We start from the raw sequence: 288,358 nt of genomic DNA on the forward strand, positions 1-288,358 counted from the left end.
TATTAGATGTTTGCCATGAGCTGATGTCTACAGGTCAAGGACAGAACAGTGCTGGTAACAGCAGTGATTTAGTGACATCCGTGGTCTCCTCTTCCTCTTATCCCTGGGCAGAACTCCTGATCTTAAAACTCTGCTGGGATTGCCTTTGTTTTTCCTTCAGGAGGGTCTTGGGATGAAGGGAGGCTCCAAGCCTTGTCCAAACCAACTGGAAATTTGGTGCTGAAATCACTTCACCAGGGAGTTTTGAGAGCCCCACAGAGCAATGGTGCCCAGGCTGCCAATTGCACTTCCCAGCCTGTTTGCTGGAGCACCTGAAAGTCTGACTGCAAGGCACCCAGACCAGCATCCCCCAGTGTGGCAGCTTTGCTGTCCCCCATCTGACTCAGCAAAGAGGAGCATCTGGCAGTGCCTGCAGCCACCAGAACAATTTCCCCACCCCATACAGGATCGGTGTTAGCTGAGGTTTGTGGGGCTCTAGGGAAGCCCTGAGCTGATTGCATTGCCTCGGCAGTGTCATGTGCAAAGCATTGATCTGGTCATCCTGTCCCAAGGAAAAACCCTGCATTATTCCATGAGAATATGGTGTCTACACAAGTTCCACGGTAAAGAAAGACAGAACATCTATTTTATGCTTAAGGGGTGATGCTTCCACCTCATTTTCCTCCTCCCTCCCTACTCCTAAGGTTTATACAACACCCTAGAGACTTCACTATTAGGAAACATTTCAAACAATGGAACTTTCTTTAAATATAACCATTTTTTCATCCATCCCACTTACGCTACTCATTCAAGAGTAACTGCAAGTACAAAGCTGCAGAGGAAAAAGCTATGTGCCTCTACATTGTCAAAGTGATTTCTCTTATCCTGAGCTTTGCTTGTTACCAACTCTGACCCACAATTATTTCAGGAAACCACTACATTCATTATTAATAAGATCTTTCCAGCTAACTTTCCTCTCTTGCAGGCATCATTCTGGTTTCAAATGTCATCATGTGCTCTTTTCCCCGTGGCATTTGCTCTGCTAGAAGCAGACAGACTCTTCCCATTCCCTTTCCTAGCCTGACTTTTCTAAAGTACAATGTACCCAGACCAACTCACCTGCCTCTTTGAAACTGATACAGTCAAAAGGGGAAAGGTAGTACATTTCCAGAGATTTGTAACTGCTCTGAGCTGTCACAGCATCTCTAGAAATAGTTTGTTTTTGTTAGCTTAGGAGTTTAATAAAACACCTCTGATACATATTTAAAACTGGATCTACTCAGATGCTGCACAAGTTGTATCATAGAAAGTCCTCAGGGTTCCAAACATGGCAAGAGCTGTATTGTGTTACATGTTACACCAAGAGCTGGCCATGTTCCTCCTCCAGTGAGAATGGTTTCTATACAGTTTCACCACTAAGAGCAGTGGGAATATTCGCAGGTTTATAGGGTTGAAGATAGATATGTCTAAGTCCATTCAGGACTTGAGCTTTAGAAGGAACAAGAAAAAGAAATAGAAAAAGAAAAACACAAAACACACAACCAAACAAGGAAAGGAGAATCATCCTTGTATGGTCAGAGTTGAAAGCAATATCTGAAAGTCATTAGGGCGAGAACTGAACAGTTGGATTCATGCCATGATCCTAAATGGAGACTCTCTCCATCCAGCTGATCAGAATTGTCACGTTCTCCTGCATTCCTAAACCTCTGTGTATTGATCTCATGGGTCTCAGTCTGTTCTCTAAAAGAATAAGACTTGCATTTCATATACCACATCTGCATACCTCTTATGTGCATGTATCTTTGTCTGTGTATATCTCCCATCTCCATTTTAACTCTTTCACCAATTTTACACAAAGTCAAACAGTATGATGAGTGTTCCTACAAGTTTATAAAAGGAGATGATTGAAGCCTCCCCAAGAGCAACATAAGCTCACCCGTTAGAGATTACAAGCAGATCTGATGAAGAGTGACCTTGTAAGCAATCCAGTCAACAGAAAGCTTTGGCTGGACTTTGCAATCAGCTGTAAGAGAAAAAGCCATAGAAATGTGGCAGAGGGAATGATTTGTTTAATCCTTAGATAGTCACAGTTAGAAGTTGTTTTGTACTGTTTCAATACAGCTTTTAGCATTAGGAGACTCTGGTTCTGGACAGCACAATAAACACAGATAAATCATAACAGAAAGCCATGGAGCAGTATGCTGGAAAACCTTTCTGGTTTCAGGGCAGCGGACCTTTGTCTGTGCACACGCAGCTCCAGGCTTCCTTTACCAGTTCTCATGAGTTCATGTAATCCCATTGCGTGTAAGTTTGCAGTCCTGGAGATGGATGTTTAAATGCAATGAAAACTTGTGCTGGATTTATTCCTCCTTTTGCATTTTCATGAAAGCATTCATATTAATTGGAAGCATGCAACTTTGGGCTATGGCTTTGTTTTCTTTTAATAATGAAAGAAAACAAATGGTGGTGTGCAACTGACAAGGGAGGAAAAACCAGGAAAGCTTAAATATTTAAATGCATTCAAACAGTTGAATAACTAAAGCAAACGAGAAAATAACGTGTAGGCGTTTTTTTTCCTTTTTTCCTTCTGTGAAAACATTGCTGGTGTGTTAGGAGGAGGATTCCAGGTCCACTAGTCTATGTAAGAGTCCATCTCCTAGCTGTGGTACCGTGTGATACACTCCTGCATGGAATTATGTGCTTAAGCCTCCTTGTAGGTGTTCTGAAGAGGGTGAGAAGCTGTTGCATTATGCCTTTTTGATCAAATTACAAAAGGCAAAATAATTCAAGGCCCCAGAGAAAGATGTCCAGGCACTCCTGACTCTAAGTAAGCCTTGCTAGGTTTATGCAAACACTAAGAATTTGTTATATAAAAGTAACTCTTTCCTCTGTGCTACCATTACCTTTAGGCCAATCAATTTTGATTGAAAAATGACAAAGGAGGGTGGTGGAAAGGCAGTGTCACAGGGAGGAAGAGGCACTGCCTCCTTGAGAGAAGACTGTGAGCAACAGGGTAGGCTTTGCCCATCAGAGGTGCCGGGCAGTGTATGGCACTGCTCCCTGTGGAAATCCAACAACTGGGCTGGGAAGGAGAAGGTCATAACTACTCCTTCTCCAAAGTTGTGACTAATGCTTGTGTACCTTGAGACATCGCTGGGCTTTTGGGGACAGTCCCAGCTGCAGCTGTGGGCAGGTAGGGATTGTATTCACACCACAGCTGTCTGTCTTCTGGGCAGATGGGATGAAGCAGAGGAGAAAAAAAAAAAAATATCTCAGTGCTGGCTGGCACCACGAAGCCCAGAGCTTGGCCTCGTGCCCATAGTCTAACAATACCACAAATGCATCCATTGTATGGAGGGGCCTAGATGGATGCAGAAGGCAGGGAGTAATTAGTCTCTGTTAGACCCAGGAGCTTTTGGGCCCCCATAGGGTCTGGCATCCAACTGGGTTCCCTTAGCACCAACAGCCATCCTAGGGCAATAGAGAAGGGGCCAGAAGCCCCTTGGGCAAGTGTGTCAGTGTGCGTATGATGTGAAAATACGGGATAACCTTGTTTTGTCTTTGCTTGTGTAGGGGACCAATCCATTGATGAGAAGAGCAAGACAAATGTCTCTTGTTTCAGAGACCAAGAACACAAGAAACAGCCACCCAGCTGCCTTTGACTTGCCTAGCTAGGAGGATGCACATCCCAGATGAGATAAGCTCTTGGGGAGCCTCACAAGGAGTAGTACTGGGGGAGAAAGAGCAGCTGGGCTAAGTTGATGCTTACATACTTGGAGATTTGGGGGAAGGTGTTCTGGTGAACTTGGTGACTGATAGGCTGAAACTATTTTGCCCCTGGGGTACCAAGGAAGCCTGAGACTTTCTCCTTGTTATCACAAGGGGGGTTCTTCTTAGTCCTGGAGGCTTGGCACATGGTTCACATTGCACATAGTGCCAGGGACAATTCCCTGTTAATTCCCAAGTTTTTAGGGTGGTACACACTGCACTCTGTGTCTGAGCAGTGGCGGGAACCCATTGCTCCCAAAAGTTTTTGGGAAATGGAGCTAGCAGTGCACCTAACAGCTTGGTGGGAGAGGTTCTCATTGCTCCTAGATGATTGTGGGGGTGTCCACATTGCACCTTATTTTGGAGGGCGGTACCTATTGCACCTACAGCCTGGTTAGGAATGGTCACATTGCTCATGAAGACTTAGCATCATAGAATCACAGAATCATTAATGCTGGAAGAGACCTTCAAGATCATCTGCTCCAACCATCCCCCTACAACCAATGTCACCACTAAGCCATGTCCCCAAGCACCACGTCCAACCTTTCCTTGAACACCCCCAGGGACGGTGACTCCACCACCTCCCTGGGCAACCCGTCCCAGTGCCTGACTGCTCTTTCTGAGCAGAAATGTCTCCTCACTTCCAACCTGAACCTCCCCTGGCACAACTTGAGGCCATTCCCTCTGGTCCTATCACTAGTTACTATGAGAAGAGGCCGACCCCCAGCTCCCCACACCTTCCTTTCAGGCAGCTGCAGAGAGCAATGAGGTCTCCCCTGAGCCTCCCCTTCTCCAGACCAAACAAGTTAGGGACAGCAGAACTCCCAGCACACAGGTGTTTGAAGGGATCCTCCTTATTTCTGGAGGTTTGCACTGAAAGCATCCCTTTTGCCTGTGGAAGGGGATCACAATTGCTCTTAGTGCTTGAGGAAGGGATGACCCCATTGCACCTGGAGTACTGTGCGCAGTGAAGCCCATATTGCACCCAGTGCCGGCCGGGGGGGTGACTGCCCTCTTTTCCATCCAGTGCAGGGGGAGACGGAAATCTAGACTATATTTCTGGAGGCTTTGGGGGTCTCAATCCCCTGCCCTCACGCCCTAGCCGCCTCCATCCCCGAGGCGTCCGGGGCGGAGGGCGGGCTTGGCTCCCCCGCCCGGCTCCCTCCTTCCCTCCCTCCCGGGGGTTTGCCCTGGGACACGCCGGCGGCTCCGGGGCTGGCTCCTCGGCGGCGGGCAGGGGGGCAAGGGCAGCAACAGGGGGGGACGATGCCAGCTCCGGGGCAGCGAGGAGCCACCGGCTGAGCGGGCAGCGCCGGCCCCGGGGAGACCCCCCCCGAGCCCCGCCGCCTGCCCCTATGGCGGGGCGGGCGCCGCAGCGCAGCCTCCCGGCAGCGGCGGCCGCCGCGCTCCTGCTCTTGCCCGTAAGTGCCGGGGCCGGGGAAGGGGCGGCGCGGGGGCAGGCAGGGAGGGAAGGGAGGGCGGGGGACGCCCCACGACCGCGGGGAGCCCGCTCGGTCCGTGAGGGAGCTGGGGACGTGCCCCGTCCCCTCGCAGGTCCCTCCCGCCCGTCCCCTTCAGCGCTGAGGGATCTGTGCGGGTGGCGGCTAACGGAGCCCTCGGGGATTCTTGTCTGTTCCCTCAGTACCGAGGGGACCTGTCCGGGTGGTTGCTAATGGATCACGCCTGTCCCCTCAGTGCTGAGGGACACGCCCGGGTGGCTGCTGATAGATCCCTCATGGATCCTGTCTGTTCCCCTCAGCACTGAGGAACCCTTCTGGGTGGCTGCTGATGGATCCCTCACGGATCCCACCCATTCCCTCTGTAATTAGGGACCCGTCCAGGTGACCACTAACAGATCCCTCATGGATCCCGCTTGTCTGCTCAGTGCCCAAACACCCTCTCCCCGTGGCTACCCAACTCTGTGGGTGACACCATCCCCTCAAAGCCCTTCTTGGCTTCCCCCTCTCTGCAAAGAAGCTCCTCACCATCCCTTTTCCTTGGCCTTTCGGCACAAGGATGCCACTGGGGTTGCAGCTCCTGCCCTGAGGGTGCCCATTCCCCAAATGAAACGAGTTTTCCTGCCACCACCCCAATTGGATGTCCCTGGCTGCTGTCCCCAGTCTCCCACCCCACTTGCTCTCCTCGCAGCATGTGCTCAGTTTCCATCACTTCTTCACAGCTGAGATCAGCAAACACTGGTGGTTCAGCCCATGCATCCATCCAAGCGTTTGCTCTGGCTTTCTCCAGAGTAAAATGAAAGAGGATTTTCCTTATGGTCCTTCTTCATCAGCAGCTTCTCCCTGGGTGATGCTGGGGTGAGGTGCAGGAAAGATTAGTCTGTTTCAGTCTGAACTTAAAACAGCTTTCCCTGCCCACGCTCCTAAGTCAGGCTGACTTTTTGGTGGCTTGTTTGTTTTAGTGATAGTTAAGTGTGTTAAGTGATACTTGCAAAGCAAATGTGAGAGGTTAAGCAGGAGAAGCATTGATCTTACTGGTAATTTGCTATGGCTGTTCCCACAGCATTAAAAAAGGGGCCAGGATCCTTCTGGACTGTAGTGCACTTGGACTAAAGGAAGAAAAGCTGTTCTTTTTCTGGATGTTCTGCCTTTTTTGTTTGCTTGCTTTTATCGTGATCTACTTTACAAAGAAGGGTGGATGGAAGTCAGGTGTGAGAAAGCAAAAGGTTCCAAAGGCAAGCAACAGTTTTGTTTTAAGAACTCTGCACTAGCTTTCTTAGAAAACAGAGAGCGTTCTCTCAGATTTGTCACTGTCCTTTTTACCTGGTCAGAGATCAGTGCACATGGGACTTCTTGCTAGTGAGGTTATCAAAGATACGCAGGTACCCAGAGTTGCCAGACTAATTCTTTTTTTTTAGTGACTCAAAACTGCCACATTTCCCCTAGAGATGTAATCTGTGGCTGTTTTTGTTTTCGTTTTTGTTTTTTTTTTTTTTTTTCAGTTTCTTGTAGCTTTGCATTTGAATTATTGCTCTATTTTTTTTTTTGTTGGGTTGTTTCTTTAAAAATAAAACAGCTGCATTGAAAGAAAAAAAAAAAAAGGAAAAAAAAAAACAACCCACAGATTAAGAATCAAAATGCCAAGTTTCCATAAAACGTGTTTATTCTGAGACAAATGTGTACTTTTGGTATAATCTGAGCGTGCTTATATGGAGGAGCTTGTTTGGATGTAGCATACGCATGCCTGCTGCAGACTCATGTCAATGTCTGTGCATTATATGGAAATAACGCGCTGGAACAGGATCTTATGTTTAGAACAGCTCTGAATTCTCCAGTTGTAGAAAAAGCAGAGTTTTTATGGTTTGGGGGAATGGTTTCACCTGCAAATGTTATTGGTAAACCTGTATTTGCTTTACAGGTGGGTAAAACTTTTCACCTACATGTAGGAGTTTAAGAGCAACATTTAAAAGCTTTGGCTCAAATCCAAACCTCTTAAATTCCCCTTTAACTTGAAAACAATTCAACGTTTTCTCAAAGTCAGTGGTTGTATTCACATTTGTAGACTTGACAAAAGGCACGGATGCTTGTGGGAGCCGGCCCTTATGTGATTAAGTAAAGGAAAAAAGTTTTCACAGCAGCTGAGCAATTGTGCTTTATGGGAACAGCAGGTATGAAATGATGTAACTTTCTAGTGTGGAATTAGATCTGCCAGATGAAAATGTTGGTGCAAACGGCCTGTCAGATTTCACAGGGCTGGTTAACAAGAGGGTGAAGACTTGCTTACTAGGCTCTTAGTAACCTCTTAAAGGGTTTCTGTACAGATGATATACTGGAAAATGCAAATGCTTGAATGTAAAAACAAAAACAAACAAACAAAAAAAATGATGCAAAGTTAAATGAATCTTTTGACATTTTGATATAGAGCCCTTGCTGTGCTCATGTAATTTGGATGGGGGGGGAGGATTATTCATCAAAAACAAAAGCAGAGCTTGCTTAATTCATATTCTCTCCTCAAGCTGTTAAAACCAGAGCAGTTAAAGTGTATCAGCCAGCGGTGACAAGTTAAATAATATTCCTGGTCTAAGACTGCCAGAATTCAGTGCTACTGTGAACTAATGCAGCATAAATAACCCATCATGAGCAGCCTTTGCTGGTGGAGTGCTTTGACAGGGCTGTAGCCATTGTGTGGTAATTGCGGTACATTTGAAGGAGGTGGTTGTACGCAACGAAGAACGGCTGATGTTGGCTGACGGTGGTTTTGCCAAGAAATGTTTCAGTGATACTCACAGCTGCCCTTAGCCAGCGAGAAAGCAGACTTCTCCTTCTGTTCATGCAAGACATCTGCTTTCATATTACTATTCTGTCAAAAGCAGAGGAGAAATAATGATTAAGCCTCTGAACTCTGCGGTCCTCGTGCTGCAAACCAGACAGTCTGCAGTTGTGCCTGCCCTGCTTCTTGTGTGCCGCCACTGAAGCTGCTGGGGGAAGACAGTGCTGGGATCTTGTTGCAGTGCGAGGACTATGAGGTCCACACACTTTGTTTCACTCACAGAAGTTGTATCCCTACTAGTATGTTAAGATTGCTAGGACAGTTTTTCAACCTTGAGACCAAATGCCTGAGAGTGGCTTCCACCCATACTGTTAAACTCCTTCAGCCTCTAAAATGGGCACCGTGTACAAGCTGCGCATTGAGAACAGTCCATGGTGCAGCCTCGCTCCCAGATCATTCCTGGGAACTGTTTGAGATACTGCTGGATTGCCTGGGGCAAAAACGTGGCCAGGAAGCATCCTAAAAATTTAACAGTGTAGATGATTAAGTGCTTAAAACAGACCTTTGCTCTGTTTGATTTATTAGCTTAGATGGGGCGTGCTGTACTCCCATTGCTCAGGGCTCTCCGTGAGTGCCCGAGGGAGGCATTTTCCTCCAAAGCAAACTCTTCATTGCTTTGAGCCCAGCGATCAGCTTTCTTTGTGCTAGAGATTACTGCGGGATCCTGCTGGTGATGTGATGATCTGAGAGATTCACAATGAAAATAGCAGGCTAGTGGATAATACCAGCTTTTTAAGGACGTGTGTTTCCGTCTTTCTTTTTATATTTGTGTTGTCCATTATATTATTAAACACAATATTTTAAAAAATGCCATTATAACAAAAATTTGCACATTTCTGGATGTTTAAAATAGTTCTGCAGATTATTTTTTTTTAATCTTGTGGGAGGGAAGTGAGGAAATGTAGGTGGTAAAAACACATTTTGCTCACTGCTGAACTCGATCATTTTTAGTTTATGTCACTTTCAGGTTTGCAGCACTCTAATCCCAAAAAGGAGACTTTGGGGGAAAGCTGGTTTACTTTAGAACAGAACTGGATACAGTAAACAACACTTCCTCAGTAATTTACTTTTGTGCTCTGTGTCTATAAATTGAAATGACTAAATCAAATATTGACCATGTACACAGTCTCCTTTTCTTTTGACCTATGCCAGTTTTGATCACAAATATGGTTTGTTCTCACTTAAATTGCAGCTATTAATTCTGAGAGGTGAAGCTGGAGCTGTCCAGCGAGCCTGTGGCACCTCCTTGCCCTTCTAGATACGCAACGTTATGTATCAAAGCAATGCATAAACATCATCTTTGCCTCATTATCTTTCTATTCATAAGTGCCAGCCTTGACAGCTAAACACTTGCTGCTGGTTTGCTTTATCAACCTATTTCTTTATAATGAAATACTTTTTCTTTTTTTTTTTTTTTAGCTAATCCTTTTATTCTTATGTAAATAGCTATATTTGGTTTGAACTGGCTAGTGTTGGGTAAAGAGCTTTATGCATTTTTTTTTTTCTTTCTCTGAAGTGTTTGATAAAATTTGCTGTAGCCCCTATGACAAGAGAAGACGAATAGAAACCAGTCATTTAGCACTGCGATGAGACTCAGCTGTCAAGTACTGTCCTTCAGATAAATGGCTGCTTGAATCTCACCAGTCATGGCCAAATGCATGAAATTTTCACTTCCAGTTTTTGGTGCCAGTGTGGAGGTGACTGTTGGATGCTCCCTACGCTGGTCTTTGCCATACATCACGCTGTGGTTTTGTAAGCAGTGATCACTTCTCAGTTTGGGATGCTTTAGACTGGCTCTCAAAACAGAAGGCTTGCCAAAGGCCAAGCTTGCCAAAGGCCGAGCCGTTTGGGAAGGGCTGTAGGTAGTGACAGCAAGCTTCTGAGAAGGGCAGTGCACAGAGATGGTTTTCGACACCTTGTCCTGACCTCTGGCTTGCGAGTACTTTGGGGCAGTGCAAATGAGCCCATGCTATGAGTTGGGTGTTGGGAGCGTGCTGCTCGTGCCCCTGCGTGTCTCCTTCCCCACCCTGACAGCTATGTCATGGAGCTTGGAAGCTGTCCTCTGAGAACGAGCCATTAAATGACATGTTTGTACAGAAAGGTGGCTTGTTTTCTCTAAATTCGAAAGGAAATCCACTTGGTATTTCAAGAGATGAAAAGTATTTCTTTGACAGAGCTGTAAGAAAGTGAAACTAATTAAAGCTCTAACAAGTTTTGCGTAATCCTGGCTGAATAACTATCTGCTCTGGGTTGTGTATGCCGGGAAAGTAAATAGTGAGCAATGCAGATGGAGATTAAAATACATTAGCTGTCCTCGCTACAATGCTAAGCCCTTGCCCTGGTAATAGTAGCTGAAGTGCCAGAGAACTGGAAGGGAGCCACCCGCCTCTGAGGGCTGTGGGATAATCTCTCTTGCTGTTACCCAAGTCCCTGAGACACTGGAGGCTCTCTGAGTGCTGTTATCTCTGTGCTGCCTCACTTCTGGGACTGCTGTCCTCCAGCGGGGGTGGCTTTTCCAGCGGAAGGGAAGTTCTGGGAGGAAGGAGGGAAGAAGGCGAAAGCGAGCAAAAGGAAGTGAGCTGATGAGCCCGAGCAGGTTGTTGGCAGGGCTGGCAGCCAGGCTCTGCTAGCAGACGTCTCCTGCACGGACTAAAGTATTGATTCCCGTTGAGTGGCAGTAGCAGACTCCCAGAGCCCAGCTGCAGCTTGGGTTTCAGGAGTCTCATGCCAGCAGGAGCAGAGAGGTGGTGCATGAGCCAGATCCCCCAGCTCTGCTTTGCGGTGTGGCCATCACGGGCGCCACTGCTCAGCTTTCGCACTTCCAGTCCATGCTCCTGCTTTTTCCTTGTCTTGGGAGCAAGGACATCCAGCCACCAGCCTGCACCTTCTGTTGATGACTTGACTCTTTCAAATCCATGAGGAAAATCAGAGTTACCCTCTGGCTGGCAGGCAGAGCAGGATGACAGCTCAGAGCAGATAACAGCGCTTTGACCAGGTGTGCTCCAAGTCAGAAGGAGTGAGGACCTTTCTTCATCCTGCCCCATGTCCCATCTGCTGGGAGATCAGCTACTTAGTCCATCTTGAGCTTGAGAGACCTTCCTAACAGTAACAACCCCCCAGCAAGTGAATTTCATGAATATTCATTAATTACATGAATATTTTCAACTCTTCGCAGACTTTCAGTATTTATTTCTGACCAAAAAAAAAAAAAAAAAGAATGTTAAAAAGAAAATTCTACTTTTAAATATATATAAAAAAATAAAATAAAATACTTTTTCATGGCATTTGGCATAATCTTTTAATTACGACTATGAGAACAGAGACCAAAATACTAGAAATATGAGTGGAAAAAAAAAATCAAGATACAGTCTGTAAATTGTTAATTATAACCCTGCCAATTAGATGGGTTTGGAAGTTACTGGCATATTCTAGAATAATGAAATTTTAAAATCTACCAACATAAAAAAAATAGTGTTGGAATGGACTGCTGGAGGTCTCTTGTCCAGTCATCCAGTCACCTGCTCAAAGCAAGGCTAACTCAAAATCAGATTTTGTTGCTTGGGCCTCACTGAGTTTTCTTTCAAAACTCTGCAACGGCAGGGATTTCACAGCATCTCTGAACCCCATTTCTGATTCTCAGCCACCATCATGGTGCGTACTTCTTTGTCATGTCCTGTTAGATTGTTTCCTTGCTGCAACTCGTGAATGATGCCTTCTGAGAAGAGCCCAGCTGCTCTGTAATTCCACTTTGGGGGGGTGAAACTACAGTTTTAGACCTTTTCTTGTTCCAGTTCTATATGATATGCACTTTTCAAAAACTAATGATGGGCTCCAGCCCAAGAGCTAGCAGCTTTAGGGATAAAGTGGTGGATGGACAGAAAGAGAATTAAGAATGAGCCTATGAGATGACATTGCTCATCAGCAGTGAACTGCCATGAAGTCTTGGGCCAAAGGAACATTTATGGGGGATATAGAAGATCCATTGCTTGCATACCCCTGACAATGAGACCAGATACCACTGCCTGGATAAGTCTTGATCCAGAATGGGAAATGGTAAAAAAGTTGGGAGCATGCTGGCAGAGACCCTAAAACCAAGCATGAGGAGTTCATATTTGATGAGCTGGAACTGGGGGAGCCCATGAAAGGAAGCCTTGAATTGTGAGTGGCTACTGCCATTCATCTGAGTAAGTGTCACTTGTAAATTTGAGCTACTCAGCCTGGACTCCCTGTGTAGTGTGTGTCCAGTGTGTAAGTCATCTCATCCTAAACTAGATCTTTGAAGCAGAGGTCATGGGTGGTGCCTTGATAATGCTTCTGTTTTCCACTAAAACAATGGCTTCTGAGGTTGGTGAGTGGGGTGAATCCCAGCCAAGATGCTGAGAGGATTTATGATAATATGAGCTGCGTGGAAAGAGTGGGGAAGAGTTAGACATGATGTAAAGACTGAGGAAAAGGGCACACATGAAGCCTGGAGTGCTGTGAAGGACTTGCTCCCCTTCCAGGTACTGAACGTGATATCCACAGATATAGGGAATGAGGAGCAAAACTCTGCAAGAGTATGAAACTGAAAAGTCTTTCCTTTAAACAGTTTTATTTGAAGACAGCTGTAGCCCATGAGTCGAATGTTATTTTAATCCTTTTTAATATCTCATATTGCTTTGGGAGGGCATGGAGGCTTGGTCAGACCAGGCTGCCTTATGGGTGGCTTTAAGCAGTTTCTTGGTGTACCCAAAAAGGCTTGGAGCACATGCGTGCCTTGCAGCGGGTGGAGAACCTCTTCCTGACTCCTTTCCTCAGCACAGCACATAGGCAGATGCTTAGTGAAGGTGTATCCTCAAGTTCCAAAGACAGCCATGCTGATAGTTGTGGCCTCACTGTAGCAGATGCTTGAGTCTTTTTAATGTATTTCTGAATGAAGATGAATTTAATTTCACGCTTAGAACAGAGCATGTGTTCAGTTGCTTTATTGAACTGAGGTCGCACTTCCCACTCCTTGCAGACTTGCATTCTGCTTTTCCAGACTTCCTGGAAGAGCTGCAAATACATGCTGGCCTGTAGGATCACAGGGCAACGTCTCCCGAATTGTTTGGGGATCACCAGCTGGTATTAGCTGGCCTCTGGGATTAACGTAGAGTTAAGTAGCGACAGGGAGTTGAAAGACCTGAAGGATGACTCAAAAAGGAGAGCGTTTTTCACAAGCTGGGGAAGCAACCTTTCCTTTTACTGTAACCTCAGCTGGCTCAGGCTTCAGGTTGCAGGTTCCTGTGAAAACTTCTATTTAGGCCTTCTATCACAAATGGAAATTATTTTTCTGGTGAAGCGGAGCCAAACTACTGTATACTGCCAAATGCTGCTGTGTTAAGCAAAGCTAAGTTACAGAGCTGAGAATGGCCAAAGATATCTTAAATATAGGACTGAAATGAACAGCATGAAGCTGGGACAGGGGAGGCTGGATGTTAGGAAAAGGTTCTTCTCCAAGAGATGGTTGGGCATTGGGACAGGCTCCCCAGAGCAGTGGTCATGGCATGGAGCTGCTGGAGTTCAAGAAGTGTTCGGACAACACTCAGACACAGGGCCTGGGTTTTGGGTGATCCTTTAGGGACCCAAGAGTTGGACCCATTGATCCCTGTGGGTCCCTTCCAACTCAAGATATTTTATAATTTAATGATTTTTTGGGGTTCTTCAGTAAGCAAAATATTTCCATTGTGGTGGCCCTCTCACACCATTCTTTAATGAGCATCCCCTTGCATTGCATAAACCTTGGTCCAAAGTAACCACACTACAGGAAAGAAACCATCCTCACCACGGGAATACTTCCACCCCCTACGCTCACAGGCTGTCCCATTTTCCCTCTCTGAGTAACACTCTTCAGTCACTGGGTTGTGTTTATTCCTTAAAGTCGTTAGCAGCCTGGAGATATTCTGGCTCTCCTTGCTCTATTGCCATCTCTTGTTGGAGAGCAAGAGCTTCTCAGATGAACGCTGGCATTTGTCATACACACATTCCACTGAATACCTGGTGTTTTCCCCAAAGCATCTGTTTTCACATGCAAGTACTGAGGATGGCAGGAACCCCTGGAAAACTTGCCAGATGCCCACCTGCCCTGGAAACTCCCAAGCTGTATTTGAACAGGGTCTGGGTTTTGTCAAGGAACAGTGGGATTTGCTTTGAATTTGCTGCATGAAGCTCTTCCACTAATTATATTTTCATGGTGAAGTTAGATGCATCTGTTTCCCTCAACTGAGCTTCTGTGGGCACAAACTAACATTTTTTTTACATTTAATTGGACTGCTGCTCTGAGCTACTCCTTCCCAATTCTGTTATGCAGCTCTAAAAATTACTGTGACTTGCGTTCAGATGAGTACTCGATCTCATTGTAGAAATGGTGCATTTGGAGAGCTTACCATTAATTTGGTTGCCTTTGAGCCAGAAGAATTTCTCAAATTAATTTACTCAAACTGTCTAATTGAAAGAATAAAAAAGGATAAAAAAGGATAAAATTTCTCCTCTCCTCTCCTCTCCTCTCCTCTCCTCTCCTCTCCTCTCCTCTCCTCTCCTCTCCTCTCCTCTCCTCTCCTCTCCTCTCCTCTCCTCTCCTCTCCTCTCCTCTCCTCTCCTCTCCTCTCCTCTCCTCTCCTCTCCTCTCCTCTCCTCTCCTCTCCTCTCCTCTCCTCTCCTCTCCTCTCCTCTCCTCTCCTCTCCTCTCCTCTCCTCTCCTCTCCTCTCCTCTCCTCTCCTCTCCTCTCCTCTCCTCGAATGTTTTTACCTATACTTTTGTATGTGGTGTCTAAAGAAAAAATAGGAGAGATTCACTTTATTAAATGTCCATACCTGCAGCAGAGATTACTACAAGTTGCACTGTTCTTACAGTAGGTGAGACCCAGCTAATGAGCCACTGGAGGTCAGGGCCTGATTCATTTGACCTAGACTATGGCAGACGAACTGCACCAGAAAAATTCCTGCTTCTCTTTCTGAACTGCAAAGGGGACCCTTGGTGATCAGCTCCCAGCAGCTCTCTGTACTGGGAGTTCTGAGCTATGTGAGATGAATCCCATTGCTTTTCTGGGAGAGTACTTCTGACAAGATACTGTTATAGTTTCAAAGGGTAGATTTCTTTAGGACCTCAGAAGTACGAGATCTACATATTTTGTAGGGGAGAATACTTGTTCTGCTACTTCGCAGCTGCCTCAGATGTCAGCACCTTTGCTTTTGTTCAGCTTGCCACCAGCTAGTGTTTTACAGGGAGTCATAACAGCTCTTTCTAAAAAGTTGGTTTTTATTAAACAGCTAGAATATGGTATCTGGGGGTTCTTACGTGAGAATGGGAAAGCAGAGTGCATGTGTCTGTCCATGTTTGGCAGCATCCAGTGCCTCCCAAGCTTCGCTCTCCCATCTTGGCAGCAAATGTTGCGCTGTCATGTGTCATCCTTTTCCACTTCATCTCATTCTTTCAGTTCCCAGTCATGCTGACTTCATCCTCTCTGCTGCTTCTAGTTGCTCAATATTTAAACTTTCAAGATGCTGTCCATTGTATTTCTGTGATAGCTGCCTGGAACACAAGTTCTATGAGGAGTGGCGAGGGAACTGGTGTTGCTTAGTCTGAAGAAGAGGAGGCTCAGGGAAGACCTCATTGCTCTCTACAACTGCCTGAAAGAAAGGTGTGGGGAGCTGGGTGTTGGCCTCTTCTCACAGAGAAGTAGTGATAGGACTAGAGGGAATGGCCTCAAGTTGTGCCAATGGAAGTTCAGGTGGGAAATGAGGAGACATTTCTGCTCAGAAAGAGCAGTCAGGCACTGGGATGGGTTGCCCAGGGAGGTGGTGGTGTCACCATCCCTGGGGGTGTTCAAGGAGAGGTTGGACGTGGTGCTTGGGGACATGGCTTAGTGGTGACATTGGTGGTAGGGCATGGTTGGACCAGATGATCTTGAAGGTCTCTTCCAGCCTTGATTCTATGATTCTATAAGCTGACAGCTTTGTCTGCTATTCATAGGCATTTGGGCTTGTGTATATTGCTGTGGCCATTTCTTACATGTCAGAGAGAAGAAACCAACCTCTCCAATGTGGGTGAATCACAGTATCAGCATTTGTTTTATTTCTATATATATATCACTACTTGGAAGAACACAATAATCTTTCAGATCAGGAGTCTATGCTGATTGTTTTTAAAATTAAGCTACAAATCCTCTCTAATCTGCATGAAATAACCACAAATCCTGGTAGGAATTGAGAGGAGGCATTACCATGTTGAGTCAGATATTTGTCTGTGCCCACAGCTCTCCATGTAGATCCATGTAGATCCATTAAGGCATGTTGCATATATCATATATTGCTGTATACATATTTTTGTGACTTCATGTTAATAATTTATGAGAGTACTTGTGTGACAAAAACACAAATTCCGCATTAACAAGTATGTGATTTCTTTTCTTTTCTTTTCTTTTCTTTTCTTTTCTTTTCTTTTCTTTTCTTTTCTTTTCTTTTCTTTTCTTTTCTTTTCTTTTCTTTTCTTTTCTTTTCTTTTCTTTTCTTTTCTTTTCTTTTCTTTTCTTTTCTTTTCTTTTCTTTTCTTTTCTTTTCTTTCCTTTCCTTTCCTTTTCTTTCCTTTCCTTTCCTTTCCTTTCCTTTCCTTTCCTTTCCTTTCCTTTCCTTTCCTTTCCTTTCCTTTCCTTTCCTTTCCTTTCCTTTCCTTTCCTTTCCTTTCCTTTCCTTTCCTTTCCTTCCTTTCCTTTCCTTTCCTTTCCTTTCCTTTCCTTTCCTTTCCTTTCCTTTCCTTTCCTTTCCTTTCCTTTCCTTTCCTTTCCTTTCCTTTCCTTTCCTTTCCTTTCCTTTCCTTTCCTTTCCTTTCCTTTCCTTTCCTTTCCTTTCCTTTCCTTTCCTTTCCTTTCCTTTTCTTTTCTTTTCTTATTTTAAATGCTTGCTTTTAGCCTTTTATGCTTTGTCTACTTTAAATATGATTTTTTGGAAAGTATCATATGGAAGAAAGCAGTTCACTCTGATTAGTGGAGAGAAAATGAAAGCAAAAGTTAACGTAATATGTGGAAGGCGCTTTTCCCTCTAGCCAAATGAACCAAGTTGACCCTAAAGCAAATGTGACATTTAACCTTTCTCGTTCCTACACAAGTTGTGCTAAACTTGACCTCTGTCTGTTCTTTCCCATCATCTTATGAAGCAGACAGCTGAACACGCAGTGTATTTACAGTACATGGAGACATCTCGAGTTTCTTCTTTGAAGTGAGAGAGCGCTTTGGCCTGTGAGGTGGCAGAGGGGCAGAGGGACAGAAGGAAGAAATGCCTCCGCTATGTCAGCTCACGTGACTGGGTCTGACATGACCACTACAGAGCCTGCTTTCTGGCAGGCTCCGTTGGAGTACTGTGCCCTGCAAGATGGCATCTGCCCTGGCTGCAGAACAGGCTGTTGCCTTTCCCCGTCTCCTTGACCTGACTGTGCACGGCCAGTGGCCTGGAAGGCTTTGCTGTAGGAGGTGAAATTTCAGGTCTTCCTGGGTGAGAAACAGAAGCTTCATGGTGTTTATTCAAAGAGAATAAAGTTTGAGAAAGGATTTTTGTTTGCATTCCAACACTTCCTATTTTGTGAAATAACAGCAAAGTGAGAAATATATAGAAATGGTATGGGACAAAGTTCTTGGAGACCAAAACTGCTGATGAATTCCATTGTCATGATAATTTATTCCACTTCTTATTGAGTGATAAGGAATTCAGTAACATAAAAAGTGTTCTGCAATCATTTTAACATGCCTTAAGCACTGAAATATAACATCAATATTCAAGGATTATGGTTGATTCTCTAAGCAAAAGCTGACTGTGTTATATTGGAGTCATTCAGTATAAGTAGAAAAGCAAAGGCATTTTGTTTGCTACTAAGGCTTTATGTGCCCTCAGAAGTAGTCAGGAAGACTTCATTTCACAGTTTGAAAATTGAAGGTTCTGTCATTGATGTGTGACTCCTGAATTTTCTCAGCACATTTGGTTCTGCCTTTCTTAAAGGGCTTTTTAAGAGCTTCTCTTGCTCCAAGCAGTATCCCAAATCAGCTGCACATTTACATGTACAGTCCTTTGGCCTTCTGTCCTCAGTCTGCAGTGGGCACTTCTGAAATTTCACTTTCAACTGTGAAAACAGCAACATATTCTTTGGCTTCACTCAATATCTATTTCCTAAAACTTTCTTGGTGATGTACCATTACCCTACCCTGAACCTGCAGCTTTCTCAAAGTGTCTGTGTTGATATTGCTACTCTCATCCTCACTATCGTTTGCCCTCAGTGGAGGGCTCAGAACTCAGAATTCTGTGGGTCAGAAGCTTGTGTACTTTTACTGGCTGTCAAAAGTAATGGATCACCTTACAGAGACGCCAACTTTTCCGACCTGGTCAGCAGAAACACTTTTTTCAAGCCTTTTGAATTGTCCTTTGGTGTTTCTTGTCTCTCTTGACTACGTAAGGATCTTCAGCAGCCATGTAGCCTTTTAAGGGTAGTTGATAGAAATTCCACACATCCACCCATTCTGTAATGGGATGTGATTCAGCTACTCTATTTTAGGTGAGAAAAACTGTACCCCAAGCTTTGTTAAGGCAATTGTCTGCCACAGGAGGAGGTCCAGGACAGGTAGTTCATTTGTAGATGCCTACCTTTAGTCACATGAATGACACCTGATGTTGTGGACGTAAGCAAGTATAACCAAAAATCCTCTCTGTCATGAGGGAATGTCTGCACCTAAACCAATTGTGAATGGGAACTGCTATGAAATACTGGGGATTTTTGTAGTCATGAATAAGAAATTCTGCCCTTTGCTGCTGCTTTACTATTTGTTTGTATTGCTTCTGTCTATTCATCCAGATAGTTCTCCACTGTGAATCTTCTGTGAACCTGCCCTTGTCTGTTCTGCTGGAAAAGTACTGTGAAGCTTTATCAGCCCGCACCAATGTCACAGGTATTTATTTCTCCATTTCTCAGAGGCTTCTTGTTACTCCAGGATCTGTTTTCAAAGTGTCCTTGCTCCAGGAACATCTTTTCCTGCTGAGATAAACTTAGTGCTTCCAGCCTTCAGTTTTCATTGGTAACAACGTACAGTGGTAAGACATGGAAAGAAAACTTTGAAGTTTGCACACCTGGAAAGAACTTCATGTAGACTAATAATGGCAGCCTTTATTCATTATTTAATCTGTTGAACTGACTGTACTCACTGGCCGATATGATCATTGAAGGTCAGTACTACTAAGGGACCTGTATCTGTATCCAGACTGGTCAAGACTCATTGTCAAAGGCTGTCTGCAATTCTCCAAGTGCCTCATGGCTTATTCAGGCTGGGCAGGCAAAGCACAGTGGATGGGGTAGTCAATTCCAGCCCTTGTATGACATTCACTGTAGAAACTGGGGTGCTCTGACCTGACTAAAGCTTATACAGGCTAGGGGTGAACCTTTTACCATTTCGGTCAGGCCAATGGACATGAAAAATACCAGTCCTACAAATCAGAACATGTTGAACCTCAAAACTTTGCAATTTCTGTTTCCTGGTCCCACCCTCAAGTCTCCAAAACCTAAATGTAACTTTTCAGGTTAGGAGAGAATTCTTTTCTGATAGAGAACAGAGATAACCCAGGGGTACTCAGGGACACTGGCAGTGGGATGAAGGGAGAATGGAATACTGCAGACTCTCCAGAATGTTAAGCACAAACAGCAAGGCAATTATGGGGGGAATGTGCAGCCTTTGCTTTCTTTACACCAGCTTTTGAAAGCAGGGCAAAGCACTGATTTTTGTGTTTGACTCTTGACTAAAATGCACCAGCAAAAAAATTGATATTGTAAGAGATGTGAAACTGGATCCAATTTTGGTTCAGAAGTGGAAGAGGCATGGTCACTGGCACTGCTCTGCAGGATGACCAAGGGTGGGTGCTGCAGTGAGTGATTCAGTGGGGGCAATAGGATTGTTGTTTTCCTCTTTGTTTTCCACACAGAAAATCCTCATGGAGGGAGTTTAAAATACCTTGTAGGCATGTAGATGTTATCATTTAAACAGTTCTCTAGCCTTAAGAAATGGCAAAGCAAATGAGGTTCAAGGAAGAAGTCTTTCCATATATCAGATCAATTTTGGTTTACTCTGACTCTATATATTCCATAAGGACAATAAACTGATCTAGGTAAGATGATTAGACTGAGGTCTGAAAGTTTTGTTGCCTTAACTGCCTGTTAATTTGCATATAAATGGGTGTGTTGACCTGTATTATGAATCTAGTCTGAGCTTTGTAACTTGTGGCATTGTGTTCCAGGGAGCAACTGTGCCTGATGAGGTATATTTGCTTGTATAAATTTTAATGTCAGTCTGTTCTATTTTGTAGCTGTAAACAAAGGAAAGATAGATGAGGTTTTGTGAAACTTTACATAATCTTGGACCCTTCTTTCAGGTGTTTTTTGACTTTTGAATATTTCTGAAAATACTACCATAAAATTTTCCATTAATTCATAATGTATTATTTCTTTCCCAGAGCTTTTATTGCAAAAATATTATTATTTCACACCAGATTGCCTTAAACTTTGGCAAACACTTTAATTTCTAATTGTTGGCAAAAAAAAAAAATCATTTTCTGAGCTATTTACATGATGTGTGAACTCAAGGCATCTTCTCAGGCTGAGTACAACTATTATAATAGCATATTAATATGAAAAGGCTAGAGAGAAGTCACAGGAGCCTCTTACACTGTATTATTATTGTAAAGTATCACTGATCAGAGAAGTAAAGCACTGCTCTAAAGTTAATGAGACTTGATTGTTATATAGAGACAATCCAACATACCTTTATAAGGTATGTTTATAGAATATACCTTTCCATGATGCTTGTGACCATAGTGCCTTCTGCAGCATACTTTGAAATCTTATCATATTTTGAAACTTTTCATTGAGCATAGGCTTATACATGTAGTAAAACCATAAGCTGCCTCATGTTCAGCAAGTTGGACATAAGTCCAGATTCGTGCATGAGCATAAAGTGAACTTTGGGACCTACTGCAGGCAAAAGTTGTGTTTTTTTTTCTTAGTATGAGTGAATGTACTCTTCTCAACGTGGTGGATCACCAACATGGGGCTTCTTGCCACTGCATCTTTCTCTTGTTTCACATGATAAATGCAGGGTCTTTAAAAAGGTCTGGACTTTTCAGCTATGAGTCTTCTCATTAAAATGAAGGTCTGCAATGCAGTGATCTCCGCCTTTATAATCAGTGAAATACAGCCAATATAGTCAAAAGTCTGGATTGTTACTTTGTCCTGAACTAAGATGTAATAGAAGTCTTGCAGAGAAGTCTTGCTCTTGAAATGCTTTTTTTTTTTTTAACTCTAAAGGGATCCAAGGATAAAAAACTCCTGTAAATATATTGCTGTTGTCCAAAATTACCTTAGCTGTGTGCATCCTGCATTTTGAACCCTCATAACTGTAAGGATGTATCATGCTGAAACATTGGTGTGCTCCACCCAGCAACATGGATGTGCAGAGTCAGACCAGAACCACAGAGTCTGAAATGTCTTCATCTTTTTTTTCTGATCATAATCTTTGACACTGTGCAGATCTAGTCATTTAAAGAGAAAAAAAAAAATCAATAAAATAAAACAACAACAAAAAAATCCAAAGACAGACATATTGAACAATCTTTATTTATAGCTGGGAGAAGAGAAACGTGAAAGTTTTGTAATTGGTTATATTCCATGTCTCTTTTCCAGATGATGCTGTTAATTAGTCCAAGATGTTAATTTCCTTCCCTCATAATTACTAACTTCAGCCTCCAAATATGTTCACAACAAGTATCCCAAACAGATGGCATAAAATGCTTTTGAGATTTTCATTTATGTTTAAGTGCACTGAATTGCTGAGTGAATGACATTGTGAATTCAGTCTGACATGATTTAAGCCAAGCAATGCTTTTTAAGAGGTGAAAGGCAATATAATTCACTCTCTTTTGGGTTTTGTTTCCTCAAAAAATTCCTGGATTACACCTTCATGATTGCTTGGGTGCAGCTTTTGATCTTGATGGGATTGTGTGTGTATCTGTGGACCTGAAGAGGGATTTTATTTAATTTTTAATTCTCACTTTGTTTTCATATATAAGAAGTATTGGTTGAAATGGCAGATTTTTGTTACAGTGACTCAGCTGAACATGTTCCCAATGTCTCTCTTCGTATGGTTTGACTAGAATTACAGTAATGTGCAGGATGACCAGATAACAATAATTCAATATATGTCTGATACATGCATCAAGTTATAGCTTGGATTTTTATAGGAACTCAGAGAAAACAGGTCCTCTATTCACAGCAATATTCAGTGAATTTCATCATGCTTCCCTTCACATACTTTGACTTTCCTATCTTACATATTTCCACTAGAGACTGCAGGTCCTGTCTTACTTCTGTTCCTACTCACTTTCGATCTCCATGGAAGTCTTTTTCTCCCACTTTTTGATCCATCGACAAGTTTCACCACACAATCTTTAAGACTTTGATAAAGCACATTCATCAAAAAAAGAGATCTCCTTCCAAAAAATAAACTAGAAGGTGGATGGCCAGTGCTACAGTACTTAGCGTGTTAACATAAGAATTACATTCTCTGTTTTCTTTCTCTTTCTTACCCTTCACTCACTTTGAAGGTTGCAATTTGCATTTATGATGTTTAAGGCTATTCAAACAACTGAGTAAGTGCATAACAGTAGATCAGATGTGTCATGCACTTCATTTCATGAAGGCCTGGTATTCACTGAAAGAAAAAATTATTTATTTCCCTTGTTTCACTGGATCCTCTTGAGGCTGGGCATGGTTCTTTTCCCTTATTTTGGTCACTTTGCAGCATGGTGAAAGACTGCTGTCCCACAGAAATGGTGCAGAACTCCTGAGTCTCCATGGTGCAGGATTCCACCTGTACAAACTCTGGCCTATACTTCTCAAGTTGTCTTCTTAAGTCTCCAGGGAAGCTCTTGTATGGGATGTATTAGTGATGGTGGGAGGAATGTATCCAGGGTTGATTCTAACATGTAACTCTGGTGAAATCTGGAATTGCTGGTCAAGTCCCAATGAACGTGACATCATCTGGAGATTTTCATAATTTGTCTTCTTGCTGGGACAGTGAGTTACACTACAGGCTTCTTCAGGACTTAACAATATCACCAAACAGAAGATAGAAAAAGTAGTTTTCATTTCTTATCCTTTCTTGAACCACTTACAAGTCCCACAATGAATCTCATCAAACATGAGACATCAGTAAGCACTCCTTACACCTCCTGCACAGGCACTGGCCAAAGCAAGGTTTGTTTGAAAGAAGGATTTATGAAATCACATGGCATTCTCAAGCATGAATCAAATTTCCTTTCTTGTCACTGTCACACTTAGATAACTCCTTAATCTGGCTGTCAGCATTGAGCTACTAAAACACCTTCTTGCCTAGAGGTCTTGTGTAAATCGACTACAGACAGTCTTAAGCTCAGCTCCCGTGGTATATGTTAGTATCACTTTTCAGGATAAACTGTTCAAAAACATGTTAGACAGCAGTAACAGCTACGTGGGAAAGGGAGAGAAAGCATGTGTACTCAAAAGTGTCTTTGCAGGTTAGCATTATAATTGCATATTGAAAGATAGCAGGTGATCTCTGTGTATTTCTTGCATGATCTTTGTCCTTCTACCCTAAATTAATGACATCAAGATGCAAAAGTAAAAGTACTTCCTCTGTGACGAAAAAAATAGATGTACATAACAGTTATTTCAGACCTTTGAATACTGTTCCATTTATCCTTCAGCGTCACAGATCTGATTCTGCTTCCAGTTATGATAAGTACGTATGTATAAAGGAAATGTGCATATGTGTGCCTGTCTCTGTCTGTGTTTTGGGGGGAGTGTATGAATGTGTGTGTTTCTGTAACTTGGTGACAAAACCATATGAACTGGGGAACGGTAGCATCCTAAAGTGTGGGTTTCTTTTGAAATGAAAATTTGAAAGTTTTCTTTAGACAACCAATTAAATAAATAACTTAATTTTACTTCTGTTTTAGACATTACATTTAGCTTAACTTAAACTTGAAATGTCTATGTACAAAAAAAAAAAAAAAAAAAAAAAAAAAAAGTATAAGATTGTAAATCTTCATTTTAAACCTTTAAAACCATCAAGTCTATTTTCAGAAAATTATTTCCTATCTCTTTGGACAGAAAAATTATGAAGACTTGATGCTATGTTGGTACAGTGTTTCTGCCATCTTGAAGCTGAGCATTAATTAAAATGCTTTTATTTCCATCATTTTTTGTTTTGATGGTATCCCTAGACAGATGCATCTCTGTGAACCAGGCACAATGCAAATGTCTAAAAACAAGGTTTTGTAAGTGTGCCTGCTTGTGAGAAAAGAGACTTTGCAGACTCTGCAAAGTTTCATTTTTAAATAATTTCTGTCTTCTTGGAACTTTATTCAAACAAAATCTGAGCTTTCTAGGTTTTGTTTAGGGAGGATTTATCTGTGCTACATTTCTGGAAAGGGTTCTCTCAGCTGTAGCTAGAAGACTTTCTTTTTCATCCAGATTCTTTGTCCTGTGTTTCTTTCTAGCCCAGAATCAATGTAGGCCTTTCTCCAGGCAATCTCAATGCCTGTTATGATTTTGTGTATGGTGTTTGTCTGTGGTAAAGATATTTAGTGTTAAGCTGCTCAGTTCAAAACCGGGTGAACCTTTGATTCCTTCTTTATTTCTGGTTGGGACTTCTGCTGATCAGGAATCCCTGCAGGTCAGCCAAGTGTGACCATCTTATGCTGGCACATGTTCTGGTATGGCTTTGCCTGCTGGTCATCATCATACCACCATCCTGCTTTGCTGTGAATGCAGGCCTAGCTGAGTCACTTCTGCTTAATGCCTGGTTCATCTCTGTGAACCAGGAAGGTGGGACCGAACCTGGGAATTTCAGAGCAAAAGGTAACAGCTGAAAGTACAGGAGACTTAGGAGTCGGCATGTCCCTGGGGCTATCGTAGCCTCATGGTGTGGAATTCATCTCACAGTTTGTCATCTGAATATTTATGTTTACATGTAAAATAAGGGTCTGAGCTCCCACTGTTGGATAGGATTTACTTGCCCTCATGTCAGTGCTCAGTGCCCTTTGGGGTACTTCAGGGTACCTAAGACATGCAGGGCTGGCAGATATGGCACAGAACCCACAGGAGGCCTGTGCCCTCTGGAATAGCGGGAGGAATATCTCAGGGATTGAGTGGCCTGGGATGCTTATGTGTCATCTGAATCCTTCCGTAGATCTCCATTGACTATTATTGCACTAGATGAACTGGATGAGTTGAACTAGATGTTCCAGTCCATCCAGGTATCCTAATATAGGCACTTCTGCACAGGAGTTTCATAGAAGTCTGACATACAGCATGCAGTCTGCAAGATGGGAGTTAATAGTTTATAGCTCAAAGCACATATGAAATATCCTCTGACAAGATGATTTAATCACAGAGGCTTTGGCTACCAAAGAAAAATGTCATGAGTTTTGTTTTTTTTTTTGCCTTGATGCCCCAGCAGCTGAGTACACACAGGCTGCAGGTTTTGCTTGGTTGCCTATTGTTATTTTTTAGGAGTTAATTTCAATCAATCATTCTTTTAGTAGATGAAAGTTTCATGACAGAGAAACATATTCTATAACTTGCTTTCTATACAGAACAGCATAGGTGAGACACTCATTGCTCCAGGGGTTATTTATTTCTGTGCATTGCCCTACTCTGTTTCTTGGAAACGGAAGATTTGGCCTCATTACATCTCTAAATATCCCTCCACAGTAATGGCATGGCAGCAATTCTCACTGTTTCCCTTCTGATTTTCCCAGCAGGTCACATCAGTGAGCACTTCCATTTATAATGATACTTGGATGAGCTATTCATTTTAACGTATGCTTTGCACTCTCTTGGCGTCAGCCTGCTGGCTGAAGCTACGTACTCTGCTCCTGCAGCTGCCCGTGGGGCACTTGGGAATGTGCTTTCATCACATCCACACAACTCCGTTACTGCTCACAGGCATAAAGTTAACCTTGAGCAGCAGCATTTGTATGATCAAAGCTGGAGCTGAGGACACAGGCACTCTTCCTAGCACTTCCTATTTTCAGATGTTGCAATAACACTATTTAAATAGAGGTGATGATGGTGGTTTACTTTCTCACTGCCTCAAATAACATACCAGGCAGTCTAGCACTGCTTGCTTGTACTTCCCAAAATAAAGCTGCGTGCAGGGTTGTTGCACATTTTGTATTGTTGCCGCTGGTCCTTATGATTTAAAATTCATTTCCCAAGTTTGGGGCAGTTCCAAGCTAAGGATTTGTAGAAATTGTCATGTATTAAGGAACTATGTAGACACTCCAGAAAGTTACATGTTCCACTAGGATTACCCATGAGGAATATTAATATATAAATAAATTAATAAATATATATATTTTTGTCACTTTCTTATAGATGAGATATATAAACATATCTTATGGTTCCCACCTTTACCCTAGGTGTCCAGACACTGTGAAGTTCTTCCAAAATTCACTAACAATAAATCTCTAAGCTGTGTAAACAAGGCAATAAAGTGCTCAGATCCTACAGTGATGAGAGTCACACAGAGTGATTTATTTTCTGTTGCCGCTGTTGTTGTTCTTATATTTTTTAAAAGAGTACCTATGGCTTGCAGTCTGGCTTTTTGTTGTGACTCTGAATGTGAAATATATTTTAGAAAGAATTTACTCCAGTGCCTTGATCCCACGAGTGCGTGCTTTTGCAAGACTTCAGGAAACTACTAAATGAAGTAACCTTGGCTTAGAAGAGGAACCAGCTACGCCAGGAGTGGTGTTAGTGGTTTACGATGAATTACCAACAACCTTAACATCTGCAATCACCATCCCTGAACTTTGCATTGTACAGGAAGGTAACAACATTCTGAAAACCTTCATCAGCATCAATGGTATCAGCACTGAACTGGCTGAAAATAAAATCTGTAGCACATGACTGCCTGGAGTCACAGAGGTGTTGGGTATGTGGGTCTGAGGGAGGACTGTAGAATGGGGTTGTTGATGGCATGAAGTCAGGGCAGATCCCACAATCCTATTAGGAAGCAGAGGAATGTACAGTGACCAACTTGATGGCATTGGCATGGTGGTTCCACGCTGCCAGCCTGGGATACTGTGAAGAGTAAGGAAAGGAAAAGGAACAGGGCCAAATTTTTGAGGAATGCAAATGAGGCAGGCACAGCTCCTAAGCAAAAACATGTTACAGTGGGGACATGCCACCGAGTTTTATTGTTTCTTATTTCAGAAGAGTGGCACACCTAAATCCTGGATCTGTCACTTCTGCATGATATGTTCTCAGCAGACTCTTGGTAATGACTGCTACAATACCATGCTTCATCACATAGCCTTAAATCTTTGAATGTATACATTTGGTACAATAACTACCATTTGCTGAATGTGGTTTCTAAATTAGATATTTTTTGTACACTTGGCAGATAAAAATATACTTTGTAGAGCCTCTCATTTTGTTGAGTCCTACTGAGCAGATGGAGTGCTTTTTCTGTTCACATGGAATCACGTCAGTGAATCTGGTCTTAAATGAAAACACCTCCTGTCCGTTAAATCAACATTTTTCTCTGGGTTTGTGGATTGATGAGCCCTTCAAACAGTGAAATAATGCTGTGGCCAATCCACAGAACAAAGCCATGTAACAATAAGTGATACTACAAACCACACTATTTGGAAAGATGGGTCGTTCAAGAGGATGCCTAAAACATCTAGTGCAGGAGAATAATTATTAGTAGTAAATGGGAGAGATGGTCTAGAATGGGAAACACGTTTTTTTGTTTGTTTCTCATTTCAGTAAAATGATCAAGACCTTATAACCCAATGACTAAGTTGGCTGTCCAGTTTAGGAATGAACCTTTACATGTGCTCTTGTTGACAATCAGTGGTTGTCTTGCCTTTGTCTCCCTGCTTTTGACAAAATGGATCTTTCCATACTACTTTCCATACTACTTTAGGAGCCACACATAGAACCGTGGTCACCATATAAACAGATGAAGGCGAGACAGGACTCCATCCATTTCTCCATGCTGGTATAATCATAATCTCTGTGTGTCTAATGCCCATGTATATAAATTCATACCAGCCAGCACCACCTTACTTCAGCAGTATCTACCAAAAGCAAAAAAGGTGGGGGACCTTTTGTACATTTTGACCAATTTACATCTGCCATCAGTACATTGCAATGCATGCTCAGAAATGCTGTCTGAGAATCCAGTGGTTGGTCTAAGGAAGAGACAGTGGTAGGATGCTTCATATTTACAGATGCTGTTGTGGCCTACCATGGACTAGAATGTGAATACAGGCGATGGATTAGGGGTTCAGCTAGCATAAATCACCTAGTGTAAAGTTGGAGCTGGCAGCTCATCCCTCTTTGTTTAGCTCTCTACTGCATCACTTAGTTGGCCTTTTCTGAATAAACTCTGCTATGCATGGAATTAATCTGCCTTGTCCTCCAACCCTGAGATGGGGACATCTTACTGTATTGTCCCATGTGTGAAAAAATCATTAAGCACTAAAGCTAGTCCAAATGCAAAGCTGAAAATCATTAAGCACTAAAGCTAGTCCAAATGCAAAGCTGACCTGTAAAGCTCCAGCTCTATATTGTTCAATTTTGTTATTCCATTACAAAATAAGGATTGTAATTTTATTTTTGTTCCTGCAAGCATTCATCTTACTCATTAAACTGTCAAAGTGTGCAAGCTGGCTGTATAAGTAAAAGATAATGGAAAATGTTAGCACAGTTTCTGTAAGCCACTAGGACCTGAACTGTTCAGCTGCTTCGCCCTGTGTATCTTTCTTTACTCATGTGAGAAGACTCGTTCACTACAGTGAAACACTCCACTGAGTAATATTACTCTTGTGCATAAGCGTTAGACAAAAAAAAAAAAAAAAAGATTATGGATTCAAACATTTCAAGTGCATGTACCCATAGCTAAGAGGGGAGACAAATGATAAACAGATTCCTAAAGGTGTAAATGTTGTGGTGTCTCATTTCCATTAACGTGCTACAGGAATTTGATCCCATGACTCTAAATGGTGCTGCTGTAATAAACCTGCTAACCTATCTGTGGATTTGTTTGTCCTTCCTAAAACCCTCTAATGAACACTGTGGGGAATGGTACCAGTGCATGGCTTTCTACCTTCACCCTCTTTAAATTCTGTCTTGTGCAGATGTCCCTGGTACATAAGGCCAGGCATTTAGAAGCTGATCTCTTCCCAGCTAACACTGTTAAACACACTGAGGTTTACCATACCAAAGAAACCTCATCACATTCAGGAAATCCTCTGAGATGAATATGATGGCTGAGAGAGTTCTTATGTGTCTTCTATTCCTGTGTTCTTCCCTAAGCATCCACTTCAGGCTGCTGTTGAAGACAGGATGCTGCAGTAGCTGGACCTTCATTAAAAAAAAAAAAAAAAAAAAAAAAAAACAACAAAAAAAAACTTCTTTATTTTATTGGTTTTAGTGGCAGCCTAAGGCCCATTCAGCTGCACAAGTTTACTTTGCAATATCTAGAGTTACAGGAAATTAATCATACTGCTAAGAACCTTCTTTCTTTGAAAGTATCCCTGAGGTAATTTAGCAGCCTGTGGAAGACTATTACTTTCTGCCTTCTGTGTAAATACAGGGGAAATAGTTAATAATTGGGAGGCAGATATAGTTGCAATTTCATTATTAATCTGTTCAAGGAGACTGCTTGTGAGTTCATCACTGTGAACGTGGGTATGAAATCTTTAGATTAATCCTCAATGTGTAGACACACTTCAGTGGGTATCGGGTCTTTGAAATTTGTATTAGTGAGCTAAAACCAAGATTTCTGGCAAGGATGGATGGCTTTTTATCTGGCCAATTTGCTTTATTTTGTTTTTACATATATATGTATATGTATCTATATATCTATATGATTATTTTTAGAATGAAAAGTGTCATTATGCTGAAATTGTCCTTCCTCCAGTAGCCACTAGGTGAATTAACTTTGAAAGCTTTGAAAGCCAAGCATTTGGAGTACGATGGGCATTTTTTTCTGTAATGTCATTGGAAAAAAATCTACCCTGTTCTCTTGTTTGAGTTACTTGAAAACTTTGCACAAATCACAATTTTCTTCATGAATGGGACACTGTCCTTAGATCCTTAGAGGGATCTGATCAGAGCTGGCAACTCTTTAAGGGTATTTTCCTTAGAGTACAACAGCTCTAGGTGGGGGCTGGGGGAGCAGAGTCCATCCCACTGTAAGCAAAGAACAAGTTTGGGACCTCCTGACCCAACTTAACAAGTGTATGGGGCCTGAGAGCACTGAGAGCAAGCCTATGGAGAAGGACCTGGGGGTTTTGGCAGATGAAAAGCTCAACATGAGCCATCAGTGCATGCTCACAGCCCAGGAGGCCAACTGTGTCTGGGCTGAATCACCAGAGGAGTCGCCAGCAGGTGGAGGGAGGTGATTGTCCCCTCTGCTCTGCTTGAGAGGCCCCACATGGAGTGCTGCATCCAGGTTTGAGGCCCCCAGGACATGAAAGACCTGGACCTGTTAGAGCGAGTCCAGAGGAGGGCTACAAAATTGATCAGAGGGCTGGAGCACCTCTTCTGCCAAGAAAGGCTGAGAGAGCTGGGGATGTTATACCACAGTATAAAAAGGACATGAAACTGTTGGAGAGTGTCCAGAGGAGGGCTACGAAGATGGTGAAAGGCCTGGAGGGGAAGATGTATGAGGAACGGCTGAGGGCACTGGGCCTGTTCAGCCTGGAGAAGAGGAGGCTAAGGGGAGACCTCATCGCAGTCTACAACTTCCTCGTAAGGAGGTGTCGAGAGGCAGGAGACCTTTTCTCCATTAACACCAGCGACAGGACCCGCAGGAACAGAGTTAAGCTGAGGCAGGGGAAGTTTAGGCTGGACATCAGGAAGGGGTTCTTCACAGAGAGAGTGGTTGCACACTGGAACAGGCTCCCCAGGGAAGTGGTCACTGCACCGAGCCTGTCTGAATTTAAGAAGAGATTGGACTGTGCACTTAGTCACATGGTCTGAACTTGGGTAGACCTGTGCAGTGTCAAGAGTTGGACTTGGTGATCCTTAAGGGTCCCTTCCAACTCAGGATATTCTATGATTCTATGATTCTATGTTCAGCCTAAAGAGAAGGCTCTGGGAAGGCCTCATTGCAGCCTTTCAATACCTAAAAGAATCTTATAAAAAGGATGGAGAGGGACTCTTTACTCAGGTAGATAATAGAACAAGGGGGAGTATTATTTTTGCTTGGGAGAGACTATCCAATTCACTCAGACCAGGCTGATGTTCTCTCATGCTGTTTTGATTAATTGCTCTTATTTTTTACTTAATTTCTTATGGAGTCTTCTCAGATCCAAATGTAAAACATGTTAACAGAAAAGATATAGTTTTCCTGGTTACTATACAATAGCTTGTTCTACTATTAAAAACACAAATCTCTGAGATAAGTGGTGCAGAAAGTAACTCAGTATGTGTACTTTATAGAAAGAAATGATGATTTTTTCCTAAAATGACAATCTAAATGAATATAGTTATATATGTTATTAAACTTCTGGCTAGTACTTCCCTAACTTAGAGAGTTATATGAAGATTTTCAATGGGAAGACAGAGACCTCAGGGGCATCAGTGGAAGCATATAGTAGAAATGATTATGCCTTCTATTTTTGTATTATAATCACCAGAATTTCATCAACATCCATAAGGAAATAAATGCACCCAGTTTATTTGAGAAGACACACAGTTGAGAAAAAATGTGTGCAGCATTACACACTATCTATTACTTAGTTTTTCTGCAGTCCCACAGTCCACAGATGAAACAAGAAAAGAATACTTGATTTTTGATCTGCATTGCAGATTTTCAAGCACTTTTTAACTCTTCATCTGTTTTGAGGAAGCCTGACTCTGTTATGCAGTATTTTAGCTTAAGTCCACCATTTTCAGTTATTTCTTGTTTTCAGTGTTGCAATACATAGGAATACTTTGTTATAATTAGCTTTCCATAATTAAAATTAAAAATAATAATAAATGCAAAATCATCCTTATAAAATCCATGCAAATTGAGGAAACTTTTTTCTCCGTTTCATATATGGTGAAAAGTTAAATTATTTGCCAAGGCTTCAAATTCAATCACTAGAGGAATACTAGAACTTGTGATGTTTTGGTTCTGCAGTCTGGCTGTGGTACTTGGTTGATAAAACAAACAAACAAACAAATAAATAAATAACATAAATAAAAATTTAAAGTAAGCTGATGACATTTTTGCATTGCAAAAGTTCTAAATAAAAAGTTCTAAATAGATCATAGCAGCCTTGCAAGCTCACATGCATCGCAATGAGAACTTTCTAATCAACTGATGTAACTTCTCTTGCTTTTAACTGGAACTCATGTGTTGGTATTTTCAGGTCTTTTCTTCTTCAAAAATCTTGGAGACACAAAGGTGAACCTGACAGTTGTAGCTCTGTGGAAAAATATGGGATTAAATTTGGATTTCTGTGGTTGGTGTGAAGTTCCAGGGAACGGAAGTAATCATTTTGGGAAAGGAATGCTGATGTGGTCGACATGAATAATAATTTTCTACCTATTGGATACTCACGTAAAGGCATGGAACACAACACGTCCAAGGTCACAGATTTAGCTACAGGTGGATTTGAAATTCCTGTCTCTCTGCCTCATGCTCTAATAACTGTGCTCTTACCTTATAAAATTGTATTAGGCTTACGTGGCAAGGGTTTGGTAGCAGGGAAGCTTCAGGGGTTGCCTCTGTGAGCAGAGCCCAGCAGCTGCCCCATGTCAGACCAGAGCCAGCTCCAGATGGCTCCAAAAGGGACCCACTGCTGGCCAGAGACAAGCCATGAATGAGACTGGCTGGGCCTGTGGAAGAGCATATTTAAGAAAGGGAAAAAAACCTGCTGCACAACAGCATCTGGGAGAGAGGGGTGAGAAATGTGAGAGAAGCAGCCCTGCAGACCCCAAGGTGAGTGCAGCAGGAGGGCAGGAGGTGCTCCAGGCACGCAGCAGCAGTTCCCCTGCAGCCTGTGGAGAGGCCCCTGGTGGAGCAGGCTGTCCCCCTGCAGCCCATGGGTCCCACATGGAGCAGATCTCCACGCTGCAGCCCCCCCATGGGTGGAGGAGCCCCCGGTGGAGCAGGTGGATGTGGCCTGGAGGAGGCTGCGGCCCATGGAGAGACCATGCAGGAGCAGGGGGCTGGGGGGAGATGCCGCCTGTGGAGGACCCGTACTGGAGCAGTTTGCTCCTGGGGGATGGACCCCGTGGGATGGAGCCGTGTGGGAGCAGTTCTTGAAGTTTATGGAAAACCCACACAGGCTCAGTTCGGGAAGGACGGCATCCCATGGGAGGGACCCCATGTGGAGCAGGGGCAGAGAGGGACCGTGAGGGAGCGGCAGCGACAAAGCCTCAGGGACTGACCTCCATTCGCAGTTCCCATGTGCTGCTCATGGGGAGGAGTGAGAAGAGGGTGGATGAGTGGGAAGGTGTTATTGGTTTGCCTTTAGTTCTCGTTGCTCTAGTCTGTTGGCAATAGGCAATAAAATACATTAATTCCCTTATGCTGAGTCTGTTTTGCCTGTGTCTGTAATTGGTAGGAATCTCCCTGTCCTTATCTCAACTCACAAGCTGTTTTTTCATCATATTTTCTCCCTCTATTCTCTTAAGGAGCAGGAATGAAAAAGAATCATGGTGGAGTTCAGCTGCCCATTGTTTTTTAAACCACCACAGAAATGTGGCACATGCATATTTTGATGTAAAGAAAACAAAGCATACACATGTTAGCACGACACTCACAGTGGCTGGCTGAAGAAACTTCAGCCATGTACATGCTGTAGAACCCTATTTATGGGTTCTTTATTTTACTCTTTATTTTATTTCTTTATTTTATTTTCTTTATTTTATTCAGTACATGCTGTAGAACCCTATTTATGCCATACCAGCCCGCTAAAGACCTTCAAGGTTTTGCATTTGTAAGTAGTCCTTAAGCAGGTTAAAGTGATCAGCATCTGTCCTCTTCACCTGTCACATGTATACAACTCATGACTGATGTGTAAATGCTGCTAATGGACAGTCTAAATTGTCATGTTTATTGGGTTGTTTACCAGATAAATATATTAGGTTAACTAATTAATGGTCTCTGTAGAAAAGACTGCCATGAAACAGAAGAGTGATATGTGAAAGCCAGCACCTATGGTTTCTTATCTGATCTTGTCCAGCCTTCACCTCATCTGCAAAGTTGACTTTGAACAGTAGCTTGAAATTCTCAAAGATGTGAAAATCCCCTGGCAGAAAAATACCTGAAACGCTGGCCAAGTGACCCAAATTAAAGACAGCTTTTGGGTCACTTTGGTCCTGAAGGACCACAGAGAACTTCTGCAGTTCTGGCACAAAGCCTAAGAAGGGACTGACTGTGGGATTTACCTCGGGGAGATACGTGGCTGAACACCACAGCACGTGCAATTAGAGAGTTTAATGAGGCAAAAAATCTGCTAGCTTTGTTACCATGACAGCCTTTGGTGTATATATAGCTCTTCCTGGAATCTCTCAGAGTATCTCTTAAAAGCATTGAAAATGCTGCATTCTTAAGCTCTTTCTTTCTTTCTCTTCATGTCAATGCAATGTTAATCAGTGGTTACCTTCACCTCTTACCCTCTGTTCTTGGCAGCTCATCTGCTGTAGGCCAAGTGCTCTGTGCAAATCAGGGGCTCCATTCTGCTCCTTCATGAGCAACAACGTGAGCTAAACTCTTCTCATCAGGACTTCTTGTACCTGTGCAGCTGCCAGCAGACTCCATCTTGGAGCACCATCACCTTGTGCTCCAGGTTTCCAATTGTTACTTTTGATTTGCAATTACAGCAGAAGGTAGGGTAAAGCAGTCAGTGGTAGCTAATGACACAAATGAGCAAATAAGAAGTCCCTTTGTCATAAAGATATAATATATATTTTGTGAGTGTGAACACATGGAAAAGATCTTCCATTTAAAACTTGGCCTTTAGCCCATGATTACATCACATCTTGAAAATAACTATTCTGCTTTATAATTACTACTTTTTACCCTCTCCAGCTGAGTTACGAGGGGGTGGAGGAGACAATGCCCCATTAGCTAAGTGCTACCAAAGACTTTGTGTGGGAAAGCAATGTTTTTCCATCCCCAGCTACATTATCTTGCTGGATAATCCTGAATCATTAACATTTCACATCCTTCTTCCTGGCACTTTTTGTTGTTTTTTTTTTTGAAATCAGGAGTAGTTGTGAGACAGTATCTGCTTGCAATCCCTCACAACTCTGCAGCTGCCTAGTGTTGGGTATCTGTTCTTTATGGCACTAGATTGTGTGGTTGAGATTACCTATGGGGAAACATGAATTGCAAATGTAAAGGTTTCACTGAGCTGTTTCCTGCTAGAGAGTACAGAGGATAAAGGGTCAGTGTTTATTGGGAAAACTCACTGCCTAGGAAAGGAACGAGAAGTCTGGGGTGAGGAAAGGTGGACTGTATCTCTGTCCACTTCTCCAGTCTCTTCCCTGCTCTCTCTCCTCTTCCTGCTCCTTCACAGACTACTGAGATTTAAGACATCCTATCTTTTACTCTATCCTCTTCTTTGGACACACAGACCATCCTCTACATTTCTCATGGTACAGCAGAGTATTTAACAGCAGATAACTCTTAAGAATTATCAAAAAGCACATAAACATGATCTTATTAACAAATCAGTTTTAAAATATGGCCTAGATTAAAAATAACACATGGCTGCAGAAAAGCAATATAAAGTATGTACTACTGTGTGAGCATGCACATAGGTTCAGTGGCTTTTCCTTTGGTTCCCCACATTGTACCGAGGGGTTCCCAAGCACTAAATATAATTATTGTAAGAGTGTTTGCTATTCCTGGCTGTTTAGGAATTTCCAGCATAAATTCTTAAGGCAATGATAATGTAGAATTCCCCATAGGCAAAACAAAATAAAAAACAAACAAACAAAACCCTCTGTTAATGCTTCTGATGGCAAGTAGATGTCTAAATAAGAATAAAACAATTTTTTGCCTTTAGTAAGAGCTTTTTCTTTTTAAGACATTGAAAAGATTTTGGAAACTGCTTTCAAGCGTATGAAAACTTGCAGAAAAGAAGGGGGGAAAAAAGGCAAACAAACAAACAAAAAACAGACCTTAATTGGTCTGTAATAATAATAATAATAAATAAATCAACTATAAATAAATAAATAAATAAATAAATAGATTGAACCAGACCATTGACCTGGCAGCAGGATTTTTACTTAGGGTGCAGTCAGATAAATACTTGTTATTATACCTCCCTTTTAATCAAGTCGTTTCCCCTCTCCTCTCATCTTACATGCTGAAACTGATTTATTCAAAGACAGTATGCTTCTCATTCAAGCTGATGGCCCATTGTGAGTTCTCAAAAGAGATGAAAACTTCTCAAATTGTGCTAAACTTGACACAAATGACCATATATCTTTTCCAGTTGACTCATCCGTTGTGAGCTGAGTCCAGTGAGAGTATTAAATGTATGGAGTGAAAACCAAACTATAGAGGGATCAATAATAATTTGATGGGATCTGCATCCATCATGCACTGCAGAGTTCACTGCTTCCATTCTAGCTACATCCCATAGATGAAGTCTGCTAACTCCCAATACCATTGCGATCAGGGTGAATATTTTCCTTCAACATTTGTTTTGTCTCCAAATCAGTTGATTTTGACTCACCTTAGGAATGTTTAATTTTCAGCAATTGCTGCCACAAGGGGAAAAAATCTGTTTTTACACACATGTAAATGTTTTATTTTGACAAGGTGAAAAAACAAACAAATCTTCAAAATTTTCAGAAAATCCAAGTATTAAAAAAAATCACATTGGATACAGTAATGAAAGAAAAATCTTTCAAATCAATTTCCTTATGCTATGCCTAGTCAGAAAGTGAGGGGTGGGACTAGTCTGAGTAAATTCAGACATTTCTACACATTAAGATAAGTAGGATAAAACTTACCCTTCACTGTGGTTGCCTGAAATTAAGTGAGATGAATTCTAGCCCACTTCTTTGTACAATCAGTCATTTGCTTACATTGATTTCAGTGCTAATAAGGTATTATAAACATTTTCTTTCTGTAGCCTTTGGCTTATGTCTTTTTGGGTTTCTTTCAGAAATGGAATAGTAATTATCCAAGGAAAATGCTGTTCTGAAGAACTACAGGGATCAATTAAGGAAAGCGGCAAATGAATTTCTAGGAATGATATAACATCTCTTTTCCATTGCTAGGGGCTTCTGTCCTGCTTCCACAATTTGTGTATCACTGAAGATCATTTTCAGTGATTCATAATGAAGGAATTTACTTTCATGTTGAAAAGATACCATTTATTTTTATCATCAACACCTTGTAGTGTAGATTGTGTGGTTCAGAAACATTTACTTTGTCTTGGGGTCACTAAGGTAGGTGCTATTCATACTTCTGGCTTCTGAGAATTGGAGTGGTTGTTTAAGATAGGCCAAGCAGATAGGCTTCTTTGAAAACATTCCAAAATCCCTATTTTATCAGTAGAGAAAAGGACAATTTTGAATCATTATAAACACAAGGACAAATGGTTATTTTGCTGCTGGCTTGGAAATCCTAATTTTCTATACCTGGTTCTTTGCAAATCCATATACGCTCCGTGTACATAGATTCCCAGCTGTTTTCTAGGATAATAGTAATTCCCCTGTGTTGTTGTTGTTGATGTTTCAGCCCATCAATGGAAGCTTTTAGGAAACCAATGAATCCTCATTTGGGGGGGTGAGGCAGTAATCGCAGAGATGGAAAAGTCACTGTCAAAGTCACTGTCTGTCTTTTGGTTATAAATCATATCGCTATTGCTATTGTTATTGTTTATTTTCAAATTATGATGGAATCTAGAAGCTACATCAGATCAATATGTCTCTTCAGGTAAGTGCTGTGCACATCCCAACATGCTCAGAGAAAAAAAAATAAAAAAAAAAAAAGTTTTTCTTTCTCAAGCAATAAGAGTTTATCGTAGCCTACTTGCCTCCTTCTTTCCCTTTGTATTTCCACTAGAAAGCACAAGCTTCAATGAAGTTTGCTGCTGTTAACTAATGCCCTTAAAATTACATCAGTCCCAAACTGACAGGCTGTATTAACAGTAGAAGCATAAACATTGAGAAGTCAAAATTTGTTTTCTATGCAAATGGAATCTATTCAGCAGAAAATCCCCTAACCCAGCACTTTTCTGTTGCTGGATATTTTTGAGTGCTTTGTGTGAATTTGGTTGGAGGCATGGCCATTGATATTAAGTGCACCCTCAGCAAGTTTGCCGAAGACACCAAGCTGTGTGGTGTGGTCACCACACCAGAGGGAAGGGATGCCACCCAGAGGGACCTGGGCAGTCCTGAGATGCAGGCCTGGGCAAACCTCAGGAGGTTCAACAAAGCCAAGTGCAAGGTCCTGCATCTGGGCTGGGGTATTCCCAATCCCAAATACAGGCTGGGTGGGGAATGGACTGAGAGCAGCCCTGAGGAGAAGGACCTGGGGGTGCTGGTGGATGAGAAGGTTGCTATGAGTCAGCAACATGTGCTAGCAGCCCAGAAAGCAAACCGTGTCCTGGGCTGCACCAACAGCAGTGTGGGCAGCAGGACGAGGGAGGGGATTGTCCCCCTCTGCTCTGCTCTTATGAGACCCCACCTGGAGCCTGTGCTCAGCTCTGGGGCCCCCAGCACAAGAAAGAGTTGGAGTGAGTCCAGAGGAGGCCACGAGGATGCTCAGAGGCTGGAGCCCCTCTGCTGTGGAGCCAGGCTGAGGGAGTTGGGGTTGTTCAGCCTGGAGAGGAGAAGGCTCCAGGAAGACCTCACAGCAGCCTGCCAGGCCCTAAAGGGGGCTGCAGGAGAGCTGGGGAGGGACTTTTAGATTAGATGTTAGGAGGAAATTCTTCACTGTGAGCGTGGTGAGGCCCTGGCCCAGGCTGTCCAGAGGAGCTGTGGCTGCCCCATCCCTGGCAGTGCCCAAGGCCAGGCTGGATGGGGCTGGCGACAGCCTGGGCTGGTGGGAGAGGGCCCTGCCCATGGCAGGGGAGTGGAATTAGATGGGCTTTGAGGTCCCTTCCAACCCAAACCATTCTGTGTTTTTAATCAATGGCATTTTCTCTACCATTGCTGCATTTCTATTTCTGGAAAGTGCAACTCCTACTTGATCTGGAAAATGGGGCAAAACAGCTGGGTTTGGTTCAGTTGTTTAGCTGGTTAGTTTCTCACAGCATCCTGCATTCTCTATCCCAGACCATGAATTTGTGTCAACAGATACAGATTATGGTCATTTAGCTCACAGTGTAGAAACCTACTGTGTAGGTTCATTTGCCTCAGGTTTAACCCTATGTCAAGATAACAGCAATTGCTTCAGCTTTCTCACAGTATGTTTTACTGAATGGTAGCATGAGAAAGCTTTGTTTCCAAATTTATTCAATTTTAGGCTTAAAGTTGATCACAGAAAGGTCAATCTCACATGAAGGGCTTACAGCCTGCTCTAACTCAGCGTGCAGATATTGAAAACGTTAAAGGTGCGTTCACAACACCTTTTAATTCTGCCTGTCCCCAAAGCTGTGTGTGAGCAGTTGTCGGGTGGATTAAATCATTTTAATTTGGTCTCTGCAAATTGCTATGAAGAACACTGATTCTTCTGTAACATTGATGATTTATCAGCTCAAGTACTTCCTGCTTCAAAGACCACGGTAGTTATTTTGGATGTCAAGGCACAGCTACACACACCAATGAAATGAAAAACTGCATTTGATCTTTTTCAGTAATAAACATTTATTGTGAAAGCAATCGTGTCTTGTTTAACCATCAAGAGGCCACAAATTTAACGGTGGCTAGTTTGAGAGATTAAAAACCTAAAGTCAAGCTGTTTGAATTATGCATAAGTAAAACTGTGGAATTTATTTCTAATTAATTGTTCACTTTTCTCTTAGTTGGTGCTCTCTGTTGGTGAAAAACAATCAATTATTCAATAAAAACACTGTAATTAGGAACAGGATTCCTATGTGGCCATAATAAACATCATCATGAAAAAGTTTTCAAAATGGAAAACAGAATCAAAGCCCCAGTAGAAGTGTTCAACTCTCCACAAATTGAGGCTATTTTTACAGGAAACATTTCCTGGGCTTGATTTTTCTTCTATTTTCCCTACAGGTGGCATTCCTCTCCCTAACTTTAAACATTTATAGTGCAGACGGGTCCCATTGAGCAGGTCATCCCAGGTTCCTTTTATAGTTAATGGTAAGAGAGACTTTTGGAAGACAATTTGTCTTACCCAATTTAAGTATCTTCTTTATGGTGACAGAAATCATCCGGTAGAGCCCACTGACTGCACTAGCTAGATCCCTCTTGACTTTTAAGGGAGCCTGGAGATTTCTTTGCCACCAACAGCTACTCTGCAGACTTTTAAACTGAAACAAATGGTCCCAGCTGCAGCATCTGTATCTCAGAGGAGAATTGGCATGAACGGTGTCCATGTATCAGTTCTTTTATGGGCTAAGTGGTTTATATTTTCTGTGGATTTTGTCTCCAGGAAAGACTTTTAAGGAACATAAACCATACAGACTTGTACAAATCTTCTGGAGAGGAATGGTGTTTTCTCTGAAAAAATGGAAATCGTTTCTTATTCTCAGAAATTTTGTGTAAGGATGTTATTAGTTTTTATCTGTAAGAGGGAACAATAGGCTGTTTTTCCATCTCGGTAAAATAATCATTTATTTCAAATAAAATTATGGCTTTCTGGGTGTGGAGGAACACTCACCTATTGATTTCAGCAGGGACTGGAATTTTAACCAGCATAACCTCTGCTCATGTCCAGGGGTGGAAAAAGGCTGCATCTCACCTAACTTTAGACGTATTTAAGGTAGACAACTGAAATTAAGTCAGACACCTCAAGCTCCTCATGTAGGCAATTGCAAGTGTAGTAGCATTTATACAACCATGTGATTTAAATGTACACTTTATAATGAAATGAACCATGGTGAATTGTGCCATGTTCTTTCATTGACTATTAAGGAGTCCAGGTGAATAGTTCAGAGGCAGAGTCCACAAATCCACTTGGTCAGGGTAGTCTCACCCAGAGCTTCTAGTCTGTGTTTTCACGGGACCTATGTCAGGTCCAAGCACAGAATAATCCTTAACTGTAAAACATCCCTGACTTCACAATGGCTTTTAGGATAAGTTAATCAACAGCTAAATTTTAAGGATTGTGACCACTCATTCAGGAAACTGCAGGCTTCAGAAAAGTCTATGAAACTGAAGTAAACTGTTCCAGATTTTACAGCTTTGTTCTTCTTCTGTCTGCATTGTCTGACAACTGGTGAACAAAAAATCCCATGTAATTGAGACCAAACAATTAAAGTGAAATTAAAATAACCCCTAGGGTGTTATAGCTCAACTCTAGCTAGTCTTGTATTGAATGAGAGAAGCAGAATCCCAGAGGCCCAGAATATCTATTTTCTGTTATTGTACATAGTTTTTCTATCTATGTTAAGAGTACTTTGAAGGAGCTGGGATAAAATAGTCACAGTCAGGACTGTTTATTCAAAGCCATTTCTTCTGAGGTGAGGGAAAGAAAATATTTGCTACCATGTGTGATAGGCTGGAGGGCTTATTATCTCGCTTACCACTGAACATCCAAAGCAACTCAGAGAATTAATACCAGAATAATGGCAAAATCCACATTCTTCCAGAGCTGGTAGTGAAAGATTTGTGAGAGATGGCTGGAGGGTGTTTGACCCTTTTTTGAATTCTCAGAACTTGCAGCAGACCCCCCTTTTTTTCTGATTCTCGTCTTTTTTACTTGCACCGCATACAGAGTATTTGGGGAAATAGCAGAAAAGTTCACAGGTAGTCCGGTAGCAGAAAGGTCAACAGAGAGGTTATATTCTGTCGTCTGTCTTAATTGACCAGATTCATCTCCTGGTTCTCTAAGAGGAATTACCCAGCTGGTGTCCTTCTGGAGGTTTGCATCTTCCCATGACACCCGTGGAAGCTGCTGTGCTCACTGCATACAAACGAGGTTCCCTTTACTGGGGCAATGGAAAAGAGAAAAAAGACATCCTAAATTTAACCAGATTATACCTAAAAGTTTGGTTCAGCTGTAAATGACAAAGGTGTGGAGCCAAACTGAGTGAAACAGGGCCGTAGAGCTGGTTTTCTCTCACTCAGAGGTAGACTCTATCCCAAATGGTTATTCTGGGATGGACAAAGCTACATGTCTCATGTTGGCATTGGAAACACTTTCCTAACAAAAGATTTAACAAACTGTTCTGTTTCCACGAGGCAATTTAGCTTTAACTGACTCAGTCCTTTTGATCAAAAAAAATGGGATAAAAAGCAACATTTTGTCCGATTTTCTCAATTGTCAACAGTCTGCAAGTGCTCACAGCAGTGTGGATGTAGCATGCAGCTCCTTGCCGGGCAGTGGAAAGCCTGACATGATCTCCTCTTTCCCCGGGAGCAGCATTAATGTGAAAAGGATAAAATGATTGATCCATCAGCTTTTCCATCAGGAGACAAATTGAATCGGCCAGAGGAATGGGTCTCAAGGTGGGGAAATATATTGGAAATCAGATGACAAAGGACACTTAGTTGAAAAAGTGAATTGATTTATGCAGTGATTTCAGACTGAAAGGATGTGGTGTGGGGAGGAATGGGTGATGAGGAGAAAGCTTGCTGTCCATCTCAAACCCATAATCACTTGTGCGGTTGATAATCTTGTGTGCAAAATGAAATTTTCTGTCCAGCGAAATTCATCTCTTTTCCTATAGCGACATTTTTGCTGCTGAAGGGGAAGTAAAATACACTTTGTCCACATGCAGATCATTGTATAACCTGATGAAATCACCTGTTTTGTTTTTGTTGTTGTTCTTGTTTGTTTGCTTGCTTGCTTTTTGTTTCTGTTTTTATATCCAGGTAACTATAAACAGCTTTTACTTTTAATGCTATTAAACTCCATCAAATGTTTTTTATGCAGTAATGGAGAATTAGGAGAGCCCTCCAGTGGCCAAGCAAAAGAAATCACACTATGGCAGTGAGCCAAACAAGTCTAGAAACTAGGTAGAGAAATACGTGCTACATGTTTCAGAGGCAGTAAATGGTAAAATAGTGCAAGTTGCTTCAGTTAGGGGTGACTTATTTTCTGCTTACACTGGTGCTCTTGATCCAGAAGAATTCCATAGCACCTGATCAGTTCTCTGTCTATGCCTGCATGAGATGGTATGTCTTTATTCATCATTTCTGTCCAGGAGTGGTTATTTGAACGAAGGGGAAAATACTTTAGGGATAAACTAATAGGTTCTATATTTAATAACTTTGTACAGGAAATGAAAATGATGAGAACTGGGTCCTCACTTAAGTAATTCTTGGTACTGAGATTACAATGGCTGCAGAAAAATCTCTTCACAAAACAAGCAAAAAGAAATAATTATTATTTCTTCATTAAATAGCTCCCAGAGGCAAAGTTGTGATGACCAGGTGCTTGTTGCATGCAATATTGCTATAAATGGTAATTGTGATGATTTTGTTAGCTGGAGAAAAGCTGCTGAGAAAAACAAAGTCTTTTCCAGACATCAGTCCACATAGTTTGACATCTAGTTATGATAATTGCCAGTTAGCAACATCATGAATAGCTGTTCTAGTTGGAGGTAGATTTTGAAAGGTTAATGAAGAGATTTGATGAGTCCATGATAGAAGGAGCACTCGCTTAGCAATACAACAATAAGTTATGTTCTCTTTGCAATTGAGTGTGAAAGAATGACAAAATGTTTAATCAGAATGTTACGTGTTTTCCTAAAACTCTTCCTTTAATATTCATTGGGCTGGGGTGTGCAGTTTACCAAATACAAAACAGATTAACACATCATGGGAAAAGAAATCCAGTTGTGCTGTCAAATAGATTGGAAATGCCACACTTCCCAGGATTGTTTTTTCTGCACCTATTTTGAAAATATCCATCATATTTTCAGTTATTTTACTTGATGACAGTTAAATGTATATTACATCTATGCTAAAATGCATCTGTTTTAATGTTGGCCCTTCTTTCAGTCTTCAGCTGTTACACGTTGAATCCCTGGGGACTGATCCTTGGCTTTTGTAAAAATCCAGTGTAACCAGTACTGATATAACCATCTATAGCCGAAGCTCTCTATCTAAACACCTAATTAAGAATAGAAAAACATCATTTATTATGTTCTAAACTGTATTCCAAGGTTAATTCTTACTGTGTAAGTTCTGACCCACCAAATGGACAGAGTCAGGTTATAGGTGGCTCCAAACATATGTTTTAAAATGAAAAGCTTTATACAAGATCAGTAAAACCCAATGGAAAATATCATAGCTGAACAAACATATGTGCCTTTCAACCAAAGCAGCCTTCAAATCCTAGTTCAACAAACTACCTCTATTTACTAAGTCACTCAAGTGCCCCCATAATTCCTGAAGTCACTGAAAATTAAGTGTGGGTTTAAAGTTAAGCAGTGTTTAAACACCAGAGCTCAACAATGAAACTGCCTTTCTACATCAAGGAAACAGCCTTTACTGAAAATGTCCCCTCATGATGGACGTGCATAGAAAACAAAACAAAACAAAACAAACAAACAAAAAAAATAGTGGTAAGCATAATGCATATTTTTAGTATTACAGTGTGTTACCATAATACGAGCAGGGCATTTTTAATACACACAGTTTCAAGCTATATATATGCCCTGAATGATCTTAAAGTATTTTTTTTCAATTGCACAATGTGCAACAAGTGAATGTGATCACACCAACTACTTTTTTTTTTTTTTTTCAGAAACTCTTGTATATGAGCATGAGTATGTGTACGTACAGCAGAGTTCTAACCCTCTCTTGGGCTACATCCTACAAAGTAGAACATCTAAGAATTAGGAATTTGAAGAAAGCATTTGTCTCAAAATAAAATGAATCATCTTTTTCTGAAAGTAGCCATCTCCCTGTTGACTGTAAGAGAGCCTAGATACCTTGCTTTGTCTACACACCCAAATTTTTTATGGCTGAAATTAGGTGAGATGAATCCTTCTGCTGTCACGGACCTCTCAAATACCCAGCCTACAACTATGCATGGCCTGAGTTACCCTATGGTTACAGAATCAAAAATGCTGGCTTAAGATTAAAGGGTACTGAGTCCAGTTAAGGGCAAGATCTAAGGGAGGTGAATGGATTTGTTATCCTGGGAGGTATCCAAAATTATGTAGCTAGCAAGAGTCACTGATTTCAAGCAGAAGCACAAACTAATGCTACAGACACAGGTAATGTTCTTGCATCTATTTCATTTTTTTTCTGGGGCTGCAATCTCATACAGTAGCAGTTAGAAAGAGCTTCTCAAATCACAAATTAGGCAGTCGTTAGGTTCCTTCTCCTCAGTTATCACAATCCAACACTAAGTTACTAAATTACTATCGTAATACCAATATTATAATAATCCACGTTTCATGCCTATTCATTCCACCTTCTATCTAGCGGGACTGGAGCTATCTGTTACAGAATGATGTTCTTGAGAAGTACTGTCTCACTTTCTGAAGTTGGCATGACTGTTCTCTTCTTCTGCTTAATTTCCAGGCATTTCCTCGGCGGCTAGCTGACTGTCCTGGAATCCTTATAATAACTAGCTGGCTTGCATAGGGATACAAATCTATTTTACACAGTGTTTTATTGATATCCTCTTACACATAGCTACATTCAGTTTAAGGCATGCAATCTCTAAACATAACGATATGTGGCTGACATTGTGACTTTCCTACCATATCGGGAATTTTTTCTCATCTTTATTCTTTATGTGTTATATTTAAGCTGTTTTTGTTTGTCCTCCCATTAAATAATAAGCCCAGGCTCATGGGATTACAGTTGCCAAACATTCCAGTGAGACTGGGTGCTGGAGGCCAGTGGGGAATGGATCAGCAACATTTTGGCTTGTGTTCTTGGCATCTGGAGTGGGACTCCCTTGACTAAATGCAGACATCTACATCAGCCCTAGTTGCTATATATTCCACTTTCAGGCAGCAGACATCTACTTGGGAGATTAGATGGATCTGAGGGCAAAATCAATCTCATCCTAAAGCAGATGACTTCAATAGATCAGGTGAATTGCATTACCAAAGTTTCTATTTCTTTCCCTTGGCTGCGAATTAAACCCAGGTTAATTGGCTCCTCTGGAGACACCTGCACTGGAGACACCTAAAGAGATGTGACACGAAACCGTTCCTGATTTTTTTTCCTTCATTACCTGGTGACCTTTGTGTAACTTTGAACAAACTACTATACTGTGCTGTTTTGTTTGGTTATCTTCTTCTCTACATTTGTAGCATTTAAGAGAGTAAAGACTCTTTCTCCTTATGTTTTCATACAGAGACCACTGGAGGAAGGTCCTGGTGTTTCTTTAGAATATCAAAATACTATCAGGAGTATTGCTGGGAATTTCTATGTGACAATGCTTCTTAAATACTGTATGTGTAGCAGTTATAAAGTCTTCAAATGCCAGTCCAATGAAACTTTTACTACCTTTGTAAAGCTATTAAATACCACTAGCTCTACGTTATGGAGGAGAAAACAGAAGCACAACCAGCCTCCAAGACTGTCTGCAGATCACCCACTGCTTGTTTGCTTTCCAGCAGAACCAATTCAAAATTAGATTTAATTGTAGACTTTGGGGAAGACAGTTGGAGACGATACAGGTTTCTGTTCAACTGGAAAGTCTTCCTGGGAAGTGTAAGACTTTTTCCACATGTGGAAGATGTATTAGTTGGTATATGTAGACAGCTCTTAGCAAACCCAATAACATATTCCAGCTTTTTGATTTCTTTATTCCTAGGACACAGACTAATTTTCTTCTCCTTTCCACAGCCTATTATTTTTACTAGGTCAGATTAGATTCTTCTTGTGGCTTTCTGGCGCTATCTTGCCTGGCAACTTAGTTGATATATTACAGGCTGTTTTTTAAACATAGCTTCCTCAAGAACAAGATATTTTTGGTTTGCACTTTGTCATTCTCCTCCTGGACACTCTGGCTAATTTCACTCAGAATTAAGAGAGAGGCTGAGCTCCTGCTTATGTGAGCTGCAAAGAGGACACCCTCTCTCTGAGAGAGTGTTATAAGCTTGACAATTTAATGAAGAGGGGTAAAAATGGCAGAAAAGCTTCATTTACTCTCAAGTCTACTTCTGCAACTCCTTGTGTTTTAGGACATTTCCCACATTTATTAAGGATTCAGTTTAGGTAGCCCAAAGATTGAAAATCTTTTACGTATGGTAAAGCCTAAGCAATGAAAGATGCTCCCTAGTGGCATGTTGATGGTGGGCTTCACCCCTTTTGTGGAAGGTCAATACTAGGAGACCAAATGGCCTCTAAGCAAATTTGCTATCTGAGGCTCAATCTAGTTGCATAGATACAGGTGTCCCATGCCATTTAGGATGCCTGAGGACAAATTGCCTGGCCTTCAAATTCTGCTTCATAAGGATGGTTCTTCCCTAGGCTCCGTGTTTATGTGCCAGCCTCATATAACAATCTTGGATGAGATAGAGTATCTTAAATGGTTCTGGACATCCGTTTTTGGATACTCAAATCAAACTGTAAATCTTCCTTGGCTAAAACAGCAGCATATAAAAGGCAGAGAGTCAAAGCCATCTAAATCTGAAAACTGGCAACTAAGCAGTGTTTAAAGCTGTTAGACTTCTGCCTTCTGTGCATGGGTTGGGCAGAGGTGCACAGAGGAGTATGTGAGCCACTAGTCCAGGGTCTCAAAGCCAGACTGGTGATGCTTCTCAAAACCAGGCAAATCTGAATTGAATGATTTAAAACTGTAAGTTACAATACTGTAATTATAATGCCTTTTACTGGGCAGTGAAGGCAAGACCCATAATGTAAAAGGTTTATTCTCTTACTGCGTATGTTAAGGTTGCTTATGGTGCTCTATAACTAGATCATGAAAATCTTAAGCAGGTTGGTGGGCTACATCATTTTTGGAAGCAACTGATTTTAGTCATTATCAGAGATGGGATGCTGGGCAACATGATCCATGGTGATCATATGCTCTATCTCATACTTTGCATTCTGAGCTATATGATGCTTCAAAGTCAGTTATCATGCATAGTGTCTGTGTATTTTCAGAGGAAATGGGGTATTGACTTCTGAGCATTTTATTACTCTCCACCTTTTCTTTCTGTGTTTCCTCTCAACTCAAGACTTATGGGGTGACTACTCAGAACTTCCCAGCATGAACTGAAAAATAATCACAAAGAAGCGGAGTGGGAGGCAGGGAGAGCAAAAGCTTGATTGGCACAGCCTGAATTATGCCACAAGAAATCTTGTTGCCTAGTGTATTGCACGGAGAGCAGGGCAAGACCCCTGATTCTATACATATTTGGCAATGGTCCCATTGTACTTGATGGAAATAAAGTGGAACTAGTAAGACACATTGTCATTGCCATCATTTGTTCAGATGTGACCTTTTTTTTTTTTTTTAACTTGCTTACACCATAAACAGAGAACATGGACATTGTAAGGCATATATATATATATGCCTTACATATATATATATATGCCTATATATATATATATATATATATATATATACATATATACAATGGGTCCTTTGTGTTCTTAAATATCTGTGAAACACCGACCCTGAATTTGACCTTGTATAAAATCACAGTTATTCTGAAATGAATGTTTCTGTGCTCTCATGTGGTAGATGATATTTTGCACATTCATCCAAAACACCTCACTTTAAAAAATAACATTGGCAGTTTATGAGTGTGTCAAGGTTGGTTCCTTTGTGTGTTCTTCTAATCTCCCAGCAATGTCTCATCATTTGTCTCATGTAACATGATTCACTTGTACAGGTTTTATAGCTGTAGAGAATGACAAGTGTATTAATGTGCTAGAAGAAATATATTAATGTGTAGCTAGAAGCCATTTATTATTTATGCTGTTGGAATCTTTTTATACTCACAGTAAATATTTTCCAACATCAATGAAGCTGCAGAGATTCATCACCACAAATCTGCGTTTTCGATTTTTGTCTTTGCTTGCTACAGTCATAGTTCATTTCCAACAAAAAAAGAACGTCTCCTTTTTCTAACAAATAAGCCTATCAACTGAAATGAAGATCTGTATTTATATATGTCTGATATTCCTCTCTGCATACGGTAACTTACAACTGTGCTCATTTTGTGTACATCTCAAGTACATGTGGCAAGGGCCAGATTTTGATTAGAAGACTTGTACTCAATTTGAGAAGTGGTTTTCTCAGCAGCCTACTCCTCTAGCAGAGTATAATTCATCCTGAGAAGCCATAGCACAGTGTGGCACAGAAGTTAGCCATATATGAATTTCTAGGGTACATCTTGAGGTGTACTGTCTGACAGCAACTTAAAGATCTTTACAATCTCTTTTGCTGCTTGAATGGATTAGTTCCACGATTGGTGACTGTCCTGTTCACACTCCAAAAAAATGCCATTTTTATAATTCCTGGAACAAGAAGGAAAAATAAATACTTTACCAGGTTACGGTCATGTTGTTGCTGCATTTGAATGTGCAGTCACATCAATTTTATAGTTCATGTTGAGAAGAAGGGTCTTCAGGTTTATGGTCCAGAAGCCCCTCTGATAAATTAATGCCTTCCTTTAAGGTATATGATCTTTCATTCTTTACCCAGATGAACAGTCCCACTTATTTTGAAATTAGATGATGGAAGGCCATTGCTTAATTAAGGATTATTGGAGATATTTTTCAAGCAGAAAAGGGAAAGGTGAGAAAAGGCTTCTTCTCATGCCGTTAGAAACCTTCCTTCCTCATATTTAAAGGGATTTAAAAACAGGAGTGTAGAGGTAGACAAATGCAAAGGTAGACACTAAACCTCCAATTACAACAGCTGAGCTGTATGAGGAATTAGTTGATGACCCTGCATTTCTACCATCAGCTTTAGTTCTGCTTCTTGATTGTCCTCTAGGGATTTAAACAATTTCTACAAATAAGAAATGTATTTCTTATCCCTCCTCTTTCTTCTCTTTCTTTTTTTTTTTCTCTCTGCCTGCTATTTTCCATCAAAACCAGGGTAGGAAAACATTTCTTTGAGATTCTCCTGACTCTTTTCTTCACTGAAAATGCGATAGCCATCACAAGGTGTTTGTGGCATTTCACATGGACCTACATTAACTCCAAAAGTGTTGGACAGCAGAGACTTGACCAGGAGGCCCTGTACTTGCCCTGCAGGCAACAGCAAATCAAATATTTGGGTATGCAGCTTCTTGCTCACCTCATACTACAGAAGAAGATCCATGACTGTGTTAACAGAACAATTAACAGTATCAGATGACAAGTATGGATTTGGATTTTACTTAGATGAAAACAGAAGACCTAAATAGACAATACTCAGGAGAGTGATGCTATGATACCTCCATATTGGTGAGGTAACTACATAAAAGTTACTGGAACTAAGATAGGATTATTGGTGTAACCAGGTGGTTTGATGAACAACATGCATTTCTTGTCCTAAGCTTTGTGTTGCCAACAGAAAAGAGGGGTGACTATTGTGCCTGGAAAGCTTTTATTGATGTGAAAGAGCTCTTCACATCAATGAGTAGGGAAATGGGTGATAAAACAGTCATAGGAAAAAAAGGAAGGCTGGATGAAGTATAATGGGCTCTTCTGTTTCAGAACAAGGGAACTAAGGAGAGAAATGACTTTTTAAATTATTTTTATTAACCCCTTCTTGGGTATTGAAATATACAGCAGTCATCTGGCATTGTAGAGGTCAAGTGTCTGGGGAGAAAAGGTCCCTCCAGTAGGCATGACCAAGGAGCAGTCAGCTGGTTTCAGAGGTACACCCAGCCCACAAAAAATGCTATATTGGCTGCATAGGGTGGAGTTTTGGTGCTGCTGCTTAAATGGCACAATGTTATCCTTGTTGGTCACTGCTGGTGGGGCAAACTGAAAGACATCCTGTACCTATGGGTACAGTGGTGCAAGAGCTGGCATACAAAGATTGATGCTGCCGGATCATATTTTATCCCAGACTTGGGCAGAGCTCCTTCCTGTTCCGGAGGAGCTGTAGGTTACTTTCCAGTCACTCTTCATGTGTTTATACATTTATTTGCCCATCACATTCACTTCCATAATCTGGACTATTCAGATGTTATGATATAGATTGTATCTATGTCAGATGCAATGCATCTTGCATCTCCCACAAGCAAACCAACGAACACCGCTGCATAGGAACAAGTTCACTTTTAATTTGACAAAGTTTTTCTGCCTGCCAAGTGCAATTATTAGTTTTCTTTGGTTATTCAGTACTTCTTAAAGCAGATCTCTGTTACCTAGAGCCTAGCAAGATGTGGTTGCTTTTTATTCGTATCAAATACATCTCACAGAGGGGTACAGCATCAGCAGAGTATCGACAGTGTCAGTAGCTATAATACTTCTGTCAATCTTGTGTTCAGTTGGATTTGCTGCTTTTATAAAGAGCAATATTTTCACCTTGAATGACTCAAATTGACATAGTCAAGATTTAAATGGATCCAGCCAAAGGAAAACTTTGAAGAAGTTAATTGTACCCAGGGAAAGTTGCAAAAGGAGCTTTGCATGAAGAGACTGTGGCTGAACTGAGAAGAGATTAACAAATGATGGTGCAGGTTTGTGGACTGAGGAACAACAAATTATTTTCCACATCCGGATTTACTCACAGAGAATATTTTCACCACCTCTATAATTATTTTTGAGGTTTGTTGCTGTTAAATGTATGTAATACAGTAGCATTACCTGTGCTGCATATACTGTTTCTGATTTTCTAAATGGAACCAAATTGAAAGTATGGAAAGGAGAGTCATTTTAGGATGATGATTTTCTAGCTCCTCTCACTTAAACAAAGAAACTGTTTTCTTCATTCTTGGAAAATATTTAGTTTAATTCAGGACTGTTGTTTTGGGTGTTAACTACTATAAAGAACAGTTCTGAAATTAAATCCAGCTCAGTCTTTGTCTTTGTACTATTGGAACCATTTCCCAAGTATTTCTGCAAGAAAATACAGGGCAGCATTTAGAAAAGTGAAACATTAATCAAATTTATAAGTAACTCCTTTTTTGAAACTGTCTTTCTTTCAGTAATTTATAAAATGATGTGTTCCTCCAAAAATTCATGGAAGTCTAGTGCCCAAATCCTCCAGCTGGGTTTATGATTCCGCTGTGGAAGTTGCTCCACAAACAGTGAGTAAATAGACAGGGCAGACAGGAGATGAAAAGTAGAGACCATGGCCCAAGCACAGTGATTTTGTCTTGTGTAGAGACAGCAGAAGGAAAAAAAAAAAAATCCTGTCGGCATCCTGGATGAGTGTCCTACTCACTGATCAGTTGTGCATCGATTGAAATGGCCACTGAGCTCACTGATGCCACTGGGCACTTAAAAATACTGTCCTCCAAGAAGAACTCACAGCCATCACTAAGAAGGACTCTTGAGGAAAAAAAAAAATAATGTTCTGAACTTAACTGCTCCATTAGGAAAGTGAAGTAACTTAAAGTGAACACTTGAAGATACTTTGAGGGACAGACTTCTGTGAGTTTCTTGGAGGGTTAGGACACCCTTTATACCTCTCACTTGAAAGTTCCAGAAATAGGGTTTTCTCCTCAAAGCTCTGCTTTAAGACAACCAGCACGTCGGTGGTGGCCATGTTGTGTGAATGATACTGAATAAATTTTCTTTCCTGCTGTTGGGGATTAGAGATGCGTGGGACAAAGAGATCTGGAGGTGTTGACAAAGGTCAGTTTGCTGAAATGCAGATTTCTCAGAAAGGATTGCAATTTTGGGAACATTCACTTGGGAAGGAGATCATGGCTCCAGACAGAGAGGCAAAGAGATGCATTCACTTGCCTCAGAACATCGTGCTGCCTCGATAGCTAGGGCATTTGTTAATTTGTGTTTTTTGCATATTTAAAACAAAAATATTCATCCCAAAACTTGATGGCACTCTTTCGCCCTCTCACATTGCAAACAATAAAAATGAGCAAAAATCTTCAGGTTCGCAGATGGCAAAATAGTTTTCTGTCTAGTTCTCTCATTGGTGCATGTTGATAATTTATTTGCCCTTCTAACCCATGTTTTTCCCCCTTTCTTTGGATAGCAAGCTTCTTTCTGTCTTTGAAGGGTGAGGAACGAAGCCTTTCAATCTTAAATATGAGTAAAGGGAAAGTCCAGGCCATTGCAGGATGGGAGATGGATGTTATTAGAAGTCCTAGGCCATTGCTTTGAAGTCAGTATAACACCACATCTGATCTAAAGTTGTGAACACAAACTGCAACCAGGAGTCCACTGCTGAATCTCTTTTTTTTTTACGTCAAAGTTTCTTTGTTTGCCTTGTATTTTGTTTCTGCATCTCTGCCACTACTATATATACTTATTGTGCATTTCCCCCTTACACGTCAGTTTACTATTTGCTTCCTAAGATCCTTCTGAATCCATGGAGCTAGATGGCAAGAAATGACATTTTTTTTTTCCTTAAAAATTTCCCCACATCCTAATGTAGCAAATAAATAAAAAAAATAAAAAATAAAAAATAAAAAAAAAAGGCTTCTTAGGTCTAAGCTGCTCTTCAGCATGTTCCAAAGTGCAGAATTTCACTCAGTTTCCATTGTACTGAGATCTGATTTCCCTAAAGGTGACCACCTTTCTGAGCATCTCCACCCAAGCTCATCCCTTCCCTTTCCCAGACCCTTCTCATCCTGCTCCCCAGGGACCTCAGGTCCTCAAGCCCCTTGCTTCCCTCCCTCCCTACATCGTGGGCTCCTCACCCAGGAAGGTTTTCTTGCCACCTGGCTCAGTCTGAGTGCTTGTCCTTTGACCTGCTGGCTCCCCCAATCACTGGAAAACAAGGGTGTTCTCTTTCCTTCTTTGACCCTGAGTGGTCCACTTTGATCCAGAGCTCTACTCTGCCCCCAGTGCCTTGCTCTACCCAGTTGCCCCCTCCCATGCTGCCTGCATGAGGGGCAGAAGGAAGAGTTGCCCCTGCCTTGCTTCTTCCAGCCCTTCTCTCACTCTCCCCACTCTGGTTGTCACCCCAGATTCCTCTGCTCCGATGCCTCCCGTCTCTCAGACCATCTCCCCCATCCCAGCTGTTATTCTTTCCTCTTTCTCCAGACCTGCTCAGGATGCACTATCCCACTTACTGGACCAAGTCCCTTCTCCCCCCCTCTCTGTCCACACATCCCCGCTCGTCCTCCGTTCCATGCAGTGCAGACAGCAATCGCACCGCTTTCCAAAAAGCCCGAGGAGTTTTATTAGTCTGATGGCTTTTCCTTTTCTCCCTGGCTCGGATTCGCACCGAGTATTCTTGCAGAAGTGTTCTTCGCCGGAGCTAACAATAAAACTCTGCGTGTGTGCGCGCAAGAGAGGGAGAGGGAGAGGAGAGGGAGGGAGAGAAAGCAATACAACGGTCTGGCAACGTGAGGCGGCATTGGAGAGCTGCTAGACCAGGGAAGCCGGCTAAGAGACACGAGCCCCTTACTCTGGGCTCAGTGTGATCCCATTGGTTCCCGAGCTGCTGTTTTAAAGCAAAGAAGAGCCTGAAGGATTGAACTGCACAGCCAGACGCAGACTCTCAGCCAAGTTGTCAGCACTCTGGGAGGGAGAGAGGCTCACACGCACGAGATCGCAGGGTGTCCGCAGCTTGATGCTCGCTTCTTTCCAAAAAGGAAGAAAGGAAAGGGAACAAAAAACAGAGAAGGGGGGAAGGAGCCTGATCCAGCCCAGCAGCCCCAGGGGGAAATAATGGATGTGACCATATCTCAGTTCATCTTAGAAGAATTTGATGTCAACTGCAGCCTCCTGGATTTACAAGAGACTGTTTTAGAGAGTTTCTCTATCTCTTTCCTGGGCTTTCATGGTAGGAATCATTACCTAGCACAGGGCTCAGAGAAGCTTTTTGAGTGCTAAGATTGGGTTTGCTTTGTGATGCAAAGTGTGTCGCTTTTGTGCTTTCTCAACTGCTTCTTTTTCCCTTTCTCTCTCTGTCTCTCTCTTTTTTTTTTTTTTTTTCAATGCAAAAGGTCCATACTGCAATGCCACCACGGATCAGATCGGGACCTGCTGGCCCAGAGCCTCAGCGGGGAAACTAGTAGAGAGACCCTGCCCGGAGTTCTTCAATGGGATCAAATACAACACCACGAGTAAGTACAAACTCTTTTTCTTCTCCCGCAGATCTGGTCTTGAGAAGGCACCTAGGGAGATCCAAACGATCTTTTCCTTGAAAAAAAAAAAAAAAAAAAAAAGTGCTTTCCTGGGAATTAACATTTCCTCCACATTCCAGCCTGTATATTCAAAATTTCTGCCTGGAATGTTGCAGATTTCTCAGAAGCACAGACTTCTGAACACGGATTCTTATTTTCCTCAGTGTGTTTAGGTAGATTGGGCAAAAATACTCTCATCGGTCTAAGGAGGGTACTGTGCTGGCTGGTTGTCAGTGTGTTTATGTGTAGATATATATGTGCCTGAATGTATGTTTTACTGTAGCTGTGCTTGAGCTGTTTGGATTAAAGATGCTCTGGCTTGCAAAGTGTTTAGTCCTAACACTTAAGAACTGTGTTCGACTTCCCGTTTGAGGGGCTGTTTCTGCAAATAGGGACAAACTGGGCTGGAAGTTTATATCTAACAAACAGGAGGCTGAGGTCTGGAAGCTGTTTAGTAACTTCATTGGCGGTTTTCTTAGGAGGCTGGGGTGGCTGCATCATTAGTGCAAGAGAAATGGCAGAGGATATTATGATGCAGATAAAATTCAGAGCAAGGGAGTATGGGGCTCCTTAGAAATCTCTTGGAACTGATGCTCCAGTCTTAGAGGTAAACAATCACGATGACTCACTAAGAATTTATTATTCAGGCTGTCGGACCCAGGCACTCATTTCCTTTCCCTTATCTGTCAATATTGTTCGGACCTTTCATTAAGAGGTTTTCATGTATTAGCTCCAGGTATGTGTATCCCACTTGTTTGTCACTCATTTTTCCAGCTACTTAGGGTGCTTTAGACTGGGGACATTTCATTCTGTGTTTCACTCTAACTGTTGTTCAGGTGTTGGTAATCTAATTTTCTGTAGCGTTAATTTCGTGGGCTAGCAGTAAAAGCATGACCCTGTCATCCTCAACTTTATTTTTTGACTCATGGATAGTGAATTACCTCTTTCCCCAGCTCCAAGCGTCAAAGGTCAGATAACTAGACAAAAGTTCTGTGTATGTGCTATGCAACAAAACTCCCTTCCAGATTTGTTCTTAGGGACCAGCTTCTGTCATCCTCGTCTTTGAGCAAAGTACGGAAGTTACCTCAGAGAACTGCAGGATCATCCTCAAACCCTATATTCTCTGACCTATGGTCTTTGCAATAAAATAGGTGGGAAGGGGTGAAGGACTGGGTAGTGCTGTCTTCAATTATAGCAAATACTCCACTACCTTTCCAGTCTCAGATGAGACAAAAAAAAAAAAAATCTGAGAATTAAGGACAGCTTAGACAAGAGCATGTGTATCAGAATGGACCCTAGAAGAACAGCCCTAGAAATGGTATATCAAAGAAGTATAGGTATTTTTTTACCATTTCCTTTTTTTGGTGGGGGATGTCACTGCCTTATTTTCATTTTTGCAAAAAGAAAGAATGAAGGGGAAAAAAAAAAGGAGAGAAATGCATTATGGATGATTCTTTATTTATGTCATAAATACACTGGAGAGAATTTAAATGATTTTCCTGTGCATGGAAGGAAAAAAATCTTTAATACCCCAGTATATTTTGATGAACTCTGTTAATGCTTTCAGTAGTTCATCACTGACCTGATTTAAAGTTCTTCCCTGATTCCCTCCTTCTCAGCGATGGCTAATTCTTGTATTACAGTGCTAATAAATCTTCTTAAATTCATTATTCTTAAAACAGTGACACGTTAATTTAAATTAAAGAAATCCTGATGAAGTGGGTTTGTAGTAGTAGTAGTTGTTGTTGTTTTGTTTTGATTTGATTTCAGGGGCAATTTTTTTGTTACAGCCTGAGAAGATGGGCATGTTTTTCCTTTGAATATAAAATGTGAATATGCACATTGAGAAAATGTATGGCTGCAATATTGACTCGTAGTACATACTGGTGCCCAGATGCAGTACTGTGTGTTGCTTGCAATAGAAGACTAAACTACATTCTAGCTACTGGGTTGCAATTGATCTTATTTCTTCCATGTGGGTAGCTCTTCCAAGCTGTAGCAAAGCAAAAGAACAGAAGGACTATACCAAGATTTGAGACAACTTGTAAAATCAATAGCCTCTTGGGTACTGGTAGTACTAGGTAAATAAGGCTTGGAGAAGCGGTAGGACAGCAAGTTAAGATTTGAAGAGGTGCAATCTCTTTGGTGATCTGAAAGACTTGGCGATTAGTACATGCAGAATATGTCCAGAGTTTGGGGAGGCCAAATACCAATACATGGTCTGACTGCTTTTACTTGCATGGTTTCACCAAGTTAGTTCGTTGAATGACCACCGGTCCATTTGTAGCAGGACTCAGTGTGCTAAAAACCTAGACTGTGCACCTTGTGCTGGTAATAAAAACAGCACAGACAGCTGATTAAAACAAGAAAGGGAATTTCAGAGGTGAATAACACAGGTGTAAAGTCAAGGCTTGGTCAGGAGACGGATTGGAATAGGGTGAGATTTCTGCCTTGGACAGATAGTGTATCTTTGTCCTTTTTTTTTTTTTTCATTTTGTTGGAGTAAAGAGAGAGATGATTGTGTATTACATTGTACTGAGTTGGTTTTTGAGAGGCAATTCAGAGAAGTTTAGAAAAAGCAATGTGTAATGCCGCTTTTCTACTAAGGGTTTATCCGGTTCTGGTCTGTAATTCAGCTGATGGTGATACTGTAAGGAATCCTGTATTTGCGAGCTGTTGCCTGTGAGGAACTGTAACATATTTTTAGTGTTGCTTTCTATGGTCGTTAGTATACTTCTCATGCTAATGAAGATATAGCGAATTTTTTTAGAAATGAAGACCTCAAGGATTCAAAGTTTGTACCAGTGTTGTAAAAGTAGCTCATCATTTGGAGGGCATGAACCCAGCAGAGTTCATCACAGACAAAACCTTTTGCATTGTAGACACCAGAAAATCTGGTCTTGTAAGTGCCTAAACTTATGAAAATCTTATACCAGCCTCAATCGAGCTCAACACACTGCTCCAGAACAAACCAGCCTCCCTCGCTTCTGGTCTTCAAGGGGCGACTTCTCTTCCTTGCCATAGTTTCTGTGCATGTAGTGTATGGAATTCAAGACAAAGCAGCAGGTCTCAACAACACAGATCAACTCATCAAAGGCTTTGCATGGACCTCCCCCTTGCTTGGTATCTGTTTTAGCAATTATTGTGCTTTGACCATCACTCCAGTTCAGAAACCCCGAGTCCTCAGATGTGGAATGCTGTCAAACCCTGCAACATGCCAGTAGAATTTAAGCAAAGGGTACTTGAGTTAAAATAAATAAATAAATAAATAAATAAATAAATAAATGAATAAATAAGAACTGGTGCATTTAAAAAAAAATCCTGTTTGCAATTATAAAATAAACTATTTGCATAAAATATTTCCCTTTTAACTGCAGAAAAAAAATTCCTGCGGTGTTGTGCTTCTGTGTCTGTGTTTCTGTGTGTCCCTTGGGAACTACAGAGTGACTCAGATAAGTTTCAGCTGGATTGGTAAAACAAAGTCTGTCAGTCTGTGCGTATTTTTCATCTCTGACACTTTGTTATTTTGTGTTGGTTTGTTTTTTTTCTCCCCTCTTTTTTTGAGAAACAAAGTCATACTGACAAATCAAGATCTGGTTACTGTGCTGTATGACTTGTGAATGCAGGCAAAATGCTCTTTGACCATGGAACCGAAAATGATGCCATCCATTTACAACTTTGCTTTTGGCAGCAAAGCTCTTGTATTAAACTCAAAGGAAAAACAAAGCAACGAGGGAAAAAAGAAAAAAAAAAAAAAAAGGAAAAATGTATGTGTTGGTGCAGTGTGTGGCTGTGCTCTTGTCTCTGTTCAGGATCTATATTTAGCTAAAGATGACAGTATCATTGCTGCCCTCTAGATGTGTTTATGCTTTGACAGTGTGAAGCTTTTATTTGTGTTTTAGAAAACAGATTAATTCACTTATTAGGGTATCCTCAAGCTTGATTAATTCAGCAGATGGGCAGTAATGAGACTCTTCACTGCTTGCAAAAAAAGGGTGGTTGTACTTAGAGCGTTACAGGCTTAAGTATATCTACTTTAGTTCTTCCTTTTCATTGTGAATTGCCCTTTGCAATGGGGAATTCCAGATGTTCATTCAATAGACAATAAGTGCTGATTCCCATAGCCTTGGCTGCCTGGTTGGGGTTTGTCTACAACAGCCTATGCAGGGCAGGGGTATTCGGTGGTGAGACACGTCCACAAGGGCTGGTTGGCTTGGTTTGCGGTGGTTGCAGGCAGGAGGTGGAAGCTCTGGAAGGCTTCTGGGTTGAAGATGAAGATACAAATCTCTGTGTTTACAGGCAGGTATCCACAGCTAAGTAGCTAAGCTCTGATACAAGTTAGTGGAGCGCTGTTCACTCCAGGGGATGAAGCCTGGAGAGTTATTCAGCTTAATGTAATTGGGCAGATCAACTCCGTAGTCCATGCAGAATATCTCTTGCCATTTGATATGTCCAGAAGCATCTTGCCTGGTGCCTATCTCCTGTTTCACAGAGTCCAGGGCTTTTGTAGGTTTGTGTTTCATCTTCCAGGCCACATAGGCATTGCAGGTACTCTGAGAAAAATGATATGATGCCTGCATATGGGCAGCTGAATTCATCCCTGGGTGTTTGTTGAGCTGAACTGAACCCACACCTGAGGACTGACATTAGGAGGTCAGCCTGCTTTTGTGATCAAAGTGGACAAAAGGTCTCTATAGCTCTGGATCTCTCTGCAAGTCCATATCTCTTTTGGTACAGGAAAGCTCTTTGACTGAGATAGCCACTTCAGATAAGTGTTTTGGGTATTGCACAAAGCGTCCTCGTTTTCTCCAGGGACTACAGTGCAGAAAATAGGCACATAAGCACCGCCAACCTCGCATCGATGGGGATTTGGTCCCTCCTTGACTAGTCCTTGTTCCAAGGGTATGTACACCACCTTTTCCTTGCTAGCCCTACAACCAGATGCCTTGTTGACAATGGTTTGGAGAGGGCTGGTGACTTAGCAACTGGGCTGTTGTTCAGGTGGACAAACGTGGGAGAGAGCGAGCCATTGACACAAGTATCACAGCTGCATCTATTGACATGGCTTACTCCACGCTGAAAGAAAAACTCCTGCAGCTCTTTGTTGTCTCATCTTGAACAGAGGCTTATAATATTTTGTGTGATGAGGGAAGGGTGAAGAAGTGAATTAATAGCTCTTCTTTTTTTTTTTTTTTTTTTTTCATGCCCCCTCTTCTGAGAGGGGCTAAAGAGATTATTTAATTTTAAATCAGCAAAAGAGCTAATTTTCATAGGTTAAACACCCATTCTTTTAACAAGATCTAACCTCTGCTGTTTTTCATTACTATTAATTACTGTTCAGACTTCTTCTGGAGCAGTGGTTTTAGCCTGCATATAAAACATGAGCCTTGCTTGGAAATCATCTGTTTTAGAGTCTTGTTCATACTATATGGGTAGAGACCTGTCCCGGTAATTACAGAAATGTGCATTTTTATAAGTGGGTGGCCTAGAGGCTCTATTAACATTTTCACTTATGTTTTATCTTGTGTATTTTACTGCCTGAGTACTTCTAATGATTGCATATGCATGGCTTACTTTTTTTCTGAGAGATTATTCTGGTTTGATTTCTAAAGGGTGCATTTTTGAAAGCCAAGACCTTTTGTAAAAGATGAGGACCATTTATGCTATGGTGGCCTTTCATCTTTACTGGAGAAAAAGAAAATAAAATGTCCATTGGCACCATCTTGTCAGCATGAGTGGTGATTCCTCGAGGTACAGCTGGATGCAGTGAGGAGTTGCAGCTGAGGTATGGGCTGGGGGAAAGGACAAGGCAAGAGGAGAAGCATCCGAGTCTGAGAGCCAGCAGATGCTGAGCAGTGCTGGTGTGCTGCCATTTGGATTGAAGGGCTCTTTATATATTTAAAACACATTGCTGAGACGCGTCTCAAAGGTCAAATACAAAACTTTCTCTTCTTTGCTAAGCAATGTATGCGTATATTCAGCCTTAGAAAAGTACTACTAAGCCCTAAAACTGCTCCTACCCTTTTCCCTTTTCTCTAACCTTGTTAGATGTCTGGAAGGCTTTTATCCCACTGGACTGTTTAATGACTAGAGGAAACTTGGGGTAAGAAAAGTTGTTTTGGAGCTGATTTCAATTATGGACTCACTACAAAAAGTTAGTAAAAAATGAGTCTGCCATTTTGCAGAAGTCATGTTTTAGCCATCCTGGGGTGACCAACACTGTACTTGCCAATTAGGGAGTCAAGTGAACATGAAAGTTAAAGGAAGGAGATGGATGAGAAACGGAAAAAACACAGCAGAGGAAAAAGAAGGCCGGAATTGGAATTCAGGGGGAGGGAAATAAATATATTTTTAAGCTCGTAAAATTTCTCTCTGAGGAGACCAAATCTGCAGTTGATTAGTTCAGCTTGACTCCAATAGAGCTGTATCCAGATTAAGATTTCAACCATCTCTGTTCATTTTCTCTTGCTAGTTTAGGTTGAGCTTGTCCACAAATAAAGCAGTGGGAAGCTCTTGATTTCAGTGCATGCACAGATGGGAGAGGCTGTACATTTTTTCCTTAATTTTTTTTTTTTCTTCCCATTGTGAAGCTTAATTTGTGGTAAAAGATCACTCCGATTTTGCAGCTTGGAAGTAGAGTGTTGAAAACAAAAGGAGAAATTAAAATAACTCATCTTTCCTGCTGCCATCATCCTGTGAAATGTGTGATTTCTTCATTGAGCACAGAACAGAAGTTAATTGCATGTAGTAAAATAAGAAGATTGTTAATGTTGCTTCAGCCATGTTGAGGACCCTTTTCTTCAGCTAATTAAACAGTGGGTAGAATTTTTGTTCTTCTCCAGTGAGTTACGAGAGGTGGCTTTGCTACGATCCTGTTTTGCCTGGTTGGGTTTCTCGTAAGTTTAGGCTTGATATTTGAGGCAGACTTGACAGATTCCCCAGGGTCAGGAATTGCTGTCACCATTCTGCACCAGGCAGGTCTAATCCTCTGCCAGGGTCGGTCAGAGGCCTGGTCCCCTGCCTTGTCCTTCAGGGTGCTGATACTGAACTTGGGGACATCATCCAGGGCTGCACAGAACAGTGACTTGTCACAGTGAGAAAGCACCCATGGGCCTGTGAGAGGGCTCTGAGCCTCGTGGCCTTCAGGAGGGTCAGCAAACAGGCCCTGAGCATCTTTTTTGGAGGTTTCTGTGACCCTCTTGCTGCCCCACACACCTCTCCGCTGCATTCTTGAGTGAGCTGTTTTCTAAACTGGCAGCAGCTACCAGCTGGCAGACAGATGGATTGAGGTTCGGTCTCTTCCCACAAGCTAGGAATCAGACAATATTTGCACAATCGTGTGCTTCTGGGGCCAGGAGAGGAGTGGAAGAGGGAACAGCTCATGAGCACGTTGGAAAGGGGAAGAATCAGATGTGTTACAACGGGAGACAAAGCAGGGATTTCTCATCTCACAACATAAAAATGGCCCACATGGCTAGATCTAGCATGGGGCCTCTCATGAATGTGGGATTTCCTTCGTTATTCTCCCTCATGACCAATTTTCATCCAGCCAAGCTGTGGAAGGGTGAGGTCTGAACATTTGCAGGGGAAGGACCGACCAGGCTGTTCCCTCCAGTCACTGAGCCCTTGAGACTCTCTGTGACTCCCTGGGCTTCAGCTTCTGCGTTTATTGCCACAAAACCTCAGGGAGTGTCACTGAGGGAATTCCGCTGAAGGGATGGTCACCCGTAATTCTTCCTCTCAGCCACAGGGTGTCACTTAAAGTGCAGGTAAAGTAAGTGTCCACAAGCATCTGCACTGAGTCACTTGGGCGGTGGAAGTGATGGATGAGGGTGAAACAAAACTGGTGTGGCTGGTGGGCCTGGGCCTGGTCCTGCTGTAATTCCTGGCAGTGCTGCCTCTGCAGCTTCCACATCCTGCTGGGTGGTAAAAGAGATGGACTGAAGTGAAGTGGGGACAAGGACACAGTGGAGGAAGAGGTAGAGGATGCTCTGGAAGGAACCCTGCTGTCCTGCCTTTGTGGAGCACTTGCTAGGCAGCAGGATGCTGGCTGAATGAACGTGGCTGGTGGTGGTTCCACCAGGGCTGCTCTGAAAGGCTAAAGGAAGGGAAGCACTAAGCTATGTTCCCAAATAGGTGTGTATTGTTTTAGAAGATGTGGAGCTATGCAAAGCTTAATGTAGCCATTCAGTTGTGGAGCACCTCCATGAAAAGCAGACAATGAGAACCTACATTTGGATGACAGAGGAATTCTTCCTTGTAGACACCATGTTCATTCATAACTGTACTGCTTCCTGTTGCAGTACAATCAGCTGGATATTTCCTGCCAGAGTCCCCCTGCAGGGACTGTTAGATTCCCCCTGCAGACCCTCAGGTGCTTGGCAGATGCTCTAGGTATCCCTCCTCACAAAAATAAGAGATATAGTAAATGTGGGACAACGCCTTCCTCAGCTGTGACTGCTTGACTTGCCTGTTGCTGATGGGAGGGGTGTTCTGCAGCTCAGTGAGCACACTGACTGGATTTAAGGTGTTTCTATTTCATAGAATCACAGAATGGTTTGGGTTGGATGGGACCTCAAAGCCCATCCAGTTCCAATGTCCCTACCATGGGCAGGGACCCCTCCCACCAGCCCAGGCTGCCCCCAGCCCCATCCAGCCTGGCCTTGGGCACTGCTAGGGATGGGGCAGCCACAGCTCCTCTGGACAACCTCTACCAGGGCTCACCTTTCCTTCTGTGTTCCTCAGTGGCATGGAAGTGTCTTTGATGTTCCTGTAATGGTGAGTCTTTATGACTTCTATGGTTTGTAAGGACAGTACTTCAAGTTGTGTCCTCATCCCAGTAAAGTTCACAGACTGCAAATGCCATGCAAGACTCTGCTTACAGTCTGCTATCCCATGAAAGGGAAACTATTACTCAGTTTTGGACTGCAACATAGCTTATGACTTGACATCCAGCTTATAACCGCCATTCCTTAGTAGCTTGCAAAGGCAACAAGGACTATGGTATCCCATTAAATTGGAGGGGAATGGATTTTTGTAGATATTTTCCTTTTTCAGTGCAGTTTAATTCCTATCAGACATCACTCATGGAGTTTGTAATCAGTAGCTCTTGGGAAAAATTTCTAAAATCAATAAAACTCAGATTGCTTTATGCTGACAAAGGTCTGCAGTGCTTGGAATACCAGAGGGCCAGACACTGCTCCATTTCAGATTTGTGAAATAAGAAGCAATCTATTGAAGTGAATGATAAAAACAGAAACTGGTACAATGTTTCAAAAAAGAAAATATCCCTCCAAATTTCATGAAGCATTTTCCTTGGAAAAAATTGAAGGAGGAATAACCATACCCAATGTGCCTGCATTGTCCAAAGCCCCTGGCGGCTAGAAAGCACTGAACACACAGTGACACAAGGCTGCATGCAGTGCTTTATCCTCTTGAGTCAGCTGGGGAGCAAAGAGAGATTTGGAAGGTTAAAAAGTGCTATGAAAATGAGAAAGTCAAACTAGGAAATGACTTTGCTAGTGCACTGTTAACTAAACTTAACTAAGCTTAGATGTGAACTCTTAGTGACTCTTTTTCTCACTGCTGGGAGTATTAATTTAATTATCGCTGAATTATGCCACTAATACCTGAAGCATCAGCACTTGTGTATCTTAAAGTACATGATGAGCAGTCATTCCTTGCAGAATCTTCAGGCTTTCTACCTCAATTGCCACTTTTCAACTAGAGCAGATAAGGCAGAGTTTGGAAGTGAAGAGTATTCTCAAGGATCCTGGTTTCTGCACTGATCTTAGTACACTTAACAGACCACATGCTTTGAGCTCTGTTTGGAAACCGGTGAGGTCAGCAGGTATTTAATTGCTGGAAATGGATTTCTAGGTATCATAAACTGCCGGGTTTTACATAGTCATGCCCTTGTCCTCTGAGTGGTGTGGGAGCCAGGTAACACTGCCACCAGCTCACAAGATCTCTGTAGTGTTAATGTCTTTCATTGTTCCTTATCAATACTTTGCACTAAAGCCAGAATGCCATAGATCCATATTTGGTTCATTTTGGCCATCTAGTTTGATCTGAATTTCCCACTTCACATAAACTTCACGTGTAAATGCACCCACCTGCCCCACTAGCATGCCAAAAATTCATATTTCACAAATGTCTGCCTCTTGTCAGGCCTCTCTAAAAATGCACATTTCCACCTGTCAGCTTGCGGCACTGCACCAAAGTTGATTGTGACTAAGGAAGCCTTCTTTGCAGCACTAAAATAAGAAGGGTTGTGGGTTTGTTTTGTTTTGTTTTGTTTGTTTGAGAAGTGAGGGAACAAAAATCTTCTGGATCCTCATTCTACTTCAAATAAAGCCTCCTCAAAATGGACAGGAGTGGATGCAAATGTAGGTACAATGGTGCACTGCATTACCCAGCCCAACCCAGAGGTGAGAGGCTGCAGCACTCTGAATGCTGATATTTGCTGCAGATTCCTATTTTTTCTTGGGAAGGTCTAAAATATCACCACCAACATTTTTTTTTCGTGTAGTTAAGTCATCCCTATCTACCTACAAAACCATTCTCATCCTGGCTTTGTCTTTTTCATCCTAATCTCTCCATAACCCCTTCCTCTCTCAGTTCTCCTGTAAAATAAATTCTGGCAGCAATAGTAATAGCAGTTTTATGCTCACACAAGAGCCATTTTATACTTTATTTTATTCCTCCAGTGAATGCTAAGGGAATAGAAGGATCTGTGAGCCACGCTGGAGAGGCGAGTCTGTGAGCACAGGCATCATAGTAGTTTGTTTCAGTTTATAAGGCCATGTAAGTATGTAAAATGTTCTCTTGTAACTGGAAACATGATAAATAATTGTTTAATATTTCAGCAAATGGACGTAAAGTGTTTACTAGAGATCCTCATTTTACTGATTCTTTGCTAGATTTCAGCTGCAATCCGTGACTGAGTTGCTGTGATTACATCAGCACACTACGGACGAGCACAAGTAGAACATTGCTTTTCAATTACAGGGCCTCGAGAGAATTTGTGGTGCTATTTTCTCATCACTTCTTCAACTACTTAGGTAACCTGAATGCCTCCTGCTTGTCTTCAATGCATTACCTCTCCTAGGTGCTCTATCAAAACCCCATTCCTGGTTCCCCATTCCTTGCAGTAACTGGACCAGGTACTGAAGGTTAATGGGGCAGACACATGAATGAGCCACTGATGCTCTGGGACCATATGGAAATCAACCATGTGTGAACTCAGCTTCTGATATACTTCAGCTACAATTCCCTTTCTTAAATCTAAGGGAAAGAAATTCATTCAATTTTGGTAAGTCAGACATGTGACCAAGTCCTTGGGTTCTGGAGTAGTTTTGAAAACTCTACTGTGATTTGACCAGCATCTTCTAGAAGTGAACTGTTTTTAGTGATTTTGAGTATACAGCTAAGAAAGTCCTGGCTTTGCTTGGTGAAAATAAGCATGGCGTGACAACATGATGTACTGCAGGCTCTCTACTTCTCCTTCTAATCATCTATGGTTTTGTGCAATCCTACAGATTTCCAATGGATCCTTCAGTATTCTCTATCATCCACCTCTTGTTCATCTTAGACAGCTGTGGCATGGCACTTAGTGATGGTGTTTCTTTAGTTTCTAAGACACTTGAGATGTAAGCAGAATATGCAGAATTTTTATCCCACGATATGTAACAGAGAGGGGGCTCAATCTAGGAATCTAGGTATCCTACATATTAATCTATGCAATTGTTCTGCACCACTTTACTTGCTTTAGTTCATCCTTTGCTTGATTTCTGGGGAATTAAGTGAATCGCACAGGGCACTGACCTTTGTCTAGTTGCCATGTTACCTTAATGAAAATCAGCTGGAAAAGGCAGGGCTAATTGCTTAGATTGAATCCTGAAATGTTGATGACTCATTGATGGCTCATTCAGGATAGCAGACACTCAAGGTAGAAGGACTGGATAAAAATAGCTTTCTTGAGATTAAGTTAAACAGTTTAAATGCTGAAAGTTTCAAATGTTTAGGTCTTAAGTGTTGCATAACACTTGCTGGAAACTTGAACTCTGACTTTGGTATTCACGTCCTCTTCCATCTTGAGGTAAGAGCAATAAACCTGCTGTCCATCTGTCAGCAGAAAGCAGCAGTGACTTGATTCCAGGTGTCCCTGTGACAAGCCTGGAGCTTGCATCCAAGCAGCGATGTAAATGTCTGGCGCAGGAGTCCTTGACACATCTGGAAGGTGACACCTTCTGAGGCCATCTGGGAACAAACAAGTTATTCTTCAGATTTTAAAGGTTTCTCGTCTTGCTGCGACTGACTGGTTTCCAGGGCTAATTTATTCCTCTTCCGCTAAGGGGAAGGAATTACAGAAGGTTGCAGGAAAAGTGGAAGTATCAATAAAAAAAGGATAGCACCAAAAAGACTGGCCAGTGGAAGAGCAGAGCATCAACCAAGTGGACTGGGAATAAAAAGGGAGATGAAAGTGAGCAAAGACGGAGGCCTTGTGCCTGGAAAAAAAAATAAATGAGTTAAGAGTCACTGTGGGAATGGGTGAGGGTGGAGTTTCTGCAGAAGACTTTAGTGCTTTAGTGAAAGAGTTAAGTGATTTTAGATGCAGAAATGACAGATTGTGCAGAAGTAAGCAGCAGCAATGAGCTCCTAGACAAGTGTTGTGGGGTCGGAAGGAAAGATGGCCTCAACTTTGGGTGAGGAGTGGCTCTGAAACTGGTGCTGTCAAAGAATGCAGTGTGTGAACCCAGGTGGAGGGAAGGGGCAAACCCTAGGACACACTCAGAAGGCGTTTGTGGGGAACCACTGGAGTGCCATGTGTGCCAGCTGTGAGACAAAAAACAAAATCTCCACCCCCCAAAGGACAACAGGTGAGAGAGGGGACTTGGTGATTAAACACTGGAGATAAAGAATAAATGGGATACATGCTGTACTGCATCCAAGGCAGGCAGAATGAAATAGCAGGCACAGTTACCAACAGAGAAGGGGGGGGGGGGGGGGAAGAGAGAGAGAGCAGGGAGAAAATACCAGAGACAAAATAGCTACCTTGCAAATGAGGAGATGTATGCCTTAATTTCTAGTATTTTTGGCTTAAGTGCTTCCTCTGTTTCCATGCTTCTGTGAAAGAGTTGTTCATTCACTGTTTTTCTTAATGATCTTCTTTTGCTGCCTCTCCTCTGCCTTTCTTGGCCTTGGGATTGGTGGGCAGACAGGCAACAGGACCACAGCCTCATGCTAGAACCCTTTTGGTTCTGATTTCATTGCCCCAAAAGTACAGCTTTTACTGAATGCAAAGACCTGCCATGGCTTGCTTTGGTCTGCCCAGGACATCACTGGCACGTGGGGTTGTTCTGGTATGTGGCCGCAGTCAATAGACAGCATTTGTCATTGTGCCTGTTTGAAAGGGATGGTAGTAGGATTATTTCACCTGCAACTGTCAGACCAGACAGAAAATGAGACCTGCTTCACACCCTGCAATTGACCTCAGGCAAGCTGCTTCAGCCTCCTGTCCTTTTGTCTTGCCCTTTGTAAAGAAACTCCAATAAATCAGGAACTCTGAAGCCTTACAACTCTTTAAAGACCTCTGTCGTGCCTTTTTGGTTTACAGTGCAAGGAGTTCTCTGATAATGTATCACCTCTATTCATCAGTGCCATTAATTTCTTTGGGGCTGTGAAGGACAGTTTTGAGGACAGAATCTGTGTTTTACAGTCCTTTTATAAGAGCTTTACTACTAAGGTTTTTGGACATACAAATACTAAGTAGACTGTCAGATTTCAGTATCTCAATATCATTGTCTCCAGGGCTCTCTGTTAGCAGTAATGTCTTTTATTCTCAACAAGAAAATGTGAAGTGAACAGAAAGCATCCCTTTGTGTGATTATCTGAGAAAACTGATTTTTTCTGATTAACATCTTCAGAGTTGTAGAAGTATCTAAAAGCTTGGATATTTAATCTGTGTGATCATTACAGTTGCCAATATATTCCTGTGTTTGACCATCTACTTTTACAGTTAATCTATAGCCCTTTATTTTCACGCCTTATTATCTTGTTGCAGATCTGCTGGTCTCTAGCACCTGCAATTTTTCTGTGCGCCAAAGGAAATGCTTAGTTATCAAAATCACATTTCTTCAGCTATTTGGTGCTCTACTCTGCAATGCAGAGTTGTTTCCTAGGCTACATTTGCTACTATAATACATATTCTGTTGTCAGATATCCTATCCGGTGGGTTTTGCCTCATTCCTTGATCTAGTGAAGATAAATTATTGAACTGTCTTGCTTTATCAGTGGAGAATGTCTTCACTTTCCACGAACTGAGCTCAGTTTTGCAAATGATTTTTTTTCTGCAAATCCATTTCAGATACATCACTCAACATTGTAGCACAAATGAAGAAGAGGAATTCAAGCTCTCAGGTGGTGATGTAGAAAAGGCAGTATGTTAAAAGAAAGCAGCTTTTGATCAGGTTCTGCTTGCCTTTGTGTGCTAAAACCAAAGGAAGGGTATGTTGATTCTCTGAAGGCTTGTTGCCTGTTTGATACACCAGCCCCATTAGCTTTTCACTGTGCACTGCGAGGTTTGGATCTGTCACTAGGGCAGACATTGTTCATACCAAAGCTGACAAACCTGTCTCTGTCCGTCCATCCCAAAGACCAGTTCACAGGCACTCATCAGTTTACAAGCCAGCTTCTGGTTTGCTGCAGTTACAGCAAGTGTTTGCTTTTAATTAGGGTCTTTTGGGTGCCTCTCATTAATGGTCATCTCAGCAGTACGTGCTCTGGGACAAGACAAACAGCTAGCACTGGTCAGTTTTGCAATTGCAATCTTTATTCACGAATGGCTATTATTAACTCTCCAACCATTCAACCATCACATCTATTTATATTGCCAGCAGTGACTGAGAAGAGCTAATTACAGAGATTATGCAATTTGGTCGTATATTATACGTATAATTTTGTAATGAAGGGGTAGTGCTATTTAGAAGCTGTTCTCATAAGCCTCCCTTTGACTACAAAGGTCTGGCAGGAAGCTTTGCAAGAGAAACTTTACATAAAATGGTTATTTAAGAGTCAGATCATTGACAGGGAGAAAGATCTTGAGACATTACTATGTTCTTTTGGAAGCAAGTGCTAATATATTAAAAATCTTCTTTATGGATAAGTAGCTTCTAGCTCCAGTACTGGTAGTGCCCTGAATGCCTAAATGGATCTTATGAATATATGTAAATGTAATTGATCCTTTGCAGTTTTTAAGAACTGATTTCTTTTTCCTTTTTTTTTTTTTTCCTTCAAGATCAAGCAGGCAAGAGATTTTGTTGTTGTTGTTGTGCCCTTGTGGTTTTTGTCATGCTGTTCTTTGCAGTATATTTTTCCCCATTTGTTTCTTCCTGTATGGGTAAGATTATTGATGATTGTTGGTAGTAAAAGTTACCTTTGTTCTGCTTGCACCTCCCTAGTGCCTAGGGATCAGATCTTTGGTGGGCTCAAGACAAACTGTTGAAAACATGTTCTTCCCCTGGCAGCTATTTGGAGGCTCTTTAAAAAGGTCTTAGCAGGAAAGAGAAAAGGATATGGATTATGGAATAAATGTGGAAAAATCCATTCTATCTCTTTTTTTTTTTTTTTTTTTAATTCTTAAAGGTTGGAAATACAATTATGGGGACTGCAGGAGGGTTCAGGACAGAGCACAGCATGTTGTCTGAGGGAAGGGCTTGCAGAGCTCTGAGCAATGCGCTGGGGCATTTGAACAGTATTTGCAGATTGAAGTTTCTGTGCACTCTATGCAAGCTGATTTAATTCTCAGTGGTATATCCTACCTTGAACATGGCAGATTGATTATTTCTCCAAAGAACCGTGCAAGGGGGTAGGTCTACTTTGTAACTCAGAGGTGTGAATTAAGTTGTTGACTTCTAGAGGTACACCTAGGTTAGTTTGACTCAGTACCACGAGCATCACAGCCGTAACAGCACCACCTCCAGTTTCTGATGCTCAGGCCCAGCAAGGACTGAAAGGCAGGGATGTCAACACCTGGATATGCTACTGTGGCCTCGCTACCCAGTTCAGCTTGGTTGCATTCCCGTTGCTTCTTTGTAAATATTCCCTATAGTGGTGATTCTCATGTGTTGTGGTAGCATGGAGGCAAGTAGTGACCTGGGCATGAATTTTAAGTGAGTTATGAGTGTTTAAAATTCAACACCTTATCTATTGGTAAATGCATTACCTGGTTTTCAGCCTTGGAAAACAATCAGGATTTGGTGTGCTGGCATTTTTATCCCTTAGCAGCTTAGTGAAGTCATATGGAGAAATTCTCTTTGCATGCAGTACGTATCCTTTCCCAAAATAGACACCAGACTAAATTGGCTTGTTATATTTGCCTTAAGTCCTAGGTTGGTTGTCTTACTTTAAAGGATTTCAAAACTGATCTTTCTTTCATTGAAACAAATTCACTGATCTGTAGCAATTATCTTCATTCACTGCAAAGATTTTTACACTTTCCTGGAGTTTCTGAAATCATGTCCTATTTAGCACAGTCCTTGAAACTCCACAAAGCTGTAAAAGCTGAATGTGTTTCTACCTTCTCTAACTTAGCTCCAAAGGTGAGGCTCTCAGTTTTCAGACAGTCTGCTGCTACCAGCTGATCGTCTAGAGATGATGCCATGACATTTCCAGGCTTTCCTTCGCCAACTGCTCTCCATTCAACTGATCTTAGGAACTTGAGTTTCCATTCGTTCAGCAGCATTTGTGAATCCACTTCCCTCACACCTATTGCAGGGCAAATTGTCTCTATATTTGTACTCATGTTAAACAGAATATTGGAAAAGGGCAGCTGATGAAGCTCTTTCTGTTCATTATTTTTCTCCCCTGTAACCAGGTAGGACTGTCCTAAAGGTATGCTGAACATAGGCACTAGCACTGACATGTAACTGCATGAACTGCTTACTTCTGTTGACCTAGAAGTTTGATTTGGTCACACAACAGTCTTCTGAAAGCTGCAACAGTGTCAGTCCTATTATATGGCCCACAAAATCTTTCTGCAAATGTGTTATGTGTAACTCAGCGTTTAAGTTCTGAGATTGGTTATTTTGACTGATCCCAAGCAACAGTATTTCAGGAAGGGAAACGTGTAAGTGGACAGTAAGTAGTAAAAAGAGAGATGGTAGAAGGATTTAAAGGAGGCTTGGTAAACTGACTGCTCTCGTGTAATCAAATAGTATTCTCCGCAGTTGGAAGTATCCTGTGAATAGTTTTCATAAATGATTTTCAATACTAAAGTAACAGAGGCACTTGAAGTAATTGCTATATGCACACTGCATTTTAAATCTATTTAAACAGAGATAATGAGCTACACTCCTCTCTTAGACTGAACTAAATCCCAAGTAATTCTCTGAAGCTGAATGTTTCTTCCTATCGTATTCTGGCTGTACAATCATGTAACAGCTAATTATAGTGATTAACTGAATTTCACAGATGATGACCTGAAGAAACTGTTACATGATGTATATTGCATTTCTTTCGTGTTTCAACGATAATGAGAGCAAATCGTAGTTAACATTGTACTCTCATTAGAAAGTCTGCTAACCTTCTTCTACTGATTTGATCCAAAGATAAATTCTTGTACACTGGGAGGGAAAAGGCATTTTATCCTAAACACTTCATGTGTAATTACCAAAAGAATCTTTCATCTATATAAAGATTTAAATTCTATTTTAAGAGGAGCAGAGTTAAAGAGTAGTGCATCACATGATCTTGTTGTATGTGATATAGTTAAGATCAGATACCTGAGAAGAACAAAATTATTGGAACAATTTCCTTTAAAAAAATCTTCAATGGGAACTACTCCAGGACATTGTTACTGTGTAAGTGACAGTCACGTTGTCTTTTATTCACTAATGTTTCATTTGAGAAACGATATGCAGCAAAACTCTCCTTGAAAATTTCAGCAAGTGAAACGAGGGTTTAATCGCGAACCCCAGTGAGTTTTTGTGTGGGTGTCAGCAGCACTTCTGTAGGAGTCAGCATGGTTCTGCAGGTTGGTTCCACACCATGGATTTGGTGAAGGTCTGTCCTGGAACATGTTCTTTGCTGTGTTGAGCTATGTTCTTTGTTAGCTGTGATCTGTGACCACTTTTTTTAGTTATGCTGCTTGCAATCTGCTCATGGTCTGGCTTGGATCCTGCACCTCAGCCCCAGTTTCTTCCTGTACTGTTTCTTCAGAAGTTTAGCTCCCAAAAATTTGGGAAAGGTGCTGTTTTCAACATCTAATTAGAACTTAGCACTGTGGATCTCCATACTACATTTTATTACTTGCAAACAACAAAGCAAAAAACAAAACCAACACATTGTTTCATGTCTTTATTTCTTTCCTTCCAACTTGTCTAGAGGTAAGGTGTTACCCACAAAGGGCGCTATATGCCTTCAGGGGTGGTGAATGTACTAATGAGGAAAAACCTGCACGTATTTGGCAATCTGCATTACTCTGTGAAAGGGAGATGATGGAGGAGTTGGAGATAGACTGGGTCTCCCTATTGTAATGTTTTAAAATAAAATTCCTAGAGCAAAAATGGAAACAAACAATGTTAGAGCTTAATAGAACAGCACTTACTTAGTCTCTTGAGGCGCTGGGCCAAAATGAATATTTCCAGTGGAAACTATAAAAGTGACTGCTTATTTTTCTTACAGGAGAGGCTTCAGGGTTTGGATGCTTATTTGTGCAGAGCTTTTATGTTGCACTACAGATTTTTTCCTGGTCACATTCAGTTCAAACTAGGTCCAAACTGTTACAGATATAATATTTTTGGAAAGTATGCTGTAGCTTTTTTGTGAACATGATGGTTGCATTGCTATACAGCATAGTTCACTGCTCTGTAAAGATAATCAAATGTCCATCCAAATTCAAAAAGTACAAATTTAATTTAATTCACCTATTAAAGAAAAAGAATTCTAATATTACCTTTTCCACATTTGATATATACGCCAGTAAATCATTGTTATTTGGCAGATGAAGTCAAGTTGCATTGCTTTGAAAAGCATTATAAATTAAAGACACCTTTCCATTCACTTTGTGCTGTTCAAAGTCCAATGCAGTTTGCCTGCCATTCACACATTTCAGCTTTTCTCTTCTACAGTGCAATTGTTCATGGCAAACTTGGGCTTTAAGACTTTGTGGTTCAGTACATGCAGAATATTAATTAAGCAGTCCTTGTTTGAATACCCAATGGTTAAATAGTACACACTCAATCTTCTCTCTGGGGACAATTCCGTGGTTGAATTGGAAATGGTACTGGGAATAAATCTTGCCCCTGTATAAGAAATTTAATTTATGAGTACTCACTGATAATTTTCTTTTCTTTTTTATCAAGTAAAGTACTAAGTGTCTAAATGGGAGAATCTGGTCTAAATGAAAGTGAATGGCAAACACTAAACACTTCTCTAGGTGAATGAGCACTTTCAGACATATAATTTTTTATTCTTGCCCTCTTTGAAAGGAAATGGCAAACCTTCATAAAGACACCTTTTCTTCTGTTTCTCTTTGTATGTTCTAAAAATTGTCTTCCTGCATTATCACTGTAAACAACCAGTCTTAGTGCCTATCTCCCATGTCAACGTGACAGGAAATTTGCAGTTGTTTAAAGAGCAAGCAAATTCAGCTACTGAGTGATAGGAACTTTCCACAACATTCTGCTGTATGGTCCCTTTGTACAGTTATATGTATTACACTTTTAATCTGTTGTGGAATCACGTTTCACCAACTCTTTTATCCTCTGTGAAACACCTAGGGCATTTTCTCTCCCTCTAAGTTCTTGGCTGATGTTCTTGCTGGATGCATCATTTGCTTAAGGGTGCTGCTGTGTGAGAAGCCTGCTTTGCTGCTCTTCTCACCTCCTTCTTTCCTTTCCCCAGTACTTCATTCATGCTTGTAATGTCATTTGGGAACCATACAATGATGAGTCTTGGCAGACTAACCTGAATTAAAGGGAAAAAAATAATTTTTACATATATATATATATATTATATATATACATACACATGTCCTATGTTTATTGGTCATTTTCAGTCTGGATCCAATTTGTCTTGCTTCTTCAGAATCTCTGGAGCCAGCATTTTCCCCAGTAAGGTGGTACATAAGCTTGTGGCTGGTGAAATGAATAAATTTGGGTTCTGAAAGCCTCAGTTCTAGAGCTAAAGAGAAGGCCTGCATAATCAGCTTGAGGCGAGGATGGCAGGGGAAGTAATATATAGGGAAATAAAGTTCTCTTTTGACATAGTCACCTTTTTCTCTTGGTTAGAACAAGCTCCTTCTTAGCAATTACAGAAAAGGAAGGGGAGTCTTAGCTTTCAGGGATGTGAGTCTCATGGCTTAGAAACCAGAATAGACAAGCTTGGGCTATTGTATCCACTTACAGAATATGTCCTCCAATCTCTTGCAGGACTGCAGAAATTAAAGGATAGTGATTATAACCAGAAATAAATTTTACAAAGATGCCCTGAAAGTGAGGAATTAAAGGTGTCAGCAGTATGCAAAGCAAACAAAAAAAAAAAGTAATTCCAAACTGATAGACATGGAGACTTGTCTTGGGAATGACTGGATGTTCAGGAGACACCTGAACTAAGCCAAAACAAAGAAGCAAGTCACTTTTAGTGCTCTGAGAAGTGTCTAGAATGCTCTTTTTTTTGTACCAGGAGGAGAGTTATCCCACCAACATAAGGTTTCTGCCCTGTCATTAAAGCAGTGCATCTAACTTGAGAACCGAGTGTGCGGTATTTGAAATGTGTGTAGTGTTTTGTGCCAGTCTGAAATGACTTTGCCTTTCCATCCACTTCCTTGTGATCACAGAACTACACAGTGAATTATTTGAAGAGAACAGTGTTCTTTGCAGTCTTTGGTAGCACCGGTTTTCACGCAGCGTATCACTAACCTTTGCATTTCAGATGCCTCATTACTTGTGGGTATTACAGGTGTAAGAGACTGCAGTGGTGGCCAAAACTTCAATTGCCACAGGGTCTCCTTTGCCTTTTGGCACTAGTGGGCTGCCCATATGCTTCTGCATTACCCTGAAATTTGTGCTGGGAGAGAAGTACAATGACCTCTCTGCAGAGAGAATTGTCCTTCCTTGGGGTGGGCTTCCAACAGAAAGTAGTTTGCCTTCAGAAGATTGAATACCATTATAAAGATGGCTCTTGGCCAGGTTTGAAAACCTGATCCTTTTCACAGTAGGGCTTTTTTGGAGAATCTTACAGATAGCAAAGGAATCACATATGCAGAGTCTTGAAGAGGTGTGTGTGACAATGCTGAAGATGTCACACCACATTTACCGAACTGCAGCAAACCTGAAGCCATGTGGGAAGTTTCAGAGATGGCCTAGCAATCATTCCTAGTTGAAATGATCTCAGGCTTTTAAGATCCATCCGAAAGCTTAGCCAAGAAATGAAGCTGGTGAAATGCTTTTCTTAGACTGTCACAGCATGTGCTGACAGAACACATTATGTGCTATAAAATTAGGAGAGATTTTAAAATTCTCCTTCTCCCTCCCATGCCATTTCAAACCCCCAAAGAGACAATAATTATCAGGTGATAATTGCCAGAAAGCACCTTCCCACATAACAGCAGGTTTTCCAGATGAGTGATGCATTGTGTTAATGAGGTTATGTCAGGGGAACAGCCTTTTTTCCTCTTTTCCCACCTGGCTGAGCTTGTTACAGATTCAGCATGGTCTTCCTGGCCCACGTGTGATCACTCAGCAAATTGTGCACAGGGGGATTTTATTTGAGCAGAAAGGTCGTTTGGGTAGGAGCTGGGAGATACCTTGGGAAGCTGGACTGAAACAGAGACCAAGGAGCGCTGCAGAGTCCCATCTTGCACTCAGAATGTCAAATGAGCATCTTTGATCTGCCTTTTCTGATTCAGAAGGTGGTGTGTACATGAAAGCAACCCTCCCGAAACAATGTGGTCTCTTACAGTTCCCTCTCAAAACAAATCATACTTTTTCACTTCCTTTGTGATATCACTTGCAAATCACTTAATTTTCTGATATCTGTCCCGTACTAATGTACATTAGATGAAACAGTATTTTTCAGGTTTCTGATTCCACTTAAAGTTTTGACAGATGCTGTCCTAGAGGAAGGGACAGGCACATGATGCATGTTTTATGCTACACTTCAGGAAAACATATAAATGTGGCAGTATTTACAGGAATGGAAGAGTAATATAAGGTACAGGAAGGGGAGCCCTGGGTGGTTTAGCAGTTTGTGGGCTTTCAAATTTATAATCTAACAAGCAGATACAACATCAGCACAGTTCATAGTGCATCTATGAAGCCAGCTAATGCCTACCTCTCTTCTTACCAGACAAAACATATCTTACCATAAACCATAGCAGCGCTGTGCTTGGTTTTTGTTATTTACTCAATAAGCCTTTTGGCACTAGTTTAATGGAAAAAAAACAGTAGAATGTCAAAACTGTAACATAAGCCCAGTGGTCTTTAAAGTAATTTCTTTAATAAATGTTTTTTTGTGTGTGTGTGTCTCTTTTTGGCTGTGTAAGAAAGAAGAAGGATCTGAGGTGGGTGTTACTTTTCTTCTAGCAAGTGTTTTCACGCAGCTGTACTTAAACCTTCCTTATCCTGCTCCCCAGTGGGAGAAGGAAGATATTTATAGGGAGAGACAATCAACAGAAAGCATGCTATTATTAGGTATAATAGGACTTTAAGGCTTAGAATTACTGTTGCATTTCCCTGTATCTGCAGGGTTTTTTTTTCTTCTATCAAACAGACCTGATCTGTGCTGGCTTAAAGGAGCTATTTATATCCTGTCACATCAGCAGTCATCTCCACAATCAAAATTCAGGCTTCTGGTGTTGCTGACTATTTTGCTTATCCTGCAGAATAGTATGATTAGGAGGGATTTTGTATTAAGGATAATCAAGTCAACTTCACAGAAATTGGTAGAAACTGCCCAATTCTTATCCGCTTCTTGAAATTACTTTTTTGGAAAGAGAATTGTGTCTCAGCAAAGTGGGCTGGCTTATATCTGCCAAGAAGCACTCGGATTTTTTAAGCTCTTATATCGTGTTTTGTTATGAAAGTTATCTGTACTATGCTTGCAGTCTTTTTTTTTCTGTTGGTTGGTTTTCTCATGTAGGCAATTTGTTTCTTCCCTGCACTCTCATACTAGATGTTTAGGCTTAAGGAAGACAAGGAGCTTTCTGGCTGCCAAGCCCAGCATAAGCTGACAGAGTGTATGTTGTGCTTTTGTCCAGACATCCTAAGACATGCTGTATTGGGCTTATGTGGCAAGATTTTGGTAGCAGGGAAGCTGCAGGGGTTGCCTCTGTGAGCAGAGCCCAGCAGCTGCCCCATGTCAGACCAGAGCCAGCTCCAGATGGCTCCAAAAGAGAACTGCTGGTGCCTGGAGCTGAGCCATAAGTGGTGATGGTTGGGTCCCTGGGAGAGCAAAAAAAGCCCTGCTGTACTACAGCAGCTGGGAGAGAGGGATGAGAAATGTGAGAGAAGCAGCCTTGCAGCCCCCAAGGTGAGTGCAACAGAAGGGCAGGAGGTGCTCCAGGCACAGAGCAGCAGTTCCCCTGCAGCCTGTGAAAGGAGAGGCCCCTGGTGGAGCAGGCTGTCCCCCTGCACCCATGGGTCCCACATGGAGCAGATCTCCACGCTGCATCCCCCCCATGGGTGGAGAAGCCCCCGGTGGAGCAGGTGGATGTGGCCTGGAGGAGGCTGCGGCCCATGGAGAGCCCCCGCAGGAGCAGGCCCTGGGCTGGAGCTGCAGCCCGTGGAGAGGAGCCCCCGCAGGCGCAGGGAGGCTGGGGGGAGCTGCCGCCCGTGGGGGACCCGTGCTGGAGCAGTTTGCTCCTGGGGGATGGACCCTGTGGGATGGAGCTGTGTGGGAGCAGTTCTTGAAGAACTTCTGCCTGTAGGCAGCCCCTGCAGGCTCAGTTTGGGAAGGCTGGCGTCCCGTGGGAGGGACCCTGTGTGGAGCAGGGGCAGAGAGGGACCATCAGGGAGCAGTGGGGACGAAGCCTCAGGGACTGACTGCAGCCCTCATTGCCCATTCCCCCGTGCTGCTTGGGGTAAAGGAGTGATAAGAGGGTGGATAGGGAAAGGTTTTTCAGGTTACTTTTAGTTCTCACTTTGCTGTTAGGAACAAGCAATGAATTGTGTTAGTCCTCCATATGCTGAGTCTGTTTTGCCTGTGACTGTATTTGGTGAGGGATCTCCCTGTCCTTGTCTGAACCCACAAGCTGTTTCTTCATCTTATTTTCTTCCCCTGCTCTATTGAGGAGGGAGAGTAATTGAGCAGCATGCTGGTGCTTGGCTGCCCCATCATTGTTAAACCACCATGCACGCCGCTGTTGTTAACCCACTACACCTGTAACAAGATCTGTCTGAATCGTCTCATAAGACTGTAATTTTCTAAAAGGCATTGTAATAAGAAATATAATACTGGATTTATGATCCAAAGAAGAGTTTGACATGAGGAAAAAAAATCCCTGCACATCTGAACAACTGTTCTGGTTCATGATGAACCTTCTTAACAGATAAAACCCAAATGCTGAGTCTGTGGTAGTCAGGTTTTGTATATCCTCTTGACCTTTTTGCAGGACTGGTTTCCTGTGTAATGTGTGATATCTTTCCCTGTATTCCCAATCATTCATATTTTCTAAGGGTCCTTGTCTCTCCTGTGTGCTGCCTTTCGCTTGCAGCCTTTTCTGTCAGACTGGAGGTTTCATCTGAATTCCACGTCAGAAGGCACATTAACTGTTCCAGGCAAATACCACGTGGATGGGCCCATCCCGGAATCCATTCCCATCCCTAGTCACCAGCTCCTCCCTTTCTCAGCCACTTTTCTCATTATTTTTGTGGAGTCCTTAACTGGAACTGGGTCAGGATTCCCGCTATAGACTGACTTTGTGCTCTATCACAAACCATTCATACAGCTGCTGTGTCTTGCTTACGTGATTACAACTCGGATTTCATAAGGTCACCAAGTTCCTAAACGAATTCCAGGCAGTGAGCACTCTGTGAGAGGAACATAGGTCCTCGCGTTCCCACTTACCTCAGCAGAAATGAGATGAAAGGGAGGATGCACACTGGGACTCGTTTATCTCATCAGGCTGTACAAATTGTATTTTCGAGTCAGCTTCACCCTCAGGCTCCCCTCTCTCCCACTACTGTGCTAATCAGATCATAGTGCTTCTCAACTCCATTGTGCCTTACCTACAGGTAATACAGTACAGCTACACCTCTCCTTGTTGTCGTTGCCATCTCTCGGTGCGTTCAGTAATTATGGCAAGTGACTAATTGAATTCTGAATTTCAACTAAGAGGCAGTTACTATGAAGATCAAGCATCATTATCAGCTTCTGCCCTTGTAGCATTTCAGAAGGGGGTTAGTCAGGGAGCTTTGTAGCTCTGTGCTCTCCTAGTAAATCAAGTTGAGAAAGTGTGTGTGTGTGTATATAAAGGCACTTGTATATACTTTAGGTGATTAAGCTCTTCCTGTTGTCAATAGAGAAGTAGTCCATGGACCATGAAGATCAAATCAGCTCCACGAAGTGAACAGCTGCTGATCAGCTGAGTCTCAGTCTAGGTTGTGGTGACTGCAGTCACTAGGGATCAATTCACTTGCTTAAACTTAAGCTTCCATCACAATTTGTGATGGCCTTGATTGAGTGACTGCCTTGGACACTGTGGGGCATCTCAGAGAGTACTCAGTATCTATCTAGCAGTGTGTGCATTGTAACTGCCACTTGCGTATGGGCATCAGCATCATAACATCAGAATTGATGTGTCTTAATCTTGAGCCCTGTTTCATCTGTAGGGAGGAGTATAAGAATAGGGCAGACATGAAAAGAGACTGTTCTTGGGTGCTGTTTTATTTAGCTTCCAGTGATCCAAGTTTCTATGACCTGCTGAACCAGAGGTGATGTCTGTGAATGTTAAACAAGTGGCCAGATGCCTGCTTGATCTTGTGTGGCATAAGTGGCCTGGCAGCAGAGAATAATTTGAATAGGTGTGTATGAAAATCTTAATCTTAGTATGAATTTCATACTTTTCTCTCAGAATAGAATTTGGGAGACAAATTCTTGTTTCTGTTCAGCTAGAATAAAAAGGTTGGTGGTGTTTATTTTTTATCATGTGCTGACATCCTGGTGAAAGGGAAAGGTGATAACCTGAGGAATATACAGATTCAATGCAGATTGCTTCATAATCTCCTTCTTTTCTTTCTGCTTAAATATACACACGAGTCTGCGTAGAAGATCATTGGGTTCTGCGTGCAGTCACGTTTCTGTATGTGCTGTCTCAGAGAATTAGCCACAAAGTGCAAACAGCCTTAGGAGGCTGCAGACTCGCCCTGCATCTTCATGTCAAGTTCAGCACAGTAACACAACACAGGAAGAAAGTAGTCTCTGTTTGTTCCAAAACAAAGAGCTCTGCAAGCTATTACAGGGTATGTTTTTAGTTCCAAGCACTGTAGCACTTTCTGACAGACACAGAAAAGGAGGGATTATTTTCCTTTTTACTCTTCCTTAATTCTTTTGACACATGTGGTCCAAGCTCAGTCATGTCAGTCTGTACAAGGGGAAAAAAAAAGAGCTGTGTGCTATTTGTGAAAGCAGAGTCAGCTGAGCATTTATCAAATGTTTGGGAGCCTGTTCACTTGTCTCTGTCTCCTTCATGGTGTTCCCTTGATTGTTTTCATAACAGCATGGTCCTGGTACTTCAGAACAAGAGTTTTCTTAATCACAAGCATAGAAATAATTTCCTAAAGGAATTGGTAACATTTAGGGATAATAATCATAGCTGTGAATAATAATTGTTTTGTTGAGTGATTAATAAGAGTTGTAAGGAGATGTGACAAAGAAAGCAGCTTCTAGGATAGCTCCCAACTCATCCTTCTGAGGAGAGATTGTTTTGGAAAAGGGCAACCATCTTGGGATACCCTGCCACTCATCACACTTCAATCCTGAGACAGTTCAAAATGAAGTTGTAAAGAAACAGAATATGCACTGTATCAGAGAGAGATTTTTGTTAGCCTGTGAAGAGAAAAAAAGTGAAAGAAGAAACAAGAAGAAGAAAGAGGGAAGAAAAAAGTGAAAAGAGTGGAAAATATTGGAAGAAGTTATGGATGTATATCCTGAGAAGAACTGTGTGGAGTTGACTTGACAGGGGTTGGAAAGTCACAAAGAATGTGTATTTTGTTTAATTTTGTATTAACAGGTATTTAATTAACAAAGATAAATAAAACCACATTTCTGACTGCTTTGTACAATTCAGTCTGTGGGATCTTTCTTAAGGGACTGAAATGAGAATACTTGCTGCGAGGTAGCAAGTGTCTTGCCTAGGACAGGAGCGACCTGCTGAGCACAGGGGAAGGATTTGCTTAGGTCAGTAATGAAGAAAAGAGGTAGGGATACAAAGGCCAGTTTGTGGGTCCTGAAGTCAGGGTCCTGAAGTTTGTTAAAAAAGTGAAAGCACAGCCACAGATCTAGCCACAGCCCAGCAGTGAGGTGCATCACCAAAATGAGAAGCAGGGAAACAGCTGGCTGCCCCAAGAAAGAAGGTGCACATGGGATCCAGGTCTGAGTATTTAGTAAACATTGATTCTTGGACTTCAGTACTTAGGTGTTTAAAAATAAAAAATAAAAAATGGAGAAAGAGATACAGAGCAACAGAACTGTGTATGTTGAATGCCCTTTTGTACTCTTCTAGTCCAAGTATTAAACCTGCTCAACTTGTCTAATAAAGTTATGTTCAGAGGTGCTGAATGCATGACTAAGAACATCTGTGCAAGAGTGTGCACAAAGGTGTGGGCAAGACCATAGTCTTTATCAGTATGCCTAATGGAGTAGGCCGTGGGCTAGAAATCTAAAGAAATGTTTTTCTAAAGTCTCAGAGCCTAAACTCCTAAAAGGTTCTGCTTCTGCCTTCGCTTTTGACATGTTACATGACCTGTGTGAATCACTCGAGCTCTTTAGCAGATAGGAAATCGATACAGAAAGTGAGCATAATTAGACTGTTGGAGCTTCTCATCAAGCATTTTAGGATTTCTGGCAAAGGAAAACAATAGAAAGCTGCGCAACATTTCTTGCGTGCTTGAAAGGCTGGAGAGACACCAGATTGGTGAGCTAGACAAAGCTGAGGTCAGAAATGTTTTTCTAAGGGAACATTTATTGCCTAAAGTATTATTTATCTTCCTTCCAGCCCTCTCCTATAAGTGCATTATAATTCTACATGAATGTCAAAAAAGCCCCAACAACATGACATCTAAGAAAATCTCTCTTTGCACAAAGGCTAGCTTTCAGGATGATGTTGGCTGCTAGACAAAGTAATAAGCATTGGCTGGATAACTCTTCATTCCTCTCCTTATTTTTGTCTGAATATCCCTCATTCACAAATAAAGTATGTGGAGAGAGATTTTTCTTTTCAATCTCCTGCACTTCTGAGCGCTGTTAGAATTATATTGAAGTGCTACCTACCGCTGTCACTTCTGATCTCTAGAAATAGCAAGCAGTGTACTGGTGCGTTGTGAATCCTACCTTCTTCTAGCTTGTCACTGCAAGAATCAGAAGAAAACCACCAAATTCTCGGGTGGGAAAGATGGCACATGAATAAATAATGTATAGGCTGTGATTCAGTCCCTATTTTTAGAAGCCTGCTATTTTTCTGGGGCTTTGAAAAAGGGCTAAGAATAGTATACACATGAAGTGACGTATCCTTTATGCAACACCATTTTTTTCTGTCTCATTTGTTCTGAATCCTACAAAATCTGAGCAGTCAATTTGGGGAATTTATGCAATTTGTGTTGTTTTTACTGGATATCATGGAAGAGAAGCACACGAGAAGAAATATTTTGCTTGATACCCATCAAAATGTCTTATTCTGAACATTATTTTTAAATGAATAAAAAGTATTTGGAGATGGAAAGTCTAATCACAAGTGAAATTGAACTTTTTTTTTTTTGAAAAAAAAAAAAAGCATAGTGATATCACTTTTGAATATATAAAATACAATAACTATTTGGTTTAAATAGCGGAGGAGGCACTGAGAGAAACTTGCAATATCCCGGTGATATTGTGAAAGGAATGAATCCAGGAGCTGGGTTTAAGTTCATCTTGAAGTCCAGCAGTAGAAGGAACAGAGCTGAAGTTCCCCATAGGCATAATGTTTGAGGCTGGAATGTCCATGGATTTTTTGATTGGTTGGTTTGGTTTGGTTTTGTCCTTTGTTCCATGCATTTTTCTGAAATTTAAAAACGTCAAAATGTTTGTCTTTTCTGGGGGATAAAACCTGGATAAAATTTAACCAATTTTACAAGTGATTCTGGCTGCCCAAGAATGGTGTTTAAAAAATAATCAGACAAGAAAATGTCATCTAGCTTCGGGCTGGACACTGAGACAGGTCTTTTCCCCTTTCTCAAGTGCCAGCAGTTCACCAAACCTATTTTTATGTTAAATATCTTCCCTTATTTGTGCTTGCTCCCCCTCAAAACAAGGCAAATTATCTAAATTGGTCAGAGGACATTACAGAGGCAAAAAGTGTTTAACAATAGTCTTTAAAAAGGAAGAAGAAGAAGAAGAAAAGTCTATTAAGATATCAACAAAAGCTTCCTGGTAAAGAAATCTAACAGAGTGTATGAAATCGTTTTACAGAGTGATTACTAGAAATTCTTAGGTTTTATGCTTTTTAATCTGGACTGAACAAATCCTATTGGCAAGGAGACGGACAACATAACCCACTGTGCTCTTTCAGTTATTTGTTGCATCTGTGGTTCTCTGAGGCTGCCTCAGTCACTGCTAACTCCACTTTCCAAAACTTTGTGCTTTCCAGGGAGTTTGTTCAGTGGGGGTTCTGGTTTTCTAGTTGAAGGACCTTCATTTCAGCTTGGCTGGCAGCTAACATGGATCAGCAAGCTGTCAGAGCAGTCAGATACCCCTAGCTGTGCACAGCTCAGAACTTAGCAGACTGTGGTTTATTTATTTATTCATTTCCCTATTTATTCCTTAACTCCAGTAGCAGATGAACTTGTCTCATGATTATAGGGCCGCTCCATGCATGTGGGATCCAGGACAAAAGGTGGAAATCATTAAATTGGAAGTCTGCCTTCTCTAATTGTGACTGGAAATGTAAACCTTAAAGTCATCTGCATGAGGGACAGCAAAATGACTAACATCTTCTTAAAAACCATCTTGTTTCCGGTTGTCAAAGGCAAGATCCATTACAGTAGTGCTTGCATGCAATGTCTCGAATTGCCTTTCACCTGCTAATGACGGAAGGATGTGGTTAACTGCCTGCTGAGAATTACATCCACTTACCTTTCCCCTCTGCTCATCTCTTCTTTATTTCATGCTTTTAATAGAGTTTTACTGACTAAATACAAACCTGCCACCAGGCCAATCTATACAGATTGGGTTACTGCTACCTAAGAGGTATTATTTTCTTCAACAGGAGCAATAAAAAAAAGTAAAAAAAAGTAATGACACTCATCAAATACTCCTCCTTGCTTATTCCATTCGGAAATGCAACATCATCTGCTGTTGGAAATGAAATTAAGGTCAAGGTTTTACCTCTCAGGATGATGTAAACCATTGATCCCAAGCTGTATTTTAAAGTTGGTCCAGCACATAGTCATGTCCTCTTGGTACACCTTTTGCAGCTACTCTGTGTTTGTGTACATATTTTTTTTTGGCTGGTGGTACTGGTTATTGGTATTTTAATTACAATCTTCAGGTAAGCACTTGCAATTCTGAAGCAGATACACTGAATACTAAGAGTTATCACCAGCTCTCTCAGTTTTTCTTCACAGGAGAGGTGCTCCAGCCCCCTCAGCATCCTTGTGGCCCTCCTCTGGACCTGCTCTAACAGGTTCATGTCCTTCTTGTGTTGGGGGACCCAGTCTAAAGTTTAATATAGCTGTATATGTGTATATACAAATGAGACATTCCTGTAGTTGTTTGTGTACTTTTCTAATTTTATTCAGAGAAGAACCACGAAAAATAGACTGAGCTGGGCATGCCTTTCCCAAAAGCTGGAGTGAAGGCGAATAGGCACCATACTGCTCTCTGCAATATCCTCACCACGCTGCAGATGTTGCTGTTTCCACTGTCGTGGGGTATGGAGGCAAATAAAAGTTTCCATGTTCATTTTAGACAGCTGGAGCTGAAATGTTGGCTGGTGCATAGAATCAAGGCCTGGCATCCTGCTGCCAAAACAGCAGCCACAAAGTAGGAGCGGTAGAGGAGGATATTGCGGTGTGCTGTCTGAGGGGCCATAATTGCTGCAGTTTGATTCTGGGAATAGTGCCATAGCTGTCACTGGTTTTATTGATAGACTATAACCGTGATCAGCATGAGTGATTTGGCCCTGAGAGGGAATATGAAAATGAGTATGTTATAGTGGCTGTCTTGGAGCAGGTGAGGTATATTTTCTGGACTCTAGCAACCTGAGTGACAGTCCGAGCACTACTGGATGTTTTCTTCTATTTAGGGAGTTCCCTTTTACCTCCTTGCCTGCTCCCTGGACTGATGATTAAGCAGAAGCAAGCAAGTGCCAGAAATGTTGCTCATCAACATTTTCCAAGACAAGGAAGAGGCCATAGATTGAGGCATAGGCATTAATATTGGATCATGTGTCAGAAGCTATGTGTATAACGGCTGTCTGTTGCCTGTGTCTTCATGAGTCATCTACTGCTTGTTATTTGCTTGCATGAAGATTAAATCTGCTTGTCCGGTTGTATTATATGACTGCAAGTGCACACAGAGCACAGATAACTAGAAGTTATAACTACCAAAAAACTCTTAATTTATTTTGTGTTTGTGTTCTTTAGAATTAAATCAGTAAGGCGGGAGAAATGAAAAGAAAATATACTGGGTTCTTCAGTATGCCATTTGTCTAAGGAAATTAAAATTGCCACCATTTCTGTTTCAAGAAAGAAAAGAAATCGTGCTAATAGCTCTCAATAGCTATTGTTGCCCTAGAAAGATCATGTGTCTATTCTTCTCTTCCTGGGCGTTCATTGTGTGTCTCCACAATGGAGTTGTTCATCATGACTCTTTGTACTTATTTTTTTCGTGACAATGATTAAGAACAAATGAACTTAATCTAGGCTCTTTCTGTATGTAGTGCGTTAAAGCAAAACACAAGAATTCTTACAGCAAAAAGCACGCTAATCCCAGTTCTTATTGGAACATCAGGTGTGAAGGAATTCTCTTCTGTATGTTCGATAACCAAAGAAATCACAGAACTCTCTTGGTAAGATCTCTAGCTGTTGGGTTCTGTGATTCATTTGAAATTGACATTATTTTATCCAGAGTCTTCTGTGCAGAGGTATACAACCATACACACAAGTCAGTTGTGGCTGACTGTGAAAGCAAGAAGCCTCTGTCCAGTGCATAAGTGATTGGTCCGATGTCCCCAAGAAATGATAGACTTGCTGGTAGACTTGCATGGTAGACTTGCTGATGATATCCCATGGGATTGATCTGGGCATGAACAAGAGCTTCAGAATGCCTGCAGTGAGGCTTTTGCCCTCTAATATGACCTCACTTACTAAAACAGAAATTTCTGCTTTAAAATTCTGAGTAATGATCATTGATGTTATTAAAATAGGTACTTGAAAATACAGTCAGTATGATCAGCAAGTTGTTTCCATGTGGCTATTAGAACTAATGTTGTAAGGCATCTGGAAGAACGAAAGAAGACCTTTGCTTTGGACTATGAATTACTTATGACTACTGCAGTTTGGAATGAGACTTTCCCAGAAGTCAGATCTCCTTGCTGTGTTTTGTTTCCGAGAAGTGGCTGATGCTGGAGGAGATTCTGGACTGGAGAAATTCAGAGTTTGATTTTTATCCTCCTCTTTTTCTGATACTCACTCATGTAAGAGGTCTGGGTTTATGAGCTCCAAACTGCTTTGCTGTGGATGTTGTATAGGATTCCTGTGTTTGCACTGAAAGAGAGCTCAGCGGTGCATTTTGTAACCCCTAATATTCTTCATGTTGCACGTCAATATGGAGGTGGAAATTAATGGCTTTCACTACACTTAATCTCACTTTGCTAATCATGATCTGTTCTCTAATATTTCTTTTGGATTGAAAACATGAGATTTTGTGTGCAAAGGGAAATGGGCCGATAATATCTTTGCTGTCACTGGGATTCATGCAAATACCTGTTTCATCAGTTTGCAATCCAAGATGACTAGAGAACTCCCACCCATTTTACTAACAAGGTTTCAAGTGAAAATGGAGTTTTGTGGGCTTCAGTGGGACCTTGTTGTATTTACCAACTACTTAGGCCAGACGGTAAAGGTAAGGGCAAGACACATTTTGGATGTCTATCAGTAAGAAAGAGAAGCACTAACGAAATTCCAATGAATGTTTATTGTAGCAGTCAGCTAGTGTGAACCCAGGGGAATAGTTGGGTGTCTCCATCCCAGGGGTTCACTGCAGGTCATGGGAGCCTTTTTACATAGGTGAGTATTTGGTTGGAGTTGTGCTGAGGATCTTCGTATTAGAAGGGGAAAGCCCGTGCTCACATGGAGAGAAATATTGTTCATTTACTAATGGGAGCATTTTCAAGTGGCCATTCTATTCTTTGGACACTCACTTATCTTTCTGAGAAGGCTGAAATGAGCAGATAAGATGCAGTACAGGAGACAGAGGCATCGGCTGATAAAGTAGAAGACATGGCAGGACAAAACCATCACAAACCAAGTCACTTTCAGGAAGTCACCCATTTTGCTTGTTTCCATACCTGTAAAGTGGAAACAGCAATGAGAAGAGGTGTGGAAGAAGTTTGTGGATTTTAGGGAAGCAATCCTAAAATTTACTTTCAACTAAGCAATATTTGAAGGAAGCCACATGTCAAATGACTTTTCTTCCCCTAATTTTGATAATTCCCTTCTCTTACACACGACTTCAACTTATTTCTGTTTGTTGTCAATATTTTATCTGGAGGAAAATAAGAGGAAGAGTGGTTTTCCTTTTGGATGGATAAATAACTTCTTAATTCAAATATGCGTTTCCCTCTCAGGAGCCTACATAGCCCAGTTGTGCATTCCAAGTGTCTCGCAGCATTGTGCTTCTTGTCTCCACACCTGGAAAGATAGAATCATAGAACCATAGAATCATTTAGGTTGGAAAAGACCTCTAAGATCATTTGGTCTGACTGTTAACCCAGCATTGCCAAGTCTACCACTAAACTATGTCCCTAAGCACTGCATCTACGCGTCTTTTGAAGACCTCCAGGGATGGTGACTCAGCCACTTCACTGGGCAGCCTGTTACAATGCTTCACAACCCTTTTCAGTGAATAATTTTTTCCTAATATCCAACCTAAACCTCCCCTGGTGCTACCTGAGGCCATTTCCTCTTGTCCTATTGCCTGTGGCTTGCACAGGGAGTGAAAACACCGACCCTCACCACCTTACAACCTACTTTGAGGTAGTATTAGAGAACAATAAGGTCTTCCTTGAGCCTACTTTTCTCTAGCCTAAGTAACCCCAGTTCCTTCAACTGCTCCTTATTAGACTTGTTTGTAGATCCTTTATCAGCTTCGTTGCCCTTCTTTGGATGCAAAATGCCTACGGAAAAGAAGAGCCAGGATAAATAAAACAAGGTTTTCTTAAGGAAGCTATCCTGGAAGTGGGGTTCAGGATCTGATTAAGTACCAAAGCTTTCTGCTCAGTGTCTGGAGAACCAGGTTTTTGAAACAGACACTCAAAATCAGCAGGCAGGCAGCTTCACTGTTGGCCATGAGGAGGAGCCAAATACAGGGGCTTTCAAGGTTGAAACTTGTATCCAACTTTTAAACCCATCTGAAATCTGGTTTCAGACTAAAAGATGTTTTGAGACACCTCTAGCTTTGTATGTTGAATAATAATACTGAGGAAAGAAGTCTAATCACCTGTTTCTTTCTCAGGGGAAAACTGCATGTAAAATAGCACAGAAAATTGCAGTCTGTATCTGATTTTCTTATAAGGACATGGAATTGCATGAATTTACCAGTATATCGGTGACAGAAATGGAAACCGATGACCTTACTTTTCACACAGTTTTCCACAGTTGACCCAAATGTTACCAGTCATTTTATTTTGTTTGGCCTTGTCAGTCCAAGAAGAAACAGTGCAAATAGAAAAGGACAGAATGAAATCTGGTGGTATGTATGAATATGGTGCAACCTGGAGCTGTAGGGAAACTGTTCCTTGTTGCTTTCTATGTTGACTTCCCTCCTCTGTAGGAAAAAGCACCTTTTCAGAGCTTTCAGTGGCTTTTTCAATGGCTGTTGTCAACAGCACTTTTAGAAACATCAATGTGATACTTTCATTTGACATCTTGTTTTTCCTGATGGCTGGGTGTTGGATTAGTACTGAAGGACCATGGCAAAGTCCCAACAAGAAACTGGGTAAAGGGTAGCAAGAACATCATGAAGAGTTTGTTAGGAAGTTGTTTGTATGTATCCTCTGGGATCTCTCTGAATTTCCTGTTTTATTTTAACTTTCATGTTTCTAAGTTGGTTCAAAATAAGCGTGGAAAAAAATCTGTTTCTTGGGACTGGCTGTACTTTTGATGGCTGCAGAAAGGTAGTTTATGCAGCAAAACTGCACAGTTTTCTCTCTGAGTTCCTCCTGATGAAGAGGAGTGCTTGCCAGAAGCTGAAACCTCCTCCCTACCTCCAATGCATGTAGTTTCTAGAGCTAGTTAGGGCGCCATTGCAACTGGACATGAAATTGCTCTTCTTCAGTGAAGTAATTGCTGATTTTTTCTTAATGACACCTTGGAAAGAGATCAGAGGGGGTTCTTTCCCATAGGGATGGGTGAACACATCCTACCCTAGGTGTACCCATTTCTGAAATCTGTTCTTGTGTGGCCTCCCCAGCACCTGCCTGTTCTGGGACTGGGAGATGTGGTTGTCTTGCTCCTCTTTCAGGTTCTTTGCAGAAGTTTTACCAATAATGCTGTTGCATAGGAAGACTAGAAAATCAATATCCAGGAATGTTTCATCTAGTTTGCAGTGGGATAAATGGGAGGATAGTAGAGCAGTAAGTTTACCACATGCATACCCTCTTCCTAGGTGGAGCACTTAAGACCTAAACCTTTCTGCCCATTTATGAATACAACATCTAACAGCTTTCTGAAAGACACTTACATTAAGTTTCTCTTGGACTGCTCTTTTCATATCTTTCCTGTCTCTCGCATTTACTTAAAGAAACTATTATCGATAAATATCTTGAAAAACTTCTTGTCTCCAAATGCATTGATGTCTTTTATTTGTCCTCTTCCCTCCTTGGCAGGCTGTTCGAGTCTTCCCTCCTCACAGTAGTGGGATATGTTGATTTTCCTTGTGAATAATCTTTGCTGTTAACCTCTTCTTAAATACGTGAATTTGCTAGTCTGGTTAAAGTCGAGTACAGAGTGTTCATCTCTTTTATTTTGGTCCCTACCAGGAAACGCCTACAGAGAATGCCTGGGCAATGGAACGTGGGCTTCTAAGATAAACTACTCTCAGTGCGAGCCTATTCTGGATGACAAGGTCTGTATTTTTCTTTCCCTTCATTCTTCTCAATGTCATTTCTCAGCACATATGAATGCAAAGCCAAGCTTAAGGTTAACACGCTAATTTAGGATTTCTGAGCTGGATTCCATTTCTGTCTCTGCAACAAATCCTCCCTGTGAATTCAGAAAATCATTTATCCTCTCTCCATATCCTTTATGCACATAGTTTTTAGAAAATAAAGGATGCTTTATTTCACCGTGTCCCTGGTGGTATATGTTTATGCAGATCCATCCTAGCTTTGTTGAGAGCCTACAGCTGCTACGGTAAATGTTAGTGATAATAATAATAATACCAAAAGCTTCTTTGGCAGTGGAATGTAAACTTTCATTATCTGATTCAACCCCCTACCTGCCAGTTCTGAAGTCTCATTGACAACTGGCCTTTCTAGATCTCAGTGCCATTTTCCCTTCAGCAAATATGTAAAGGGGCAGCAGCAGAAAAATATATGAAAAGCATACTCAGGTCCCAGCTGTCTTTAAAAAAAACTGAGCCAGCCCTGCTTTATATAGTTTACAAAATGAAATTAGCATAAAGGGTTAAGCCCCTTTGGAAAAGCTGCAAGCAATTGCAAATTGTCCCTTTTTTTCAAATGTCACACCTTTTTTTGGAGACATCGTAGACATTAATCCTCAGTTAAAACCTTCAAGCCTTCCCTGCCATGTCCTCTTTCCCTTCCCCTGCTTTGAGTGCTACAGTGGGACACACAGGCACACTGGGGTTTTGTCCTGTCTCTCTGCCGGGGTGATGGAGCCCAGCAGCTCAGGCCTGTTTATGTTTTGGGGTTCTTTCCACTCTTTCTGCCATTGGAGTTGTGCCATGCCAGCTTCAAATAGAGAGGAGGAAGACAAGGTCTTGCCTGCTACAAGCTGTTTGCAGAGCTAATCCAGATCTCAAGCCCAGGAGCTGCACCCAGAACAGCTGCGATGTGGCTTGGCTGTGGCTTGGCACCCATACCATAAGATCCATGTTGCTGAATGCGGGCTTTGACAAATGAATGAGAAAACAGGTAACAACACAAAAGGGGCTGAGAAGTACCCACTCTTATTTATGGCTAGGTAATTTGTTGGATACAACCCCCACAAAAAAAGCTGGAGACTTCTACGAAGTACAAAACGCACCAGAACAGGACTACCCTCTATTGGGACTGGTAACATTCAAGGTTGTCTGGCATAGTGGAGAGGGTCCCATGGCAAATCGAGCTGATATAAGTTTGGGCTACCTCAATTCAGCCTATCCTAGTACTTCCTTTCCACTGAAGGTGGAAAAACTTTACTTTTGGGGTCAGTTTTCAGCTGGATTGGTTCCCTGCACCTTCTTACTGCATTATTGCAGGAGCGCTGGTTGTAGGGAAAATAAGGGAAGTGAAAGGCTGACCAGGGTCAAAGGGGAAAGCATCCAGTGGTAGCTCTGACTGAGGTGGATTTGCAGTTCTTTGAAACCTCCCTCTTAAAACTGAACAAGATGGGAAAGTGGAGTACAGCATCCAGTGCTGAGCTAGAGAACAGGGTAAATGGCTGAGCTGAAGACTAAAAATTTTTCGTGTAGGTTACCTCATATGGGAAACCTGAGCTGACAGTAGCAGTCTGCTGTAGGAACTCAGGAAAATGCTGCTGTATTTTAATGAAGCTCTTTATGTGTTTTTTTCTGCTTAACCTAAGTAGTTGTTGTCTCTGAATACAACAGGGCAAATACAGAGGAGTTTTATTTGAAGAGGTTGAAGTGTTGTGACTAGAGTATGGGATTATCTCCTTTGCTCTGTTTTTGCTTTAAAAAAAAACTTTGCAGCTATGGAGATAGCTTAAAACTTCTTTAATAGCACGTTCCTTAAACAGAGGAAAGTGCAGATGTTCCCCCGAAACTTGTTTGCTAAAGCTTAAAAATTCATTTAGTAGATCTTTAAAGATTTGTGACAAGCTTCACAAATATTAATATTTGCGAATATTTCCTAAATCTCTACATAATGCTCAGTGTTACAGATGAATACTTGGGTTGCTTCGTGATTTAAAAAATAAATAAAAAAAATCCCCATGGATTTGCATAATCCCCCATTCTGATTAAAGGTGAGATGCAAGGACACACGTGGGTCTATTGTTATTTGTTGACTGATCACAGCAGATGCCATGTATCATTCAGGATGTACCCCCTGTGTTTTGTGTTAGTCTTGCACGCAGAAAGCAACACCACTATCAAGCCTGACCACTTACAGCCAGATTTCTAAGTAAGGACGTAGTTTGACTTCAAATGCAATGATTGATACATGGGGACAGGAACAGGAGTTTTCAAGATCAGCCCAGTGTCAAGTGCTACATGCTTTATGACCACGTTGGCAACGCAGCAAGGGAAATTGCAGATTTTTTGCAGCTGGGAGTCAGTCTCAGGGGATATAAATGCCCATAGCACACATTCCCTGATGGATTACTTCCATATATAAGTGCTTAGCTTGTGGTTGTGACCTGTGGCAGTCATTGAAACCATGCTCTGGGACTGCGTTGCTCCTAGATAGACATTCTGGGTGAATTTAGTTTCCTGCATGTAGTTATGTAGTGTAAATTAAAATGCCCCAGTGTGTCTGCATGCATCTGGCAGGCATGCCACAGGCCTTGTGAGATAACTGTGTCGGTCAGCTGCAGTCTTGGAGGTCTGTCAGTAGGACTGACCAGGAGGAACAGAGTCTTCTGCATGCACCTCAAGGGGCACTGGGTGCCTGTGTGTGGCCACAACTGTTCCCAGCCCTCGTTTCAGTTCTTGGTTGAGATTTGGATAGGTACCCAAATGTAGATGTCACAATGTCAGACTAAATCCTACTCTCTCGATGACCAATTGGCATCTTCTCCAGGCACCAGAATGAGGTACAGGAATAATTTTGATCCAACTGGCTGCTTGGCATAACGTGTAATAAATGGAAAGCTTCTCCTCGGCCTACAAGCTCCTGTATCAAAGAGACCTATGCTGCATCTGGCACAAATCCATGCCCTTGTTAGAAGACAAATGAGAGTCTCAAGCAACAAAAAATATGTTTCAGCATTCATAAAAAGCTATAAATTAACAACTATGAGCTTGTCTATGTGGCCTTTGGCAGCTGGGTATGCAATCAGCTCTGCTGCTGTTCTGAGGTGGCCTGAAGCTGTGTAGCTGAGTTAGGACCATGCTGGGCCTAAGTTAATGCATCCTGCTTAGGACCACAGTCACGTCAGGCACAGCTACCCAGCTTCCAGCTGGCTCACGACAGGAAAGCAGTGAGCTCAGAGGCAGATGAGAGAGCTCCCACTTGAAAGCAGAAAAAGCCTGTGCAGAAATACTGCCTCTTCCCTCGATTCGGCAGCAGTGAAAGTCTGCTCGTCTTTTCGTTGGCTTGTTCAGCACTCAGTTGAGTTAAGATTCACCTCAGCTGATCTTTAATTGTCTAAAAGTTGCACATTCAGTCCAAACTAGTCATCCAGTTTTCCTGTATGGCCAAGAAATGGATAAGGAGGCCTCTTCAAGGACTGAATTGTCATTTTCCTGAATGTTTTGCAGGAAGAATTGAACTATCCTTGCAACATACTCGTCCCCTCTGCCTGACTCTCAAGGAGTGCCAGGCAGTCAGCCTTGCCCAAACAATGAACTTTTAAGCAGCCCCTTAGATGAGATAGATCTCTTTTTTTTGGACATCTGAAAAGATAGGAGGAAGAGGGAGGGCTGTATTAAGAGAAAGTAGAAGCAGTAGAAGCCTAAGAAGGACATTTTGTTTTCGAGCAGCATCTCACTTAAAAAATATACTTCCCTGTTTGGACGTGGTCCTGGACAACTTGTTCCAGGTGTATAAGCAGGGATTTGGACCAGATGACCTCCAGAGGCCCCTTTCAACCTCAACCAGTCTGTGATTCTGTCTCCAAAAGTCTTTGGAGAGGAGATACGGTGTCTTCAAACGAGTCAAACTCAAACCTCACAGGAAGAGGTATGCTGGGAACAGTGGCAGGACCTGTCAGGAAGTTCTGGTAGAAGGAAAAGGATCCTTGTCATCTGGAGAGTTACAAGGGCAGGCATTAGGTGGGTGTTAGTCCAGGTCATTGGCCAGTTTGGTTTGGACAGGTTCACAATCATGTCCTAACTACAGCAAAGAGGTTCCTGGGAAGACAATGGCTCTTTCATTAACTTAGACTTGGAAAGTTGGAGAAAGGTAAAGAAATAAGGCTGCACTTCCTCAGTTTTTTTGGTAGAAGCTTGTTGGAAAATAATGTTGCCCTCTGTGACATAGCATCATTGTCAGGCATAGGTATGGTGTGGAAGAGGGCTCTAGTGATGTGACCTGCTGTGCCCTGGAGACCACAGCCAGCGGACGTCCTTGCCATCCCCTTCTTCATTTCCTTTCTAATATAATGACCCTACTTCTGAGCCATGAATAGGATTTAAATCTGCATTTTAGTGGAGTAAAACATCTTCCTGGACGCAAAGGAATATTGTGTAGCAGGAGAAGGTTGTTAGCATTTTAAATGCATCAGTCTTCAAGAGGGTGAGACAGAACAGTTATGTAAGTATTTTACACAAACCCAGCTTTGGCCAACACATGACTGATTCTGGGCACGTGTTTTTCAGACCTGAAGGCGTTGTCTCCAATTCTACCAGAGATGCAGATTGCATGTAGGCTGGTGGGAAGTGATCTTGCAACCCTGTCAGCTTAGTTTTTCATAGGCACCGAGGCAGTTCTTGTTTATATGATATTTGAATTTGCCTTCAGGAAACCTTGTTAGTGTCAACAACAGGAAAAAATAAATGTATGCCTGTTTTTCCTTCAGCATCAGTGTGTCAAAGAGGAGTTCAATTATGTTTTTTTTTTCTTTCCAATCAATTTTCCTGTGTTTTGAACCATACCTTCTTAAAATTGGAACAAAGTTGAAACAGCGCTTAAGAGCCACAGGAGAAAGCTGAAGGGCCAGACTCAAGGAGCAGGATCCTTGGCCTGGGAGAAACACTGCCATCTTCTAGAAGGCATCTAGCACTACATGAGTAATTAAGCAGGAGAGAAAATAAGCAAGCCAGTTTGCCAGGGCAGTAACCGAATAAAACAACATTGCATTTCAGGTAGGCACATCGGTTAAGTGCATTTTCCTGCCCTTTAGGTGACCTAGTGACTTAAAGATAAATAAAGCTTAGGGTGGAATTCAGGTCTTGTGGGTTTTTTCTCCTCAAGGCAATTCAGAAAATGGGCTCATGCATGGGGAAGTTTATTTTAGGGGACTTTATAATAGACTTAAAAATACCTTGCATGGTTGAGTTCAGTCCAGAAACAGCACATTACTCCATGTGCTGAAGATACAGGCAGGATTCATCATGAAAATGATTCCAAGAGGGCTGACTCGCTTGCTTTCTGGCAAACTGCTGGAAGATGAACAATGGAGCAGATTAACTACTGCTGCTGGTTGTAGTTTCATCCAAACATCCATTCACTGACAAATTCCTGTGACTGGAATAAAACCTTCAGGGAAATTGTTAAAAAAATGAGACAAAGTAGGTTCAACCAAAATTAGAAAGCTGATGCCATTCGCAGGATTTTAGTTTTATATTTTTATCACAAGGAAGGAAATTTAGACTCTAGGTCTTTTTTTTTTTTTTTTCCCGAGGGAGGCAAACATCCCAAATTGTGGAAAGATCTGCTTAGCCTGAAAAGAAACAAATGCCAAAATAAAAAAAAAAAAAATCTGTTTTTCAGGGCTGTTTGTTCTTTAAGTAGTAAATCTCTTGTCAGTTTTTAACCATCTTCAGTACTTACATGAATAGTGTTTTTCTACTTCTTCCTCTCTATCAGCCAAAGAGAGGAGATGCTTCTCCTTTCTCTGAGAGCAGCAGCAGCCTACCACTCACTTCAAGGTCAAATTTTGGTCACATTGCTAAATACACTGATTTATACACTGATTTAGGTGGAAGCGCTTATGCTTTTTCATTTACAGGATCAAGAACCTACCACTAATGCCCTCAGCATCCTAGGAAACAGACCCTAATACGATAAGTTTCATCACAGACTTGGGTCACTGCTAAAAACAAGAAGATGTGCTTCATCAGGCTCTCTCAAACCTGAGAAGACAAGACCAGATTCCAGCTCTTTCAGTCTGCATCAGTTCTGCCCTCAGAAAGATAAGGATCTTAGCTTGCAAGGAGAGTGTCTCAGAGTAAAATCTGCCCATATGGAAAAGGCTTCTTGTTTACTCACACTGACAACTGGTTCATTTCTGTATGAAAACCAAACCATTTGAGAAGGAAAGTAGCATAACCTGGCTCATTATGGCTGTGTAGTCTTCTAACAAAGTAATGTTTTGTAACGTGTTGCAACTGCTAGAAGATCATCGCCTGTGTCTTTTGTAGCTTTGTCACCTAAATTTTAAAGTATTATAATTATGGAAATAAGAGATCCTGTGGAAATTGAAGAAAAAGGGGGGAAAAGAACTTTTCTGCTGAGATCTGGAAGAAGCTGTGGACAAATCCCAAACTGAAATGAAACTAAGCATGTACTTCTGTGCCTGGGCCGCATGTTTGGCTTATACATAGGCATCAGCCCTGGGGCTATTATATCATTTTAAAGTCGAGAAAAGTAATTACTGTTTCCTAAACTGATTAACTGTTCCTTAATGTCAGTGCTCAGAGAGTCATGCTGATTTAATCATGTTATCTCTTTACCTCCAGAGGAAGTATGCGCTCCATTACAAGATTGCTCTCATCATAAACTACCTGGGGCACTGTATATCAGTAGGGGCCCTTATAGTTGCCTTTATGCTTTTCTTGTGCTTGAGGTGAGTAATCTGTTTGCATGCTTCTAACTTGGTTGGGTGTGCGACACTTACCGGGTCACCCGAGCCCTCTAATAACACTGTCCAGATTGTGTATGGTCTTGGAAAATTATGGCTTTTATGCTCCCAAGCATGTACATGGTTTCATTGATTGATGCACTGGATGAGTTGTAATGATGGCTTCCATGCTTAAGACTTAAAGCTTATTTATATTCAGGAAAAGAGCTACGCATGATTTATTGATGCAGCAAAAAAATTCAGTGAGCACAGAGTGCTTCATTAAGGGAAGAGGGGATTTGAGAGTGTCAAGTTGCAAGTTTGGGGGCAAGTTTTCTAAGGCACTGCATAATAACACAAGGCATTTTGCATTCCCTGGTAGATAATGCCCAAATCTAGACCTGAGGAGATAAAATAAAATCTTTCCACTGTGCCTTGGGTTAATTTCAATTTTTCTTCCATTAAAGAACTTTGAATTATGCTTAAATAGCAAGAGAAACACCTTTATGGGATCTTTATCTCCACCAGTGCTCATGAAACAAGGAATGTAAATCACTGAAACTACACAGAAGTGCTTCTCTTCTCCTTGTTAATAGGGGTGGCCTGGTTAGAAGGTATTTCTATATTATTTGTGTGGTTTTGTCTACAAACGTTCAACCTGAACTTTGTCCTAGCTACAGTAAGTTCTGTAGAATGGTAATCCTTGAGAAAAACTGTACAATAGTACCAAGGCAGAAACATGTAGAGGACCCTAACTGGGAGCACAATATCACAGACAGAGACTTAAGTGAACACACAACTGCTTTCCTAGACTGGAGCATCCCTACAGAGGCTTACACTAACTCTTCCTCTTAAGCATCCTTAACAAGAGGGTCTTTCTTGTTAATAACAGGAATCTTCTTTCACCCCAGTGTCTATAAGCAGAATGAGCTGTGCTCAGAAAAAAAAAAAAAAAAAGCTTTAAACATTCAGTGGGAACACTTCCGATGCATCGGTTTAAACTTCCATTTAAACCTTCTTACTGTGCATATAATGCTAATTCCCATAGTGCTTGAAGCCCTGAATTAATTTACACTGAATAAAGAATGCAAATTATTCATTGCAACTATATTCCCTGCTTTGTTGCTGAATCTTTTATAAATGCTTAAGTAAATAACGCAGAAGCAATTAGATAATACGGGATAAATGTACCCAGCTTCTAACACAGAAGTGGCCTAGCTGATCTCTTTTAAATTGTTTTTCTGGTATTTAAACTTTGATTTTAATGTTTAAATTTTGCAGTCAACTTCAGCATGAAAAATGACTGCAGCAATTAAGTAGTTCCCTGTACGTGCTGTGAATTAAGATATTCCATCTTTCCAATTTCCCACTGCACCATGGAAAAAAAAAATAAATCTCTTGCCCTGATGTAACTGTCCAGCCAGTGTTAGCCAGCATGAGCTATCTCCAGTCTCTGCAGAGACTGTTTTGTTTTCAGCAGTTGTAAGAATGCTCTGGTAAAGGCAGTCCAGGCTGCATTACAGATTTCCCATGCGCATACTCTAGGCCATGCATATCTGCATCACCTTTACCCCTACAAAATGACCCAGGAGCAAATCAGTTCTGCTAACTGAGTCTAGTTATCTGGGGCTTTTATTTTTGTTTTAGTTTGGATGGAAGAAGGTACCTACTAATTGAGTGAAACAAGAGAATATAGGCTATTCCTTGCTTAAAAAAATATATAATAAAAGACATTGAAGACTAGGTCTGATAATTTCTTATCTTGGCCCAGAGTGGAAATCTATCAATTCCTTATTCTTGCCCCACTCCACTCATCTACCTTACTCCATGGTGTCTGCTGAAGGTGAAGATAGAGGATGCCTACAGGAAGGCTCAAGTTCAATAGCTGCATATTTTTCAGGCTTCTCACCCATCACCTGAAAAATCACCTTGATTTTTCCTTTGCTTTGCTTTTGGAGATGAGCCTCACTGTTACCGTTGCTTCCCCAGTCCAGGTACTTGCTGCATTGCTGTGGAGTTTAGTCCTCGGTTCTGCTGAAGTGGGAAAGGGAAAGAACTGGATGTAGTCCCTGTTCTTCCAAATGTGTCCTGAAGCATCTTCTCCCCAGTTCTGTCTTCAGTTCTTTATGCAAACCTCTGGCCTCCATTCACAACCACAGCAGCAGAAATGCTCTACTGCCTTAAACCCTAAGGAGTTTTACACCAAAAGCTATTCTGAGGGACAGAAAGCTCAGATGCAGCAGCAAGCAATGAAATAAGCTGCCATCTGTGTCCGTGTTGCCAGGAGCCCCAAAACAGCTGGGAAGGGAGGAGGACTCAGACAGGGACTCCCTCCCACTGTGAAGACCTATTCCAGCCTTTTTTTTTTTTCTCTATGTCTGTCACAATCCTTCTTCCTGGGCTCTGCAAGAGAAAATAAGCTAGTAAACATTTCATTCAGCACTAAATAAAAAAAAGCGAAGCCCAACTGAGGGCAGAGGACTTGACTTTCATTGGCATACTGACTGAATAAAAACGATTCATTGAAATAGCTTCTAAAGATCTAGGTCACAGCTGGTTCCCCAGGGTCTAAACGTAGGTGCTCTTAAAAGTCTAACAACCATGCTGTCTTTACAAGGCAAAACAAAACCAGCAAGCATACAGGCAAGAAGAATTATGCTGAGAAGGAAAAATGAGGAATTTGTGCATGCAAGCAGGTGTGCTGTAGAGATGTATTAATCTCCAACACAGGATCTGAAGAGATTTGCTTAGTGCACTTCACAGGGCATTGTTAAATGTTTCTGTGTTGCTGTGAATCTCCTAGGTTGCGTGTTCTGCTCGTTAATAGTAAAAGTTTAATTCATCCCTCAGGTGCACACAGGCAGTTCCTGCTGACACGGGACTCACCCTCCCACATCATCACATCGTCACACTGCTAAAGCAGAAATTTTCCAGAGGACTAATTCTGATAATGGTTATGCCAACCAAGCTTAAAGAGGAAGAAAAAGGAAAGAAAAAAAAAAAAAAAAAGTAGAAAGAAAAAACACCTCTTTTTAGTAATATTCTTCTTCACTGTTACTGACAATGCAGAAGCCCAAATGGTTTTGTCCTGGCTTTTTCCTTGTTAGTGTGCTGTTATATCAGCCTCTGAGGTGGAGTGTGAGTCCTTATAAAGCTCCTGTTGTGTTATCAAATGATGGCAATAGCCAGCAGTGACCTGACTGGATTCGATTCCAGTAGTAGCTGTTTTATTTGTGCAGTAGTGACCGAAGCAGAAGTGCTGACTACAGGAAGACCTGTTCTTTTTCTGGGAAGCATCTAAGTCCCTGCTGTATTTTGAAACTGATAAAGAAGGATCACACTAAAGGGAAGATAGACTGAAGATTAAAAATGGCAAGTCCTTCTGCACAGGTTGCAGGATGAAGGCAGCTCTGTAAAAATAAAACCCACAAGCACTGGCACAGCATCTTTTTCTACTAGCATGGTAGTAATGAAAGTAAATTGAGGGTAGGAGGGGAACTCTGTTTTTCCTGTTCTCCCTGATTTACTCTTTATATTTCCACTTCAAAACATCTTTTTTATTATTATTATTCTATTTTTTTTTCTTGTGGGCCTGGGGCAGTGTGTCCTTTCTTTCAGGCATTATAGGAAGGTTACCAAAACCTCACATTTTTTTTCTTCTGAAAAGATGAAACATTTTTTCCTTTCAACAACATATTCACTTTTATTGTTTTCACTTTTCTTTCTTCTTCTAACCAGCTCCCAGGATTTAGGAGCTGAAGGTCTATTGTCCTTCATCTTCTCCTGAACCAAGCTCCTTTGAACTGCCTTTTGATCTTCACTCTGGCATGCAGTTGGTGAGGCTGATGCTTCAGGCCTCTGTTAGTAAGAATGAAAGAGACTGATTAAATGTTTTGCAGCAATCTGTCAGAACAAGAGGAGAGCATCCATGCAGAGCAGATTTCATAGAGCAGAGTGATCTGACACCTATCAGAGCCTGGATACTGAGGATATACCAGCTGGGGAGGTGATCTGTGCAGTTCGTACTGAAAAGTCAAGAGGTATCTGATGTGCTTAGAGCAGAGTAGGCTCCAGACCGAAGTCACAGTCCTCCTGCACCTACCTTTCTGTCATGGAGCTAGGGAAAGAACAAGTCCCAGGTCAAGGCATCAACTGAATGAATTAATGAATTCATGTTACTGCTCCATTTTGCCTTTCAGTTCCTGGATTTCCACCTATCTGCCACTTATACCAGCAAAGCCTCAAATGATGTTTTGGGTACAAGTCATTTTATAAACTTTGTAGTAAATACTGGTAGTTGCAGAGCATGTGTTCAGCAGATGGTAGTGCCTGTTGAGTTGGTGGCAGCACTCTGTCCAGCCCTGTAACAGTCCATGGTGAAGTTCTCAGGGCAAGGCAGGAATTAAAATGATGGAGCTCCGTAAACAAGCACATATGTGATCAGTCACCTCTGAGTACAAAACATAAAAATCATCTGTACTTCCTGAAACCACCTGAAGTATCTTGTCCCATGGATTCAGATAAAGGACAAAACCACATTTCCTACTGACTAGCCTTAGGCCAATGTCTTTGCTTCCCACTGCTCTTAATCACTTCCCCCGTATCTCATATCTGTATCACTTGTTTCTTAGACTCTATGTACGGAGCCTACATAAACCACAAAGGAGAGCAGAGCCCTCGTGAAGTTCTGTAATAAAACCAGTAATTAAAAGTATGCCCAGAGAGCTATATTCTTAAGATGTGGGAGGTTTCATAATCTGTATCTGAAATAATAGTATTATAGCCTAGCATTATGAAGGCTGGCAAAGAGTATGATTGATGCTTATAAATACATCACTGTTGGATAAAGATTAGAAAGAGAAGAGCTACTTACAACTGGGGACAAGGCTAGTACAAGAAGAAATGAGCATGAACACCCTATGGATACACTTGTGAGTAGATATTAGAGGATGAGTTCCAACCCAGAGAGCAAAGAGGTTCAGGAGCAATGTGATGGAAGAAAAAATTAACTTGGAGTTAATTAACTCTTAGCTTGGAGTTAACAGATTCAGGAATTTCTGAAGGACTTTAACTCAATGGCTGCCTGGGGTTTGGAGGCTCAAGAGGCCCATCCAGAGTTTGAATTGTGCTTCTAGTTGTGTATTTCGGTCATTGCCAAGATCTTAGCCGTGAGGTAGTGTCTTTAGAACTGGACCCTGACTTCTTCAATTTGTGGTAATAGAACTGCTCTGTGCAAAGCTAGATCTGTGTTGATTGACAAGCTAAAACTTGCCTGTGCTCTTTCTCCTTGTAATGACAGTAGAATGGTTTTGGGAACAGTGGGGCAAAGCTTGCAACTCTTCCAAGGTTTCAGAGGAATAAAGAAAGCAACGTTTGGTCTTTGCATTTTTTTTTCTATTTCTGTTAGATATGAATAATGCTCAAGAGTGCAATTTACTTCAAAAAAGAATATGCCCTGAGTCATTTCTGGGCAAGAGAATCAGAAATGTATTCAAGCCTGGATGTTTAGAGCTACTCAATAAAAAATCACCTGCAGGTATTCACAATGGTTCAGTTTCAGTTTTCACTCAGGGAATTGCACATCTGTATCCCCCACAGACTTCACTGCAGTTCTTCAGCGCCCAGTCTCTGCTGTCTAATCTAAGATCTGCTGCACCACGTTATGCTGTCAAGTAAAAGCCAAGAGTGGTGGGAAATCCCTGATTTGCATCACCCCTATGTGGGGCACATAGGCTCTTTCAGCATGTGGTCTGGGTCTGCATGTTATGGAAGAAGCAGCCTTCTGTGGGAGGTGCCCAGCTTGAACCATGGAGAAATGTTTTCACACGGGCAGTGAACACCATGAGGCTAACACGTTTAGGGTAAACATGGGAATGAATATTTGGGAGGAGCAGGTTATGAAAGATCATATGTGATCTTTCCTGTATTCCTTGACAGAAAATCCAAAGTCGTGAAATATTCCACACCATGTTTTGAAGGCAGTGAGGCCAAGAAGATTGTGAACAGCAGCATCAGTGCCTTAAACTTCACTCCTCTTGCTTTATCCACACCACTGTGCACTGTTATATTTCCCAAACAGCAGCTGTAAGCCACATAAACCTCCATCAGCTCTTTGTCTGGCTACTCAAGCCCTAACAGGAATTTGTGCAATCCAGCTGCAATGGCCACTTTTCATAGAAAATGTTCAGCCCTCCAGTGTCAGGACTGATAACTGATGAAAAAATGGCCTGAAGGCAGGAGAAACAAGCTTTAGAAAAGGCTGGGTGGACCAGAGATGGCTCCACAATGGGTTTGTTATTGGTGTGTGTGCACATCCTAAGCACTGATGGAAGCCGCTGCTTCTCTTCGCCTGAGCATTTCACCTCTGCCCTCAAATAATGCTGTTACTCTCTTCATGGCTTTCACTCTTCCCTTGCAACTGCCCCTTGTGTTTCATGTGGAAATGCTTTTATTCCTCTATGCGACTGCCACCAAGAAGCTCGTTTTCCCTGCCAGCCTCTCCAGCTGCTTTCCCTGTCTGTAAGCATTAGGAGTACCAGAATATATGCACTGCTTGAACACAAGCACACAGGGGACACCATGAGGACCTCAGGGGAGGCCTCCATGTGGATGAAAACAAATAGCCCATGACAGACACACAGCCTGAGAAATAGCTTGGAGTTCGATATTCTTCCCATTCCATGCCACTTATGGATTGTCCATAGGCTTTGCTTGCCCTAGAAAAGACTAAAGACTATGTATTTTTAAGTATTGTCCATGATTTTCCTTCCTAGTAGTCATGGGATGGACTCCAGCAAAGAGCTCTCAGATTTCTCCTGCCAGATGTTTTCAGACAGACTTTGAGACAGCAGTCTTAATTGAACATCATTATTAATGGAATACTACATGAATTAATAGAAGGTTTCCAAGCTTCTTTAATAAACTTATCATTTGCAATTATTTCTGTGCAGATGATTCTACTAATTCAGCTAGCTTTCAGCCATGCTGGCACATTATGATGATTGCTAATGTTAATTATTTGTGTCATGCTTTGAATCAGAAAATAGTAGCTCTGCTCATCCCAGAGGAAAAAAATACCACTGTATGGATAGAGCGAGAATTAAAAACACGAATCAACAGAACGGCTACTTTGAGTTTCACCAGCGTTATTTTAGAAACCCTTTTGTAAATCTCCGTTCCTGAGTCAGTGAGACCACCTGTACAGAAAGAGTTGATCAAGTTCCCTGCCTTTCCAGCTTTCAGCACTTCCCAAGTCAAAAGAATGGATTTTCTATTTCTCTGCCTTCTATACCCAACCGTGCAATTAAGGTCATTTGACTGAAATAATTAGCAGAGCGAGCTTTCTCTGCGAACAATCAAAAACTCTTTCTGCCCACCTCTGACACAGGCTTCAGCCAACTGCAGGAGAATTCTGTTTTACTTTCATCTAACGCTATTGTTCCTGGCATGGGAGCCTGGTCCTGATAGCAAGCCGTTCAGGATGCCAGTGGTGTGATATCAAGGCAGAGAATGACGTTTTGGCTTGAAACATGGTCTGTTCTCAAATCAAATAAAGGGTTATTATGTGTAATTTCCCACCATACACCTGGTTTTTGATTTACTAATTAGGAGGGCCAACGAGAAGTATGTTTGCTCTCACCGTAATTGCTTCTTTGTGTCTGACCTCCCGCTGTAGAGCTGAAGCTGTGCTTTTACAGGGCTGTGGGAGGCTGCTACCAGATCATCCTACCTGGCTCTGGTTCCCAAATTCCTGCAAATATACAGCAAGTTATTTCGTAACTCAGTGTGAAAATGCACTATCGCTTGCTACACTATTTTATCCAAGAGCTTTGCATCATTCTCCTTGAGGCACACGGCTCCAATGGGATTGCTCTTGGCCAAGCCCTGCCTGGCAGACCCAAGGACACCACAGCCCAAAGCAGCAGACGTGGCGATGCAGCAGGACTGTCGGGCAGCACAAGTTCTTGCCTCTTGCAGTTGTCTGAAGATCACTCAACAAGGGGCAACGCGTTGGTTATTATCATTGGGAGCCCTGTCATTCTTCCAGTATCTTCTCTCCGTCCAAGTCAGAAAGCACAAGTCCATCTTTTTTCTCCTTTTCCAGTTCCTTCTGCCTGCTCACTCACTCAGCCTAACACCCGCTGCCCATTTGGGCTGTTCTGGCACTACTTGCTGAATTTTGGGGGATGTGTCAGGGCCAGAGTCTGCCTTCAGGCACCACCAGAAGTGAAATTGCTGCAGGAACTGCACAGCTGCAAGAGACACACCACAACCATGCCTCCCACGGGACGAGCAGTGTCCTGCTGCCTGCTTCCAGGCTCTTTCTAGCTCTGCTCCCTGCAGCTCCCAAGGGACAAGAGGGAATGTAGCTGTGAGGAAATGCCTCCTCATCTAGCCCTTGGGAGGGGACAGGCAAACAGAGAAGACCAACGAAGAGAGAGAAACTTTTTATTATTATTATTATTTTGCCATTAATAACAGTTTATGGGCTCTTCATTCCATCACTAATGTAGCATAAGCAAGGAGCTGCTAACACCCTACCTCCCCTGTTTTTCGTGCTTCCCAAACTGTCTTTAACTTATCACCACACTCTATGTGGCTCATGCTCTGACTGAATATCCAAGTTCTCACAGCTTTGTGTTTTGGCCTGAATCCCTAAGTCTGTTCTGGGTGAATTACTGCAACCCCTTTCTTCTATTCTGGGACCCATGCACCAGGGAGGAGTTAGGATAAGAGTCCAGCCAAGGCCTCGACCAACACTCTTTATCTGAAAAGGAACTTTAATGGAAACCCACAGCCTCAGTCCATGGTGTTCTGGACCGCTAGGCCACACTTGCACAACTCCCTCCACAAGAGTTGTGAAACAAGCAGAAGTCACAGAAATGATGTTACCCATCATGAAGATGAAGATGAAACCCTCTGTCACCCAATATTATAATCTAGGGGACTTTAAATGGCTCTTTAATTCACAACTTCAACCTAGAAATGCTGTAATTGTGGCTGAAGTAGTGGTTCCATGCCCAGTCCCCTCATGGCCCATTTCTTCCCTCTCATGTGACCATTTGGCCCCTCCAACAAAGCAGCTCTCTGCTGTCTGTCCTTGCTTTTTCCTTATGTTCTAAATGCCATTATATAGCATTGAATAACCCCAAATTTCTTAGCCTTTGAGTTGTGAGGAGATGCATCCATGCTATTTGCTTTGAGCTCCTCCGACTCCAGCAAAGCTCAATTCCCTAACTTCTAACAGGGCCTAATGTGTTTCAAACCCCACCTCCCCCCATTTGCAATGTGAGGATGTGAATTCGTTTTCAGTGCTGCCTGTGAAGGCAGTTACTGCTGTTTCTGGAGCACAGACTGATTTTTTTATTCCACAAATAAATAACCACAGAGAAAGAAGCTGTGGAACCCAGTGTCACAGCAGACTGTGGTGACTTTCAGCTTTCAAATACAGGTCATTTTTACGAAATAGCAGGAGTATTTCAATTTAATTTAAGGCTTACAGATTTAAGCTAGCTTCTAACTACCAATGGTCAAGAAAATACCTGTGGAGGACAGACTCCTGTGACTAAAGTGAGTTTCTTCACCAGGCTCTGAGATGAGTGAGTATGAAAAGGTCAGCTTTGTCCTGCCACCAAACAGATGCACAACAGTTCTCCTATTAGTCATTTTTTTGTCCAGTTTGGGGCACATCCTTCATTCCCTATTCACCTCAGCCTTAGATAGGAGTCTGGGGTGAAATGTTGACTCTACAGACAAAATTTTATGCTCAGGGTGAGCTCTGGGGACCCTCACCTCAGTCAGCATCCCTCCAGATGCTTTATCCATACTAAATAACCATGTTAGCATCCACTAACAGTGCCTGCAAATGAGAGAAACTTTCTCAGGTGGCTGGCAGGAGTTTTTTTTCCTCGTTATATCAATTGGCTTAGCTATAGTTCTCTACTGCTGTGCCCTGCAGCCTGCATACACTGTATTTGCCCTGCAGCCTGCACACGCTGCATTAACCCTGCTGTTTCTCCCTGCCCAGCAGGTATCTGATAGTTCTCTCTCATGCTTTACGCACCCTTGGCTATGAATTTTATTAGTGCTACTGTGATTTCTGTGCTAGTAGTAGCTAGGAGTCAGTAGCAAGCAGAAACCATGTTCTTTGAGCTCTCTCCAAATAAACAAACAAACAAAAAAGAAAAAAAGAAAAAAAAAAGATTAAAACCATTCTGTGCCTCGGTTAACCTCACTTCTCAACCATTGAGAAATTCTGCAGCACTTTCAGGCATGGCTGAAAGTGCTTTAAATGGATTTAACATAAAAAAGGGTCTAGATTAGATATAAGGAAGAAATCCTTCACTGTGAGGGCAGTGAGGCCCTGTTCCAGGCTGCCCAGAGGAGCTGTGGCTGCCCCATCCCTGGCAGTGCCCAAGGCCAGGCTGGATGGAGCTGGGGGCAGCCTGAGCTGGTGGGAGGGGGCCCTGCCCATGGCAGGGGGTAGCACTGGGTGGGCTTTGGTGTTCCTGCCAACCCAAAGCATTCTGTCATTCTACGATTCTGTGTCTCAGCCTGAGTGTGCTGTCATACACTCAAATCCTGCCTTCATTTACTTTGGCAGAGTGGTCCAGACATCACAAAAGCAATTCCTGCCAACGATCTGTTGGTACTGCTTCCCCAAGGCATCAGAGTGGTGGGGAATGTGACTGGGGAGGGCCTGCAGCTGGAAAAGCAAAATTCTTTCTCTACAGGCTTTTTCACCTTTCTCCATTAACCTCACATACAAGAACCTTTTAAGCAGGTCAGAGCTTCTGCTTAGCATCTGTGCCACACACAGAGTGTGAGAAGGGGAATGAGGCTATGATATAGGGCTGCTGATACAAAAGCTGATATCAAAATATGCCTTTTGGTAAAGGTGGTGGGACAAGCATTATCTGACAAGACTTTAAGCCTCATGTTGGTAGATTCTAGCTGTTGACAACATTTAATCTTTACTTGACTTCACACCAGGAGCACATCTTCCCCCAGTACATCAGTTTTTTTGAAAACAAGGACTTTTGATCTTCATAATTGCCTGTAGAGTCTGGGAGTTCCCAAAGCAGACCAGACGCTCTTGCTCTCAGTGCTGAACAAACATCATTAAAAGTTGGCCTCTATCCTAAGCACCTTGCAGCCCAAACAAAAGCCAATGGCTAGGTGCAGAGAGACAGGCAAGGAAGACAAAACAGTGTGAACCAGGAGGTAGGAAGGAGGACGAAGATCACAAGCCCAGCAGATGCTGGGGTTCTAATGCAGGAGGTGATTTTGATCAGTAGGATCCTACTAGCAGGAAAAGCTCTTTTTAGGGACTCAAGGAAAAGGTCTAAAACTTTTAGTTCAATCCAATTTTCTTCTGTGGCCAGTCTATTGCCATGCTGTATGCTTTGTGGGAATCAGGTTTTCTCCAGCCAGATTTAGTTCTAGCATATGGGGTGATTGAACTACATCTAGCCAGAGCCATTCAGTGAGTATAATTTTTTTTTCAACTTATTTATCTTCTCCTTTTCAAAAATACATTCAGGTGGCAAAGTGCGCTAGATCTGTTTTGCTGTTAGAGCTCCCAAAAGCAATTAATTTCATATGAGCAGCTCCACAATTTGACCTTAATTTCCTCAGTCTGTAGTCCCTTTCCTTCCTCTCCCTCCAGAAGCAGTGTTTCAAACTCCTTCCTTAATCTGCCTGTCTTTAACCCAGTGGAAGTGAATAAAACATCTAGGTGAACGGCAGCTGCAGGACATTTGTGTGCAAAATGATCAGCGGAGAACAGACCTTATTACCATCTTTCAAAGTGGGTTCCTGAGGTTCAACATGAAAAGCAGCAGATGTTGGTTGCCCATTTTCTTTGAAAGCCTAACCATGAAAAGATCAAGATCTTTTGTTAGAAGTGAGATTTTCAAAGAAGTGAGATGTTTCTGTCCTATCCCTCGGTAGCACAGGTTATATTGAGAACAACACTTTTTTGGTTTTGTAGCCTATATAAAAGGGAATGGATGTCAGCAGCTGGAGATTTGTTTTCTGAATCGACTCCAGTCATGAGTCATTGAGGCTCCAAAACGATTTTATACCTGGAGCCTGAGTTGTTAAACTCAGAAGCTGTTTTGACATTGACTTAGTAGGGTTATACCTCTGAGCATCGTTCTGTAACTTGCAGCATCTCACATGTGGGAGGTTTTCCATTTGCGATTTGTGGGTTGCTGAGAAATCTTGGAGAGAATTGTGAGGCTGAAGAATACAACAGAATGGCTTCTGGCCCTTAGGCTGACTAATTGGGTCCTGGAAAACATGCAGTGAGGGTTTTGTGACAGCAAAATGGTGTTTTTTGGTGGGAAGGCTGGCTTGTTTGTCATGCAAAAGACCTGAGGCAGTGACAAAGTTGGTTGCTGGATTGTGATTTCTCTTTTTTAATGAATTTTTGCTGTCACTGGGGTGAGGAATTGCCAGTTAGAGTTCAGCAGGTCTGAAAATACCACAGTGTCCCATGTTGTCTGACAGCTTCCTTTACAAGCAGGGAAACCGATACACCAAATGGAGAATCCTAACCTGATGACCCCAGGAAATGCCCCTACGAAAGTGATTTTAGTAGCTGGAGAATTTTTTGTCTAGCTAAGAAAAGATCGGTTAACTAAAAACTCTGCAACTGCAGAACTGCAAGTTGGCACTTGCCTTCCTTTACGGTTTCACAAAGAATGAGAAGACAAATGATCGCGTCTCAGATGACAGATTCTGCCACGAGTAACTTTCTGTCTAGCTTCAGTGATGCTTCCAGTTGCTGGCATGGTACTGAGCCACTTTCAGTATCAAGCAGTGTTTAAGATGTCCCATCTTTTATTTTATGGCACTGTGCCCCAACCCATTGTAGGTACTATTTTACATCATGCTCATATTTTACATCCATTCTGGAAGAGGGATAACAAAAGAGGAAAAATAGACACTATTATTTTCTGCTGAGTGAGAATACATTGTTCTAGAAAGCCTGGTGCAGCTGACTGAGCACGGGACTGGCACCAGGCAGCCTGAGCTCTCCTATTGCTGTAATGGGTCTGAAAACTTTGAACTACACATGGGTTGGTCTGTTTGAGTCACTGGAAAGAGAGAGAATCACAAAACAAACAAACAAACAAACAAACAAACAAAAAAAACTGAAAAGTATTTCAGCTTCACTACTCCAGGATATTTGTCACCAAACCTTCTGTGAACAATGCAACAAACTCCAGCACAGCTTTGCTGTTTAGGGGCTTATCACTTCTATTGAGCATTGTAATAGAGCTGATGGGACTGGGGAGGTCAACAATGATATCCAAGGATGAAATGATGATTTGGTCAATTGGGTCTTTCTAGTACTTCCAATTTCACTTGCTTGAATTGATTCTGTCAAAGGGAGCTCCTCATGTTATCAAAACAAACTGGCACAACTTTGCAAAAGTTACACTATGGTTTCTGGGAGAAAGGTAGATAGCAAGCAGCACAAATTTTGCCATCTGCTGCTGTTTTGTGTTTACACCATTTATTTGCATTGTGACTACGCTGCAAAGTCCAAGTTTTGGCTGTGCCATTTACCCTGAGAGCCAGAGAATGGGACCTGACCAGACCTGACCCAGCTATGCTTGCTGGTAAAGGTATGCTTCAGACAGCCTCACAGACCATTACTGCTGACCATTGGGCAGAACAACCTCCTGTTTTGTTGTGTAAGACAACTAATGGATGGGGATAAACTGTGAGGAACTTGGAAAGTGAACAGAATTAGCTTGTTTATTTTACATACTTATTAACGTGCATGTGTATATATTCACTGTACATGATGATTTACATGTATTTCCCTGTTTAGGAGTATCAGATGCCTGCGGAATATTATCCACTGGAATTTAATCACCACATTCATCCTGAGAAATGTGATGTGGTTTTTGCTTCAAATGATAGACCACAATATACATGAAAGCAATGAAGTAAGTGCTTGGAGGTTGTGTGTCTCTGTCGTGCGCTTTGGGGTGGCTGGGATGCTGAATTAGCTCAAATAACTAATTTTAAATAATTAAAAAAATGCTAAATTTTCATTTATTTCCTCATTACTGAATATCAACTTTTTTGAAGTTATAGTCTTCCCCCAAAAAATCTTCTGTCTTCGTTGACCATTGATACTTTCCAAACGTTTATACTTTGAGACACAGTACAGTGCAAGACACTATATTTGGTGGTTCTCAAGTATTTTTTATCAGTGCATCTTGCAGTGATTGCACTTGTGTGTGAAAAGTATTAGTTCCAGAGAACTTTACCTCTATGACCAGGGTACAGAAATACCTGAGATGGCTGCTCTGGCCCTCAGTCAGCTGCTTTGCCTGATGACAGTGGGCACAGTGGGCACCTTGCTGTCTGGAGCCTGTGGGACTCTCAAGAATAAATAAATAAATAAATAAATAAATAAATAAATAAATAGATAGATAGATAGATAGATAGATAAATAAATAAGGAACAGGACCTGAAACAGTAGAATTTTTGCTCATTTATATCTTTGTGCTTTTTTTACAAAATTCCATTTTTCTGCTAATGCCATCTTCACTATGCCAGCCCTGCTGTTGAGGGGTGTTGTGAGATGGGTCGGCTGCATCCAGCAGCATCTCCCTGTAAGAGGAGGCATCCTTCTGCCAGGGACATAACCTTTTCACGCCAGCTCCTGCTGCTTACTCTGCACTCTTTCTGCTCCTTTTCTTGATCCCTTGTGGAGGACTGAGCCCTTGGCAACAGAGTCAGAACCAGTTCAAAGAACAGGGCAGGTCCACATAAAATAAATGATTTTGGAATGGATTAAAAATATCTACTCCAAAATAAAAATATTTGTGTTCAATTTTCTTGAGGAATAATTCTGCTTTTCCTTGAGGCATCATTCTTTTTGATAGTCCCTTGAGAGATCTTTTTACTGTTCTTACTCCCATTGTAATATTCTTATAGTGGAGTACCCTCTTTTTAGGACTGTCTCTTGATAGTTACCTCCATAATAAAAAAACTGCCAGTGTGCTATGCACACATACATAAAGACACCCTTCATATTCTTTCTTTTTTGGAAGGCAGGTGGCGTAAAGTGCCTATAAGAGCACAAGCTGGATCCATAGCTGATACCATGCAATGTGGCTCTACTCTTGGAGGAACTGCTCCTTTAGAAATTGAAATCCACCCCAGGAGCCTGGATATCCATTCATTTTAGTCAGCTGGGTACTTATTATCCCTGGTTAACTTTTCAAATGTCAGATTTGGCATCTGGACTTTAATCCCACATTTTGGAAAAAGGAATAGAAAAGCCATCAGTACCTAGATAAAAACAAAGCAGCCTCAGATTCTAAGTTTTTTAACACATCTCTATAACTGTATTATTATTCAAGTAGCTGCTCCTTTAAGATGTAGCTTATGTTAATTCATTGTTTGCTTCATCTGTGTTTCTGACATTTTCAGGCTACAGAAGATGGTGGTATATCAGCTTTGTTGTTGATAGTTTTATGCTGCATTCTTTTCTCTCATGACAATGTTGTAAACCTTAATGCAGATTTTTACAGTTATTTAGGAATAATCAGTTGTGCTCAGACACTCAAATGCTTCTTAAAATGAGACCACAAAGTGCTAAAGAAAAAATAAACTTGCAAATACAAGGATAGATCCTCACATGCCCCAGTTTTCCATTACTCACCTTTTCTCTGTAAAACACTGCAGTCTTTTTTTGTGAAGGTGCTTTTTACAAGCTTACTGATAATGTTAATGTTCTTACTGTGGTGTAAGTCAGAATCAAAACGGCACCTCCAAAATCAATGGGGGCAGCATAATTTACACGGGTTAATTGTATGATCTCTTCTGGGCTAATCAGCAAAGATTAAATAATGCAGTTACAGAAACATAAAGGATTCAACATGAAAACATTTTGCAAGAAGTTATAGTGCTGATGTTAATAAATCAAAGGGAAATGCTGAAGATGTCTAGAGCCTAATGGTGGATACATGTGGGGACCAGGTATCCTCAGTCAAATAAATGAAATGGTATAAATTAATGAGTTCTGCTAATTGGGTTTATTATTCAATAATAATAAATCCACAGTTCCAAAGGGAAATGAGTTGCTCAAATTCATTTTGTTCTGGTTTCCTATGGAAACAATGCAGAGGGAGACCTCACCACCTTCATGTGTATTTGTCTCTACGTGTCCCAGTGCCATCACAACCCACTGGCCAATTTCACTCAGTTATGACAGAGGAACAACAGGCTCAGATATAATTAGTTTTTACATTTTTTTTTTTTTTAATGAAAATGAGCAGCTGTGGAGAGAAGAAAAATTGCATAAGTGTTACAGCCAAGGGAAAGAGTGGAACAAAAGTGTAGGCATTGTATTGGAGAATTTACATGAGACAGGCCACAGGGAAAGGTTTAATTCATGCTCATACCTTCTTAGAAAGCAAAATCAAATATGAGACTCAGTGCCTTAGGAAACCTGGTCTTACCAGTTAGTCAAAAGTGGAGTCAAAATATTTTATTTTTTTTATATTAGCAAAATATAGGAGAGAGGGGGATTGTATTTTTGTTTTGCTTTGTTCAGGCCAAAAAGAGAGAAAAAAAAAAAGTGAGTTGTAATTGGTTTAAACAAAATTTTGAAGACACAATGGTTCATCTTCTGCTTTCTTGATTTGTTTTTAAATCCTATTTTAAGGATCAAGGCAATCAAGGCAAACTGAATTTCAAATCTTGATTAAATCACACAGAAATTAAAGTTTTAACATATCCAAAATTTTGGCGTTTTGTTTGTGTGTTTTTGTTTTTTTTGTTTGTTTGTTTATTGCAGCTCAATAAACAGAAGTGATCACTTGTGAATGTGCTACCATTTTGTATACGTGTTTCTTGTCCAATAAATTCTTAGTCCACAGAATTCTGCTGGGTTTGGTAGTGCATCTGCTGCTCTGTTGACTGCCTAGAGATCATCAATACCTCATGCATATGAAGTCCAAAATGAAAATAACTGAGGGTCAAAAGTTTCAAATACTTTAGCAGAGTTAATTAAAAGGCTGGAGAATGGTAAGACCAAAAATGACATCAATGATACCAGCTAACATAGGTAATTAATGTCATGCTTCAGGGAATACACTGAATGCCTGCTTGGTCAGGAGGAAATTTTCCCAGACTTCTGCGTGTAGTGCTATGGAAATTACCGTCAGCGGTTACTTCTGATTTATTGATGTGATGTTACCATCTGCCTCTCCGTAGCTAATTGTCTATTCCACAGCTGTGGTCTCACTGCACAGCCATAGAAGCTTCTTTTACTGATACATTGAGGCCGACTAAAAATTCTTCTTGATGTTTTGGCAAAATTCAGAGGTGATGCATGCAGTGATGTGACTGACAGACTAAAGTACAAATGGCAGGAGTAGAGGGGATGAGGTAGTTGATAAAAGCATAGCTTTAACATAAAATATCTTTTTTTTAAATGTCAGTGGTGCTCCTTCCCTTCAGTGGAAATGAAGCAAGACTGTGACATTAACTATTATCTTAGATTTTCTTCAAATTGCTCAGCAGGTGGGTTATACTGCCTAAGAGATGCTTAGACTCTTATGTCATCTTTGGAAATTACCTTAAGCTACAGCTGTACCTCTCAGAAAGATCACCTACAGTCAGGTGGCACGTCCCCTTTTGTCTTCATTCCACGCAAATGTTTCTTTAACTGCTTGCAGACTGCTGGTGTGGACATGCCTTAAGGCATGTTAACTTTCCAGACATGTTCAGATAGAGGGAATCCAGCTTGTTGTAGTCAAAGCCAAGCCACAGCAGAAAGTCACAGACACAGCTGTGAGCTCCTGACAGCACCTAAGATATTTTGATTCCGAGTCCCGAGTATAAATATACATTCTTTGACTTACTTTTATCATTGGTTTTTAAGGGAATAGCAAGAAAGAGTTTTTGAAGTGGTCTCACCATGGTTTTAAAATGTTCTTTTTTTTTTTTTTTTTTTTCCAGCCCTGGTGTCGGTGTATTACCACTGTCTACAATTATTTTGTGGTGACCAACTTCTTCTGGATGTTTGTGGAAGGCTGCTACTTACATACAGCTATAGTGATGACCTACTCCACAGATAAGCTGCGGAAATGGGTCTTTCTCTTCATAGGATGGTGTAAGTGTCTTGTGCATTCATAATGGTGTTACACGGTGTAGTGGTGTAACATTTGGGTGCCAAAATGGACTGTGGTGGTTTTACTCAGCTGCCCAGCTGAGCTCCACCACAACAACTCTCATGTGCTCCTATGTGGGCTCCTCTCCATGGGCTGCAGCTCCTGCCCAGGGCCTGTTCCTGCGGGGGCTCTCCATGGGCCGCAGCCTCCTCCAGGCCACATCCACCTGCTCCACCGGGGGCTCCTGCACCCATGGGGGGGATGCAGCGTGGAGATCTGCTCCATGTGGGACCCATGGGCTGCAGGGGGACAGCCTGCTCCACCAGGGGCCTCTCCCTTCACAGGCTGCAGGGGAACTGCTGCTGTGTGCCTGGAGCACCTCCTGCCCTCCTGCTGCACTCACCTTGGGAGTTGCAGGGCTGCTTCTCTCACATTTGACATTCCTCTCTCCCACTGCTGTTGCTCAGCAGTTTTTTCCCTTCCTTAAATCTGCTCTCCAAGAGGTGCAAACAACTTCACTTACTGACTTGGCTCTGGCCAGCAGTGGATCCCTTTGGAGCCAGCTGAAACTGGTCCTTATCTAACATGGGGCAGCTGCTGGATTCTTCTCACATAAGTTACCCCTGCAGCCCCCCACTACCAAAACCTTGCCATGTAAACCCAATATGTTTAATGCCTGGCATTAAAGTGATAAAAACAGCAGCAAGAAAAAACTTGAAAAATCCTACTGTGGTGAAATCTGACATACCTAACTTTATACCTGAGAACAGGTATAGTTCTTCACCGTGGTGACAACATGAAGCTAATAGGCTACTGCTGGATTTATTTTCATCACTTACATCTTCGGGTACCTGGTGTTAAAGTCGAAAAAAGAATTCCCAAGCTCAGCACTTTGGGAACACAACAGTCCATACCATGTGCCTTTCACTTTGATCAGTAAAGCACTGATCACAGCCCCATATGCACTGCTGCTCCAGATGGCATGAAACAAAAAGACACAGTCCATGTCCTGTAGACCACTCAGTCTCAAGAGACGGAAAAAATACTTCTAACTGCGGAGCTGATTGGAAGAAAAGCCTAATTATCTGCCAGTCCAGTCTTACAGCTGTTGTTTGAACTTCTGAAGGGTTTGTTCCTGGAAAACAGCCCTCAACAAAGGATCACATGTTGTCTTTGTACTATATTTATGGCTGCTCAAAGACAGAAATAGAGCTCATTACTCTGTTATCTCACCTCTACTGTGTGAGCCTGGGCCAGGGCAAGGGCTGCTCCTTCTCTCTAGGTGGATCAATATAGGTTGGTACATCAGTTCAGGCTGGGAGCCAACTGTCGGAGTAGCAGTCCTACTGAAAAGGACCTGTGGCTTATAGTGGATGCAGGCAGGTTATAAGCCAGCAGTGCCCTCCCATCATGAAGAAACACATTGGGCTACACTAGGAGTATTGCCAGAAGACTGAGGGAAGTTACTAATTCTTTGTATTCAGCTTTGATAAAGCAGCCCTTGGAATACAGTGGTCACTTTGGGGTCTGTTAGGTCAAAAGGGGTGTGGAAAAAATGGAAATTATCCAGTAGAAGGCTCATGATATGATCCAGGGTCTAGATGACATGAGCTAAGAAGTGAGGCTGAAGGAACTGAATTTGTTAATCTAGCCAAGAGGAGGCAAAGGGAGCGAGGAGGGTGTATTAGGATCCAAGAAAAAATTGTTGTCTGATTAGAAAGATGATGGAGCCAAATTCTTCTTGGTAATAGCATATATTATAAGAAAGGGTAATGGCCACAAATTGCAAACTGGAAGGTTCCAATTGGGCATTGAGAAAAAAAAAGATGCCAAAATGGTAATGCAACACTGCAACAAATGACTCAGAAAAGCTGAGGAATCTCTGACCTTGGAGATACTGGAAATCGAGCAAGATTAAGCCATGGCTGAGGTGGCTAGTGTTGTCAACTATTCCTCTTTGAGCAGGAGATTGGACTGGGTGCCTTCATGGTTCCTTACCAAGCAACATATCCATGACTTGAACTGAGCCTCAAGGGGTTTGGCAAGGCAAGCCCTGTGCATGTAGCTTGTTTGCTTGAATACAAAATAGGGAGTCAAGCAGAACTAGTGAATTTGGCAATTCTTTTCTGTTGAAAAAAAAAAAAAAAAGTGGAAAAGAAGTCACAAATATTGTCTTTTCTGAAAGTAGAATGGCACTGTGTTCAGAAATGCCTCTCATAATTGAGCAGAAGTAATTGAATTGCAGTTCTAACAGCAGAAACAGTCTTTAAAACAAAATATGTCAATCAGTCCAAAATCAAATGGGAAGAAAGGGGAGCTATAAGAAAAAGAAGAAAGAAAATGTAAGAAAAAGTGTATGTGGTGAATTCATTCATTCATTTATTTATTTATTTATTTTAATATTTTTAATTCTGTCACAAAACTAAAAAATCAGCTCCTCATACAGCTCTCACAGACCCCCAACAGGTTTGGTCTATGGTATTTTCCCTCCCTATCCCCCCCAGGGCCTTCTGGGTCTCAGGATTGCCATGTGCTGAATATACCTTTCCTCTCAGCCTTTTAGGTGCTTTCTAGCTCTGCTTTGGCTTCCCATACACTTGATCTTTTATCACCCCCATTCTCAGTTCCCTGGTCTTCCCTTCACCAGGAGAATTAAAATGTTATCCCAGGAGAAAGGATGTGGCTGCATTTTGTCTGTTCATCCCTAGCAAAGGCAGCATTAGATACCTGGCCAGGCTCACTCCTACAAGAGGGCTTAAGTCATGTTGCTTCCAGTGGGAAGGAAGCAGGTTCCAGTGAGGGTCACGGAATCTGGGCATTCACCTTGGAGTAACATTGGTTTCAGAGGGATGTGAAACTGGAGTCTGGAATGAGGGATGGAGCTGGGGAAGCTTGTTTTCTTGTTTGTTTGTTTTTTTTTGGCTGAGGTGACAGGTTAAAGAAAAGAGGGAAATGGAGATGGAAATTTCTCCTCTTCCAATTTTGACATCTGTCCAGACTGCCTGGGGAATGCATGTGTGAAAATGGTCATGTCTTCAGGAGATCCATGCAAAAAGGCCAGCTCCACTTACTCTTCCTCACCTCCAATTTCCTTCTCCAGAAAAATGCTCATCCCCTTGAAACTAGCTGAACTCTGAAGGGCTAATACAAAACAAGCAAAACAAGGCTAAAGCTGCAGACATGAGACTGATATAACAATAGAATTAGAAAGCAGAGGACATGGCACTGCAAGGACATTAGGTGTACAGATACAACTCACCTAATGCAACAAGAGATCAAGAGTTTAAGAGATATCAAGAGATTCTCATCATCCTGTTTCACGGGTTCAAGACTTAACGGAAAAAGTTGTTGAAGATGTTGAAAATTGGTTTCATTTAAAGAACCGAATAAATTTACAATCTTCTTGCAGCCGGGGAAATAAAAATCTAAACAATGCCCACCTACAAATGCTGTCTATAAGGTTTTGCCATGTAAAAGGCAGGAAAATTAAAAGGGGACAGAATTGCCTATAAGCTAGCCAGAACTTTTCTGATCACATGCATAGAAAAATAGGTATATATGATACACACTCTTACACTTGTTAATAATTTTATTAACTTGTTTTATTAGTCCTAAGTTTTTTCTTGATGAGATTATTTCATTTAATACAAGGAGAGGTTTTAGCAATTGCAGTGTCTCAAGTATACCAAGATAGGACCACTTGTATTTTGAGTCTTCCAGTACATTAAGAAAGACTCTTCTATCCTCATTACAGACCTCTATCTAAACAGAGATATATCTAATATTGTATCATCAATACATAAATGGATTAACTGATGATTTTTTTTGCTGTTGTTGCAGGTATTCCTTGCCCAATCATCATTGCCTGGGCCATTGGCAAATTATATTATGAAAATGAACAGTAAGTGATGTTAACATTTGTGTTTATGTGGCTCTCTAAATAAATTAGGAAATGGCTATAAGCTGAACTAGTAATTTAGAAATTAGTCTGATTGGAAAGAGAAAAGGTCATCTAAACCCAAATGACCTCAAATTTCAGAACACTATTTGAGTCAACTCCTGAAAGTATCAATATATTCCCAAATCTCCTTTGTCAAATTCTAAAGTTTTCATTTGATATCTTTGTACATGATTTATAGTCAGATTAATCTCCTTCAATGGGAGTTCTGCTTGAATAAGACCTTGGTGAAAATTACAGTTGAGTGCTAAAGGATTTAGCCTTCTGGGTGTGCAGAATTCAGTTTCAGCCTGCCAAGAGTTGTCTTACAGTTGGAATTTTTGCATTTCTGTTTCTGTCTCTTACAAGTGGAAGCAGTTAAGTGCATGAAATTGAAAAATATTGGAGATAAGCAGGCATATGTGTTGTTTTGTTTTTTTTTCCCACAAATATTGATACTGGTCAGGTATAGTTCAGCTTGTACTTTGCAACTGGTGTTTGGATCAATGTGTACTGGCTGTTACAGCTCACTTCTCTAATCTTAAAAAATTCTTTCCTGCATGAATCTGGTATTCATATGACCACACTGTCTATCTCTCTCTCTGTCTGTAGCACATATGATTAAACGTAAGTATCTACCTCATAGGTGTCTGCATCTGCACTAATCTATGGTCTGTTATGATTAGTGGTGATCAATCAAAACAGTAAATGCAGTCTGGGGTGTATTTCATCTCATCTGGAAGAAGGTGTTCAAAGTAGGTTGGATGAATTAGATTTACATGCACTATTTCTCTCTCCTGACTCTAGAGGAGATGGACAGGATTACTGGCTGAGTTATGGGCATCTACACTGTATGGGAGGAATTCTGTTATGCACTACTAAGTTCTTTTTCTTTTTTCCCCACTAACTTTTGAACCCCTGACTAATCTCTTCTATAGCTTCAGTGGTGACTTTGAAGGTGATAATCTGATTCCCAGGAGTTGCACATAATGGCAGTCATCCAGACACCCTTTAACTGACAGAAATGTTTAGTGAGGTCCAATCCCAGCCTACAGCAATCACACAGGAGAATCCGTGTTGTAGTTCCAAAATGGCAAGTAAAAGTTTAACTGGAGTTTAACTTTGGGTGTCCAAGTCAAGCAGCCCTGGGAGATAACCTCAGATGACCAGATTTCCCTAGTTTCCATGCTCACAAACCTTCTTTTTTTCTGTGTGGGTAAAGGATTGCAACATTTTGTGTCTGCTTCATGGTCAAGTTCCTTTCTTGAACAAGCAAGGGCAGCATGGCAGCTGTCTCATTGTGCTGAAGCTAGAACTTTCAACTGTAGAACAACCTTAAAACAGAGAGGCAAAATACCACATGCTTTAGTAGCAGCAATGCTGATTAAACTTTCCTGTTCTGAGTGATTGAGTTGAACACTAAGGTTTGGACACATCATTTTTGAAGGACTGCTCATCACCCACAAAATAAATAAGGGCAAGCCCCTGATAATATGCCACAACATCTGTGATTCTGCATACAAGGCAGATGTATAGAGAGACCAGTGCATCACCTGTACCAGTTCTTCCTTTCAAGATCATCTCTATGCCTGCAACATGAATGTTAAAGAACCTCACTTTGATGTATCTTAGATATGAAGAAAGATATGACATGTTTATACAGCCATTATATAGGTCCTGCACAATATGGCATTACAAAAGAAAGAAGGATGAAAAATACTGTCAGCATGGCAAGAAAAACAAAGTGATTCTATTTCTATGCAGAATGTTCTGTGGTATATAGGCTGCTCTTGTTGAGTCTCTAGGATCAACCTCTCTGCCTTGAGTGGATTATGAAATAAAGCTTCAGTTTTTAAATTCATGCCATGGGCAAATTTTCACATACTAATGTACATCATTTGGCTAAAGGGCTTGCTGATAGGGGAGGTTTCAGGTTACTTTTGATTGACCCAGACAACTAAACCTAATGTCTTGGGATGTTTTCACCTTTGTGCTGATGCTTGGCATGAAGTGAAACATTCGCACACATCTTCATTGTACAGCACAGCAGCTCCAAGCCTATTGTGTAAAATAGAAAGCCCTCTTGGCCTCTGCCCACTGTAGTGTGGGGTGTAATGGCCTGGAGCCTTAGTGTTATCCTTGCTTTGTGTCAGCGGTGGGGCCGGGATTCATATACTTCATCACCCTGCTTGAGAAACTGAGACTGGACACTTCCACAGTGCCATTCCTTTGATCTAACACACGCCACACAGACGGACAGGCAGAGATTCTGTAAATGATGAGCTGGTAAGGGCATTAAGCTGTAAGGCAAGGGCTATTAAATGAACTCTGCTTTTCACGTTTGTAGTAATGGCATATGCAGGGGAGACTCAGTGAAGTAAATGAACTGAAGCAAAACTAGAAATGAATTGCTTGCTGAGGGCCTGTCAGTTATCATGAATATTCAGTCATCTTCTCAAGCATTAAAGCACATGATACTTCAGATAGCCTCTTCCTACTGCCTCCTGGTCTGAGGAAAGGGGCAGATTCTGCTGAACTGTCAGACTAAAGCTGAAAAGTCAAACTAAAGCACTAAATGTATGTGCGGTACACGTGCATGATGAGAGTTTGTGTGTATTTAACTTAGGTATTGTCTCTTCTCCTCTCCAATTAGCCATTGGGAGAGTTTGGAATAAACTTTGTGACATTTACATAATCCTTTCCCTATGCTTTGGATAATATAGAAATCATACCTTTAACTTGAGTGCATAACTGTGTACAAATACAGACAGAGAGAAAAGTAATTCCCAGCTTCGAGAAATAATTGCTGCCAAGATAATTCATCATCTCTCATGCCAGGAGAGGCTGAAGGAGCTGGGACTCTTTATCCTGGAGGGGGATGAGGGGTGTCTCACCAATGTTTATAAATATCTGATAGCAGGGTGTGGAGAAGATAAATCAGTGGTGCCCACTGACAGGACAAGACGCAAAGACACAAATGGAAACACATGACATGCCATCTGAACATAAAGAAACACTTTTTTTTTTGTGAGGGTGGTTGAACATTGGAACGGATAGCCCAGGGAAGTCATGGAGTCTTCATCCTTGTAGATACTCAAAAAACAAATGAACATAGTTCAGTCTGTGAAACAGACTGACCATCCTGGTCAGCCTAGTTGTTAAGGCTCCATTTATCCTAACTTCTGGAGAAACTGTTTTACTCCCCTTGACCTAGCAAACAGGACACCAATACAAAACCTGTGCTTGCCTACAACCTTCAAGACTGTTCAGATACTCCAGTGGGCAGCCCATAATTCAGAACAAAATGAGAACTTATTTACCTGAGTATGCATTTGAGCTATAACATAAATTGTTTGGAGGTTCATGTTATATGTAGCTCATAGTAGCTTAAAAGCTCAAAATAATGCACAAGAAGAATGTTAAGGAAATGCTTCAATGAGCTTCTTATTTTTTTTCCTTTTTTATACTTATTATAAGTATGAAGAAGTATTTTGCATAGTGAGGCCAATATAATTGGTACTGTGGCAAATATCCTGTCTGGGATTTAACAGGTTTTTAGCAAAATCTGACAGTGAGTCAGTAAAAAAAAGGAAAACAAAACAAAACAAAATGATTAAGAGATATTATTGTAACAATTTCATTGGTGGACCACTGGTAAGGAGAAGAACATTAGTAAGGTCTAATTAACAATAATGATAAAACCAATGTTGTTTTTTGCTGTATGAAGAACCATCACAGAACCGTGGAGAATATTTATTAGCGCTATCCAATAGAAGTGCGTTTATATATCTGAGTTTAATAAGAACTGTCTTCATAAATTTTCCTCTTCAATATTTACAGAGTGTTTGTTTATTCTTCCAGAGGTAAAGAAGAGAAAAAGAAAAAAAAAAAAAAAGGAAAAAAACAAAAAGAAAAAAAAAGAGAGAGAGAGAAAAAAGTGGCTTTTACATGTAACACAAAGCTGAAATTAAATTCTGATGCACCAAGTAATTTTCAGTGTTTCAGATTTCTCTCTTTTGGTTATAAAGAGATGTGTAGTACAGATTTTACTGTGGAATAAGGGCTTATATTGGATTTAAAGTTAGAGTTAAGATGACAGGCAGAATGTTTGCAATATGCCAGCTAAGGTCACAATTTGATCAGTTAGACTGAAATATGAAATTCAGCTAATGAAATGTAGACATATGTAACGTCTCTGGCACATATCTATCCTCTAACCTTACTCTCTTAATTTAATGGGCAGACTATTAATGTTTAGACTGCAAAGTAACAGATCTGTTTTATAGCCTAAGTAGATGAGCATCATTCTAGAAAAGCTTTTTTATTATTATTTTTCCTCTACTGAATACAAAAGAAACCTGGATCATCAAGCTTGCATGTACATGTAGATGCCTGTGTTGTAGAAGTTTACCTTTGGCAACAACCTCCTTCCCTCAAATTTTGTGAAAGTGTGTGTATACATACGTGGTGCCTCATTCAATACAACTTTAGTCTGATACTGGGCTTCAGATAGTAAATATTAGTATTTTTTTTCTTCAATATGATCTTACAGTTAAGCAATATTTTAATTCCAGAGAGCAGTGAGCAACCTTTGCCATTTAACCTCATTTGTGCTCTACAACCTCTCTTCCAAATTTTCTGCAGACTTCTTCTGGCTCACAAAGCTCTGCCACATGTCTCAGTCCCTTATTGGTCCCATTTGGATTCCTCTTCCAGCTTTCCAGAAATTCCTCTTCTAATGGATCTTGGTTCTCAAAGTTTCAGGCAATCTCTAGTAGTTCTCTTGAAATGCCCTTCAAAAACATCTCTTAAATCTAGGTCTTGCAAGTTCTGGAGAGTTGTGTTTCCTGCCTTGGCATATCTTCTCTTAGACATCATTTTTCTTCATATCATTCCCTCTCTCTAATACAAAAAAAAAAAAAAAAAAAAAAAAAAAAGCTTCATTCTTTTAAAGCTGTTCTTGGGATTCAGGGATAATAAATAGACTATAGGAAGTATCTTATTCCAAGTCTTGCTCTCACTGCCAAATTTTGGAAAATTACTTGCAAAATTATCAATTTACATTAATTTGTGGTCAGTGCACCAGGGAATAACAGATGTGTTTTCTATTTACAAAATATTCAAAGCCCTATGGTTCATTTGGACCTTAAAAAACTAAATCAAGGAAAGGCAAAAATTGTGTGATACTAAATTGTACTCCTAGAACCCTGGTGCATATCCCAATATTTCTGTACATTCAGGGCAATAACAGCATTTTGCAAAGAGCAAATGCTCTTTCTATCTTTCTCTAAAACACAAGCAATGTGTTTTGAGGACATTACGTGATTGAAACTAATTCTAACTGAACCATAGCTTTCCTTATCTCATTTTATTTACCTTATCTACTTCTGATGTCCTGTCTTACAGATTGCAACCTCCTTGAGTCAACAAGTATTATTTCTTGAATTTTTGTAAAAGTGAAAATATGAAAATATTCATGGCCTTCTTAGCTCAGGAGCTGCCCTTGTTTTCATGTCTCTAGAAGCACTAGCCTTACCTTTAATGACAAAATGAACACAGAGGAGACATAATTTTTTGCTTTGTAGACTTGTTAGGTGGCATCCACAAAGGGGAAAAAACCCTCATACACTTGAACTGCAAAATCTGCTTCCTGTGGAACAAGATCTGGAGCTCCGATGACTTAAACCTTAAGGCATTATGGCATTATGACAGCAAAATTGTCTCTGCTTGGTGGAACCAGTATTATGGATATATCTGTATATCATGGCTATATCTGTAATATTAAATTAGATGAGCCTGGAATCACTATTGGGGCTGGAGTCCAAATAGCATGGACTGATTCACATCCATATTACTAAACTCTCTTGGCCCCCAAATCAGGGCAGCTGCGGTCTGTTGGGAAGGTTCTCTAGTTCCTACTAACTCCAAATTTGTTCCCCAGGAATTGTTTGAGAGTTAGCTATTGTTTGGCCTGGGCCAAAGCTGTATAATATAATGGTGTAAATCACTGAGTCCAGGCATGACCTCTGCTTCTGATTAATTTACTGACAGAAATATAACTGATTTATGATTCCCTGTATGGGTCACTGTGAAAGCACGGGCTTTTGGCAGCCAAAAGGGCCATCTGTACCATGGGGTGCATCAAGCACAGCACTGCCAGCCGGTTGAGGGAATGGATTGTCCCGCTCTGCTCTGTGCTGGTGCGGCCTCACCTCCAGTACTGTGTGCAGTTCTGGGCACCACAACATAAGAAGGGCATAAAACTACTAGAGAGTGTCCAAAGGAGGTTTACAAAGATGGTGAAGGGTTTAGAGGGGAAGACATGAGAAGCAGATGAGGTCCCTTGGCTTGTTCAGCCCAAGCAGAGCAGGCTGAGGGGAGGCCTCATGGCGGCCTGCAGCTCCCTCACGAGGGGAGCAGAGGGGCAGGCGCTGAGCTCTGCTCTCTGGGGACAGCGACAGGACCCGAGGGAACGGCATGGAGCTGGGACAGGGGAGGGTCAGGCTGGGTGTTAGGGAAAGGGTCTGCACCCAGAGATGGTCGGGCAACCCCAGGGCAGTGGTCACGGCACCGAGTCTGACAGAGTTCAAGAAGGATTTGGACAATGCTCTCAGACTTGTGGTTTGATTTTTGGGTGGTCCTGTGTGGAGCCAGGAGTTGGACTTGATGGTCCTTGGGCGTCCCTTCCAGCTCATGCTATTCTATGGTTCTATGATTCTATGACTCATCTGTTGTATAACGAAGCAGGGAAAAAAACATTTGGAATTAGTAGAAGTGAGAGTCAAGCCAGCAGTCAGTAACACATGAAACATCGAGGCTCTCTGCTCATCTAAGGTCCTGTGCTTTACCTGTGCTTTCACTTAACCTAAGTTCATGTCCTTTTAGTAATATTGGATCAGGTATTTGCTAGCTTCAGATAATGTCTTTTTACTGTATGCTGGATCTGGTGGTCACCAGCTTGGTTCAAAACCAATGGGATGCACACCTTCATCCAATACCTTATTTACCCATCATTTCCTTGCAACTTGAGATGCATGTGCTGTAATAGCCCTTACTTTCTGGAATTGAAGGGTCTTTGGGCACTGCAATAAGTAACAGATTTTTCTCCTTACAAAGAATATTTATTTCATCCCTTTTTCAGATGCAGCAGGTTACATCTTCTGCATCCTCCTTATAGCAGGTTCTCATATTTCTTGGAAATAATTGAATAGTCAATAGCCAACTACAGGATGGGAACATGAATTGTCTGATGGGAGGAGAAAATGAGGCTCAGACCTGTGTCCAAACAAAAGAAGGCTTTGTAGCAGAAAACTCAATCACTTGCTGATTATGTACATAATTATACAACTTGGAGCAAAAGGGGAAGTCTCTCCATCATGTCCTTGATATTACAACCTGTGTAGAAGAACTGCATTCCCCTTTATAAACGTTTCTCTCATTTCTTTTGTTTCTTACAGATGCTGGTTTGGAAAAGAGCCAGGGAAATACATTGACTACATATATCAAGGGCCAGTGATTCTTGTTCTTCTGGTAAGGATATATGTGGGTGGAAGGACAATGCCATCTTCCATTGAGGGATATTTTGATAGGCACCTGTGATGTTCCACTTCTACTTTCATATAAAATAAAACATAGAAAGGTCAAACATCTTCATCTGCTCTCTGCAGTTGCCACAGTAGCTAACACTGCAAGTCAAAATTGCTGTGATCTGGTTTTGGTTGTTTCCTTGACCTCAGGCCATTCTTTTCTCCTCTTTCTTTAATGCTGTTTGCCTTCCTTTGTAAAATGTTTTGAGATGTAGGAAGGAAAAACATTCAAAAACAGGAGGTGTGCTGTAACATCTGCTTCTCCACTTGAGCTCTTGAGAACTAGGGCACTTCTTTCATCCATGTTTTTTTTAAAAATGTAATAATTGTTGTAAGGAATTGCATTTCATTGTATAGCCATCTACACCTTCTCCATTCTCATTATTGCCATGTATTTGTTCCTTAGCCTCCCTCTTTTTAACTTTCCTTCTCATTGCCACCCACAGTTAACAAGCTGTTTATCTGTTTAGCCAACACTCTGTCCTCTGTACCAGCCAACAGCAGGCAGAAAAAGAAGGAAGCTTTTTCATAAACTACTTGGAACCTTCAACTAAAATTCAGTGATGCTTTCCCAGAAAATAATGGGTCTGGATCAGCCAGATCAATGCTATTATAAAGGACAATGCTGGAAAAAGAAACGATCTTCTTCTTTCACCCCTTTGCAGGAAAAGCCAGCTAGGAAGAAGGCAGATGTCCTGACAGGGAATTCCCAGGGCTCACTGGAGTCTTTTTCACTTAGGGAACAAAGAATGGGTATATATGTTGGAGTATGCTGCTCCAACCCCCATGGAGAAAGTGTAAATGCTTCAGAACAGGCAGCCACTGTCAGCTTTTTCAAGGCTAAGAAGCCTTGAGCTCTCGCCTTGTCAGATCTGTGCTTTTCATGTGATTCACCAAGAAAACAACTTCTCTGTTACCTAGGAAGCCAGCTACTAATCTGAATATTTCCTAATCTAAAAAAAAAAAGGTGAATTAGTCTTTGAATTAATTGTTAAGATGAGGCAAACAGATCATATTGTGTGTAGCTGAAAAGAGAAAAAAAAAGGTAATAGGAGTGTTTTTATGTAAAAAAAATCTTTACGCTCTACGGAGAGAAATATATTCAGTGTGACACACAATATAATTGTGTGCTACCAAGAGAGCCATCCCAAAAACACAAACAGCCTCACAGTGAATTAACTCACTGATATAGAGACTAACTCACATACAAATCCTATTTAGAGAGCACAAGTTAGCAAGTTTGCAGTACTCAAAGCATTTAGTTTTTGCATTATGGCCTGGAGGTCAGCCCTGTGGATCTACTATAGCCCCTTTGCCTCTCTATAGCAATCAAAAACACCTTTAAAATTCTTTGATGGCATTTCTGACAGAGAGCATAGGTAGCTCAGAACCTGGAGAATAACTTTAAGTAGAAAGGGTTATTCTGGGGACAGTAAAGATAACAAAAAGGACTGAAAAATACATGTACAGTTGGAGACTCTTCATGTACAGATCACTTTCTCTACCTGTAATTTACAGCAACCCTAAAAAACCTTTTAAAACAAACCAAGACCTGAGCATACCCTAAATATATCACCCTGACCCAACCAACCTGACATATCAAACCTTTCCACATTGGCCTGCACTAGAGCTCTAATTAAAGCACTAATGAGGTAACAACTGTAATTGCACTGTGGGGTGGAGAGCAGCTGGTACAATTTAGACAAATCACATGAGGGCAAGCCCTTTCTTCACTTTCCATATGATTACCCTTATTGGGGAGTATTGTTTGGTGAGGAAGAGAGCTCTAGGGAAATTTATTTTAAAAGGAGAATATGAAAACTCTTTTGGTTATAAAGAGATATGTTATAAAGAAAAGTTATAATACACCCTGACTGTCAGAATGTGCTTTTTTTTTTTTTTTTTAACAACAGTTGAGTCTCATGCTTATAATTAAAAATGCATGGTTTTACAATGTCTTAAAGTAACTTGTCAGGCTCCTTTTATGATTGTTATGCAAGTTAAATCATATGTAATGAATCAAGTATCACTTGTTGTTATTGGAGTTACTGACCCTTTCAAGGGTCCTATGAAAAGTGCTGGATTAAAAGCACTGAAATTTGATGTTTTCCATGTACCATGGCAACATAGTCAAATATCTTCCACCCAGCATGTCAGTATGCTTCTGCCTTAACAAAGGTGGGGGTGAAGTGCTGAATCTAGCTGCTTCCCTCTAAGCGAACGATGGCCATGGGAAACGGAGGGCTCAAAGGTTTTAAAACCATACAACTCTCTTTGACCTTTTTTTGGTCACAGCTATGAGTTGGATCTGAACTAATGAATTAAAAGTGTTGGATAAACTGAGCTTTGTGTCTTACCAAAGAACATGCAGAATGACTCTGGGGGAGAACCGGTGCACTGCTGGGATGATAGAGAGATATGAATATTACTAGAAGAAATGAATGTTATTTCCAAAATTGGACTCAGACTGGAAGTTACAAGTCTAAAAACTTCATTAAATTACCTGTCCACATGCAAGCACTCAGCCTGTGGCCATTAAAATTGGCTTTACCCACAAAGATAATTTTAACTAATGCAGAGAATTGTATTTTGGGTTTGTTGAGAGCCAAGTGCCCAGTGTACATCCAGCTGAGTTTTGGTTCCTTGTTAGACAAAGGTAGCATCTTTTTTTCCAGAGGCATTACTATACCAGCCTGTGGAAATATGATTAGAGAGCTCTCGTTGGTAAATATTCTCTGTTACAGAGGGCTAAAAACTTTTGAAAGGTCTTGATCCTCTTTAAAAGGTAGGATTTAATCTGTCAAAAATGATTTCCACTGGTTTTGATTTCTCATTTCTTTGCCTCTGTACACTGGGCTGCTGCAGACCAAGGCAGAATAATACCGAGAAACAGATCATGCAAAAGTTTTGATTGCCCTGGGAAAAATGCAAGTTGTCTAAGAACAAAGCATTTCTCATGATGGAACCAGTACTCAAGTTCACCATGAAGCCATATTATTCTCTGTTATGTCTCAGGATATGAGGATTTTGAATAATGCAGAAGACATTTGTTCTACTGCTTTCCTATTTATCTTTAGAAGAAGCTTGAACATTGACTTGCACTAAAAATGGGGAAACAGTTTCAGAGACAAAGGAAACTGGGTGTACATTCTGATCCTGTATCTTGTGCTAGATACCTGTGACCAAAGTTGTGAGGGAGAAAATGTACTTAATTGTTCTTTATTGTTTAATTCTTGAATTGATTTTGGCTTGAGCATATCTCAGGAGAGATCTAGCCATCTAGTCCTCTGAATACTTTGAAATTCAGTTTCTGATAGCACTAGAAAAAGATATTCTATCAGTTATTTTCCATTCAAGTTAGTGTTTGTTTGTTTGCTTGTTTGTTTGCTTGTTTGTTTTATTTCTATGGTATCTTTCCTCAGAATGGCATAACCAAGTTTTAATCATATGTCTCTGTCTGAAGGTAAAGAAAGGGCAAAGGGCTGGAACTGCAAGCTGTGGAATTGAATTTCAGCCTGAATTTATTAAGAAAAATACATTTCTTATGTGCAATTTTAAATGTAATCCCTGTCAAAGAACCGGTGAACCATGAAAACACAGCAAGATCAGAGGAGGAACCTCAGAAAACAGTCACCAGAGACAGTTAATTGAGCTGCTTTTTTTCTCAATAACTGTGTAGTGAACTGACCCCAGATATGAACCATTCTGCAAAGTTGCTCAGAGCTAAGACTGTATTAAATTTTCATTTTTTCACTTTCAAACAGACAGGTCAGATATTAGGATTATTTTTTTTTTTTTCAGACCTTCTGTTCCATTTTAATAGATTCTTTTCCCTTATGCTTGAGAACTGAACAGTTTTCTAACCTCTGCTTTTGAGGTTAGTTGAAAATAATTCAGCACAATCAATTAACTGCTGCCAGAAGTGGATGAGCTGATGGGAAGACCTGGAGTTTACTTCTATCCCTGCCTTCATCAGCTACTTGCTTTTGACAAGTTATATTTCTGCTCTAGGTCTCAGTTTCCCCAGCTAAAAAGCGAGCTTGATGACACTTATCTTCCTTTGAAAAATGCTTTGAGATCCCTGGATGACAAGTACTGTAAAAGAGTGAAGTGTCCTTAAGAAAATGGGCTCATCTATATAATAATGTGGAATTTTGACAAGGAGACAGCTGACGTGCGGTCTTCATGATGTGCTAATCAGTAATGATGTAGAATTTGAGGCTGAGGGTGCTGGGGTTGTTTAGCCTGGGGAGGAGAAGGCTCCAAGGAGAGGCTGCAGTGGCTTGCCGAAACCTAAAGGGGGCTACAGGAGAGCTGGGGAGGGACTCTTGGTCAGGGAATCGAGTGATAGAGTAAGGAGTAATGGCTTTATACGTAAAAAGGGTAGATTTAGACGAGATATTAGAAAGAAATCCTTCACTCAGAGGGCGGTGAGGCCCTGACCCAGGCTGCCCAGAGGAGCTGTGGCTGCCCCATCCCTGGCAGTGCCCAAGGCCAGGCTGGATGGGGCTGGGGGCAGCCTGGGCTGCTGGGAGGGGGCCCTGCCCATGGCAGGGGGTTAGGATTAGATGGGGTTTAAGGTCACTTCCTACCAAAACTATTCGAGGATTTTGTGGTGGCAAGACCAAAGCTTGCCACAGTACTCAAGGTGTGACCATACAAATGGATTTTTGTAGCAGTATCCTGTTCTCTGTTTTATTGTCATTCTCAGTAATTCCAGACATCTTTTGTTTCTTTTCTTGAGTACCACTGGGAACTGAGATGAACTTTTAAGGAAGCTAGCTAGTATAGTTCCAACATTTAGTTCCTGAATTAAAATACGTAGAGCTCATAACTTGTTATGTAAAGTTAGGATTGCTTTACTGCCCTACTGCATTAGCTTTATATCATGTGATTTCATGTGTCATGTTACTGCCTGGTCACTTAGTATTGTGAGTCCCTATACAGATCTTGCAATCAGCTTTTATTTTTGCTATCCTGAGTAGCTTAATATCTCTAATGAGCTGTCAGCCTTCCCTTCATTCCCTAGATCATTAAGGTCTACATTGAAGAGCACAGATTCACTACCAGCCTCACTCTGTTGAGAAAACAGACTACTATACATTCCTACCCTTTATTTCTTGCAATCTTATATCTGATGCTCTTCCCTCCAAACTTATAACAAAAAAAAATTCTATAGGAGCCTTTGGAAAAATTTCAAATTCCTTTCAGAAACCTGATATGTTTTTTTTGTTTGTTTGTTTTGGAAGTACATCCCAGAGAGAGTTGACTTACCTAAGCTTAATAATATTATTGACATAAAGAAAATTATCATAAATTACCATTAATATGTTTAGGCTATAGAAACAAGGTTTATGATATTTATTAACTGTCTTCCAATATAACTAAAGAAATAGTAACAATTTAAACAATTTACCTGAGAGGTTATTTCCCACTATTGCAAAGTAAGTTTCAATACAACTGTTTGCAATAGCTATAGGATTTGACTCAATAATTATTCACGTTCTTTGTCCTAGTTTATCAGTGCAATGGTACTTTACAGTATTTATACATCATTTTTTTTGTCTTGAAATGTGCTGCACTGTGCTTTTGAATGATTATCCTAACACCACATATGCACTTACAGTTCTGAAGAGCACAACCATCTTTCCGCCATTCTCTTATGCGCATCCTTTTCTGATATGTTTTAAATGTACTGCAGGTAAGGGGTATAGGTTTGTTAGGCAAAACCCAGCATTTATGGAATTCTTCCCTTTCTGATATTGTCCAATCAGATAAAATTTGCAGTGCATCATAATCTTCACTTCTTTTTGCTTGACTGTAATGCTCTACTCACAATTTTGCAATCCACATTGTTAAAGTTCTGTTTATTTTGATGTTCTAAAAAAAGTCACAATGGTTTGTTCATTTGCCATTTTATATATAGAAGCATTGCGCCTATGTATGCATCTATATGCATTTCAATTTTGCTTTCTCTGAAAAGCATCCCCTAGTTCTTTGCAAACATCTTTCTTACTGATATAATTGCTTCTCTGAATATTTTATTAGTTTCCGCTGACTCTTTTCCCACTTTTGTTTCCAATTCAGCATCATTGTTTTCTGAGATCGAGAATTTTCTTCCATTTTTATTATTATTGATCTATCTTTTTCATTTTGCCTTCTGCTTCCTGACTAGCTTATGTTTTTTCTCAGCCCCTGGATTGCGGATTAATTTAGTTTTCTTATTGATTTTTTTTTTTAGTTCCTCGTCTCTACAGTTTCCATGTTCTTCCACTGCTAACAAGATTGTAGTCCATGGTTTGCAAACTTGTGACATACCTGAATTTTTCTGACAAGACATTTATCGTCATTTTCACTAGTTTGCACGCATGCTGTCATAGCTACTTACTCCTAGAATAGAGATAATATGCTAATCTGATTAGAGTTCGTCAAGAGTTTATCTCCAGTTCTGCTTTTGTTGCTATTTCTCCCTTCCTGTTGCTTAAGTTCTGTAGCTCTGGAGTCAATAGTGTCTTCAGGAACAAAAAAAGTGAGATATCCAATACCACGTATACACCTGCAGCGTCTCTTCTTTCTAAAATTTATGTTCGTGAGACACGTTACACAGCCAATAAAAAATTCATATGAACAACAGCAGTTGCCCAGAAAAATTTCTCTGAAATTCATCCTGTGAAGTCTCTCCCTATACTCAGCGTCCTTTCCAGCTAGGAAATTGCATTTCATCAGCAAGATATTGGATGATTACTCTTTGGAAGAAGACTCTCTCTTGAGTCTTCTCTTTAACACATAGCAACTTGAACCTGCCCAGCCTGAGGAACTGCCAGGAGGATCATTCACAGCAACATGCCTGTGATTTAGGCTGTCATGTTGTTTTGGTCATCTCCAGTATGCTGGGGTGGTGATTTGGCTGTTGAGAGACACCCAGGCATTTTTTTGTTTTTACTTATATATGTGTTTACTGGTATTTAAACTTTCAATGTGCCCCTGGTTTGTCAGGTGAAGCATCTGGAGAGAAGTCCTGTTGAGTAAACTGAGACTGGGGACTCCACGGTGCATGACTTGACTTGGGAGTGACCTACAGTGTGTTCCTTTAGCAAAGCTTCTTGAATACGAGACATTTCAGGAGAGACAGATGTCCTGGTGGCGTAGTGTGAGGATCACAGACGTAGTTACAAGATTGGAAATAAGGCTGTGGGCATGCTCATGCATGATGTGGGGCTCTAGTGAGGAATTGGTGTCACCCCAGCTGCAACTGGAGTTGGATTTGTACTTGAGTTTAGATGACAGGGTGGGTGAAGACAAGGGTCTGTGTGGGCATGTGTAACACAGACCTTAGGTAAGGAAGGTGTCCGTTCATCCACCGCTCTCTCCTTTCCCCAGCAAAACACTATTCCATCCCATACTGTCTTCAGGATGTGTAGTCCTGCTGCTCTTGCCTGGAGAGTTGGTCTTTCACTGCTGACTTAGGGACACTCATCCACAATTCTCCCCATTCCCGACCATCTTAATTACATCTCGTTATTCTGCATTTTCCAGCTCTTTGTTGTGTTCCTAAAGGAGTCATTATGGTACCTTTAACCTTTAGGAGGGGAACTCTAGTACCAAGAAGCCTTATTTGAGAATCATGTCAGGACAGTATGATACAACAATTAAAAAGAGGCATTAATAAACTGTCAGACTATTCATTTGAGGTCAGGATGATGGTATATAATGCTCCAGCTAAAATGACTGCTCTAATACCAATCTGGGTTACTTGATCCTGGGGTGGATTTTAGCACATAGCATAAAAGTGCTATTTTATTTATCAATGAATAAGTCTAAGTAGATTAATATTCACATTTCCTGGAAGTAAAGAGGAGGAGCAAACATTCTCAGAAGCACAGAATTACAGACTTACTGTGTAGCTTAAAATAGGAAGCCTGGCAGAAATGAGCAAAATGAACTCTCAGGAGAGCGTAAATACTTCTCATATAAGCTCTTGAGTTTAACAAAAATTGCAAAGAATACTCAGAGTTCCCTCTTCTGTGCTTCTTGGAATATTTTGGCTATTTCACCTCATGAAGGGAGATGGTGTTTGGCTTTTATGATTGAAAATGTTTACAACCAAACTCTTTCACTGAAAATTTGTTTTAGTTCAAAAGGGCTTCTGGGTTTGAATATTCAGATTAAAACTGATCTCTTCTGAAACAGGTGGTCCAAGTGCTTTTTGGATCATTGACTTATAAAGTCTTTCTGGAGCTTTGACTTTTCATCCTATTTTGGAAAAGGAAACAATAAACCTCCAAAGCCCTGGCAAGTAAAGAAAGCTACTTCTTTCCCAGCTGTAGTTGGAGAGGGTCTTATTCCAGCAATAAGGATATTCTTGATACATCATAAATAACATCATAAAAGTAGGAGAATAAGAAATAAGCTGTTTTATGATATCTTCAAGACCTGTCCTTTGGACTAATTTTGTCTATGAGTGCATATCAAGAGGGAAATCCTTAGTTATCTTTTCCATTATGAAGCAACAAATGTGTTGTATAAACAGAAATTAATAAAAATGTCAAGTCAGATTAAAAATAAATAAAAAGGATGTACTGCCTGTCAACATTACTTCTCTTAAATACCCATTCATCAGCTTTCATTTATGAAACTGATGTTTTATAAGAGCTGCACAATTCTTGTTGACACAGAGCTCCAATAATAACAAGAAAGTCCTTAACAAATAATAGTGTACTTTGCTAGATACAGTAAGAGGTTTTTGTTTTGTTTTGTTTTCTAGAAAAACTCATTTTGCAATGGTAAGATCTTTCCTCCTTTGAAATGTTACTATAGATATGTAGGCTATATATATACAGAATAAACACCAGCATCTTGATCTACTTTGCTTGTAAATCAGAATCATTCTGGTAGTCATTAGAAATGTGGGGATCTGCTCCAGATGGGAAAATAGCTGTTTTTCTTTCAAAGACTTCAGCTTTTGCAAGCTATTTGCAGCAGCCTCTTTCCTGTTTGATTATGTCTCTGTCCAGAGTTAACTCAAGCTATGAATTAAGCTCATCCCTGTGAGCTGTGGTATCAGACCTGCTTCAGAAAAATAGACAATAAAATCCATCTGATCCTGCATTGAAAGTTTATCTTCAGATTAGACCTCGTTGAGTGCTAGGTGCAAATGAGCCAAATGTCTTTCTGAAATGAAGGAATGTAGTTTAAAAATAAATCATTAAAATTGAACACACCGAAATGTGTTTCTAGTAGGCAAAACCAAGGAGAAAAAAAAAAAAAAAAAAAAAAAGTATTTAATCGTGACCACATTTGTATCTTTTGCCCTGCAACTTCTTGTTTGCTAAAGTCTGCCTTTGAGATGTCTTCCTGTTCCGAGCATTAAAGATCTCCCAAAGAAACACAAATGGAGGCAAAAGGGAACCCTTGATGTTGGCACCACAAAACATTTTAGACCCTCAGTAGACGCAGACCCTCGGTATGCACAGACACACTCAAAACTCAGGTGAGGTACCCCTGGATAATTTGAAATAGCACTTTGTGTGGGTAACTGGCTCAAGTGCTAGCACTATTTATCCCAAAACACTTGCTGAAAAGTGCCTGTTCTCTCCACCAAATATAAATGGAGTTTCAGATAAACAGCTGTCTGAATTGTGGTGGGGCAAATCTGACTCAGTTCCTTCTGTTTGTACTCTTCTTATCCTCACTGTGATGGAATCACTTTGTAGGCATGGCCAAATCACTTTCCTTCCTTCATTAGCTAATCTAGAATTGGGAAAAATTAATTATCCTTTTTTCCTGAAGAAGCATGTGGGAAGAAACAAGTAACAGAGGCTTTTTGCACAATGAGACAAAAGCAGCCTTAATGTCCTCTCCTAATGCAGTGACAGTTGTGGAAAGCATAGCCCTGTGAAAAAGAGAAAGACAAGCCTTGAAAGAGCTGCACACATTATTTTTAAAGCCAGAAGGAGATCTGAATGATGTTTGTAACCTTACTTTATGCATAAAACAGACCATAGGGTTCTCCTGACTTGATCCTCTTTGCCTCCCAGCCATCATCTCTCAGACTGAGATACGCAGATATACGTGACTCATCTTTTTAGAACCTTCCAGCCAGCCCAGGATGCTCTCTGCCCTCACCCCATCCCAGTTAACAAGCCCTTGCAAAAAAAAACAGGATTCTGGTATTCATGGAAAGACAGATCAAATACTTGTGTTATTTCCCCCACTCCCTCCTTCTCTTGGAACCAGGTCTCTCTTTTCTTTCCAGGCAAATTTATTTTCTTTCCAAGTTTTCCTCTCTCATCAGCTGAGCACTCTGTTAAAGTGTGGTACTCCCTGCCACAGAGTGTTTCAGAGATGAACCTAAGAGATAATCCTATTAATCAGACTCAGATCAGACTTTTTCAGGGAAATAAAGCTCATTGAGATACCAAGATAATTCTCTAATGCCTGTCTCAAAAAGTTCTCAGAGTTGTCTGTTCCTGAAAGCTAGGACAGCACTTGGGCAGTGTCATCAAATGTTTGACTTCTTACCCTCTCTTTACACATCAAGGTATGCAGGGTTATCAGATGGTGGGGCCTCAGGTCTGACATTTATCCTTAGGTGACTGCCAGGGCTTTGAAGGGCATTTTAGAGTTCACTTATTAAATGTTATTAAAGTGTAATTGTGTGAACAAATGTCAGGCCTGGAGTTGGAACCAGACTTTACATTGGGACCCACCCTAATAATCCAGGGGAATTTGGATCCAGGTTCTCTATTTATACAGCAGCCATTTATGAGAATCAGAGTAGGAAGCAAAATTCCCAAGTTTGAGTCTCTTTCTGCATTTAGGTAAGGTGGAATTTGGGATCAGTGTTTCTGAAGCCATGGGTGAGCAGTGGGACAGGTTGTCTGTAATTAACAAGTACTACTGTCACACTGAAGTGCCAGATGGGTTAAGGTAACCAACCATTAGCCAGAGAAGTCTTGTTTGGTCCCTTCATGCTTTTTCAAAAATCCGTGTGACTTTGTATTCACAGCTGTTCCATTGGGGAACACTAAGGCTATCAAGATAGGATGTATCTCGCCTAACTCAGAGGAGAGATCCCTTTACCTAAATATAGGCACTTAGTACCTTTTGAGATGCTCTGTCAGCCTCATGTGGGTCTGGCAGGGAAGATATAGATCCTCTAGAAAGTCCTTCCCCTTCTGAAGTAGTAAGATACAGCATGACACCAAAAGTGGCCCTCAGTGCCTGTTTTTAGGCAACTAAATGTAGCCCTGTAATACAGCACTGTAATATATACACTCCTGACAGGTTTGTCTGTGCAAGTACCATGAAGAGGAGCTTCAACAGAGGGAGAGATATCTCATACAAAAGTAAATATCCCAAATAGACAGCACGAACTCTATTGTTAAAGTAGCTATTTGTTTCTGCTGTTTATTAAAGGAGCTGTTGGTAACTAGCTTAGGGCTGTCTACAAGGCTACTCACTTTTATTGCAGTCATGAGGCCATCCTTTCCATCATTTGAAAGTTTCCATAGCAAAGGAAAATTCAGGGGAAAAAGAAGGAAGGACAACATTAGTATGACAATGAGATGTTTGCAAATCACATACCTTGCTGACAAGTACATGACCACAAACATTCAGGGTGACAGTCACTCTGAAACGCAGACTTTTAGCTTACTGAGTATATCCGCAGACGGATTTTAGTTTGTCTTCAGACCCTCAAGCTTAAATTCTTCGTCCCAAGTGACTAAGGGTACGCAGTATATTCCAGGCCAGAAGTCAGAAGAGAATTCAGGGTGAGTGACCAATGCCCCTGTCCTGGCCTCAGTGCTCCTCTCCCAGTAAATGTTATGGGTATAAAGTCCCTACCAAGCTTTCCTCTGACACCTGGGCAGCCAGTTAAAAGTAAGCACTAACACATCTGCCTTCCTTTTGCTGTTACAGACAGATTTGGTCACTTTTCAGCTCTGTCACAGCTACCAGTGCCTCCCGTAGTCCCTAGCTCTGCAAGAACCTTGGTCAGTGCTATGGTCTTGGGTAGCTGAGTTCTCTCCCTCATGTGGCCTCCACTGGGATGCTCAGCTCTTGGTGGCACCTAGCACACAGCGAGCATCAGCTGAGGCAGTCAGAATTAATGCTGCCAACCAGATAAAGAAGCCAACTGTCACCAGGGATCAGTGTGTGCAAATAAACATGAAAATCTAGGTGAGAAGTACTAATAGATCCTTTATGTATGTTGTCGTTTTCTCTCAGCAGCCTTTGGATGGGGGAGCTCATGGAAAAGAGTGAGAATAGCAAATTCATTTATATAGAATAAGAATATCTCTACTGAAGTAACTCCCAAACTTTTCAGCTAGCAATTCTCCTTCTGGACTGATGAATCACTTGTGCAATTTAATTTTGAAGAAGATAAAAATCCCTGTTTTTTTCTGATGCAGCCTGTGGCAATTTGAATTTCCAGTTCTCTGCTGTCACATCAAACTAGAACTCCCAAAACTTGAAATGCTTTCTCCAGTCCAGTTCATCGTGTTAATCCCATGTGATTATTCCTGCTTATATTTGGAACTTGCCCTTGCCTAATAGTCTCTAATTCCATCTGGCACCTTCCATTGCGATTGCAAAAGCAGCAAGTCTTGGATTGGTGCCTTTTTGGCATCCTTGATGGAAGTAACCCAAACCTGACTCTGAGCTGACAAAGAACGTCAAGATTTGGTGGTTTAATTTCAGAGGCAAATGTTTTCTTTCTGTGGGTGAAGGACACCCCCGCCTACCTGCCCTTCAGTAGGTTCTCTCCAAACAATTCCCTTTGTGTTCCCGGGGAATGGTGCAGTTGCTAATGTGAAGAGTTTAAGATTCACGTCAAACCAGTGGTTTGAAGCAGTTGTCTCTGATGAATAAAGCGAGAACCGTTTGACTTCATGCTCTTCAATACGACAAAGACAATTCCAGCAAGAGCAAGTATACAAGCTGCAGACACTGTTTTATTTATTTCTTAGGTTCCCCATGGCCCTGCTCTGCTAAGAAAAATGTCACATAACTCTTAGAGAAGCATTTTGGTATCTCACGTAATAAGCATTTAATGTACAAGATTCCCAACACTGCCAGTCTCCCAGTGTCTATTCGAGTGCTTATTGCACCATTTGTTATAAATAACATTACAATAACCACAGGGAATGATGTGATGGATGCCAAGATACCGTAATCATCGAAACACACCACATTTCATTGGGGGAAAAAAAGAGCATATTTCGAGAACACCTTTGTGTTAGCAGCTCTGCTGCAGTGTTCAGCTGGAAGGCAGTCACAGAGTTGTTCCATTCACGGACCACAAAATGCCAGGAGCCCTGGGACCCTGGAAATGAGAGATAAATGTGTTGATAAATGTCTTCTCACAAGCTTAGGTTGTGACCTCAGCAGTCTTGAGATAACAGTTCGGCAGTTCTGACATCGTCAACAATCTTGAGATAGTTCCGTGTGTTGCAAGCTACCCTACTTTGTAGTGAAAGCAACACAGAACTTGCTCCTAGGTGCCAAATCCCTCTGCTGATCACAGTATACAAGTCACAATCTTCTTTTCAGATTTATTTTTTTCTTTTTCTTTCCTGTTTACACTGAGAGGAAACTTGTCTGAGAAACTCTCTAGCATATGCAACAACAACAGCAATTAGAGCAAATCTCAATTCTCAGCATTGAGCTGGTAACAGAAATAATAATTACCCGGCTCAGCAGATTAAAAATAGAAGTGGTAAATCTGTCATTTCAGCTTCAATGACAGTGAAAAAAAAAATATGCATTTTTCAGGAATGATTTATCTTCTCTATTTCAAATGTCTCTTGCAGAGTGCAATGAGTGGACTCCACTGAATCTGAAGGGAGTCCAGTGTGACTTGGTTACATTCAGATCTCTGCAATACAGTCTTGCACCAGGGGTCTTGTGAGCCCCACCTAATCTAAGGATGGTTTCAGATGCATTCTGTGTCAGCACAGCATAGAGCTGCCAATACTCTACACAGCAAGCCTTGGGTGAGCCAAGACAGAGCCAGAAGCAAAGATCCAAACAAATCCCACCCTTAGCTCCTTGTGGCACCAAAAAAAAGGAGTAAAAGGGTGTAAAAATAAGGCTACTTGCTGGGACCGTTAGTTTCATTCTACATTTTAATTCCTGTTTTGAAAGGATTAGTAGCTGTTGGATATTTGCTTGCATAATCTGGTATTTCTGGTAAACTTCTGAGTCCGCTGCAATCAGTGATAAAGCTGAGAGGCTGTTTTTGATCAGATTGGAACTGCAAAATGTGTCTTTTAAGGTGTATCTCATCCTTTAAGCCACTCTTTGACTCACAGGTCTTATTTTTTCCTCTCTCTTCCTTCTTTTCCAGATAAATTTTGTATTCCTATTTAACATAGTTAGGATTTTAATGACAAAGCTGAGAGCTTCAACCACTTCAGAGACAATACAGTACAGGTAAGTCAGCTGGTGCTTCTTGCTGTTTGTGGTATTTGCAAAGAACTGCCTTGCCTGTCCTGTCCTTGTCCCGTCTTTGTCTTTCCAGATGCCACTGTGATTTAGAGGGTGTCTTTCTTTCCACTTGAGCTCCTATAGTTAGCTCCACAGTATTTATTTTTGCAGAATCTCTTTAAAGTGTGCCTGTGTGCTCTCTGTCCACTCCATTTCGATATCCAAACAATGGAAACTGCCAAGGCGTACAGGTACAGAGACAGCTGTGCACTGCCATGGCCCCAGCTCCATCAGGTTTACATTTATCTTAATGCACGTGTGAAATTTCCCCCTTCCAGTGAAATCCAAACTGTCAGTGAGGACAGGAACTTTATCAATTTCTGTATGTGTACAAGCATAAGTATTATATGATATAAATATGTCATAACTCCTCTCACTGAGGAATAGACCATTCATTAAGCTAATATGATGCATCAGTGCTTGTTTGTCTCATTTTCTAGCTTTGTAGATGCAGAACAATACCAAGACTTCCCAATAACTTGTGTATGTGCATATTAAGATCCATGTTCATAATAAGATCCTACCAGAGTCAGAAGTTAAAGAACAGAGCCTGGGCCAAAGCACTCATACCACATCTGTAATCAATAGCAGTATTATTACTGATGATTACTGTGCACATACAGACATGTAAAGTAGAGTTTAATGGTATTTGTAAACTGTAGGTTATGGGAAAAAAGGGTGTTTGTGTCTCTTCAGCTGCCACCAGCATTAGTGTAACCATTCAGTGGGTTGCACCCACGCTAACTAATCCTCAACACATTATTACCTATTTATGAGGTGCCTTTTTATGTATTTATTTTATTTACTTATTTATTTATTAAAAACATTTTTGTTTATATATATGTTCTTATACTTTATTTATGAGGCAGATCAGTTCCCCAAGCTGGGTGAGTGTACAACCTCACAAACACAAGTGTGGTAGAAAGGAAAAGACAGGAATGTTTAGCCCAGGGCAGCAGAAGGAAGGTGGACTTCTGTCAGCCTTGTGGACTTAGATCAGACCCAAACAGTCCTGAAAAAAAAAAAATTCGTAGAGATCAGGAGATGCCGAGTGTCTTTTCTGTCTTACTATTTGCAGTCTCCTGCAACATGAGCCAATGTTTTGGAGCATTTATGGACAGACATGTCCTTGCTCTGACAAATAGCTCTGTTTTTGTGGGGTAATATTGGCCACAATCCTCTAAATCATTTCTAGATAAAATCTCAGTGTATTAAGCTGAGGTTCGAATCCTGATGTCCTCAATCATCCTGCTCTTGACTTTGGAGGCAGTTTTCCTGCTGTAATGGGGCTTTGTTGTTTTACCTGGTTCCTTCCTTTCACTCCTGTCTGTGGCTTGGAGACAAATGTGAAGTTAATGCAATAGTCTGTTTTTCTTGTTCAGATTCTTCTTTGCACAATTCATAAGAAATTAAGAGGAAAAAAATTACCCCTTTTCATGCTCAAACCTCATGCTATAAAACTAAAACTAGCATGAAAAAAAAAAAAAAGCAACCAACAATTCAAATCTCATTACATTTTACTCCCTGCTGCAGTTGGCGGGGATTAGAGATATTAGATTTTGAGGCAATCTAAAGTAACTGCCTTCCTCCTTGAACAGATGATGATGATCTTATCCTCACTACAAGCTCTGTGAGGGAATCTTCTTTTTTTTTTTTTTTTTTTTTTTTTTAAATAGAAACCCTTACGATTCCAGGAAAGCCTGGGGCAAGGCTTGCTGCTCTAAAGCCAAGTACTCCAAATATTTGTTAAGCAAGTATTAAATAATGTGGCAGCCAGTTTGTTAAAACTGTCGCTGTCTCCTGACACTGACAGTGCTTTTGTGCCTACCTACCTACCTGCCTTTATCCACCTTTTGCAGCCTTATTATAGAAATTTATAGAGACTTAGCAAAATTGCAGTCTTACGTCTTTGTAAAGCACCTAGCACAATGAGGTGTTGTTTTGCTTCTGGCATCTCAAGACACTATTACAGCCCCAATAATAAAGATTAGCCCCTGATAATTCTGTTAATAACAACTAATGTTTCATTGTGCACCATCTGCTTGTTTATTATTTGTAAGACAGCCCTAAACCATTGCATTGGGGATACAGATGTTGCAGGGAGCGTGAGCATTCACACTCCAGACAGAATCAAAAGGTGGGCACAGGGCAGGTCTCACAGGCACAGCAGTCCTACCCCAGTGCAGGATTTACCACCTTATCATCCTGAGGTTTAAGAAATCACTCCTGCAAAGAATCTCAAAACCTTCAGCCTAATGCAAGCCCTGGAGATAGGACAGAAACTCTCCAGAGGAAGAAGAGGCAGAAACAGAAGGATGTAAAAAAGGTTTCTATCTCTCCCCTGGAGTTCAGGGTATGGGGAAAAACAGCAGGATGCAAAGGTAAAGACTTTCCCAGAATACTTTACTTCGAGTGGTCAGACACTGGTCAGAAACTTAGTTCACAAACCCACCTGTGGTTTCACAACTCAAAGTGGAGGCTGACATTCTTTCTCTGCCCCCCCCCCGCTAAACTCTCTCCAGCCTTTTGGCCACGGAGTCAAGCTCAAATGCTTGAATTATTTTGCCATTGTGCAAACAGAGGCTTTTACTGTTGCCCTTAGAGAATGTCCTATAAGCATGCCCCAAGAGATGGAAATACCTACAGGGAGCAGTTGTACTCCCTAATTCCAAGCACCTGTGTTAGACACTAGACAGAATTTTACATGTGAATTTTGCTCTGGAAGTTGTTCCTTCCTCCAGTGACTGTACATGTTGGACAGCCCTGAGCAGCCATGTCTTAAGAAATCCTTGCTTCTTCTTGGCTACTCCCTGTTCAAAATGTGCAGGCACTGAACTATCTCAAAGAGGCACCTAAGTGCCCTCTCCAGCTAACGTAGGTACTTCACATCCCTCTGAATTGCTCTGAGACTTGTGCCCTCTCTCCACTTAGGGAGTGATCTGTTTGGGTGGGGTCATTCTACAGCGGTTCAGGTAACACAGTTCTATCTTCTGCTCACTTGTGTTTTCTCTTTCCTCCCCACAGGAAAGCAGTCAAGGCAACTTTAGTTCTTCTGCCTCTGCTAGGCATCACATATATGCTTTTCTTCGTCAACCCTGGTGAAGATGACATTTCCCAGATTGTTTTCATCTATTTCAATTCCTTTCTGCAGTCTTTCCAGGTAGGAGAGCAATTTTACAGCTGGTATTGGCTAAAAAGGATCCTCAGTGCTTTTCAGCCATGAAGCATATGGCAGTAAAGTCCATGATACAAATAATACTTGAAAAGTGCTCAGCTTTGTTATTTTTGCTTACTTAATAGATATATTCAGCACGTCTTATGAAGTGGAGGACTCTTCTCAGGTGTATACCAGAGGGATTTACCTCCCTTATCAGCACTATGTTTAGTCTACAGCTACAGGTCTTTACCTAAGCTCCATCTAAAGTCAGGGGACAGATGATGTTTCATCCCACCAGAAACTACATGAGAGAGGATGGTGAATCATGCTTCCAAGCTGCCTCTCTCTCTTCACAAAGCTAGCTGAGATTTAGACTAGATGTCCCTAAAGCAAAAGGAAACAAATCCTACCTGCTGAGTTGACTTGATTAAGACATTAACTATGTCCTAAATCTTACCCAGCCTCTCACCCCAGTGCTCCTGCTGTTCTGAGTATACTCAGTCATCAGACCATAACAAATCTTTGAACACTTGTGCCCTATTTCCTTTTTCCACTACCTTTTATAGGAGTTCTGCCAGTCGTAAAAGGCAGTGGAAGGTGAGTAATTGTCCCAGCTTTCCGGATTTGGGAAAAAAAAGAAGAAGAAAAAAGTGACTGAAATAATTGTATTATATTTGGTCATTTACTTCTGGTTAGGTGTGTTCTATGGTTCTACCTCTGCTTAAAGACCCCTCCTGGTCTGGAGTGGAAGTGTTTGATATTAATGTTTTACCTTTGAAATCTGCAGGGGCAAATGTTTTGATACTCAGTTTGTCAATGCAAATACATGACACACGTTCTGTCAAGCCAAATCTAAGGCTGTGTAATACAAAAGTTTGGGGCTTTGGATTACTGTACTACTGATTGCATGTTTAGCTTTGACGCAGAGAGCATCCCACCAGAAATTGAAACTGAAAATTGAAAAAGAAAAAATGACGGTTTTAATCAATGAGCTTTAGCTCTTACCATTGAAGCAATACACATTTTTCATTCCCTGAAATTAATTGTATTGCTCAAGGTCTCCAAAAATGATGCACTGCTTATTTTATTGTTAGTGTTACAAAGACATATGTAAGAAAGGAGGGATGGTGAATCTCTGCTTTATGGTGACAATAATTGCAGTCCATTGCTAAAAGCAGAATGGATGGGACTCAGATTTAAACATGAAAGCATCATCATGTTGTCGTCTGAATTTCCATTATGGTCATTGCAATCTTTGCTGTCATTGGAGAGGTGTAGTCACTGCTGTCAATAGATTCCGCAGTGCACTTCAGCTCAGTTAAACGGAAGCAACCTGATGAAACACAAGAGCAACTAAGGCCATTTGACACCCCCCTGTGGTGTCCAAGACATACGCATAGAACTGGCAAGCATGACACAGGACCTGTGACATTTTGGGGAGGCAACTGGAAGCTGTAGAAAGGCTTTAGCACAACTGAATTGACAATCCGCTCAATCAGTGGAAGAGCTGCCTAGATTCTAACTCTTATATATTAACAGTGAGCTGAAAGACACCTGGTATCTTGTCATGAAACTGTAGGGTAAAAATTTTGTGTTGCTGGAAATGGATGTCAACAAGGTTATGATTATGCTCAGGACGATACCAGGTGAAAGCTCAGTCCCCAGTTCTTCCTGTGAAAATACTTACCTAATAACTGACTGCTTTCTATTCTTTCCAGGGTTTCTTTGTGTCAGTATTTTACTGCTTCTTGAATGGTGAGGTAAGTAGTGTCTTTTGCTGTCATTGTGATTAATTCTTGGGAGGTGGAACCTATCTGAGTGCCTGATTGTAGAACATGAGATGTTTTTACATGGGGTCATAGTTCCATCAGTCTGTTCCTCTTGAAGAAGTTTCTGTTAATGTGCATCTGAATTTCCCAGCCCTCTTTGTGGGTGTTCTGTGTTCACAAAACTTTATCCCATTCAGCTCCAGCTGGGAGGGCAGAGCAGAAGAGGAGTATTCTCAGATTGTATTTTTTCCCCACATTTTAAGAAAACCTTCTTTGAGGTTTCTCATTAATTCTTAATATGATTTCTGGGCATACATAAGCAGTGCTTCTCATCTGGGCTCTCATTAAGGTTATGCTACAGGTGACCCATTTTTGTAATGGGATTGCCATGCTGAGCTGAGTGAGTTAGTTCTTCTGTGTGGGTATCTCTGTCTAAGTGATCAATACCTGTTGTAAATAATCGGGAACAGGGTAGGTGTGTGCTCCTTTTGAATTAGTTCTGGGGAACTGATACTCATGTAAGAAATGTCTCACTAATACCTCTTTGTGTTTGATTTACACCACAAAGTGTGAGAGATTTATTTTTTTCCCTGCTTACAGTGCCTGTGTCTAATTTATCTGCATTATGCATGTCATTTTATTCCAGTTAAAGTTTGTGCCTCTGCAGAAACGAATCTAATGTCTTAGTTATTCCTGCAGAATCAGTATATATTTTATGTGTTGCTTTTAGTTTCATTGTGAGCTCCGTGTGTGGTGCTATGAAAAGGAATGAGCATGTCTCCTCACCTTTCTAGACCTCAACCAATGAAGCACCAGCATTTTGGTGGTTTATGTTGTTGTTGTTGTCATCTTTGGTTTTATTGTTGTTGCTTTTTGCTTTTCTTCATTTCATGCCTTCCTCATATTAACCCAACTCTGAGGTGATGTTAACAAGAAGCAACACTGCTTTCCCAGGTTAGGCACATGCTATTTTTATAAACAGCCAGCAGAGTGTCCCCAGCTCTATTTCTAACCTTCCTCCAATGAATTATGACCACACCATCTGCCTCTTAATAAGTAGGTAAAGTCTTCCCCCAAAAGTACTGACTCCTTAACTGTGGGACAACAGTTACCTGAAAACCTTGCTACCTGAGTTGTTTTATGATCACACTTGTTTTTCTTTTTTGTTTGTTTTTCTTGCTTTTGTTTTTTTTTTTTTTTATCATGAGTCATTGTGCTGCACAATCTGATGAAGTTGAAGGAACCAAAAGACTCATGTATCAACAGTCAGAACTTTGTATTAGCCCAGCGCACTTCTATTTTGTGGACTTGAACTAGGGCCAGGTCATACCAGGCTTTCACTCTTCTGGCTGCTCTTGGATTCTTTCAGCTGTCCTGAAGTGGAAGAAGCATCTCCTTCTTCACTACAGCAGTCTGAAGTTCTCTGTCCACAGCCATGAGCCCACTTCCCATGCAGTAGCTTTCTGTGTAACTAGTTCAAGCCAGTCAATACAATCTCCTTCTCATCAGGTTAGCCTACACCTCTATTTGCTCACCTGCACAACTCTAGACATTACTGGCAGTATGGACTAGCTCTCTGCTGATTCTGATGCTTGCCTAGACACTTAGCTCACATGTAGACACCTACAAACAGCTAAAGTTGTGAGCTAAATCTTCCCTGCTCTCATATGTTTACATAATGTATAACTTGACTGACTAAACCATGGCAACTGCCTAAATAAGTCTTTGAGATATAACATAAGACTAAGTCCCCCAGATATTGCAGCATTTTCTCTTTGAAAAGGGACTTTGGATTCATCTTATGGTATTGTGGGCACGTCTTTGAAGTATCATAAAGGTTTTAAAGGGTAAAATTTCCTGCTCTGTTCCAGCTGCAGCTCTGCAAAGCTTAGAAACAAGTAGAAAATTCAATGGCTTTTCAGACTCTTCTGAGTTTCTAGTGATGTTGACCAGAAAAAAAATATATATATCTTATTGTAAACCATTGTAAAAGCTCTCCCGTGTGATACCGCCTATCCTTTCCAGATCTCCCTACACTCATAAAGTATTCTAAAACAGCTTATGTTTCCCACATCACATTCCAAAGCCACATCCCACTGCAAAAGCTTGCAATTATGCCGTGTCTTGCCTCCTTGTGAAGTGTAACCTGTACAGGCAGCATTGCCAGAAAAAGGCATATGTAAGGGCCTTGGTTGTTAGCACAGCGAAAGTGTTTTTCCTTATCATTAAATTCCATATCTAAGCAGTGAAAGCCATATTCATTTATTGCTCAGTTAGATTTGCAGTACATTAAGCGTTCCTCAGATATCTACTATGAAAAATCCTGTATTTCTTAGTCCATGTGAACAGGATCACATTGGAAAAGAAGTACCAAAATATCATTTGCATTCTCCTACATCAGTTGCTTTCAGGGAGTCATCCCAGCTAGGAATGGTGATGAAGGAAATGCCACTCAATCTCCCAGCATTGTAAGTAAAATCCACAGTAGATTTAGCTCATTTAATAGTTAATTGCATCATCCGATAAGATTGTAGTGTAACAAAGACTTTTTTTATTTTGAGAAGTTAATCTGCATAAATGTCCATATGGAATAGTTATTGCAGAACTTCCATAAATTTCCTCTTCGTAGAACAGCCTGAAACCTTTATAAATATCACTGAAGCCTTGATGAATTATCATCTCTTTAGTCAGCCTGGTATTCCTGTCTGTGTGATAGATGAGCTGATGATTTGCTGTCTCAGAAGTTTATAAATACATCAGGTTCTCCAGCTATGACAGACTTGGGTACTTTAAATGCATGCAATAGTCTTTAGCAGGTTATTTAGCCCACGCAGTGCCAAGCCTGCTCTTAATTATGACACAAACAAAAAAAAAATAGAAAATTAATTATTTTAAAATTTAAATAATGCTGTGATCTCAGCTGCATCTCCACCATTTCATGTTTGATAGATGCCACTAGGATCTTGTAAACTCCTAATGACAGTCTGTAGTTGAGCCCATGACTGCTGGTAGTAGAGTTCACACAGTATGGATCACAGATTACAGTTATCAAAGTTTCTGCTTTTTGTCAGTGTTTTACCTGTTAAGTTTGGCAAAAGAAACAGAGAAGAGTTTTTGCTGTGTAACATCTTGTAACTTCCCTTTATTAAAACAAATGTGGACTTAGAGCAGAAATTTGTTGCTTCTCTTCCTAAGAGCAATTTTGCACCAGATCAGAGGAATTATATTTCCCTCAATTCCACAACAGATTTCAGACAGATGTAGGAGGAGCTTTGTTGGCTGCAGTGAGAATTAAGCTGATGGGCCAGGTGCTGAGAGAGTGTGTATTGTTCAAGCCCCCTTTCTGGAGATATGGCTCTTCAGGTATTGAATATAAATGTCTTTCCAAGCTGATACATAATATTATACACAAGCTATTCCAGTGAATCAAGGGAGAAGAAGCGGTTTAGATACAGAACTGACAGTCTTTTTTTTTTTTTTTTTTTTTTTTTCTTCTGAAAAGTTCTGAAGCTGTTGTGAACAAACTGCGTGTGCCAGGGATGGGCATGAGGGGCCACTGGCACTTGACTCATATTAAGCAGCTCTAGAGACCTTATGGAAAAAAGTTGTCCTTGTTGGATGCATAGAACATCTACTAAACCTAGAGGGCAAAAATATGCAAATTTCATTTAATCTGAAGCATCTCTGCACTTTCAAGAAAATTGAGATCAAGATGTTTTGAGAATCCCAGATGTTATGAAAAATGACAATGACAAAAGATGCATGCATTTTCGTTACATAACACTTTAAAAGTATGAATGTTGGTTGTGTTTTTTTTTTTCAATGACTGCAAAAATCAAAACGCTCCTCAAAAAGTTCTCCATCAATTCACAAATCACAAGATTGAATTTAATTTCACATAACATGGGATTTAACAAATGAAAAGTTTAAGATGGAGTTCTTTTGGAACAAGAGTAGATGTTGGCATGGAGCTGTGCTGAACAGAATAGACTTTCACAGAACTCCTATTGGATATTTTTTTCCTAGAATCATAGAATTGTTTGGGCTAGAAGGAACCCTTAAAGATCATCCAGTGCCACCCCCTGCCATGGGCAGGGCCCCCTCCCAGCAGCCCAGGCTGCCCCCAGCCCCATCCAGCCTGGCCTTGGGCACTGCCAGGGATGGGGCAGCCACAGCTCCTCTGGGCAGCCTGGGCCAGGGCCTCACCACCTTCTGAGTAGAGAGTTTATTTCTTACTACAGTTCATTAAAAAAAAAAACTTTGGGATATTTGAGTTGATGAGAATTATTCTATCTAGATCAGTTTGATTGTAACATAATAATCTATAAGCAGTGATATGCTTTCATGGTATTTCATCTTTATGTAAGTATGGATGAGAGAATAGATTTATAAAAAAAAAATAAATCATCTCTGTAGTGCAAGATGATGAATTCCATCCAGCGACTGCACTTGATAGTATGTGTTTAATTAAAATGCTTGTCTTTTAAAAGGTTGCTTGGAGTGGGATTCATCTCACATGGTACATGATTTTTCTGACAATGATCTTGAGAAATGAATGTTGGAAGAAAACATTATCTATCAAGGTCACTGCCAGATCTGAAACTTAATAAAGGCTCAGTGAAGGTTATAGTCCTTAGGCATATGTAGAATATTCTTGAAATTCCTTTATTTGCGTGATATGAAATCTAGGATAAATATTCATTATAATTTCATTACCAAAAGATACTCACTGTTATTAGGCCTAACAACTGATCAGTGAAGACAGGGAAAAAGTGCACTTACTGCCTTTCATATTCCAAGTGTATCTAACTGTATGGTTGTGTCAGCTGTGGTCTTATAGCTGCTGTTGGTTGGAGTCTGGAAGGAAGGAGGTCAGATCTCAGATGCAGTGTACCCTAGAAAAGGAAATAAAATATTTCTGGTCCACCACTGGTAACCCTTCAGAGGAATGAGAACTTCACTGGGAGGCTTGTCTCCAGTCCTGTTACCTCAACAAAGGCATGATGGAAACAAGAGGATAAAGAGGGAAAGGATCCCTGCCCCCAGAGAATACCTCTTCTTGTTGTTAGGTGCTTTATGTCATTTCCAATAGCCATCAGTGTTGACCCCTGAGAGAGTTCTCTGATCTTTGGAAGACTTAACAACCCTAATAGGAGATAATAACATAGCTGTACAATAACAGAGTGCTTGTGAATGAAGGTGGTGATGTGTTAGAGTGACCCAAATTTATAAAGTGATACTGCTTGATGAATGGGAAAAGAGAGAAGTCACCTCTAGCAAACAAAATGAAGGAAAATAAGGGCAATCCTGATCAAACACAATGGCAAAAAAAATAATACGGAGGGTATATCAGCAGTAGAAGAGGGCTGAGAGGTGTTTTGAGATGTCTAACTTTGGATTTACTCAAAATGGCTGGATAATTCTGAAGTGTTGGACTGGAAACCTTCTGAGGTCCATTCTAAATGTAATTATTCTGTAATTCCTGAGTCTTATATCCATAACAAGGTGGTTGTCCTTCAACAATGCCTGAGGGGGATACAAGCTAGCAAGGGTTGTGTCTGAAATTCTCTTGCAAAGAATGAATTCTCATCTCAAGCAAATTCTAGTATTATCTGGTCAATATCAACAATCAGCTATGAATTCACATTTAAGATAGAAAGCAATTATCTGACTTAGATGGAAACCATAATCAGAGAGCAACAGAACACGTAACTTCGTTAGATGGCACTGTAAATTATTCTCACAACTAGGTGCAAGACAAGGATAAATATGTTTAATTTTTTTATATTGACCCTTTACCCAGGCACCATCTGTCTCTCAAAATCTATTAAGCTCAAAGTGGCTTACTTTGATCTGATCATCTTGGGAGGCTATTCATTATAATAGCCAGCTATGAATCATGACCTAAATGGTTAGTCATCCACCTGCCCATCAATCTAAGCAGACTTCACATTAATCATCCCGAACCCAAAGGACACGCATTAAGCGTTCCTCCAAATCACTGAATAAATATGAATATGGGGGTGGACTAGAGGGCTAAAGTTTAATTCCATCTTCCACAATGATTGTTTTCTGAGCAAAGGGACCCAACAACATGGATGTGACTACTATTGTTAAATGCCCCTGGGAATGACTGGTCAATATAAAGTCAAACCTTCCCATTGGGACCACCAGGTCATGGTTCATTACAGGACTACAGTCTTCTTCCACTGCCCATCGCCTCAACCAGGTGTGTTCTGGTAGAAAGTCACCTTCACAGAAAATCATCTGTGAGTCCAGCAGGTCTCTTCAGAGTAGCATCCTATAAGAAAGTGAAGATCTAGGTATGCTGAAGGATAGGAACTGGCCTGAAGGTCCTTCCACACCCCGTTTTCCTTTTCACCTACAGTGCTGCTGTTGTGGCAGTGACTCCAGAGCACTCCACAACAAAAGCACAAAGTCTTGGCTTGGGCTGATTGCATTTATGGCCTCCCCATCAAATGGTTCATTATGCTTTTTACCAGTCCCTTTGCCGCCCAGAAAAAGGGAACAGCGTTTGTCTCCTGCACAAAATGTGCAACAAATCTTTACTAGTCAGAACTGTGATATCTTCTCAAACAGTTGTATACATTAACAAAATTGCAGTGTTGTAATCTTGGAAATTAGGCTTCAGTGTCCCAGTCTGGCAGGTGCTGTGGAACTATCAGCCTGTTACTGCGATGTATTTTTTTAAAAAAAAAAAAAAAAAAAAAGAAAGGAAAAAAGAGTTTCAAACCAGTTAAGCCAGGTAATTTGGAGGGAGAAAAAGAAACTTAATAGTGGTACATAAAATAGCAATGTGATGAAAAGGTCCACCTGAGCTTCATTGTTGGAAGATTACAGAATTTATTACCACATTTCCTTTGAGTTTTGCAGATTAATTTTTATACTACATCCACTCCCTACCCTACTAGGATTAAACACTGGTAACGGCATCTTTATAGAGACATTTGGCTCCTTTCTTTGTCTGATGGTAAGCTGGTCATCTCTGGTCCAAGATTTGGCTCTACTGGGAGTCTTGAAAAGCTACCAATAGGGTACGGTATTACATAGGTATAGTTGTTTGGTTATTTAACACAATAAAAAAACTCAGTCCTATCTCTCTGAGAGCATTAGTGTTCCTCATCAGCAGATCCTCAAGTCTGGCAGTCCAATGAGGTCTGTGCCTAGGCCGTTCTGTTTCTTTGCTTCCATTCAGGATTATACTTACTTAATCTTTACAAGGATCTGGGCTTGGTCCATAGGGTTTTTCACAACATTTACTGTTAATGCCTTTTAGATTAAACACCTTTCTCTCTTGAGGAACACCTTACTCCTCTGGAAAACAAGGTATTATGTCCCATCGCCTTACTTTAAATTCTAATATATAATGGATGGCATTTATTCCCCTAATGTCGGACATCTGATACATACACATTTGCAGGTAAGCTGATCACTCTCAACTCCCTTTATAGGCAGTGATTCACCCAAATGAGAGTAGAATTCATTTGACCTATTTCAGTTGTCTCTTTTGGAGGAACTGTTGCCAGCATCTCTTGGCCATTCCTGGCTGTGTCTCTGCTGGATACATGCAGAAGCCAGGGCTTCAGAAGCTTCCTGGAAGCAGATTCCACTACAGGATCAGACCCAATGAGACAGACCGGTGCCCTGAAGCTTGAAGTCTGCATAGCCAGTTCTCTCTTGCTGCTCTTTTGAAAGTCCCTCTTCCTCATCCATAGCTTACAATATAATTGAATAAATCTTCATCAACTTTCCCACAATTTGCACCACCATTTGCAACCAAAGATGTTTAAAGTCCAGGGTGATTCTCCAGTGACCTCCAACTGCAGCACCAGGATCTGAAGCATGGCACAAAGACAAGTGAAACGATGAATTTGTTACTAAAACTGATTTTCACAGAGCAAAAACTGGTCTGTTGCAAAGCCCATTGAGAACTATAGGAACTACTTTTATTCCATTTGCTTTTAGATCAGGTTTTCTGGGAGTAAAAAGGGGCATATGAACAAGACAAGAACATAATTAAGGTTTTATGGTCATTAAGGTTATATAATCATTAAGGTTATATAGTCACAGACTGCTGAGCGTGACTCTTCAGTAATCAGAGTCCCTGTTGTCCCTCTGCCCCTCACTTGTTAACATTTGCATGTGTGGTATATCCTCTGGGGACAGAGTACGGAGGGGTCCCAGCAGTCTTCCTTTCAGCTTCCATTGCCATGACGGCTCCTTTAATCCTATTGTTATTACCAGAGTCTTCCTTTTTACCTCTGTGACTACTCTTATATTTCAGTATTGCATCAAGAAGCCCCCAGTGAATGGACCTTTTTGTTCTAAGCACTGTGTAAATGGTTCAAGCTATCTTCTGTCTGCTAATAAGACATGACATTTCTTCCAAAAATTTATTTTAATGTCACTGAAGGCTCCTTTCTCAGCTCATTTCTAATTGATGGCTGCAAGAAATTAGCCAGCAGCTAGTGTGGTGTGTAGCACAAGTAATAGAAATATGAAGTTGCTGTCCATTTTGTCAAAAGCCAACCCTCTTTGCATCTTTTCATTCTTTTTCTGCAAAAAATTAGCCAGCAGCTAGTGTACAGCACAAATAATAGCAATATGAAGTTGCTGTCCATTTTAACAAAAGCAAACCCTCTTTGCATCTTTTCATCCTTCTCTCCATTCCTTCCATTCTTTTTGTTGTTCTTCTGATGGGAGGCTTTTAATAATTTTCTCTGATCAGATGTGAATTTTTGTGATTTTCAGATGTGATGTCAAAGTTTGAGAACTCCTCAGTTAGGTGATCCAGTCAGGAAAGACAAACTATCACCCACTGACATCTGTCTGTCCCATCAGCTGAATTCTTTCTCTTGACTGCTGAGAGCAGTGCCCACAGTCTGTAGGCACAAATCTGTTGGTAAATCTAATTTGACCACACATTCAGGAACTGTGATTATGCTTAAATCTAATTTGATCGCACATTTAGGAACTGTGATTTGCACGGGGGCAAAATGCAAAGAGAGGAAAAGGGTGACTCTGAGGGAGCAACTGTGTGAATGAAAAAGACAGACCAAGGGTCACTGCAGAGAACCGAGCTGTCTGCTCGGCAGCGTGGAGAAACTTCACATCATGTCAAGCAACTAAAGTTACACAGGGATGAAGCTTGTAAATTGTATTTACAAGGCTGCTTGATAAGCTTTAACTGCTGATGATAGTGTGTATGCTTCTTTGAGCTATTACTGGCAAATGCTGTTAATTTCAGGTCATAGAGGTGCTAATGCTGACTCTAAGACATGGTACTGCCTCTACAAATGCTTCACAAACAGGCGTAGTTGCTCTGATGATTAACAACTGGGTTTGAAGTTGCTATTTTGCTTTTTCTGTTCTTCTTCGTCCCCTGTGTAATAGCTTTTTTTTTTTTAACATATTATTATAGCAGTTACAGCCGTTTTTCTTTTTTTTCTTTTCTGACCTGAAGTTAAGCCAGCATTTTGTCTCTGAGTTCAGCTGTAAGAGATAAATTTGAGCTTAACCTTTCCTGCTTGTGCTTTGGTCACATCCTAATTGCAGTGAATTATTTTCTCATTAAAAAAATGCTTTGCACTTATCCTCGTAAGTGCAGAGTCTATTTTCATGGGGCTAGACCATTAGGAATGGCTCCAGCTGTACAAGACAACAGCACTTTTGTTACTACTTTTTACACAAAGCTGGTAAGCAAACCGTGTCATAAAAGCCATTCAGACAACTGCTTGTTTAGACTCACGTCTTTATCTCCAGGTGTCTCTTTTTGACTTGATTGGTTTGAAGCTCAAATGATAAATCTAATCTGGCTTCTCTGTCCGAGTAAGTATCTGCTCACACAAGTTGCTCAGAAACTTTACTTTTGCATCAGAGATGAAAAAAAATCACCTTTATGAAGGACTTAAGTGGGTCGCGGGCTCTCTGTGTAAGGGTGAATTCCACTCCAGCAGAATGGGGGAAAAAACTTTATTAACAAAATCTCAGTATTTGGTGACATATGGGGAGAAATGAGCATTCAACAGGCAATGTCCCTCTGTTTTTCATGGGATGATTTCAAGATACTAGTTATCCTCTGACACTTTACATCTTATTACATTTGTATTAGGTGCCCAACATCTAGTGAAGCTAGTTTTGCACTCGATGGAGCAAGTTGTACTTAATTTAATTCCACATACCTAAACCACCTCCTTTGGGGGAACATCTCTTTTTCCAGTAACTACACTGAAAGCATAAATAATTGGCCAAGACTAAGTACCAAGCTTTCAGATGATACGCATCCAACCTTGCACGTACAAGACACCTACATTCGCTCTTGGGTGTATGTTATATGCTCCCTTAAATCCAGAAGCAGAAGTAAGTATCCCTTTGCCACTCCAGGTAGAACCATGGTAGGTTTGCAAATAGTGACAGCCAGGGAAGCACAGCACCATGATGCATATTCCTTCCACTGTTCCTCATATTTTACCTAGATGTTCAGTGAGCCAGTGAGGGCTGTTGTATGAGACAAGTTAAAGTGAGCAGTGCAGGTGGCTTCTACTTTAGTAGCATAGAGCTGAGTCAGCCCATCCTGCCTCTGTCTGTCTCATATAAATATCTCATTTAACTCACCTTGTAGGCTGACCAGCCTCCACCTTGAAACTAGTGGGGGTGTTTGTACCTACGACTTCATAATAAGAGGGTCTTCCAGAAATCCTGTGAAGTATTTAACCACATTGTTCTCATTCCGAGCTCAAATTCCTTTGTGATGATAGTGCTTCTCCTGGCAGTGCTGTTTTTCAGCTTAAATCCTTCTTTCTCTTTGGTGTTCACTCTTTCGCTTCTCCATGCAAGTGGTTGCCTGATAGACTTTATTTTTCTAGGGTCTGTCCCACCCCTATTAACGGTGAACCACATTAGTTTATATTTAATTAAATCGTCAATTCAAAATCAAAAGAAAGAAACCTGCTGTGGTGCTCTCCTCACCTTGCTATAAACACGTGCAACAAAATTGTCTCAATTGTTAGAGCAAGCAGCACAGATCACACAGAACCAAGAAAGTACCCAAAGAAAGAAATCCTTGGGTTTGTTTTGCCCAGTCTGCACCTGCCAAAAGGATTCTGGTAGAAAAGCCACATTTCCAACTTCAGGATTCCCCTGCCAAGGCACCAAAGAGGGAAATTGCAAAGCTGTTTTCCAAGTTGTTCCTTACAAACCTAAAATAGGGTGTGCTTCATTCGCAACTCCGGTGACGATAGGGCTCAGAGTTTCTAAGCAGTGCTACAAGCTATGGGTCTAACTCTGTGAAGACCCACCAAGAAATTAGAGGATTGCAGTCATCTGAGACATGGAGTGCAGATCCCCCCTTCCCATGCCGTGCTTATAGACCACTGTATGTATTAACCATTATTCCCATTCATCTAAGACACTTCATGCTGACAGTGTGGGGTTTGGGTGGGAAATACGACTTCTACTTAAGTTCATCAACTCATTCAAGCACCCACTATAGACAGCATGTTGGAGCTGGTCTGAGGTGGGACTGGTGAGTGTGCATTCCTTGTGTTTTGGGTAGACTTCACACTGCACATGAAGACTGAATACAGGCTTTAGAAGAAATGGAGAAAAGCAGTGGCTGTGCAGCTTTGGACGATTTGTTTCAATACCATCCTCCCTGTAGTTCCATTATTGAATATAAATGCACACAGAATGGCTTTGATCTACCTCACCCAGGTGCTCAGAGCTGAGAAGCTTTGTCAGTAAGGGCTTCTCACAGGCTATGCAAGCCCATGCCAGGCCTCGTCTGGTTGCCATGGTAGTTGAACCATATTGAGGTCTACTCTATGGCAACATTACTGCTACTAATACCCAAGCTTTAGCCTGACAGTGGTAAAATGGCGATAAGAGCACTCCTTAAATTTTGAGGGATGCAATGAAGATAAGTACATTAAAGATTGGAAAACATTCAGAGTAAGATATCAATATCGTCTAAATTTAGCTAAATTTATAATCCAAATATCTAAACAGAGCTGGTTGTCTAGACTCACTTTATAACTGATGAAAAGAAACATGCATTTTTCATTTATCTTAGTATATGATCTACTTTGGACATCTGTTTTAGGAGGAGATGCATTATACATTTTGACCATACTGCCTTGGTCAGGAAGAGAACTGTGGGTCAGTAGATGAGGTTTAATGTCTACATTATACTATTTATAACCCTATCTTCTCAAAACGTGTCTTTGGCAAAGGAGGCCCTGGCTTGATATAGAGGTTGGATGATACAAAAAATATTCTTCCTTCAAAGTTGACTGGATTTCAGGTTGGCAGCAGAACATCAGCATCCTTTCCAAATGTCATGTCTATGATTACCTATCCAAGAAGCTGGGCCCAGATTCATCTCACCTAAATTTGAAGACTTAGCTAGCTGCCTGGGTTAGGGGACTGAATTGCTCTTAAGTCTCTACAATAAGTGGAGATCAACTGAAATACGCAGAAATTGGTCTAAATAGTTCATTTCAGGTTCTGACTTTGAGTTTTGTCTTCTGGTGATTTGGCAGGAAGATGTTGCAGTCTATGTTAGGAGAATCTCCAGCCTTCCCTCCAGTTATGTTTTTGGCTAAGATCCCTATCACTTGTCTTTTGCTTGCTTGTATACATATGAATTTGAGCTAGAGCTCCTGGGCTCCCTCTGTGGTCCATACAAAAAATACTCAGAGTTTGAGACTCACCTGGCATATTACAACCATCTCCTTGAGGCTGACCTTCCATTGACTGCAGAATAGCTCTCCAAGCCTGTACAAGGAGCCCACAGGGATTAGCTCAAGTATGTCCATGTTGTAGACACCAAGGTTTAACTAGATAATCTGGATTCTCTGTCAAGTACAAAGGAAGCAGAGACAACTACAGTGCCTGTGATAGGGACTCTCTAAGACAACCATCAGGTACATCCATCTCGAGGGCTTGATTCAGCTGTGTAAATTTAGACATTCATTGCCATTTGAAATGCTCTGGGGTATTTAAGACATCAGATATAAGACATGAGACATGAGAAACGTATGCCTTTCCCAGAGCACAGTACCCAAAAGAATATCAAGTGAACTAGATGCACAAATGTAGGAAGCCGAATCAAGCCCTGTGTTTCAAATGCTCACCAGCTATCATCATTTTTCTCAGTGCTACCTAGTGTCCCTTTACTGAGGACACCTGCATATTCTAAGTGTTCATGTCCTTTCCTTTTTCTCTCACCAGGTCCGCTCTGCTGCCAGGAAAAGATGGCACCGCTGGCAAGACCATCACTCGCTCCGAGTACGTGTGGCACGTGCCATGTCTATCCCCACATCTCCAACACGAATCAGCTTCCATAGCATCAAACAGACCGCAGCTGTGTGATACGCCCTGCACATATATGCACCACCTGGTGGCCTTCAGGGTTCTTCTTTCTTCACTCTCCCCAAAACCCTTTTCTTCAGACTTTCTTCCTTTATTCTGCACTGCGCTTTTTCGCAATGAGGTGCCCATCACGTTTTTGTGGACTCTCATCTCCCACGTTCATAATGCTGCTTTAAGACAACCAGGCAAAAGCCTCTTGGAGTTGATGGTGGCGAAGCAGATTCAAAGAAGAAAGAGGTTCAACTGACTGCGCCTTGTGGAAGTTCACAACACGAAGCCTAAAACAGCACAGTGGCAGGAACAATCAATTTTTTCTCTTTACTTTTTTCCTTTCTGTATTGTGGTGAACAAAGACTATTTTCAACATGCTGCCCATCTCACCCTGTATATTGGTTCCCAATGATTTCAACAGTTTGGTGTGTAGATAGCCCGTCTCTTTCTTGGTCCTTTGTAAAAAAAATTTCTTCTCCACAGAACTGTCATTTGAGAACATGTGGCAGCAGGAAAAAGAGCATCTGAGAAGTGGTGTGAAGAATCTGAATTTATCTACCTTCCCCATTTCACCCTTTGATAGACTGATAGCTGCCAGGGCATCACTGGACTGCTTAACACAGGGCAGTTTGCCTTGCAAGAACCATGCCCTGTTCATACACAGAGTTTTGAAAGGACAACAATGTCTCTAGATAGCTCTATAAAGTATCCTTAATCCTCTTACCCCCATGCTTTTGACGGAATGTAAGTAGCCCTTGGAAAGTCTTTGTTTGGTTTCAGCTAAGAGCATTGGGGTGGGGAAGGACAACAGAACATGTTTGCTGGGTTTAAAAAATATAAAAGGAAAGCACTGTAAAAAAAAAATCAATGATAAGAAGGTGTTTGAGTCATGAAGATAGTGCTATATGCTGCACAAAGATTATCTATTCAGCATTTTGAACTAGAGCAGTTGTATCTACTAGGCTTTTTATGTGATGTTCAAAAAATACTGTATATTTTCAATAATAAACACTACTCTGGGTTGGTTTCAATAAAACCAAGCATCATTTTCTTTACTCTGGAAAGGAAGAGGAACCCTGACTACCAGTAGATTTGAGAGTGTTCTTACATCTACGACCAAAGAAAGAAATCCTGTGTGATAATAAGCCAGGAAGAACAACTTCAGGATAACATCTGAGGACATTTATACGATTAACTGTTGTGCCCTTTCCCAGCACATGGTGTTACTCTACACCCCTGTCCCCCTATACTCCCCCTCACTCTGCTTCTTTGCCATAGCAGAAGGAAAAAAGCAAGCTGCGTAGTATATTCCCCAACATTCATATCTCACCAGTGCTGGAGTGATTTGTACTTTCCACTTTTGCATGCTTGCTCTGAGTTTTCTTCACAAGTATTAGAGGACTCTTGAGAGCAATCTGGATCTGAATTCCCAGATTCTGGTACTGTTTAAATTGGTCTCTGTGGTTTTCAGGACTACACAAGTCTGGAAAATCTCTTGGGAGGCACTGATGTTAACTCAAGCCTTTTGGAGGCATCCTGTCATAACAGCTCCATCACATTTAACTTTGATCTGATTGGCAATTCATAGCAAATTTAAATTAACAAGTTAAAATTGCATCACTATTCCCCATCCTAAATCTCATCTGGATTCACGTTCCTCAATGAGATGACTGAGAGAGCGGGGAGATTTGAGGTTCTGTCTGGGAGGCCTACCATCTCTGCTGAAGAGGAGGAGCAGGGATGAGTCTTCACATCGCTCTCCGTGTGGTGTGCCAACTATCGTGATAGATTGCAGTGCAGCAGAGACATGTAGGATTGGAAATGGGCCTGTCCATGTCACTCATCGCTGTCAGTGCCCTGATTTCTGCAAAGCGATGCAAGCTAACTTCATGGTAGCTGGGAAATGGAAGTGTCTGATGCGAGACAGCTGTGTCAGTGCTTTTAAACATCACATGCATCACGACGGCCGTGCGCGGCCTCCTGCCATGTCTCTCAACAACATTCATCCCGGCTGAGGGTTTCCAGTCGGAGACTGGATCCAAAGCTCCTCACATTATATTCAGTGATCTCAAGCACTGCTGCCCAGTGGACAGCCTATGAATGGTCTGTAGGCTGCTTGAGCATTTGATGTCCCTCCTGGTAGGCAATGAGGAATGGAGTCTGTGTGTCCTAGAGCTCATGTTCTGGCTGTGCCAGAGCCACAGCCTGAGGGGCACAGTCTGTGGGCTCTATGTTTTCAAGGGGGTCACCTTCAGTCTTCTCTGGGCACAAGTTTCAAGTCTCTGGAGTGACTCTTGCTGATATTAACTGACCTGGTGTCAGGCCCACATTTTCATGCTCCATATTCCCTTTGGTTCCTGATATAAAGGCAACTCCTATCTTTGTCTTTCTCTCCTCCACATCAAGAACTAGGCAGACCATAGGGCAATCGAGATCTCCTGATGAAAGCTGCCATAGAAACAGGGAGTGGAAAGTAGTCTCCATGGATATAGTGCTTTGAAGCCTGGCTCTCTTTCCCCCAGCCCATCAACTGATCAATATCATTTCATTGCTGCCTTCAGTTCACCTGTCTGTTTGTATCCTTCATTTGCTTTTATTAGGTGCACTAAGAGCCCATTCAACACTGCAAATATGATTCAGCATAGCCCATGGTAGCTGTGAAACCAGGTGAAGAGCTAAGAGAAAAACCCTGAAGAGCTAATACCCATCCTAACTTTTCCTCACTGCTGTGGGCATGCACCCAGCTCTGAAGGGCAAGCACAATACAGCAGCACAGTGATGCTTTCACTGGACTGGGTTTAAAATAAATAAATAAATAAGGCTTCTAGGACCATTTATTTGAAATGTTGCAGGAATCTCAGCTGGCTTCCAGCTGTCAGTCCATAAAAGTAACTCTATGGCGGTTGCAGATGTCCCACCTTCCCTAAAGTGTTCCAGATGTACATAGGCATCTATGTATGCCTTGTACACTTCACTGCTCTGATTTTCCCCTAGAGAGAAATCAAAGAAGTGGACATGGTCAAATTAGCTAACCCAGGATCCTGCAGATAAGCCTTTATTCATTAAAGAGTGTAAGGAGACCCAGTTACCAAGGAGGGTCCATGCTGCCTTTCTCTTCCAGCAATGAGTGATGTAAAGTGCACTGAAGTCATTAATATAAAGTGCACTGAAGCCATTAAGATTTGCACTACCTAAAGAAACAGGGCTACAAGGGGCTCTCTGCTTTCTCTACTGCTAGGAACAGTTCAAAAAGAAAAATATGGCAGTCTTTATTTTATTTGTGCCAACAATTAGAAGATAAAAATAACTTTTTCTGATTCTGCAAGTTCTCACTTATTAAAGCTGGGAAGGACAAGTCCCCAGTTCTCTTTATGGGTAGCAATGCTGATATTCTTGACTCAGCTGTACTGTACAGTCCAAAGGGCTGTGAAGGATTTTCATGCTGCCTTGTGAAAGTGACAATGATTTGCTGATTAGTTGGGATACCTGGGAGCAGAGCAACTGAGATTATTTACAGACGTCCTGAAGAGCAAAGGGAAATTCCTTGGCTCTATGGCTCACCTGAAGGTGAGGACCAGCAAGATGGAAAAGCACCCAGGGATCTTTGTGGACAGCGAGGAACCCAGGCTAGGCTTATACCCTGGCAGAAAGTCAGCTAAAAGCAGATGTCTGCAGAGAAGTCAATACTTTGTGCTCATTTGGCCACATCTAGATCCTGTGCCCAGTCTTCCCCCCATCCCATCCAGTACAAGAAGACACTGATAAACTAGAGCAAGGTCAGCCAAGGGACACCAAGATGCCCAGGGCTGGAATCAACCATGTACAGAAATATTAGAGGAGCTGGGCTGGTTCATCCTCAGGAGAAGAAAGTCTTGAGGGGCTCTCACAGCAGCCTGCTGTTACCTACAAGGAGGTTACTGAGATGACAGACCCCGGCCTTTCTCAGTGGTGTGGGGCAGGAGGACAAGACACAACTGGAACAAGAAGGGGTCAGATGAGACATAAGCACAAAGATTTTCCCCAGGAGGACAGCCAAGCAACAGGACAGGTTGCCCAGTGAGGGCGTTCGGTCTCCACATCTGGAGATTTTCAACATCCAGCTGGATAAATCCCTTAGTGATCTGGTCTGCGGTCATAGCTAAGCCTGTTGTGAGCAGAGATTTGGACTGAAGACCTCCTGAGGTCCCCTGTGACTTGTATTACCCTGCCATCCTAGCGGTACTGTTAGTCATGCCACTAACACCACGAGCAGGGTTTAGCTTCTCGTTTCTTTCAGGTGCACCTCGGGGGTCTTGGAAACATGCTTATGTCACCACCTTCAAAAAAAAAAGCTTCTAACATTGCTTTATCCTGGCAAGTGTGCAAAGATGAATAAAGTCACATCTGCATTAGGCAAACCCATCTCCTTTATAATGTGAGGCCTTTCAGTGCCCCTTGTCCCTTCAACAAAATAACATCGGGGTGATTCAGACGTGCCTTTTGGATCCGCAGGAGAAGTTCACTGCCAGGAGAATGGCTGTGGATCTGATGGGGTGACGACCTCTGTGTGTGTTGCTGTACCAGGGTATGCAATGTACATGTGCATCCCATTGCATGTGTGTGTGTACGCCCGTGTGCACGAAGAAAAGCGATCAAGTTACTTTAGATTTACAGCGTATTGTGCAGGAAGCAAAGGAGGTGTCTGGGTTTCGGTGAATTATTATGGAAATGAACATCCATGAACACTTAAGTGCTTGAATCAGAACTCATAAGAGCTCTTCCAGGAAAATGTTTGCAGTGCTGAGTGTTGCAGATAATGCTCATGCCAACTGGCATGTGAGCGCAAGTGAAAGCTGTCTTTGGATCTGGACTAACTGCTTCTTTCTGAAACTGTTTAATTCTTCTCACCCTCCCCCTTTGCAATAATTCCCCAATCCCAGCTTGCAGGGGAGAGGACACATCGCATCCCCCTGACCATTGCCCCTGGGAGTCAGCAATGCTGCTCTGCCGCCCCTTGGGCGTGAGGACATGAGTTTGGGGACCGGGTTTGGTCCTGAGGAATCACTCTGAAGATTTGTTGGTAAATTCCATTTTAGGTGCACGGCTTCCTAGCCTTCTCTGCCATTTTTTTCTTCCATGCCAAGCTCCAGCCCCCAGTAGATAACAGTAAAACTCCATGTATCTGGCACAGAAGGTCACTGAGCACCAGCACCACCCACTCCAGTGGGCACACGTGGGCAGTGCTGGCCACCAGACAACAGCAGAGAGGTTTTCAGAGCTCACAGCATCAGGAAGGAACAAATTGAAGATGTGCCATTCTGAACAGCCACCTGGAAAACCTGGCAGCACTCTGTTGGGTGGTGAGGAAAAGACACAGAGATGGGACCAAGCATTTTGGTACACCATGAGATGGGAGGATGTGCCTCCAGGGCACAAAGGTCAGTATGGCTTAAAGACCAGAGGAAAAAAAAAAAAAAAAAAAGGTGCTGCTGCTTTTTGCAGAGTAACTGTGTGGTCAGGCAGATGTTGAAGTCCAATTTCAGATGATGGTCACAAGGATGAACACATCAAACAGGCAGTGCCCACTGGAGAAGTCTTCCCAGAGTCAGAAAAAGCTTGAGGGACTCTCAGCAGCAGCGATGCCACGGCTTGTCCCCAGAGCAAGGAGAAGCTAACCCTTCAACACCTGCAGCACCCTGAGAGTAGCAAGCATGGGGAAGATGGCTTTGGACAACCTCTTACTGCCTCACACCTGAACAGAAATTCAACTCCTGGAGGAGCCCACGAGTCTCCAGAAGCTCTTCTCCTTCCCCAGCAGGTCTGGAGGGGCTGGAAGTAGGTCCCTCCTAGCCCCTACACTATACATTTGTTACCACTAAGCAGCAGGGTGATGCCTTAGATGGCTTTCTTAGTTTCACCCATTTATAGATGAATAAAGAGTTCTTGAAGCATGCTGTTTCGGGGATGGATCTCCATTTGGTTGGCACTGAGGCAAACAGTGCTGTTTTCCTGGATGCCCTTAGGCTTGCACAGAATTTCCTTACAGTGTTAGACAAATTTGCTGGAGTTGGCTGGAATAGCACAGCCCTGAACCCAAGGTATATAGTGCATAACTTTAATTGCCAGCAGTGCTTATTTCCTTGGCTTATGACCTGCTCTTTGGTCAGCCTCACCATGTCTGCAGTGTAGCTACCTGCTTCTACAGCCACCACGGGCTTTCCTATTAACCCACAGAGAGAAACAAGCACTTTGGAGATTATGGTTTTCTGAGCTCCCACCCAGAAAACAGTATTTACCTATGTAAAAAGGATATTGTAGGATCTTGAGTGTAAAGGCTTCACATAAATCCTTCAGATTTTTGTAGATTGGTTCATTTTAATCCTTTTCTCATTTAGTACAGAAGAGCTGGAAGATAACAAGCATCTCCCGAGAAACTTTTGGAAAAGAAACAGAGCATGCCTACAAATTGTGGGCTGAGAGCAAAATATGTAGTTAAAACAAAAAACATGCACCATCTGGATGGTTCTGTTGCAGTGTACAATGGTTTCTTAAGTTTCTCCACGTGCTAATTAGTGTAGCAGGAAGAAAACACTTTCGGTTACCATAATTACTGTAGAGCAGTGCTATACTGACCTTAAACTATGAGGAGCCAAATCTTTAAAAAAAAACAACTTATAAAACTTTAATGAGATCCCCAGATGCTAATGAGCGAGCCAGCTTCCATGAAAGGTATCTTATCTGTGCTCAGCTGCCTCCGGAGGCTGTGAAATGAGCCCTCTGACCCTCCTGGCACATCTCCCCTCCGCATTCCCAGGCTGCAAGGGGTCACGTCAAAGGCCGAGCTGATTAATTGCACCCCGGACAGCAGCATATGCTGAGTGATTGATTCGGTCTTCTGGGGAGGCAAAACGACAACTTACAAAGCTGCTGGCAAGGTCATAAGGAAGAGCAAGAGCACTTTGCAGGGATGCTTTGCTCAGTGTGAAGGTGGTTGTTAATGAGCTGCCTGACCCCAGATGTGCAGGGAGCAGTCATTAACCTGAGGAACCCCAATCCTGGCCAGCTACACCCAGCTGAAAGCACATTTGGGCAGCAGAAACTGCTGCACATCCTTCCACTGGCTTGCCCGTGATTTAGTTATTGACTCATTTTGACCTGGGGCACGCTCACTGACCGCTGAGTTACGGCCCGGCAGTTCGGTCAGAGACTCACTGGTCAGCTGGATTTTTTGGGATCGTTTCTCCCTGCTACAAGGCTGAAGCAACATTTTGGCTGGCTCAGGAGCAGTGTGTGACTGAGGCAATGATCACGGCCAAGCTCCAGTTTTGTTTGTGAGATCTGCTGATTGCTGTGGTCTCGTATCTCACGGGGTCCCCCCCAGTCTCCTCTCTTTGCCTTGTAACTGGTCTGGGGTTTGCTCAGTTCTGGAAATGTCTGCAGGTACTTCATATAATTCAACAAGTCTAGAGCATCCTTTCTTTAATAAAAAGATTATATATCATTTTGGGACGTTAAAACAAACAAACAAACAAAATACAAGCGAGTTACCCTATGCTGTGTTGCTACAACAGCAACACTCAAGGGAAAGTTGGAGTTCACTCTGAATAGCTAATGATGGCTTTTATTGGCCTTCTGTTTGTTTGCATGTATATATAGGAGCACACTTTTTTTTTTTTTCAGTCCTGTTGTTTACTTGAGAAGATTTTTTAAGGCTAAAAAAATGACTCACAGACCAAGAAATTCTCAGAAAGCAAATAAGTGCTAGATTGGGAATGGGACACCCACGTACTCTTCCCACCACTTCTGTAGACTTTTGGTGTCACTCCAGGGAAGCTGCTTTCCTTTTATTAGTTTCCTTTTGCATCTGTGTAGCTGAGCCCTTAGTCTGGAAGTTCTTTGGGGTACAGACTTGGTGGATGTCCGTATAACATCTAGCATCTAACATGGTATGGACTACTTTTTCAATGTGTAACACCAAAATACAAAAAATATAGTGACCTGAGAGGTGTACTGTTCAATCCAAATCTGAAACCTAGTGTACAATTTTGGGTCAGAGTAGTCCATCTGTGACTTATACATCATGCTAGAGGTGGCTGCCTAACACATTGTCACCTATAAATAATGTGAAAGACATTTTTCCATACTATTGACCAAATGCGTGTTGGGGTCTAAGGATGCAGGTGGACACCTAGTGGGATTTTCGGATTTCTCCATGTAGAATCCCTGCTGCAGAAAGCTTCGTGGCTCCATTGCAGAGTGCAAAGAATTAATCACAACCTCTGATTTATTTATTTTCTGTTTCGATAATTTAAATCTGACCCACCAAGAGCTTTGAAGACATGAATCGAGCATTTGAACCCAGTGTCTTATACCCTGGGGAAAGAGCAAGGGGCAGAAACAGTGATGCTCTTTATCCTGAAGCCATTTTGGATTTCTCTGGTGGCAGTGTATATGAAAATACGAAAAGGAAAAAAAAAAAAAAAAAAAAAAAAAACTCTGTTATTTTTTACTTGTTCTTTTTCACTTCACTGAGTAGGCTTTTGTTTTCCTGCTTTTTTTTTTTTTTTTTTTTTTTTTTTTGTATGCAGCGTTTTCCTTTTGCAAGGGTAAGTGTATGCAAGTGGTGTCACTTATACACCCAGCTCCATCACCAAATCAGTTTCGGTGTCTGAACCAGAACATGACATTTTTCCAACAGATAGAAAATTTATGTCTCTTTCCCAAAAGGGAAATTTGCAGGAACTGTGAAATTTTGCTATTCGCAAAACTGGGTTAAATCAGGAAATAATTTTAATTGAAAGAAATGTTTGTCCAAAATAAAGTTACTGATGACTAAGCTCTGCATTTCACAAGTTAGTGTGAAAAACTGACTTTTCATTAAATATATATATATTAATTTTAAAATCTTAAAAGAGAGAGAGAAAGAGAAAGGATTTTCAAAATGACTAGTGTAAAATCAACTGGAAGCTCTTTACCTGGTGTGTCCCTCTGGTTTTCCCAATTAGAAATTGGGAACAGCCTTTGTAGGTTAACAAAGGAGCCTGAGATTACTTCTGCAAATGTCTAGAGACCCTAATCCTCTCGCGAATAGTTTTTAAAAATAGGAATTCCTTACTGTTTCTTCATTTCTCCCTTAGACATCAGAGATGAAAGCTGTTTGAGAAGTTCCCCAATCAGTCGGACTGCCACATGCTGCCTGTTCCCAACAGGACTGTTCTTGCTGGCTTTCCTTACACAAGACCAGCAACCTACAAAGCTTGTCACTTCGGTGACCATGACACTTATGTTTCCCTTCCAATTTGTCCAACCACCATGTGACAAAACAGAGACTTATTTCAGACTTCAAAATCTGCATCAGCTTTGGACTTACAGGCATAAAGATGCCTACCTGGCTTGTATGGCTATGGACATATGATAAGGACAATGTCGTTCATTAGACACATTCACACCACTGGAAAAGGTAAATAAGATTTGGTCACATCATTCCTCCCTCTTCATATACTACACAGTGCAGATTTTTTTGTCTGACAACCAAACAGGCACGTAGCTTTTTAGAGATTCCCTCTCCTCCTCTCTCCTGCCAGGCAGCACCTGGCACACTTTCCATTTAAAACATTCAAGTTCTTTTTCTTTTGGGTTTTGCCATCTGTTGTCATCTCAAGAACTGGTATTAGCTTTCCCCATCAGAAAATGAGGAGCTTTCTAAAAACACATCCTGCCCAAACTGTGTTACACTGGTGTTCATTGAAACTTAGAAAGCAAAACCCACCGTCGAAGGGGAAGGAATATCCAGAGAACTGGAAGGACTGGCTTTGAGATGGATGCTTTCCAGTCAGCAGCTGTCCATTCCATTCAGCTGCTCTAAACCTCTCTTCCTTCCAAAACTAATAAAAACACACTGGTATGACCTGAATTACAAATGCAAGGATGGGTTGTTGCCTGCCTAGCAAAGATGAGCAAAAGAAAAAGCAGGGAAGAGCTCTGCTTATCTGAGTCTTGGGCTACACCTAGAGGAACAGGGAACATCAGAGGGCTGAATTACCCTTCTAGTCCTGCAAGGAGCCTCTGTCTTCCAGCCACTTCAGCATCCACTTATTTTATCCTTAGCTTCTGTTTTATAGCTTTTTTTTATTTATCCTGGCTGAGCATGATACTCCTATTTTTTTTTCATACGCTTAGCTCCAGAATAAAGACCACTAAATCTTCTTTTGCCAAGCCTACAGCACCTCTGAGGATGCCTCCAGATGGTCACAGCCCTGTGCCCATCACAGGGAGAGCCTGGAACAGAAATATCTCCAACAGCATGAGTTCATTAGGAGTACAAAGAAGATGAACCCAACTGGGCCTTCTCCTGCTGTTAGGCTGATGGTCAGAGATGTGAGGAGATGGGGTGCCAGACAGGGGAAGTACGGTGGATGAGCTTGGAGAGGTTTCTGAGGAGCAGCCAATTCACAGGCTGGGAACAAGGACCAACCATCTGGGCAAGATGATTTAGAGACTGGCCTGACCAGAGATGGGAGAGAGAGTCTGAGCAAAGACTTGCTGAGACCAGAGCAAGGGTTGGATGTAGAAGCAGTGTAAATGGTCTGCCAGCTTCAGTATATACAGAAAATGCTGAAAGGTTTGAAGGCACAGGAGGCTCCACTGAAAGCAGACAGCCCCAGGACTGGAATAGGCAGGTGATGCTCTTGCCCTGGTCAAGGAGAGCTCCATACTGTGCAAGCAACCTTCGTTGCCTGGGACAAGTAGCACAGAACAACGTCAGAGACATCCAATGCTGTAACCAATAAAGTTGCCTTAAGGTTTTGATTTGCCTTTTCTGATGAGGATTGTCTCAGTTTAGTAATTTCGGGATTATTCACTCTACATGATTTACATTTTCACTGGTAAACATATGTGCCTGGCAGTATGTCTCCACAAGTATGCTCCAGGCTAGCGTTCACCTTGTTAACAGCAGCTGGCTTGCTCGTCCTCATTATTTCCCCCCACTCAGTGCATTACAGGCTTCCAAAGCATTTTTGCTTTTGTCAGCATTGACAAGTATTGGGAAGCCACTTGCAAAGCAATAAAAGCAAAGCGCTCCATAAAAATATTTCATCAAAGTTGCCAGCTTCATAAATCTTCCAGGAAGGTTGTGGTTCCCTCTCCTGCTGCACTTGTAGAGGCAGAGATGTGAAATAAAACAGATTCCATCTGCCACCCCCTCCGACTCACTGTACGCCTCGGGATCGAAAGGAAAGCCTCGAGCTTGTGCAGACCTAAACCTCATCATGTGACTCCCTCAATAAATCAAACCCTTCCCACACGTTCCGAAATTATATTAGCTTCTAGCCACAAGACATTTATGATTCATGCGGGACAGGCTCCTTGCGAAATGATTACACGCAGTCCCATCTGCAGCATAAAAGCAAAAGGCTGTGCAGTCAAAGTCAATTAAAAAACAAATTCATCAGATCCCCTGGTCCGTGTTTCAGCAAGGAAGAATCACATGTTTTTCCCTGTCAGAGACTCATCAACACCACTTTGAGTGGTGTTATTTATTGGTTGTTCCTATATGAAGCAACAACCCAAACGATCAGATTGTCTAAGTTCTGTTAGTTTACTATTTACAGACTATGTTATTTTTTTGGAAAGACAGTGTCTGTGTACCCCTCGGGTATGTTATATTCCCCATTCTGAAAAGAGCATCTTTTATTTTCTTGGGCCAGATTAGCATCTGTATCGAGAACCATGTGAAGGACTCTCCTTAAACTATGCAGAGATTATGCTAAGTGTGTGGAGCTATTACCATACAAAGGACAGTCATTGTCTGGGATTTAATAGGCATTAAAAAGGGCAGCAACTCCCCAGGTGCCTTGCTGCTGTGTGACAGCACAGCAGGCTTCCTGGTTCATACATGTCCCAGCCTCAAGAGACATCTCCATCAGCTGCAGGAGTGGCTTCATGCCCTCTCCAAGGGCTGGTCAGGCTCACACCTCTCCATCAAGACCCACCTTGCTGAGCAGAAAACCTGTGCTGATGTGTCTGTATTCAGGTGTCTTCTAGGTGCTGATGTCTTCACCCTCATGGTGGCCATTGGAGGTCTTATCCATGCCATGAGCACAGCTCAGAGAGCTGTCCACATGTAGGTGTTTGCCTTCAGGTGACCCCATCATCTCCTGAGCTCCATGGGACTCATTGACTACATTCCCACTGGCTATAAGAGGAGCTTGGAGGCTGGCTCATAGACACCTACATTTATCTCAGAAGTTGTTCAGCTTGCCTAACATTGCTGCTAAGTGCCACCCAAGGAGGCCTGGTGCGTCTGAAACATCCACACAGGGTGGCAGGGTGAGAAAGCAGAGGCCAAGTGGGTCTCCAAAGGCACTAGACACCAGTAGGTGAATCACTTGTGTAGGGCTCTTCTGTATCACAAGTGCCCCACTACATTATCATTTTATGTCAAGCCAAGGAAAACCACTTGGTGTTTGTTTAACCTCTCCTCTGCTTTCTACTCTTCATTTGCAGTTGAAATGCTTTGATTACCCTGAATTAGTCACCCAATTTTCTTCCCTCTGTCATTTCCTAAATGAAGAATTTTATTCATTTTGTTCTGTTACCGCAGCTTTGGACAGCGCTTGGGAAAAGAGAGAGAAGGCCCACAGGGTGGTGTCTCATTCTGCTCTGACGACTGAATCAGCACAGAGCAGCAAGCAAGAGGCAGCACATGTGCAAAGGGAGGCAGACGGAGGCTGTAACGAGAAAAGATGCCTTCAGATTCGTCTCACGAGGTAGCCACATAAGGAGAGGGGATGGTGGCAGGGTGGAATAATGGCAAAGTAATGAGGGGATGGACAAAGAGGATCTCACTGTCGTGTTGTATGTGGTACAGACAGGTGTCACGCTGAGATCTCAGCTCTAAGAAGGAATTGCTACAAGGAAATGGCACTGTCTGGGGTCCACCACCATCATCACATTACCTATCAGGAATGGAAGATAATATGTCTGTTTCTTTACATAGAGGGTAGTGAAGACTTGAGGGTGTTTTTTTGTTGTTGTTTTATTTCTATGACCCCCACTTTTCTAGTATGATTAAAACTAATAACAATAAAAGCTGTAAAATGGTTACAACTCATACACAATGCCAATAATGATATGGAAATATCCAATTTCCATATGGAAATTTCCAAATATGGAAAATATTTCAAAGTCACAGCGCAGATTTCCATTATAAAACTACTGGCTTTGGCTTTCAAAGTCACAGTGCAGATTTCCATTATAAAACTACTGGCTTTGGCTGGTCTAAGTCAGTCAGGGAGAGCTGAAGAAAAGAAAAACAAACTGTCAAAAGCAACTCTGAGCCTTTCGTGACTCAGCTATCAGGATGCGTCAGACCCTCTGGCACAGATACATGACTGATAGGTAAGTTAGACTCATAGACTCACAGAATCATTTAGATTGGAAAAGACCTCTAAGATCATCTGGTCCAACCATCAATGTAGCACTGCCAAGCCTACCACTAAACCCTGTCCTTAAGCACTGCATCTACACATCTTTTCAGTATGGTGACTCAGCCACTTCACTGGGCAGCCTGTTCCAATCCTTCACAACCCTTTCTATGAATAATTTTTTCCTAATATCTAACCTAAACCTCTCCTCATGTAACTTAAGGACATTCCTCTTGCCTTATCACTGAATGCTTTGGATAAGAGGCTGATCCCCTCATTGCTCAGCCTCCTTTTGGGTAGTTGTAGAGAATGATAAGGTCTCTTCTGTGCCTCCTTTTCTCTAGGCTAAACAAGGTGGAGAGAAATGAAGCCAATGGCATCACCTCCAGCAGTCCTAGGGCATGTCCCCACTGTGGGCTCCAGCAGAAGGGATGTAGGACCTGTCTCCCATCTCTTTGTCCTGGGGAACCAGCAGAGCCTGCATGCAACTTCCATCATGGGTATCAGCAAGGGCATCATGGACATTTGCTCCTGGGTAACACTATGTACTACATCCCACCATTCTTACTGGGGGAAAGAAGCAGTCTGACAGGTCTCACTGTGCAATTTACACTCCCAGATATATTCCTCATGATGCTTCCATTTCCCCTACACTCTGCGGTTCCCATTCCCTGCATTTCCCCTGCTACCGGCCTGAAAGCCACTCTCTGATGTGCAGGACAGTCTCTGCCCTGCTGTCCTTTTTCCTCAGGAGCCATAATAATATTTTATTATTAGCTTCATTACTGTCCCTCTTTCACAGTTCAAAGTGAAGAACAAAGTGAGCAGCAAAACATTTCCACTGGAAAGCAACAATCTTCCCATCAGACCTCGTCATGTTTATTATCTCCCATTCTCTAAATTAAAATTCCTGGCCATGCTGCACGTACATTGAACATAATAATATAATACTTTATTTATTTTCATAGAGGCTTCACACACATAATACTTTTTCTGTATTAGATCTTCTGGGTTAGTGGTGAACCCCTAATTATTGATACTTGCAGAATATGTACACAGAATTGTTATTTCCTAGGTCTGAGGGACAGAAGCATGACAGGAAAACTATAGCCTTTAGTCAAAAAAGCATTATAAAACCTACAGGTCAGATTATGGCACATCCCTGTGAACCACCATTTTCTACATGTTGGAGAAAACAGGTTTTTGCAATTACAGAGCTCTCTACTCAAACAAGGTTTCTCCCTAGGTAGACCTGAGTGCAATGTGCCCTTGTGGCCAAGAAGGCCAACAGTATCGTGGGGTGCATTAGGAGTAGTGTTGCCAGTAGGTCAAGGAGGTGATCCAGCCCCTTGGATTAGCCCTGGTGAGGCCTCACTGGGAGTGCTATGTCCAGTTCTGGGCTCCCCAGTACAAGAGGGACGTGGAGATACTGGAGTGAGTCCATTAGAGGGCTACTGAGGTGTTGAGGAGACTGGAGAACCTCTCACATGAGGAGAGGCCAAGAAACCCGGGCCTGGTCGGCCTGGAGAAGAGAGGGCCAAGTGGGGATCTTGTTAATGTGCACAAATATCTGAAGGGAGGCTGTCAAGAGGATGGGGCAAGATTCCTTTTAGTGGTGCCTGGTGACAGGACAAGAGGCAGTGGGCACAAACTGAAGCACAGGAAGCTCCAGCTGGATGAGGAAACACTTCTTTACTGTGAGGGTGACAGAGCACCAAACAGGTTGCCCAGGGAGGCTCTGGAGTCTCCTGAGAGGCTGCAGAGTCTCCTTCTCTGGAGATACTCAGAACCTGCCTGGATGTGATCCTGTGTGAGGTGCTGGGCAGGGCGTTGAACTGGGTCACCTCCAGGGGTCCCTTCCAGCCTCAGCTATTTTGTGATTCGGTGATTTGGTGAGCCTGTAAATGCTTACAGCCTCAATGCTATGTGAGAGCTACTCAGCCCAGGCTCTGGTCTGTACGGTCAGTAGAGGCTGCAAAAGTGAGGGACTAACAAGCTCTGCTTGTTTAGGAAAGTTTAAAAGTCAGGTTTCATCTGCAGACAGTTAAGGAATATCTCCTTTCAAACAAGCATGACTGTGCTGGCTAATGTTGCATCCCAAGGACTCACTTTCTGGTCTTCTGAAACCAATGAACCATGTACACTTTCCCCATTGCCAGCTCTCTGTTTCCATCCTTTATTGTCTCAAACACTGGCCATGACAATCTCCATCTGACCTCAGTTTTCAGTGATTTTCTCTGCTTCTTTCATGTACAAGGAGGCAAACAAAGCTGGGCTTCCGGGCTTCACGTTATGCCCAATGTAGGATTTGGCTGTCGTCTTCTCTATTGGGCTTATTAGCTAATCCAAACACAGCCTGGATCAAGAGTCATTATGGGCTCATGTTATGCCAGCACAAATTCACTGTAAGTAAAGAATAATTAGCTGGTCCAATTAGTGCTCGGCAGAAAATTGAAAGGGAATTATTCAAGGTTTGATACGAATTAGTAAATGCACAGACAGCAGTGTTTGAGAGTCAGACACAGGGAAGTTAAAAATCCTCTTCTTTCTCACACATGCATATTTTTCCCTCTCTGTTGCTGCCAAATATCTGTAGCTCTTTGGAGAAATCACTGAGTTTAACTAACTCTTGGCTGTGCCATCAATCTGGAGACTGCTTGTCTAATTTCATGCAGTTGGGAGCCTTCAGCATGTGCCCAAATATCAGATGTAAAAGATCCAATACCCTCTTGTCCCAGAGCTACAGTTCTTTCCAGATATATTTTTTTTTCATTCTATCCTAATCAGGAATATATTATTATTTATCTAAACATATTCATATTATTTATATGATTGATCCATCACCAGGTTTTGCAAATAATGACAAGAGGAGCTAAGTGTACGTCTGTAATCATTTTTGTCTATTCTTTGCTCCAACAAGCCTTTGAGAGCTAAAACTTGTTTTTGCTGTGGTGGGCCAGACAGAGCAAGGGGTAGACAGACTCCATTCCTCAGCTGGAATCTGGAAGGATTTACCCAGACATAGAAGTATTTGGATCTCCAAAGTGAAAAAAGGAAAGGATCCATGAGATTGGACTTAATAAAGTACAAGTTATGGCTTATTGTTAAGGGAAATTATCACCAAGCGCCAAGCACACAGTGATGTTTACTTTGACTCCACTTTTTCTTTTAACTTCATTCTTGACCATGACTATAGTAACTAGAATTGAAACTGTCATTAATCTGGCTAATGTCTTTCCCATTTTTAAGTGCTGAGGACTGAGGACTGTTCTTGCAGAAAGTTCATCCCAGAGCATTAAACTAGCTCCCAGCAATGTTTGCTTTTCCAGAAAACTTTACACTTATTGTGGAAAGTTCTGCCATGCCAAAATGTTATCTACTGGATGAAGTTTCAGATGTTTTCCTCCTTTCCTTGTTCTTGTCATGTGGGAGAGATCAAGAGCACGAACACATTGAGGCCCAGATGAGTACCACTGGTGTAAGACAGGTTTCTGCAGACCTTTACCCTGTCAGACAGCATTTTGTTATTGAACTAAGCCACAACAGAGTGACTGAGAATCAAAATCATAAAATAAAGAAAAAAAATAGATATATATTTTTAAAAAGTGGTATTTGCCACATTGTTTACAATTACTGCAAACAATGACATTGGGTAATGGCATTCTTAATAATTTATAATGTAATTAACATTTGAAACATGCATAGAATATGGGGAGGTTTACCTGGACTGTGCTTCCTGAGAGCATTTTATTTTATTTTATTTTATTTTATTTTATTTTATTTTATTTTATTTTATTTTATTTTATTTTATTTTATTTTATTTTATTTTATTTTATTTTTTATTTTATTTTATTTTATTTTATTTTATTTTATTTTATTTTATTTTATTTTTACTGTGGCTTTTCTTTGTTGCCTCTTGGTCTTATACATGAAAATCTGACAACCAAGCTGCCAAGTTTCAGTATTGAATATCAGACAGAAGATTAGGTGTAAGCTACGTCTTGAGCAAATAATAATTAGGAAACAACTCTTCTAAGAAAATATTTACTGTTTAGAATCATCGAGTCATGAGTTGTTCCCCTCTTTTTCCTAACCATAGACTTTATTAGAAGCAAAGCAAACCAATCCAGGACAAACCTTACGTTTGGTTTTAGTGAAGGCTGGCAAGTATCGTGCTTTCTGTAAACATGCACAGTTCAACTCTCTCGGAGGCTGAAGACCAAAGGGATGCAATTTCTCTTCATACTTCTCTGCATTCTACCAAAAAATAAAAAATAAAATAAAATAAAAATTACCTAAGAGAAGTGTTTTCCTGTTAAGGAGGTGGCACTGGCCGTTTTTTCTCTAGGGGAACTGTAAGCCCTCAAGCTTTCGGCAGGCTGATGCAAGCTCCATTTGTGCTAGCACAGACAGTGGATTTTTGCTTCCAGTCACTTCAGTGTTTTGGAGAGAGGTTGTTGTGTTATTTTTTGTTAGTTGGTTGGTTGTTTTTTAGTTGGCTGGTTGTTTTTCAGTGGAAAGTGCTGTTGTGGAGTATGTGCCTTTATGTGGGTATCCATGTGGGGAGGAATGTGTCTGTATTTGTATCTCAGCTAAAGTAAAGGCTGAACAGAAAGTTCACCTTTCTTAAATATCCTTCAAATGCTCCTCCAGCATTTTCTATTGTCTCACAAAACAGTTTCACAGGGACTTGGCAGGCAGAAAATACCTTCTGTTTTCTGAAGATGAGTAACAAGCGCACAAGAACTGAACAAAGCATGATAGCATCTCTCAGAGCCCAGGAAGGCAGGGAGAAACCTTGAAATAACACTGCAGATATTACGGCCTTCGTGCAAAAAGTCCTAGTGCCCCCAGGGGCAGCCCATATTCTGAACCCACTGGGATCATTTAATTGCAGTATCATTTCATTTTTACATTACTACAATGCAATGATGAACCATGTCCGTCATTTTCCATGGAGCTCCTTTTGATCCTAAAGTGGCAGAATTGGGAGGAGAAACCTGTAGATGAGATCATCATCCCTCCTGAGAAAAGCATTCCCTGAATGTCTGTCTCTACAGAAAAACTGAAAGACTGCCACTATAAATTTATTTTGCAAAGTGGAACATGAAAATATTTATTTTATGCTACCAACTCTTTTACTGAAAAAAAAAAAAAAAAAAAAGGGAAAGAAAAAAGACAAAAAATATTTGCACACACAAACATACACAGAAAAAAAATAATAAAAATTTATCCCCAAAGTAAAAAGTAGGGGCAAAACAACCTCCAACTAAAAAAAATAAAAAAAATCTCAGGTACTCAAAGAAACATTACTTATTGTCTCTTAGTAATACCCTAGAGCATCAGACATATATTCATGGGCTGACGAACACAACACAGGATGTATATGTGGTCATTGAATCATTCTGCTCTAATTTATATCAGTATATACCCAAAACATTACCCGAACACTTATAGGATTATTTCCAAATCATGCTGCTGTGAATCACAGAGGGATTTCATCGGTGATGTACCAATACATCAGTACCTTCTTCTGGACTTGGAGAAACAAAGAAACATAGAAAGAGAAACAAAGTGCCATAGCAACTCAGGCAGGTTTTCTTTTCAAGAAACAGGCAACAGTGTGAGGAGTGAAGTCAAATTAAAGAAGAAAAGTGAATCAGAACAAAGAAGTGACCTTGTCTCTCATCTCTGATTAATGCTGGCTATTTACTGTTGAATAACACCTCTAAAGACTATACTTTGTGTTTAAGGTACTATTCAGTCTATAAATAGACGGTGCTTCAGGCTGTTTAAAAAAAAATAAAAAATCCAGAAATAAAATCCCCCAACAGTTCACATCTTGAACAGATGAATATCAGCTTGACTTCCACTGGAATAAAGGTTATGGACAAGTACACTGAAATTTTAAATGTGTGTCCTACCTCATCTCAGGACGCTGAGATTGCTGCTGTTTGTCTGGAGGGAACTGAACTCTGTGGACAAACCCAAGCTGACATCTTCTTTAATGAGTACGCAGGAGTTTGATATCAGCTCGAGGTCTCACAACTTCCTTGGCTGCTTGATAAAATACCAGGAGGTGACAGGGTGGACTTAGGCCCCAGCAAGACCGAAGTGCATGTGAACAATCTCTTGGTGAAGGAGTCTTCTGCAACAAGGGCTCAAGGCAGATACCAGGGGGGATGCCGGTGATCCAGCCTGGTGTGCCAGAGGAACCACTCTGTCTGTGAGTGGACCCACCACATCCAAGCTGAAAGGTGGTGCTCGTGGTACTGGAGAAGTACCAGGACAACGTGTACATCATGAAGACCGCAGCAACCCCAGTTAGAAAGGAACCACATGCCCTGAGGATGGAGAGCATTCGCTCTGAAGTCATTGCAATAAATATCTGAGTAATGCTGATCTTCTGCAGACTCACTTATGCTTTCTGAGACAGACAATGCATTTTTGCACATGCTATTTAGGACTGTGGTTTAGAAAAAATAGGTTTGTTACACTGCAAGTACTTCTCTTATCAGTCCCTGTTCTGCCAGAGAGAAATTATTTGTCTATGTGAGAAGTACATAGGCGAGGTGGAGGAAACATGGCAGTAATAATTGTAAGGGAAGGAAGGAAGGAAGGAAGGAAGGAAGGAAGGAAGGAAGGAAGGAAGGAAGGAAGGAAGGAAGGAAGGAAGGAAGGAAGGAAGGAAGGAAGGAAGGAAGGAAGGAAGGAAGGAAGGAAGGAAGGAAGGAAGGAAGGAAGGAAGGAAGGAAGGAAGGAAGGGATGGAGGGAGGGAGGGAGGGAGGGAGGGAAAGCAACACTGACATAAAACAGTCCTGAAGACAAGATTGACCGAATCATGGTGGGATCAAATCTTGCAGTCATTTCTACCTCTCTGGCTACATTACTCATGGCAATGATATAGAACCATACTGCATAAGCATTTATGGAGTCCAGGTCATGGCACTTGCCTTGGGTGGAAAAGTCTCTTTTGAGTTAATTACCCTGTCCTCCTTGTGTGGTCAACAGAAAGGTTGTTGAAGGCTAGTTAAAATCATCAGGAGTACAGAGCACGTGTAATCTCATCTCAAAATAGGCATCTGAAATACATTTTTAGGCCTGTACAAGTGTCTGTTTCTCTCTGCTGGTAATAAAGGGAGTTGGGGAGGATTGGCCCAGCTCTAGAAAACTGCAAGCATGTCAGATCAATCATGCTGATCTGGCTTTTTGATGTGGTTGCACACATCCCATATGAAACCTGCGCCCCATGGAGCTGAGGATCCAAGACACTAATTGAAAGCAAATCTGTAATAACAGCAGCAACCACCACCACAACACAGGCTATTCTAAAACTGTCTGCTCTACCAAACAAGTAGTGTACACCAGAAAACTGTAAGTAGCAGTAATTTGCTTGTATTTAACTGCTTTGTTGACTTAAGGCTACAATAAAGGGGGAAAAAATCAGTCTTGAAGGCTTTTTTTTTGTCTGTTCAAGGACAAAAACATTGTTAAACATTTTCAGTTCAACAGGGCATCGGTGCAGCCACAAAAATTATCCTGAAAACCCATTTTCCCTGGAGCAACAACATACCGTAGTCTAAAGAAAGAGAGGAATAGCTCTCAGCAAAAATCCCAAACCTTTTTACATGTAAGAGTATGTGCAATTTAAAATCCATTATCTACCGATGTATAAGCTGTGTTCCTTCCACCACTTTTTCAAATGAAAATGTTGTGTCAAAGGCTGGCAGCTGTCATAATGCTTTGATCAGTTCAAATTGCTGCTCTGAATTTAGTATGAAAATTTTAGCTGAGTCAAAGCAACAGAAATTTCCCTAACTCCAGCATTTGACAACCCGATGTCTGCTAGCCGTCTAGGGTTGGAGGAACAGGGGAATTTTCCTGCTGGAGTCTGTTCCTGGATCCTTGCTCCTGTGCTACACAGCAGGTACCAGCCAAATCTTTGTGTTTTACAGGAAACAAAATCAGCAACTGACCCCTAATTCACAGTGGTCCACATCTCTCTGTGCTGTGGAGCATTTTTGGAGTACAGTAACATTTGAGTAACTCTCAGTTAGCCCTAACACAGCACAGAAAATCTGCTTGTCTTAAAATTGCATTGCAGAGGTAACTATTGGTTATCTTTCCATGTAAAAAAAGTAGAAAACAGAGACCATGGGCTGGGATAATGGAGTAACTATTCTGACATTTATATCTTTGAACAGCCCTGGTTTTGACTCCAGCCATCCCAAATGTGAAATCACAAGAAGAAAGTGGAGATTTCCTGGAAGCTGCAAAGCATAATGGGTGATTCCCCTTACAGGAATATTTACATGTATTTACACTCAGCTTCCTTGGAAATATCCAGGGGCCAAGCCCAAGAAAAACACACGCAGACCAGGGAAGCAAGGAAGTAGCCCATGAAAGCTCAGGAGTGAGTTTTGCTTGATGCTTTTTTAGCAGGAGACATGGGGGGCGGAGGGGGACAGGCTCACTGGCTCCTCCATGGTCTGCACAGCCGACAAATTGACACTTCACCCATTTAGATGTCTGGTGCAAGTACTAAAGCACCAGAATGGAACATAAATTAGTCTGACGGGTCTCTAAAAGGAATCAAGGTTAAAGGACAAAAATGAATGCATTAAACTCTTAAGCAACAAGTGACAACTGCAAAATGCTAAACGCAAATTGCAGATACGCACAGAAACCAGCCTTTCCTTTGCGCGCTCCTGTCCCATCAGAAATGTCTCAGTGACAGTAGGATGTTCTCTGTAAACATCCTTTCCTCAGCTTCATTTGCCACTGTCTTGGCTCTTTGCCTTCCAGGGGCTATTTATTGCCCCCATGGTGGCCCCAGAGCAAAGAGAGACAATCTGGGATACCAGGGGCAGCCTGGTTTCATCCCCAGCTGTCTCCTTAAGGATGATCCTAGTTGGTAACACCTCAAAATATTTTAAAAATCTCATGAAGGCTCCAAATGCCTAGGTAAGCACACCTTTCCACAGCTCCTGGGACAGTCCTCCTCTTGGCAGACCAAATGGCTTCATGATAGATCTGCTGCCCTCCTGAGAGCATCAGCACCCATGCTCCAGTCTTAGGAAACCTGGTGTGCTGCTTGCAGGCTGCTGCTGCTGGTCGTGGGGAAGGACAGCTGGTCTCTCCCCAGCCCAATGTGTTATCCCTGAACTACTTCCAGCACGTCTGCAACGTCTCTGCTGACTGCCCGTGCTCCAGGACCCCTGAATCCTGGCATCTCCCTCTGCATTTGCAAGCTTTTCTCTTAACAGGTCAAGCTGGCTCCAGTTTTTCCCCTTTGTATTGAACTATTTCCTTCTTCGCGTCCTCTAAGGCCTCCTGAGGAGCTCTCGGAGGAGTTTGTGATGTCAAAACACACTTGTAAATCATTTATCTGCAGCTTTCCCAAGAAAGAGCAGGCAGGCGCCACCATGTCCCTCTGGGTAAATTCCCACCCTTCTGTCTGAGAGACACGGAGCTGCTCGGAGGATTCTCAGCCCCCCCAAAAAAATTCCTTCAGCTCTTCCTTGTTGCATTACAAGTAGGTGTATGCAAACAAGCCCAATCCAAGCACCAAGCCCCATGTTCCCCACATCCTGACTCAAAACAGACACCAACAGGGGATGTGACAAGCCATGCAATGCGTTACCTCATCCCCGCAGTAGCTTTCACCCACGTCTTGTCCCATCAGAAGGAAGTTTCCCCACTAAAAAATGTCAAACCGTCTCAGCAAAGGATGCTTAGAAATATCTCACTGCTTTAAAGAGTCTAATGCTGTTCATAACTCTTTCTAGTGAGTTGTTTTGGATTGTTTTAACGTATTGGCAGTCTCCAGGGCCTGATGGCTGTTGGTAGCAAGCTGATACCTCACACCTACACAGCTGAATCCAACTAATAGTCTCCTGCTGGGCTATTATTTTCTCACCCGTTGCACTGTTCCAGCAGCAGCACTACTGAGTAACTCCACACCAAAAGAAAAGCTGCTGAGAATGATCTCTGTCCTTGAACAGCGTACAGAGTGCCTTGAGCAAAGCTGTGCCATTAAGGAGGGGAAGGGAGCTGATGAAAAGTCCATGCCTGACCTTGCAGTTGCAGTGAGCCTTTTGTACCATGAACAGAATCCAACAGACACTGGAAAAGATGAGGAGGGAAGGAGACCACATGTCTCACCTCCATGGATGCCAGCACATTCCTGACTGGTTAGCAAACCTGCTTCTCATCCAAGATGCTCTCTGATGTGACATTTTTGATGTGCACATGCTTGCACTGGCAGTTTGTGACCGAGTGAGTGTGCAATTCCACAGACAGTATTAAAATGTTCTCTAGAGGTGCGACAAAAAAAAGATACATGGCTTGGAGTTGCTCTGGAAACAGCATAGCCAGTGCTCTCTAGAACAGTTCTCAGAAATCTCAGCAGTGTCTTTATATTCATCCCTCTATCCTTTAAACACATCTCAAATTGTAGCACAACACCAGCACGATGGGATGATTAATGCAGAACATGTGTCCATCTGTATTTTCATCCTGGAAAAATATAGACTCAGGCTTGAGACAGGATGTTACGAAACGACTGCTCTGGAACCCCAGCCCCTGGTCTCCTCCAAGAGCCAAGTGTCCTAAGAAAAGTGGGAAAACTCTTCACCTGTAAAGGTAAAAGCTCTTCCCAGAGCTGTCTTGAGAAAACTCATGGCATTCAGCCATACAGGAGAGACTCTTAACACTTTCAATGAGATAATACCATGCACAATCCTTCTGACAAGACAGAAGCTGATGTATCTGCCATGGTTTCACCAAAGGATGACTCCCTCGTTGGCTGTGCAGCCCAGCCCCAGTCACTTAGGGCAGGAGCTTTGCCTTTCCTCACTTGAGCTTCACAGCTCGATGCCAGCATCTCTATAGTCACTCTGCACCATGTCCATGCTTCTGAGCAGTTTCTTAGCATTCTGTCTGTATTGCTGGAAATAGAAATGCTGAAGTCTCAAGGATTTTCCCTTTACCAGCTGTGAATTTTTCTGCAGTGATACTTGCTCTAAGGATGCCTCTGCAGAAGGGCAAGCGGTTATCTCACCTCCCACATGCTTTATGTCATTGCCAGGGCTCATCTACTGGATTACATTGACAGAATGAAGGTGATGGATCCCTTGTCAAGGAAGAAATAGCGAGCAGCTGCTGGGACCTGCCCATGGTAGTATCCTACCTCTTTCAGCACATGAAGTACTTTGAAGACAAACACTGTCGGATATTAGCACTGGGAACCACAGAAGGACTGTTGCAAACCAAGTTTGTAGACCAGAGAAGGATTGTAAGTAGAAGTAATACCTTTTATTAATTTAATTAGTTCATCTAGAGAAAGTAGACAAGCTGTTGGGACACAGGCTGTTTCTTTCTGCTGCAGATGCCTTCAGCCCGCTATTCAGCCTTCAAAACAATGTGATTTTGAGCAATCACACAGAACGTAATCGGTTGCTAAATCTGGCAGGAAAGCAGGGTTTCCTTGTTTTCCCAAGTTCATGTGAAATTTGGGATGTTTGCCAGGGAGGGGAGTACATGTGTGTGTGAGTGTGATGTGTTGGAGTGACAGGGAGAAGACAAAATGTTTCATGGTTATTTTTATCTGGGGTTAGTGGTGACTCACAAGGAAATCAGAAGAAAACTTAGACCAGCAAATAAACAAGACAAATCAGGGTGGCGGGCTGGCTTTGCCTGTGTCAGGAAGCCTTGAAGGAACCTGGCATTCCTGTTGGCCTCATTCATCACATGGAGGTTGTGAGGGCTCTATGCCCTTGGTTCTTCATCTCTGAACCATCCTGGAGCTGGGAAACTCAGCTTCTAGTGCCTACAGCTTGGAGTTAAGGCCCTTCCTCACCCTAGGGAAAGTTCACTGACCGCTGGATGAAGTAGCCCAGTGTTAACAACCCAATATTTTTAGACTGAACTCTGTTTCATTGGAAAGTCTCCCAGCAGCTTTTAGACTGAACAGCTACCTTAAAGGAAGGTCCATCAGCTTTGAAGATTGTAAGGAGGAAAAAAAAATAAGAAGATGAAAATACACCCTTACTAGGTCTTTAAAGCCCATACAGTTCTGCACGAGGTACCTGAGCTTCTCCTGGGACCTGAGCTTGTTTGTTCAGACCTAACTGGTGTCTCTTATCCCTCCCCTGGAGATACAAAGTTTTCAGGGCTGTTCTACCACCTTCCAAATTGCATCAGATTTCCTCTCCCAGGAGACCCCAGAGAAGAAGCAAATTGTGCTTGCCTGCCTGTACAAGGCCTGGTGACATCTCCTTGGCAGGCAAGCAGAAGACCAAGGGTAAAATTTAATCCCTAATGTAATTCTTCAATTAATCATTTCATCTGCAATTAGGCTAAAGCAGACTTATCAGCTATCTGGGTCAGACCTCCCACTTCCACTTCCCTCTACCAGGCTTCATCTTAATCAGATACAGGGCACGATAAGGGTTAGTCTCCAGTGAAGGGAACTCATTTTGATATGGTAATTAGAGGTATCAGCATTAAAAATGCAGTTGTACTTCCTCTCACAAGTTTATTGCTTCAAGTGACTCAATCCAAGTGAATCCAATACAACCTAATGTGTTCATTAGTTTCCATGATGATTTTTTCAGAGCTGTGACTGTGCATGAAGCTCTCCTATCTGCCCGTTTACACCGTGTTTATCTCTAATGTGAAAGCATGTGAGAACACTGCACATGGCCGTGCACATTGCAGGACTAAAGAGGGTTGCAAAGGATATCGTGGTTTTGTTTATTGATGTTGGACCTTCTGAGGATGCTGGGATCAGACCTGTGTTGTGCTAAGCACCACAGGAAAAGCACGACAAGGAGAGCTCTGAGGCGGCATCTGATAAGGTGCAGCAGGTGGATACACAAGGTGGGATGGGAAAATTATAAAGATGTGGCACTTGAGCATCCAAAACATCTCCAGGGAAAGAACTGTTGCAGGAGGGCAGCAATGTAACAGCTGCCTCTTGGATCAGGGTTTTAGGTGTGGGATTAGTTATTTTTATGAAAGTTTCTAATAGACTACCACAAGAACTGGTCTCTGTGCATTTCTGGAGCTGCTCTGGAGAAATGGAAAGAATTTGCCCCTGTTATACAGGGAAACTCTAGGGCTTCTGTGGAAGGAAGTTCACCTGGTATCCACCCCCATTTGGCTTGCTAGTTCTTATATTACTGCTTCTGCATGCATGTAGTCTATTGCAGTTCAGAATATATAACATTATATATTTTAAGCATTTTATATTATACATACACTCAGTATCAGCACGGATAAATAAACCCAAACACAAGAGCCCATGGGTACCACTACTGACAGAGGTGCCCACCCTGTTTGTCAATAGCAGCTTCCAGCTCTGTGCCAAGTCCTGTACTTCTCTGAGTCATCTTATCTAACACTGATGACACGTCTCTTACTCTCTCAAACGCTTTTCATAGTGTGCCCATGCTGAAAGCAGGAATGAAGTTAGCAATGACAGTTTTTAGGATAAAAATTTCCCGTGTTTGATGGGAAGACATGATGGCTCTGGGATTGCTTTCCTGCTGCCACAATTAAATCTGTGTGGAAAGACATTTTTAAGAAAATAACAGACTGAAGCAAATTGTTGAGATTGTAATAGTAAAGTCTGAATTATTCCAATAAAAATATTCCCTGTAGAAATAGTCAAGAATGTTCAGGTAATTTTCAGTCAGTTCAGCTAAACCACACACACCTCCTGTGAGTCTTTGTTGCGAAGCAGCACCAGCAGGAATGAAATCAGGCACAAATATCCTGGAAAACTTTATATTCCACCTTTCTGTGAGCTTATTAGGAATGGAATGAAGCCATTGGCAAAGCCTTTTAGTTTGGTCCTAAATGTGGAAGAGGGAGTTAGAAATTTCTTCTCTATGGAGTTTTATTGATGCAATAGGAGTTGAGACTTTAACATATTCATCCCTTTCTATGGCGATGTGGAAAATGTTTTTCTCAGGAGAAAGTTAAGTTAGAGCTCGATTTTTTTTTCAGTTAAGTGGTATCTTTTAAAAACAAAGCATTTTAATCATAAAATGTTACCTGCAGTGATACAGAACAATAGGCCTTTTCTACCAGTCAGAATTTGAAACAATAAGCCTTCTTGTTTGGGAAGGAAAATAACAATTCTCTGCTTTGCCACCCTTAAAAACATCCATTTAGGCTTCCATTGAATTAAATTGTTTAAAAACAACAACAACAACAAAAATTTCTTAAATATAATCACGCTACTTGGTTCATTTTAACTATTGTTAAAATTAATATTAATGAAGAGCATGGCTCCATTTTTTCCCCTTTCTTCTGTGCACTTATACTTTTGTCAAGGTCAAAGCAATTAAGCTTCACTCTTCTGACATGACCAGCTGCTTGGAAGCCCAGGGGAGCTAAGAAGATAGAGTGTGATTTCAAAGGCGAAATGCTGGGGGGGAGGAAAAAAAGAAACACTCAGGTGCCATTTCTGCAGATAAAACGGGATGCTAGGGAACATTCAGCCCTTGTAACTGCAGAAGTGTGTGTGGAATCTGGTGAATTTTGCCTTTATTCCTTCCTTTTAGTGACCACAGTTTTAAACAACAGAGCAATGACTGAAATGAAGACCTCCATGCCTTCAGGTGCTGTTTGAGATGACACAGAGCATCCTGCCTGCTGCTGATCCAGAAGGACACAGGACTTCCAGGGGCAGAAGCCACCTCTGCTAGCCTCAAATGAATGTTTCAGACACCCTTGGTGATCTCCAGCAGCTCCATGCCCCTGCACTAAGGTGGCCAAATCGAGCTTTTGGGCTCTGGGGACTGCCACAGACACTTGGACTTATGACACTTATAAGCTTATGAGTGCCTGTCTCTGGCTACCTGGCTTATTCTCCTCCCCTTCCCAGCTATCATGAATGACTTAGGCAAAGCTTTCTGAGACTCTCAAGCATTGAAGGATGACAATTCTGAAGCAGGATTTCATCAAGTCATAGAATCACAGAGTCATTAAGGTTGGAAGAGACCTCCAAGATCATCTGGTCCAACACCTCCCTGCCACCAATGTCACCACTAAGCCATGTCCCCAAGCACCACGTCCAACCTCTCCTTGAACACCCCCTGGGACGGTGACGCCACCACCTCCCTGGGAAACCCGTCCCAATGCCTGACTGCTCTTTCTGAGCAGAAATGTCTCCAAAATTCCCTATGAGAAATCTGATCCCTTAAGTTTGAGCCTTGATGGTCCAGTGGATGGCTAGGAAGAAAGGATAGCTAATAACATGTTTCTGACTGTTTGGGGGAGAGGGTCTGAAGGTTACATCTTTCTCCACTTTATTCAACTGCCATGGGTGCCTGCAAGGCAGACAGGATGCCTGTAATTTCTAGAATGGATGGGTGCATAACTTGATAAAATGCTGACTGATTAGAAGCACTTCTCAGTTAATGACCATCAATTAATGCTAATCTCCAGTGAGCAGCAAAGAAAATAACAGATTCCTGCTGGCTACACTGTGCTGTCGACACAGATGAGATGACATTCCTCCCTGTGCTGCTGAATAAAACACACAGTGAAGAGTATCAGAGCATAACTCAGAGATGATTCTGGAGCATCCTGTTTGTGTTTACCATGAAACACTTTGCAAGGACATGCTCCCACCATGTGCTTACTTTGAAAGCTTACTTTCTCCACTGAAGAATATTTTGGTGACACTGTCTTCCTTGCAGCATGGAACATTTTGCTGGCTATGACATTGCCATCTCATGGCATGGTAGATTTTAGATTTACCCTTGACCAAAAATACTAGCTTTCTTAGTAAGTGTCAGACTCCAGGGCACTCACAAGGCAATGACATCCAAATATCCTCCAGCTGATGGCTCTGGTGCACTACAGCAGTTCTCTACTAGAACAGCAACCAAATTTTCACCTCTTCCACGACTCTTCTTCCCCTCTGAAAGACAGGCAGAGCTTCAAGTAATAAATAAATAAATAAATTAATTAATTAATTAATTAATGTTCTCTGCTCTTGTGGCAGGCAGCGGCAGGGCCCTTCTGAGAAGGGCACCACCGTGCTGTTACCTACTTGGCATCGGTCATGCAGGGTTGGCACTGCTGAGACATCTCAGAGGTGGCGCCAGGGGCTCCTGAAGCTGAAGACTGGCAGGAAACTTCGATATCTGACATCAATACTCAGTGCAGAGGCATAAACTAAATCCTTCAGGAGCTGCCCTCCTGTTTGGTGTTACTATGGGCTAATGTTTTTATAAATGGTCTTTAACTCTCTCACCGTCCAGGCTTTAAGAAGGGAGGCGATTGTTTTGACATGTTTTCCCCGAAGAGCTCCCCTCTCTGCAGAAATGATGTCACTAGCACTTAGAAACATCTTTGGAGGCTTCCAGGGGAATCTCTGGAGGTTTTTGGCTGTGAGCTCAGGGAGGCTATAAACAATAATGTCTGCGCCATCAGCTCAGACTGCCCAGGATCTGTGCACCAGGGCAGAGCACTGTGCAGCATCTCCCTGCTCCAGCTGGTGGCTCCAGGTGGCCCAGCTGTGCACCTTTTCAGGAGACTGATTTCTCCAGAATCAGTTACCAGCTTCTTAACAACTCAACAACAACAAAAAACAATGTGTTATCTCAGCTGGAATCATGGGAAATGTCAGTGTGTGTGCTATCTAACACTAATTAGGAAGTAATTGTTCCTAATGGCAAATTTGATGCTGAGCATGTCAGCTGTAATCATCACAATTTTGGAGCATGGGTCGTGAACCCAAAAAGTTTAACAGCCAGCCTTTTCTGCTACAGACTGGCTGACACATGCCATTTGAAATGAGAAGGACAGAGATGAATGTGTAAGGGAGGCCAGACCAGATGAAATAACGCAGAACAGCTAAGATGTCACATACTTGGGAGCATCATAATGTAATACATTTTTTAGTACCATGAGAATGTGGTTTGCAAAGCTCTTTGCTTGTAAGGGCTCCTTGCTGATCGCACATCCTCCTGGCAGGCCACAAAGAATGGGGAAAAACTTTTACTTTTCTTGGTCATCACCAAACCAACACAGACAACCAGAATAGCTCCTCTGAAAAGATTAGCCTTGCATCCCCCCTGTTTCTTCCTACCAATTACTAGTGTTTTTCTCCCTGACAGCTTACAAAAACATTCATTACCATCGGACACAGCTTTTGTTCCGTGGTGTTAGTACGTGAATGCAGTCCAAAACAATGCAGGAAAGGAAGAGCTGGCAAGATCATGCTCTCCTCCCACACTCCTGCAATTACTGAGGATTAAATCAAGAAACAGAAGACAGTTGTTGCAAACATAGTTAAATGAGAGTTGAAAACGCGGAAGCAAAGACATGTGTGGCTTCTGTGCAAAATGTCCAATGCACAAAGGCTGGGGAAGCTGGAGGGAAGAATATTTGGCCAAAAACAAACATCTGGGAAGTTGTCACCATCTGAGCTAGTCGCCTTCAGATGGGAAATCAGTGGAGATCTAGTCAATGTTGTCAATGAGACGTGAGGCACAGTTCAGACATGTACTTTGGCATGAGCCAAAATAGACCAGATGAATCATGCTGTGCAAGTGACTGTTTTCTCCTTTGGCGGCAAAGGAGTCTTGACTGATTAGCACAGTTGTAGATGTTTATAGGATGGACAGTATCTTCTTTGATATTGGCTCTGTTTTGCTGGTGTCTTGATTATTCTCACTATCTTAATCACTTGATTGCTCTGTGTAGTGTGGCTAAATGGTTGTGATGTTCCTAAGAAATTCAGTTGTTTCACTCAGCACAGCACTACTTGAAGTCACATTAGTGTGGGGAATCTCAAGTTACTTTAAAAGAAGAGAAAAGAAAATAATGGAAAACCTTTTTGTAAATATTTTAGCAGGTTTCACAATTTTAGGAAGAAGAGGTTTAACTTAAGCTTTCATGTGTTCAACAAACATTTCTAAGGAGCAGCTGAGGTGCCTAAGTCTGACTCATTTCACAGGTCCTGTAATCTCTGCTTTGGAAAAAATAAAAGTAAAGACATCTCCATCTATCCACATAAATGTACTGAGAAATTCTAAATTCTGACAAGTATCTCTATCCCTGACTGACATTTTTCTTAAAAAGTGGTCAACATCTACAAGTTACCCAAAGCATCACCTCATTGGACTGCTTCCCAAACCAATGCCCTCACTTGAGTCATTCAATAATTGCCCCAGGAAAACCTTTTCTTCTGTACATCCATCAGTGAGCAGAGAGGCCTTTTGAGTGTCCCAGGATGTGAGAAGGTACATGTAATGTTTTTCCACTGGAAGAACTCGAAGAATATGTACAACTCAAGTGAAAATACTTGGCTGTGGGAATATGTGGAGCACACAAAAATAATTGGCCTACATATGTATGTGTACCCCAGAGCATGTCTACACTTTTACTCATATCAAAGAATATTCAAATTAGGTGTCTAAGTGTGGGTGTTTATTGCTATTTGAATGGCCTTGGGGTGTTCCAGATACCCACACAGGGAAGAGAGAGATGAAATGGGGCCTTCGTAGAGTTGTGCTTCCCTAGAGCAAAAGTTGGAGCTGCCGGGACACAAGCATCTCAAGAGACATGAGATACTCATGGTTTATCCATTAAGCAAAGGCTACACTATTGTCCTACAGCAGCCTCACAGATGTAAATGAGACCCTTTTCAGACCAAGGGTAGGACTTTTTCTCACCTTCTTTTGGTGTCATAGAGGTCTAGCCTAAGCCAGATGTCTAGGGCCCCTGTTTGGTCAACAAAGGAAAAAAAGGATGCTCTACAGAATATGTCAGCCCACTCACTTTAGACAAGTTACCTTGGGATGGGTTATCATTCCTTTGGTGATAGAGGGAGTTTAATGACTATTTAGAGCAAGACTGCCCCAGAAGTCTGAGGTTAGCTTGGGTGGTCTGCATCCGAGGGCATTGCTCAGGGTGCACAAAGTTATCGTGTCTCCCATGCAGCAAGACTAAGTGGACATGGAAGAAGCTGGCAAGGCAACAGGAAAGGAAAACGTGGAGGATTAAATAGTCTGCAAGCACATGGCTGGGGTTGTACCACTTGTGTGGAACTTTGTTTGATAAACAGCCTCGTTCATTCCAGAAACACCACACTTTCACTTTGCAAGAGCACACTGAAATATTCCCTACCAGATGGACACAACCCAGTGCTCCCCACAAAGAGAACATTCAGGAGCTCATTACCAGGCAAAGCCTTTAGCCTCTGGGTGGAAGCCCGTTTGCTTTGTAATTAACTTTCTTTGCCCAACCAGTGACCTACTGCTCTGTACAACTAAGTGTTGCTCAGTGTGATTACACCAGCCACTCACAAATAAAATCATGCATGGTGCAATGTCATAGAGGAGAGCAAGATATGAGTGACTACAGAAAAAGAGCTCCACTGCATGGTTAATGACACCAGAGGGTCAGAAGAACGGGATTCATTAGGAAAGAAACCTCTTTCCAATGGCAAGGAAAAAGTTGTGTTAGAAAGACTGGGAAGTCTTCCTCCTGAATTTGCTGCCTGGGAAGTCAAGAGTTTCTCCATCACTGGAGGTTTGGAAGCAGGTGTTAGACAACCCAGCAATAACGCAAGCAGTCCATTTCATGGGGAAAATATATATATATATCATTTTTATGAAGCTATCTTCATGAAAAAAAAAATGGATGCAAAAGAAATGTAGTGGCACTGCTTACATTGCAGGAATATTCCAAGGTAACACAAAAAATAAGGATGCTGCTAGCCAGGGTGAGTCGCCAATTTCTATTCAGCCTTTCAGAAAGAACCAGTCACTAGCAAAAATAGTAAATAATAATAATAATAATAATAATTTTTAAAAAACATTCTTATAGTGAATTAAAGCACTATAGCTTTGGTGTCCTGTCCTTCCCCATATACACAATGGGGACAGTGGATGGAAACTTGGTGTTAATTTCCAGCACTGTATTAATACTTCACAACATGGAGAAAAAATGATTTCCCTGCTCTGTCTGTTGGTTTCCCCACTGGTGAAACTGGAGGCACTGGCACTTAACTTCACTTCCCAGCCCCCTGTCAGGGAGCAGTGAGAATGGGGTATCCCTTCAAGGACTTCAGAAAGGTTTCAGAGGTGAGTGAGGACTTCGGTGGTTTGCAGTACCACTTCCAGTACTGCCTCTTTACCCCAGAGAGCCTCCAGGGTAGATCTGTCACAGCGGCACAGAGAAATGTACTGTCCCCAGGGTGTCTCATGCAGCAGCATGCAGTGGTCTCACACAGGGAACGCTTCCACCAGCTGGCCCTGTAACTCACAGGTCTCTCCTCGACGTGTTGCTGAACCAGGGAAATGAAAAACGTCTCCTGTGCATAGGCAAATTTCCCTTCTCTCTCTGTTACTCTGAAAGACAACATCTATACCACGGCAGACAAGGTTTGTTCAGCTCTGCAACCTGCCCTCAACCGCAGCTACTGGCCAAAGGCCGAGAAAAGGGCAAAGACTTAGGGATGCTCCCCCAGGCACTGATGATTTGCAGTGCAGGGACCCCAAGAGCTGCCCAGGGAGGATGTCCCACAGCCCTCTTCAACCTTTGGCACCACGCTGGGTGCAGGATCAGCATGGGCACCCTTTTGGGAGACCCTTTTGAGGCAGACACTTGTACAAATGGAGGTTACCTGAAAAATCATGAGGACACCCACACATTTTTAACATGACAGAGGAGCTCTGACCTCAGCAGGTCTGAGGAACTGAAAGATCAGAGCCTATAAGATCAGATCTTCTGCCTGAGTATGTGCTTCAATGCAGAGAGCTCCGCTGCGCTCCTGCTGAAGCCAGTATTAAAGTTCTCGTCGACTTCAGTAGTGGAACAACAAAGCTCTGGCACTTCAAAGATTTCTTTTATGGTGCTTATTCTGTTAATAAGCACCATCCATTCCTTTCAACAGGGGAGCCAGCCTCCGATTTTCTGACAGCACTTTGCTCTCCAGGGCTGTAACCCATGTTAATACAACCACAACAGGTTGCCCACACAGGTAGAGGGGACTAACAGCTCCCCCTTCCTTCAGAAGCAACAGGGCATTTAGCTTGCATCCAAGGCTTTGGGCTTGTGTTGGAAGTCTTATTTTTATTTTTTACTTGAATCTGTAGAAATTGGAGATATTTGAAAGCTCTCCGGACATGGTACTGGCCAGTTGGCTTCACTCAGGCAAGGGGACTGGACAAGATCACCTCACAAGATCCCGTCTACCCTCAACCAGTCTGTCATTCTGGGAAATGCCTTTAAGCACAGGAATGAACTGCATGTTGAACTGTAGTCAGGACTGGATGCCTTTGTAGGAGACAGGTGATCACTCAGAGCTTCACTTTGAGGAACATTTCCATGTCATCACTTCTAATGGTGGACTCCCCAGGGTTTTTGTGCATACACACAAATTAAATCTACATTTGAACTATGAAAAAGGTTAAAGAAGATGTAGAAAAACAAACCTTACTCTGAATTCTCAGCTCAGCGTGACATCAGATTCTTGGGGAAGAAAGACCCAGCTGGACACTAACTGTGTGTTCAGATGCAACACCACCTTACAGGGCTCCTTTGCAGTGAGACGGAAGAAATATCCTCAGCATTTACTGTCCCAGAGAGATGGGAAAAGCTTTTTCCTAATGCCACACCTACCCTTCACAAGCTGCAGTTCGTGGATATGCCATGAACTTCCCTTACCTAGGTCATAGGACGTTGGATCACAGCACACGTCAGGCTGGAAGGAACCTTGGAGGTGTACAGCCCAACCTCATGCTCACAGCAGGCTGGGCTATGAGGGCAGAATGGGCTGCTCAGGGCTTTATCCAGGAAAATCTCAAAAATCTGCAGGAATGGAGACTGCACAGCCTCTGCAGGTAGGCTGTTGCTCCTGTGGAGCAGAGACCATGAACATGCAGGAGGACATGAGACCCACCAGCAGCCCTCAAGCACTCCCCTCATCTCCGCCTGCCAGCCAGACACCGATGTTGGTTCTCTGACTAATGACATGAGGCCTCGCGCTGCAGATTGTTACTAAAACCATTTCTTCTCTTGCTGCTGCTGCTAGATAATGACAGGCTTCTTGCTCTAATACAATGCCAGCAAATGAGCTGATGCTGGGAGCTTCAAATTAATTGCCCGGTCAATGAAATCACACGTCCAGAGAAATGCTACTTGGGTTGTTTTCACATCCATTCTGTGCTTGCAAAGGATCGGCATTGAATATCATTATTTCATCTGTTTTGAGAGCCGGTGCTTGCTCAAGGTTTTGCTCCAAATAAAGGATTTGGTTTGCTTCAAAGAAAACAGGGAGAGCGTGAGCGAGAGTGCGCTGGTGCTCGAGTGCTGTGCAGAGCTGGGGCTGCCTGGCAGCATGTCACAGCCCACGCTGACAGCACAGCTAACAAGGAAACACGGCTCCTTCCCATCTCCAACACTGTTTTCTGACCCTTGAAGCACCCTCTCCTTTGAAGTATCATGTAAAGTACAGGAAATTGGATGCCACTCGTTTTCCCCACCTCTAAAAGAACAGGAAAACAAGACAACAAACTAGAAAATGTCAAAAATCTTTTCTCCCGAGTTGGCACCCAACATATCCTCATGAATGCTGGAAGCTCACACTGCAAGCTCCAGCACTCTGGAAATGTGGACACTTAACCATGACACCTGGACAGGATGCTAAATATTTATACACAGCTGTTGAGTCTTCCTTGCTGGCCAGCCAGTAGGGAAGTGAAGCCCTGGGAACTCAGAAATCTCAATAAAGCCCTGGGTGCCCAAATCACTGGGAGCATAGGAGTTACTGACTATAAATGTCCTTGACCAGCAGGGCTCCCAGACATTTTTCTTTACATATTGGCTTTCTTCCATGCTGCTGCAGCCCTACAAGTCCCCCTTTCTTCAACTGTAGGTTTGTTTTTTAAGATTGCATGTCTTGAATCCCAAGGGGTTTTCTGGCTATGCTGGCTTAGAGCACACCCTAAGCACGAGAGAGGCTAGGCTTTGAAGGACAATGTAAAAGACCTTAATTCCACCAGCCTCTCACATCATTTAGAACAGGCAAATTTGTGTACTCTTTAGGCATTTGAGGAAGTCAGAAAAGTTGATGAATGGTCTTGTTTTAATTCTCCCCTTCACCAGAGAATTGGTCTCTGCCCTGTAGATAAAAACACTTTGAGCTTGTGGGTATTCCCACCTTCTGAAATCCTGACTGTCCCTTCTCAAGCGAGGGGGAGTGGATGGGTCTGAGGAGGGGTGGTAGAGGGGTCAGAAAGACAAAACCGAACTGAAGTGCTGCTGAAAGAAGAAACAATCACCACATGCCAAAAGGATCCGAGCCTCTAAGCATGGATTGGGATGAACATTTCAGCACAGGGCTCTTATTTTCTGTGCTTCAGAGAGTGGGTGCTGCTCCCCTCCCAGGCTGTGTTGTTACTGCATGTGGAGGATATACCTAGGAAGCAGTGCAAGGATGGAGAAAACATCCTTCATCATAGAAGACAAGGGAAGAGGAAGATGGATGCAGCAGGGCAGCCTAGGGGATGTAGTTACACATCTATTAGCAGCTCTCCTGTAAATGTTCACAGTCGTGTGCAGCAGGGTGTGCTGGGGTTCCCTCAAGCCTTGTATCTTGTGACACAGGCAGCATCAGAGGAGGGATAACACCTTCATGGCCTCCCCATGGGTAAATTCACACCTGCCTCTTTCCTTTAGCCTCTGCTGATGAATCTCGGAGAGGATCAGGGTTGGCAGGAGTCAGGGGAAGAGGGGAGCCAGCACAGCAGGGCTGGGTCCTTGGGGCAGGCAGCAGGATCTACAGGGCAACACGGGCACATCTGTGCTGAACCCAGCTGGGGTGGGATTCATCTCAGCCTAAAGGAGATGAATCATGCCCATGAACTTTTTCCACTGAATACAAGCTTCTCTCATCACCAGGGAGCCCAGCTCTGCTGCAAGCTTGTGAAAAAGACTTCCCCTTCCCAGCCCCATGCACTTTGCCCACACTGCCCTTCACATAGGGAAACTGAGGCACCAGCACAAGTCAGGTTGATGCCCAGGCTCTGCTTTAATAATCTGGGCTTGTAAGACACCTGTGAGTCCTGGGGTTAAATGGTTGTCTGCCTCTCAGTGGGATGTGGTGAATGAAGGACATCAGGGGGGTGGGTAGCACCTGCAAATTGGTTTCAGGTGATTATGGGCAGGGAGGGCCTAAGGGGTTGCTCTCTGGAGGGAGAACAAAGTCAGGAGAGCAAGAGCACTGGAGGGTTTGTTAGAAAGGCACAGGGAAAGTGGCTGTGTTAAGCAGGAGTTGTGGGGGGAAGGTATGCAAGTGGCCAGAGCAGAGCTCATTACCAGCTGCTCCTCAAGTCTAAAACTGATGAGTCCCAAAACATAGGGGTGAATTAGGATGTAGCTGACTAAGGAGGTGTTTGAAAAAGAACCAGTAAGTGTCCCTCTAGGGACAAGGAGCTCTTTTTCTGCATCACATACAGAATGCTAAATAAACAGCACTGTTGCTGCACAGGCAGACAAGCTCTCCAGGATACAGGTTGGCTAAAGAGGCGCAAGGTGAAGGAGAGCAAATATCCCGCATGCAGCTCCCATGGCAGATTTGGATCCCTCCCACTGTGCCCCTGGAGAAGAAGCCCATCACTTTCGTGCTGGTACCACCACGCTGACAGCCACCAGGCAGCCAGAACAAGCCACCAAACATGCTGGTGGCCAAGAGCCCCCTTCCAACCAGCCCCAGCCACCTTTGGACCTGCAGGGCATGCAGGTGGGTCACTGTGACCTGGACCTGTTTGAAATCAGTGCCAGGATTTTTGTGCTTAAACCAGTTTTTCATTTCTGACCCTTATCAGCTGAGTGTGGTAGATATGGAAGCTGACACAGACACCTTAATTATTTTCACGGCCGCAGGATGGGAAGATGTGGGCTTGGGCTGCATGATGAAGCTGTAGGAGGTGGGGGCTGAAAACAAAACAAAAAAAAAAGCTTTCCTTCCTAATCAGATGCTCAAAGGCAATTAGAGGAAAGCCGTGTGGGGGAAAAAAAAAAAAAAAAAAAAAAAAAACAGCATGAAAAACCACTTGTCATTTAAACATTATTCTCCTTTATCACGCTTACCTTTCTGAGAGTTGTTTCCTAAATTAATAAAGACAACCTACAGTGTAATGAGGCAGCACCGGGCCCCCTCAGCCTCAGCTGGTACCTATCGTGTTTGCAAATCTTGGGAACAATCACGGGCTCACCTCAACAAATAACTGCTTGGGCTTCCTCCTTCCGTATCTCTCCCTGCTGCATCGTCCAGCTCTCCTGCACTGTGCGTACCCAGCACGAGCAAGCCCGCGCCTCCCAGCCTCCTGATGTGATTAACTGTGGCATCTGTAATAAAACCTGCAGCGATATTTCCTTTGTAAAGCAGGGTGAAGATTTCATTTTTCTTCCCCTCCTCCTTTATTTTGCCAAACTCCATTTTTCTTTAATTGTATAATTAATCAGGCACTGAAGCATATGACAGCTAGGCTTAAATTTAGTTCTCACTCCTGTGCAGCCTCGTTGGATACAGCTAGCTGGGCAAACACAGAGTTGGATTTGTCTGAGAAAGCAACACAGAAATTGCCAAAGACCTTTACCCCACCAAGCCCAGAATCTTGTCTCCAACAGCAACCAGCACCAGGCATGTCAGAGAGTGAGAGGAGGCACTGGAGAACCTAACACCAAAGCACGTCTTGCCCAAAGGGGAAGATGTTCCTAACCCTGAAGGTCCTCTGCAGTGAGCGTGGCTGTGCCTGACACACAAAGGACACGCACACAACACACACATCCCTCCTGCAGCCCGGTGCTGAGCTTTGTTTTCACTCTGAATGCCCATAGGACAGTCTGGTCTGCCTGGACCCCGGCTGACCAAGTGAGGAAGAGGGATGCATGCGAGTCCGAGAGGCTGCTCGAAGGCTTAAACCTCGCTCAGACAGCAGTGGGGGACTTGGGATGGACAATGCTCTGCAATGTGCAGAACTCCAGGCACAAAAAGCAAAAATGTGAGATTGTTTTGGACCTACACTGTTCTCCACAGCAGGGAAGTACAGCATAGAGCTTGTTGGTGTACAAGGCTGTGGGCTTTATCTATCTATCTTTATCTCACCTTCACACTGAACACTCAACATACTCCAGGGGGTATCTGCACTACTGCCCTAACTCACTTCTGCCCCACCATCCCCTCCCCTGCTCCCAGGCTGGATGAGCTGGACCTATTTTCTCAATAACTGGAAAAGGTGGGCATATATCCTGCTTATTGGTTGCCTGATATGATACGATATGAGGGCAAAACTCTCCCAGAGCAAAACTGGGCTAGGAAAGCTGGCTCTCCATGTCAGGACATCTGGTCGTGATGGGTTGAAGGATTTTGCAAGTGAAGGGTCTGGGGAGCTGGGGTGTTTGATAGGAAGGGGGATGGATGAAAAAAGGAGCAAGAGGGTGAGGTCTTGGTCTGGGGAGGCACTGGGAAGGGGTTCTTATCCAAAGAATAGCCCCCTCAAAATTATTGAATATACATATTTAAGAAACAGAGAGAGAAACAGAGTGAAGGAGAGAGAGATAAGATACACAAAGCACACACACACATACATATATTTATGTGCACCACCCAAATTCCCAGATGCAAGGAGCCCTTATTAGATCAAAAGTGAAGGATTACCTTGTGAAAAATACAATAAAACAAATCAAATTGCCCAAAGTGTGAGGTTTCCTAAGCAGGAGCAGGCTGGGAAGAGCTTTCACTGGCATCTAGTGGTGCGCCGCAGAGGCAGAGTCTGGGTGAAGCTGATGAGTGGCATCATCAAAGAGTTGGGTCCCAGGGGGAGGCAGGGGTAGTGGGAAGACATTAGGGCCGTGGAAAGGATGGAAAAAGGGAGGTGTATTGCCTGAGGAGCCCTGCATGTGAGAGATCTTGCTTCAGCACACCTGTGGCCTTCCTTTGGGGTCTGCCCTGCCAGTCTAGGACCTGTTGTGGGACAATCTCACGCACTGAAACAGGACCTGAGTAAGGCAAACTTGGTATTTGTGTATCTTCTGCCATGTATATGTGGTATAAAGATGGTTAGTTCTGTATGATTTCTTCCTCCCCTGGACTGGGATACCAGCTGGCATGGAGGGGCACCTCCACTGCTCATAGTGCTCCTGCTGCTACCTTGTGCTAGTGGTTCGGACTGGGGTAAAAAATACATCAGGAGCCTTTAGCCAAGGCACATACGGTGCGGAGACAACATCTGAATTCCAGCAGCCCTGCAACCTTGATCTTCCTTGTGTGAGCTGAGCCAGGTGCCTCACCGTCTCCTGCCTCAGTTTCCCTGAATCAAGAGCAGGAGAAGAGCATGTTTGCAGCCCTGTGCCACGCTTAGGACAAGCTTGGAGGTGGTGGTTTGTTATTGCCCAGTATCAAAACCAGGCCATCCTTTACCCCCCCTGCCCCTAGGACCCATCCTGCTGAAGCAGTTTTCCTTCTTGCACATGTTCCTAAAACCCTTGGAGAGAAACAGCCGAGCCTGGGACTCTCTGCAGAGTCCCAGGCAGACTCCAGAAGGTCTGAGCACTTTCTGTGAGGTCCTGATGAGGCTCAGCTTCTCTCAGGTGCTGCTCACCGCTCTGCTAACTCACAGAAACATAAAACTATTTAGCTTGGAAAACACCCCTAAGATCATCAAGCCCAACCATCAATCTGTGAGATACGAGAAGTAATTGCTAATTCCCAACTGCTGTTGATATCTCTCCATTTGAAAGATGCAAACCCAAGAAGAATATCATTGCTTTTTAATAATTACTGCTGTAATTAAAGACAATTTCATGCAGCTTAGTGTTGCATTAAAATATGTCCTGATACCAGATTTAGTAGTGCTCTATTTTGTTTCATTGCTTTGCTGGGTCACTCCTAAGTTTTAGGAATATTTCAAACAATCAGAGCAAACGAAACATCTGTTTGATGCAAAGTTAAGTACTGAATGTTTATTTATTTTTAAAGATGAATAATTGATTGCCTTGGGGTGCTCTGCTTGTGACATTTCAGTGGTTTCTGTGCCGGACCATGTCACCTCGGTGTCCACTTTGCACAACCTGTGTGTTATCCTCGTGCTTTCAGCCAGCACCACGAGGGCTCCTTTGCTGGTGCGGAGCCTCGCTGGCTGCTTCCCCCGGTGGGGTCAGAGCAGTGCCCCCTGTCCCGCATCTTTCCACCCCCAACACCTCCCCGAGCAGCTCCCAGCCGCACACAGCCTGGGAGGGAGGAAGGATGCGCTCAGCACCAAGACAGCAGCTGCACATCATGCTGCTGCCAGAAGCGGCCGCATCCTGACCTGGCCAAGAACTACAACTCCCAGGAGGCAGCACGGAGACCCCCCTAATCCTCCCCCAATCCTTCCCATTCCCCTCCCCAGCCCCAGGCTGCCGGGGGACCACAGGGATGCTCATGGGGCTGGGCTCTCCTCCTCTCCCCCCCAGTGCTACCACCAACAGCGGTGCAGCAGTGGCGTGGGAACCCTCGTCCATCGGCCGCCCCCTGCTCCTCCAGCCCCTGCTCCCTGCCTTTGTTCAGCTTCACCCTTCCTCCGGTAGCTCTCGCTGAGCTGGCCGCAGACTTCCTTTAGGTCAGCCCAGCTGCGGCCGCAGAACGGTTCGTGGGCGAGTGGCAAGCGCGTCGGTGGCCCTGGTTGCCCCGCGGGAGAGAAATGCCAGCCAGGGGCTGATGGCTCGCCCAGGTAAGATGCTTTTCGGGCCAACCGATGTGTCCGGGTAGCCCGAATGCGATGCGAAGCGACCCTCCCTGCGATCTGATGCTGCCCTTGGTTGCGGAGCTGGAAGGAAAGGCGGGATTTGGATCTGTAGGATCTGGATGCTTAAAAAGAAAAGGAAAGGAAGAAAGCGGGGAGGAATTTCTTCTTTTATGCTAATTGCAATTTAGTTTATGCTAATTTCAATTTGGTGCTTTTTGTCCAAACCCGGAGGCAAGTGAAGCACTGTTACAGATTTCCCTGCTGCAGGGTCCTTGGTGGCTGGAGGCTGAATCCGCTGCCTGCCCAGGGGCTTGGTGACCTTCCTGGGTAAAAAAGGTGCTTTTGAATTTTACTGAGCTCTCTTTGCAGCCTGGCCAATGATGAGGCTTGGTCTGCTGAATAAAAACAAGTTGTAGGGGCAAATATCTGCTCCCCGACCTGTGGAGAGGGCTGGCCCCCCAGAAGCCTCCCCTCCACCAGCAAACTCTAGACCCAGATCCTGCTCCAGGTTTGTGTGCTTTGTCTCTTCTGACTCAAGAAAGTTTGCAGGTAGTTGAGTTTATATATATATATATATATATATATATATATATATATATATATATATGTTTATTTATCTATTTATATATTATCTTTTTTTCTGTAGTTCTTCTGTCCAGTGTGGTGAGTTCAGCTTAGACAGGGACACTGTTGTGATCTGGTGGTGGAGCCACCTCCAGACATAAGTGGGGAGCCAGCTGGGTCACCTGAAGGGAACAAACGCTGTGACTAAATCTGAAATAACTTTCCCCATTATAACTGTCCTCTGAAATCAGAAATATCTGTCCCTCCTCATTTACCACTTGGAGCCTTTTCCTCTGAGGAGTGTACAGCTGCAAACCCTGCACCGCTGTTGCATGTGGATGTCTATGCTCCAAATTTGCTTATCCCCAGACCCACGGCACACCCCACTTCCCAGCCCTACACCTCTGTGACCAGCTCCCCAGGTTCTCATCTTCCTAGCCCCAGCATCCCCAGCCACCCCGAGCTGCAGGGACAGACCTCACTGGCAGCCCGTGTCCCTGCTGGCAGCCTGCCCCATATCTGGTGATTTTGGCAGCAGCACTTTCAGCCATCAGTGCCATCAGTATTAGCCTGGCCAGCCACATATACTTTCATTGACAAACACTTCTGGCATCAATATCTTCCTCCCTTTGGTCCTTCTGGCTCCTCTCCCTGCTGGAATTCACAGTCTTGATAGGAGATGTTGCTCACATCTCTCTTGGCCCTCATTTATTTTTTAATGGCAATCTATAGGACGCAGGCCATGCTGCTGATTGACCCCTCTGTGAAGAGGACAAAGTTGCTTTAGTTTTCTGCTTCTCACTTCTCCAGCTGCACACCAAGGACATCGCTGACCTGCCTTCCCCTCTGCATGAAGGTCTGCCAGCCCAAAGCAGCACACTCCAGTTTTGCAGTTGGTGTCAAGTTTGGTTTTCTTTGGTTTTCTCGGGCTTGAGGGATTTTGGTTGCTGGACAGTCACTCCTTAAAAAATGGGAACTATTATAACAGTTACTGCAAAGTGTGTAAATTGATCGTTTACTTATAAATCTTATTGGGAAAAGGCCAAAGAACTATTCTGAGAGTAAATCACTAGTGCAGCAATAGTAGAGCTGAAACCTCAGCGTCATTGCAGCAATGAGGGAATTTCAAATCCCTGCATTGCCAGGGGAAATTAGCCTGCCCCTGCTGTCTCTGTTGGAGTCCAGTGGAGCTAAGGCCTCAAAGGTCTCAGCTTCAGGCCCCCATGGAGAAGCCAAGGTGCCACCCGTTGTGTCTACCTAGTGAACAAAGCTGGTGGAGTAAAAATAATGCTTTAATTTTCCCTTTATGTTTTCAGTCCAGCAGTCGGAGTCTCCGTGAATGCCAAGGAAGCTTCTCCAGGAGATCAGAGCATGCAGGAGATGGAGTTACAAGCACTGTGTCTGCAGCTGAGGTGAAAGGATGCTGAGAAATGAAGAAGACCACCCACTCCTTGTTGGCCTAGAGCTGGCATTCATAGGCAGCACCCTTTTATTCACCATGGGGAATAAAATGCATCCATTAAAGTACAAAAAGTACACTTTGATGTGCATGTCCTGATGGTTTCTCTACCCGCCCAGGCAGTCCGTCCCCATCACTCCGTGGCTTTGTGGTGCCACCACACTGGGCACAACGCTCTGCCACCATGAGGGACTTGGTGAAGTGCGTGGTGCTGAAGACACACACGTGTCAGGAGTGTGGCAAGTCCTTCAGCAAGAAGGGCAACCTGAAGAGACACCAGCGGATCCACACGGCGGAGGAGCTCTTCACCTGCGGGGAGTGCGGGAGGCGTTTCACCACCCGGGGCCACCTCACGACCCACCAGAGCATCCACACGGGAGAGAGGCCTTTTCGCTGCAGGCAGTGCGGGCGCTGCTTTCGCCTGGAGATATGCCTGGCCGCCCACCAGAAGACACATGCCAAGGGTGGTCCCTACCTCTGTGCCCGCTGCGGCAAGAGTCTGAGCACAAAGATCTACTTCAGCATCCACATGCGGACCCATACGGAGAAGAGGCCGTTCGCCTGCACCGAGTGTGGGAAGAGTTTTGTGAAGAAGGGGACGCTCACCGCCCACAAGGAGATCCACAAGCGGGAGAAGCCCTTCAAGTGCCCTGACTGCAGTAGGTGCTTTGGGCAGAGCGCCACGCTGCTGGCCCACCAGAAGATACACCTTCGGGGGGGGCCTTTCATATGCACTGAGTGTGGGAAGAGCTTGAGCACCAAGCGGTACTTCAACGTCCACCAGAGGAACCATGCGAAGCAAAAGTCATTCAAGGGGCATGTCAATGGTGTGTCTCTCCAGGTCATCCAGATTAAAGAGGAATCTGACATTGCCTTTAAGTCAGAAGAGACTGTATTGGAATATATGCTTTATGAAGGAGGTGGAGCCCAGGGGTGTAGCACATCCAGAAACCCATCTGATCCAAAAAGTCCTCCATGGAAAACCCAGACAAAGGAGGAACCCAGTGATGACACAGAAAACATTACTGCAATAGCCTGCCAGAAACCTTACATCAAGGAAGAGCCAGAAGAAAATGTGGACTATAGAAAGCTCTTTGATCCAAAGATCCCAGTGACGGCTTTATCAGAAAGACAGGTTAAAAAGGAAGGAGATGGTGATGGGCAGCATGACTGGGAAGTTCCTGTAGCGAGTAACAGGGTGCTCCAGGTGAAGGAAGAGCCACAGGAAAGCACTGAATTTGGGATCCACTGTGGGCAGAGACCAAACTTCAGTGCCATCCAGAGGATCCAGATTAAAGAGGAAGCTGGCGTGGAGGCTGACCACCAGCAGTGCCTGAGCCCAAGGAGGAGGCCAAAGAAATGTGATCAACCCACCAAAGAGGGGATACTGGAGACCCAGGAGAAATCCAAGTCCAAGAAGGATCTCCCAATGAAAGGAGCTCCCAAAGGTGAACGGATATTCCCCTGTCCCGAGTGTGGGAAGAGTTTCAATCAGAAATCGAACCTCACCAGGCACCGGAAGATCCACACGAGCGAGGGGCCGTACAAGTGCAGCGAGTGCGGGGAGAGCTTCCGCATGAACCGCAAGCTGATCCGGCACCAGCGGCTGCACATGAGCGAGCCCTTCAAATGCACCGAGTGTGGGAAGAGCTTCACCCAGAGGTCGAACCTGGTTCGGCACCAGAGGATCCACACCAAGGAGGAGCCCTACCAGTGCCCCGAGTGCGAGAAGACCTTCAACCAGAAGGCCAATCTCTTCCGACACCAAACAATCCACATCCGCATGGGGCCTTGCAAGTGCACCAAGTGCGGGAAGTGCTTCCCCCAGAAGCGCCATCTCATCAAACACCAGCTGCTCCACTCCCGAGGGGGAGCCTACAAGTGCGGGGCCTGCGGGAAGCGCTACCGGCTGAAGAAGTACCTGAGGAGGCACCAGAAGATCCATGCGCGGGAAGGATCTGCCCCCCACGCAAAGCACGGGGAGGACATGAGGACTGGTGGTGGGCCCTACCGTATGGAGCAGGGAGTGTTGGCCCCCATGCAAAGTGAAGAGGAGAGCTGAGAGGGCCTGGGACCTGCTTCTGGGGGAAAACCCTTTGGGAAATTGGGAGACGAAGTCTGTCAGCCGTGTGTGTGTGGTACCACGGGGTGGGGCGGGTAACCTGAGGGGACAGCGAAGCTGAGGCAGAGCCCTGACAGAAACTGGTCTCCTTCTGTTGTTTGTTGAGGATGGCCCTCAGGGTATCCTTTGCTCACCCTTTGTGAGGTAGGGCTGAAAAGCCAAGCCTCTTCAGAGCATTTAGAATCACAGAATGGTTTGGGTTGTAAGGAACCTCAAAGTCCATCTAAGTTCAATCCACTGCCATGTGCAGGGACCCCTCCCACCAGCCCAGGCTGCCCCCAGCCCCGTCCAGCCTGGCCTTGGGCACTGCCAGGGATGGGGCAGCCACAGCTCCTCTGGGCAGCCTGGGACAGGGCCTCACCGCCCTCACAGGAAGGAATTTCTTCCTAATATCTGATCTAAATCTACTTGGAGATGGAGGGATGAGGTCTTGGCATCCTTGGTACTGGGATGCTTGTGCCTCTAAGGCCTGCCAAAATTGTGGATGCCAAAATTGTTTTGCGTGGGCATTGTGTAGCCAGGAGGGCTGGGGGGGTGTGGGGGGGGAAGGTATTTTTTATTATATCACTGTGTTTCTGAGAAAGCTGGAGGGATCCTAGCCCATTGAAGCAAGGGCTTAAAGAAGGGGTCCACTTTCTTCTTCCCCCTCTCGTGGCTCTGATCCACACCTGAATCCCACTGGGCTGATGGACCTGAATTGCTAGTCAATGAGTGGTATGGATTTGGGAGTAATTGATGCCAACCAGACAAGGGTTTTAAGCCTTGAATGCCCCAAACCAGGTTCCCAGGTTGGTTTAAGCCAAGTCCCTGAAAGTAAGGTAAGCAAAACCAATGACTGTTTTTCAAAGCTGGCCCAGAGGCTGGCAGTTTGAGTTCTGGTTTCTCTCCCACTGCCCCACTGCTTGGATGTAACTAAGAATGACTTTTCTTAGCATTCAGTGCTTTTATGTCTCTGATGAACCAGGACTGCCTTTGCCACAAGTCCCAGAGGCATCAGCGACCACCAGCTTGAGCTGTCACTGGTGCTGCTTCTCAGCTGCCTGCTTCTCTGCCTGTCACTGTGAGGCTTGTGGTAGGATACTGACTTTACTGGGCATTATTTAGGGAATTCAAATCAAGCAGCAGGATTAGTTGAACAGGTCTTCAGACTATGGACGAGAAAACTGGAAACTATTTCCCTGTTGAGATGCTTTGATGCTTTCTCTTCCTGTCCCTGGTGTAAAGAGGACTGTGCAGCTACTCAAAAGCATGGAGTGTTCTTTATCACTCACTGCTAACGATGGTGTTTGAGTGTTCCCCAGCCAGAGGCATCTTTGTGTCTAGAAATTCCCTGGTGAAATGGGGATGTGGAAGGAGTCCATGAATCCGTGAGCCACTCCCCAAGATTTCTTTGCAGCACTGCTATGTGGCCACTTGGGCACAGTGAATTAAAGACACGTATTAGGGCTAGTTGTATTGCTGTAATATGTAGAGTCCAAGGGGCAAGTGGGAAAGTGCTCCACAGAGAAGTAGTATCTCTACCTCTCTGGTTTTGTGCAGAAAAAGAAGCCCCTCCCTCCCCACCCCCCCCATCTGTGGGGCACATACCTCCACTTTGCAGGGTATGTTGCAGAAGACATCACATAGGTGGCACTGAAAGTCATGCAGCTACCTGCTGTGACACTTTGGACCCAAACTACCGTTTGGCTGCACTGACTGCTTTACAACAGCTGCCTCTCCAGGCAGGAAAACTGAGGCACAAAGGTTAGGAAGGGAACAGGACAAATGGTAGTTTCATTTTACCTCTACCACCTAGTTGGACACCATCGTGATGAGGTGTTTTGTTGTGGTGACTCAAGCCCAACACTGCATACAGCTGCCAAACCCCAAAAGCACAGCATAATTTTGGTGTTTAGAGTCTCTCAGCCTTCAGTATAGTCATGCCTAGGATGTGATTTCAAATGAGACAAGCTCTGATTCAGCTTCTGAAGGAAGCTCTCTATCCAAGCCTTCAGCTGTGAACCATAGCCAAGTTGGTTGATCTGAAAGCTTCCCCTCAAATCTCTCTTGCTTGGTTGAGAATCATTTCTGGGCAGAAAAGGTAGATATACAGGGGTAAACCACAAGTTCAGGATGTTTTAGTGGAGTCCAAGGGTCACCCTTTCTAGAAGAATTGGTCTAGGTTGGGAAGATGTGTTCCTCAGAAAGAACATGGCTAAGCCATCTTGCAAAGCAATACAGCTCCTGTTAGGCTTGCTGAGGAGCAGAGGTACATCAGAGCCCTTCACTGGGGAGAAAGTAATCACCAGATGGATGGCATTTATTTCCTCTTTCTTAGACTAGCACAGTGCTGTAAAAGATTTTACCAGCAAGAGGATCTGGTATGGGAGTTTTTCCTGTTGTATTATTGTGCCCTTCCTTTGACCTGGACGAGGCAGTGAGTCAACGTCGGTAGCGTTCCTGTCCATCACTGGGTCTTGCACTGGCCAGTGTGGGTATCCCAGCTTCTGGAGAAAATCCATGTTAAAAGTTTGTAATATCTTCTCAATAAAGTAAGTATTTAAAGAACAAAAGCACACAAAGTGAGCCTCTTTTCTATTTGTTTGTGGTTTTGCTTTCATTAGCTGTCACTGAGAGAACCATACTACTTTCTACCCATAATACAGAACGAAATGCCAGAGCAAGTGGTGGCCAAATGGACGTGGTTGTGAAGAGCCTTATGGGCTTTGCTGACTGCATTGACCAGCTCTCCAAGAACTGCTCTGCAAGCTCAGACCCCAACGTACAGACCCTGGGGCTCCAGCCGGTGACCCATTCCTTTCACAAAAGGACTTATGTACTCTCAGAAGCAGCAATATATTTATTGATGAAAATAGTGATTTAGCAGGGCTTAATTGTGAATGAGACGGCAATTGAACAAAGATCTAATGGTAAATGTGACATTAGCAATGTTCGTGATGGCAAGGTCACTTGATTATTTACTGCATAGAAGATAGGGTCAGACTAAAAGCATCAGAGACCCTTCTGTTGAGTCACAAGGTGCAGAATGGAGTCCCTTTTGCCATCCAAGCTTCGAAGAGTCTAGATATGACTGGATCCTATCCCAATCCTGGATTTAACAGTTTCTGCCTAACGGATTGTATGCACAATCAATCCTTTATATCACTTAGCTAAGATTACAAAGTTTCAGCGTGCTTAGCAAATCATTTGTAAAGTTTCAACAAGCGAGCTATTAGTTGCTTGCTATCTGCCATAGGTAAGGAATCTCTCGACCTCAAGGAGTAACCTTGAGGAGCATCCCTGCTAACAGGGAAGAAACTAGCATGAAGCCCACTGCATTAGAGGAGAGCTCCATGGGCTCTGGGCCGTCCCCTGTTTATGGGGTAAGACTATTGACTACTCATCCTGTTTGTGCACCAGCCATATCTGGTTAGCCCTTGGATTTATGAGTATGAAACTGGAACCAAATTTGGCTCTCAAGGCCAGATGTGCCTGAGCAGGGTTATGGGTGAAGGATCAACTGAGGAGACCAGGGGAGTTCACTACCGTACCCACACACAGGTACCGTGTGTAGTGCCATAAGGTATCTGCACAGGGCTGGCACATACTGACACAGGCCTTACGGAAGGCCTTGACCTTTCTGGATGAGCAACTGGAGGTCAGGAAGAATGTGTGAGACCATCTCAAATGACACTATAGTGTTAGAACCTGAAATGATGCCCTAAATATGGCTGTTTTCATATATGAGGTAATCTCTACCCTTCTTGTCCCACCTGTGGGGGCACAGTGCTGGAAGCAGAACCTCCTTGGTACCACCAGGGTCTGCCCAACAAGGGGACAAGACATTATGACTTCCTTAAGGACCCCCCATAGAGCTACCTTGCAGATAGTTTGGGCTGCCATATCTGGCGTCTGCTGCTGCTGGACATGTTGGGTGTTGGGATCAGGCCCATGCAATGATCAAAGCTCCTTGAGGGAAAATGGATTTATCTGGGAACAGAACAACGCCAAATCCTCACCCACCCTGGTAGCAAAATAGCCTTCCTCCTTTTCTCCCTAAATTAAAAGAGCTCCTGGGTAATAATAAAATGCTTAAAATCCAAATTTTCTTCACTTCCTTCTTCTTTATTCTTCACAGATTTTACACAGAAAACCACATTGTAAGCTTTCACTAAGCAGTTTCAGTCACCGAGTGAAAGGGATGCCCCCAGTAAATTCAGTGTGGTCAGGCTGAAGCCAGCGGAGTTAAATCACAGCAAACATTGTCAAGTTAAGGGTCAGAGATCCAAGCTCCAATGACTTTTTAAAAGAACTCTTCCAGTGTTGCGCAGTGGGATGGGAAGGGCTTGTACTGAGACACTCACCATACTTTTTCTATCCAAGTCCATTATTTCTGTAGATTTCATGAGGAATTTGGCTGTGAGGCTTTTTTTGAACATTTCATTGACTCCCTGGCTGTGCGTATCAGCTCAGCATCATTCTGCCTCCAGCATGCAGCATGCCTGGAGGAGAGACGGGGGCAGGCTGTGTTGGGGAGCACTTTCACAAGAGCGTGTATTTTGTGCTTTGATGGGACGCATAGAGCTGCTTGGTGCTCAGCACGTTATGGTATGGTGGGAACGAGAGGTTCTGTGGGGCCAGAGCAAACATCTGCTCGGACATAAGTACCCTGGGATGTTTACTTGCCTTTTGAGAACATGACGGTTCCCGTGAGAACTTCCTCAAGAATCCCAGGCTGCAGGGAGCCTGGTGTCCCCACAGATAGGGAGTGAGGAGAGGGAGATGACGACTGTGAAAACTGGACGAGCAACAGGACACTCACCATCACACCCTTCCACACATCCTTCATTTGCTCATGATGAGCAGTCTCCATGGGGAATGACTATTTACCTCCCACCCCCTTAGCCACCTCTCATGCCATCTGTGGTGCAGCTAGGACCAGGTTCTGAAACTGATCTGCCAAGGTCCCTCTGGATCCACTGCCTCCATCTCCTGACCAAAAGCACAGCTCCTTCCTTGAAAGAGGTTTCTTGTGCTGGAACAAGGCACACGAAGTCTGCTTTGGCACTAAGAAGTCTGCTTTGAAGGAGCAAAGACTGAGAGTATGAGAGGTCCCCACCTGCAATCTTTCCGAACAAGGTCATAGAAAAATCAGTGACTTCCTTTTCTAGGGTCAGAGTTAGCCTGGAAATAAGAGCAGCCGCAAAGATGGGGCGGGTGAGGTGGGCAGTGCTGGCCTGTGGCTCTCTGCTAATTGACCAGGAGATGATTACAGCATGTTGCTTTCCTTTGTAAAAGGACTGCTGTCCCAGGGGAGGCTGCTGCTCACTCTTTTCTTCCACCCCAAGCTGATTTTTGTCTCCTGCTTCTGTCTGGCCTCTTCCCTGCAGAGCTGCTGTTTCAGAGGCACCAGCCCTGGTGCTCTCTCCAGTTAAAGATTCAGATGTGACCAGGAGGTAAGGACCGTGTGGTGACTTTTCTTGGACAGACCACCCAAAATTAAGTAGCTTCCCCTGCAAGAAGGTTAAATTGGAATTAAAGCACCTGTCCTACCACTGTGGTCTCCTGTCTCCCTACGTGTCATTTGGAGACACTTGAATTTAGGTACCTCATTGAGGCTTCTTGACTTTGAGCTGAATCCCAACCAAGGAGCCAAAGGCTTGAATTCATCCTGGAGGTCCCTCTGGCCGCAAGTTGGCATGGGACCAAGAAGCATTTTAAAGTAAAGGGGGAAAGGAAGCTTCTGTTCCTCTGGAAATTTTTTCACTTTGCTACAAGTTCATGAATACTTCAAGCTGACAGAAAAAAGGGGGAAACGAGGACAACTAATTGTAAAACCAGGAAAGCTTTTTAAAGTTTAAAAACCATTTTATTTAAAAAATAAATGAAAGGTTTTCATTTTTGGAGGATGGAGGACTGCTTGTTTCCATTCAGAGTCAACACTATCCTAAAACAAAATGTTTCACTGTGGGGTTAAAATAACAGATATTTGAGAGATTGTTTAGATTTGCATGTGGTGTTTTCTGTTGTTTAATTTGTTTTTTTCTCCAGGGAAAAAAAAGTGGGAAAATGTGGGATTTTTCTAGAGTTTATGTGGAATAAGCTCTTGGTTTGACAGCAGATCAGATACTACCACACACTCATCCAGGTCTGCTTTAAATAAAGAACTCCTGAGATTTCCTAAGTGCTTAAATTAACATGGATGAATGAATACAGGGGATAAATGCTGCTGATGGACATAACAGCATGCATGGCCCTAAGAGGGCAACAGCGATGTGACCAAGCCTGTTGTATTCCCATGGTTGGCTGCAATCAGAGTAGTGATCAGGAAAGAAAAAGGGAATAAAACATTCTCCACACAATAAATAAAATAAAATAAAATAAAATAAAAAATAAAATAAAATAAAATAAAATAAAATAAAATAAAATAAAATAAAATAAATAAAATAAAATAAAATAAAATAAAATAAAATAAAATAAAATAAAATAAAATAAAATAAAATAAAATAAAATAAAATAAATAAAATGCAGATATACATCTGGCAAAACTTGCAAATGATATGATGCAGAAGCAGATGCAGAGGGGATAGCTTGATGCCAGAGTTAAGAGCTGAACAAGGAACTAGGGCAATTCAAGAACTTCCTCCAAAAAGCACAGCTCTGGATATGCTTTTTCTCCAGCCTTGGCACTGAGGTGCAGTTCTGTTTCATGTCTTGCCCAGCAGGTTACAGTGTGGTGGTTTGAAGAAAATAGAAGTGACATGAAAGGGATGCTAAAAATGGGAGCCAGGCCAGGGACTGAGATGAGGAAACAGAAGTGAGAGCATCCCCCTGCCAAAAGAAAATCTCCATGAAGCTGAATAAAGACAAGAAAAAGCATATGTTGGCTGGATCATGAGCAGCAGCTCTTCCTCTGGCAGCAAAGCCCCTGGCTCTGCACAGCAGCCCATTCCCCTGAGGACAGCTGGGAAGAAGAACAGAGCCACGCAGCCTCCAGAGCCTCCAGACACCACCACCACCACCCCCGGTCTGTACACTTCATATAGGAAAAGCAAAAGCAAGGGTGTATGAAGGACACCCCGCCAGCAGTGTGGAAACCATGAAGGAGAAGAGATTTCCTTCCTGTGATGGGGATTAGTTGTCCAAGTGTGCCATGTGTGGGAAGGACTTCACGAGGAAGATCTTGACTACCCACCATGAGGTCCACACAGGCGAGGCTCCTTTCCAGTGCCTCCAGCGTGGCAGAAGGTCTTCTTCATGCTTTTCACAGAAGGCCACCCTCATGAAACTCCACCTCAGCAATCATCTGCTCTGAGAGTGGGCAAAGCCACACCACCATCAGCTGCTTCGAGAGGCACCAGAGGAACCATCTCAAGAAGAAAAGCCCTCCTGGTGGGGGAGAGGAGCCCTCTGAGGACCTGGCAACCAGCCACGTGCCAATGGGTGGCCACAATGGCCCTATAAGTGTCGTGAAGGCTTAGGCCGATGCTAATGACTATGAGGACCTGAAGGTTGAGGCCTGCAGGTCCCATGATGTCAGGGATTGAACACTCAGGGAGGGAAAGGCTGGAGCCTGCCCTCTTGGAGATGGGTTTGCCGTGTTCCCCACTCAGACCCACAGCCCCCTGGGTGCTGCTCCCCGGGAAACTCCTTGTGGTGTGCAGTGGGAGCCAGCAGTGGGAAACCTGCAAGGATCTGGAGTGGAGTCAGCAGCAAGCCCTGAATCAAGCCTCAGTCAAAAATTACTTCAAAAATGTGAGATCTGGGGTCAGGGCGGGATGTAAATATATATAGTGGCCTCATTTGATTTCTGATGTGTGACCATACTTCATGATATTTGATAGCAGGAGGGCAGAGAAGCTCATTAAAGAAAAAAAAAAAATAAAAAAATCTGATTTTGAGTAGGTTCATGTGATTCCAAGAGATGGAGCTTTTTTTAGAAAAAGGACAAAAAAAAAAATGTCTCACCAAACATTACAAGACTTGCCACCACTGACATCCCAGCAGGAGCTGGAGCAGAGCAGCATCATCCCTGGCCCTCCTGCAGCCAACGCCAGCACCGGGCACGTGCACACCACGGGGGCTGCTCCCGTGGGAAACTCACAGCCAGAAATAAGGGTGGATGTCATGGCCAAAGGGCTGGGGACCGGGAGAAGGGCCACCAAGGTCAGTAACACTCCTCGTGGAGGGCAAACCCCCACCCACGCAGGCCTGTTTGCAGAGGCAGAATGAGAGCCCGGGCTGGGAACCAGCACAAGGGTTATATCAAAGCGTTGTTGGTAATTTATAGCAACGTCACGAGAGCTTGGTGGTGTGGGGTAATCCCTGGGCTCACTTTTTATGGAGGTGAGGGTGTTTGTTCCATGTTCTGTGCTGGTATGTGTTTGCTGCCACAAGCACAGTGTGGCACCAGCAGAAAGTGCGATCCATTGCTCCACCAAGAAGGTGGGCACTAGACTCATAGAATCACAGAATCATTAAGGTTGGAAGAGGCCTGCAAGATCATCTGGCCCAACATCCCCCTACCACCAATGTCACCACTAAACCATGTCCCCAAGCACCACGTCCAACCTCTCCCTGAACACCCCCTGGGACAGTGACTCCACCACCTCCCTAGGCAACACGTCCCAGTGCCTGACTGCTCTTTCTGAGCAGAAATGTCTCCTCATTTCCAACCTGAACCTCCCCTGGCACAGCTTGAGGCCATTCCCTCTGGTCCTATCACCAGTTACCTGTGAGAAGAGGCTGAGGCTGCTCCTGGTGTGCTTCCCCCCAGAAGTTAGGGGTTAGCAGAGGCTGAACCCACCATGGGTATGGATGAATGTCCCTGCACCCAGTAGGAGACTCTGGCTGTATGGGATGGAGCTGGGCCATCCCTTAGGACATCTCTGTCCCAGCTCAGTGACTTGGAGGCCACCTCCAAGGCCACCTTGCCCAACCAACTTGCTGTTGAGAATGGTTTTGGGGGAGAAGAAGGAAGGGTTTTGCTCAGCAGTCACTTAAAATATCATTTCAGACATGTCAAGGGTGTTCAGCTGCATCTGCATCCTGAGAGTTACTATCAGAGATTGTTTCAGCAACACCAAGATGTTCACCACCTTCCCTGGAGCCAGGAGCATCCATGGTGAGAGCAGCACCCTCCACCCTCCCACCCCCTCCTTAGCAGCTGGGTTTTGCCTTTGAGATTGCACAAAGGCAGCAAGGCACAGCACCATACATACACAACGCTGAGTTTCAGCCGTGCACGTGCCTTTGGAGCTCAAGAAGACCCCTTCACCTGCTTAAAATTACCCAGGATGCAGGCTGAAATGTCTGTTTCATAGGATCATTAAGGCTGGAAAAGACCTCATTTCATTTCATTGAAAAGTTTCTTTTTCTTGTCTCTTTCCCCAGCAGGTCTGTTTGATTTTGAAGGTTTCCTTCAATGTTTCCTTTCTTTTAATCCCGCGTTTCTGTTCCCCTGGTGCTAAATTCATCAGCTCTAAATAAGTGGACTGATAACAGACCATAACAATGGTACACTGAACTACTACAAGAAAAGCAGGGAATTAAATCATTCACTAGAAAACAGACCATGGTGGAAGATTGCTGTTTCCTGAAAGCTTTGTATCCTTTCAAGATTTTCAAAATTGATTTTTTTTTAATTTTCTTTTCATACAAGATGTTCTTGCTCCAGTAATCCTTGCACAGCTCTGTCCTGCTTCTGCAGGCTGAAACAGGGCTGTGCTCAGCCCTCAGTGCCCGGCTGCCTCTCCCTTGTCCTGTATTTGGGGATTTTCTCTCTAGAATTAAGTAACAGAGAGGAATGAATTACCCGGCTCCCCTTTTTCTAACTGATCCTTATTTCGTTAGCTCACATTATGTCTTGCTAATAATCCCACTGCATATAAACAAATTTGAGACAGGGATGATCTGAAAACAGCTCCGTACATCACGGGGCAAAACTGCCCTGATTAGGTGACCGCTTTTCCAGCTGGGGGGATTATGAGCAACGAGTGACAGACCATGTTACCAGAGCATGGAAACAAGAAGAAAAGGCTTTGTCCAAGCATCTTTCAAATAAGATGCAGGAGAACCATTAACAGAACCACAATTAATGAACAATTAATGACCACAGCCTCTTTGGTCTCTCCTTTGGGAAACCGGAGCGACTCGGTGTTTTTGAGCTCCTGGAGAAGTTTGACTGCTGTAGGGTGAATGCAGATGAATTCTTAATCTCACTTCCTTTTTTTCCCAATATCAAGTGAGAACATAAAAGAAAATGGGATATATTGACCTTTAATTGTCTCAGTGTTTGTGGGTGCTCTGCAGGCTGCAGGGGCTGGCCTTATATCCCCTGAATTCAGGTGTCTCTAGCAGAGATGTAAGCATCTGAGCTGGTCACCCCCATTCCAATCAAAGGAGAGAAACAAGGAGAAAGTGATTTTTTTGCCCTACTTAGGCATTCACTCTGGGATGAAACTCCAGGACTTCACTGACCCCGCTGTCTTAATCTCCACAGGCTGCAGAGCAAAGCCGGCTCGGAGGGAGACATCCCCATGGGATTTTAGCCCACAGCAGCCTATCTCACCAGAGAAAGAGCAGCAGCTGTACAGACACAGGCTGCCACAGCCGGTGATTAGAAGACATAATTGGGGTCAGTGCTGTGGATGCCTCTATCACAAAAACATCCCATCCCTAAACCATTTGCTCCCTGCACCGTGCTGATAGAGCTCTGCCTTCTGACGGTGCTGGCTGCGTGTGTGCTCCCCTGGGAGCGAGCTGGTGGGGATGGCAGGGCTGTGGAAGGCTGCTATGATTCACATGGAGGGAGGGGATTATTTCCCAGCTGTATTTTTTACAACTTTGTTCTTATTTATTGCTAGGCAGAAGGTAGCCATGCAGAAGATGGAAGAACTAGCAGGAGTTGTGGACACCCCCTGAAATATTAACATAGGATCCAATGTTATTTACTGTTTTCCACAGAATTCATTCTTCTGAAGCAAAATAATTACATTTTGCATTTGTCCTTGTTTTTAAAATCACACACCAGCACAAAACTACTGCATAGGATCCTCCAGCTATAAGAATCATTTCTTTCCCTTTTATTTTTGTTGTATTTCCTCTGATTTGCCAATGATTTGCTCCTATTTGATTTTTCTAATCAAAAGCTGTACGAAATGAAGCCATTCTTCAGTGCTGTTGGATTCAAATCATCCTGAATGAGGTGGAGGTGGAAGGTGGGGGCCTGGGGCAGGAGCACCCCCTGGGGACCAGGACTCAACATCCTCATCTCAGCTGAGCCCTTCATCCTGCTGCAGGTCTGACCAGGGGTTGGTGTGAGACTGAGGTTTCACAATATGAAACGATGAGAAGGAATTTAACCTTCCAAGTCCCTGTGAAAACCCTTGGAAGAGCACATGTAAGGTCCTTACCTTGTGTGTATCAGCCAGAACAGAGGCAAAATAAAAACGAGAGCTGTAGCTGATGAGAAATCTTGTCTCTAACCATCAGTGCATCCTGGTTCTCTGGTCCTCAGGTCATTATTGCTCCTTGCTCATGATGCCAGCCTTGTAAACAGGAGGCTGCCCTCAAGGGATGAGCAGCAGGACAGCAAACTATTGTGAGGTCTTTCTTGCTCCTGTCCACATGTTGCATCACGAACATCCCAAAATCACACCTCTCTGTGCCACTCTAGCGCCGTATTTCTCAGCACACAAGAAGACCCTTTTTTAAGAAGCAGGAGGTGGATGTGGTAGAAAAGACACAAAATATGCTTGTTTAACAAATCACCTGCTGGCTTGTTCTGCTGGACCCAGGCTCTTGTGGTCCCCTCAGGTGCTTTGGCACAGACCTGAGTGCGGCTCTGAGATTTGGGATGGCGCCTGGTTGGGGACCTAGTTGTGTGTCATGGTCCATTTGGTGACATGGGGATGGCTCTTCCCGATGTCCCTAAGCTATTTTCTGAGCAATTCTCTCCAACTGGGTCAATTGCCAGATCATTCGACTGCCACCTCCATCAATCCCCATTTCTGTTTGCACCAAAAAGCCGATCAAGACTTGTTCCTTCCCTCCTACAGAGAGCCATTTGTTATTCAGAACAAAATATTATGTTGCCGTGTTATTTAATCATGTCAAAATTCATAGGCAGCATCTGTGCAGAAGATAAAATGTTTCAGGACAGTTTAGTCCTTTTCTTATCTGAGCGATTACGGTTATGTAAAGACTTTTCTTTCAAACACGGAGATGGAGTTTCATAAGCGAGAGACCAAAATAGTGCCAAGTAGCCAACCATCTCCCCTTGATCACACTGGATTAGTACAATTAATCTGTAGGCATTAGTGGCCAGCAGGGTTTTGCCTGGAGGATATAATATATATTTATTATTTCATATCTGATTTCCCACAAGAGGCAGAAAATTCAATCGTGGGCTTTTCTCCTGCCCGTCATATTTTTGCAGATGGGGTTTTGGGATCTGGAAAATTACTGAGGGGCTCCTGGTTGGAGGTGGGGGGACAGGTAACAAGGGGAGGATGAGACTTTGGGGTTTTTGTACATCTTCTGAGAAGAAAGTCAGCAGGAATCGCCTGTTTGGGGAGAGCAGCCAGGCTGGAGGCCTCAGCCAGGCCCAAACACCCATCCAGTGACTTTGGTATAACCAGCAGCTTTCAGGCAGCCCTGGTGGCACTTTTCTGACAATATTACTGTTCCCTTGTAACACCAAAGCTCAATAAAGCTCAGAAATATCGAATTATTTCCCTGGGGGAGGAATCGGGGGGATGTATTCACTGTCTCCTATTCAGCTGCAGGAACGGTGCCGTGTAAGCTGCCTTTAACTAACGTGAAACCCTTGAAGAAAGAGCGGAGCTCTGCTCGGCTCCCGAAATGAAAACCAAAAAAGGAAAGTGCACAACAAGCATTCCCTGCTGTGGGCGTTTGGAAATAGGTGCTGAGGGCTTCTCTGTGTGCATTCAGAGCTGCAGAGTAGATGCATTTCTTCCTAATTTATAAGCGAGGACGTAGAGGCCTGGTCTGAAGCACCTCATGCTCACGATCACAGCTGAGTTGCCTCTGATCACTTAAAAGTGGGCACGGATGGATGCAGCTGTATGAGGGATGACGGACGTGTGGGTCAAGCTAAAGGGAAGGAGGACACCAGGTTATGGCTCATCCTGCAGCTCCCAGCACCTGGGAGCCCACGCGCGGGCCTTCACCGACCAGACGCAGCCATCGGAGGGTGTGAAGGGAAGAGAGGAGGAACAGCACTGACACACAGGGATCCTGCCTCTCAGGACTTACTTTGAAACTGAAAGTTTTACCAAATATTCACAAGTCCTTGTTTTAGAAGAGAAAATGATCAGCTATTTTCTACTTCCAAACAGCAGGGACCACCGTGTGAAGCCAGAGCTTCATCCTCGCGATGCAAGCTGAATTACTGCTATGGAAGACCAACGGGGTTTGTCAGAGCTTTTCACTTTTCACAGCCTGATGAAACGAATGAGCGATGCTCTCCCATCCCCTCGCAGGGCAGAGAGCTGCAGGTTACAGCAGAAAGGGGAGCGTTACTTGATCGGCTCGGATGGGAACATGGAAATGAGGGTGGCAGCGCGACGCGGCGTTGGATTGAGACCCAGCAGCGCCCGCTTATAAATACTTAACTCTGCCTATCTGGTGCAGGAGGTGAATCACAGGTCACAGCCAAGATAGGAATCAAAAAGGTTTAAGCTGACTTTCCAAAGTACATCTGTTGGCTCCGTCTTCGTTAGGACAAGCCCTGCCCCTTCAGCTTTTTGTATCGGGGGTGTTGGCGAGGCCCTGGTGTCCCCATCCATCAGCAAAGGAAAACAGGTGGTTTTGTGGTACCTGCTCACAATTCCTGCCTAAAACTGAGAGAAATCATGCCCCAAGACTGCTGATCGTGGAGGCTGCTCAGGAGGCTACAACCATCCATGATGTAAATTAATTGCATTTAATTACAAGGATGCCCCCGACTCTGTGAGCTCGTGGGGATGGGGGCCCAAACTTCACTCTTACACCCCAGCTGTGCACTCTCCTAAAGAAGAACAGACCTCATTTCTAAAACTTTCTTAGAGTCGCCGTCTCACTTGCATTAAAATCTGGGTTTCAGCAGCATTTTCAGCCATTGAATTAACAAGAGTTAGAATCGTTAATTGCAGTTAATTGCGGTGCTGGAGGACCAGGGCTGCAACACAACCAAAGCCCGAAAGTTAAAAATAAAGCCTGCAGTTTCAGCCTGCAAATACCTTCCTGGTGCTTGCTATTTTCTGCCTGACAGCACCCTCTTCTGGGAGCCGGTGCTGCTTGCTGAAGGGTGCGCCCTGCTCACTGCCCTGCACCTTGCATCGGCTTCCCGGTGCCCGAGCACCCTCCCAAGGGGGATTTTAGCAGGGTGGCACCAAACAGCCTCGTCTGCTCTTTCTGAGCCCCCTTTGAAGCAGTTTGCTGTGAGCTGGGAAGGGGCTGGAGCCCCTTGCCATCTCTGGTACCCCCGTCAGCATGTGGCAAGCAGGGCTGCAGAATCCTCCTCCTCCAAAACCATCCTCATCCTTAGCCCTCTGAGGTCCCCACTGGAGTGGATTCAGCAGCACAGCCGGTTCCAGAGCTTGCTTGTGGTTTAAATAACAAAGTTTATAAGTACCAGCCATGCAACCAGTCCCAGCGAAACAAAACGAAAGTGGCAGCACGGTGATTTTTGGCACGGTGAAACTCCCACCCTCAGTGCCTGCACCCGCCCCTCCCTTCCCAATGCCCCCAGTCCATCTGCTGCTGCAGAAGTTTAACTAAACCTAAAGGAAATTATTCCAAAACGTTCCCAAATTATTGTTTGCCTGCCGATCTGGGGAAGGTATCAGCCGCTAGCACAGAAAAAGCAGCTTCCAGTCACGCGAGTCCATTGATGCTTTCAAGCATCCTCTTCTGCATTCCTTTTTTCTAAAGCCCTTCCTCGCTGAGCACCAGACCTGCTGATGCCAGGCTCTGACGAGGCAGCTACAGCCGCTCTGCAGAGGTTGATGCACCTGCAGCTGCCACGTGCCAGCAGCAGCAGATGCCTCGAGTACACCAAGGCCAAAGAGAGGCATGGATCAGTCCTCAGGATTAGCCAACAGACCGGGAAGGGAAGGCAGGCAAATTGCAACCTGCAGCTCTGCTGCTCATGTTCTCCCCACTTCGCCCCTGAAGGAACTTAAGTTAGACCCTCTCAAGAGCATTTGATTTTTTTTTCCTACCTAATACTGTGTGATTCAGAGGAATTTGTAACTTTTTATCATGTTGGCTCATCATTTGATCTCAGTGCACAGCACTGGCTCCAGTCACCTTTTAAAGAAAATCCTTGTGAATGTGCAGAAGACTCGGATGAATGATTTCCAGCTTGGCTTCCCCTGCAACCATGTGGCAGCAGCACAATCCAAGCCCTGTGAGATGGTGCTTTGGGAGCTGGCCTGCAGGTGATGGCTCCCCAAAACTTCTGGCTCAGGACATCTGGCCAGCCACATCGAGCACGGTGATAGAATTCATGTTTCCTACCTTAACTCTAAATAGTTGTTTTAAACCCAAGCAAAATCTGACATCTTTGAGCCATACTCAGGTTGTAGAATTTAGATCTTTTTGTAGAAGTCACATCTTGAAAGATTTGCTTTGCATTTTTAGGCAGCTTGGAAGCTGTGCTGAGTGTCTCCGCAGGGTGACTGGTTCAGATGCATCAGTGACAGGAGCAGACAGGCAGGCAGCTGAGTGGAATTTGTCCTCTCCATCAGCACCAACCCATCTCAACTGCTGTGTCAGGTTGGTTTCTAGCATGGATGGAAAATCCTACAAGAGGGTTCTAGTCCAGGGATGGAAAACCCTACAAGAACAGGACCAAAGCCCTCCCCATGGGCTAGAGAACATCTGAGTAGGCTGAGAAGAAAAGATGGGGAAGGTGAGCTGATCTTGCCTCTCCTCATTAGTGGTATGAGACAAACACCAGTAGGTGTTAGGTCTCTTACCTGGTCTGGCTCACACAGGGTTTAATGCTCCCCAAACATGAGGGTGCCATTCCCCTCTCCAGCTGGGATAAGGCACACAGCAGATAGGTTTGAGTTCATCCAGCACCCCTAGAAATCAAGATGTACCTGGGTTCTTTTCTTACCTGCTCAGGGCAGCCTCGGTCCTTTCTGCCAGAAGACATTTAATGGAAAAGCAGAGATCCTGCCCCCATTCCTGCCCTCCACACTCCTAGCTGCTCACTCCCTTAGCCAAGTAATTCACCACGCCAAGCAAGAACAAGAACTGGATTTTCCACCCCCTCTCTGCTCACCTGCAGGCAAATGCTCTGAATTCTGCAGAACTATCATTAAACACCCGCAGCCAAAAGCAAGTGCTGAACTCGTCTCTTCCAGGAGCTGCTTGGAGCACTGGAAGAGGACTGACACATTGATCATCCCCTTACTCCCCTTACAAACGAGGCCAGGCAGCCTGTACCACCTCACACAAGCGTCCAAGGTGATTAGAATCTATAATAGGTGTCATCCATACCTTCTTGAGGGGCCACAATAAATGTGTAATACCCACAGCCATAACCAGCATTTAAAAAAAAAATCTGGAGGAAGTACAAGGCTGCTTTAACACGGAGAACCAGGTATATATAATGGCGTTTTTATTAATAACACCTTTAGCTTGGACTGCAGTTATTTCAGCTTTTAAAGTTAAACTCAAGCAGCAGTTGAGGAAAAAAAAAAACAAACAAAAAACAAATAGTCCCTGTGTGCACAAACAATGCAGCTTCGAATAATACACGATAAGTTTATTTCATATTAACATGAACAGTAAAAACTGGAGAAGTGATTGGATTTTATTTCAGTTCCTTTTATTTATTCCTCTATTGTGTCCTTTTTGCCAGTCTCTTGTCCCTCAAATTGTGGGTACTTTGCCTCCACGTCAGCCCAAGTCAGATAACCGTTCGCCAGGTCACGGATGACAGCAGGAAGTTCGGAGATCTGCAGACAAAGTCACAAAGACGTATGAAACACGAAGCTACCAGTTTCAATTTGCTGGATACTTGGGGAAAATGGGTAATTTTTACAACAGCAACAGATTGAGAGCGAGACTGTTATCTTCCTGGGTAATTATTTTTGGGGAGAAAAACCAGTAGCTAATAAAACATCTTAAATCTCAGTCTGTGCCATCGCAGCTCAGCTACTCAGGGTGACCCACGAGGGAAGTGAAACTGTCACTGTGGTGGGCCACAGCAAGGTTCATCCCTCATAATGTTAGGTTATGGTTTTGGAAGGGAAAGAAAACAATGCACACATCCAAAAGATGCTGTAAGCCGAGACTTAGCCAGGCCCTATTTACTGTAAGCCCAGAACAATAGGAGCTGTCAGTTGCCTTTTCTTTGCTCCTCACAGTAGAGTCACAGCAGGAAGGATCAGCTAGAGAAACCAGAAGATTTGCAGAAAATGGGGGATGACAAATCTCTTCTCTGCTACATGGCAGTGAGAGGTTGTCCAGGTGAAACCGAGACAGATGGGTGCCCCGAGGAGCTGGCCCTGCCTGTTACACCAAACTGAACCCACATCCAGCTCAGCAGCCCCGAGCACTCCAGGTGCTTTTGTGCTGTGCAGAGCTAGAACTGCTTGGCCTGGCAGATCAGAGCTACCTCCTGCTCCTACAGGAGCCAAACTGAGCTTCTGGTGGGAGCCAAGGAGGGAAAGGCATGAAAGAGGCACCAAGGCTGCACGTCCACAGCTCTGAGCAGGTTTTGCTCCAAGGTAACAATGCCACTATAGGGATTCCCTATTCCAGTCTGTCCTAGCAGAGCGTGCTTAAGGCAGGCATGACTTTAGGGCGATGCTTCACCAGCTTTCACAGGCAACACTGGTAGGAGGCAAGCTTTGCGGAACTGTGCTCCTGTTGTGCTCTGTCAAGACAGGCACGATTCTCCTGCTCTGGTGCCTGTAGATTCGGAGAAGCCCTGCCCTCAAGAAAACAAGTAAACACATTTACTCAGCAGCCCCTGCTCAGAGAGAGGCACTCTAAAGAGCAACGCAATCAGCCTGAAGCATGGCTTTCATGTAAGAACACCACCTCCGCATCCCAGGGAAACAAACGCCTCTCCTGACGTTAGCAGCAGGGCCTGCGTCTTCTTTTTGACCACTATTCCTTCCCCGGGGATTTCTCAGAACAGCTAAAATTGCCTCCCAGAGTTGGAGACAGCTCCCACAGAAATCTTGCGGGATCAGATACAGCAGCTAAAGCTCTCCCCTGTCCCACACGGAACAGACCTGGCTCAGTCAGCAGCAAAACCAAACTGCCTGCCCTTACCTCAGCTCGGATCTGGCGCATCGAGTCCCGGTCTCTCAGGGTGGCCGTGTGAGGCGTCCGGTTGACGGTGTCGAAGTCGATCGTGATCCCAAAAGCCACGCCAACCTCGTCAGTCCTGGCGTAGCGCCGGCCGATGGACCCGGAGGAATCGTCCACCTTGTGAGAGATGCCGTTCCTGGTGAGTGCTTCAGCTGCAAGAAGCGGAGAAGGGGAGATGACCAGGACTCGTTACATACTCAGCAGGCAACGTGTTCCTAGAAAAGGCTTCCCACAGCTTCACAGCACTGCCTGGAGTGAGGCACCGTGTGTCCTGGTCTCAAGCAGCATCACAGATTCTCATTTTATTTTGACTGGAGATTCAATGTTCCACTTCCCATCAAGACTACGAACTCAAACCCACCTCACAAGTACATTGCTACTCACACAGCATCACCCAGCCCTCACCCAAAGGGCAACACGAACAGAAAAGTCACTGACTTCAGCTTGTCATCACAGTCCCACAGCTTTGCTTTAGCTCCGGAACATGCCAGCCTTACACACATGCTTGGCACGAGGAGACCAGGTCCCAGGCAGAGCCTGATGCAGACAGCAAAAGGCCCTGTCTGACAGGCAGCCTGTGCTCCTGTCCTTCAGGGACTCACTTTTAGATGATATGAGTGGCAATTGTGATAGAGTGTACAGCAGATTGAGGATTGATTTCAAAAATTAGCTGACCGACCAGAGCCAAGGAAGTAATTTGGGTCAAAAAACTAATACACGAAGCGCTGCTTCGGAAGGCTTTGCCCAGGCAGTGGGAAAGATTCCTTTTTGACTCCATAAGAAAAAAAGAAATTATTTTTACAGTGTAAACCAACACATGGAAGGGCAGGGAGTTCACTTCTTGAGGCTGGACTGTGAAGTCTAGCAGACACCCAATGCTAACTGATCCCAACCATTTTAGTTCCTCAACTCTCCCTTTGCACCTGTGAGAGCCACATGATCCCAAAGCTATTTTTTCCCCTCTGCTACTGAGGAAGAAGCCTCTCTTCCCAGTGCACATCACCGTTGGACCCCCAGTTGTCACTTACATAATTCCTTGACAAACGGCATGAATTCCTGATTCTGGCTTAGAGGAAGAACAGAGCACTTGAACGGTGCTACAACAGCTGGGAAGCTGAAGAACTGAGGAAAAAATAGAAAAAGCACAAATAAATACGAGTTTAACCCTTAGACCAGATTCTTAGAAGGTAAGAATAAACTCTGACTGAGGCTAGAGGCAGGGTGACTGTTCCAGGGGAGCAGATGTTCTCCTGTAAACTGTTTCAGGGTTCCAGCAGGAACATCTCACACACCTGGAGAAAGACCGAGTTCCTCCAGTTGTGCTCCAACCCCTCTTCCCTCCTGACATCCAACTCTTACCTCCAACCAGAGGTCTACAAGAGCTCTCCCTAAGAAAGAGATCCCCATTTGAATTACAGGAAAATGAAAGGTAGAAGAGTTTTTCCAGGATATTTAATCTTATGTCCAGTCTAAGGGGAAGGAGTTTTTCCAATCATCTCCCTCCCTGTTTAATTCCCACAGGGGCTTTGCATACGCAAGGAATAAAAGCAGCTCAAAGACGCCCAGAACCCTCCACAGACACCCTTAGAAGCAAACAAGAAAAGGTGCCAAAAGTGGGAAAAACATATTTCCTGTTCCTTACAGGTCTTGTGGACTAATGTGAACTAGACATAGAGCAGCCCAGGCTCCATAGAAAGTAAAGAGGTACTGGAAAGGAGAGAAGGTACAGTCCAATATCCCAGACCCCATGAGCAGTTTGTGATTCAGAGTCTGCTGTGGCCTCACTCTGAGCGCCTAAATCCAGACTTACAGAAGGCTGCGTTTCAGGGAGGGCTGAGGGAACAAGTCTGCTGTCCCTCTTGCTGCACAGAAGCACGATTCCAGGAAAAGCAGCAAAGAGAGGGAAAATAAAAACACTGAGGAGGTGCCTTTCTCTAAGTGATGGGACAGCGCCAACCAAGCATGAATCAAGAAAGAATTCCTCACCCCCTTGCCAGTAATACAGTGAGAGCCTCACACACACAGCCCCAAAATGCTCTTGGTGCATGTGTATGACACGTACGCTGGCAAAAACAGCAACTTAACAGCCCACTTGGGTTTTCCTCATCTCCTCTGTGCATTATGCAGTCTTATTTTAGGATGTTAGGGGAAGGCAAATGCCTGCAGCTGGCGTTAAGCTGAGGCCCAGCAGCAGGAAAGCTCACCGTTCTCTGCTCGTCTCCTTCCCGAATGCGGAACGTGTGTTCAAACACCGTGTACATGATCCTCCCAATACCAAATGAGGGCTCGATTACATTTGGGATGATTTCTTCCACTGAAATACAACAGAATGAACATCATCATGAAAGAATTTACACAGAAGAAGTGTTTACTGCAGCTGCCTTTCTGCTTGTACGTTCTGATTATACATAGCTGAGCACATGCAAATAAAAGGTTAAACATTCCTGCTCTAAATACACATACCTGAACGAAAAAATTTGGACTTAATCCACGTCCAGAATGTATTTAGGCTGTAAATAACAAGTCAGGGCCCCTTCCCTGGCCCTGAGAGCAAACAGCACAGCTCATATCCATGCAGATAAAACCTCTTCCACTTCATGACAGCAAGGCCTTTCCCAAACAGTCCTCGCCCAATGCCAGGCCACAAATTATGTCCAGATTACTCTATGGCACGGACCAGAACTGTGCCCAAGGCCATGCTAACAATTACACAGCCTGGATGATGGCAGGGTAAAGCTTAAGCTCTGGTCCACTTCAGTTTACTGTTTCAGCACAGCTTCAGGAACCAGGAGCCTGAGAAGAGAAGCACGGAGCTTCAGATCTGACTCAAATTCCTCTGTGTTCCTGCCTCATTCAGCTGCCTGCTTCAACGTTTTTCTGCTCCCTGTTCTCCTTCTCCCCAACAGCATGTCAAAGGGAGGGAGGGGAGAATGAGGATTAACTACTTAGTGTTTGCAAAAAGTTCTCAGATGTGATGTGCTGTACTTTATTATATACCTGTCATTCTTCCCTGTCCTCACCACACATCTGTCAAGAAGCTTCTTCCTCCTTCTCCCTTCTGAGCATGAAAGGAGCTCAGTGGGCAGCTGCGCTGCTCAGACAGGGCAGCTTTTTAGAAAAAGCTCAGATGTAGCAACTGGAGAATAAATAACGACTACAGGCACCGTTTGCTTTAGAAAATCAAGGGTGGAATCCAACTCTGCAGCTCTGCACACTCCGTATGCCTACAGAACCAACCCTCCTCAGTTAAGCACCTAATCCCGAGTGGGACTTCACCTTCCAAAAGGGTGATCTCATTTGGTTTGTGCACTAACTAACCAGTTTTCAAACACCGGTCAGTCAAAAAAGATAAAGTATACAGAAAAATGGAGAGCAATGAAATGAAACAGGTGAGCACCAGCTCTGTCAGAGCAACAGGCCGAGCCCACATCTGCTGTTTCTCCTGCAGGGTCTGTTCCACCTCACTTTGCAGCTCTAAATCAGAGTCACAGATCTCTGGATGCAAACAGCTAAGAGACAGGGAAAGCATAAGCTTTGCCTCCTGCTGCAGACAGCTGCCAAACTGCCAAAATGTTGAAATTTGAAGTAAAACCAGCCACTGCAGTTCTACGTGCTGGGCCCTAGCAGTACCACAGTCACTAACAGTTACAACTCTTTGAAGTTATGACAAGGCAAAGCTTGGCACAGCACCAGCCTCTGCAGGCTAAAAGACACCTGGATGTCTCAGTGGCTCAGCAGCTGCAACAAATACAGTCTGCACACGCTGTGAGCTGCTGTACTCCTTCCTAGGAGCACACACCGTGCTCCCAGCCCAGGGCAAGATGATCCCGTAGTTACATTATGAGCTGGGGGAAAATCCACCTCAGGCTCCAGCTCTGTCAAAGACTTCTCAAATAACCTTAGGTGAGGACCTCAAGATGTCTTTGAGGAACTCCCAAAGCTGGTGTACCCTCCCCAGTTCCCCCTACAGCAGTTTCCTACAGCAGCTGGTTCTCAGTGCTGCCTTACAAACCCCAGAAGACGCAGCAGGAACACAATAAGCAGCCCCAAGCCTATTACACAGGTTACTGAGCAGCCCCACTGCTGTTCAAAAAGCTTTCAAACTTCCAAGAAAGTAACATTTGACTTTTTTCCTGTGCTGCGGTACAATGCTAACAGGAAAATGGAACTCATGAAGTCCACGTTCAAAGCGTATCCTGCACTGCCTCTTATCTCGGGTGGCCAAACAAAAATAAAAGCTCACCGTGTAATGTTTTCTGAAATCTCTTCACAGTAACCATGTCCTTTGTTAACGTAAAAGTTTTCCCTTCAGTTTCAACAGTGAATTCCCTGCAAAGGAAAAAAAAAAAAAAAGGCATTTAAAGGCTACACCAATAAATAAACAGGTTTTATTTCCTTGATTACATCAGTTAGTTGACTTTAAGAAGAGGTATGATCCCAGAGACCAAATCCCAGAGATCAAAGAAACGTGGTGTAGCCATTAAAAGAAATTTATGTTAATAATAAAATTACTACTTATAAATTAAAAGCAACCATTCTCATAATCACAGCGAACTTAGTTGTGGTTAACAGCCTGAGGCAAACTCAATTAGGAAATGGAAGAATCTCAGAACTAAGCATAAAAACCAAAAAGAAAAAAAAAAAAAAGCACAAGAAACAGGCACTTGCTGCAGAGGAATGGACTTCTCATTCAAAATGAGTTGTCAGAAGGTACTCTACATCTTCACAGACACCAAGCAAAGGGGAGGATAAATACGGCAACACGCGGTTTTATGGCTTTTTTTTTTTTTTTTTGCATATTTCTAAAGCTTTTGATATTACAGTCCTCTAACTTTTCTCTTGCTCCTTTACTTGACTTGCCACTGGCACACACAACTTGCTGAGGACAACCTGGGCTGTACTGAGCTATGCCACCCGCCTCGCTGAAGCATTAGGATTACTGTAATGAAAATGTGTTTAGGAAAAGCGTGTGCTAATCACTTATGTTTGGACCCAATGCCAAACGGGCTGGAGCTTACAAAGGCTTCACCCTGAGAGCAGCCACAGTGGGATGCTGAACTTAAACAGTCACAATTCGCAGCCCTCCACCCATTCAAACCTACGGCACCAATTAAATAATTTTTACTTATTTTTAATAATTTTAAATCATTAATGATTTAATGATTTTAATGGTTTAATCGTTTTAAGTCATGGAATCATTTCAGCGGGACTCTGGATCACCCAGGGTCACTTTCTGGTCCTGATCTGTCTACAGTCACCATATCCTGCAATAGTTTCTCTCCTCATTTTGAGCATTACTGACTTGGGTTTCTATTGTTCATGGTTGTTTTTTCTTAAATCAGGGAAAGAATGTTAAAAACTGTTTAAACAAAGTTGAAAAAGTGCTACCATTCTAGAATATATTCATTGTTCCCACACCTTGCACCTTTTCAAGCAGGAAATGAAGTTTATTCTTATTACTGCACCATTCGCCTTCCCATGACGTACACAGCTGTTGCCCTGCTTCAGCCAAATTTAACAACTTTTGAGATTTCTTACATTTTCTATTTCTGCATGCGTTAGGAATACAGGTAAGCAGGCTGAGGAAAGATATACAAGTTTGTGCCCCAATGAAAGACCGTAACAAGTGCTAACGCATGTCACTAAACACTGGAGAACACACATACCAAAGCTCTGGTTCTCATTTAACCAAATCTTTGAGTTCCATCACTCTCACAACTGTTTAATTTTAAGGTTAACTATAAAACTATCTGCTAGTCCCAGTCAATTCTGAAACCAGAGTAGGGAAGGTGGCAAACATCTCCCGTTTCTCTGAGGTGTCTCTCTTTTATGGGACAATCCCACTGAAGCCAGAAGCTCGTTCCCATGCAAACAAACAAACATTGAAATGCCACGGCTACAAGGTTGTGTGCATACTGAGATATGTTGACGGATGACCGGCGATGATTTGGTGGAAGAGACAGCACTAAAGCATTTCAGGTGATCCACCCAGCCTGTTCCCACAAGGAAGCTGCTTTCAGGCAGCTCACATTAATCCCACAGCGCTTTGGGAACCCACATGGGATGTGTCAGAGCAGGGCACCCCACACAGCAGCCAGCTCACCCTTTGTCATTCAGCAGCTGCTCCCTCTCGGTGATGTAACACTCATCACACATGGACAGGAACTCCAGCACCACCTTTGCATCCTTCTTATAAGCTTTGCCAATGGCTCCCTTATTTGCCTCGAACTGAACGATGTTGACTGTTTTGTACGGTGCGGTTAAGGAGTCTGAGATCACAGAAAGCAGGGTCTGGTGCTTCTGCTGCATCAAAGCTAGCTGCTACACAACACAGAGCATGCTACTGGATTAAGAAACTTCCCTCCACGAGAGGAAAGGGGGAAAAAAAAGCATTGAAAGGCAGAAGGCCATAGATTTTTAAATAATATGACCTTTTGAAGTATAACTAGCAGCAGAACCAAGGAATGATGTGGAGTTACCCAGTAGAGTAACTTCAAATTCATAATTAAACCACGCTCCACAGCCAAAACAGAGCCCAGATTAAGCTAGAAAAAAAAAAAGCCAAAACAGTAAATTGCCTTTGCCCACAGGAGTAAAATCACCCCCATGTTCAATTCTTTGCAGGTTACTTCCCAAAGCCATGCTGATCTTAACTGCTAAATCTGTTCCCTGATAAAATTAGCAGATGTAAATTGAAAAAGAGCTGCACAGATCTCCAAGACATCTCACGGTCGAATGACTTTTCAAGAGATTCTGGTTTATTCCAAAAAGGATATAGGTTCTTTGAGAAGCTTCTCAGCTACAAGAGGAACTTTGGTGGCACGGGCATGGCAGGAGAGGTCATAGCAGGAACGATCAGCACAGCCAACAATCTCGATCCAGCCCTGAAAAAACAAAAGCAGAAGCTTTCACCAACACACTTTTTTGTCCACTTAACCGTCAAAATTATGTTTACTTGCTCTTAAGCCCCCCCCCCCTGCTTCCATGACTGTTTTTTCTACATAATTAGCTCTATCACAATAAGCAGCCCTCGCTCACCGGTTTGCTCCTTCGTTTGAATGACTCCATTTGTTTCCAGAGGAAATGATCAGCTATCTAACCAGCGTCTGTGCTCAGGGCCAGGTTTTCCACATGACTTGGCAGAACACAGCACTGTGCCAACAGCTTGGGGCTGGGGCCAGAGCATACAGGCCTATCACTCCCGTACTACACGAAGACATCACGCCTCCAAAGTTTTACCACTCTGCAGGCATGGAATAGACAGCAAGCAGCCAGCCACATCAGAACGGCCAAAAACTCTGGTTTATGAGTTACTATGACACAAATAACATGTAAGGGAAGTGCTTCTTTCAACACGTCAGCATGGATGGCAAGCAGAAATCTGAAAACGCCATTCATGGATGCAGAATTGATGGAGTCTCCCAACACATGCAGAAAATACAACCACCAGCTGGATTCTCTAAATTACAATCTTGTACAAGTAAAGGTGCATCAGCACAGACAGACAGGAATCCTGAACCTGTTTTGTGGTTTTCCAGTTTGCAGAGTGTCAGGAAAAGTATGTGAACACCTGTGAATATGCTCAGAAAACCACGCTGTTCCCAAACACCCTGGGGAATTATTACACCAATAACCAACAGGGTACTACAGGTATTTCTCAGGTAACACAAAACAATGATTTTATACAAATGGATTTAAAGCTACCCAGAGGAGTTAACTTACTGCTGAGTACTGGAATTCAGTATAAATATTTTTGGTCATGGTTGAGTGACAGAACAAAATCTGCATCTAGCTCACAAGGAGGTTTTGTCCTGTGCCTGGGATTGCTGCCCTCAGCTCAGGGCTGGGCTGTTAGACCTACTGCTCTGTGAGTGCTGTACTGATCCAGGACAAGGCTCTCAAAGTTCACTGATCTTACTTACATGGTGTGGCCCACGTATGTCCAGCCTGTTTTAGGCTGGCTCCCAAGCAGCTGGCTGGGAACAGAAGCTGGGAATACATGCAGTTATCTATATTCAGAGGAAGCCAATCCTTCACTTGTTCCTACAGGGCTTTCCTATATGACGACAAATCACTCATCCAAGCTGCTGCATTTTTTTTCTCCTCATCTTAATTTTAGTATAATTTTACCAGCTGCTATTTCTCTAACTGGTTCTAATGAAGCATTGCTTGAGTGAGAAGCCTGTCTCAGCTCCTTAAAAGAAGGGAATAGGGGAAAACAACCCAAGACCAAAAAAAAAACCAAAAACACACATTTCAACCACCAACCTCTTCACCCCTAGGTTGTAGGAGATTCTTCCTGCCCACAAATAAAGCTGCCTGAACCATCTGATGCCTTGACCCATGCCCTTTGTGGACATCTGTGTGCTGCATGAACCCAGTTTGGCTATCCTGACAGAGACCATAGATGGGGTCTACTCACATCAGAGTCCCTGCAATATCACAGGCTAACCCTAAAGACCTCCACAGAATCCCTTCTATCTTTCAACCCTTTACTGGATTAGATCACAGAGTTCTCTAGGTATTTTCAGGAATCTGCACATATCCTAAACTCTTTGGAAAGGCTGGGACAAACACTTATTTCATTTTTTTTTCCTTAATATATAGTGAAGTATCTTCTTTTTTCCTGATTCAAGTCAGAAAAATAAATTCTGTACTCCTGAAGACAGGAATAAGTTCCCCTACTCATAATTGATGGTCTTCTTACTATGTCTTCCAAAATACTTCTTTTGAAACTATCATTTCAAGTGATACACTTTGGCTGACACTGAAAAGCCTGAAAGCTCAGCAAAAGAATCTAAAATGAGGTAAGTCTGGCCCCTAGCTACTTACTGCTGATTCACCTAAAAAACAAAACAAAACAAAAAAAACTACAATTCTCCAAACTCCAGCCAAGAAGATAAGAGAAAAAGAAAGCTTCCAACAAGGCCTGAACTGAAGAGCTCTCAGTGACTCAACTGGGAGATAAATAGTCTTAGGAAATTTTTCTCTCAGCACCAGCTGCCTGAGCTGGCAGGCCTGAATTCTCACAGCTTGGAAGTGGGAAAGGAAGAAAAAGCTTTCTAGCAGGAGAGAATCTGTCCTGGAATAACGCCTCCACTGAAATAAGTTACTGGGGGGTTACAGTTTCCGCAAATTTGTTTTCCTTTCATTCCAGATGAAATTCAACATGCACAAAATCCACAGGTGCCTTCAGACTCCAGCAAATGAGCTCAAACAGTTCAGAGACTTCGTGGGGAGCTGACCTCTCCCCTGAAGCCCTCCTTGATTCAGAATAATTCCTCCACAACGTGTACAGACCAACACAGGCACGGACAGAAACATCAGGCTCATCAGCCTTAACTTTAAAAAACAAGCAGCACATCGGAGCCTCCGCCTGCACTAACAGCAGACGTGACAGGGACATTTGCCTTTCCACTTTGCCACTTACATAGGATGTTTTGGACTCCGCGTCCCAGCAGTCACAGGCGTAATGAGCCATCTCATTCTCCATATGCTGTCGGAAGCGCAGCTTGTCTGGGGAAACACCGACCTTTGTGAGGAAGAGGTAGATTCTGCCGATGAAGTAACCAAGAACGGAGTTATTGATCACACCCTGGAAGGAGAGAAAGCAGGAAGAAAAAACACAGACATTAATTCGCAGGGAAGGGAAAGCATGATTTATCACACCTCCACAAACAGCTTTTGGCAAATATTAGTACTCCATACTACTCTTTTATCAGCTGAGTGATACCTACCACTATCCCAGTACTACCTGCAGCCTTTTATCTCTGATAACCTTTGCCTGGAAGTGGTTAGAGCCAGGCTGGATGGGGCTTTCAGCAACCTCATCTAGTGGGAAGTGTCCCTGCCCATGGCAAGGTACTGGAACAGGATGGGCTTTAAGGTCCCTTCCAACCCAAATCACTCTGTGATAACAAGGGCCATGCTTAGATCATGGTCACACTGATGCACCCGAGAGGACTGAGTCTTAAATCAGGGAGCAAACCCCAGCTGACACCACAAAACAGTCTGTAATTTAGCCTCCAGAAGAGAATTCAAAAGAGCAAGCTCTGTGTGCTCACATGAGGAACATTACCTGTTGGACAGCATCTCCCAGACGCATTATGTGGGCGGACTGCCCGCTGACCTGGGCCTTGGAAGAATACAGGAGGATGTTCAGATCTGCCACGCTCTCAAACTTGGGATGACTTTTCTCACTGGGATCCACAAAGTGCTCAATTTCTGCCATGGTGAATTCCCTAATGGAGACATCAACAACTACTTAAACTCAATATTCTGTGTGTCAGCCACAACCCCTCTAATCAACAATTGTGCTTTTGCCTCTCACAGTTAAGTCAGCATTTAAAAACATAAGCAAACCAGAGCCAAGGCAATGGACAGACTAACACAGGAACCAGACTTGACACTGGCTTTATTTTCATCTTCAAATTCTTAACCCAACTCCCCATAAACTCCTTGAGAGATACCCAGGCCACGTTTATCACCACTGTGATTCAAAGCAGAGAATACCACTGCTGGAAATTCTCCAAAATTTTTGTAGTTTTTCCAGACTATCACAATGCCCATGTTAGAAGTACAGTTTCCTGTGGAGTCAGCGAGGAATAATGCGCTGACTTATTCAGCAGTCTTAACTCATATCAGAGATACCTAAAACAGTCAGGTGAGAGGATAATTTCTTGAAAATAATTATACCACCACATTCAGCAATGGTGTACATTCTGTTTGAGGAGCTTGTCTCTAATACATCTATGCTCATGCATTGATTTAGTTCTTGCTTGAAATCAGTTTACATTGAATTATCTTGTTATCGAGAACCTTTTAGAACACCTCTGCGTAATCACTAACTTTAAATCACAGGCATCAGGATGTAATTTGCTATGATAGCATAATAACAGTCTCCTGTAAATGTGCCACAAGCGTGTAATTTATTTTTGACTGGAAATGTATTTCCATAACAAAAGTTGTTCATTTCCAGATGCGTGAGAGAACAGGAGGACTGAGAAATTTCCAAACAGTTCCCTTAATGCTGATGATGGCACTGCCACTCAGCGACATTTAAGGCACTGTATTAATCAGTTACCAAGTTTGCAATACACACTGCCTGTTTGTACAGCACAACCACGCTGACTGCATGGGAGTCCTCGTTCCAAATCAGACAGAGGCACTGCATGGGAGTCCTCGTTCCAAATCAGACAGAGGCATCTGTTCAGAATAATTCAGTTAAGATACAGCGATTACCCTGAAAGAAGTGCAGTAATCACTTTCGCCCTGAGATAGAAAGCTTTGAAAATAATTCTCAGTAATAACCCTGAGCTTTCCGGCTTGACTGATGCTGGGACAAACACAGGTCTTGAGTCAGGTTATCTCCTCACTTCCTCTCTGTAATAAGCTGCAGAACTGAAACAAGGAAACACTGCTGCAAGGTCAATTGCATTTTGATTCCAGATTTTTGCTTTAAAGTAAACAGTATGATGCAATTAAACAAAGTTGTACACCTTGTAGAGAACACAGCTACCTTTAATTTTTATTTTTTTTTTATTTGTTTAGTTCATGATGGAAGCCAAATTTTGCTAGAAGAACTGAGTTTAATCGAGGTGTTTCTAATAGAGCAGCTATTTCACAGATCCTACTTCTCTCCAAGCCTGGCTGGTGAGAAATCATTAGTTAAAACCTTAACTAAATGAGTTCTTTGCCCGTGAACCCTGTGACTGACTGGGCACCTTATCAGGAACACGCTGGGATAAAGCACGGAAGTGAAATAACAAATCTTTGTATCAACACCAGAACAAACGGGAGGTGCCACCTGTGCCAGGACACCCCCTGCTGAAAGAGGAAATTTGCAGTACCTCACTCTGATAAGGCCGGAGCGGGGTGAGATCTCATTTCTGAAGGAGTTCCCAATCTGGGCTGCAGCAAAAGGGAGTTTGCCTTGGTTAAACTCCAGAAGACGTTTGAAGTTGAGGAATATTCCCTGCGCAGTTTCTGGCCTCAGGTAGCTGAAAGGAGATGGGGCAGGGGGGAGAGAGGAGGAAAAAAATCACCATCAAAAATGGGTGGTGAAAGCAGTGAGAAAAGAAAAACACAGTTACTACAGAACTTGAGGGTACTTTTTTTGTCTCAAGTCTTTTAACTACAGACACAAAACACTGAAGCAGCAGGCTGAGGGGAGAAAATCAAACATCAGCTGTGGCCCAAATACAGAACCCTACAGGCACTCCTAAAAACAAACTGGATGACCTGGCTGCTTTTGAGATGTAAGGATGGAAAGGGTATTTTTATGAAATACAATGTATTGATCAGTTACCAAGTCACAGCATCACAGAGGTCAGAGGGAGTGTTTTCTCCTTGCCTGCCCTACGTGGGTCTGGGCAGAGCCAGGCTGCTTCCAAATGTGGATTCTGAAGGGAAACTATGACTGCAGCTCTGCTATGACACAAACTGTGAAGTGGTTTTAATGTAAGGCCCTTACAACCCCTACAGTGATCTACAGTACCAAGGCAGTAACACCTACACAAAGCATTCCACGTACTGCACTGGGAAGCACACGACACCTACCCTTGATCTTCTATCACAAGGAGTATCACGAGTATCCTATCTCAGCTTCTGAAGAGGGGGTTCAGTTTTACTTTTGGAGATCCCAACTGAAGAAAAAAGCCTCTACTCTCCCACAAAAACTACAAACACCTAGTCGCTAAAGTTATCTCACCCCACTAAGTAACTTCATCCTGAGAAAGGTACAGTTTCTCTACAGGCACCAGGTAACTGATGGTTGTGGACCCAATGTTAACTGGTTTCCTGGAAAGCACAACGCCAGCCAGCAAGGTACAGCTGTGATCCACACAGTCTGGCAGCTTCAAGTGTTTTTATGACTGCAACAGCTCCGCGTTCCTAGTGCCAAGGGTAAGACGAACACTAAACTGCCAGAGAAGACAGGCTGAAATGAGCTACTCAAGAGGAAATTGCGTACTTCAGTCCTTAACCTCAGTGTTAATCCTAAGCAATCTAGGAAGAACGGGGAGCAGAATGGTGATTGGTACTGACCCAGGCATGTTTCCTCCAGGCCCAATGGAGGTCTTGAACATCAGATTGAAAGAAACAGGAGGGGAAAGGTCATTCCCAGTGATAGGAGACTTCACGTTGTAGTTCACAAAGAGATCTGCAAGCTCTTGCTGGCCGTAGTTGTCCAACTAATATCAAAACAAAGGAGAAATATTTTAATTAGCAGACAAGCTAACTGGGATGAATTACATCCTCTTCATCTTTTACTGAGCCTGACCCACAGCTCTGAAGCACCTGCCCAAAATATTCCTTTTTAGCCTAATTTTTTTAAGCAAGCTAAGTTGTTGTTTGAAACAACGACAGAAGTGTATCTCAGGAAGCTGCAAACTCATTTTAGTAATGTCGGTTCCCAACTCAGCCATTCCATAAAAGTCTACACAGAATTGCAAGCATTAAGGGTAAGAGTGGGTGTAAAGCAGAAGAAAAGTCATCGGGACTACATCAACACCCACCGGTGGCTTCGTCTGCAGTTTCAGCTAAAACATGGGGAGCAGTGTGTCAAGAAGAAAAAAAATACAGCAGTGAGGGAAAAGAAAGCTAAAATATCTGCAGTGCTTTGTCTGCATTCACTTCTCTTCCTCCTGCTGCAAGAAACACCATATTCAAGCCATGCATTTGATACTCCCTTTTAGAGCTGCTCTGCATTTTAGTCAGATAGAGCAAATCTGCAGCACAGGGCTTCTTGGTAAAAGAATTTTCATTTGCTCTAAAAGCAGCTTGGTAACAGAGAGATGCTTTCACTTGTGACATAATGTCAGCCCCTTCCAGAACCCTACTTTTCCACTGAAGGATGAGAAACAAACAGTAGGAGCACAAGAAAACTGTAATTTAACTACACAAGAGCAGCAAATTCTAGCATTATTCTGAGCACGTAAGCACTACCATTTGCATATGCACATTTAAATGTAGTTTCTATAATGTAAGTATCATAAGGGACCTATAGTGCACATTATAATCATGATTTAACACTCAAGCTAATAATCAAATGAGCTGTTTCTAACTTTGCCACGAATCTTCACGTATCAGAGAAGCCTCAAGACAGGATACAAAAAATAATAGAAGGATTCCTTTAAAGGATAGCCAAGGTTCAGAGCTGCAGTGTGACAAAGCTAATGACAGCTGCTCAGTGATGCAATGCACTGGAGAAAAAAAGTGGCTGCTTCTGGAAGGAAACATCCACTCTGTTATGCATGGCTCTGGAAGCAGTTATCCTAGAAGTCATGAGAACATGTCATGAGAACAAACATCAAAAACAAACTTTAAAAAAAAAAAAACTAGAGGCAAATGCTTGTACAGCTGCTCAGAACACCAGCCTGGAGCCCCAGCTATTTTCACAGTAAACAGAAGAAAATTAATGCAGGGTCTTGGACACAGAGGAACAGATCGCAAGCGCTTCAAAGTCTTGAACCATACCAATTCAGTGCTGAGGTGGTTCAGGAAAAGCCTGCCAAAACTTCCCATCTGTATCTGTTTCTTTGCATCACACTCCTGCATTGAGGCTTCAACAAAGGTAAAAGGGGGATTCAAAAGAAACAAGCTTTCTACAGAGAGTAGAGTGCAACACAGCAGACTAGCTCCAAGGACAGAGCTTCAGCCTAACAATTCTGTGTTCAAGAGACACCAGCAGTAACTCTCCAGTGCAGAAGGAAGATGTGATTAGACAGCAAGTTCCCAGTATTTAGCTCTGAGGTACACACTTCGAGAGGCAGAGAGAAAACTGCTACTGTGTACTGCATTTCCCCTATGGCACAGGCATCCCTAAAGCAGTCACCTCCTCACGCAGCCACCTACCTGTGTGATAACATTTTCCATTTCTGCCTTTTTCTCTGCTGTGCACTTCTTGTCAGACATAAGCTTTTGCAGATGAGCTGTGAGCAAGAAAAGTACACATGGAGTTTATATTGCAAACCTAACACCAACCCCGATCTAAAGGTAGACAGTAGAGGAGGATCCTCCAACATGAGCATTAGTGTATGCCCACCAGCTGTCCTGCTGGTGTCCATCAGGTTAATTCCACTCACATCACCAGGGCAATGCTGATTTGCAGCAAAAAAGCTGCACCAATTTGCTGTACCAACATGCAACAGGGAAAACAAGAGGTCCTGATCTAGTTTATTCCTGATACTGATTCCTGTAAACCCAAGCAATGGTTTTGTAACCCCTTTCTCCTTTATTTTCCCTCCATGAAGACTGAAAATTAAAAGTAACGTCTGATCCCAAGCCAGCAGGGCTAATTTTATCCAAATACACTCGGAGGCACGTACTGACTTGGTACAGTAGGGTTAGGCCACATTCCATGTTAAAGCACAACATCCTCCATGAGATACAAAGGCAAACAGTGAGGGAAAGACTTCCCACTGCCATTTGGGAAACGGAATTTGCCTTTTTAGTGGCACTAACAGCAGGTGGCTGTTCTCCAGCGAAGGGCTGCAGAAGAGAGCAGGGACACTCTTGTTTGTGGGCCCATTCTGTGTGCAAAGTGGGCAGAGGCTGGATGGGTTTCTTCTGTGTTTGTTCTTCCCCCACCTCTCCCCAGTAAAAAGAAGATTCAAACTGAGTACTACAAAAACAGTTTAAGGCTGATATAGACTGTTCTACACACCTAACTTCCAAGAAAAGGTCTAGAAATCTAAGCAGCACGACCCATTTAAACCTACAGCAGGAAAATCCTTCCTTTCGCAACAGAGCTGTACGCGAAAATGTTTTACAAGAAGTTTTTTACTTTTAAGATTCCTTCATGTAATTTTTCTTCTTTAAACAAATTTAAATCAATAACCAGGAAAAAAAAAATGTGAGGACTTTGCAAACCTAAGAAATACCTGAAGTCTATTTAGCAGTCCCAAAAGCTGGCTGAGTTATAGGGTATACAAAGGTCAGCAGCAGCTCTGTAATGGACCCTTGTATAGGGAAAGCATGCTCTGTCCCCTCATACCTTCATTAAATCATTTCCCAGTTCTGAACAAAAAGCAACTGAAACACAAGAGAAGTCCAGAACATGGCAGAGAATAAGAACCTTTTTATATGGGAATCCTCAGCTTAGACAACACAGCAATATTTTATGGCCTGAAGACGCAGGATTTTGTAAAAAGGGCCCCAGCTACATTTTTGGTAGAGATCCCATAACTCATTTAAAAACACTAGCACAACATTTTTGTGGGACTGAGAACTTAGGGAATCTCTGGTATGGGCAAACAGGTTATGAATAATGAACTATAAACACAACTGTGAGTGACTGGATACACCAACTGGCCCTCCCCAAAAAAGATATTATTTTCCCACATTACATCACTGCAAGAAATCCCCCAAAACACCTGCCTTTAACTGAAAACCAACCTTTTAAGAGATGATCAGCACGAAAACACTCCCCATTTTTCACATCTTTCACCATGAAGTCAGCAAACTTGTCTACGTGGCCAGAAGTCCTAGAACAGACAACAAATAAAAAAGGAATATGAAAGCTGCCACCGGACAGTGCTGGGTACGGATGGTGCAAGCCCAGTGCAGGGACCATCACCAAAGAGAAGTCCTTCAAACCACGTGCCCGAGCTGCAGGCTCACTTTTGCTTCAGGTTACAGATCTCCATTAAGCAGTACCATCCTACACATGATTTGACCTGTGAGAAAGTACCAATACAGCTAAATCTTAAAGTGGGTAAGTGAGATGACACTTAGCTACCTTTAGAAACCACGTTGTGATTGAAGTAAGCAAGAAACAGGCAGTTGTGAGGGGTCCTCAGCAGTTCAGGTAAACAGATTTCCACTAGTGACCCATGAAAGCTCCTGACGCTCATGCTGTGACCCACAAACTGTAATGCTGTTGCCTCAGCTCTGACTCATTCCAAAAGCTCCTAAGATTTTTAGCAAACCTGTTGGCAGTCTTAGCAGAAACGTGGAGGTGAAAGGGTCCAGAGCCTGAACTACACTCTCACCCTTGAAGACAGTCCCTCCACCTGGGCGTTGGATACAAAGAGGGCTACAGAAGCACCATTTCTATTCGAGCTCTGTTAACACACTGCCTGTTGCCATCCCCCTGCAGAGAAGGGAAGGATGGTCCAGAATCCAAACTGCTGTTCTAAGCCATGGCCCAGCTGTCCCAGTTTTAGGACGGGCACGTCATCCTTTTTCTCATCTTCTTGACCTGTTAGAAAAAATGATAACGGCAATTTCTTACCTAAGGGGACTGCTAGGAGACATTAAGCTCTCAGGCAGATGGGTCCCACTGCTCTCCCAGGTTTATGGAACAACACCTTCTCTCACTGACCTGTGCAGTGATACCTAATTATTTTGCACTAGAGCAGGGGGATGAAATTGGGTGACCCAGTCTCAAGATCCCCATAGGCACTTTTAAAAAAGCAGCTATGACCAGAAATGCCATGCTGTAAAAAGAAATATCTGTATTTACTTCAAAACTGGCTCTGGCGTGAGCATGGTGCAGTCAATCTCCAGGATTTGCTCCTCCTGTATAAAGTGCTGTCTCCATGCCTGGATGATGTTGTTCTTCAGAGCACATCCAACAGGCCCGAAGTCATATAGCCCACTGACACCTGCAAGGAGAGAAAGGAAAAAAGCGTGGTAGGAGCAAGATGGTATGAAGCTGCATTGTTTGGAGGAAAATGCCTCCCTTCTCAGTGTCCCCATGGGTTCATTTGAGTCTGAGGTCATTTTCTGAGTATGAACTGCTCTGTGCTAAGCAGAATAAGGACTGTGGGCTCTCTGTGGGGTGCTTTTTGCATGAAGACCCACAACAAAGTCTACCCTATCCCTACCCTATTAAGAACAGTTCAGTTGTGGGGTGCACCAGGGCATCAGGTAGTGGCAGAAGGTGAAACTGATACATTGACAGCTGTAAAAGCTAAGCTCTCTTCACCAACGGATTATATCTCGAGGACTGTTTTGTTGGGGGCAAACTGAACACAAATGAGGTGGTAACGCATGTTCCAATACAATATGCTGTTTCAACAATAAGATATGTGTGCCAATCACCAGTTTAGGCAAAAAATGAAACAAAGAAAGCTAATAAACAACCCCGAGTATTTATTTGACTTAAAATAAAAGAGCAGTAACCATACAGGCACTGCACTGACCTTGAGCTGCCTCAAATCAGCTCTCTGAAGAGGTTTAACAGCCACATTTGTTCACCTGCCCAATAAAGTTCATTGATAAAGTTCATTAAGGTAACAGGTTCTAAAGTTCAAGTTAGTTTTAAGCATTATCTTGCCAAAAAAGCTCAAAAAATTGTTGTGAGGAAATAAACTGTTCACCCCCCTTAAACTCCAAACACCCTACTCCTCTGCAAAGCAACTAACTTCAACTGTGTAATGCTCAAATCCTGCAGCCTAACATCCACTCATTTGCACTCAGAAACCAGAAGAGAAACTATGAGGCTCTTCTCCAAGACTTTAGGGAAAGGAAACCTTTTGGAAAGGCTAACAGACTCAAGCAGGAGAAAGTTTAAAGGAAGAAAAAAAAAAAGATCTTTCAAGTTGCATTAAGATAACATCCCAAGAGAACAGCATTTCAGATAGCTAGAAAGACCAGAACATTAGCCTGAAGGGATTAGAATTTAAATTTCTTTAAATCTGTACCTCCATAAATAGAGAAGGCTTGATCGTAGAAAAACCTCCTTTTCAGGGTGTCTTCCATTTTAACTCTGTCCACGATGTCATCTTTGGGCTGCAAGGCCAGCTCCTGTAATTGAAGCAAACCAGAAGCAGTTAAAAAGCTGCAGTTTCTGACAGGACAAATCCTCTCCGCTCACCATTAGGAGTCAGAAGTCTGTAGAGACCATTTTGAAGCAAAAGTATCCTGCCAACACACTCATTTTCCAAAGAGAAGTGGACTCTGAGATGAACGTGATTGTCTGAACGTGGCATTTTAGACACTTGAGGTGGGCTCATCTGCCCTGACTTTCAGATAACTAAGCCTGAGCTAGCCACCTTCAGCTCTCTTTACAATCTATGGAGAAAAATGGCAATTTCCAAAGCAATTCATCCAACCTATTTCTCTCTCTTGACTATAAAGAGAGCCTAAAATGACTAGCTGAAACTACAAGCATATAACTTGCGGTGCAGATGAAGCTTTTATTAAAATGTTCCGCACATGGAAGAATTTTGGCTGCAAAAAATATAAACAGCATCAATCTCATGCTTTGCCAGAGGTGTGTGTTTAGCCATTTGCACAAAGAATACTTTTAAAATGTAGACTTTTACAAATACAAGCACACAAATTTTATAGTTACAGAGTGTCTAAATGCCCCAACTGAATTCTACAAAAATGTTTTGCAGCAGATACACTACTTTAACTGAAATCCTACATTTAGGCAGAGCAATTACATATAAATGTCTACTGGCTTATCTCAAGAAGGACAGAGTGTTTTAACACAGAAAAACATTATTTTATCATTGGTATATCTCTGACAAAAGTAATTCAGAGAGAACAACTGTTTATGACCCTAAATCAATAGCCTAGGAACAATTTACCTGATTTGGATTTTTGCAACCAACTCCAACAGAGAAGTCAACAGAATTGAACGATTTTCTTCAACACAGACAATTTGACAATTAGAACAGAATTAAGCCAAGAAGTTCACTAAATGAATCTGGATCTTCTAGCACCATCATTTTGAACAGTATTCTGCTTTAAATATATGTAGTATGACCTTTTTTTTTTTTAAAGCACATAGAGACACATAAAAATAATCACCATCTGCTATTAAGACCACTGCAGCTCTGCTGCTGCCATCAGCATAAGCCCAGGTGTAATTTTGCAGGAAAGTGAGTGAAAGACAGGGCACACAGGAGAGCAAACACCTCAGCAGTACTTTTAAAGCATGGCGAGAGAATCCATTTGACACTGCTTAAAGAGCAGAATCACATTTCACAATCGCCAGCATTTCTTAACAGAAAGGGTGGCTTTTGCCCAGAGATGGACAGAACAACAGGGACAAGCCCAGTTTTGAACTGGCGGGGAGAAATGGCCAGCAGTGCAGGAAGAGTTGTAGCAGGTACAGAACCCAGAGAGAATGGTGAATAAAACAGTGCAGAAGTCAAACGAAGTCTTTCTATCTGGCTTCGAACTGCATTCATAAATGGAAGGTAGAGAAGTGCCTGCAGTAGCCATCAAGACCCTGTACAGGAACAGAATCATCTACTGACCTTCCAAAAGATATGGTTGGAGAATATAAAGCCAAGGAACTTAAACACTACTCTGTCCTTTTCAAGCCATCGAATTCAGAGTCACCCTGCTCTCTTTAAGCAGGAATCACAGGACTTGGCGCCTGCACCAGCAGCTAAAGCTACCAAACATTCACACTGCTGCCTCCTGCAAAAATTGCAAGCGACCACGATGCATTGCTGGAAACACTGTCAAGAGAAAGCACTTCCCTTTGGGTGCTGTGCTGACAAGGGAACTTGCTGTGTGTGCAAGGTCATTCGTGTGCTGACAGCGACACAGCCCACACGTGTTGTGTAAGTGGCACGCACGCCGCTCTGCTGCATCCCACAGGCACTCTCCCAAAGGAAAGGTGGGGCTCAAAGGGCTCCCAAAATTCCTGATCCGCCTCCTCGCTGCTCTGTGTCAGGTTTCTGAGGGCTGAGAGGCAGAACCGGGATGGCATTCCACAACCCTTCATTGCAGGAAGGCCTAGCCATGCATACAGGTTTCACGCAATGGTTTCAAGGCATGTTTCTGGGCTGAATACCAAGCGAAAATGACATTGCCTTGCTCAGGTTAAATGCATGCAGCCAGACACGTTGCCAGGCCCAGGGAGCACTAACTGTTCACCCCACATCACCCAGGATAAATAGGGTCAGCGGGTTTCAGTTTGGATACCTGCACTCTCACAGAGAGTCAGCCCCAAGCAGTGCTGCACTTGTTTATCCTTTCTTTTAGAAGCTGCACCAAAGCAACAAAATATAATTTAGCAAGACCCAAGCAGCTTTAGGTGAAGCTTCAGACACATCGGTTTTCATATTTCAGGAGTTTGCTGGTGGTAGCTGGAAAGATCACTTTTTAAACTATTTCAGAAGTGAATTCAAACACTCTACACTCTATCTATCTATAGATATGCTTAAAGAGCATTAAGCAGAGAGAGAGGCTTTTCAGACAAAACTGCAGAGCTCAGGTTTAATTTCCAGACTCACCTTCGCTTCTAGGATCCTCTTCCGAGCTTTGAGCTCTGCTACAGCTTTGTCTATATCCACTTGGGGAGCCTTCTCTTCCTTCAGCTTCCTTACCAGCTCTCCCTAGAAGAAGAAAGAACAGAAAACGTGGATTCTCTCTTCAAATACCACCAACGATGACCGTCCTTCTTTCAGCTCCTCTGGCAACCCAAAAGGAGGAGGTTGTGCTGTCTCCCAACTCTTCACGGGTCTCAAAGAGGCTTAAGTCAATCAGTTCAAGTGAGAAATGCCTTGGGGAGTTAGCAAAACTGGACATCGTTAGAGAACAATTAATGCAACCTCCCCCACCACCCCAAAACATTAAATCCCTTATCTGTTATTATATCTCCATGCGCAAATACACTCCGCCGTTCATCATTTCCAACAGACTTCCACAAACCCAAATTTTCTGTCTTTAAGGATGTACCAAGTGGATTCCCAGGTGGTTACTATAGGCTTTGTGCTCTCTCCCTCTCATTATATGGCCCCCTTCTTTCTGCCCCCTTCACTCGTCTTCCTAATTTTAACTTTAGACTTCCTCTGCCAAATCTGGCCAAAATTGCCCAATAAGTACACAAATTTGTAAAAGGTCTCATGGAATACCAACCTTTTTAGTTTAGCATCTAAGCAGGGAAGACGCTGCACTATCGGTCAATACTATTGCTGTTAAAAACAGTAGCTTTGGAAAAGAATGGGGTAAAAAAAATCCCGAGTATTTCAGAGCAGCAAAACCTTCCTTTAATTCACCTTAATTCAGTCTTCCTTTCTGTCCACTCTTCTCCTGCCAAAACCAAGGTGCACCTTGAATTATGAGGAGGACACAAAGAAATAGCCCCAGGAGGAGAAGCACAGAGACATCGACACCTCAAGTGAGATGATCTAAGGATGGGATGCTCCGAGTTGAGCACTGTTCTCGTGCCTTACACTCCTCCATGAAACGGAAAGAAAAAGGAGATTGCAACATTTCCACTACACCTGCCTTCTCCTACAGTCGCTGCTTCTGCCATGAATATTACAGGAACCCACAGAGAAGAGAACCCACACCAGTCAGATCAGAAAGGGTTCTTTCAAAGACCGGGGGGTTCAAAGGCTGGTTTTATTAATAAACGGAAGAAACGAGTGCATGAAAGCACACACACGAGGGAACAAGAGAAATGTAAGAGACCTGCTGGTCTCCCCAGCCCCGTGGGGCACAACCTGCACGTTTCCTTCCTGTTAACCAGTCCCACCAAAACGTGAGAGTTTCACTGCAGGCTTCCACCGCCGCTCCTGGGTAACGTGGCAGAGGGAGGGATCTGATTTTCTTCTTTTTTTTTTTTTCCCCTTTCTCTCTTTTAAAGTAGTAAGCCCAAATTGCCTTTGTTGAGCTAAAGGGGGGGGGTCGGCAGTGGAAAAAGCAGCAAGGCGGCAGCAAGGCAGCTGCTGCTGACTCAGAGCCGTCACCCTGCTCGCGGCTGAGCATCGAGAGGCAGCGCACAGCAACTCTTTGTCCTGATCCCCAAGCGAAAGAGCCCTCAGACGTAGGCAAGAAGAAAGGGAAAGAAAAAAAAACACACACACAACCGAAGCAAGCAATTATGCTTGCTGACAGGACTCGATCTAATTAAAGCTCCGAGCCCAGCCCAGAGGAGGAGTGCACAGCAGCACTCGATGTGGCAAATTTCGCTGCAGCTTTGTCCCACGGAGCAGTAAAGCAGAGAGAGAGGGATCCACCCCTGGATCACGGCAGCTTATTGCATCAGGCGCTGCTGCAGGAGGAAGACGGGCTGCTCGCCTTCCTCTCCGGAGGTTAAGAGTCCCTCTGGTTTAATTAAAGCCTCTTCTCTGCTTCTCCGGGGGCTGGCAGACGGGGTCCACTGTGCTGTAATGTCTCAGCTTATCATCCTTCCTCCCTGAGCTCTTGTGCAAACACCTCGGTGAGATATTGCTGTGAGCTGTATGTTAAATATCCCCGGCCCCAGCTCAACGTGTTCACCCACACACCTTGCCCTGGCACCCCACGCTTCTGCTGTGGGCCCACCAGCACAAAAAAAATGGGGGCACCAGTACCCAACAGGGCAAACGGCAGCGTCCACGACGCAGGATTTTACACTAAATCCACCAGCTGGTCCCGGGGATCATCATTTTCTTTACAAGGAGCTCCCCTGCCAAGGCATTAGGCTGCGCAATGATTCATAATAAAACCTCACCGAAGCGCCGGTGTAATTAGAGGGCCGTAAATCCACTCATTTAATGGGGAAACACGCACGAATCCACCAGCCCACGGGACACACACGTAGCCGGGCACAAGACCACGGATTCGGCCACCTGAAGGAGCCCGGTGGGGAACCCACACGTGGAGGTACGGGGAAATCCCAGGTGCACACAGCATGGGGGCCGAGATCGAGGGTCGCTTACGAAACCAGAGGACGAGCAAATCCTCCTCAGGTAAGAAGGACGCTCGAGATAACAGCTTCACGTGCCAAGGAGATGGAAGGAGAAAGGTGTGCGGCCCCAGCTGACCGGGCACAGCCGCGTTTAAGATGTTTAAGGATGATCCAACAACCAGCGCGCAAAGAAATTACTATTCCTTACCTTATCGGGTAAATATACAATTATTGAAAAAGGGTAAATTGCCCCCAAAATTCAACACAAAGTCATTTCTACAGGGAAGTCATCACATGACTCTGCAGGATGAGGAAACCTCTGCAGGCTGTTTTATGAAAGAAGCACCAAGAGCCAGCCACGGGGCCCTAAAAGCATGGTGGGGGGCCCTAAAAGCGTGGTGGGGCCGGCCCTGGCTCCAGCCCCAAGGAGGAAAGCCCCCGTAGGCTGCCACCCGGATCCAGTGGGCACCACACGGGGCACCCCCAGAGACCCCAAAACCAAGGGGGTTTTGGGACAGACCCACCGGGAGCCCTCGCTGTGGGCTCGGGGGGGAGGTGTGCAGGGCGCTGCAGTGACCCCAAATCCTGAATTATGGGATGGGGGCAGGCAGAGCCCTATGGGGCTGTGGGGAAATGCTTTGGTTCCTGCATGGGGGGGACCCCAAACCCAGGGGGGTAGAATTGGATCTGTCAGACGGCCCTGACCCTAAGCAGGACCCCCTGGGACAGCAGGGACCCCCCCTCAGGGAGGTGAGGGGCACGTCAGGTCCCACCCAAAGCCAGGACCCCCTCCCCTCAGCAGGTTTCCCCCTCATCCCCAACCCTCTCCTCAGCCCCGTGTGGGTGTCCCTATATCTTCATGTCCCCCCATATCCACGTGTCCTCCCTGCCCTCCTGTATCCCCCCCATACCCCTATATGCCCCATATCCTCCCTCATCCCTGTATCCCCCCATATCCCCACACCCCCCCCCGTCGCCCCCATACCCTCACACCCCCATGTGCGTCCCCCCAGCCTCCCCCATATCCCCCTACATCCCCTATACCCCCAAATCCCCGTGTGTCCCCCCGAAACCCCCCTAAATCCCCGTGTGTCCCCCACAGCCTCCCCATTCCCTCCCAAATCCCTGCGTTCCCCCAAATCCCCTCCCTCCCCATATCCCCGTGTCCCCCTATTCCCCTCTAAATCCCCACACCCCCCTTACACCCCTCCATCCCCATAAACCCCCCAAACCCCCTTATACTCCCACTTACCCCAAAAACCCCAATACCCCCCTAAACCCCCCAATCCCCATTTCCCCTCCACATCCCCGTGTCCCCCCCCATTCCCCCCACATCCCCGTGTCTCCCCCATTCCCCCTCAATCCCCATTCCCCCCCACATCCCCAATTCCCCCCCCCAAACCCCAAATCACCCCAAAACCCCAAACTCCCCTCAAAAACCCCCCATTACCTGATGCCGCACCGCCTGCCGCAGCGGCGCCAGCACCCCTTCGGCGGCCGGGCCGTCCATGAGGGAGGCTGCCGGTACCTTTCCCGGTACCTGAGCCCGTCCCAGCCCCAATCCCGGTCCCGGTGCCCGGCCCGGTGCCGGTACCGGCAGAGCCCAGAGGGGGACGAGGCGGCGCAGGGCGGGCACGGCGCTGAGGGGCGGCCGCGGCATGGGCGGGGGAGGGGGGGGGGGGCGGGGAGAAAATGGAGGGGGGGGGGGGGGGAGCGGGCTCCGCCTCCCCGCCTGATGAAATCCCACCCGGGGAAAGCTGGCGACCGCTCCGCCGCCGCACTTTCGTCTTTTTTATGTTTTTATTTATTTATTTTTAATTTTTAATTTATTTTATTTTTGCAGGGCAGATTCGACACCGCGGGGGAGAGGAAGGGGGGGCGCATGCGCGGGGCGCTGAGGGGGCGCCTCAAGGGTTGTGGGGGGGTTCCCGCGCCCCTCGTGTGAGGCGCTGAGCACCACAAAGTGGGGTTACTGCACCCCAAAATGGGGTTCCTGCCCCCGAAAGTGGGGGTCCTGTCCCCCCAAAATTGGGTTCTTGCACCACAAGGCGGCGTTCCTGCGTCCCGAAGCGGGGTTCTTGCACCTCAAAACGGGGTTCCTGCACTCCCCAAGTGGGGTTCCTGCACCCTAAAGTGGGGTACCTGCCTTCCAAAGTGGGGTTTCTGCACCCCAAAGTAGGATTCCTGTACCCCCACAGTGGGGTTCCTGTTCCCAAAAGTGGGGTTCCTGCCCCCCAAAATGGGGTTCCTGCCCCCCAAGCGGGGTTTCAGCACCCCAAGTGGGGATCTTGCACCCCAAAACGGGGTTCCTGTACCCCCAAAACGGGGTTCCTGCCCCTCAAAGTGGGGTTCTTGCACCCCAAAGTGGGGTTACTGTACCCCAAAGTGGGGTTCCTGCCCCTAAAAGTGGGGTTTCTGTACCCCCAAAATGGGGTTACTGTACCCCCAAAGCGGGGTTCTTGCACCCCAAAAACAGGGCTCTTCGACCCCTAAGGTGGGGCCCCTGCTCCCCCTAAAGCAGGGTTCTTTGCACCCCCAAAGTGGGACATTTGCACCCCCTAAAGCAGTGCTCTTGCACACCAAAAGCAGGATTCTCGTACCCCTAAAGCAGGCCTCCTGCACCCCCAAAGTGGGCTTCCTGCAACCCCAAAGCGAACCCCTTCCATCCCCAAAGCGGGGCTCTTACACCCCCAGAGCAGGGCTCCTGAACCCCCAAAACTAAAATTCCTGGATCCCCCAAACTGGGCTCTTGCTGCCCCAAAGAGGGACTTACACCCCCAAAGTGGGACTCTTGAACCCTAAAACAGGTCCCTAGCACCCCAAGGCAGGCTTCCTGCACCCCCAAAGCAGGATCCTTGCACCCCCAGCATGGGGCAGCCCCTGACAGAGCACTGCATGCCGCTCAGGGGGGGCTGTGTTGGTTTTCCAGCCCGCTGCGGTGTTTTTGCTGTGAAAGCTTTGTAGGTTTTGGCCCAGGCTGCCAGTTTGCTTTTCCCTGATCCCCGGCCGCCCCTCAGCCGTGCGGGGCCCCGGGGCTGGTGGCTCTGCCCCGTGCCGCAACAAGAGAAAAAAATAAAAATTAAAAAAATAAAATAATAATAAAACAACAATCAACTAGGTGCCACAACCCTGTGCTCATCCCAGCAGCGATTTTGGGGTGCTGAGGGGATTCTGGCTGCTCCCTGTCCCTGTTTACAGCCCCGACCTCCCGGCGATCGTGCCCGGGTATTTATTTATCTGCGGGCTGCCTGGCGCGGCCCTGTTGCCAGCATTAATTGGTATTTTTGCCTGGCTGCAAATTGCTGTTTTCGTCTCGCTGCCGCACCTCCTTGGAAGCAGGCGGCGTTTTGGGGGGAAATGGGGCTACAGATATATGGGGCTGCAAATGTATGGGGCTGCAGATGTATGGGGCTGGAAACATATGGGGCTGCAAACATGGGGTGCAAACACATGGGGTGTAAACGCGCGGGGTGCAAGGGCACAGGGCTGCGAATGCATTGGGGTTGCAAACATACAGGGCTGCAAAATCATGGGCAGCACACACACGAAGCTCCTCAGTTTCGCAGAGCTGCACCCAAAATCCCTGGAGCTGGGGGTGCAGAGAGCAGCCGAGCCCCCCCTCCCAGCCCCTGTTTTTGGGGTGCTCTTCCTGGGGGGTGCCCACGCCGGGGGACTGCAAGGGGACCGCTCCCCACTGGGAAGCCCTGGAAGAAACGGGTGGGGGAGGGAGGGAGAGAGGGAAAGAGGGAGGGAGGGGGCGGGGGTTCCTTTTGGGGCGGAAAACGAGGGAAAAAATAATAAATAACGCCCCAGAGGCAGCGCCGGGCAGGTGCCGCTAGATGGCAGCGGCCCCTCGCGACCTCCCCGCCGCCACCACCGGCCCTGCCAAGGGGGCCCCGAGCCCCCAAATCCGCCCCCACCCGGTTCCTCGGGGGGGGGTTCTTTTTTTTTTTTAATTATTTTTCTTATTCTTTTTCTTCTTTTTCTTTTCTTCTTCTTTCTTCTTTTCTTCTTCTTCTTCTTCTTTTTTTGTGTGTCTTCTTTTCAGAAGAAGACACACAAGGTTCAAGATCATTTCCCAGCACCGGGGGATTTTTAGGCTGGCAGCAAACTATGCAGGGCCTGAGGCATGCGTGTCCATGGCTTCAACTCCACAGAGCTGCATTTTTTCCCCTCCAAAACAGGGTGCCTGCATCCAGCCTCCTTCTGGGCAGGCACACCGGGTATGGCTGAAATTCGCCCCCCTCCTGGGACAGGGCTTTTTTTAGACCGAAATAGGAAGCACAAACCTCACCCTGAGCTTCCTCTAGGGTTTGGTTCTTCCTAGAAGTTTCTCCTTGCCGGAAATTTCTTTTCTGCACCCCTGGCCCTGACCCAACCCAGTGCTCAAGCACTCGCTTAGCTTCAAACCCTTGCACCCACATCGGGGCTTGCTTGCACGGGGACCTCATCCCTTTGGTCATACCTGCCTGGTAGCTCGGCCCCAGGTCTGGCTGTGCCAGAACTCAGGTAACTCAAATGCCTATCGATTAAGGAGGGCCTTTTTAGCTTTTTATTAAAAATAATTCCAAACTTGCATTCCAGTATTTATGACTCGTGTCTCCAGCACTTTGCAGTGATTCAGGCTTGACTTTTAATTGTAACACTTTGGTTAAAGCCTCTTCTGCCTCGGCGCCTGATCCCACACAGCCTTGAAGTTTGGGTCCAAAATGCACCTTGGCTTGAAAACCTCCTCCAGCAAGGACAAGGCATTTGGGAGAAGGAGCAGCAGGAGGTGGCACTTCGGGGCTGGCCCCCATGGGATCCAGGGGTCTGCTGCCTTGGGGTTTGGTGTAGAAACACGAGATCTTGTGCATTATGGGGACTTCCTTCAGTGTTACCCTCCTGGTGCCTGACTGGAGCCTTGAAGGTGGCATGCGAGGGATTTTTGTCCTTGTAATCCCTTTGTCCCCAAGCCCACCACAAGCAGAGGGCCCCATGCTGCGATGTCAGATTTGGTGCTCAGTCCATGAGGGTTAAGCGTGCATGTGGCAAGCTCAAGACCTGGCAGTCCTCACTCTCACTGCTTGTGAGCAAAGAGACAACTCCATCTGGGTCCATCCCTCCCCTGAGCACTTAAAGGAAATCCATATTTTCCATCCAGCCTCTGGTGGGACAGGCCATCGACCACATCAAGGCCTTCACCCCGTGGCTGGAGGGCGCTCGGAGCCCACTGGGATTTCCAGGTGCCCCCAGGGGCTGCGGTGCCTCTGCTGGGAGCCTGGGTGCTCCTGGGGACCAAGGTGTCCCCTGAGATGTGTGTGCACTTGGTGCACACGAGAGCAGTCGTGGCCACCAGTGCAATAACCACTGCCCTGTAGGACTTAAATAGAAAATATTTTCCCAGCTCCTGCATTATTTTCCCCCAGAGGCATAAATATTCATTTTATTCATTATCTGTTTTCAGCATCTCGGTGGCTTCCTCGTTCCACCCACCACCATGAAAGCCCCTCACCCTGTCAACCCCAAAATTGTCACACCCAAAGAGGGACCGTGTCTTCTTTCTTCCCGGTGGGAAAAGCCACCTCCCAAGGCTTTTGGTGGTGCTGATTTCACCTTGTGAGTCACGCAGGAATGGGCTTCGTCCCGAGGATCAAATGCTTGGCTGGAAATTGTGGTCTTCATCTGGCAGCAAAGCATTTGCCCAGGTGATGTGCAGGAGCTGCAAACCACAAGCTAAAGCCCCAAAACTTTGCTTTTGCTTGGAGTCAGAAAGTTTTGTTGTTCAATGAGGAAACAAGACTCTTTTTCTTTAGTTATTCTATTCTATTCTATTCTATTCTATTCTATTCTATTCTATTCTATTCTATTCTATTCTATTCTATTCATAATTTATTTGTAGCAGGGTGCTGCTTTCCCTCTCCCTTGGGTGCTGGGCAGCACAGGGCAGTAGGTGGGATGGAAAAGTGCTGCAGGTTGGAGGATGCCATGCCTGGAGCAGCCATGCAGCCACACCTGAGCCACATCCCAGTGATTCTGAGAGGGTTTTTTTAATTTTAATTTTGATTTTTTTTTAATCTGGTAAAAGTGTCCCGAATGGAAATGCAGCTGCCTTGTTCTAACACCAGATTTCTTCAAAACTCAGCTACCTGCAGGTCCAGGCTCTGCTGAAGGATCTCGCCTTCCTAAGGACACACGTGAGGTTCTCAATTCAGCCTCCTCCCCACTTAGGGCGACTCAGAAGCCAGACGTGAGTGTTGTAGCTTGAGCTCATCTTTAATTACCCGGAGTTTGTTCACACTGAAATCAAACAATCAGAGTGAAATGTCCTACCAGCATAGGCCATAATTCATTCCCGTGTTGATTTCTCTCCTAGGCTACAATGACATCAGTAAATAATAAAAGACTGGATCCTGACAAAGAAATGAAGGAGGAGATATCAGATGTAGTGGGCAAATGCTCTCCAAGGGACGCGATAGCTCTAGCAGCCTGCCATCACCCTGCAAGAAAAATAGAGTGAAAGCACATGAGGTTTAACTCCTCCAAAATGTGACTTTAGTGCAGATTTGTGTTTATATATTTTTGCATCTGGAGTTTCCAATGCGTGTGACCACATCCTCCTTAAATTCAGCAAGCCCTTAAAAGTGAACCACAAAGGAAACACAGCACTGATTTATTTAGGGAGAAAGAAAAGCTTTTGTTTTCTGTTATTTTACGGAATGCCATTCTGACACAACCCTGTGCTTCTTCTGGGCCCTGTGCTACGTGAGCAGCCCCTTGCTGTCCCAGAGGACGTACCACGGCCTCCTGTCTTTAAGACATATCCCAGTCTCCCGTCTTTAAGCTGCAGCAATAATATTTTCCTGACCCGCAAGAAGAGAGAGAGGAAAAAATAATAAATGTTTGCGTTGTTGTGCTGCATCTGAACAGCCTGGTACAAGCAGGGAGCCCTTTCTCATCTGCTCCTTTCTCTTCAAGCTGGTGACGGAGCCCATCAGGGCATCTCCTGTGATTTTCCTCCTCTCGGCCTCCAACAGCACCTGTGAGCAGCCCATCTGTCAGGGAGAAAACCCATTTGGCTTCACTCGGTGGTTATTAAGGAAAGGGACCACACGTGCTTGCATCGTTTAGGTCCAGGTCCCACAGGAAACCATCAGGTTTTGATTCTTAGCTCACGCTATAGACAGGCACATCACCAGGACCAAACGCAAGCATTACCCGGTGGTACAGAGCTGGTGGGATACCAACTTGTTCCCATGACCCCATGGCCATGCTTTCTTTTTTATTTTTTCCCCAAAAATCAGAGTATATGCTGCAGTGCCCATGAGTAGTAGGTCCTACTGGCCAGCACAGCACAGCAGGACATGTGGGCGCCCTTGCACGGTGGAGAAATTCGTGGAGGGCTTTGCTCTGAGCACAGCCTGATGTTTCTGAGCTACTGCCTTAGCAAAAGGCACAGAAAATGTAAAACAAACAAACAAACAAAAAAAAAAAAACAGCCACGACACAACAGTTTCCACAGCTCCACTTCCCAGATGCCACTTTCAGCAGTGCCATACAGGAGCAGTGACCCCAAAAGTGGCCTTTTGCCAGGAGAAGGGGTGATGGAGATAAACCCGGCTGCTTTGACGGCCGTGCCGAACAGCAGATGGTGCAAGAGGAAGCAGAGCCGCCAGCACAGGCTAGCATTTTTCCTAGATGATGATGAAGCAAAGCCAACGAGCTGCTGGCTCCTGCCTTGCGTGGTGTCCAGTCCAGGCGAACGGAGAGGCCTGGTGGCAGAGGGCCGGGCCATGGATGTGAGAAGATCTCCGAAGGAGGGAGAGCCTGGAAGGCAGGAAGGCGATGCTCAGGAAGACGTGCTGAACTGACTGCAGGCTGGGTGGGGCAGAAGACCAAAGCATGAATCAGCTGCCGAGGAGCGAAATGAGGCTAGTCTTGGTCATTGCAAGTTGGCTGCCACTGACTCGCCTCGCTGGCAGCCAGTTCAATTCAAGCCGGACAGGATATGCCTGGGAAAAAGCCGGCAGAAGTTGATTAAATCACCGAGCTGCTGCCCGAAAGCCTCCCTACGCCCCTTTTCTGCAGTGGCTTGCTCAGGAGTTCACTAAGTGTCCCTGGGCATCTTGCAGGCGTCCTCTGATTTCTCCTGGCCAGCCGTGAGGCAGCAATGGTCACACACTCAGCTAACATAAAGAAATTACACATTACGTCCATCGCTGGGGATGTTCTGGAACCGCTTCTGCTTTGCCATGCAAGACCTAAGAGCATGGAGGAGCAGAGGGATGAATCTTAATGAAAGAGAGCCAAAACCACCAGGGTTTTGCCCTCATACCCTCATATCCTCCAGACAGATCATCCATGACCAGCTGCTCCTCCAAGGTGTAGCCTCAAGATCCTCACCAGCAGGAGGTGCCCAGGAGGGACAGCTGAACCCAAGCGAGCCAGGCAGCTCTGCCTGGCAAACATCAAGGAACGAGAGCTCCCTGCAAGCCCTGTCCTATTGCTCCACAGGGGCCTAGGCCTCACAGTCAGACTGACCTGCTCTGCCTCGTTTCTCTGTGTAAATGAGTTGAGTTTCTCAACTGTCCCAGCATGTGGGATGCTCTTCCAGGGAGTTTCACAGGGCAGAGCACAGGCAAGGGCAGCCCCGTGGTGAATCTGAGCAGAGAACTCAGTTGTGGCTGCCGCTTACAAAAAGTAGGGGAAAAATAAATTGGGAAAGGTTGGGTGGGCATCCAGCAGAACGGGACAAACCCAAGGCAGCTGTCAGGGGATGATAACTGTGTGGGTATTTGGTACAGAGAGCAGAATCATAGCTGGGAGCCTAGGGAAATGAGCCTGGGCTGGCTGCGAGGTAGTCCGACAGGGAGGTAATGGAGCAGCACAGAGAGCTTGTGGCAGAAAATCCTTCTAAAAACAGTGATCCAACGGAGTCACTTCACATCAGGCTAAAGAGCTGGATCTTGCGGCCCTAGTCGTCAGATCTGACCCTAAAACTGAAACTACCGCACTGCCTGATGCTGGCGGACTTGGCTGCTTGGAAAATCCTGTTTATATTCTACAGGGTAATTGCTCTAAATTAAGTTTTCCTCATTCTTTTGGTGCTTGGGTTCCAGCACCTGAGTCAGATCTCGTAGGCTTCATAACCTGCCTGTTTACGCTGCTTCAAGCAAGGCCGGAGCCAGGCCCCTGGCTGTGGTGGTGCCTTTCACCGCATTCTTCTTTCAGTTGATTTTCTGCCTTTTCCTCCCTATCCCCGACAGGGGAAGCACCGTTCTTTCCCTGTTCCTCGTATCTCTTTGAAGCAGTCATCGAAAAAGGGACAATTGGGAAATGAAGAACCCACAGGATCTGCTCTGGCAGGGGCAGAGCATCTCACCACCGGGTCAGCCAGGGAGGAAAATCGCTGCCCCGGATCCTCAGGTCTGCCCGAGACGCGGATAAAAATCCAGCCGTGAAGTCAAGCAGTACGCATTTCAGGGCATTTGTTTGCAATTGGGAAAATATTGCTGATTAGATAAGCTAATGGCAAGGCCAGATAACTTCTTGTTTGGGAGATGGAGTCCCCGTCTGGGCCAGGGGAACTGAGACAGGCTCCGGCTTTCCAGGGGTGCTGCTGGCTGCCAAGTGATGCGAGGTTGCTGAGCCGTGTCCGTCTGTTTCCCCCAAGCTGAAGGAGAGTGACAAAAGCAAATGAGTTCCCTGCAGCTGAAGCGAGCCAGGTATAAATATATATTATCATTGCTAATGGTGATTTCTGCTCCTCAAAGCACCTGAAGATGCGATGACAGCCAAGCTCCTTTCTTCGTGGCATTTATAGTTCAGATGTTTTCTGGATCAGATGGTTGCAGATGGACCTGCAATCCCTTCTCCAGCCATTGGTGCTGGCTCAGTGTGTAGGGCTGGTGCTGAAAGCTGCCTCAAGCCTCCCGTTTGTCTCCCTCCAAACACCTCCAAAAATGAAACCCAATCTCCGACCATCCCCTGACTTCTTACTCCACCCCAAGCGATAAAACAGGAAATCTTACCAAAGCCCAACTTTATGAAAGGAAAGGCAGACAAAGAGAAGGGAAGAAAGAAAAGATTGCATCCCAAACCACTACACCAGCCTCATTTCCCCAAGGACCCCACAAACTGATAGCCTCCCTCTGTGAGCCAGCACCCAGCCCCTCGCTCTCAGCACACCACCTTCAGCTTTGGTGGGATCTTCTCCATAGGACCACGAGCACAGAGAGGACCCCAAACCCAGGATTTGCCACAAAAGGATGAACTTCCCAATGAGATTCTTGGGATGCTGACGGACTCAGGGAAGGCACATGGAGGTGACATGGCAAATGGGGGCAGCAGACGACAGAGGGACCAGGATAAGAGATGAGGGCCTGAAATTGTCCCCTACCATCACTGCAGGGGCTCAGAAAGGAGCCCGAGGGGTTCAACAGTGGCAGAGGGACCACCAGGGCTGGCTGGGGGTTCACCTGCCCCTCGGGAGGACCAGCCAGCAGCGGGGGTGCTGAGCAGGATGGGGCTGGTCTACGCTCCTCGGCTGCGGCCAGCTCCTCGCAGTTCATCTCTCCAGATTTCCTAGTATTTGTTCTCTCGTTCTGGGAAGAGGAGAGAGCTGCAAGAGGCCCATCTCACAGGGACGATCGGAGAAAGGAAAGGCCATTGTGCGAAAGAATTTGGTATTTCAGGGTTTGTTTTCCTTCTGACAAAGAACAAAACAGCACCATGTCAAAACCCTCCGTAAGGCAAAACAGAACAACAGCACCGAAGAAAAACAAAACTAGCAGCGGTGCTCGCTTTGGATGTGACTGGAGGAAGTGTTTCTCCTCGCTTTTTGCCTTTCCCATCTCAGAATACCGACCGCCGCAACTATGTCAGGAAAAGGGGGAGACAAAAAAGGGAAATGAAATCCAGGTCGGAGCCGAGAAGGGAACCTTTCCCTGCACCAAGGTCCGGGTGGGCGCTGGGCACTGTCAGAGTCCTGCTTCCCACCCGGGTGGGTTCCCAGACCCAAATCTTTCTGCCCTAGCTGGGTGTGCGCCCTAAGTGGCAGCAGCCCACCAGGACAGCAGCAGTGCTGCTTGCACCCGCTCCCCTGGGGCAGAAGGACTTGTGTGGGGCAGAGGCGAGACATTTTGGAAAGGTGGGGTGCAAGGCTTGGCTCCCACTGATGCAACGGGGGGAAGGCACAGATGTGTGTGGTGTTTTGGGTCAGACCCTTCATGGAAGGAGCTCCCAGCCCAGCTTCCCATCCTCCCTGCTGTCCTGGATGGTTTTAGGTCTCCCCTGGTGCTTTCAGCCCCTGGGATGATGCCGTTTTGGGGGCACCGGGGCTTGGACGTTGTCTCCCCAGGGGGTGACCCGCTTGCAGCTCGCCGCCGCCTCTCTCCGCCAGCGTTTTCGGAGAGCTTGGCGCGGCGCCCAGCAGCCTTTCACTGCTGCCTTTTCATCCGCCTCAATTCCCTGCCTTCCCTCTCTTGCTCCTCGCGAGGAACAGAGGCAGAGCTTGTTCCAGCAGCCGGGCCCCATCCGCTCCTCCCGAGGAGCGAGGGCCGGGAAGGAGGGACACGGAGGCAAGGGGGCTCTGTCCCACCCCTCCGGGGCCCCGCGGGCGCGCTGCTTCCCAGCAAATACGGTATAAAAAAAAAAAAGAAAAAAAAAAAAAAAAGCCTTCAGCCTAAAATTGTAAGTCTGATCTCATGACACAGGGTGGCCCTGCATTCCTCACCTCTGACATAACCCGCTGGGAGTGTGCTCGCGGAAAAACACAAACAAGATGTACTGGGCGGCTGGCGGCGGGGCCAGGCGGCTGGCAGATGTGCTGGGTGGGAGAGGAGCCCCCGCAGCCCCACAAACCGCCAGCACGGAGTGTTCCCTGGCGATGTACGGGGGCACGACCCGGCTTCCCCCCCAGCCCGGACCCCAGACTTTGGGGCCGCGAAGGGCTGGGGGCGGTGGGACGGTGCCTGGGCTGGGAATTATCCAGGAGGGTTGGCTGGTGAACGGCTGAGAGGCGTTTTTAGGGACCTGCGGTGCTTTGGGTTGTTATTTTTTTGGCTTGGGTTTGGGTTTTTTTGTGCCTTAATCGCAGGGGGACCGTGGTGGGGAAGAGACAGAGGGCAGGCTGGAGGTGGCCCGGATGGGATCCCTGGCAGGTTCCTGGGGGGAACGGGAAGGGATGGCAACAGCACATCCCACCCCACACAGGTGTAGGTCCACCAATTCCCCCTTTCCTCCAGATGGGGCACTGGGATTGACTGGTTTGCCAGGGATCACAAGGAGAATCAGACTCACACCACCCCAGGCACAAGGCTCACCTCCCTCCCAGGAAACCCTCCAGCACGCACCAAACCCAGGGCCAGATCCTGCCCAGCACCACGCCGAGCCGGCCTCCCATCTCACCCGCTTGTTTGCTTTTCTTTTGCGAATGCCCTAAACCTTGACGACGACCTATTTTGCCTTCTGTTGCGTAAAGCTCCTTTCCTAGAAAGAGGCTTTGTAACGCTCGCTCCAACCAGCCCAGCTCTCCTCGGCCTGAGCACGTAACAGCAGACTTTAAATGACTGGCAGCCTCAGCTCGGCTCCGAAACATCCCAAAGCCACAGGCAGAAGAGCCGGGAGACTCGCTCAAACCTCACCTGGAGCTGCCAGCCCCGTGTGCCGAGGGAGCAGAGGAGCAGTAACCAGCCTCCAAGCCCCCTCCTCAAACTCCCCTTTTCTTATTTCTTATTTCTTCTTCGCCCGTCTGCTCCGGTGCCAACGTTCAACAAAGCTAGGGGAAAGCTTTCCTTCCCTCCAGGCGTTTCTCCCCTGTTACTGCCCTCACATTTCCTGAGCAGTGAAAACATCTGATTATGGTTTTAATTTCACATTTTTTAAAGAAAGGGGGTTGGTTTTTAAATAATTCTCCCCCTTCCTCTGCAATGCTTCCAAGCTTTCAGGGAGGCTGCTCCTCCGGCAGAGGATGGCTCACAAAAAAAAGAAACAAGAGAAACAATGGTGACAAGAAACGATGGCAACAAGAGCAATAAATGTTCGGATTTGCTCCTTCCATTCCTTTCCTTCTCCATCTCTAACTTCCCACCCTGTTTTTTAAGTTAACTCGAACTCAGCGCTGGTTTATTTTAAGGTGCCAGGCTGCAACCTGAAGCCAGAGACACAAAATGAGCTCAACAAGCCCCTGTTGGCCAGCCGGGAGCACAGGGCAGGGATTAATCCACCAGCAGCAGTGATCAGGGCTGACGATCTCTGCTTGCTCCCTCCTGCAGCCTGCCGTCGTGCACAGCCCTGTTGATGGCTGAGCTGCACCGCATGGAGGCAAAACCCCCAGCCTGAAGCCTGATGTGCCAGGGATGGGGTCTGGTGGTGAAGCAGCCCGTTTGTCCTCCAAAACCTACACGTGTGCCCTCGTGCCTGGTCCTACAGTTGATCAATGCACTTTAGATCACCGCCAGGGCTCACAGCATCATGGTTTTATGTCCACGTGGGAGTGTGGCTCCTGTTTGCATCCAGGCTGAAGGGATGCTGGTGGGGATCCAGCTGGACCCAAATGCCACAGAATGGTGCATCAGCACCTAGAAACCCACTTAGGTCAGGAAATACCTTCCTGAAGTGGAAACAGCACGGGGCAGGTCCCTCCTGTGAAGTGGGGAGAGATGGAAATTGATGTGGACACCTACAGGGGCCCGAAGAAAACCTGAGGTGATACAGGGAACAAGACACTGGGGTCAGTAACAGGTCCCCTTGCTCCTTAGGAAGCCACAGGACTGGTGTTTAGAGGGACAAGTGCTTCTAGTGACCAGACCTTCCCTAGATATATGGCTTCAGGTTGAGCTGACCAAAATGCCGGGGACTTCTGGGCTGGATGGTAAAAAGCCAACACCCCCCTGTGGTGGTGATGAAGTCTTTGGGTATGTTAGCTGTGATAAGCTATGGCAAACCCTAATTGTCACTAAGAAATTTCACTAGTTGTTCTGACAAACATCACATGGGACTATTTTTTTTTTGATATTTAGAAAGGGAAACAGGCAAATACGGCATTAGTGGGGGACTGAACCCTGCCTATGCCTGTACTGCAGACCCTGTCCTCCCCACTGTCACATAAATCCCCTGTTTAGAAGACGCAATCATTTCTGGTATTTTTGCATATGGACCCAGGGGAAAATGCAGCCATCGTGCCTGGGTCCTAGTACCCACTGCCTTTCCTCTCTGAAACTCTCTCCTGAAAAATAACCTGATCCCTATGTTAACCGTGTAAGCCCTGCCTGGAAACCCCAAGCAGCCCTCAGCTGGAGCTTTTCTTTGAGCTTCAGTAGCCCTGCAAACGATTTTCCCAGGTTTGCAGCCAAGTTTTGAACGTGGCATTAGGCCGAGGTGATATGAAATGCGTGCGGTCTGCAGGAGAGTGTTATCCAGCCACGGTATTTTTATTAAGCCTGCTTCTAAATGCTCACTGCATGCAAACGGGGATGGAGCCGGCTGATGGGCAGACGCCGGTGCTTGCTCATGCAGGGATTATTGGGCACCTGGGATTTCCAGGGGCACTGCACTGCCGGGGACAGCAAACACCAAGCACCTCTGGGGAACTCGCCTGGGAGCAGGATCAGGCCCCTGGGCCCAGATAATTGAGTGCTCTGTGTCCACACCAGGAGCTAAATTAAAGCGTCCCTACAGCCAGTGGGCTGGGCAGGAGCAGCGTCTATTTTTCATAGTCAGTGTGCTGCTGCATGTGATACTTGTGCCCCAGATGGGGAACAGGCAGTCCAAGCAGTCCTCCTGGAGCTAAAATTGGGGTGCTGTGAACAGACCGGGACTGTGATGTTGGCAAGTGCCTTTCCCACTGAAACAGCACTGATGAATTTCTAGTTCTGACTTCTGTCCATTTTAAAGCTGAAACTGGTGTAGCAAGTAGAGGAACGCCAATGACAAAAAGCCTTAAAATGCCTTAATTTGAGCACCCAAAAGGCACAGACAGAAGCCAGAGGGAAATACGCCATGTCCCAGAGTTATTTTCTTGCTGCAGCTTCGTGCACAGCTGGATCGTGGTGCTGCAGCCTCACCGTGACCGGGCTCACAGCACAGCCAGCTCATCAGGATCAGGGCCAGACCACAGCCAGCTGGTCAGCCCCTGGAGGAGCAAGGAAAGAGACCTCTGAGCCCCAAACCCCAGCGCTGCCCCTTCCTGCCCCAGCCACAATGCTGGGTGTTGTTGCCCAGCTCACTCTGGGGTCGTGCAGGACTTATGCCATGTCTTCTAACTGTCTGCCCCAATATCCAAAATCATCTCCCCTAAAGCAGTCGTTTTCCAACCCCAATGCCTGGGCTGTGACTCAGTGATATCTGGATGGTCTAAAAGAGCCCCCAGCTGAAAACCCACCCAGATTAACATAGGCTCTGTCCTGGAAAGACTCAGGGTCTTTCCCAGGCTGCAAATGGCTGTGCCAGAGGCTAGAAGGTGTTTCTCCAAATCCTCCTGTATTTCTGATGGCCATCACTGCACATAAACCTGCAATATTCAGGCACAAACTGAAAACCTGCACTTGGTTGCCTTGCAAAGCTTGATATTTCCTTTCACATTCACTTCCAACTAAAGAGAGAGAAAACACAGCCCTGGCTATGGCTGCTGGACAGAAAAGTGCCATCACGACATCCCCCACCATGCAGGCAGGACCTTCAGCTTCATGACAGAAGGTCGTGCATTTCCCTGCTATCTTGTTTTGTACCCCACTGCAGCCAGTTGCTTTCCAAGGCTGAGGACCCAGCCCCTCCAGGCTCACTTAGGAGACGTCCTGAACTTGCTGCCATCGGCAGGTCTCTCTGACGAGCAGAAGCCAGCCGGCAAACTGCTGATCCTCATACCACGTGTGAGTTTGGAGATCTCTTCAGCTTTACTAGAGAGCAGGAAACCGGCACAGCACAGCCCAGGACGAAAATAATGGCACTGAAAAGGTCTGTCTTTTTTTTTTATTATTATTTTTCATACTGATTTCCTCTTGCTAAAACCAGAAGTGCCAACAGTTGTTTTTTTTCCTCCCCCTTTTGTTTTGTTTTGTTTTTTCAGAGCAGTAGGCATGCGGCAGTGCGTGCAGCAATCAATGAGGCTTGTGCTGTTAATTGATCCAGGAGAGGACCGATACGGGTAGCAAGGCAATTTGCAAAATCCGTAAGGAGAGTTGCGTGGCCGGTGTCACTCTGTTCAAATATTAATTTGGTTTCTGGCCTCATTCACAGTGCTACAATACCCTGGGGTTTATGGCACACAGGAGGAGGAGACCTGGAGCCAGCAGTCCTGACACCCTCAGCATGGTTGTGCAGATGTGTCGCTGGAGGTTGGACCTCCACGGGTCATCTCTTGGACCACGTTCAAGCCACTCCCTGTGGAGTCTGAAAAATAAAAGTTTACATATCTGCAGGGCTCAAGGGGACAGAGGCGAGTGGCATCATCCAGAACAGCACCGACCCCGTGAGCCCTGCAGCCTGTGGAGAGCTGCGGGGCCACGTTCAAACACACCTCAAATGGAGCCTCTGCTTCTCCCCACTAGTAGCATACAGAATTTGGGGCCTGGAAATGCAAAGAGTGAACTGAAGGTGCCTTTTGTGGTAACAGTAGGAGCCCATGTCCAGAATGAGCTCCACAGATGGTGGTTTGAGGAGATCCCCTGGTTCTGGGGCCTTGTATCTTCTGGGCCTTGTATCGTGCTGTCCCTCCCTGGTCACAGCCCCAGCAGCTGGAAAAGCCTCCTGAGGCAACATCCCAAGCCATTTGACACAAAATAAGTTAATTAAGGTCCAGAAACACTTCCAAAGTGCTACAAAGACAGGACGATGATCATTTTGCCTGGACTTGAGCCTGGGCCGGTGACCAGCCCTGTCGTGTACCCACACCCGCCGAGCCAGCGCCCAGCCTGTGCCCGTGTTTTCCTTCCACTTTCTTCTCCCGTACTCTGTCGTGGCTGTCAGGATGCCAAGAGACATGCCAGACCCCGGGCCAAAATAGCGACGTAGACATGCCCAGAGAGGAGAGCTGGCACAAGGTGATATATAAAGTGAGATACGTGAAGCCGCAGGCGAATAGTTTGGTGAGCACGTGGGTAGGTTAGGCTTGGCAGGGGGCAGAGCCTGTCTGCTCATCCAGAAAGGCAGAGGCAAAACTTTATCAGCCTTGAGAAGTGTTGGAGGCCTTCCTGGTGAGAGCTTCAATGGAGTAAACCAAAATAATTTCCCCAGAAGGGCTGAGGTGAAGGACTCAGTCATGTCCCTGTGGGGCCACAAACACCTCTCGAAGGAGGCTTTTGCTGAAAGGGATGATTCCTGTTCCCCAAATACTCCACTCCCCGGGATGTTTTCCATTTCACGATAAGGTCCAGGAGTGACTGGAGGAAGAAACATGCACCTTGGGCAAGGGGATCCTCCATATCTCTCCTCAGCATTGACCTAGAAAGTTAAACCTCAAAGGACAGAACAGGACAGCTCATTCCCCACAGCTGGGGGAACTGTGGCACCGTGAGGCAGCGAGACACACCATGGACACACTGCCCAAAAGCACCTAATTACCTTCCTAATTACCTTATTCCCCAAAAGTGAAAGTCTCTGTGGGTTGTTACCACTGCTCACGGCCATCTAGTCCCTTGCTGAACATTTCTGATCAAAGCCTTTCCAAGCTGATCTATTTTCAGCTCAGCCCACTCAATACCTTGATTGCTACACAGCTCTTTTAGCTGTTCTTAGGTAAACACGCTGTCGTTCCCTGGCATTTTGCCTTGCCAAGCCCAAAAATACAAGTGGCACAGAAAAAGAAGAGAGGCTGTTCTCCTCCTCCTGGAAAAATGATGCTATTTCTGAAATAAACTGTTTTAAATACACCTCCCCGGCCATGGGCATATACCTGTGTGTATAAATACACTTGACCTGGAGGTCCCACTGTTGGCATCTCGTGTGCCTGTATGGAGACAGAACAGAGAGGGAATTATATACATATAAACCAAGGCACTCCTTCAGAATGGGGAGTCTTGGTAATGATGAAATAGCAGGGTCTGAATCCCACTAGGACAGGCCCACATATACTGGTCCCAGCTCAAACCAGAGTGTTACAGGCTCTTCTGGACAGCAGAGAGTCCTTGGGTGCACACCGTGCTGCCCATGCCTCATACCCCCAGTGGAGCAGGGGGTACAGATCAGACACGCTGGGGACCCCTCTGAGCTAAAGAGCCCAGAAGTTATCCCAGAAGTTATCACTGCTGGAGGCTGTGCAAGCCAGCGCGGTGTTGTTCCTTCCTGGCTCACACCACTGTTTCTCCACGAGCGGAGACCTTATTTTTGAGGAATGACAGTGACATTGGCCAGATCCTGAAGTCACTTTTTCAGATTTCCCTTTAGCAAGTAAACACGTAGAAGTCAACAACAGATGGAGCATCACATGGAGCTATGCAGGTCAGCAAAAGGCTTCAGAGACCTTGTGAGCCTGAAGAAAAAAAATAAGCTGGCAGGGGGGAGCGGATGGGAGATTATTCTGAGAGATGGAGAAAGGAAAAAGAATAGTGGGGTGAGCTGCCTGCTCTGTGATGTGCAGCTGAAAGTTCAGGTTTTGTGGGAGAAGACAGAGGTGGGCAGAAAACAACAAAAGCCAATGGCTCCTGGGTAGGAAAGTGTTGTGTTTTTTTTTTTTTCTTTCTTTTTTTTTTTTTTCTTTTGGCTGCAGACTACAGAATTCAAGCAAAAGGGTGTTAAACTGATAACAAAACGGGCAGGAGTGAAGCAGGCAAGTGCAAAACAAAACCAGATTTTGCGTGACAAGAGCAGATTGAATCGATGTGACAAAGGAGGAGAGCTTTTCCACCAGTGCATGAAGTACGGTGGGGAGCCTGCAGTGACAAACGAGGGATTCACGCGAGTGGAGTGCTGCCACGATGGGCTGCTATGTGTTGAGGAAGGAAAAAAGGAGAAAAGCAGAGGACACCTGTCAATAGAAAAAAAAAAACATTCCATATAAGATTTATTGATAGCTTGGAGCAGAAAGTCTTTCATGCCTTCGCATTTCCGAGCTAACATTACCCAAGAGTGGATAATGGCAGGGATCTGTTATGAGCCATTGAATTCAAGTGGAGAAGAGCTCCAGTAGTTAATATGCAGAAATGAAAAGACTTTGGTTAACAGAGATTTCAGTCTGAGAAACCTGCCTTGTAATAGTAGAATAGCATTAGTGCTCCTAAAACCAGAGCTGGCATAATAATAACACAAAATATCCTGCATTTAAAATGAAATCGCTCCATTTAGGAGCTCAGTATGGTGAATATGGATGAATCCAACGCTGGACGAAAAATTAATGATTGCCTTGGGACCAGTGTTTACTAGCCAGTGACATTCAAAGAAAGGAGAGTCCCATCTGGTCATGGGGAGAGCTGTGATGGTGCAAAAAAAAAATAGCGTGAGCACAAACAGCAGACCATGAATTCACCCAAAAGCAGTGTTTTGTCTTGGAGGTGGAGGGCTCAATTGATGAGAGAGAAGCGGAGGTAGGGCTGCTCCCACACCAGGTGCTAATGACAAAATTTGAGGTAAAACAGTTCTGGGAAGTTGGGGATGGGGAGTCGAAAAGATAACCTGAGAGCTGGGTCTAATTCACCACAGGGAGAGGTTTAATGAATGCAAATTAAAACTGGGAGTGGACTTGATTACAGTGTAGGGTTGCCTGCGAGGGGAGAGACGAGGGACTGCCTGTTCTCAGGGAGAAAAATGTGGCAATAGCAGTGGGTTGGAAAGCTGAGGTCCAGGTGAATTTGCATTAGAAAAGAGGCACTTTTTTAACAGGGGTGGTGAGAAATGATTAGGACACACTCGGAGGTCAGCAGCACCAAATATTGTGCGCACCCCACCCCAAATGTTGTGTGCAACCAGCAGCCACCTTGGCAGGACACGGAGGCACCTTGGAGGCACCGTAACTCATCTGGTCCATTTGGGATTTCTGCTGGAGGATGGGACAAGTACATCCCAGCCCCCATCAGGTGCTCCATCAAGATTTCAGTCGGTTTAGGTAGATAAATCCTGCACCTCATAGTTACAAACCAAGGCTGCCCACACAGCAAGTCGAATTTTAAACCAGGAGGTGAGCTCCCCGGGGGAGTAGTTGGTATCTTCAATAACCCATGATAAATCAGGGGAGCTTGGGATTTTCCTGGGTGCAACCCCTCTGCCCACGCTGCGTGAGAGGTGCTGGAGGTGCCAGACAATTTACCTATCAACAGCTCTTGATGCTGGGCAAATATTTGCCTTATTATGGGTTTAACATGCCGTCTCGGTGATAGCTAAAGGTCAACTGCAAAAAAAAGCCCGGGAAAGACCCTGCTCAGCACCACGTGCTGCTGGTGAAGCTGGAGGCTTTCCCATCCAACAGAGACCATGCCATGAGGGCACACAAGTGCCTGAAGAAACCTTCTTTCCAAGGGAACAGCAGAGGCTGGTGTTCAAGGGGAGATTTGGGGCATTTTGGGCTGCTGTTACAGCACATGGAGTATCGGAATTGGATATGCTGCTCTGTAAGGGGATGGATGAGAGCAAGGCCCCCAGATCTGCTCCCCCAACTCTTGCTCCTGGTGGCTCTGCTCTTTCTGGCACCACTTTGCTCCCTGGAGCCGAGTTGCTTGCTGTGTCCTCCCCATCTGGAGTGGGCTGTGGGGGAGCCACGGCTCCGCGTGCGGTGGTGACGTTTGGAGAGACCGGGAGGTCACAGCCAGAAGAAAACACAGGCGGTGATCGTCCTGGAGTACAGAGCCAGAAAGCTGCTTCTGCAAAGAGGAAAACACAACCAGCATATTTTAGACTTGAAATTTTTGACTTGAAATGGAGCCCCGTTCCTGCACATGAACAGAGGAACCACTGCTGTTCAGGCTGAGCGTATAACCTCCTTTTGGCCTCAGGTAAAGGAGACTCAAAACCCACTGTGAATGTCAGCTGAGCATTAGTGGGAAATGGAGCCCCTTACCGCGTGGCCATGGTGTGAAGTCAGATTTTAAGAGTGTGGGCATCAGCCCCATGGCCCAGGGGTCTCTGGCCATGAGTGTCTTGCCATGTCACACACCAGTGGGCTCATGGCAGTGCCTTTCTGATCTCTCTGCCTCCACCCCAGCCTCCTTTCGCCCTGCCCTGAGGCTCCCTGTCCCAGCTGATGGTCCTAGACCCTGCCTGGGCTCCCAACTGAACGCCTTCCTCCTGCAGCCCCAGGCGACTCTCCTCAGCTTCTGCTTTGGTTTAAAAGCGCTTTCAAAATATGTCCAAGTGTATACAATGTGTTTGCAACATCCTTCGAGTCAGGATATTGTTTGTTGTTGCAACTTCTGTCCACATGTTATCTTCTTCTTGCTTTGCCTCCTCCTCTCTCCCCATGACATACTTTCCCTTGGAAGGGGCTCCTCTTTGCAGCTAACCAAAATAAGGGGAAAAAAAAAAGCTTTGATAGGTTTTACTGTTTTATTTTTGTGTATGTGTGTGTGTTTTTTTTTTCTCCGAAGTATTTGGAAAGTTTTGTAGTGGTTATTGCCTTCTACAACTTGAAGGACAAATTTCAGCAGTGAAGCTTTCCATTCTGGCAATGGGGGTTTTGCCAGACGAAAAAAAAAAAAAAAAAAAAAAAAAAGAAAAAAAAAAAAAGGCGGAAGGGAAGCCTGAAGGAAAACAGTGAAATTTTGTTTTCCAGCTTTATTTCATAAAGAAACCCTGACTGCTTTTACCACCATTCTCACTCGCAGAAAGAAAGAAAGAAAAGTTGTTACCAGTTCATGGGGGCTGCTTTAGCACCAGCAGCACTCTGAATTCAGGTCTGTGCTCCACATCTTCCTTAGCTAAATTAAACAAAAACTGCAGGCTGCAAGGAAGGAAGTAGGCACACAACCATAAAAAGCTAAAACAGAGCCCAGGACTTTCTATCTCCAAACTCTGCAACCCAGCACCAGCCTCCTGTTCGCTTGGCTTGTCTGGGGATGCTCTCCCCGGTGTCTGATCCATCCCATAGAAAGGTTTCAGCCGCTTCCAGCAGACTCTGTTCTCGGTCCATAGCATGCCACGAGAAGCATCCAGAGGTTGTGTGCTGCAGCTGGCCCTGAAACCCTGCCAGGAGCTGCCAGATGATTGTGGCCATTGCCTTGAGGGACACAAAGTTCACTGTGGCTCCGGCTTTTGAAATCTGGACTGTGCTCTCCCTGGGAGGCTTGTGGTTCTGTGAAACCACACAAATCTCATGTAACCACAAAAAAATAGGGTACCTAAAGCGTTACCAGGTATCTAGGACAAATGGATTGACTATCACCCCCAGCCAGGGGGACTGCGCCAGGCAACACCTGGTTATCAGGGGCTGGGAAGGAATTTCCTGACCCGTGGCTCTTGCAGAGGGAATCTGGACAAGATAACAGACACTGGCAGCAACCCAGTATCTCCTGTCCAGAGGGAGACAGGAAATCTGGAGGAGGCACAGGAGGACCCGGGATGAAAGCCCACCCATGAAACACAGGCAAGGGCACCCACAATAAATCGGGGGCAGCTGGAGAAGCAGCAGCCTTGGATATCTCGTTGCAGATATGCGTGGAAGAGCATTGCTTCCCCAAACAGCCTGGATGGGGTGCAATCAGGGAGAAGGGCAAGAAAGGTTGTGCAACCATCTGCCTAGCATTTTTCTGGGAGAAAAGAAATGCCAAACTGTGCTCGTTCCCTCTCCTGTCCCCATCCCTTCCTCCAGAGACATTTTCCGAAGGGAAAACCTGATGGTTTGGGATGGGTTGGATTCTGATGTTTTGCAGTAGTGAGACCAAAGGGGAACAGAGGCACAAGAAGCAGGCTGACCTCTTCGCAGACAAATTAGTCCTGTAAATAAAATGAACGTGTGCAGGACAAACAGTGAGCCTGACAACCGAGCAGGTCGTGCTGGAGCACCGAGCAGCGCCGGCAAATATTTTATTGGGAAATTAAGCTGTAAATGCCATTCTCCTTGCACGGATGGGGGCTGTGTGGCTTTTCATCAGCGAGCCTTGCCCCGCTGCCCGCTCCTGCATGTTGATTCACGGCTGAAAAGGAACCTTCGATTCCCTTTGGTGGCTTTGGAGAGCATGATTGACCCCACGAGGATGGAGTCTGACTCCCACTGGTGCCCAGCCCAAGGAGAGCAGAGCTCCACAAGGACATCACCAACAGCCCTGCAGTGCTGCCCATGTGGGAGTCTCCTCCTCGCCAGGCTGCCACAGCCCTGGTGCTTTCTCCCCCTCCATCACGCTCTCTTCTCTCCACTTACGCCGTCAGCACGGGCTCAGAGGGGACAAACACTTTCCAGATGTGTTTTTCCCAGCTCCATCCTGTTATCCTCCCCTTCTTGGCCGCAATGAAGCTGAATTCCCATCTTCTTCCCATCAGATCTCGTGAAGGGCTCAGCCCCTCTCACCCTTTTTGAGGACCCGGGGGCCAGCCCCACTCGGCCCCAGCCTCCTGAAACCCCAGCGTAGACCAGGTGGGTGTAAGAGAAGCTCTGCTGACACCTCCAAGCCCAGCAGCCATTTAGCAGCATTTATACCAGGGCTAATTACATCCTAACATTTTCCCTCTCTATTTTGGTATTTATTTTGGAAAAGCTCCTCCCCGGAGTCATTTTCTTCCTCAGCTTTAGAACAACAACAATAACACCAGCGGGCTGGCTTTTCCCTTGGCTCTTTCCCTCATTATTACGGCTCTGCCATGCCGCTCCTGTACAGTCAGCAGAGGAGTTCAATCAGGCTGATGAGTAAAAGAGCATAATTTTATGGCTGCATATCAACTGCCTGTTATTAAACTAATCAATCAGCTTCAGCACAGCTACCGGTACAGCACGGGAGAGGGCAAGGCGAAGGAATTGTGATGCTGTTAGTTTTGCAAAAGGGCCAGAAATAAAAAATAAGAATGGGATCTGGCCAGCCAAATTCTTCAGCTTGCCCTTGTTTGTGGGAAGAAATGGCTCGCATGAGTTATGGAGCAGGTCACCTGCAGAGCTAAGCCGTGCCAAGCTCCAAAGCCCAGGACAGGCACCAGGTGCTCACTCGTCACATCCACTGGTCCCTACACTTGGGCCACCTCCTGGCTGCCTGGACTGTGCGCCATGCCCCAGAAGGTTGGATTTGATGATCTTAGAGGTCTTCTCCAACCTAAATTATTCTGTGAGTCTAAGCAAGGGGTTCTTTCACACCAGGGAAACCTGGCTACTCATCGGACAAAGCTTCAAACTAGAGAGGGATGAGCGTTCACAAGGACACGGTGCCACAATGTCTGTCAGGGCAGGTCCTGGTGAGGTTCTGCTCGAAGCTACAGGTGGGCATGGTGGCCTTGGAGGTCCCTCGTGATGGCACCACTGAGTCTTTGGGAAAGAGCAACTCATCCTTGCCTCATCCTTGCCTAGTGAACGTGAGCAGTGGGATGGATGGATGGATGGATGGATGGATGGATGGATGGAAGGAAGGAAGGAAGGAAGGAAGGAAGGAAGGAAGGAAGGAAGGAAGGAAGGAAGGAAGGAAGGAAGGAAGGAAGGAAGGAAGGAAGGAAGGAAGGAAGGAAGGAAGGAAGGAATTCTGGCTGGCCAAGGACAGACAGGCCACTTGCCACTTGGTCCCTCTCCCGCTGCATCTGGCACACCTTGTGCTTCCCTCTCTCAGCTATGTTCCCTTCATCTCCTTTAGATTAATTGAAGTCAAACAGAGCCAAACAGAGCCAGCGAGGCTCTCCGTGCTGTGCCCTCTGCGTGCTGCAAGGCTTCAGCCTGGGCGTGCATCCTCGGACCCACTGAGGAACGAAAAGCTGTCCTCAGCCAGCGCGAGCATCCTTCCCCAGCTAGCTGCACTCACACAGATTAAATTGCACCGGCTCCTCCTTGGCTGATTATTTATCACTCCTTTTACTGTCACATCCACAGGTGCAGACTGCTCTGTGCCGGACGCTGTGCGAGCAGAGAAATAAATACATGATCCACCAGCAGCCTGAGAGCATCTTGGTAAGGATCCAGCCCCGAGGGCTCTTTTTGGGCAGGGAAGGCAGTGCTGCGAGCCCCCCGATCCCAGCTTTGGCAGCGGGGGCTGCGGGCTGACAGCTGCCGGCCTCCCCAGCCCATTTCCTCCGGCCGCTGCCAAGCCGTTCGCTGCGGAGCTCTTCTCGAAATGAATTTTCTGGAAAACAAATTAAAGGAGGGGGGTTACATCACGCAGCAGCCAGCCCAAGCGGCGCTGCGCTGTGTGCGCTGACAAACCCTGCCTGTATTTTGGGCTCTGCACCACATTGCTCGCAGCTGCTGCCGCCGCTGCGCTGGAATTTGCAGCTCGCCATCTAAATATACTGTAACAATAAACTGATCAAAGCAGCTAAATATTATTGTCTGCTCTCCGATGGGCGGCGCGGAGGACGGCCTCCCAGAAAACCTCCGGTTACTTCGTTTTTCCCCCTGTGCAAAACCACAGACAAACAAAATCGGGAGGGGGCGGGGGGTGGAAAAAAAGCAGGGAAGGAGACTTTCAGTGGGTGTGAAGGCCTCGGAAGTCAGGAAATTCCAGTCCCCGAAGCCTGCTGGTCGGAGCACAAGGGAGGGGGACGGGATGGGCTGCCTGCTGGGGACAGTCCTGCTTTATGGTGGGACCGACGTGATCCAGGAACCCCGCCGAGCGCTGCCACATACTGCTTGGGCATGTGCCTTCAGGTCATTTTGGGATTACTGTCACCACCTCTCAAGCGTGGACAGCCATCAGCATCCAGGCTGAGCTTTAGGAAGCCCTGAGGCCCCCCCAAGTCCTTTCCCTACACACACAGTCATAAATAAACCAAACCAGGCTGAATTCACTGCGCCAACCACTGTGGCACGGCTCCCATCACGTGCAGACAAGGCAGGGGCACCACGATGTGGATGGGGCTGCAGATCTAGCAGGGAGCAGCTGGACCATGCTGGCACGCACCTCTGTTGGTGCAGAGCCTTCAGCCCTCGGTGCTCCCCATAAATCTTCATTCAGGTGAGCTCCTCAGTGCTGCCACGGAGAGCAGGCGCTGCTGCAAATGAGTAGTCATGAATAATCATGCTGGCTATTTTGAAAAAGCTTTTTATCCTTCGCATAACAGGCTCAAAGAAAGGCTGGTTTTAAAAAGAGGAGTGCTGCTTTTCAGGGCTCAGTTTGGTCTCCAACTAGGAGTTGCTGTGTGGTTGTCTCAGCCCGGTGGCAGCCAGGTCCTGGCCACAAGCTGCCATGGGGACAGTTGGGGAAGAGGAAGGATGGTGCCAGCACCAGCTCCTGATCATGCATCCCTCTGCCCTCGGCTGTCTGTGGGATGTTGGAGGAGTCGCCTGATCTGCTCTAGCTTCTGCAAAATGGGAAAAAGAGCAATTGGCACCAGTATTAGGATTTTACGGCCATTAGAAGATGATGATCTTGCCATGCACCTCGGGGAAGAAGCTCTGTACATGGCTGAAACTGAGGAATACAAATAACTTTCTCATGAATAAAACCCTAAGCCCCAACTTCTACTTGTGCATTTAACAAGGCTCTGGTGAGCAATTTCTGGTTGCCCATTTCCAACCAAGTTGGGTATACCCTGCCTATTATTTACATAGACAATTTCTTAACCTTTTTTTCCTCGTTTCTCCTTTCCACAGCCTGATACATCTCATCCAGGAATTAAGGAACCAAATGCAAAACCTCCCCTTGTCCTTTAATTTCCTCCATCTCTCCAGTTTGCCTTCAGATCCAGCCTGGGGAAAACCAACAAAGGGTCTGCAAACTGAGATAAAAGGAGTAAAACGAAAAAGCAAACGGAGAAAGTGCTTTCCATGCTATCATCAAACCTGTAGCACAATATTTCCTTTGCTACCTGTGTATTGGCATTCTGGTACACCAGGGAAAAGGTTATAAAAACAGCTGCTGGACCATGGGAAAATTTCTTTTTGCTGAGAATATGGGATTTTTGCAGAGCCGCCAACAGTAGCTTTATGCACTTCTTCTGCTTTGAGGAATATTTTCATATTCTCTTTTTTTCAGTGCAGAACAGTTGCTGCATTGGGCCATGCAGTGCATTTCTGGTCTATGCAGGACAGAGAGGTACAGGGCATGTTGTGAGTATCGTCCTCCTTCATTTCACCTGCCCTCGAACAGAAATCCCTGCCTTTGTGCCCAGTAACGTGAGCTAAACGAGTCACCTTTAGGAAACAGAAGACCCAACTGGTGCTAGCGAAAGGAGCAGACGCATGGGTGGTGAAATGTAAGCTGAGAGAAAGTGGGAGGAAGAAAAATGCGAAGAGCAAATAGCTGGAGAATGATCCAATAACCACAGAGCAGCAGCCCCTTATTTGCGAACGGCAGGAAAGTGAAGAGCTGGTGAAATTTGCAGACGGGATGAAAACGAGACTGATGCGAAGTGGCAATGGATGCTGGCTGGTTGTGCAGGCAGGTGCTGCTGGCAAAAGGGGGAACGTCTGCAGAACTTCAATGCGGCCCCAGGAAAAGTCAGATGTTTTGGAACAAGGGCTGCGGGTCACACCTAGGAGATGGGGGGATACATCTCAGAAAGCAGTGACTCAGAGCAGAACTGAACGCTCCTGGTAGACAATCACTTGAGTACAAATTCCCAGCAATGCCTCGGCCAAGAAGGTTGGAGTAATCCTTGGCTGCACTGCTGGCAAATATGAAGTGGGAGTGCTGAAGCGATATTATCTCTGTAAACAGCATTAGTGAGACCATTTCTGAAAAGTTGTGTCTAGTTCTGATGTTCGCATGTCCAAAAAAAAGATGTTAAGAAAACAGGAGAGACTTGTAGAAGTCCTGCCAGAATGATTTCAGGCACTGAAAACCTGCTTTGGAGTAAAAAATAAACATACCCAAGGAAAAATGAAGTGACTTCACTCCAGGTTAACAACTGCCCAGGTATAAATGCTGGAATTAGATCAAGAAAAGGTGTAACGAGTTTGAGCCTGATTAATTCAGATTAAATCCAGATGAGAGACCTGCTCCAGTGAGAATATTTAATCACTGGAACAAATTTATTGAGGGAGGGGGTAGCTTCCCTGATCAGCTGCAGCCTTAAAACAAGACTGGACATCTTTTTAACTCCAGCAGAAGTTACAAACCTCAAGCAGTGGTTACCAGATGGTAACAGAGGTTCTCAGGACTCATATAAATGATCATAATAATCACTTCTAGTCGCTCCCACAAGGGTAGTTCTTGGAGCAAGCTGGACTAATTCACAAGAAAACATTTGCATTTCACTCAGAGGCTGTTAAACTCCATGTCTCCAGTCCTTGGTCACTATTAAGATAGACCTGTGCTCCATGTCCTGGCACACCCAGAGCCAGTTGTGTCAAGGTCAGGTTTTCCCCACCAAGCCCAGATGACCACCCATCACCCAACACAAAAGCTTAAAACCACAAAAGAGTAAAGCTTAGCAAGCTTTTGGTGCCAACTGCTCATCACAGTGGTTAAGATCACATCCAATTGCCTTTGACTCAGTAGTTCACCGACGCCACATTCACAGGAGTAAATAGAATTGGCTTTTGGGGCAAAAGCTTGGGACTGTGCTATTGGCATCATCCAGAGATGTGCATGGACCTACTGCTAATGGTGTAGGGCGTTGTTCTTGGGAGGTGTACGAGGACTGGGAGAATTGTGGCACACTCAAAGTCACTTTGTGTGATGAAATGAAGGCTGACTGAGGGCTTCTTTTCTTAAATTACTGAGCCAAATAACCTAAGGTAATAACCAAAGTAATTGGGCACAAAAGCTCTTTTTCTTCTTTATTTTTTTTTCATTTTTCTTTTCTTTTTTGTTAACCGTTAAAAAACATAGAGTAAAACAGATGGATCAAAAGCTTGTTGACATTGACGGGGATCTTTCCAGGTGATTTCAGGGGGGGTTGGCTCAGGTACATATGCTCTGGGATATCAGTAGACTGATCTCAACAGCAAATAAAATGGCCCCTGGATGTCACTGCTGTGCTACAGTAGAGCAGCAGAAGAGCCTTTTTCTATGGGATGTAAAGAAGATGGAGTTCAGACCCAGAGAGAAGGCCTGGATAACTTGAAGGATTGGCTCGGACCTTTGGTCTGCCTCCAGCACAGATTGCAAATGACTGCAAGTTATCATCTGACAGATGCTCCGTAATGGCTCCAGTCCATTTCCTACTGCACAAGTGTATACATCACAAGCCATGCTGCCGTCAAGCCTGCATGGTCAAACTGGCCATGGCTGCTGATTTTTGTCCAGTTTCTCCACCTCCCTTTCTCAACCTCGAAGTAAAATACAAAAATAAAATAATAATAATTAAAAAAAAAAAAACACTATCAGCCATAAATTTACCTGATGTCAGCATACACTCTGAGCCTTAAGGTTGCACAGAAGATGTAGGAAAACAATTCACTGATGTCTCCTTTAGCTGGCAAGTTTTAGTGTGAACGGTGCTGTTAATCTTAGGTTGATAACAATGAAACCTAATGATGACATTTAAACGTATTACTTCTATCAACACTTTGCCTGGGGTTTAGCTTGGTGGCATTTAAGCATATCTTTTTTATCAACAGTTTGCCCAGGGTTCAATTTGGTGGAAAATGTTCAGATGAGTTGCTTGCTCCTGGGGAGGCATAGGTCTTGATTATTTGGGGTGGAGAAGAGATAAGGACCCAAATTCCTCACATTACTCCCGCAATAATTCTCATGAAGGAAATCTGTGGAGTCAGCATAAGAACTTGTAGGACGTGCATGTTGTCAGGGTGGGATACAATAGTTTAAAATCTCAGAATAAGCAAGATGAGGGAGAGTCGTCTGATTGCATCACTCATTTTCCTGCTGGCTGCACTGAAAACCTTTAATTTAGCTCTGAAATTTCTGCTGGATTCTTGTCCACTGCACTAAAGTAAAATAGCCCTGTCTCAAAATCGACTTCAACTTTGCAAACAACTCTGCAGAAATTTCCCCTCAGCTGACCACTGTCATTTATTTGAGCAGCTCAGTGCAGAATTAAGTAGCCCCGGAGCCTGGATCAGCCTTTTATCTTGAAAAGTGACTTTTCCAGGTAAGAAATAAAGCAGTGGGAGATGAGGGATTTCTCTCACCTGACTTCATGTATCCACAATGCAGACATTTCCAGCAGAGCCAGTCACCCCAGGCTCCCTTTGTAGTCAGCAGAAATAGGAACTTTTAGGGTATGATTCATCTGCCCTATTTTCAACCTCTGTGCTGGGATGTGATGAATTACACTCAGGACTCCAGAGCCTGTACAACTAAAGGTCTCATGCAACTGCCCCAAATATACTGTGCTTAGAGGTGTCCAGAGGCCCCCCATTTTCCAGCTTCTGCTTCTGTTCCACCAAAAATCCACCATCATCCCTGTTCAGGGGGATGTCTTCAGTTCTCCAGGTGGTCTGAGAGGCAATGAGATGTCTGCATGGCTTCTCCTTTGGGCCTACTGAAGCTGTGACCCCATAAATCTCTGAGCTTTACCACCTTATACTGGTTATGATTTCTCCAAGGTGGTCAAGGTTAAGCTCAGGTTTGACGGAGGGGAGTGCTTGGCTGCCTGTCCCGACTGGATCTGAACAACTGGATCTTAGGCCAAATGGAGACTGTTGCTTACATGCTTTGGTGTTTTATTCTGTATCAGGAAAAGTTCAGGATTATCCTCACTGCTTTCAGGCTAACACCCAAACCAGATCGTGTAGCAGAAGGAGAGGAAGACGCATCGCTTTGTGGAAGAAGAAGTATAATATGATTTCTTGGCTCTAAATGGGCCATGGAACCAAAATCAGCCATGTGAAGTTCTGGGGGAATTAATCTGATTAGCACACATCCACTCTGTGCTGTTCTAGGGGTTTTACTAGCCCATCAGGTACCATCTTTTCTCAGGCTCAAGTACCTACCCCCTAATGAATCTGGAGCATGTTCTGGCCCATCTCTCATGGGCTTTTAGGCCCCCCTTCATGTATATTCCTGCCTTTGGTTCTTTGGCTTTCCAGAAACACTGGAACTCAGACCAAAAGAAGAAACCCCACACAACCAGACACACTGAGTTTTTCTGCTCCAAATGCAGAGTGCCTGCCTCACAGCACTCCCTGGACTGTCACCACTGACAGGAATACCTTTGCATGAGGTCCGTCCTACCTTCATTTACTCTTTTTTTCAGATAAAAAACGACTAATTACACTAACTTAAAGCTAGTCTTGCTTGAAAATAAAAATACTGGTGCTCCAAAAGGCAGCCTATTGTTCCCCTTACAAAATGAAGCACTAACAGAGGTGGCCTGCCACACACCCCGGCCTGCTAACAAAGCCCAAACGCAGCACTTCATCTAAGGATGAGGCCAAGCAGTGGTCAATGATCCACAGCAGTTGGCGAATGGACAATGGAAGGTCGGCTTCCCCTGGGGCAGCATTTACTGCAGAAAGTGCTTCTCCAGGAGCAGCAGGGCCATCCATCACCCTGCGGCCTGGGCCTGCGTCTGCTAGCACTGATAGCAATGCCCCTGCCCTGGGGGAAGACAGAGGAGCTAAATAATTAACTTCTGCACTGAGCTGACCAGTGGACAACAAAGATCCTCTTTTAGCCCTTTAGCCTGCATCTTTGTGCTCCGGGAGAACTTCAGGTTTGTCTTCATGTAAGGAGGTGTCATCCAAGCACCCACAGCAACTTCCCTAGGCCTCACAGGGCTGCTGATCAGTCACCTTGTGCCCTGCACGTGTCCTCCTCCAGCAGTGCTTTAACCACGGCAATTATTTTTGTAGCACAGAGGCACGGTGAGCTGGCACCAACCTACAACCCAGAGCTGAGCGAGCTCCAGAGCCATCAACAGCCTCTGGAGCTGTGCAGCCTCGCTGCTGGCTGCCTGTCACGATTCCTTAAATCGTCAGCTAACAAGATGACAGGGACAACATCAGCTTAATGATGCTCTCATCGTTAGCAAGACCCAATTAACAGGGAAGCCTAAAGAATCCTCAAATGTAAGCTTGCTAATTTAAATACAGATAATTCAGGGCACCAGTTGACTGCTTAAATAAAGATTTCAAAGGCCTTTGTCTGCATCGAGTTTGGACATCAGCCTTATCGATCCTGGTGAACTGCAATGGATTGGACTCTTTGGGATGTTTGCGAGAAATTTAACATAAATTTGTATGCAGCAGCAAAACCTTCAATAAAGCTGTTAAGAAACAGCCAAACTTTCACAGCCATTTAGCAGATAACCATGCGAGAGGCAGGAAAAAAAAAAAAAAAAAAAAAAAAAAAAAAAAAAGAGAGAGAGAGAGAGAAAGAGACAAAGAGAGAGAGACCTAAGCACAGCTTTAAAATTTATTGTCTTTCTTACCCCGAAACAGTATTCCTTTTTCCTCTTAGGCATGTGACTAGGTTATTTTACCAACCAATTCCAGCATCTCGAAAGCACTCAGTGTCACAAGGCAACGGGTCTTGGAGTCCAGGCTGTCAGCTGAACTCTGGAAGTTAATGGGCTTGCGTTGGCGGGAACCATTCCCGGAGAAAACATCTCGATAAAGGAAAAAACATCCAAAGAGTGACAAATGGCCATATGAGGCCAAAGGAAGAGGGAGAGAGGGAGCGAGAACAAGACAGAGGAAAGGAAATAGCACTGTGAGGAAAAGAAAGGCACATAAAATATATATGTATTTTATATATACATATATATGTCTAATAGAAAGCACGCAATAAAAAGAGTCACCCAGGCATGAGGGATGCAGAAACAGCTGTTGTTTTAGACAGATTTATCACAGAGTGGGGCTGGGCAGCTTGAATCTTGCAGGAGAAAAAAAGAGAGAAGAAGAAGTTGATTTGATGAAATAATTATGAGCAGGAGAATGTGATGGAGAAGGGAAGGGAAGGCTTTACAGCTGGCAGGCAAATGAAAAGGCTGAGCAGATCCTCTTGAAACTAGTGGAGATTTTAGCTCCCATTTTTTCAGCTCTTCATATGTCTCTCATGGCCTGAGTGCTGCAAGTGGCTTTGCCCCCATAACTCTTTTGCTCAGACTTGCAGGTTTGTTCCACCAAAGTGCCCTGGGCCTTGGGAGCACAGCAGCTGTATCAGACAGTGCATGTTATAGATCCAGTGGCTATTTTGGGTAAGACGAAGCTCTTTTGTTTCTGTGCTTAACTCCATCTGCTTTCCAGAGCTGCCCTTGATGCCATGCACTCCCTCCCCTCTCGAGTGGCTCCGCTGCTGCCCCAAAGTTGCAGCATCCTACCTCATCTTGTCCCAGAGCTGAGCCAAACAAGCTCTCTCTTTAGGCATTTTGGAAATCAAGAAAAAGCCTTATTTTCTTTTTCCAGAGAAAGTCTGCCTCATTTAGTTTTTATTGACTTCATTGCTACTTTGCTGGTCCCGTTGGCAGCTCAGGCTGAGGGATCTCTGGGTTGGATTTGTTCTGTGCAGTCACACGGGTCTGTAAAATGGTCAGACTTCTGGGGGATCGACTGAGTTCTCCCCCAAAGTCAAGCAGTCTCATTTTCTCTAGAGATATGTGGATTCTTGCCCATTTGGAAAGATTTTTATTGTTCAGAGGAGCAGTAAATAAGGTTTTACTGACAACACCAGCCCTGTGAGCAGTGATGTATTACCTCCATGACAGCACAACTTATCAGTGAAATAAGCTACTATTTTGTAAAGAAATACTTCAAAGAGTGTCCATTGGCAGCTGATCACCAGCCATGAGTAATCTCTTTGAAAAGGTTGGTTAAATAATAGAGCTGAGCAGCATATTAATTGTCAGCATTCTTATATGTGCCTAATTTTTAAAACATTCACTATTCTTATTAAAATTGAACTTTCTGCTTTTGAATAGTCATACGGTCTTGTTGGTCTGCAATCAGAATGCTGACGCTGGAATTTAGTATCCTGGCATGTGATTTATTGGTAGAGGTGGTCAAATATGGAAACCAGGACTTTGATCTTTTCATGAGAAATAGCTTTCCCATCTGTAATCCAGGGGTATTTCTATCAGCTACTTTGTAACTATGTAATAGCTGTAAAATATGAAATGAGTCCGAATAACTATTAAGGAGGTGGGATTTTCCTCTAATCAATTAACTTTTGAAAGCCCTCATCTTCCAGCAGCTCTTTTAGTCCACAAATGGGATTGCTCTGGAAAAAAAAAAAAAAAAAAAAAAAAAAAAAAGAAAGAAAGAAAGAAAAAAAGAACATGCACTTTTTTTCCAAAAGCCTTGATGTCATGATGGATCTTCCTTTTCAATTAATTTGAAAAAACATATATTTATATGCACATGTTCAACATCACCAGGACTAAGATATTCCATCATTTTTTTCCCTCTCATGAGCCATGTTTTCTAATGTCAAATAAATCTGCTCTTTGGGCAAATTGCTTGATGCAAGTGGAACCAAAGCCTTTGATCCATGAACCTTCTGCCCCCCGAGAGTGGCATCCCCCAGCTTGCTTAGTCTACCAAGATGGGAACTGAGATGGGATGCAGCTGCTGTCTCCACATTCATCTCAGGGGTAAACACGAAAGATCAAGCAGAGCCAAATTAAGGGCAAATGAACTGAAAGTGTCAATGAAACCGAGCGGCTCCAAGAAGGCTGCTGACTATCAGATCAGGGATGTTATAAGACAACCTCTTGGGAAAGGAGAGGAGCCAAAACACCTTTACTGACTTAACACAGAGCCTGGATGGAAGAGGGAGGAAAACTTGGAGGAATCAAAGAGATTAGCACAAATAATCGAGAGCCTCGACATCCCCAGGGGGGCTCTACATGGTGCTGGGATGGATGGATGGATGGATGGATGGATGGATGGATGGATGGATGGATGGATGGATGGATGGATGGATGGATGGAGCAGGGATGGCTGTCAGAGCACTGCAGGACAGGGAAGCACCTATTCAGGAGCAGCACCCCAAAAAAACAGGAAAGTCTCCCACTGGCACCCCACATTTCTTCCCACCCAGAAGCCTCAGGAATTCTTCCCCAGTCCCACGCTGCCCCTCCGTTCAGAGAAGTCCCTCACATCGACAGCATCGCCTTGAAGCAGAATGTGCCTGTGAAAGCGATCTGAGATGCTCTTTGAAGAGTGGGCAGGAATTTTCATTGCAGATTCCCAGCTGCATTTTCCTGCTAGCCTTGCATTCCTCAGGATGCAAAGTGAGACGGGAACGTATGTACGGAGAACGTGTTACCCATCGCACCGGCTACTCCCACAGCCAGGAAAATATTTCCTGCGAGTTTCCTCCCTTGCAAAAGCCAAAAATCAGACCAGTTTTTCCCCCTGAATTTTCCAAACACTCTCTGGATTGTTCCTGACTGTGTAGAAAGCTCACGTTTTATCCCACAGCTCACAGCAAGTCTGGCAGGGAAATATATTGTGATAACATTGCCATCATCATCTCTACTGCAATTACCACTACTTAATTCTTATTTGTGTTATTGCAGTTCTCATAGACCTCAACGTAGCCAGAAGCTGTTGTCATTAGCAGACATACAGACTAAATATAAAAGGCAGGTAACAACCAACAAGTTATTAGTCCCTGGCAGAACTCACCACTCCTTTATCTGGGGGCAGAAACCAGTATCTTTTTCTAGGCTCTTGCAGTGCCCAGCACGAGGTGCAAAGCAACAGATAATGGTGGTTTTCCAGCTTTTGTTTCAAATTTCTCTAACCTCTGCCTGGAGGAGCACAGGAGAAAATGTTTGCGTGGGCATGGCAGGAGTGGGGGGAAAGGGAGCCAGCCCCTGGCAGTGTAACAGGAAAAATCTCAGCCCTCAAATATAAACCCACTGTTGTTCTGTCCTGTTCCTAAGCCACGTTAGCACCTTCTCCCAACACACATTGCCCAAAACAGTGGCTCATGGTCCTTGATATCTGCTGGTGACACCAAGGCAAGAAAGGCAAAGAGGCTGGATTTGTTGTTGGGAAGTTTTTGCTGGGGGGCTGACACCCCCGCCTGACACCACCAGCTCCCACAACCATCCCCAGGGCATGTTCATAATCACAGTGGTGTCAGCACAGCTGCAACCTCCCAGAATACAGCCCATTGTTAATTATTGTTCATTAGCGCCAATATTATCATAACTATTATTGTAGGAACATATATGATTAATTCTTCATTTTCTTAATTAAATACTTGATATTAATTAATTAAATTGAAGCATCGATTCGCAAGCACTTATGTAAAACTCTCCCAGCACTGAAAGCAGTCCATATCCCCTTCATGCCCCGTCCGTTTGGTTCTGGCCTCATCCTGCTCCTTGCCTTGTGCCTTTTCGTAGCCACAGCTGGAACAGACTCAGAGAAATGGCCGTGGTGGTGTCACCCAGCTGGGCAGCTGAGCTCCACCACACCGCTCACTTACTTCCCTTCCTCAGAGGAAAAGGAGGAGAAAATGTGATGAAAAAGAGCTCAAGGGTTGAAATAAGGACAGGGAGAACACCCACCAATTACCATCATGAGCAAAACAGACTCAAAGTAGGTAAATTAATGTAATTTATTGCCTATTATTAACAGGCTAGAGCAAGGAGAACTAAAGGCAAACCAAAAGTGCCTGCCTTTCTGAGATGCTCAGTATTGATTCTGTGGTGCTTGATTTCTGCATGGTGGTGTACAAAATGCCGTGCCAAGCCCTGCTGGCCCATGGGGCAGACATGACTGAAAACAGTAGGGTTTTTAAAGCCAGTGTTGTGAAAGGGAGTGACCCACTGCCCACCCTTTACCGATGGATTTAACTCTCCAACCTATATGATCGGGCAGCTGTTGACAATTGGCCTGAGCATTGGGCTGAGGCTCGCAAATCTGCACATGCAATAAAAGCCCTTAATATCTTCATGTCTGCAGCTTGCTCTGCCTCTCTCAGATGTCACCACTTTTCTATCATGCAAAGAATGCAAGACGTTAACACGGCTTGGAATTAATGCTCAGCTATTTCATGGGAGAGAAATTCCTGAAGGGCTATTAAGTGCAGAAATAGCACTTTTGGCAATCTGAGAGACAAAATGAGACTAGGAACTGGTACTCAAGGCAATATCACTGTTTGCCCTCCTCTTACACTCTTCTCCAGACTCTTGATCTTAATCCCTTGACTCTTGATCCCTTGCTGGAGGCAGGACCTGATCTAGAAGGGCCATGAGACCGGTGTGTGTGGATGTTCTTCACTCTCCGCCGCCTTCAGGAGGTGTCATTTTGTGAAGTGTTTCAGCTTGCACCAAGCCAGCTAATTCCTTTGAAGTCGATGTGACTTCAGGGTGCAAGAAGCCACCTCGAGGCATGGCTGATCTCCTCTTTCATGTATCACGGGCTGTACGAACTGCACTGCGGTGGAGACTGGGAAGTGCACCAAGACAGAAAGCACCACTGTGCATGGGTTGGTGTCAATTAACTCTTGGAGCGTTCTGAATAAATTAAATTATGCTGCAATCTGAAGCCAAACTGATCCTTAATTAAAAGATAAGATTTTATTTTTTTTTTTAAATCCTCAGATGATTTAAAGAAAAGAATAATGAAGTATGGGAAACACAGTCACCCTCCTCAATAGCTGAACAGTTTCACAGCCCTGAGCAATGCAGTGTGACTTCAAAGCTGTCCCCTGCTACAGCCGTGCTTTGAGAAGGGGTTGGAGAAGGTGACCTCCAGAGATGTCTTCCAACCCAAATCATTGTGTGAGTTTATGGCTCAGTCACACTGCTCCCTGTACTGTGAACCTGGCTTTTGGGTGCTGAAAGACTAGGATTTGGATTTGAAGATATTGGTGGTGAACAAGTGCATTAAAAAAATAAAAATAAAAATTCTTTTTTATTAAGATTCACCCCGGAGAACAGTAGGCAACATCCTCTAGTACCTGGAGAGTGGCCCCCATGAACAGAGGAGTCCTGGGACTTCTGTTCCTGTTTCCAGCTAAGCTCAAGGAGTTGGGAACTGGCATCCTACCAGCCCCAAGGAAATGCCAGGAAACACAGAGAAAACCCTTAATCCAGTCACTATAGACCAAAATAGAATTCTATTTCTTTCGAGCTTCTGACTATTCTCATTGTTGACCAGGGGATACACCCTGCCTGGAGATCATATAGCACAAAGGGATAACTTACGGCTAAATAACACACTGAAAGTAAGCATAAATCACACAAAAAGCCAGGAAGGAAAGTCTTACATAGGCACAATCTAGCCCATGGGAAGCGGTGGTTTTTGAGGCTGGGAGGAATGAAATATCAGGCCTGATACTTTCTTACAATGATTTAGTACCACTATAACCTCATTCACTTCACCTGAGCAACTCCCCCTTTATGTCAGTTATAAGAGAGAAGAATAAGGCTGAACAGAGTCATTTTCCCTTGACAGCCCCAATACAGCCTGTCTTTTTGTTGACTCAAACTCAGATCTTTTCTTTTTTTTTTCACGTTATTAAAATGATTCTTTTCAGTCAGGGGCTTTTATAGGATGTTCTGCTGCAGTACAATAAAGCATGTATTTTAAAACATTCCCACAAAGCCTAAAGCACTGCCACGGTCTGCGGCTGGGTCCAACCCTTTGCTTCTGAGCATGGAGCCGAGGATGCCACCGCATCCTGGATGCCAGTAGAGCTGCTCCTGATTTACACTGGTGCAAACATGTAGAGAAGCAGATCCATTTATGGCTGGAGAGCCCACAGTTTTTGTGGCTCCAGCTTGAGAATTTAGGCTTCTGCAGGACGTTAACTTCAACTCTTGCCTCAGCTAAGGTCCTAAAAAAGACTGCCTTCATAAATACGCCGGAACAAACTGCCCCATATATTCCTCTTTGCATCGGCTGCATGGCCGCACTTCACTGGGCTGAGTTACCCACCCCTGCTTTGGCTGAAAACCTGGGGATAGTCATCAAAAGACAATTTCACTTCTGAACAGCAGATTTTTATGTATTTTATAATGGCTGACCTATTGTATTCTAAAAGCATAATTATCTTTTTAAATTTATTGCTGTCAGGTCTGAAATCTGTTGCGATAAACAAAATTCAGCGATTAAAGGGGTTGTATGCTTGCCTTCACTAAGAAT

The 288,358-nt window shown here is 43.8% G+C and overlaps 3 protein-coding genes across 9 annotated transcripts; 2 read left to right on the plus strand and 1 right to left on the minus strand.

Annotated features, from left to right (window-relative positions):
- Positions 1-4,960: 4,960 nt before the first annotated feature.
- Positions 4,961-162,194, plus strand: CRHR2 (corticotropin releasing hormone receptor 2). 6 transcript variants are annotated; one of them, XM_068673316.1, is made up of 13 exons: positions 4,961-5,168; positions 18,887-18,980; positions 55,183-55,302; positions 91,817-91,902; positions 98,584-98,690; positions 112,531-112,648; positions 116,682-116,835; positions 120,674-120,734; positions 128,228-128,300; positions 142,710-142,795; positions 145,874-146,009; positions 147,725-147,766; positions 161,027-162,194. In XM_068673316.1, exons 1-13 carry the CDS (start codon positions 5,103-5,105, stop codon positions 161,165-161,167), a joined length of 1,284 nt encoding a protein of 427 aa, XP_068529417.1. In that variant the 5' UTR covers positions 4,961-5,102; the 3' UTR covers positions 161,168-162,194. The 6 variants fall into 6 exon arrangements, with proteins under 6 accessions (XP_068529417.1, XP_068529419.1, XP_068529418.1 ...); XM_068673318.1 differs by lacking the exon at positions 55,183-55,302; XM_068673317.1 differs by lacking the exons at positions 4,961-5,168; positions 18,887-18,980 and adding an exon at positions 54,573-55,019.
- A 40,674-nt stretch (positions 162,195-202,868) lies between these two features.
- LOC137852053 (zinc finger protein 252-like) lies at positions 202,869-208,982 on the plus strand. The gene is made up of 2 exons (XM_068673324.1): positions 202,869-203,310; positions 205,206-208,982. Exon 2 carries the CDS (start codon positions 205,533-205,535, stop codon positions 207,408-207,410), a length of 1,878 nt encoding a protein of 625 aa, XP_068529425.1. The 5' UTR covers positions 202,869-203,310; positions 205,206-205,532; the 3' UTR covers positions 207,411-208,982.
- Positions 208,983-224,211: 15,229 nt separating this feature from the next.
- Positions 224,212-251,059, minus strand: GARS1 (glycyl-tRNA synthetase 1). Of its 2 annotated transcripts, none has more exons than XM_068673325.1 (17): positions 250,829-251,059; positions 246,995-247,096; positions 244,439-244,541; positions 243,256-243,397; positions 242,187-242,275; positions 240,645-240,721; positions 238,836-238,981; positions 237,641-237,790; positions 235,870-236,032; positions 235,222-235,386; positions 232,567-232,675; positions 231,895-232,039; positions 230,035-230,120; positions 227,996-228,105; positions 226,820-226,913; positions 225,753-225,943; positions 224,212-224,425 (listed from the first exon to the last, which is right to left on the minus strand). In XM_068673325.1, exons 1-17 carry the CDS (start codon positions 251,036-251,038, stop codon positions 224,300-224,302), a joined length of 2,208 nt encoding a protein of 735 aa, XP_068529426.1. In that variant the 5' UTR covers positions 251,039-251,059; the 3' UTR covers positions 224,212-224,299. The 2 variants fall into 2 exon arrangements, with proteins under 2 accessions (XP_068529426.1, XP_068529427.1); XM_068673326.1 differs by having other exon boundaries at positions 231,895-232,035; positions 232,563-232,675.
- Between the last annotated feature and the right edge of the window lie 37,299 nt (positions 251,060-288,358).

The sequence above is a fragment of the Anas acuta genome, chromosome 2, assembly GCF_963932015.1.
Source record: "Anas acuta chromosome 2, bAnaAcu1.1, whole genome shotgun sequence".
Taxonomy (NCBI): domain Eukaryota; kingdom Metazoa; phylum Chordata; class Aves; order Anseriformes; family Anatidae; genus Anas; species Anas acuta.

Bases quoted from the DNA above. Each gene is read 5' to 3' on its own strand.
- CRHR2 (XM_068673316.1), top strand. From the start codon at position 5,103: ATGGCGGGGCGGGCGCCGCAGCGCAGCCTCCCGGCAGCGGCGGCCGCC. The intron at 112,649-116,681 runs GTAAGTGCTTGG...TTTTTTTTCCAG, and splicing joins ATATACATGAAAGCAATGAA to CCCTGGTGTCGGTGTATTAC. The intron at 116,836-120,673 runs GTAAGTGTCTTG...CTGTTGTTGCAG, and splicing joins CTTTCTCTTCATAGGATGGT to GTATTCCTTGCCCAATCATC.
- GARS1 (XM_068673325.1), bottom strand. From the start codon at position 251,038: ATGCCGCGGCCGCCCCTCAGCGCCGTGCCCGCCCTGCGCCGCCTCGTC. The intron at 244,542-246,994 runs GTGAGTCTGGAA...CTTCAATTACAG, and splicing joins AGAGGATCCTAGAAGCGAAG to GAGCTGGCCTTGCAGCCCAA. The intron at 225,944-226,819 runs GTAAGTGACAAC...CGCTTCTTGCAG, and splicing joins GCCGTTTGTCAAGGAATTAT to CTGAAGCACTCACCAGGAAC.
- LOC137852053 (XM_068673324.1), top strand. From the start codon at position 205,533: ATGAGGGACTTGGTGAAGTGCGTGGTGCTGAAGACACACACGTGTCAG.